The sequence below is a fragment of the Myodes glareolus genome, chromosome 2, assembly GCF_982192425.1.
Source record: "Myodes glareolus chromosome 2, mMyoGla1.1, whole genome shotgun sequence".
In the NCBI taxonomy this organism is placed as follows: Eukaryota; Metazoa; Chordata; class Mammalia; order Rodentia; family Cricetidae; genus Myodes; species Myodes glareolus.
The window spans coordinates 6,276,498-6,563,820 of NC_142027.1; the positions used below are offsets into that span (position 1 = coordinate 6,276,498).

Consider the following 287,323-nt stretch of genomic DNA (forward strand, 5'->3'; position numbering starts at 1 on the left):
GGCTGAATGTTAACATGATTACATGGTCAGGTGTTAATATCATTTAGTTGTGAAGTATCATACAGGTATTTAAAACCATAGTAAATAAGAGGAATACTAAAATCTCCCCAAAATAGACACTCTTTAGTAGATGTGTGTATCTGTGTGTGTGCAGTTAATAAAGGGCTATGTCATATGATAAACATAACGTTATGTGGCGCTGCGCTGAGAGCAGTTAACAACACATAGCGCTGTTGTCCATAGAGATACCCTGCACCTTATTTCCTAAAATTCTTATTGTTACATCCAAGCTGAGATCTTCATAAATCTCATAAAATATTTCATATTAAAATATCTGTCCTTATCTCTGATTGTTTCCTTAGGAGTAACTTTTAGAAAGATAATAACATAAATTTTTCAAGAATTCATATTACCGGGGCTGGAGAGATGGCTCAGTGGTTGAGAGCATTGCCTGCTCTTCCAGAGGTCCTTAGTTCAGTTCCCGGCAACCACATGGTGGCTCACAGCCATCTGTGATGAGGTCTGGTGCCCTCTTCTGGCCTGTAGACATACACTACACAAAGACAGAATATTGTATACATAATAAATAAATAAATAAATATTTAAAAAAGAATTCATACTACCTACCACCAAATTCCTAGGAAGGTAGTCTCAATTTTAGATTTGTCTCCATTAACATGTTTTTGTTTTTATTTTATTTTTTGAGATGAGGTCTTGCTATGTTAATCTTGACCTTTGACCTCATGGTCATCCTGCCTCAGCCTCCCAAGTGCTGAGATTATAGCTATGTAGACCATCAGTAATGTGGTACATTGCAAGCCTGTAACCTCCATTTTATACTCCTACCGGTAAAATTAAGTATTGTCAATGTATTTACTTATTTATTTAATACACATTTTGTGTTTTAATTGTTCAAGAAAGCACTATTGAGCCTTCTGGGATTATTTTCAGAGTCACAAGATAGACTCATGAAAGTTACAAAGTGTGGTTTGGATAGCTAAGAAGCCATCATTTCTTAGGAATTTACTTAGACTTAATTGATAAGAAAACTTACAGTAAAAGCTGCTTCTGGCACACCCTGCACTACCTGACAGACACAACAAGCTCATTTAAAAACCTCCGCACAAAGCACTTCTTTGAGAAGAAAGAGAAGGACTGTGAGCTCTTTCACGGTCTAGATCCGCCTAAAGCACCTTGTCTAAATGCTCACGATAGCGTCCTGTAACCCTGGAAGACTGTGAACCGTGATGACAGAGGCCTGGCAGAGAGAAAGGTGGCGATATCTTCATAGAGGCTTACACACTGTAAAGTCCTCCGCAGTGTCCTGTTAGAGGTCCCTCTGTCACATTTTCAAAGAGAGCAAACAGAGATGGTGCCTCCTCTGCTAGGCCGCCTCCTGCGCCTTTGGGAAGTCAGGGATAGCTGTGGAAGTGTGGGCTGCACCACTGCCGAGAGCACTCCTCAGCATTTAGTTCACAGCCCATGAAATCAGCTGGTAGGAGGCCTGCTCAAGCCAGTTTCCTATGACCTGTTAATTCTCAGGAAAATTATTAGGGTCCCTTTTTTTTCTGACTAGTCACACAGAGTCTTTAAGAAAGTCATTTTTTTTTCCAGTGAAATTCTGTCTTGGCAACATGTTGTCTCAGTTGTTTAGTGTCCTAAAAACAAAATTCCCTTCGAGAGAATCTACACGCTGGGCCTCTGCAAGGAAGCCACTCTGAAAAACCTGGTTGGGCTTGGGCTCTGATTGAGGTACTGTAATGTGGTTCTCTTTCTATCAGTGAGTCTTCCATGATCAGGACAGAGCTGGTTTTGCTTGCTTCAAGAGGCAGCAAGAAGCAGGGTGCTGTGTAGCTCCTCCGTGTTGGTCCCAAGTATGTTTTCTGATTTTTCTTTTCTTTCTTTCTTTAGTTACATCAAACCCAAGGCCCTGGTCCTGAGAAATGCACAACCACTAACTTACATTTCAGCTCCTGGGTGTCCTCCACTGCCTGTGAAATTCCTCTTTGTGTCACCCCACCCCCACCCCCCACCTCCGCCACTGTCCAGCTCCTCTGTGCCATACAGCAGAAGGAGCCTCAGAGCACAGGCTAGACCTTGTTCCCTTTCCACCTATAACCCTTCAGGGTCCTGGTGTTGATTGTATCATCATGTGACTAGACCTCCCCCTACCACCTCATCCTCCCAGCATGCCCTTCTGCTTCCTGCTGCCTGCTGCCTGCTGCCTCCTGTCTGCTGTCTCCTCCAAATGTGCCTTGGGGCCCTTGCACAGGGTTGTGGGCATGCCTGGGAGACTCCTCTGGCTAGAGGCTTGTGGTATGTATTCTGGTCAACAGCCATCGCTCTACTAGGGCTCCCCCTGTTCTCCCACCTGAGCACATGGCACACATATCAGTGTGTAGTTTAGAACATCTCTGCTCACCATTTGGGAGTATGTGTGTTTTGTTTTGAGTTTTTTCAAAATTTGTATTTCTTGGCTGATCTGTATTTATGTAAAATGTAATAAAAATTTAAATTTATGGAAAAATTTGAAAACTAAGTCATAGAGGCTCAATTGTTTTGTTTTCCTAAACTCTACACACATGGAATTCAAGTTGTTGTGGAAATCACTCTTTTCTTCACAGCCTGGTAACACCTTGCCTGGGCCTGGCTTCAGTCATTGCTTGGCTTGTTTACTCTCCCCAGTAAACTTCATTGGGGGGGGCGCTCCTCTGTCCTTAGGACATGTGTGCATGTATGTGTTTGTATGTGCATGTGTGTGTTTGTATGTGCATGCGTGCATGTGTGTGTATGTGCATATGTGTGTATGCATATGTGTGTGTTTACTATGGGAAGGGTGTGTGTGTGCATGTGTGTATGTATATATGCATATGTGCGTGTGTGCGTATGCGTATATATGTGTGTGCATGTGTTTGTATGTATGTGTGTGTATTTACTATGGGAAGGGTTTGTGTGTGCGTGTGCATGTGCATGTGTGTGTATGTGTGTGTGTTTTTACTATGGGAAGGGTATGTGTGCAGATGTGGAAGGACACCTCAAAGGGGTTGGTTATCTCCCATCTTCATATGGATTCCAAGGATTCGACTCAAGCTATCACGGTTCACAGCATGGACTTTTGACTGCTGTGCCATCTTGCCGCCTCGGGAGCCTAGAGTCTAGCAGATGGTGGGTGATTCCATCCTTAAAGAACAATGAGAGGTTAAATGAATAATCAATCGCTGGCAAAGGAGGAGGTGTGGAAAGAGGGACCTGCAGGGTCGGGTGGCTCTGTTGCCGCTGTTGGCCAGGTGGCCTGGTGTGAGTCATAAGAACGTCAGCATCACTGAAACTCCCAGGACCACAGGGAAGACTCGGTAGTCCCCGTTTACTCAAGTCAGGGCGCTCAGGAGAGACTGGGACAGAACTTTGCCAACAAGGGAACCATGCATTGTCTCAGAACAGCTTAGTGGGGTTCCCCATTCCCTCCTCTATGTGGAGGCCCTGCAATCTCTGACCAAAGTGCTTCTGAAGGCCCAGAATGGAAATGCTGAGGAGGCCCATTGACCCATTGACAAGACCCAAAAGGCTAGTGTCACTGAGAGACTCTGAGGAGGCAGTGGTAAAGAACACAGCACGAGCCCTCTGCTAGAGGCAGGAGCTGAGCCTCACAGAGACCAGACACAGGGTGTCAGGGGAGGCCAGCAGGACGCCACACCTGAAACAGAGACAACCTGCCGGAGACAACCCGAGGAGTAATGGGGTCATACCAGGCAGGCCTGTGGGACTCCAAAGGGTACTCCTGCTGTCTGAGAACCTGACTTTGAGGGAGTGCCGGCCCAGGCTGAGTCTACAATGAAGGTACTCTTTGGACATCTCCCTGTGATGAGGATGGTAAATCATGGCAAAATCAAGAACCATGAGGGGGCTGGGCAGTGGTTGCATACACCTTCAATCCCACCCAGCACTCAGTAGGCAGAGACAGGTAGATCTCTGAGTTTGAGGCCAACCTGGTCTATAGTGTGAGTTCCAGGACAGCCAGAGCTACACAGAAAAACCCTGTCTCAAAAGACAAAATAGAACTGTGAGGAGAAACAAAGCAGGAAGTAATCACAGTTGGATCAGAGACTCTAGGACACAGGGTAGACACTGTGAGGGAGCCCTGTGGTCCAGCGCCTAAGCCACACAGTGTGGCAGCCATCTCTGAAGTCACCATTAACAAGGGAAAGGCAACACCATGTGTGGTGGTCACAACAGTAATCCTAGCTCCAAGAAGGCTGGGGCAGGAGTTTGACGCCTGCCTGGGCAATACAGTGAGTCCCAACCAAACTTGGCTATTCAACGAGACCATGTTTCAAGACTAAGACTATCAGAGTCATCCTCGCTACACAGCAGTGTTCAACTTCAGCCTAGGCTACAGGAGACCTTGTCTTGAAAACCAAAATATAAGATACTAATAAAAACTAATCTGGCTCACATATGTGGAGACGACTGCACATGGCTGTGCACATCTCACCCCTGGCTCACATATGTGGAGACGACTGCACACGGCTGTGCACATCTCACCCCGGGCTCACGTATGTGCAGACAGCTGCACATGGCTGTGCACATCTCACCCCTGGCTCACATATGTGGAGATGGCTGCACATGGCTGTGCACATCTCACCCCTGGCTCACGTATGTGCAGATGACTGCACACGGCTGTGCATATCTCACCCCTGGCTCACATATGTGGAGATGGCTGCACACGGCTGTGCACATCTCACCTCTGGCTCACGTATGTGCAGATGGCTGCACAGAGCTGTACAAAGTTCAGGACAAACCTTTATAAAGTGTGAAACAGAATGAAAAGTTACAGTGGCTTTAACTCAGAACTTTCCAGGATGGAAGTTTTTGTATAGAGCCTTGTAGATTTTGCATACACCATCACCCCAGTCTGATGACCCTGTAACCCCCTAGACGAGTGAGGCTACCTGGCCACCCTAGATGAACAAATGAACCAGTTATTGTTGAGGAAGAAATGCACAGTGTAGTTGCCTCAGAGCTGCCTGACATGGCAAATACCATCTGCCTGACCCTTGGCTACAGCTATAACTGCTGAGTCCAACACCAGACTGTTGGAAGAAGGCTGCTTGTTCGTCCTGGCCGCCCAGAACCAAAATAACCACACAGAAACTATATTAATTAAATCGCTGCTTGGCCCATTAGCTCTAGCTTCTTATTGACTAACTCTTACATGCTAATTTAACCAATTTCCATTAATCTGTATTTCACCACATGGCTGTGACTTACTGGCTAAATTTCTGTCTGGCTCCAGCGGGGCTGCATGGCTTCTCTCTCACTCCACCTCCTTTCTCCTAGCATTCACTTTAGTTTTCCCTGCCTACCTCTATTCCCTGCACGGGCCCAAGACAGTTTTCTTTATTTACCAATGGTATTCACAGCATACAGAGGGGACTCCTACATCATGTCCCCTTTTCTGTTTTAATAAAAAGGAAGATTTCAACTTTAACATGGTAAAATTACATATAACAAAACATATATCAAGCAAGAATTACAATTACAATAGTTATATCTACTTTATTTTTTATTATAACTAACAAAAACTATATCTACTTTCTATCTATTCTTCAACTCCATCAAAGACTCCAGAAGGATATAATATTAACTAAGTAAACAGGAAGTGCATTGTAAGCAACCTCCAAAACTCTAGAATTGACAGAGACATCTCGCTGCCTGGACAGTCACCCAAAGTTCTTCTGTAATGTTGGGGCACCCGTCTTCAGCCTACAGGCCCATAGTAGACATATATAGGCCAACTTCCTGAGATCTCTGGCGCAGTGTCCTTGACCACACACACACACACACACACACACACACTTCCCGAGCCAGTAGTACCCCACCATGCCTGAGGAGGAGAGGACAACCACTTTGTTCCTGCCTTTTGACTCTAGATTTTCCTCTCCTCCCCAACGACATCATGAGAAAGTGGTGTTGCCACTCTAGTTGGCAACTGAACCAGGGAGGACAGAGCCTAAAAATAAGGTGGACCAAGGTCTCATGCAATAGCCAACTTCATTCAGAGCATCCAACAAGTTACACTCCGAGGGCGTACAGTCATCATAGGGGCAAAGTGTGCAATCCCAAGGACAAGCCTCACGTGGTAAAAACATGTTTTTCCAGAGAGCCGTGCAATGAGTAATGGTGACCAGCTGTGACAGTCTGAGGCGAACTCACCCATCCGCACTCCTGAGGGGCACAAAAGCACTCCAAGAACAGTTCCGAGGCTTTGAAGAAACTGAGGTCACAAGACTCTTGTCTTGTTTTCTTGGAGTTTTCTCACAAGTACCCAGAATTCTCCTCGTGGGATTTCGTTCTTGGACCGTGTTATGGAGCGGCAGTGCACAAAGTATGGCAACACAGATCCGTCCTTGGGAGAACGCTTGCTCACTGATGACATTTTCTTCATCTTAGCATCCAACCCTGATACCTCTCCTGCACCACTAACAGAGCCCAGGATCTCAGATACTGACTGGACCGGCTGACTTTGGGTGTCAACTTGACACAAGCTAGAATCGTCAGAGAAAGGGGTCTCATCCGAGGAAATGCCTCCATGAGAGCCAGCTGTAAGGCATTTTCTCTATTACTAATCAATAGGGGCGGTGCAGCCCATGGTGGGTGGTGCCATCCCTGGGCTGGAAGTCCTAGGTTTTGTAAGAAAGCTGAGTGAGCAAGCCATGGAAGAAAGCCAATAAGCAGCTCCTGCCTCCAGGTTCCTGCCCTGCTTGAGTTCCTACCCCGACTTCCTTTAATGACGAACAGCGAGACAGAAGTATAAGTAACTAAATCCTTTCCTCCCCAACTTGCCCTTTGGTCATGGTTTTTTATTGCAGCGACAGAAACCCCAACTAAGACGTTGGTCCCAAGTGTCTTCTGTGAGGGTTCAACTATCCATATTTGAACTTCAGTTTCTTAGCTGTCAGTGAGGAATGGCACCAAGCTATATGAGTATGATGTGAGCAAAATATACAGACCAGCACCCAGTGCACAATTAGGATTCAAAAAGTATTATATTGTTGTATCAGTTGTTGTCATTGGAAAGACACAAGAACCTTCGACACAACCCAGGACAGGAAGGCAGCTGGGCATCAGAAGTGTAAAGGAATCAATAACTAGTAACTGGCAGAACTATTACTTTCCATGTAGATTAGATCTGTGTAGGTCTCTCTTAGTGTCCGCATTGTTGTCTAAGTTCCCTGGGATTGTGGTTTGTAGGCTGGCTTTCTTTGCTCTATGTTTGAAAACCACCTATGAGTGAGTACATGTGATAATTGTCTTTCTGTGTCTGGGTTACCTCACTCAAAATCATGTTTTCTAGCGCCATCCATTTTCCTGCAAAATTCAAGCTGTCATTATTTTCTGCTGTGTAGTACTCCATTGTGTAAATGTACCACATTTTCATTACCCATTCTTTGGCCAAGGGGCATTTAGATTGTTTCCAGTTTCTGACTATGACAAACAAAGCTGCTATGAACATAGTTGAGCACATGTCTTTGTGGCACGATTGAGTATCCTTTGGATATATATCCAAAAGTGGTATTACTGGGTCTTGAGGAAGGTTGTTTCCTAATTTTCTGAGAAATCGCCACACTGACATCCGAAGGGGTTGTGCCAGCTTGCATTCCCACCAGCAATGCAGAAGTGTTCTCTTTTCCCCACAACCTCTCCAGCATAAGTTGTCATCAGTGTTCTTGATCTTGGCCATCCTTACAAGTGTAAAATGGAATCTCAGAGTGGTTTTGGTTTGCATTTCTCTGATGACTAAGGATGTTGAACATTTCCTTAAGTGTCTTTCAGTCACTTTAGATTCCTCTGCTGAGAGTTCTGTTTAGGTCTGTACTCCATTTTTTTTATTGGATTATGTGATCTTTTGGTGTCCAAATTCTTGAGTTCTTTGTGTATTTTGGAGATCAGACCTCTGTCTAATGTGGGTGTAGTGAAGATCTTTTTCTATTCTGTAGGCTGTCGTTTTGTCTTGTTGATCATGTCCTCTGCTTTACAGAAGCTTTTCAGTTTCAGGAGGTCCCATCTATTAATTGTTTCTCTCAGTGTCTGTGCTGCTGGGGTTATATTTAGGAAGTGGTCTCCTGTGCCAATGCATTCAAGTGTACTTCCCACTTTCTCTTCTATAAGGTTCAGTGTGGCTGGCTTTATGTTGAGGTCTTTGATCCATTTGGACTTGAGTTTTGTGCATGGTGATAGATGTGGGTCTGTTTTCATTCTTCTCCAGGTTGACATCCAGTTATGCCAGCACCACTTGTTGAATACGCTTTCTTTTTTTCCATTTGATTTTTTTTGCTTCTTTATCAAGGATCAGGTGTACGAAGATGTGTGGATTGATATCTGGGTCTTCTATTCAGTTCCGTTGGTCCTCCTGTCTGTTCAGATAAAGGTTTGTCTATTTTGTTGATTTTCTCGAAGAACCAACTCTTTGTTTCACTGATTCTTTGTATTGTTTTCTTTGTTTCTATTTTGTTGGTTTCAGCTCTCAATTTGACGATTTCCTGCCCTCTAGTTCTCTTAGGTGAGTTTGCTTTTTTTTTTTGTTCTAAAGTTTATAAATGTTCTGTTAATTCACTAGTATGAGATTTTTCCAGCTTCTTTATGTAGGCATTTAGTGCTATGAACTTGCCTCTTAACACTGCTTTTATTGTGTCCCATAAATTTGGATATGTTGTGTGGTCATTTTCACTAAATTTTAGGAAGTCTTTAATTTCACCCTTTATTTCTTCCTTGACCCATTGATGATTCAGGTGAGCATTGTTTAATTTCCATGTGTTTGTGGGTTTTCTGGAATTAGTATTGCTGTTGACTTCTAGTGTTAGATCATGGTGATCTGATAAGGTACATTGGGTTATTCCAATTTTTTTTTTGTATTTGTTGAGGTTTGTTTTGTTTCCGAGTATGTGGTCAATTTTTGAGAAGGTTCCATGAGGTCCTGAGAAGAAGGTATACTCTTTTCTGAGCTAGACTATCACAGCCAATCTCAGGAAACAAAGGCATGTTTTTTTGGGGGGGTTGTTTGTTATTTTACTAATGTGAAACACTGGTTTCTTCTATAAACAGAATCTGTTTGAACTTGGAATCTGAAGAGTGTGCTCTGGATAGCCACCAGGTCAAGGGCTGATAAATAAACACACACACACACACACACACACACACACACACTTCTAATTCCAGCATGTGGAAGGCTAGGGCTGGAGGATTTTGTTTCAAAAACCAGCTTGAACTTTACAGCAAGTTCCAGACCAACCTTGGCTGTACGGAAAGAAAGACAATGAAAACAGATAAGAGCTCGAGCTACTTTCCAGGCTCTTGAACAGTCCCAGTCTGTTTGGAAGTCTTGACCCTCAAGCCCATTGCACAGCTGGTGGGTGGTGGGACCTTGAGGAAGCAGGGCATTGTGGGAGAAAGTTAGGTCATTGGGCACACACCCTTCCAGGGGTTGTGGCTCATCTTGTTTCATTTTCTTTCCTTTTGATTCCCAGACACAAGTGGATTGTTCTAGCATGTTCCCTCCAGCAGACCTTTGATGTAGGAGGGTCATCTGTCTATTTGTTACTTTCATTGGTTAATAAAGAAACTGCCTTGGCTTTTGATAGGACAGCAGCTTAGATAGGTGGAGTAGACAGAAATGAATGCTGGGAGAAAGAAGCAGAGTCAGGCAGAGGCGGAGAGCCGCCACCATGAAACTGCAGGGTCAGACATGCTGAATCTTTCCTGGTAAGCCACGAGCTCGTGGTGACATACAGATTATTAGAAACGGGCTGAATCAATATGTGAAAGTTAGTCAATAAGGGGCGGTAGACAATGGGCCAGGCAGTGTTTAAAAGAATACAGTTTTCCATGTAATTATTTCAGGGACAAAGCCAGCCAGGTGGCCAGGAGCTGGGTTGGACGAAAAGCAGCCTGCCGCTCCTTCTACAGACCTTCTGCAGTGTCTCAGCCCCAGAGGCAGCGAGGCCAAGCAGCCCTGCCCACAACCTCTGACCTGATGGGACTGCGGAGATAGTTAAGTCATTCAGGAGCTTAGGACACAAGCATGAGGACCCGAGTTTGATCCTCAGGACCTGTATAAGAAAGCCAAGCATAGTGCCATGTGCTTGTCACTTCAGTGGGGGTGGGAAGGCAAAAAGATTCTTGGGGTTCCCTGGCCAACCAGCCTAGCTGAATCAGTGAGCCCCAACTCCAATTGGGAGACTCTGTTTCAAAAACAAAGTAGAGAGAGGCTGAGAAAAGCATCAAGGTTGACCAGTTACTGTCTTTTCTTCCTCCGTGCAGCCTTAACCAGGTCCATGTTTGGCAGATCATAGGTATTCTGTTGTGGAATATTACTTTAACTCTGTAGATGTGTGTTACATTTGTTTATGCTGCACTTAAGTCTGTAAAGATGTGTTGCATTTCTTTCTCCTTGCCTGCCTAAGGCACCTGATGTTCTAATAAAAACTGAATGGCCAGTAGCTAGGCAACAGAAGGATAGACAGGACTGGTGGGCAGAGAGAATAAATAAGGAAAAATTTAGGTGAGGAAAGAGAGAGAATGAGGGAGAAAAAGAGGGAGGTGCCCAGGGCCAGTCGGCCAAACAGCAGCCAGCCAGTCAGCCAAGGAGTAGGACACACAGAATGAAAGAAAGGTAAAAAACCCTGAGGCAAAATGTAGATGAAAAAAATCAGGTTAAATTAAGTTATAAGAGCTAGTGGGACAAACTGAAGATAAGGCTGAGCATTCATAGCTAAGATTAAGTCTCTGTGTCGTGATTTTGGGGCCAGTGGCAAAAGAAAACCTGCTACAGAACTCAGTTAATTTTGGTTGTTGGTAAAGTAGTCATGTGACGACACAAAGTTGTGTTCAAGCCCTGGAACACATGCTAAAACCAAAACCACGAGGCAAAGTATATGCTCAAAATTCCTGTGTTGTGGAGACAGAGACAGAGGGTACAGATGCTTGCTTGTTGGCCAGCCTAGCCTCACTGATGCACCCTACGAGGGGAGACCCTGTCTCAAAAAATTGAGGAGGAAGAAAACTTTGGAGGTTGAACATTGGCCTGCACATGTATGTGCATACACAAGAATGCACAAAACATATACAACAAATTAAAAGTAAAACCTTTGAAACTGCAAGCAAAGCAAACCTTTTTCTCTCATGGCAGGCATTTTGTGGCTGAAACAGAAAACTGACTACCACCGTTGTGAATGCTGACTCCTTGTGGCATTTCAAACAATGTGACAGTGGTTATTCAATGTTTGAGACAAAGGCTATTAGTACAGCTTTTCCAGTGACATGGTTGGCAAAGATCAGGTCATACTAAACAGCCCAACAAACAAGACAGCCATGTGGATGAGCTCTGTGGCTTCAAGTGTGCAGAAAAAGAAGCGTGCTGGTGTGAGGATCAGCTTTGTTACAAGCTGGCAGGAGAGTGGGAAGAGGGAGGGATGTTTCATCATTTTATTTAAAGAAGGTAAAAAGTCACTTTATTCTCTTAGGATTTGGTAATAAGAAGAACACTTGTGGAGAATCTGACCAGTGTGCAAGCCAGATGCTTTTTTTTTGACAAAGGTCTAGTGAAGAAGCACACACACACACACATCTCGTTGACAATCCTTTTGCTAAATGTTCATCACTCTTGGACAGGGTAGCCTCGTGTTTAGAAATAACAGGACTAAAAAACTCCAGCAAACATTCAGTTAGCTAGTGAAATAGTCTGAACTTCCATCAGCAAGCAAAACAATGGACTGTTGTTTGGCCAGACCCAGGAACGAAGCACCAAGGCATGCTACAGCTTGTGTGAACTCTCAAAACATTGTGCATAAAAATTGCATTCCAAGAGTTGCATAGTACCTGATTCCACTCCATTCATGTGAAAGAATCAAAATCAGAGTTAAAGATGGCTCTGTGGACAAGCGTAAGGACCTGAGGTCCATCCCAGCACCCACAAAAGCTCAGGTGGACATGGTGGGTCCTCCTGTAATCCCAACACTGAGAGGGCAAAGATGATGGAGGGCCCATGAGGCTCACTGACCAGCCAGTTTAGGTGAACTGGACAGTCCATGTTCAGTGAGAGACCCTGTCTCCAAACTAGGAAGGATAGAGAGAGAGGAAGACACCTGCTGTCCATCTCTGACCGCCACATGGTTGTGTATGTGCATGCATACACACACAGAGATAATACACAAAGACGTTATGTTTATCATTTTTAAAGTTGTTTCTGTTAATTAATTATTAAAAAGATGTGTGGTTGTGGTCAGAGTGGGGTAATAGAGGAATTGTTTGGGACAAAAGTTCTATAATTGTTGATGGTGATAGTGCTTATATCTGTGGATACACAGGCATTGAGCTGTGTACTTCAGAGAAGTTATAGAGTATATGGTTGCTAGCTCAGGATAGCTGCTTAAACTGAATGAATGGATGAATTATGAGGAGACAGCGAAGGGTAACATTAGTTACACAAACCTGATGAGCCCCATTCGTAAGAATTCAGATGCAATGGCAAACATCTTCAACCCTCACTCTTCCGGTGAGATAGGAGGCAAAGACAGGAGAGTCACCCTGTGGTTGTGAGTAGTTAGACAGGCGTGTGCAACACCACAGCAGGAACGAGGCAGAGCTTGCCTCAACAAGGCAGGAACCTGCGACTGCCTCCCAAAAGCATGGTCTTCAGAAGCACATGGACACACACACACAGGTGTGTGCCAATGCTCCTATTCACATTCTGTCTATCTGTCTGTCTGTCTGTCTGTCTGTGTCTCTCTCCCCACCCCTCTCTCTCACACACACAGTGGGTGCACCAATGCTCTTGCACACATTCTATCACACACACACACTCACATACAAGTACACTGTTCTTTTAAAAAAATGAATGCATGAAAACTACTAACAGGAAGAAGCTTTGAATCTATTCATATTTTTATCATCGTGAGCAAATAAAATATTATGGCTGCCTGAGGAGGGCTGTGCCAGTCACTGAGAAGGGCTGTTGCTGGTTGGCTTGATGTCCTCTTGACAAAGGAAACTTCCTGGCTGGTACCTAACTGGCCTCACACAGAACAAATCTGTGTTCATCACACTGTATCTGATACAAGAAATAATACTCCCCAATGCCATTTTATCGCGAGATAGAGGGTCCAGTATAATCTACTCCCACTTTTAACTCATGGAAATGAGTGATTAGCACTGTATTTCAGTGTACTGAATATTTATTATTTGACAGGCTTTCCACAAATCCATGCTTTAGGACATATACAGAGATTATCACGAATGTGCACAATGCTTTCTCTCTCTCTCTCTCTCTCTCTCTCTCTCTCTCTCTCTCTCACACACACACACACACACACACACACACACACACTCTCTCTCTCTCTCTCTCTCTCACACACACACACACACACACATACACACACACACAGAGAGAGAGAGAGAGACAGAGAGAGAGAGAGAGAGAGAGAGAGAGAGCTAGATTCTAGAATCCCATTTAGCAAGTAAGTGTTATGGTAACCTTTTAAACCAAAGAAAACAGAGAAAAGGAGCATCTGGCACATTCTCTTTTTAATATTCATTTTAATGTTTAATTGTGTGTATGGAAGCTGTCTGTGTGGGTGTGTGCATGTGAGTACTGGAGCCTAGGAGAGCTGGACTCACAGGTGTTGTGAGCCACCTGAAGCAGATGCTGGGAATTGAGCTCTGGTTGTCCCTTCAGCCCCTGTTAAAAGCAAGAGTGGCAGTCCTCCATTTGAACACTAGGGCCCAGCAGGGGGAAAGGATGTCATGCTTAGCACTTAATACAAACGATTGGGCAATTACAATTACGAGAGGCTGCTGCTTCTGCATGCTAGCAAATGCACTGGAGACTTAGAGAGGATAAGGAAGCTGCCTAAGACTAAAGAAAAGGGGTGGTGGGGAAAAAACAAACAAACAAACAAACAACAAAAGGCAAGGCTCTCTGTGCCTGTCTCTGTGGCCTGTTCCATTAGGGTGTAAAGACCTCGGAGGTCTCAGAATGCTTCCAATGGAGAGGCAGCAAGTTAGAGGGACCCTTGTTTTCTTAAAGTCCTTCCCAAATGTGTGTACCCAGTCCAGTGACCGTCACTGAGAGAGCTGAGGAAGATCCTTGCACAGTTTGGTCTGTTGGAGGCAGACCAAGATGTCTGAGTGATCTGTGCCCTGAAAACATCCTGAAGGGAAGCATTGTGGGTAGAACCAGATGCTCAGGCGTGGATACGGACACCATGTCACAGATGTACTAAACACAGAGTAGTGTATGAACAGACAGCCACCCAAGAAGAACTGGCTGTAGTCGAGAGCTTAGGCCCTGAGGCAAGCATAAGCCTCAGACAGTCATAAAACAGCAGAGAACTGTCCCCCAGAAATTAAAGTCAGCCGGGTTTGTGTGCCAATTATTATCTTGAACTGTTTATTTTTTATTTATTTATTGTTATTCTATTTTTTAAAAGATTTATTTATTATGTATATATGTTCTGCCTGCATGTATGCTGCACACCAGAAGAGGGCACCAAATCTCATTACAGATGTCTGTGAGCCACCATGTGGTCGTTGGGAATTGAACCCCGGACCTCTGGAAGAGCAGCCAGTGCTCTTAACCTCTAAGCTATCTCTATTAAAATAACCCCTATTTATTGTTATTTTAAAAATAACTATTTTTAGAGCTGGGTATAGAGGCACATGCCTTTAATCCAAGCACTTGGAGGCAGAGGCAGGTGGATGTCTGTGAGTCTGAGACCAGTCTGGTCTACATAGTGAATTCCAGGTCAGCTAGAGCTATGTGGTGAGACTCTGTCTTTAAACACCACCAACAACAGCAATAATAATAAGTATAAAATTTTTATTTTTAGTTTATGTGTATAAATGTTTGGCCCTGTTATATAAGTTTCCTTGGAGACTGAAACATTCCATTCTGCAAGGGAAGTAAATAAGCATGGAAGTAAATAACTCAAATAGCTCCAGGAAGTCCCTGAAACCGACCAGATGCACTGGGCCCCTCCATGCCAGGGTAGCAATAAAGCTGCAAAGAGGCCTCTCAGACAAGCCAAGCTGCAAAGAGCAGCGAGAGCAGGCGAGCTTTCAACAAGCAGAGACTAGCCGAGCTGCCTGGAAGAGATAAGACAGCATTGAGTCGGTCTCCATCCTATGGAGCTGCTACAGGCTGTGCAGTGTGCTCCAGGTTCCCAGTTTTGTGAACGTTCACCCCAGGCTCGGGTGAGCTCTGGTGAAGCAGCTGTCTTTGAGTGATTTCTGCTTCTGCAACCCCTCACCCACATTCCTGTAAGTAGCCCGATAAAACTCATTGGTTTTCAGCAGCATCCATTCTTTGGTCTGTCGTGCGGTCTCTATCTGGGGTAAGCAGAGGTGCATTTTGTGTCTCCCAAGTAAAGTTTTGTCACATAATAGCTCATATACATACATTTATGCACACACACACACACACACACACACACACACACACTGACTTACAGGCTGCAGTCCAACAATGGCTAACTGTGAAGGAAAGCCCAAGAATCTAGTAGTTCCTCAGTCCCACAAGGCTGGATGTCTCAGCTGGTCCTCTGTATACACTGGAATACTGAAGAAGTAGGCTCCCGTGTCAGTGAGGGCTGTGCAAGGGCAAGCTGGCATGGCATGAACGAATCCTTCCTTCTTCCCCTGTTCTTATATAGGCTGCCAGCAGAAGGCACGGCCCAGATTATAAGTGTGCCTTCCAGCCTTGAGATCCGGATCACACGTGTGCCCTTCATTTTTGGATTGTAGTTCTTTCCAGATTTAGTCAAGTTGACAGCCCAGAATAGCCACCACAGGTGCCCTTGGAGGACAGAAGAGGGTTTCACATGCCCTGGAACTGAAATTATGTATGGTTGTAAGACTCGATGCGGGTGCTGGGAACTGAACTTGAGCCCTCTGCAAGAAAAGCACTTGCTTTTCACCCCTGAGCCATTTCTCCAGCCCCATTGGACTGTTTTCCCATCCAGAATATGAGCTGACTTGTAGCAGACTGGGAAGATGGCTCAGTCTGTGATGTCTTTGCTTTGTGAGCAGGAGACCTCAAGTGGATCCTAGAACCCACATTTTAAAAAGCCAGATGTGGAGGCATGTGTATGTAAGGCCAGATGTGGAGGCATGCATATGCATGCAAGGTCAGATGTGAAGGCATGTGCATGTAAGGGCAGATGTGAAAGTATGCACATGCATGTAAGACCAGAGGTAAAGGAGGCCTGCTCATTCATGTAGGGGCAGATGTGGAGGCATGCACATGTAAGGCCAGATGTGACGGAGGCCTGCACATGTAAGGCCAGATGAGACAGAGGCCTGCACATGTAAGGCCAGATGTGACGGAGGCCTGCACATGTAAGGCCAGATGTGACGGAGGCCTGCACATGCAGTCCTAGCACTAAGGAAGCAGAGACTGGTAGATTCCAGGGTCTCACTGGCCAGATAGTCTAGCTGAGTCAGTGAGCTCCAGGTTTACTGAGAGATTCTGTCGTAAAAACAAAAGTCTATTTTGTGCATGTGAGAGTTTGTCAAGTAATAATAAAAGACAGTCTAAAAGCAACAATAACAAAACTCCAAGGTGAATAACTCCTGAGGAACACCTAAGATTGGTGTGTGTGCTCCACATGCTGCATGTACACACTAAGGTTGGTGTATGGGTTCCACATGCTGCGTGTACACACCTAAGGTTGATACATGCATTCCACATGCTGCGTGTACACACCTAATGTTGATGTGTGTGTTCCACATGCTGCGTGTACACACCTAAGTTTGGTTTATGCATTCCTCATGCTGTGTGTACACACCTAAGGTTGGTGTATGGGTTCCACATGCTGCGTGTACACATGTCTGCGCATGCACACTCATGAACAAACTCTTAAGTAAAGAAAATAAATAAATAGATTTCTAGATCTTAGGGAGAAATGGAACACATTTTTTCTTTTGGGTCCAAGCCATGTTCATCAGACTCCAGCATGGAAGCCCGAGGGAATGCTGGCAAGCTCACAGGGGTGCTTTCCCCGAGGATGGTGCCTTCTGAAGCAGCCATGTTTGTGAGACACCGCAGTCCAGCAACTTTGTGACTGATACTCAATTGTTCTGCCTGTGGCCGTGTTTGCTCAAGTCACTTCTGAAGAATGAACGCCTGTTTACGGTAGGAAATTTCTGCATTCAAGTTTGTTTACAGTCGAACCACTTCAAGTGGCTTTGGAGATGTTAGCCGAGCAGAATGATTTCCGCCACTGCTAACCGCAGTGATGGGCAGTTGGTGGACACTTCCACACATGCACAACTGGCCGATCAAAAGTGTCATGGTCTCGTCACTCAGGACACCCCAAGCCTCCACCCACAGGGTGCGGAGGTGGTGCTGTGTTCCCACGGTAGAATGTCGCAGAGATGGGGACGTACAGACAACGTGTCAAGAGAAAGAACACAGATGCAAATGAGTAGCCACGACTGATGATGATAAGAAATTAAAACCGGGCAAGTTTCCGGTATCGGAAATCAGATGAGCCCGAAAGAGGCAGCTGGCTGGTGTTTGGGAAGGTGTGTTACATTAGAAAGTTGTCAGGCAGTTCTGAGTTCACTTTTCCATATCTGCTTTTGTTGGTGAAAAGTGTGCTTTAAGACAAGCATTTTAATCTCTGTTAATGATGTGTATAGTGACTAAGTATCTCAAGGAGGCAGATTATTAAAAAAAAAACACAAAGCCCTACCTGAAAAATGGTTGAATTTGCTGGTGTGTGACACATTCAGCAAGATCCCAAGCGACTGTTGTGATTTTCATTGTTGATACAAGAAGCCCTACATCTTATGCCTAACTTAAATTTGTATGTTAACCCTACTATGGTGCTTAGCAATCTGAAGTAGCTTAAAACATGTTCTTCAAACACAAAACACAAAGACCTACCCTCAAGATGACCTGTTATGGGCAATTGCTCATTTCTTCATGTTTTATTTTGGAATTGAACTCGTTATCTTTAAAGGACACCTGAGACCTTTTCACCTCTCTGTGATGGACGGCTCAGAGGTCACTGCAAGTCTTCGGGAGACAGCAGCTTAATGGATAAACCCAGGTCACAAACTCGGGACGCCAGGTAGGAAATGGGATGCTCGAGCTGGAGCGTTCTCCTTATGATTACTTTTAAACATTTAAATTCTGTCGTGACTGGAAAAAAGAAAGAGAGAGAGAAAGGAAGAAAGAAGGAAAGGAAGGAAGGAAGGAAGGAAGGAGGGAGGGAGGGAGGGAGGGAGGGAAGGAAGGAAGGAGGGAGGGAGGGAAGGAAGGAAGGAAGGAAGGAAGGAGGGAAGGAAGGAAGGAAGGAAGGAGGGAGGGAGGGAGGGAAGGAAGGAAGGAAGGAGGGAGGGAAGGAAGGAAGGAAGGAGGGAGGGAGGGAGGGAGGGAGGGAAGGAAGAAAGGAAGGAAGGAAGGAAGGAAGGAGGGAGGGAGGGAGGGAGGGAGGGAGGGAGGGAGGGAGGGAAGGAAGGAAGGAAGGAAGGAAGGAAGGAAGGAAGGAAGGAGGGGAGAAATAAAAATTAATCTGCAGGAAACAGCTCAGTGTCTCAATAAAAATGTTTCAAAAGAGTTTAGGTGGCTTTAAATAATCTTAGGCTGTAATTTATTCATTACATATCTGCCTGCTTCTTCATATAATGCAAATACCTTTAGTCAGTCCGCACAGCAGTCATGTGACCCAGCTTCAGGACACGTGTCCTATTTCAGAGTCTTTGTGTTTTGTGTCTGGGGAAGCCCCATTTCTATCACTACAAAGCCCCTCACCTTGTCTTCTTCCTCTGCCCCCTCTCTCTCTAGAAAAAATGTGTGTGTGTGTAAAAAGAGTCCTTCTGAGGGCTGGAGAGATGGTTCAGTGGTTAAGAACACTGGCTGCTCTTCCAGAGGACCCAGGTTCAATTCTCAGCACCCACATTGTAGCTCACAACTGTCTATGACTCAGTTCCAGGGATTCTGACACCTTTACACCAAATGCACATATAATAAAGTTAAATAAATTACAAGAAAACAGAGAGTCCTTCTGTGCAGCCTCCACAGGCTCTCAGCACCTTTCCAGCATCTGCTCATGTTCTATGATGAATCACTAGCTCATCTCTTCTTTCACAGAACAGCATCTCGTTGTGTAAATGTCCAATAGTCCATCCTCCTCATTGGAGGACACGAGCCCTGTGCGAAAGCCTGCTGTGTCTCGACAATCCATCTTCTGAGCGGCTAAGGTGCGGATAGCACACACAGCGGGGGACAGTGGACAGTTTCCACCACAGTGGGACCAAGGAGGCTTCATCTGGATATTAAGGGCAGCACTCAATTTAAAATTTATGGATCCTTTCTGGAATTTTCCACTTACTATTTTTAAGGTGACCAAAACCATGGAAAACAAAGCCAAGAATGGAAAACCGTTGGGCTTCTGCACCACATTTTACTCATTCATTGCTGCATTCTCTTACCCATGATGCACCCATTTACCAGCTGATGTATATTTCAGCTATTTCTGGTCCGGAACGATTATAAATAGAGATGTTTAAGACATTCGCGTGAATGCCTTTCTGTACACAATTATCTTTATTTTTCTTGGGGAGATTCCTAGGGACAAAATTGCTAGGTTGTGTGACAAACTATTTTAACTTTTTAATGAAACTGCCAAGCTATCTCTCAAGATGATTTTACCATTTTACACTTTCATCATCAAAGTATGGGGTTCCACATCTTCCACATCCTCCACGTGTTGATTTTCCTGCCTTTTGAGTCACAGATGCAGCCTTCTCCTTTCTGCACATTCTCATAGGAGATCTTGAGTCAGTACGTGGTAGGGATATCTGCACCTCCGTGCCCACAGCCGCATGCCACGGCAGCCGAGCTGCAGAACTGAGTGAAGTGTCCGTCGGTAGACAGGTGTTGATGAATTATTCTATGGGTATTGTTGACAGGAGAGCATTATTCAGCCTTTAAAATATGAGATCAGTGGAGCTGGCGAGATGGCTTGGGGTGAAAGTGCTTCCCACATGCATGATGACCTAAATTTGACCCCTGGAACCCATGGTGGAAGGAGAGGCCCAGTTCTTGGAAATTGTTCTCTAACCTTCCTATGTATGCCTTGATACACGTGCTCCCCCATGATAAATAAGTTTATCTCTATGTTAAAAAATGGCAGTGGCTGGGTGATGGTGGTGCACGCCTTTAATCCCAGCATTCGGGAGGCAGAGGCAGGGGGATCTTTGTTGATCAGGTTGAGGCCAGCCTGGTCTACAGAGTGAGTTCTAGGACAGCCAGGGGTGCACAGTGAAATCGAGTCTCAAAAAAAAAAAGGACAGGATTAAACTGTAAACGGAGACTGTTCTTTCGTTTCCCAGCTTCCCAGACCAGAATAATTGCAGAGAAACTCTATTAATTACATATCGCTTGGCCCACAGCTTAGGTGTATTTGTAGATAGCTCTTACATCTTAAATTAACCTATTTCTATTAATCTGTGTATTAGCTGTGGCCTACTGGGTAGAGTTCTTTCTCCTTCAGCAGCTACATGGTATCTCCTTGACTCCGCCTACTCTCTCCATCTCTTCCAGCCTGGCTATACTCTGCCCTGCCGTAGGCAAAGTAGCTTTATTCATTAACCAATAAGAGCAACACATATACAGAAGGGCATCCCACATCATTGGACGTATTCAGGCTGGTGTGGCCATAGATTCAGCCTCAAATGGAAAGACATTCTGTCATTTTAGAAAATACAAATAGAGTTTGATAACACCGCTAAAATGGAAATACTACAGGTATTAAAACCCAGATACTGTAGATTACTGCTTATCTGTAGAATCTGCAACAATCAAATTCATGGAAACAGATGATAGTGTGTTGATTTCCGACAGCAGAGGTAGGGAGTAGGGAGATGATTGCAGCAGGGTACAAAGCCGACGGGAGGAAAAGCGCTTTGAAATGCTGCCACACAGTGATGGCTAGTGCAATCACAAGTGCATTGTGGGGGCTGGAGAGATGTCTCAGTGGTTAAGATCACTGGTTGGTCTTCCAGAGGTCCTGAGTTCAATTCCCAGCAACCACGTGGTCCAATTCCCACAAGTTAAAATGTTCTTGCTACAAAAATCACAACTCCTTGAGTTGGTGGGTGTGCTAATTCACTTATGATTAAGTTATTCTGCATACTGTTTGCAAGTCACAGCATCACCTTGTGTTCCATAAACACGTCAGACGGCTTAATTAATTTAATTTAAAACAATTTTCTTTTTTGAGACACGGTCTTACTATGTAGCCTTGCCTGGCATGGAACTTGCTGTGTAGACCAGACAGGCCGCAAACTTGGAGAAATCCACCTGCTTCTTTTTCCAGGCTACTGGGATTAAAGGAATGACCAATGTGCCCTCCTTCAAGAGGCTTTTTATGATTTTTTTAAAAGATGTTTTGCTGAATTTATCCCTTTGATAGAAAAGACAGTACGTTTTGCTCATTTTTCCCCACAGTGTGGTCCAGCAGTCCTATGGATCGAATGTGTTATAGTTTTGAATCTGAAATGCTTCCCATGGTCTCGTTTCTGAAGGCTTGATCTCCATCTGGGTAGTGGTACTGGTTTGTTTGGTTTTGTTTTGGGGGCGGAGCCTGTGGAACCATTAGGACATAGGTCCTATCTGATGGAAGCTGGTCACAAGGGACAGCCTCTGAAGTTTTATCTGCCCATGAACATGGTTATCTTTGTGATCTCTGCTTCCTGTTCTGCTATGGTGTGAACAGCCTCCATCACAGTCTGTAGCTGTGGAATAGTCCTTCTGTACTCTGTGATTATGTATTACTCTTAATAAAAAACTGGTTAATAAAAAACTGATTGACCTGTTGCAAGGTAGAATAAGGCTAGGCAGGAAAGTCAAATTGAAAACGCTGGGAGGAAGAAGGGCAGAGTCAGAGAGACTCGAGCCAGCTGCCCAGGAAGCAAAGTGTGCTAGAGAGGACAGGTAAAGCCATGAGCCTTTGATTAATAGAAATGAGTTAATTTAAATGTAAGAGTTGGCTAGTAATAAGCCTGAGCTATTGGCTAAGCATTTGTAATTAATATAAGACTCTGTGTGTTTATTTGGAATCAGGTGGTCAAGACAGAAAACCTCAGCCTTCCCCTCTTGTTCTGCTGTGGTGTGAACAGCCTCTATCACACTCTGTTTATGCTGTGCCCTCCCTTGCAGAGGTAGAATAAAAACATGAGAAAATAAGCCTTCCCTCTATATAGTTGTCTTTGTCAGTATTCTGGTCACAGCTACATGAAAGTGTCTAGTACTGTATATGAGCAAAAGAAATTAAATCATAGCAAAGAGATACTTGCATACCCATGTCGACTGTGACATGATTCACAATAGCTGAGATATGGAATCAGCCTAGGTGTTTATCCATGGAAAAGGGGGTAAATAAAATATGAGGTCAGGTTAGAAAGATGGCGCAACAGTTAAGATCATTGGCTGATCTTCCAGAGGACCCAGGTTTGATTCCCAGCACCCACATAGCAACTCACAACTATCTGTCACTTCAATTCTAGCAGATCCAATGCCATCTCCTGTTTTCCAAGGGCACCAGGTGTGAATGTGATGTAAGACATATCTGCAAGCAAAGCACCCATTTATGTAAAATTTATTAATTTTTAGAAATTAAAAAAATACTGTGTATTGACACTATGGAATACTATTCAGTCATAAAGATACATTAAATCTTGTCATTTGTAGGAAATAACTATTGGTAATAAGCCAAGAATAGACAGATGTGCTTTCTCATTTGTAGAAGCTAGAACAAGTTTGCCTGGGGCCTGCAAAATGGGTCAGCAGATAAAGACGCTTGCCACCAGACCTCACAACTTGAGATTGGTCCCCAGACTCACATGGCAGAATGAGGGCATGATTCCTGACCTCCACATCCACATATGTGCATATGAGTACACATGATCCTCCCAATATATGTGAGTGTCCATGTGTGTGTGTGTGCACGCACATGTGAGTGTATACATGCATAAATTTAAGTCCATCTGAATATAGAATGTTGGGAAGGAGATGGTGGATAAAGAGAGCCTGGATCAGATTAGTGCATGTGATGGTGTGATGGTTTGAAAGAAGATGGCCCCCAGAGGGAGTGGCACTATTAGAAGGTATGACCTTGTTGGAGGAAGTGTGTCACTGTGGGAGTGGGCTTTGAGGTCTCCTTTTCTCTAGCTTCCCTCAGTGAGACAACCAGTTAACTTCCTGTTGCCTGCAAGATGCAGTGTAATGGATTAATTAAAAAATGCTGTGGTATCTCCAGCAGTTGCAGAGGTAGAAATGCTGTAGGTCACCGGGCAGCGGCAGGCAGCCAGCCATGCAGTGGCAGACAAGGGGTAGCAGGTCCCTAGAGCAGCCAGTCCCAGACAGGGATGATTCAGGAAACCACACTGCAATTCCTGGGAGGTGAGCCATATGGCAGCGGCAGGCGAGGGACAGATAGGCACACCATGCAGAGTGTGGTTGGATATTTATTTAGTGGGGAGAAGGAGAAGAGGAGAGAGAGAGAGAGAGAGAGAGAGAGAGAGAGAGAGAGAGAGAGAGAAGGGAGAGACAGAAGCTGCCTCTCAGAGAGAGAGAGACAGAAAAAGGAGAGACTCAGGCTGCAGGCAGGAAGGAAGATCTGCCTGCCTCAGCAGATGGGGGGAGGGATGGGGGGAGGGAGTGGGCATGGCTTGACTCTTAAAGAGATAGGACAGACCATTACATGCAGGACTCTCAGCTCCAGTACCATGTCTGCCTGCACGCTGCCCTGCTTCCCTTCCTGATCATAATGGACTGAGCCTCTGAAACTGTAAGCGAGAACCCTCAGTTAAATGCTTTCTTTATAAAAGTTGCCATGGTCATGGTGTCTCCTCACAGCAATAAAATCCCTAGCCAAGACAGATGGAGTAATGCCACACTGAACTCCAGTTTATATATGCTAGTAAGTGATAACATAGCTTTTAATATGTGGAACTGGGGGTTGGGAAGATGTCTCAATGGTAAAATGCTTGCCACAAAAGTGTGAGGATCTAGTTTGAATCCCAGAACCCGCATACAGTCACATACTGTGGTGTGTCTGTGATCCAGGACTTGCAGTGAGACAGGTGGTGGAGACAGAACCTCAGAAGCTCTTTGGTAGCAGGCCTGGTGTGCACGCGGCAAACACGGTGAAAGGTGAGGCCTGGCAGCCAAGATTATCCTCTTGCCTCTACACCTGTGCTGTGGCATGAATGGACCTGCACTCACACACGAGTACACTTACACACTGCCGACGCTCACACACACACACACACACACACACACACACACACACACCAATAAAATAAAACTAAGAAAAAGAAATAAAGAGGGCTGGAGAGATGGTTCAGAGGTTATGAGCACTGACTGCTCTCCTAGAGGTCCTGAGTTCAATTCCCAGCACCCACACAGTGGCTCACAGCCATCTATGATGAGACCCAATGCTCTCTTCTGGTGTGCAGACAAAATGTAGACTGAAAATGGTATGCACAATAAATAAATAAATCTTTAAAAAAGAAAGAAAGGAAGGAAGGAAGGAAGGAAGGAAGGAAGAAAGAAAGAAAGGAAGGAAGGAAGGAAGAAAGCATAGTTCTCAGACCAGGAATTTTATTCAGTGGATCCGAGGAACAGTCAGTGGTGAAGCCAGGGTGCTGAACTCACCCGAGGGGCGTGAAAAACAAAGGTGTATTTAAGAGAACTTTAAGGGCAAGCTTCACTCTGAAACTATAAGTTCATTAGTAGGAGCGCTAGCCTAGAGGCCCTGGGTGTGAACCACGTACTGCAGAAATAGAGACCGTAGGAAGATGGAGGGAGGGACAAAGGAAGGAAGGACGAACACTGGGACCATTGGGCGTCCTGGCCGCCAGCTGCTCTTCCCTGCTGGAGAGCTTTACTTTCCTTCTGATTTGAGTTACTGAATGTGTCGAAGTTGTTTACCAGCTCTGCTTCACGAGCACGTATTGCCTTGCCTTGAGGATCAGAGGATAAGGTTTTCACCTGTTGGCCCACCTGACTGTTGAGTATATAAGCCTCTGTGGTGCTATTGAATAAAGGGCTTCTAGAAACTAGGAAATGCGGAGAGCCCTCTGATGGTGAGGGTGGATTGGGGAATGTGTTAATCCTGACGTCCTTCCCTGGGGTTTCTGTTCCAGGCCTAGCAGGCGGCAGAGGAAAGGGAGGGAGGAGAAAAGGGAAGGAAGGAGGGAAGGAGGGAGGGAGGGAGACATCTGTTTTATAAAGGATGGAACAATTAAAAAAAAGTTAGGAACCAAAACCAAAACCATTCAGCACGGAAGTGGAGCACCACTTTAATACCAGCATTTGAGGAAGAGGCAAGTAGATCTCTGTGAGTCTGAGGTTGTCCTGATCTACACAGAGACTTCCAGACCAGCCAGAGATATATAGTGAGATCCTGTCTCGAATAAAATTAATTTGATGTTTATTACATGAAGACAGGAAACTTAAGAATGCCTTTTGCTTTGTAACAGAACTTTCTGAACTGTTAGGTTATAGTACTTTGTATTTGTATTTTCAAATATTAATGTGTTATTTGAGCAGTGAAGGTGTAGCTTATTGTGTTTTCTTTTTTAAAATGCTTTTGATTCTGTGGTGTGTGTGTGTGTGTGTGTGTGTTACTGTTAACTGAACCTAGGCCCTCATGCATCCTTGGTCAGCACTGTACCGCTGAGTTACATCCCTAACTCTTTTGTATTATTTGTGTTCTTTTGAGAAAGTGTCATTGAGTACCCTGCTCGTCTTACCCCCACTCTGCAGCTGAGGCTTTCAGCTTGTGCTCCTCCTCAGCCTCAGCCTCGTAAGTAGCTGGGATGGCAGGCTTGGGGCACCAGGACTTGTTTCATTCATTCATTCATGCATGCGTGCAAGCATGCGTGCATCCTGTGTGTACATGGCAGGGGGTGCTCATGCCACTGTGTGCACCTCGAGGTCAGAGGACAACTCGCAGGAATCAGTTCTCTCTTTCTACCATGTGAGTTCTGGGGACCAAACTCAGGTCACCGGGCTTGGTGGCAAGTGCCTTTACCCACTGAGCCATCATTCTGGCCTCTGCTTGCATTCGCGAAAATATATAATTTTATATATTTATAAATAAATATTAAAATATCTTAAATACGTTTAGAACAGGAATTAATTCACTCTAAGAACATCTTACATGAAAAGATGACTATCAAACGATCTTTCAAAAATATTTATTCCAAGTAAAAATTCATACAAAGTGGTATATACAGGAAGACAGCATCAGGTAAGATAATTCCAGGGGGGCGGGGGGCTTGAGAAGCACAGCCCTTGGGCTGTCAAAATGATAACATTCAAAGTAATTTTACATAAGATACTTTAATGAAAAATAGTGCCATTCCACGCAAATAATGAGACCATGCTGGCCACCAAGTAAGAGAAAATGAACCCTTTACAACTTATACACACGGCTCTTATTCAGCTCTCAGAAACACCTATTTTATCCACTAAAATGACCATATTTTCTTCCTTCTTATTCCGGTGGAAATTATTCAGTATTTCATTTTTTTGTTTGTTTTTACACAAGTAAAAGAACATTTTTTTCAGTCAGATATTGAGCAACCAAATAAACCCTTAAAATGGGAGTTAATATCTAAATGACTTGTGAAAGCAAGAATGGCTGGATAGTGGGTCTCTGGGCAAGGGAGGGGTGGTGATCTTAGAGGGAGCAGCTTTCAGAGTGAGAGCTGGATGAGCTCAGGAAGTCTTCTTCCTGACAACAACCTGTGTTGACACACACCCAAAGGTACAGATCACACAGGCAGACACACACACACAGAATCACATACATGCACACACTCGACCTGGGTCCTGGCAAGGCTGCCCCCAGACTCACTTCACTTGCTGGAGCACTCATTGCCCCCTGCAAGCAGCTGACCCTTATCCCAGACACCATCCCTCCTTCCTTCCTATAGGCTTGCCAGCCCTCCTCTGCCCTTTCCTCCTGGGCCACTGCCCTGTCCTGCTGCCTCCTGGCTCTGCAGACGCTTGGGCTGTGCCTCCTCTTCTTGCTCCTCCTCGGAGTCTGACTCGGATTCATCGTTGTAGAAATGGATGGTGGCTTGCACTGGGAAGCTGGCCAGCACTTTTTCCCCAGAGCTCTGCAGGTACTCTTGTCGCTTTGAAAGGGGTAAGTAAAGCCTAATATTAAAGAAACAAAGAAACCATTAGCTCCTGACAAAAGCACTTAGTGCCCCCATTTCTGTCTCATTTTTGCCTGCTGTGCACATGATGCTTTTAAGTTACCAGAACACAGAACTGGTCACCTACTGAGAGACTAGCTAATAACCACTCCCACACTAGTCAACCGAGTCCCACAGCAAAGATATTAACCAAACTGGGCTCTAATCTTAAAAGGCCCACTCTCATCGGTTCGATGACCTGAACCCTCCTGGATAGGAAATGTCCCTTCCCCTGCGCACATTCACCTGGGAGGACAGGAATGGAACCGTCTGAGACCCTGGCCTGGAGGAGAAACTGACTGTTCCAGTGGTAAAGAGAACACTGGATCCTCCTCACCAGAAGGAAAAATGCACTTGGGGAAAGACATAAAGAGACAGAAGGAGAGAGAGGGAGGAAAGACGGAGAGGTGCAGAGGGAGGGAGGGAGGGAGGGGGAGTGAGAGGGAAGGGAGGGAAAAGAGAAAGGAGGAGGAGAAGAGAATAGAATGGAGGAAGGAGAAAGGGAGAGAGATAAGGGAGAGAAAGAAGAAGGAAAAGTTTAAATACATACAAACTGGAACGCCCAAGTTTCAAAATTTATAAAACTGGAGATTCCAGTTACTATGAAAAGTATTTTAAAATGGCACCAAAAACCTCTTAGTATTTCTCACTTATTAATTCATTTGCTCCTCCCTCCCCCAGGGTCTTCTGAGGAAGCAGAGTGTGTCAACTGATGGCTGCTGATTTTAGTTAGTGTCCCCTTTCCTGGTTAGAGGACAGGGAGAGAAAATCATCTGGTTATAGACTGTGTGGTGATGCTTAGCTTCCTGAGATTCTGGTGGGTCTGTGCCTCCCTGGCTCCAGCATCCTTGGCAACATCTGGACACATTTCTGACTAAGAAGAAGCTCCTGTGGGTTCTGGGCAGGAGCCGGAAGTGCTGCCAAACACCCTGCCCTGCTGGGGTTAGTCCCCACAGCACAGTCCTGCCCAGTCTATGGTGTCAGTATGGCGGGAGCCCTGCAGCAGACAGAGCATATGCCAAATGCATCAATGCAGGTAAAGCAGAAATATAAACAAGGTTTAGGCTGGTCCATGTTATAGTTAGGTGGTTAGTATTTGCAGGTGAGTTTGAAAGGCAAATAGAATTTGTCATATGACCAGTCCCAGCTTGTAACGAAACAGTAAATGCATGAAATCACGAACAGATTCCAGAAATAAAATATGTCCTTGAAACTCCTTGGTAAGGAAACAAAATAATAATAGATACTATATTTAATTCTCCACTTTGTTGAGAACGCTAATGTGTACTGATGTCTAGAGATCATTATGGTCTTTATATGCTTTTTACCGTGAAGTAGCAGCGTTTTACCTGACTGGGTGCTGGAACCCAAAGGCTCCCTTTGATCCTGAAGTTTGCTGACTCCCCCGAGGCTCACACTGTCAAGACAAACGTGTAGAAACACAGATGTAGTCAAGCATTTGCTGATGGTGCCATCCTGAAGCTTTAGAGGTCCAGTTGAAGTAGTCTGTACCCACTGCTAGCCAGACTAACATTCGCGGTTCAACATGTTAGTGTCTCACAGGTTCTACTTCCTGTTTATCCACAGTGGTCCAGGTACCATGTTGCGGTATGGTGTATTGGCATGTGTGTGTGTGCAAGCATGCTTGCTCATAAGTGTATGTGGAGACTAGAGGTCCATGGACAATTGTTTTCTGTCCCTCAAACAAAGGTTTTGTTTTGTTTATTTTTGTTTCTTTGGTTTTTTGAGGTTTCTCAGTGTAACCCTGATTGTTCTGGAACTCTCTCTGTAGACCATGATGGACCTGAACTCACAGAGATACACCTGCTTCTGCTCCCAAGTGCTGGGATTAAAGGTGAGCACCACCTCCTTCTGGCTTACCAACACAGTTTTTTTGAGGGAGAGTTGCTCACTGAACTTGGAGGTCACCTATTTAGCTAGACTGGTTTGCCAGCAAGCTCCATGGTTCTCCTGTCTCAGTCCTTGGTGCACCCCACACCAGGCTTTGCACATGGGTCCTGGGGATTAGAATTTAGGTCCTCATGATTGTAGCAATCGCTTTACCTACTGAGCCATCTCCCCAACTCTCAGGTCCTAGATTTTATATAGACGTGTGTGTGTATCTATGTGTGTGTATGTATGGGTAAATATATAGACATACATGTGTGTGTGTGTTTGCATGTGTATATGTATGGATATGTATGTATACACACATACACACACGAGAAAGAGAGAGAGAAAGAGAGAGAGAGAGAGAGAGAGAGAGAGAGAGGAAAGCAGAAGGGACAGAAGGGAGAGAAAGGAGACTAGTGGAAGGGGACACTATAGGGAAAATCAAAGGAAGGGAATATACATTTTGTATTTGGTTGGTCTCTGTGCTGTTCCATCCTGAGTGCATGCGTATGTATGTGCATGTGGTGTGTGCGTGTGCGTGTGCGTGTGTATGTGTGTAGCAATCTGTGAGCAAACTGACCTACAGGATGTCTCTGCAGACACTAACACCATGAAGCGCTCAGTGCAGAATTAAGTGGGGGTCTTTGGAACACAGTCCTTCACACTGATGCTGACCCTTCCGAACTACACGAAACAGCTTCCGGATTAAGTTCCTTGTAATTTTAAACAGTCCCTAAAGTGAGGCGGTCACGCTGCAAGCAAGCCCGTCCTGCTGCAGATGACTGTGGTGGGAACAGTGCGCACTGCGGTAGACTGCCAGCCACGCTGTTTCCTGCAAGCATCCTGTCCTCACTAGACTGAGGACCTGCAATGCCTGCTCATGAACTGAAGGAAACAACCCCACAAACATACGTGCTCTTAATTTTTTTATGCTACGTTTTCTTTTTCTTTTTTGACTTTTGAGACAGGGTCTCACTATGACGCCCAGGCTGGCCTCCAGTTGTCAGAGATCTTCCCAAGTGCTAGGATTCCAAGCATGAGCCACCACACCTGGCTTTCAGAAGGAGCTTAGTAAAAGACCGGTTCTCACAGGGGAAACATGGACACACGCACACCTTGGCGATTAAACGGGACTAGAAAGGTAAACCAGCTAAGCACCGTGCTTAAGGTGTGTGCGCCTTCTTAAGCTCGGAAGAACAGGCTGGAGCAGACTTCAGCCACAGACCTGACTGGAAGGCTATGGCGGGAAGCCTGGGTAGTAGGATGGGCCCTGGCAGTGTGGACAAGCGACAAGGACAGAAATGCACCGAGGCCAAGAAACCGCAAGGCCTGGGGCTGTCATGCTGCACAGCGATAGAACATATGTTTACCATCAGATATGCCAGTCCCCAGGCTCCATCCTCAAGACCAAAAAAAAAAAAAAAAAAAAGGTTTTTTTAAAAGATTTGGTCTATCACCTTTACTCCAGTCCAGCAGAAGATACAGCTCTCTAGGGGCACCAAGTGAGTACAGGGAGCTCCTCTGATCAAAAAAGAAGGCCTTGTATCATATTTATGCCTTATTATAATTTCAATCTGCTTGCTGGGAGTCCCGGGACAGGTCATCAAACCTCAGTACCTCCCATAATCCTCTATACGATGGCATAGAGACTGGGGCTGAGGAGTTGTCCTGTTTGGCCAAGAGGGGGTGTTATTAGCCAGAAGCTCTGCAGTCCAAACACAATACACTCACCCCACTTGCTTGGGGGAGCCCGATGTATGGAGGCCTGCGGAGAAACAGGCTGTGACCAACGAAGAGTAAGCTTTCTCTTACCAGGGAATTTAGCTCCTGGTAAAGCTGGAACCCAGTGACAGCAGAAGACCCAGGGGTGGATCCCAAGACCCGTCCTGACAAGGGTGTGGGAAGGCAGTCAGTTCTATAACCCCTACAGAACACCAGGCTCCCCCACCCACCCAAATCCTGAATATAGCCGCTTTGTGTGGAGCACAGTCAGCTAGAAACGGCTGTGCCTTGCTTGATGTAATCATCACAAGAGGCGTTCTCATCAGAACAGAAGCAAAAGCTACCTGCCTGAGGCTGCCTGTCCTTAAGTACTCCCAGGCTCACACACAACTGAGTGACCCCACAGTCATGGTTCACCTAGAGGAAAGTCTAATCATTTGTGAGCTTCTCCTTTAAAATCTGACTTTTAAGAACTGGAGTCTGAACGCAATAGAATTCATTCTCCAATTTAGAAAATTGGAGCCATAATAATTAGGGCTAAAATATCACTTACTAGATTACTATCTTTTTATTTGCTTCATTCTTTAAGCAAATAAATACTAACTGAATTAAAGCACCCAATATACAAAGAAAATAACTTAACTGTAAAGGAGTCCAGAGGGCGACTTTGCCACCCCTAACTTTTCTTGTGCATATCTGTATGTTAAGCTGTATCCACAGGTGTTAGGTAAGTAAAATGCATGGTCCGCCCTCCTTAGTTTCAAAAGTCAATTTATATTGGAAAATATAGCAAATGTAGTCAAGTCATTACCTTAACCAGTTCAATGCAATTAAGTGATAGCGCACAGATAAAGGAATAGCTGTGGCAATTCACCTCTGCCTGCAGCTCTCTGCTTGAGTGTATTTGCACAGACAACAGTTCCTCCAGGAGCTCTTGAAGAAGGGGCAGAAAGTGCTTCTAAAGGGCCAGACGCTGGGTGGGGCTTTTATCTGCACCTTCTGGGCACTTGAGACAGATGTCTGCCTTCCTTTGCACTGTGACACCAGTGGCCCCGCTAATGTACACTCAGCTTTTCTCTAAGGGGGCTGGATTTTGCCTCTCCCCTTTCCACCAGCAAGTTTACAGAAGAACCAAGACACACCCCCACCCCATCCCCTCTGCTCCGTGAAATTACCTTGCCACAGCTATGGAGCCCAACGGGTCCCATTAGCGCCTCTGCTCACTGAGGCGCTACCTGCCAGACCTCCAGGCACTTCTGAGTTAGAACATGGAGTAGACCTTTCCTGGTTTTTTATTTTGTTTTTTTGATTACTATGGACATGGTGCCATTTTCTGGCTTGACAGTTACCTACAACATCCACAATTTAACTTACCCGGCTTCCAGTTCTGGTCAGCTCCGCATCTCCAGGAGGCAGCACCCACGGTCTCCACAGAGCTGGAACAGAACTGGAGACAGCACTGTGAGAGACTGAATCCCCAGCATTTCTATTGCCGCTTAAGACGTTACTATGAGAGTTTAGTGTCTGCTTGACAAAGAGGCCCTGCACACACCATGTTCCCTTAAGGTCTGTCTGAAGACGGGGTCCGCCAGTACCTTACCTGTCTGTTCCTGTCTCCTGCATAATTCTCTGCCTTCTGTTCCCATGGACACTCTGAGAAGGTAAGCCCCAAATCTAACACCATTATTGGGGCACATGTTAGTCGAGTTATTTTTCTTCCAGCTAAGCTCTCATTGATACTTCAAGATTTCCCATTACAGCTGTTTGGTTTCAACTACATCACCCCTGCCATGGAAGGCTCTTGATGCTACAGCGTTCTATCATGCCAAAAGGCAATCTGTCTCTCCATCACCAAGGAGTGCCCTCCCTACCTCCCCAACTAATCTGATCTCTTTAAACTTCACACCTTTAAAGACAGTTGCGTCCCAAGAAAGGGCAAACACTGAGTCCCAGGACAGAGGAAAGAGGTAGTCGCTTAGTGATAGAGCGCAGGATCCTTTTGCAAGTTTCGCATAGAGCCCCCCAGCTTCCAGTGTTTTCCAGCTAGATCAATTTCAGATCTCAATACGCACAAGCGTTGGCCCATTTCCTTGCCAGGAGTCCGCAGAGGTCCCTGCATTTCAGACAGGAGTTTTGCAGTAGTCTGTCTCAGGCTAAGGAACTCGCACTGAGTCAGGGCGCACCTCCACCGGGGCCGCAGAGACACCCTCACCTTTCGGGCCCGTGCGGCAGCGGCGGCCTCCTGGGATCACCCCCGGGACAGTGGCAGAAGCTTCCCAGCGCCTCCCGGGCTCCGGCCGCCGCCTCAGGTCTCATGGTGCGGGCGGCACGCGAGTCCCGCAGCCCGACGGCGTCTAGTCCCGCCGGCTGAGCGTGCTCACCTAGCCTCTTGCTCCGCGCCAGGTTTAAAAACAGGGGCGGGGCGGGGAGGGCATTCGGGGAAACTGCGCACACCACCCCCCGGGTGGGGGAGGGCTGGGGGACGGCAGGACGGGGTCAGAGGAAGCGGAGGGTGGAGTGGAGATTCTCAAGGAAGACGCGGGGAGGGATGGGTGTCCAGAGTGGAGAAGGGACAAAAGAAAACCCGGAGGGGTCACGGCGGAGCGGGAAGCTCAGGACCGGACAGGCCGCCAGCAGGGCCCTCCAGGATGACGGGTGGCGTTGGCGAGCCCTCGAGGTCGTCCCCACTGCCCAGCAGCTCTTGACTGCCCTCGGGGTTCTGATCCCATCCAGGAGGATCCCATCTCGCCTCCCCACCCACTCCCGGTTCCCCCAGTGTCTCCCTTTCCACACTGAAAGACGTTGTGGGTGTGGGTCAGAGTCCTTTACACACTGGATTAAACTGTGGGTTCAATGGAGGACCCTGTAGGGTAGGCAAAAGATAAGATGGCACAGAGGGCAGTAAAGTGTCATGGATTTAAAAAAAAAATAGTAAAGTATCTAGATGTGCTTTTTAAGTTTGATAACGCATATCTGTTAGCCCAAAAGTTAGACTTCAATTCAGTACTAAAGACATCTTTTGAAGAGAGAATGAAAATATATCTAATTGTAGTCATTTACACAGCTAATAAAAATACACTCACGTTAAACTGGGCGGTGGTGACGCACTCCTTTAATCCCAGCACTTGGGAGGCAGAGACATGTGGATCTCTGAGTTTGAGGCCAACCTGATCTGCAGAATGAGTTCCAGGACATCCAGGGCTACACAGAGAAACCCTGTCTTGAAAAACCGAAATAAATAAATAAATAAGCAATTCGTGTAGATCTTTTATTTTCTGTCGTCATCCTGTGAATACAATCCAGGGCCTTTACAGAGTTCCTGACGCTATGGGAAAATAGATACAAGGTGTTTTAAATTATTATTTTAGATTTATTCATTTTAGTGTGTGTGTGTGTGTGTGTGTGTGTGTGTGTGTGTGTGGCCTGCCTGTGTGTGTGTGACCTTTCGCATGCTTGTGGAACTGGAGTTACCTGTAGCTGTGAGCTGCCATGTGGGGGCTGGGAATCCCCAGGTGCTGTGCAGAGCACATGAGCTCTTAACTAGTGAGCCTCCTCTCTGTCCCCTGGATGCGGGGTTTAAAAGGCCAGCAGTGGTTTCTGAGGGGCTACTAAGGATTTGTTTGTTCTTACATTTATTTATTTATGCACGTGGCAAGCATGTGGAGGTTGGAGGGCAGCTCGTGGGAGTCCATTCTCTCTGTCCCCCATGTGGATTCTGGGAGCAAACTCAGGCTGTCCAGTTTCACGGCAAGCTTCGTTATCCGCTGAGTTATTCTGTAGGCTCAGGTTCCTAAGGATTTTGAAGGACTTTTCAAATATTCAACAGTGAAATATTACTTTTTACTGTGGCAAAACAGAATACAAGTTTACCGTTTTAATCACTTTCCAATATGCATTTAAGCAGGTGACGTGATGTCCCCTCATCTGGCCTTTCAACACTACTTCATCTCCAGAACCTTCCATCATCCTGCCGGGAAGCTGTCTCTGCTAAATCACTTCAGACTCCCCTCCCCCACCTTGGTAACCACTACAGATTCCTGTGTCTATAAATGGAACCCTCGTGTCCCTTTGGGATGCACTTCCTCGTGCTGTCATCCTCAGCCCAAGCCTACAAATGAGGCTTTACCCACAGTGTGGTCGAACAAAGTGCAGGTCGAACAAACTCCTTCGCAGGGTCTGGAGGGACAGCTCAGAGGTTAGGAGCCTGTGACTGACCTTGTCAGGGACCAGAGCTGTTTTCAAGTAGTCATATCAGGTGATTCTCAACAGGCTGTAACTCTCGGGCTTCAGGGGATCCAATGCCCTCTTCTGCCTCTGTGGGCGTCTGCACTCCCGGGTACATACCTGCTTTCCGGACGCACAGGCAAACATAATAGTTTAAAAGGTAGAAAACACTGGCAATCAGAGATTAAATAAGATACGCAAAATCACTGCTGAGAGAGCCAGGATTGAACAGCACTAAAGCTGAATGCCAAGGCAAAAGGCACAGCGCTGGCACGCGGTGGCATGTCGTCTTCACTCTTCGTCGTTACTTTCTTACCGATGCTAAGAGAAATGTCAGATCTCCATGGTCAAAGCTTGGGCAGTTTGAGTAACAGAATATCTGCTTATGGTTCAAGGTATAAAATAGACATCCATAAGTTCTTACTTACATCAATATATGCTGATTAAATAAAAATTTGAAAATACGTGAAGGAAAGAGAAGACACAGGGACAGGAGGTCCAAGTGTCCCAGTGGTTTCTGCAAATGACTGACTCTCAAGGCAAACATAACTAGTCAAGCTCAACCTCCATGTGCTTCACAGGTTGTGTTTAACAGAGCAACTCCGTGGAGGCAGGTTTGCGTCAGTGAGCGACAAGTGGCTTTATCCACTGAGTCGTCTTGCTGGCCCAACAATGTGTGATTTTTATTGTTGTTTGTTTGTTTTTGAGACAGGGTCTCTCTACATAGCCCTGGCTGTTCTGGAACTCACTAAGTAGACAAGGTTGGCCTCAACTCATGAAGATCTTTCTTCCCTTCCCTCCTGAATGCTGGGATACAATTACATCATTTCCCCCTCCCTTTCCCTCCTTCCAAATCCTCTCATGTACTGCCCCTTGCTCTCTTTCAAATTCATGACTTCTTATTCTTTCCTTCCTTCCTTCCTTCCTCCCTTCCTTCCTTCCTTCCTTCCTTCCTTTCTTTTTTTCTTCTTCTTCTCTTTTGTTTTTGTTTTTGAGACAGGATTTCTCTGTGTAGCCCTGACTGCCTTCTATAAACCTGACTCTCTCTATAGACCTGTCTGGCCTTGAACTCAGAGAGATCCACCTGCCTCTGCCTTCTGAGTGCTGAGCTTAAAGGCGTGAGCCACCACCTCCCAGCCAACTTTTTTTCCTTTAATTGTGACACACACACATAAATATAACCTACTTAGTATTTATAAATGTCATTTGTCTGTATGTTTTCAGAGCTGACCACTTGGTATTAGTAATCAATTGGTGTGCTTTTCCCTGGGGACAACTTTTTCTCCCCCTCTCAGCCTTCCTGAGTTGCCTGTGGTTCTTTGTCTAGGGTGGAGACCTCATGAGCTCCCTGCAGCTGTCATGTTATCATGTCTATTGGTGTCGTCCTTGTTCAGGTCGCCTGTACACAGGCCTGCTGATGAGACTTCGTGACTGTAGCTTCTGACGTTTCTGTGGGATACAGTCTCACAGCAAACCCCCTTTCCCTCCGATTCTTACAGTCTGCTCATTTTGAAACTATCCCTAAGCCTTAGGCCCAGGGCTTGGGTTGTAGATGCGTCAGCTGGAGCTGGGCACAACTGTACTTTGGTTGATGGTGGATTCCATCTGTTGCAAAGAGAAGGCTCTTTGATGGGGGGTTATTTTTATTTTCTATGATGAATGTTTTCCCTCCATGTGTGATTGGCACCACGTGAACAACGGGTCCCACCGAGGCCTGAAGAGGGTGTCACGTTCCTGTAACTGGAGACGTATTTGGTTGTGAGCCACCTAGTGGGCGCTGGGAACCTGGGTTCTTTGCAAGAGCATCTGGTGCTCTTTGTTTTTGAGCCTTGATCTAGCACCCCATTTCTCTCTTTCTTGTTTGTTTTTGAGCTCATTCTGTAGATACAGAGATTAAAATACAGAAGGAGGCTGGGGTGTAGCTTAGGGATAAGTTGCTTAGCATTCAAGAGGCCCTAGGTTGGTTCCATTGGATTTCCAATCCTGTGAAATATACAAACAAATTACAGCAAAAGAAACAACCTACAATTAAAGTCACTGAGAATGTAAAGGCCTTTGGTGTTTCAGAGTTTCCGAATACAATAACTTCCCAAACTTTGAGTCCAGGGCAGATCTTTATGCACAAGGAAGTCCTTGGGTAGAAGAGACAGAAAATTTACTGGGCCCTCGGTATATAACTAGGGAAATCTATCAAATTTCAAGGGTGTCAATCCTGCCTCAGGTGGAGAAGTAGGAAATAAACGGAGATCCCATTTCGTGCTCTCTTGTCTTTGATGAGAAACTCCTGCTCAGATACTGACTTCCGGTGAGAACTTAGAGACAAAGACTGAAGCTGTCCGTCAGAGGGTCTCTGACAGGTCTCTGAGGAGGATGTCAAAGTCAAAACATCCGAGAGGGTGGAGTATTTTTACATAAACAGTGTGGAAGACAGGCAGGGAAGTGATCATTTCCTCTCCTTTTGCTTGGTTCAGCCCCACTTCCTGGTCCCTGATCTTGAGAGCCTTGCACAGCTCTGGAAGCTGTTGTAGAAGCCGTGAGGTGCTGTCGTTACTGCGATGTTGTTGTTATTCTTATTCTTATTTCTTACACTGTTGGAAAACAAACTCCAGGCCTCCTGCATGCTAGCAAGGGCTCTACCATGGAGCGCCTCCCTGAGTTCAAGATTGAAATAATCTTTTAACCTGCGGTGTTTGTTTATGAAGAGGGTCTGTGCCTGTGTCACTGTACCTGTGTGGATGCAGATGGCAGCTGTGGGGAGGTGGGCATCTCCTTCCACGATGCGGATCCCTGGCACTGAACTTAGGTTGCCAGGCTTCCTGGAAAACACCTTGTCAGCCTTCATAATTGCCTTAAATTAAAGCAAAAACAATAGTGTATTTGGTCCATGGGAATAAGAGACCCATTTTAGGTTAAAATGTTTTGTGTGGTGCAATTTTTTTAAGTGTATATAATAAAATTTCCTATTCTAACTCTTTCAAGGGTGCAACTGGTTCATTGAGCACACTGGTCTCTTCCCGCTGCCTCTCTATGGTCCTGTCCCCTCCCTACAGACCCACGGTTGGATGGTTTGGTACGAAGCTGGTAGAACATTTTCTCTTGATCACTAAGCTAACACCTAGTTTAACATCTTAGCACTTTTATAAGATGTGAAATCTACCATGGGTCCTAGTGCCATTCCCCTGAGGACAGACAGACAACTAATAGACAAATTTTCATCTTCTTATACTGAAATTTTAAACAATAGCTTCTGTTGTGCTTTGAGTATGAAACTCCCCAGGGCTGGGGTGTCTGAACACTGTTCCCACATGGTAGCGCTGTTTGGGGACGTTCTAGGACCTTGAGGAGGCAGAGCCTTGCTAGAGCAAGTGAGTCACCTGAGGGCTCGCTTTGAGGTCTTGTAGCCCCACTCCACTTCCTGTCTGTTCTCTGTTTCTTGACAGTGGATCGTGTGACCAGCCAGGCCTTCCCCACCCTAACTCTGGCAGCCACCATCCCATCTGTCTGTCTGAGTTGGATTACCTTAGGTTTCAGTGGGTTGCTCATATGAGTGGAATCACATGGCGTTTGTCCATCTGTGACTGGCGTGTACCATTCATTTGGCACAATATTCCCAAAGTTTGTCCATGCTGCAGCAAGGGTCACAATTTCCTTCCTTCAAAAATTTTTTTGTTGACATTTATTTATTTATTGGTTGGTTGGTTGAACGGAATGGTGCGGTATTCACGGGAGGAGGGGCTCATAGATGGTTGGTTGGTTGAATGGAATGATGTGGTACTCATGGGACAGGGGGTCATAGAACCACTTGCAGGACTTGACTCACTGGTTCCACCATGTAGATCCCAGAGACTGAGCTCAGTCGGGTTGGGAGCAAGCATCTCTACCCACTGAGCCATCTTGATGGTCCAAGTTGACGGCTGAGTATTGGTCTTGATGTGCTCATTATGTAGGCGACATTTTGTCTGCCTTTGGTGACTGCCAACAGTCCTGTTGTGGGGCCAGAAAGCTGTGCTAACTGTCCTCGTCCCTCATGAAGCTCACAGCCAATCCACCTACAGCAAAAGATAGGCTAACAAGAGAAAAGCTCAGTTGTTTACTTGATACAGACAGCTTCAGAAGTGAAGATTCAAAAGATTCCTGATATGATTTGAATCTAAAGTATCCCTTACAGGCCTGTGATTGGATGGTCTGGTACCCAGCTGGTCGAGTGTTCTCTCTCGACCACTAAGCTAACACTCAGTTCAGCATCTTATCACTTTATGTAAGATTTGGAATCTATGCCATTCTCCCGAGGATACAGACAGTCAACTGTACACACATTTTGATGGCTCTGCAGTTGCATGGAGAACAAGGGGATGGAAGAACAGCATCCTCGGGGGCATCCATGGCTCTTAGAAATAAAATTAAATCAAGCCAGGCTTGGTGGCACACACCTACAAACCCAGGAGAGAGGCAGGAAGATTGGAAGCCAATCATCCTTGGCTACATAGCAAGTTCCAGGCAAGCCTTGGAACCAAAACAACAACAAGAAAGCAAGGAAACTTGTCCAGCACCCTGCCCTTCCCTGTGGAGTAATGGCACTCACTCCTAGGCCGGGCCCCGTGTCGCCAATGACTGCATGTTGCTAGGACAATGTCCAGTGCATAACAGACACTCCATAAAGGCCTCTTAAATGAACAAGGTGCATTTCCCCCTAAAGTGCTTGTCTGCCTACATGGAGTGTAACCTCTTTATTCCTTTCTGTTCCAGAGCTCAGAACAGTCCCTCTGTGTTGTAGATGGGTGAGTCTGGTTGCCCTTAGATCACAAACACAGTTTGGGGTCCACGGGGAGCATGGAGGCTCAGCTTAAGGGATTATACTGGCCCACAGGTTTGTTCTGTCTTCTTAAGTTCTCTTGGGAAAGTGCATCTGCTATCCTTGTGACCCAAGATGGCATTTTCCTGTGTCCATGTTCCAAGAAGCAGTGTGGGATGTGTGTGTGTGAAGGAAGTCTGTGCTCACTCTGTCTCAGCACTGTATACTGAGTGTATATGTGTGTGTATCTGTATATATCTCTATATGTGTGTACAAGTGTGTGTGTGTGTGTGTGTGTGTGTGTGTGGTGTGAGGGGAGTCTGTGCTCACTCTGTCTCAGCACTGTTTACTGAGTGTATATGTGTGTGTATCTGTATATATCTCTATATGTGTGTACAAGTGTGTGTGTGTATGTGTGCACGTGTGTGAAGGAAGTCTGTGCTCACTCTGTCTCAGCACTGTTTACTGAGTGTATATGTGTGTACATCTGTATATATCTCTATATGTGTGTACAAGTGTATGTGTGTGTGTGTATGTGTGTGCGTGCGTGAGGGGAGCCTGTGCTCACTCTGTCTCAGCACTGTATACTGAGGGTATATGTGTGTTCATCTGTATGTATTTCTATATGTGTGTACAAGTGTGTGTGTGTGTGTGTGTGTGTGTGTGTGTGGTGTGTGAGGGGAGCCTGTGCTCACTCTGTCTCAGCACTGTATACTGAGGGTATATGTGTGTACATCTGTATGTATCTCTATATGTGTGTACAAGTGTGTGTGTGTGTGTGTGTGTGTGTGTGTGGTGTGTGTGAGGGGAGTCTGTGCTCACTCTGTCTCAGCACTGTTTACTGAGTGTATATGTGTGTGTATCTGTATATATCTCTATGTATGTGTGCAAGTGTGTGTGTGGGGGGGGGGGGTGTGAGGGGAGCCTGTGCTCACTCTGTCTCAGCACTGTATACTGGGTGGTTTATGGTCTAGAATTTATTCTCTTAATTGTGAAGGCTGGGAATTCTGAAGTCAAGGAGCTGCTGGATTCCACATATGATGAGAGTCTCTTCACAGATCTCAGCTCTCACTTGGATAGAGACAGGTAAGCCAGCCCTGGGGTTTCTTTAGTGCGGGACAGTGCCTCTCACTTTTCTTGTTTCTGTGATCAAATTCTCAAGGAAAGCAACCTACGGAGAGTGCAGCAGGGTCATATGGTGTCACAGTCATGGGGCAGAGAGAGAGGTAAGGCCTGTGGTGAGCTCTTTTTCTGTCTTTATTCAGCCATGGATCCAGGTCCATGGACTGATTCCTCTGCAGGTCTGTCCACCTTAATCAGCCTAGCCTGGAAATCCCCACAAGCATGTCCAAGGGTTGGCTCTTAGCAGCTCTACATCCTGTCAAGTTGCCAATCAAATTAACAGGCACTAGCCCCACTCAGGATGCTCCATCCCCATGAACGGATCATTCCTAGAGACCCTACTGCCTCCTGTGACCACATTGAGAATTAGGCTTTAGCATGAATTTTTGGGGCCGACACAAATGGCTTCTGTCCTAGTATGGACCTCATCACACTCATTTGCTGGAAAGCAGTCATTATTCTGCATTACTCTGCATCAGGACAGAACACTCTTTAGTTAGAGGAAGACCGGGACAGCTGTGAAGAGACAATCAGAGATCGCTCTTGTAAGATGGGCTCCTCAGTAGATACTCGCTGGAGGGAGAGTATCAATGCGGACGTATGGATGGAATCACTCTACTGCTCCAGAGAGCAATGGGAATCTTTAAAGATATACCTAGAACATTCTTTTACATTTATTTTTATGAGCAAGGAACTGAGACCAGGCCCTCATGCATGCCAGCTGTTTGACCACTGAGCCACACATCCAGACTTGTTTATTTAATTAATTTACATTGTAAAATTATTCTTATTCTATTTATGTGTAAGTGTCTTGTGTGTGTGTCTGTGAGAGACTATATGTACAGGCGTGTGAGTTGTTCAGAGACCTAAAGGGCATGTTAGACCCCTTGAAGCTGGAGTTACAGGTGTTTGTGAGCCACCCCAGTGAATGCTAGGATCTGAACTCGGTCCCAGTGGTTGAGCAGTGAGCTCTCTTAACCACTGGGTCACCTGCCATCCCCCATTGGAGACAGGGTTTCATCTTGTAGTTCTGACTGGCCTGCAACTCTCCGCATAAATCAGTCTGGCCTTGAAGTACTGGGATTAAAGATGTGTGCCACCACACCTGGCTCTGCAGCCCCAACTTGAAGACAAGTTCTCATTATGTTGGCCAGCCTAGCCTTGAACTCCTGGGCTCAAGCTATCTGTTATGGTTAATCTTGGCTGCCAACTTGACTATTTCTGGAATCAACTAAAACCAGTGCAGGGCACACCTGTGAAGGATTTCATTGGTTGCCTTTTTGTTTGTTTGTTTGATTTTTTGAGACAGGTTTTCGTTGTAGCTTTGGAGCCTGTACTGGAACTAGTTCTTGTAGACCAGGCTGGCCTTGAACTCACAAAAATCCGCCTGCCTCTGCCTCTTGAGTGCTGGGATTAAAGTCATGTGCCACCACTGTCTGGATATTGATTGGCTTTTTTGAGGTGAGAATTCGAACTTTAAGTCTGGATCATTTGAGGTCAGAAGACCTACCCTAAATCTGGGCCACAGTTTCTGGTAATAGCCGGTTTAAAAGGCCAGGAAAGAACGGCTTTCTGCCTGCTTGCCCTCTGGCTAGCGCGCTCATCTATCCTGCTGCTGAGACATTCCTTTACTGGTATTAGACCTTGCTTCAGGATTCCAATGTAGACTGAGACAGCACTGAACTGAACTACCAATCCTTGACCTTCCCGTGGGGAAACAACCATTGTTGGACGAGCCAGAAGCCTGTATGTAAGCTGTGTGCAGAATCGCTGTCATCTTTAGTATATGATAAAATTACAAGTATGTCAAAGAACTACCTTGCAATTTATGGCTGGTAAATGCTTGATTTGTGGAACTACTTTATACATCTATACATTCAGGGTTCTGAGAAAATTTCTCAGGCGAAAGGGGTGATGTGTTTAAGGAGTCGGAACAGTTTAGTTGAGAGCTGCTCTAGAGATCTGCGTAAGCCTGGGGGAGGGGAGCGTCTCATTTGGGCACCAACCAAATCCGACTGAATGGGCAGAAATGAGGGTAGGTTAGACACCCACTTGGGGCTACCATCTGAAGTGGGGCAGGCTTTCCCAACTGCAACAGCTGGGACCGGAAAACGCGGGGGTTCGCTGAGGAACAGAATTGCTAGACGCTGTGTGGGGAAACTGAGCAACTGTCTTCCGGCGCTGAAAGGGTCCCGGGAGGCAAACGGTGCAGCACGCATGGCCAGCCTGGCTTGGCGGGACATGGGGCGCTACGGAGGCAGGCTGCAGGGTGCGGGTGCGGGTGCGGGGCGGGGTACTGCAGCCCGGTCGCGCGTCCCCGTCCCCGAGGCACACGCAGCTTTGCGCAGTGCGCACTCCCGCGCGATGCTCGCGGCTGCCGCCAGGGGGCGCAGCGGGGTCTCAGCGCGACCACCATGCGGAGCGTCCGGCCGAGCCCCGGGCTTCGAGGTAAGCGGGGCGCCGCGTCGGCGGCTGTCGGGGGCTCGCCGGCGGGCTGAGGCCGCTCGACGGGTAGGCTAGCCTGGCTGGGACGTCGCCCGGGTACCGCAGTCGTGGGCGTAGGTCACCACCACCGCCCACTGCAGTGCAAATCAGACTTCCGCGCGACAGGGGCGGGGCTTCCGGTGGGGCCACATCCGGGGACCTTGTCCGTCCCTGCAGCGCGCGCGCGCGTGTGAGCGCGAAGCCGCGGGGCCGGAAGTCGCCACTGCACAGTGTGAGAAGAACCATAAATAATGTGACAGACAACTGGTACATGATCAGAAACCATTTTCAGCATACCTCAGAGATGAAGGATTAATGTCCCTAATGCGCATATGGGTCTCGAAGATTGAGGGTTAGTCGATTTAAAGAGATGGGCCGAACCGGGGACGTGCGTCAAATGACGTAATGCCCGATTTCTGCTAGCGGGAAAGATACTCAGTGTCTCCCAAGAGTGACATAATGCCCGATTTCTGCTAGCCGGAAAAATACTTAGTATATCTCCCAAGAATCACGTAATGCGCGATTTCTGCTAGCCAGAAAGGTACTGTGTCTCCCAAGAATGACGTAATGCCCGATTTCCGCTAGCTGGAAAGATACTCAGTGTGTCTCAAGAATGACGTAATGTCCGATTTCTCCTAGCCGGAAAGATAGTGTGTTTCTCCCAAGAGGGACAGCACAGCCCTGTCGCTTCACCATGCCCGTGGGGCTCGGCTAGGCTGTGGGGAAACAGGCTCAGACATCGGGGCGGATACAAGGCAAAGCGAATTTTGGTGGTGTCCAGCACACTTCGTATGCATCTGTCCTGTATCCACTTACCAGCTCTCGTGATTTTAACCTTTAGAAACTACTGCTATAGGGAAGTGCGTGTGGATCTGGTTACTCAGTGCAGTCACCTGCAGGGGCGGAGCTCTGCACACAGCGTCTGTGCCAGCACGTCTGCGATTGGCTGGATGAGTCCGCAATGCAGCATGATTTGGTTGTACAGAAAAAAATGTCATCTGACATAGACTGCTTTCTAGATTCCGCTGGCAAATGGAAGAAAGCTGGACATACAGGAATGCTGTATGATTGTTTTTGTGTGAGAAGGGGGACTAGTAAAAATTTGTGGAGGGAAGATTTAAAATAAGTCTTTGCCATTTCAAAACCTGGGATTTATCTTTAGCCTGCGCAATTATACTGAGGTAGGGATGTAACTGTGGAGGAGGACTTGTCTAGTGTGCCTCGGACTAGGTTCAGTCCCCAATACCCCACCAAAGAAAATAATTATACTGAAAAGTGAGAGATAGTGAAAGGTTAGTCTCTTCAAATATGGAGACTTGGTTCAAGTAAAGCAGGGGTTTGGATAATCAATATTTATAACAAATCACTGCCAATAAGAGTGATGTCATCATCCTCACCTAGTTTTCTCTAAATTGTTTTTATTACTATTATTATTTAAGAAAATAAACCAAAGTAAACTCCAAATATCTCAGGCTTTTTTTTCCCTGTAGATATAAACATTAGAATTTTTAGAGATGTTGCCAGAGGAATTCTGAATTCAGTTGCCTGGAGTTCTCAGTTGTTGGTGTAACTGAAGATGAAGCTCACCCAGCTTTTCTGATGCCTTTGTGGACGTGTCCTCACAGTGAATTGAGATGAAAAACAGGAATCTAGAAAGAGTTCACCTCCTGACGTTTTTCAGCACAACTTAGAACATCCATTAGGGTCCTTTCTGTCTTAAGTGTGGGATCTGGTCTCCCCCTCCCCCATAGACAAAAATCACCTGGTTTGACTCTTACTCATTTAGGTCGTTGTCTCCTAGGGAAGACTCTGTAAGCAAGTCTGAAATGCGTGTTGTCTGTGTGTGTGTGTGTGTGCGCGCGCGCGCGTGTGTGTGCATGTGTGTGCTGGTGCCTGTACTGAGGAGCTCTATAAGCAAGTCTGAAGTGTGTGTGTGTGTGTGTGTGTGTGTGTGTGTGTGTGTGTGTGTGTGTGCGTGTATCCTGGTGCCTGTACTCCTGAGGAGCTCTGTAAGCAAGTCTGAAGTGGGTATGTGTGTGTGAGTGTATGTGTTTGAGCATATGTGTGTGTGTGTGAGCATGTGTGTGCTGGTGCTTGTCCTCCTGAGGAACCCAGAGGAGTGGTCTGGTGTCCTGCTCTCTCACTTCCTGCCTCCTTCCCTTGAGATAGAGTCCCTTTCTGATCTGGACCTAGACTGGCAGTCAGCAAGTTCCAGCCATCTTCCTTTCTCTGCTTTCCCCCACCCACACACTGCAGCTGTTACAAGTGCATGTGTGGCGATGCACAGCTTTGATGTGGGTGCTAGGGGTTGGAAATTGTGTGCCTGGTGCCTGTGGTGGCCTGAAGAGGATGTCTGTTACTCTGGAACTGGAATTACAGGCCTGTGAGCTTCCATGTGGGTGCTGGGGATTAAACCCCGGGTCCTCCAGAAGAGCAGCTCTTAACCGCTGAGACGTCTGTCTGGTTCTAAAATGTTTTTCAAAATAGCTGATTATTTGGGTGAATGTTTTGAGCAGTTCTGCTATCTGGTGGCCGGGGAAGGTGGAGCTTCTCTCTGTTTCTGCAGCATGCTGTGGTCAGCTACTGCTCCAGAAGTATGGGGATTGCTCTGAAAATATTTGTTATTATTTTTTTTGTTAAGTGATGTGTTGTAGCTAGGGCTATACATTTAGATACGAGAAGATTTAGTTCCAGGCAAACGAACATGCCTAGACTCCTAACACCTGGGAGGTGGGAGCAAGAGGACTGAAGTTCAGGGTCAGCCTTGGCTCCTTAGCGTGTTGGAGGCTGTGGTTGTTGGGTTTTGTGTACTGGACACAAACCTAGACATAACTGGGAAGAGGGGATCTTCATTGAGAACCCCCCCCCCCGTAAGACTGGCCTGTAGGCAAGTCTGTGGGTATTGTCTTGATTGATGTGAGAGGGCCCATCTCACTGTGGGCAGTGCCACCCCTGGGCAAGTGGTCCTGGACTGAACAATCCCTGGAGAGCAGGTCAACAAGGAGCCCATTCATGGCTTCTGCTCCTGCCCGGTCCCGACTTTCCTCGGTGCTGGGGTGATTTGAGGGTTGTAAACTGAAGCAAACCCTTGGTTCCCTAAGTTGCCTTTGGCCGTTGTCTTAGTTACGTCTCTATTGCTGTGATAAAACATGACCAAGGTAACTTATAAAAGAAAGCATTTAGTTTGTCTTGCAGCATTTTAGGGTCAGAGTCTATGATGGCAGAGTGAAGAAATAGCTGAGAGCTCACATCTCGATCCACAGCTATGAGGCAGAGAGAGAGAAGGAGAGAGAGGGGGTGGGAGGAAGGAAGGGAGAGAGAGAAAGGAGGGGGGAAGGAGGGAGGAAGAGAGAGAGAACAAACACTGGGGATCTCTCCATTCTTTTAAAACTTCAAAGTCCTTTTCCAACAAGGCCAGGCTTCCTAATCTTTCCCAAACAATTCCACCAACTGGAGACAGCACTTTCAAATATATAAGTCTATGGGGGCCTGTTTATTTCAAACCACCAGTTATGATATTTTATCACAGCAACAGAAACCTAACCAGGTTGGTAGAGGCCAACCTGGGTGAGGCATGAGACACCATTTAAAAATCAAAGGTAAACAAAGTAGAAGTAACTTCATATTCTGTTTGAAAATGCCCTTGCTTGTAAACAGGAAACATCATTTAATAATATTTTTGCAGTTGGAAAATGATAGCACATACCTTTAATCCCAGAACTTGGGAGGCAGAGGCAGGAGGATCTCAGAGTTCAAGGCCAGCCTGGTTTACAGAGTGAGTTCTAGGACACCCAGGGCTACATAGAGAAACCCTGTCTCAAAAAAAAAATCCATCCTTTCCTTTCCTTTCCCTTTCCCTTTCCCTTTCCCTTCCCTTCCCCTTCCCCTTCCCTTCCCTTCCCTTCCCTTCTTCCCTCCTTCCCTCCTTCCCTCCTTCCCTCCTTCCCTCCTTCCCTCCTTTCTTTCTTTCTTTCTTTCTTTCTTTCTTTCTTTCTTTCTTTCTTTCTTTCTTTCTTTCTTTCTTTCTCCCTCTCTTCTTCCTTCTCCTTTTTGCCAGGGATGGGAGGGTACATTGTCTCTCTATTTAGCCTTGACTGGTCTGAAACTTAACTTGATATTTAGACAAGATCAGCCTTGAACTCACATAGACCTACCTGCTTCTGCCTCCAAAATGCTAAACTAAGGGCATGCGCCACTATGTCTGGGTAATTCTACATTTTTTAAAAAAGATTTTTTTTATGTGTGTATGAGTGTTTGCCTGCATGTAACTGCACCATATGTGTGCAGTGCCTGCAGTGGTCAGAAGAGGGCACCAGAACCCCTGGAACTGGAGCATGTCAGGCTCCTGCCATATTTATCTTCTGTTCGTCTCGTGATGGGTGTAAAGAGGCTAGATTGGAGAGTTGCAGTGCCTTGGGGAATCAGTGGAGATGAAGCAAAGGTATCTTAGACGTCGGGCATCTTGAGTGATGCTGTGTGTGATAGTAAGGAAGTACTACAGGGCAGGGAACATAAATGTGGAGGGGCAGTACTTTTTATCTGCAGTTCTTTATGGTCAGACACTCATGGAATTTCTAAGACTGTATGAGCAGGAGGAGACGGGCAAGCACAGAGTTGACATGAGAGGAGGAGGCTGAGTGCCAGCCGAGGCTCCGACAAATGCTTTGTGTAGAGGGGAGCAGCAGAAGCTGTCCATTACAGCAGCTTGAGACCAAGGCGCCAGCACCAAGCCAGAGGGAGTGAGCTCCAGGAAGCCTCACCTCACCCGAACAGCGGCACCCAAGGTAGAAGCGGACTGTCCTACCTTGAGAAGGCAGCGCAAACCGTGGTTCCTCTGTGGTTGTCAGTACTGCTGATGGCAAGAAAAGCTCTCGTTCCAAAGGGAGCGATAGCTGAATATGTGTGACCTGAAAACATGGATTGAGGCTGCCCTGCATGTCATCTTCCACGGTGCGAGCAATTTCATGTTGTAGTGTCATCACAGAACAAGTGACAGCCACAGATCAGCACCCTGAGGGACTGCCTTGACAGGGACCCTCCGTGGGTAGGCTGCATAGTGGAGAGCTCTCTGCTCCAGGTCTCAGGTTGTTTTCTCCTCGTAATTTTAGTTTCTGGGTTGCTGAAAGCTAGTGCATTCCAACGGTCCCACCTGTAGTCCCAAGGACGTTAGGACTGACAGGTAAAGGGTAAAAGGCTGTTAGGGGGACTAAGAAAAGCCTTAGATAAAAGACAGATAATTTTGGGTTTTGAACTGTATCCTCCGAACACACCACAATCATGAAGTTCTCACAATGAGCCCAAAGAATCTTTGGCACATATAGTTCTCCTAGGGACTTCTGTCCACAGCCTTCTGAATGTAAATTAAGCAGCAAAGCTACAGAGGTCATTGGTAGTTGGTCATGGTCTGATGAGACAGTTTTTTAACTGTGTGTGTGTGTGTGTGTGTGTGTGTTGCATGTTTAATTAAACCATTAAATTGAATTATAGTGTTGGGAACTGGGATCCTCCCTAGTCGGAGAAAGGGGGACCCTGTGGATTGGAATGAAAATAGTTTTTTGTTTGTTTTTGTTTTGATTTTTTTGTTTGTTTGTTTTGGTTTTTTGAGACAGGACTTCTGTGTGTAACAGCCATAGCTGTCTTAGAACTCACTCTGTAGACCAGGCTGGTCTCGAACTCACAGAGATCCGCCTGCCTCTGCCTCTTGAGTGCTGGGTCTAAAGGAGTGCACCACCATGCCCGACTGGAATGAAAGGTTCCTCATTTTGATCTATCTATTTATTTTTATCTATTTTTAAATTTTATTTATTTATGTTTTCTTTTTTTCTTTTTCTTTCTTTCTTTTTTTTTTTTTTTTTTTTTTGAGAAAGGATTTCTCTATATAGCCCTGGTTGACCTAGAACTTGATTTGTAGAACCAGGCTGGCTTTGAACTCACAGAGATTCTCCTGCTCTTGCCTCCCAAGTGCTGGGATTAAAGGTGTGTACTACCACTACCTGGCCATTTGGATTTATTTTTAAACAACTATTTCTATGAGCCTGGGAACAGGGCCATCCATAGCAAAGGGCATTCCCTGGGTCCATATCTTGGCTTTTAAATTTCACTGTCCGTGAAAAGGAGCCAGAGGTCCTTGGAGAAATGCCTCCTTCAGGGAGAGTGAGAGATGAGCCAGGAACAGGCCCTGCCAGAAAGCACAGCAATGCCTAAAGAAATGATGGCGAGGGTCCAGAAGGGCGTGAAGCTTTTAGATGCTGAGCCTGGTGCAGCCTGGGAATGAGGCTGAATAGTGGCAATACTGAACAATAACACTGAGTAGAAAAGACCTGGACTGGGGAGTGGTCAGAGGTTAAGCATTTGCCATGCGAGGGCGAGAACTGGAGTTCAGAGCCTCAGATCCTCCATGAAGGCCTGTGAGTGAAGCCTCCACACTCCAGCCTCTGAAGGCAGGGGCAGGGGCTCACCACAGCAAGCTGCCTAGGAAGACTAGCCAAATCATTGAGCTCTGGGTTTGACTGAGAGATCTGGTCTCAATGAGTAAGGTGGAAGAATGATTGAGGATTGGCTTCCACATGTATGTGCCCCCATGTGCAGGCACACCCACATGCCTCAGTGCTCCCTCAGATGCCTCAGTGCTCCTTTCACATGTGTCAGTGCTCCCCACATGCCTCAGTGCTCCCTTCACATGCCTCAGTGCCTCCCCACATGCCTTAGTGCTCCCCACATGCCTCAGTGTAACATGAGGACCTGCTAGTGGGGTTTCTGTCCTGCCCAGTTCCCACAGCCAGCAAGTCCCAAAGAAAATCACACAGAGAGTCTCTATTAATGATAAACTGATTAGCCCATTAGCTCAGGCTTTTTATTAACTCTTATGACTTATATTGACCCATTATTCTTATCTATGTTAGCCACATGGCTCAGTACCTTTTTCAGCGGGGCAGGTCACATTCTGCTTCTTCAGTGTTCTGGGCAGGACTTGGGGAAAATGGGCTTCCTCCTTCCTAGAATTCTCCTGTTCTCATCGCCCCACCTCTACTTCCTGTCTGTATGACCCACCTATACTGTTAAGAGTTCGTGTGGCTTCAACACAGATAACTATTTTCCCTAACTGGACTGGTATGGAGGCACAAGGAATAATCAGACACAGCTTACAGGGTCCTCACGGAAAGAATCTCAGGCTTCTTCCTCCTGAAGATCTTCCCACGTTTATTAACCAAGCAGCTTTCATATCCACACATAAACTGAGTGGGAAAATTCACCAACATTCTGTCTCCTAGGCAACCAGATGAATGACGTTTTGTCACATCCACATCTACCTGTTTGCTGTGTATGCTAATTCAAACCTGCTGTCTGTAGGTTTGAATTAGCATCTCTATAAGGTATCCTCCAAATTACAAAGAAGGAAGCAACAAACATCCTGACCTTTTGTTGGGGTGGTGACAGCCTGTCTGCAGGTCTACGTGACCACCTCAGGTGGGCCTCAGTGGCTTCAGAGCCTGGCAGCCTTCATATAGAAATAAGGGCCTACACTATACTTCCTGCCTGGCCAATCAGAGTTTATTTAAAGCATGTTTGACAGAATACAGACAATTCTCCCATACCACTGCAGTGCTCCCTTCACATGCCTCAGTGCTCCCCCACATGCCTCAGAGCTCCCTCATACCTCAGTGCCCTTATGTGCAGGCACACCCTCATTCCTCAGTGCCTCCTGTGCAGACACACCCATATACCTCAGGACCCACACCCCACAGTGCTTCCCCACATGCCTTAGTGCTCCCTATACATGCCTCAGTACTCCCTCACATGCCTTAGTGCTCCCTGTACATGCCTCAGTGCTCCCTGTACATGCCTCAGTGCTCCCCCTCAACAGAATGGCAAAAGAAAACCAAGTCCACCACTCATGGGTGAAGGTGGAAAGCAAAGGAAACTTAAAAGCAAATAGATGAACACGGTAAAAGGGACATTTCCCGACTCACAGTAGAGCACATGTCCGCAAGGAAATGCTGGAGGAAGAGCTCAGCGAGCAGGCAAGGATTCAAACAACCCACAGGTGCAGGCAATCATTGGATGGAAACGATAACTGGAGAATGAAGAGTATCACAGGTTCAGAGTGTCACCCCACAGGTAATGTTTCATAAAGATTAGGAAGGGATTTGTTGGATACACCTATACGGTGTGATTGCAGTCAGCATTGCCAATGAGGGTGGAGCTGATCTCACATGCCCCAAAAGTTTAACCTGAAATGTCATCATATAGAGGAGAAAGGTCACTGTAGAAGAGCTACCACCTGGAGAGCTAACCCATCTCCCCTGAGCCCTGCCTAAGGCCATCCTTGATGGTTTTATGACCTTCCTGACCTAACTCCCCTCCCCTTATGTCCCACCTCCTTACAGCCCAAGTGAGAATTAACAACGTGACTTTGGCGTGGGGGGCATCCAAATCACAGCAGACAAACTCTGATACTCTTGGGAAAATCTTATAGCTGGCAGATGTTACCTGTGGGGCAATTTAAATCTGGATTCAGTTACCACAGCATGATTGAGTAAGAGAAACGTTCTTAGGAAATGCACCCTGAATGCTTCTGGATGAAGGGTTATGATTTCTGCAGATTAATCTCAATCATTCTGGGAAAGAAAACGGTCTATACTATTCTGCATGCCACTGTTGGACGCACCAACATTTGCAGAACATGTTCCAATGTTGGACATTTAAAAATTCCCAACTTAGAATGTTACTCTTTTCAAAATATTTCTCAGCCAGGCAGTGGTGGTGCATGCCTTTAATCCCAGCACTCGGGAGGCAGGGGCAGGTGGATCTCTGTGAGTCTGAGGCCAGCCTGGTCTACAAAGCGAGTTCTGGGACAGCCAAAGCTGCAGAGAAACACTCTTGAAAAATCAATCAATCATCAATAAAATATTATATTCTTCCTTTGTTGCGATTTCTAAAGTAAATGCCTAGATTGTGAATACCAAATGCAGAAGTGTAAATGTTGTTATGGTCTGTAAGAAGGGATGATTGGAATGCAAGGTGGTTAGAAACATTTGGGAAGCGAGCAGAGTGTGAGCATAGCCATGTTCCCTGTACTGTGTGTACCCGTGCTCCTTGTACTGTTCCTAGCCGTGCTCCCTGTCCTGCACATATAGCTGTGCTCCCTGTCCTGCACATAGCTGTGCTCCCTGTCCTGCACATATAGCCGTGTTCCCTGTCCTGCACATATAGCTGTGCTCCCTGTCCTGCACATAGCTGTGCTCCCTGTCCTGCACATATAGCTGTGCTCCCTGTCCTGCACATAGCCGTGCTCCCTGTCCTGCACATAGCTGTGCTCCCTGTCCTGCACATAGCTGTGCTCCCTGTCCTGAACATAGCCGTGCTCCCTGTCCTGCACATATAGCTGTGCTCCCTGTCCTGCACATATAGCTGTGCTCCCTGTCCTGCACATAGCTGTGCACCCTGTCCTGCACATAGCTGTGCACCCTGTCCTGCACCTAGCTGTGCTCCCTGTCCTGCACATATAGCTGTGCTCCCTGTCCTGCACATAGCTGTGCTCCCTGTCATGCACATAGCTGTGCACCCTGTACGCAGGCACATGCTTTGTGCAAAGGAGCCTCGTATTACTAAGAAGACCCCAAACTCAATTTACATCAGACTCTTCAGGTTATTAACGTTCCTGCCACTATCCCACGGCCTGCTCTGACCTAAATTTAGAGCTTAGACAATGAGGTACTTGTAATTAGCTGGTGCCCTGCCATGAGATTTTCCCGAGCACCACAGTGTGAAGCTTTGTGCACAGAGATTCATCTGTCTTCAAAGCAGCTTTGAAAAATCAGCAGACATCTCAAACTGAACCAGAGAGAAAGTCCTAAAGATATTGTGTTAAAAACAAAAATCACTGATAATGGGAATGTGGATCAGTGCTGATATTTCGGAGGAAAGTGTAGCGTGTGTGAGCATGCAGTTCAGAAGCATGTGCACATTTGTCTTTCCGCAATGTCACCATGTATGAGGAACAATACATTCAAAATGTATGTCACTTTTATTGGTTGCCACTTTCAAGTATTTCAGGTTTTCTTGCATAGCTACTGCAGCCACAGCTTCTTGTTTGCTTTTCAAAGATTTATTTATTTTTTATTTTATGTGTTTTGCCAACATATATGTCTGTGTACCAATTGTGTACCTGTAGAGGTCAGAGGATCCCCTGGAACTGGAGTTACATGGTTGTGAGCCACCATGGTTGCGTTGGGAATTGAACCTGGGTCATCTGAAAAAGCAGGCAGTGCCTTTAACTGCTGAGCCATCTTTCCAGCTCCTCACAAGTGTTTTATTTATTGTAGTCTTAATTACTACTATTATCTCTCAGGTCTGGTGTGTAATTACACTTCAGACGTGTGTGTGTGTGTGTGTGTGTGTGTGTGGTGTCGATGTCACATTTGTGTCAGAGCACTCCACTGCACCTACTCGCTACACTGTGACCACCTGTGAATTTTGTGTTAACAGCTGTCCACTGCACAAGGAAGCTTCTCTGAGGTCTGGGGTGCTCCCATCTATGGGTGTGGAGGAAGAATGTGGAGGGTGGGTTGATACTAAGACCTTCACTCCGGGGCTTGTGAGCTCTCAACTGTGGCTTCTGGGCGAGAGTCACAGTACCAGGCATGTGTTTCCTCCTGTGGAGATTGGCTTAACTCCAGCCAGAAAGTGGTTAATCACATCCATAACATTTGAGGTACTGGTTCATGCATGGGCATGTCTTGTCATTCTGTTCATTATTACAGATTGCAGGGTTCGATGCTGGGGTGATCGTTCATGAATTTCTTCCATGCAGCCTCCTTAGTACCTCCTAGCACTGGGAAAGCTAGCTAGCAGGAATAAACCTGATTTCTCCGTGTCTGGTGACTTCTGTGTGTATTGTCTTTAGCAATAGGGTCTTAGCACCGAGTTCTGAAACCCGAGTTCTGAGGGTCAGTCACGAATAGCAGCAATAGCATGTATTATTTTGGGGGTTCTGGAACACTCTGACCAACAACTCAAAGGGAGGTGTCCCGCGCTCGGCCTCACCAGCAAGAACGACGCGGGGCACTTAGGATACTTTTGCAGTAAAGCTTTAATGCCACTTGGGAGAGAGAGCATCAGCCAACATGGCGGAGACCCAGAATGAGGGGAACCCAGCCCTTATAAAGGAAACAGTCCTCGCTTCTGACGTGTCACTCTTGGATTGGTCCGCTGTCCATTATCCCAGATGATGCCTCGGGAGTAGGCAGGGACGCAGCGGTAGAGAGTTACCAAGCACATGAGCTGGGATTAAAGGCGTGTGCTACATCATCTTGAACTCATAGAGATCTGCCTGTCTCTGCTTCCCAAGCATTGGGACCAAAGGCGTGTACTACCACGCCTTGAGGTCACAGAGGTCAATCTGCCTCTGTCTCCCAGGCATCAGGACTAAAGGCGTGTACCGCCACACCTTGGGGTCACAGAGGTCAATCTCTACCTTTGTTCCTTGAAGCAATGGAGAATGTGGTCGCGGCCCTCCACAGGGAGGTGTACCATAATTGGCACTGGAGTTTTTGGTTTGTCAACCTATGGCTTCAGGAGGAAGACACACACACACACACACACACACACACACACACACACACGAAGCTTACTGTGGTGGTTTGAATGAGAAATGTCCCACATAGGCTCATGTATTTGAATACGTGGTACCCAGATGGTGGCGCTGTTTTAGGAGGTTTAAAAAGTGTGATCTTGCTGGATGAAGTGTGCCATTGGGGATGGGCTTTGAGACATCATTATAGCCTTACTGACTTCTCGTTCATCATCTGCTTCATGCTTGGAGTCAAAGACGTGGTGTTCTATCACTGCAAGAGAAAATTAATGAGTACACATGAAACAACAGGCTTCATCTGGGTTTTACAAATACGCTTAGTGTTAGTTTCCCATTCCCTATCCCCTTCTCAGCTGTACCTCTCCATCCCTTTCCAGCTAAACCTCCCTCCCCACAGTCCTCCCCTCCACATCACCTGTATTCCACTGTCCTCCTCACTGTCCTCCCCTCCACATCACCTGTATCCTACTGTCCTCCCCTCCACATCACCTATATTCGACTGTCCTCCCCACTGTGCTCCCCTCCACATCACCTGTATTCCACTGTCCTCCCCACTATGCTCCCCTCCACGTCACCTCTATTCTACTGTCCTCCCCACAGTCCTCCCCCTCCACATCAATTTGTAAGTGGAGACTGCTCTTTCATTTCCCAGTCATGCAGACCCGAATCATCACACAAAAACTATATTAATTACAACACCGTTTGGCCAGTAGCTCATGTGTATTCCTAGCTAGCTCTTACATTTTATATTAACCCATTTTTATTATTTTGTATTTTACCATGAGGCTTGTGTTTTTTTTTCTCACATCTTGCTTCTTGGGCAGCTACATGGTGGTTGCTTGATTCTGCCTTCTTTCTCTCTGCGTTCAGTTTAGTTTTCCCACCTAGCTCTATTTTTCTCTGCCATAGGCAAGAGCAGCTTCCTTGTTTATTAATCAATGAAAATAATACATATAGAGAAGGGAATCCCACATCACCTCCCCTTTTCTGTCCAAATAAAAAGGAAGGTTTTAACTTTAACATAGTAAAATTACATATAACAAAACTGGTATCAAGCAAGAATTACAGTTACACTATTTAGTCCATTTGTATCTGACAAATAAAGGAAATATTCTATCATCCATTTTATCTTGTGAGTCTAAAGTTTTATATCTAATTTATCTTTTATCATAACTAAGGAAAACTATCTGTTTTCAACTCCATCAAAGACTCCAGAAGGATATAATATTACCTAAGTAAACAGGAAGTGCATTGTAAGCAACTCCAAAACTCTAGAATTGACAGAGACATCTCGCTGCCTGGACAGTCACCCAAAGTTCTTCTGTGCTGTTGGGGCATCTGTCTTCAGCCCACAGGCCCACATCATTCCCTGTATTCTACTGTCCTCTCCATGTAAGGTCTTTATTCAGTCCCCACCAATGGTCCCTTTCTAGTTTCCTGGATTCTAGATGGACTCCGGGCACACAGATTTAAAGATCTGACACTCAGATCCACATGTGAATGAGAACTTGGTGTCTGTCTTTCTGGGTCTGGGTTACTCACTCAGTATAATGTCTTCCAGCTACTTCCATTTACCTGCAGATCCCATCTTTCTTTCCACTGAATAAATTCCATTGTGTATAGGTGCCACATTCTCCTCACTCATTCCTCAGATGGCAGATACCTAACCTGTTTCTCTGTTCTAGCTACTGTGTCTCAAGGACGCGTGGACATGGGTGAACCTGAGTCCCTAGAGCAGGGAATAGAGTCTGGAAACCTAGGGTGGGGGACTTCTCGAAACTCTTGACCTGAGAATGAAGGATTCGGGGTTCAGAGGTCAGAATCAAGACCCTCTCAGGCTTCCCTGTCCTTAAGGTGAGAAGGGAAAGGTGGAGAATAAGTGTTGAGAAATCAGACCCTCCCCCCCTCAACTGAGAGGAGGGAGGAGTAACTTCTCTAGAGGGACTGGATCTGCAGTCTTTCTCTCACAGGGTTTATTATTTCCCCAGAGGGTGCTCAACCAAGGCACAGGTGCACAAGCAATCCATCACAGGGTTAGAGTACTGCAGGTTTCCACAGGGAGGTGACATTTTGACCTCTGTGACCAGCAACCCTAAAGGACAAGAAGGGACTCTTGCCCTGCTATGGGGCAGGCCACACTTCTGAGAGCGATCGTGTGTGCAGCGGGCCCTGGCGGTGTCTGAGGTTTCTGCCGAGAGTGGCCAGAGGTAGCCCTGGCACTGCCTGAGCCTGGCTGGGGTGTGGCCAGGACCTGGGGCTGCAGGGATCTGGCCCTTTCCCGTGGTCCGTTCCTGCTCACGAGGCTGCCACCTGCGTTGTGGTTGGTGAAGACGCACCGCCCCTCTACGGTGTACTTGGCTGACTGCTGCCGGCAGCGGCAGCGTGCGCCAGGAGCACCCGTGAGGGACGGGGACGCCGGGGGCCTTAGAGGTACGTGCTGCCAGCTGAAGGTGGCTCCCGCTGGGGACCCATTCCCTTTCTGGTTCCCCAGGAGGTAGCCGGCTTGCCCAGCCTGGCTTTGGTGTTTCTGTTTGACTCCTAGGGGAAGGTATTTATAGACAGGGGGATAATTTCTTCACAGCGGGCCCTTTGGCTTGACCAGGTCTGGATACTATCTCCTCCCCCCCCCCCCCCCCCCCCGGCCAAAATCTGGTAGGAAAGGGTTGTGGGAAGTCAGCTCAATCCAACTGCATCCTGTTCCCTACCTCTTCTTCTCTCTGCTAGGGTGTTTACTGTTTATGACTGTGGGGACACCTCACTCCTGCTGATGGGGTGGAAGTGGGGCTCACGCTTTTTCAGTTCCATCCACGGAAGGGCTTTTGACTTTGGAAACCCTTGAATGCTGGAGGGAAGGTGGACAGGGGTGGGGGCGGGAACGGGGGTGAGGGATGGGCTCTGGGGGCTCATCTGGAAGCTGTGTGTCCTGTTCATCCCGCACCCCCCAGGTCCCCTCTGATTGTTTGGATGGGGCCTCCCTCCTCCACTGACTTCTGCATATTCTGATTGTAAAGGACCACTCTCCTGTGCTGTGTGAAGGCGGATTTACATGTAGTGTAGAAAGTTTGGTGAGCACTTCGCTTTCCAGTAGCCAGGAAGGTAAAAGAGATGCCAGTTGTGTCTCATTGTGGGGGGGAGGGAATGGAGTTTTAACTCCAGGAACTTATGTTGAGCATTTACTGGTGCCAGCATGGTCCAGGAATGTGGAGATGCCTAGCAAACCGAGTTGTGTTGGGATCAAAGTGGGGGGTACAGGGGGAGGCAACTGAGCATCAGGAGTGTCCGAATTGGGGGTGCACGGGGGAGGCGAGCTGGGGGTGCAGGGGGAGGCACCTGGAAACCTATCTAGTTTGTGTTCCTCCTTTAAAAAATTGAGGTTGGGAGTTTGTTTTGTTTTTTTGGTTGGTTTGTTTTTTTGCAATATTTTTTTTTATTTTAAAGAATTTTTATTTTATGTGTAAGAGTGTTTCCCTGAATGTATGTCTGTGTGTGCCAGGTGCATGCACGTCTGCAGAGGTCAGAAGAGGCCAGCTGATCCCTTGAGACTGGTGTTATAGATGGTTGTGAACCACTGTGTGGATGCTGGGAGGAATCTGGGTTCTCTGCAAGAGCAGTGTGCTTCCTTAACTGCCGAGTCATCTTTCCCGCCCCGTGTTCTTTCTTTAAAAATATGTACATGGCTGCATTCAATCCACGGTGGATTCCATGGAGGGGTCATAGCAACCTTGTAGAATCCTTCACCCCTTGTACCCTTCCTTATATGATGAGTTCTGGGGGTTGAACTCAGGCCTGCACAGCGAGCTCTTTGCCCATGAAGCCATCTTGCTGGCTCAGTTGTCCAGGCTGGCCTCCAAAGCCAGAGCCTCCAGCCTCAGCACCCTGTGTAGCAGACTGCATGTGTCCAGCAGCGCGCCAGGCTTGCATTTTATTTATTTTTGTTTTTTCAAGACAGGGTTTCTCTGTGTAGCCGTGGTTGTCCTGAAACTCACTTTGTAGATCAGGCTGGCCTTAAACTTCTGCTTGCCACTGCCTTCTGAGTGCTGGGATTAAAGGTGTGCGACACCACTGCCCCCCTCCTCCTTCATTATTGTTTTTATTGAGCTATCCATTCCCTTCCTCCCCTATTATTATTTTTCATAGCTGAAACACTGGGACTGAGCACGCTAACGTAACTTGCTTACAGCTACGTAACTATTTAGGACAGAAAGAGGAGTTCTGATGAAGCGGAGGAGAAAGCCGTGCTCTAACATGTATTCTGAAATCATGATAGACTTACAGAAGAGTTGCAAAAATAGTTCTGAGAGTTCTTTCTCCCCCTCCCCAGCTTCCACCAGTGTTGACATCTTACACAATCATGGATTGATCAATCCTAACTCAGTGCTGTCAGTGCCACACATGAACTAAACTTCAGCTCCAGATTTCACCAGTTTTCCCATTAGCGTCCTTTTATTCTGTCTAGGATTCAAGCCAGGATTCCACACTGTAGTAGGGAGTCCACTAGCTTGTTCCCGGCCTCTTAGGCCCAGAATAATCACACAGAAACTGTATTAATTAAATCACTGCTTGGCCCATTAGCTCTAGCTTCTTATTGGCTAACTCTTACATATTAATTTAACCCATTTCTATTAATCTGTGTATCGCCATGAGGTTGTGGCCTACCAGCAAAGTTTCAGCACATCTGTCTGACTGGGCTTGTAGGCTTTTGAAACCTCAGTGCTCACACCTCTGCTGACAAGACCACACCTCCTAATCCTAATCCTCCTAATCCTTCTCACACAGTTCTAGTCCCTTATGACTAAGCATTCACACATATGAGCCCCTGGGGGCATTGTCATCATGCCCTCTGAGGCATCACGCCAGCCTTATCCTATCTTTTGAGTTTCTCAGTATGTTTCAGGCTGGCCTGGGACACCCTTTGTAGTCTGGGCTGGCCTCCACCTCCCGAGTGCTGGGATAATAGACATACACCACTGTGTGTTGTGGGATTTCCATTCCTTTAGCCAATGGCTTCTGGGGGGGATTACCAATCCTAGGGTATGGACATGACAACTTTGTGAGGGAGAGGGTCTCTCGCTCTCACGCTCCCTTGGGTGCTGAAGCCTGGATCAGGCAGCGTGAAAGGGCATGTGTTCAGTCCTAGCTCCCTTGGTCCCAGCCCCGTGAGTCTGTTTTCTCCATAGCACTGATGTGTGTGTGTGTGTAGTGTGTGTAATATATATATATATATATATATATATATTTGTGTGAACCACACTACACACACACACACACACATTTGTGTCGTTCACACTACAACTGTGCCTAGCATTGAGTTTTTAATTAGTAAATTAAAACAATTTTCCTTTTTCAGACAGGGTCTTACTCTATGCTAGACCACCTGGGCACTTACTATGTAGCCAAGGCTGGCCTCAGACAGTGATACTCTGTCTCCTGAACCGTAGGGTCATAGGCATGAACCGCCATTCCTGGCTGCTGAGCCTTTTGATTTCCAACTTCAGTCTCCCAGTACTGGAAGTTCCTGAGCTGGCAATGAACTGCTGACATTCAGCTACCACACAGGAAGCCCGCTCCAGGCCCCTCCCTTCACCGCACGCACTTGGACTTCCAGAGCAGAGTGTCTGCAGGTGACTGTGATAAGTTCCACCCACAGCTTCTGGATGTGCCCAAGTTAGGGACAGTCCCAGCCCCCCAATCTGTCCAAAGGCTGTCCCTGAACCTTCTGTTCAGTTACCGTGTGGATCCTGCTGGTGATGATGTAGTGTGCACACGTGTGTGAGCAGCTGTGAGTGCCACAGTATGCGTGTGACGGGCAGAGGACCACTTAGGGTACAGGCTTTCATATGAGTGCCAGATTTTGAACTCAGGCCTTCTGCTTGGGTGACAAGTGCATTCACCCCCTGAGCCACTGTACAAGTCTTGGCTCCTGGCTGTTGAGTCGTCTCTGTGGGTTGCCATGTGTGTCCGCTGGCACTTATCCAGGGAGCGAGAAAGCCATCAGTTCATACCTTAGTGTCCTCATTTGGTTTTGAGATCCCGGGTGAGTTATTATAAATTCCACTTTTCTCCTCTGCAAGAAGGTGGCCATAAGAGACAGTTTTCAGAGTATTTATCATTTTATTTTTTGATGGAGGGGTCTCCTTATGTGCCCAGGCTGGTCTTGACCCTCTGGGTTGAAGTGACTCCTCTACCTTAGCCTCCCATGTAGCCGCAGCCACTATTCCTCCCTGTTTCCTGTTGGTATAACAAATACTGGACGCTGGGTGATAAGTCAGTAGAGTTTATTCAGTTCAGTTTCGGAGTCTGAAGGCCAAGGTTGGGCCGCCCCATCAGTCTGGCCTCTGCAGGGTTCTTTAGGAAGCAGGAAGGAAATGTCACGTGTAGAAGCTAGCACACCTATGGCTCTGTGGCATCACGTTCTGAGAACTGTCCTACATCCTTCTGGGGACAGCAATCCCCCAGGATCTGCCCGCCTTCTCCTAGACAGACAGGTCCCCGCTGCAGTCTCAGGACAGCTAGGGATGCATGATGCATCACAGTTAGGGATGCATCACAGCTAGGGATGCATGCATCACAGAATCATAACCTTATTGACATCACTGTGAGATTATTTTTTCCCTGGTAACTTGACTGTCCCCACCATAAAACTATTTTCCTTGCTACTTCATAACTGTAATTTTGCAACTGTTATGAATCACAATGTAAATATCTGTGTTTTCTGGTCTTAGGTGAAGTCTGTAAAAGGATCCTTCCACCCCCAAAGGGGTCATGACCCGCAGGCCGAGAACCGCTGCCCTAGCACACGAACCCTCAGGGACAGACAGCACCAAGCCACAGCACAAGCTCACTGGATGTATGGAATGACTGTCACAGCGCCTGGCGTGTGGTGGGTACAGGTGTCTGTGGTATGGTGAGGGAATGCATGGGAGATTAGGCTAGGTAAGTGCAGCTTCTGGTCGTGAACGCCCGATATAACACCAGAGTTCCCTGAGGTCATGAACCAGAGTTCCCTGAGGTCAGGCACTGCAGGCCTTTGTAAAGGGACAAATAGGCTCAGAGCTGTGTCCCCAGAAAGTCAAATGCAGTCTAGCTGGATAACACAGTTGTGGGAACCAGCAAAGGACACTGTCAAGGAGGCCATTCTTTTCATTTCTAGGAGTGGAGTGGAAAGATTAAACATGTAGCTAACATCCTGCTGTAAACACATGTTATGGGGCAGGAGGAAGTTAGGACTCCAAAATGACAAATTCTGGTTGATAGCATGGCGGACGGGAGCACAGAATAGAGTAGAAATCAAGAGGTAACTTGGAGAAAAATGCATTTGGTTTTATTCAAGTTGCCTTTGAAGTATCAACCTACTATGCAAGTGTAGAGGTGTGGGGTGATGGTGTGGGGTGTGGGGGTGATGATGTGGGATGCAGGGGTGACAATGTGAGATGCCTGGGTGGCGATGTGGGGTGCGGGGTGAAGACGTGAGGTGCGGGGGTGACGATGTGGGGTGTAGGGTGACAATGTGGGGTGCGGGGGTGACGAAGTGGGGTGTAGGGTGACAATGTGGGGTGCGGGGGTGACGACATGAGGTGCGGGGGTGACGATGTGGGGTGCGGGATGATGAAGTGGGGTGCGGGGTGACGATGTGGGTGCGGGGTGATGAAGTCGGGTGCGGGGGTGATGATGTGGGGTGCGGGGTGATGAAGTCGGGTGCGCGGGTGACGATGTGGGGTGTGGGGTGATGAAGTCGGATGCGGTGTGACGATGTGGGGTGCGGGGTGACGATGTGGGGTCCGGGGTGACAGTGTGGGTGCGGGGTGATGAAGTGGGGTGCGGGGGTGACAATATGGGGTGCGGGGTGACGATGTGGGGTGCGGGGTGACAATGTGGGGTGCGGGATGATGAAGTGGGGTGCAGGGGTGACGATGTAGGGTGCGGGGGTGACGATGTGGGGTGCGGGGGTGACGATGTAGGGTGCGGGGGTGACGATGTGGGGTGCGGGGTGATGAAGTGGGGTGCAGGGGTGACGATGTAGGGTGCGGGGGTGACGATGTGGGGTGTGGGGTGACAGTGTGGGTGCGGGGTGACGATGTGGGGTGTGGGGTGACGATGTGGGTGCGGGGTGACGATGTGGGGTGCGGGGTGACAATGTGGGGTGCGGGGTGATGAAGTGGCACTGAAGCCTGGGACAGACAGCGTCTCAGTGGTGGTGGGAGGTGGGTGGCTGAAGCCAGGATCTTTAAGGAAGACAATGAATATTGGACTGGAGGGTGGAGCAAAGACTTACTCAGGCCTGGTAGTTCAAGGTTGCTGTAAAAAAGTACTACACGGTGTGGGAGCTAGAAGTCAGGATGGCGGGGCGACCAGAGTTGGTTCTGTCAAAGGCGTCTCTCTGTGTCCTCTGCATTCTCTGTCCTTTGTACGCGAAAAGTTTTTGCACACCATAAGCCTCTCCGCCTAAGCCTCTCCGCCAACACAGCAGTCCAAATCAGACCAAATCAAACCGAATTAGAAAAGGCCCAGGTTTAATGGATAAAACATTCCAGATGATTTTCCATACCCCTAGAGAGGAGACAGGGAAGAGAAACCAAAAACTCACCTCTGTTTTCTGGGGGGCATTTTAAATACACTGTGGGAGTGGTCTCGAGCATCTCTGGGGGAGGGGTCAGCATTTGGTGGACTTTCTAAGATGTGGCAGGGTTTGGAGAGAGATGGGGGAGGGGGGCTGGGGTGGAACTTCCACCAGGACATCCCAGGCCCTTTGGGTATGTGGACACCAGGGGCTGGGGGAGCCTCCCCCAGAGCAGTGAGAACTCTGTTCACACTTACTGAACTAGGGGCCACTCATACGCCTCCGTTTTACCTGGATCACCTCTTTAAAGGCTTGGCCTCTAAATATGGCTGCTTGCTTAGGGCTTAGGACTTAAGTGTATAAGTCAGGGTGGCCACAATTCCCATAAACATTGAACTAGAAACGGGACTTTGTTGAAAAGATCCAGGAGTCATTTCAGGAAGCACAGAGGCTGGCCACTCACCCACATCTCCTGCCCTTGCCTGTCCCCGCTGGGTCCCAGAGACTCTGCTATCTGATTCCAGGGAGCTTTAGCCACAGGGATCCTGGGCCACAAGAGCAGGAGCTTTCCCTCCTCCCCTCTCTGCTGGAATCTTCGTCCTCTGGTGTTCCACGGCCCTCAGGCGAGCCTGGTGGGCTCTGGTTTCGGTCATGTGACCTGAGCCCCCAGCTAAGGGGACTCCCCGTTTCCCATGCCCAGCCCCTGGTGGCAGAGACAGCTGCTCTCAGTGGCGGCAGGCGGCACTGCACATCTGTCTGTAGGCAGAGGTGTCTGGTCCAGCTCCAGCACGTCCTCTCTGCTCAATCCCTTTGTCTGAGTAGTGGTTTCTACTGTCTGGTGAAAATGTGGTCATGAAAGCCAGGGACTGGAGCAAGTCAGCACAAAGGCTTCTGCAGTGGGGGCAGACATGAACTTACAGGGATCGCCACTAGCCACTCTATTTTCCAATGCCTGGGAGCTGAGCATCAAGCGTGCCAGTCACCTGCCTGCGGCATGTTCGTGTATCTTTTATCCTCTCTTTCCCGCCTGACCATGTCTTTCAATTCGGAGTTCTTTGTTTACTCCAGGCCTGAACCCTTTATTGATTACTTGTGTTTTAGATTCTTCCTCTTGTGTCAGAGTGTGTCCCTCTTTATAATGCCTCTAAATAAAGGGAGGGTCCTAATTTACATTTATTTTTAAAGGTTTTATCTTATGTCTGTATGTGTTTTGCTTATATGTATGTCTGTGTATCAGGTGTACGCCTGGTTTCCAAAGAGGCCAGAAAAGGGTGTTGGGTCCCTGGGAGCTGCAGTTACTGACAGCTGTGAGCCGCAGTGTGGGTGCTGGGAACTGAACTTAGGTGGCCTGGAAGCCGCCAGTGCGCTTCTCTGCAGAGCCCTTTCTCCAGCCTGAGGAGCTTAGTTTTAGTGTATTTACCTTTTCCTTTGTAATTAGTGATCTTGGTAGCTTTTGCATGTGTGTGTGCGTGCGTGTGTGTGCGTGTGTGTGCGCGCGTGAGAGAGAGAGAGAGAATATACATATACAACAGCATGAGAGAGAATATACATATACAACAGCATATGTGTGGAGGTCAAAGGACAAATTGTGAAAATTGGTTTTTCTCCTTCCACAATGTGGGTCTCAGGTCCTGAATTCAGGTCATCAGGCTGGACCATCTGGGTGACCCAGTGTTCTTGGTATCTTAATTAATGTTTTTTTTTTACATTTATTTATTTATTATGTATACAACATTCTGCCTCCATGTATGCCTGCACACCAGAAGAGGGCGCCAGATGTCATTACAGATGGTTGTGAGCCACCACGTGGTTGCTGGGAATTGAACTCAGGACCTCCTGAAGAGCAGCCAGTGCTCTTAACCACTGAGCCATCTCTCCAGCCCCTTAATGTTTTATAGTTGGGGATCAGAGAAGTATTTCTAGTCAACTCTGTGTGTTCTCTTAATACACAGATTTAAAAATAAAAACAAATCAGAACGGAGACGTAGCTCAGTGGTAGCATGGCACTGTGGGCTGGGCCACTGTCTGAGGGCCTGCACTGTATGGAAAGGCAGCTGAGTAAGCCATGGTCAGAAATAGTAAGCGTGGTTTCAATCTCCAGCCCTGGCTTCCGTTGGTGGCATAGGCTAAAACAAATCCTTTTCTTCCTCGAGATGCTTTCATCAACGTTTTATGATGGCAACAGAAAGCAGACTCGTTAGGGCCACTACTGCTGCAATGAAACATCACAACCCAAGCAAGTTGGGGAAGAAAGGGTTTACTTGGCTTACACTCCGACATCATAGTCCATCACTGAAGGAAGTCAGGGCAGGAACCTGGAGGCAGGAGCTGACGCAGAGGCCATGGAGAGGTGCTGCTTCTGGCGTGTTCATCATGCCTTGCTCAGCCTGCTTTCCTATAGAACCCAGGACCATCAGCCCAGGGATGGCACCACTCACAGTGGGCTGGGTCCTCTCATATCAATCACTAAGAAATACCCTATTTCAGGGGTTCTCAACCTGTGGGGTCATGACCCCTTTGAAGGATTGCATAAGACAATCAGAAAACACAGATATCACATGGCAATTCTTAACAGTAGCAGAGTTACAGTTAGGAAGTAGCAACAAAAACAGTGTCATGGCTGGGGTCACCAAGGCATGAGGAACTGTATTAAAGGGTTGCAGCATTAGGAAGGTTAGAACCACTTCCCTACAGGCTTGCCTAAAGCCCAGTCTCTCAGTGAGGCTCCCTCCTCTCCAGTGACTCTGGCTTATCTGTCAAGTTGACATAAAACTACCCAGCAGAAACACGGTTCGGTGTTAGTCAGTGTCACGCAGAAGCTAGTTCCACGAGGGGAGTGTAGGCTGCATCCTTTCCATCCCTTATCGTCTGTCTTCTTGTTCCCAGCGATATGTACCTTGTTTCTAGGAGCCCGGTCATTTGTCTTTGGACTCCCTTGTTAAATCTATTGTTGCTAGGCCACCTGACTGAAAGTCTGGGGATCTGTGAGTTTCCAGACAGGGTTTCTCTGTGTAGCCTTGGCTGTCCTGGAGCTTGCTCTGAAGACCAGGCTGACTTCAGACCAGTCTGCCTCTGCTGGAATTAAAAGCATGCACCCCCATCGCTCAGGATGAGCCCACAGATCTGTGGCTGGTGTACTTAAATAAAAATCTATCCGTAGATTAGGCAAGACACCAGAGGCACACCTGGTGGTTCTTACTAATTATGCCACCCATTTACAGTGGAGGAGCAAGGGTCAGGCAGCAAGCCCCTGGATGGGGTTTGTTCAGAGGCGCTGTGGGTGACAGGCTCAAGAGAGAAAGCTGCTGGGACGTTTGTGTTTCCCCTGTGCCAAGGCCACTGGGAATCGTAACTGATGGGTAAACTGCCAACAGACATGCGTGAGAATGCCCCATTTGTCTTGTTTGGTGCGTCATATGAATTCATGTAATTTCCCCGGCACTACTTCTGAAGGCTTAGCAAGGTCTCATAAGATGGACTCATCTATTTTCCAACTGGGCCAGGTAGAGGCTGTGTTAGCGCTATGACTTGTGTAGATAGTTAGCAAATATTGGCTGTTGACATAAGGCGGACTTTGACTTGATTAGGTTAGGCACCCCTTCCCCGTCAAACTTCCCCCTCCATCCTCCTCCTCCTTCCCAATCAAACTCTCCCTCTTCATCACCATTCCCCCGCATCGAACCCTCCCTCTCCACTATCACCCTCCCGCCTTCAAACTTTCCCCTCCACCACTCTACTCCGAGCGGCCTCTCTTAATTCCTCCAGGGAACCGAGATTCCTTAGAGGTTCTTCCTATCCCTCTAAGTTCCCAGCACGGCTTTGATCACCTCCCCAGTTCCCTCTGGTGAAACAGCCTCGGTCTCTACATCTTTAGGGCACACCTCCAATCTCCTGTCCCTCCTTCCTTCCCTTCTTGGAACAGCCAGCCTCCTGAGAGAGACGGTAACCTCTCTTCCAGTGCCATCTTCAGTCCTGGCGCGGCCTTTCCATACCCGTATCCCCTTTTTACCCGCATCACAGGACCTGGCGCCCCCAACTTCTACCTAGCCCGTACCCCCTCGTCTCAAGCGCATCCTTCCCTAACATCCTTCCCCTTTCCAGCACTCCGGCCCTCGCCCTCAGCCCCCTCCCTCTTCCAGTAGCGCACGCGCACGCGCACTCCCCCCCTCCCCCCCCAGGCTCGCTTCCGGCCGGGGCGGGGCGGGGCCGGGCGCGGGCCGGGCGCGGGCCGGTGCAGGCGGGAGGGCGCCGGCCATGCTCATCACGCTATGCTACTTGTACCTGTGGGCGCGCTGGGGGCGCCGGCCGGCCGCCTTGGTGCTCGCCACGGTGCGGCGGCTACGCGCCTCGCGCTGCTCCTTCACCTTCTGCCGCGCCGCCGCGCAGCCCGGGGACGCGCGCGTGTGCTTGAGCCGCGGCGGCCGCGTCTTCTGCGTCGGCGAGAGCCAGGTGGGCGGCGGGCGGGGGCGCCGCGTGGAGCGGGCGCGCGGCGGCATCTGCATCTGCACCCGGCCCGGGAAGCCCTGCCGTGCGCTCTCGGCCGTGGGCCAGCTGCCCCCTCCCGCGTCTGTTGCAGCGGGAGCGGGGACGCCCAGGACACCCCACTTGGCACCTAGCGTTACCGTAGGCTGGCCTCTGGTCCAGTGCGGAGGGTGATGGCGCAGCCCCCTCACCGGGAAGGGGACGATGGCCGATTGCACAGGCCGCCTGCAGGCTAGACCTGACTTCACAGTGCACTTCCTACCATTCGCTTCTGGACAGTCCTTACTTTTGTGAACATCACACAGTGTTTTGATTTTCAACGGCCTTTTGCCCTTTCCGCTTCCTTCTGGAAAGCGGCTTCACTTTTAGCACCAAAATGAGAGCTTTTTTCATAGATGTCAAACCATAAGACTCATTTAGGAATCATAATCTTACTTCAGGGTGAATATTTTTGTCAGGCTGTTTAGGTATGAGGATGGAATTGTGCTTCCAGGGAATTAACAAAAACAACATTCTAAGTTAAAAAAAGAAAAATACACTGTAGGGGTTGGGGATGGCTCAGCTGTTAAGAACACAGGTTGCTCTCGTGAGCACCCATGTCCTGTTCCCAGTCCCCACATGGTGGCTTCATAACCTCCTGTAGCTCCAGTTCGGGGAAGGGGGAGGCACGGAATGCAGGTGGCGCACATCCACACGGAGGCAAGGCACTTACACATAAAATCAATAAATAAAAGAAAAATACAGTGTGGCTAACACTAAGTTTTCTCATGTATCCCAAGTGTATAGCTTCTGTTGCCTAGCCGTGACTAGGACCACCTGGACCAAGACAGGTGCCTTGGAAGGGGACACTGCTCCTCTTAGAACATGGGAGCTAAATTCTCTAAAACTGCTTGAGAGAGACCACAGAACTGAAAAATAAATGAGGATGGATTTTTTTCCCATTGTGGTGGTTTCTAAGCTAATTTATTTAACACAAGATCTTTGCAGTTTATATTAGAGTGGAAATTTTGCCAAATTAGTTTTCCTAGACACCTTTGAATATTTTCATGACCTCCTTGGCCTGCTGACTATGCTAACCTAGTTAGCTAACCTAATTACTCGTCTCTTACCTGCTTCAGAACCCCAAGTAGGGACAGCCTTGCGGATACCTGACCATGTTGCACCCGGCTTTGCACAGTTAGTTAGCCCCTGCTTCTCAACCTTGAACTTTGCTCATACCTCACTGCTGTCTGCACTTGGGTTCAGAGTTGTGACTCAGAAGGTTCTTGTGTGCACCACCACTGCACCGCAGACTGAAACTTTAAGATCATATTACAATTCTCCTCCTAGAAATCTGAAACTAAAGGAAAGGGCTTTCAAGGTTGTTAGCTCACCTAAACAAGCTACCCGCACCTGAGGATGGCCAGGCCCCGGGTAAAGTGACGTGATCTTTGCGTTCGGCATGGGTCCTCCAGGTTTCCCATACCTGTTACAGGTCAGAAGCCGTGGAAACGGTTATTACACAGTGTAGTTTATGGATTAATGTAAGGACAAAGTGGGTTTGTTTGTATAGAGGACAATTCCTTTTTTGTTTGACGCTAGGAAAAGGACCACTACATCAGCCCAGCCTTGTGTTTAATCCGCTCCCCACTGGGGTGCACATTCGCTCTGAAGCTCATCTGGCCGAGTCTCTGCGTATGGGAAAGGCCTTTTCCAAAGTAGCTTAGTCTCTGGGTTTGACGATGATGTGACTTCCAGACCGACCGTGCCATCCAAGCCTCACCCTTAAATGTACCTCCCAGTGTGACCTGGGAAGCTCAGACATCTTTTTTTTTTTTAACAATTTATTTATTCATTCATTTATTATGCATACAATATCTGCCTACATGTCTGCCTTCAGGCCAGAGAGGGCACCAGACCTCATTACAGATGGTTGTGAGCCACCATGTGGTTGCTGGGAATTGAACTCAGGACCTTTGGAAAAGCAGGCAATGCTCTTAACCGCTGAGCCATCTCTCCAGCCCCAAGCTCAGACATCTTAAGTTGAAAGAAATAGTGTCAGAATTTCTTGCATAAAAACAAATACCCAGAGACTTTGAAACTTTTAAGCCAAGCCAGGGTCCATACACCTGTTTAAACTCCCACAGTTCCACAGAAAGTGAAGGTTGCTGAGGGGTGGCGTCGGGTCTGCAGTGTGTCAGATACTTGTGTCAATCTTACCTGAAGAAGCCAGGGGTGGGGTAACCAGCATATGGAGATCATGGCCTGAAATGACATGAATCCTCTTTTCCTTTCTTCTTTTGTAGTCTGTTGATGACTTGAACAAGTGGGCCCTGTTTCTTGTCTCCCCCTTCATACTTGAGGCAGAACAAATAGCATTTGTGACCGAGAGCATTTGGGCACAAGGCGACAGTTTCCAGAAGGCAGCGTCTTCAGAAACAGTGAGTGGCATGGTCTCCTTGTGCATCTTAGGGTGTGTCTTAGGCCACACCTGAGTGTTGCTGTTTGTCTGTTTGTTTCATTTTTTAAAAATGAATGTTCTTTTCTGGGCTTTATAGGTGACTCCTTTTCTTTTGGGATATATTGGGTTATATAAAATATACTAGTAATGTTCCTGTCATCTCTTTCTTTGCTTATGCATGTATGTGCATGTGTGTGTGTGTGTGTGTGTGTGTGTGTGTGTGTGTGTGTGTATGAGTGCATGTGAAGGCCAGGGGACAGCCTCAGGTATCTTCAGTTTCTGTCCACCTTGTGTTTGAGACGGTCTGGAACTGGGACCTGAGGTCCCCACCTTCCCGCAGTGTTTCAGGGAACGTCATCACTCCTGGCGTGAACGTTGACTCAGCGCTAGACATTATACTCAAGTTCTCTGCCAGCATGGCAAGCACCGAACCAATGGAGCCAGTTCCCTAGTCTCTCTTTTTTACTTTGTATAGGGCTTTTGTTTCCTTTTACAGTGATTGATTGATTGTATAGATGATTTATTGACTGTATAGATGTGTGCATGAAGTTAGCATATGAGGTTTAGGTTCTGTTGCCAGGACTGAGTTCTCTTCTTCCACCATGTTGGCTCCCAGGGATCCAACTCAGGCTGTTGCGATTGGAGCAGGTGCCTTCACCCACTGAGCCGTAATGTATTTGAGCGACAGTGTCCTGTGTTCTATTCCAACCGGTCTGGTGCATCCTTGTGATCTCTTCTGTGTCTCGGCCTTTTCCCGGCACCCAAATGGCTCACCTACATGACTGCCTCCTTCCTGGCTATCTCACCTGGAGTGTGGGGAAAATACTTCACTCAGTCACAGGAAGCCCCACCCCCTTCTCATTTCATGAAGTTGCCGGTTTGATTGACACCGCTCCGCAGTGTCGTTGCTTTGTATCTTCATTTTCGTGGCTCCTGATTCGTCTCCTTCTTGAGTCTTCTGTCTAAACCGGGAAACCATCTTGTCTTGTGTCCCTTCTCTGGTTTTCCCCTCGATGGCTGCTATGGACCGGCTCAAGGGAGCCACTCAGACTAAGGGAATCAGGGCGAAGGCACAGGAGAAATCAGGATACGGCGAGGAAAGTGACACACAGACACTCTCAATGTTGAGACATGCTGTTGTGATTTACTTACTTCAGTGCAGGATTATATATTTTTTACAATCAAAGAACTTGGCAAAGGCATACATCATCAAATCATAAAATAGAAAAGAACAGCATAAAATAGTTTACAAAAAGAATCTTTGAAGATGCTTTGACTTGGGCACAAGGACTTCTGCTTTCTCACATTTTACAAAACAAACTCTCTCTTCTTGCCTTCAAAGAGATCACTGCCCTTGAGCTAGACCATCTTTATCAGCTTGCAGGTGGCTGGTTGGTTTGAGCTAAGTGACCTTGTGTGCCTGGGTGAGAAAGAAAAAGGCTACTATCTCCCTGGGAAAACTTTCTGCTAGGAAAATTCTAATACATAGTATTGAATCTTTCTGAAGTTTACTTTATATCACTAACTTCAACTTTCCTCCCTTCTCAATTCTCAGGCTCAGATATTGTCAATTTAGGCTAGGTCTTTTTCTTCCCATAAGAAAGGTTTCATAGGCCTTCTGTTTACAATTGCACATATTTCTCAGGCAAATGCCTAAAGCTTCTAAGGTTTTTTCTAGTAAAATTAACTCTTTTTGTTTCCCATCATCAAGCAATTGTTCTAATGATGATTCTGGCAATTCCCAGAACTGGCTACTTTTTCAAGGCTTTAATTAATAGCGGAGCAGAATTAAAAAATGTCCTTACCTGTCTTGTTTGTATCCGCAACTGCCTGGAATAGTCTGATCTGTTAGCAATATGTAAGAATCACAAAGAACACACAGACAAGGGAAAAGACACATATCTGGCTCCAAGGACAGCCAGGTCGAGTCAGTATTAATGACAATTCAGGTAGCATTACACCACAACTGATTGCCAAGGGACCGCCTGGAACACACAGCTCCTAGAAGCACAAATCCCACTCCTACCGGCAATATTTGCCCATCCAGTCAGCATTTCTGCTACACTGGCGAGACAGCCGTGGATGTAGCAGATGGCCAGAGTTCTGGTCCTGAAGCACACCTGCTGGGACACTTGCTGGAGCTCTGGTGGCAGCCTGACCAGGAGGTGTGCAGCCCTTGTCCTTAAGGTGGGGGTCATTTTCCTCTTCCCCAGCCTGGGGTCTCCTGACTGTGGCGAGCCAGGGTTGGCTTCCTGCTCTCACTTGGCCACAGTGTGCCTCTTGCCTGCCCTTCAGGGATTCTGCCACTCACACCCAAGTTTGTGGGATCTTTATTTTGTGGTCATCCTCCAGATGGGAGGACAGAAAAGATGGAGAGCGGGGAGAGCCGGGAGAGCGGGGCACGCTTGCACAGCATGCAAGGCCTGGAACCAGAACTGGGATGGGGAAGACAGGAAAGGAGAGAGAGGGAGATGGCTGGTGTGGGCGGGGATTGTCAGGCAGGCCCGAGACCCGGCTGCTATGCTGAGACCCCTGCATTCTCTCCAGAATGTTCATGAAACTTTGTTTAACTTTTCCACACTTAGTGTCAAAGGCTTTATTAAGTCCCGTGAGATATTTTACAGAAATCACACGCTTAGGGTCTCCTGCCTCCATCACTCTCTTGAAAGAAATAGGAGCCGAGTGGCCTAAGCCACACGTGTCTAAGTGACAAGGTTCTAACAGATGTTCAATACTCAGATCCCTTCTGTTTGCCAGAGGACAAGTGAATGGTTTTTATTTGTTGGTTTTGGGTTTTCTAAACAGGAAAAGGTTTTGTTAGACTGAGTCTAGTCAGTAGTTCTTGTGGCTGGCTGGCTGTGTTTGGTATCAGAAGACTAACTATTGAGACAATATCTTTTCGATGAAGTTTAGAGATAGGGTTTCTCTGTGTAATAGCCCAGGCTGTCCTGGAACTCACAGAGATCCATCTGCCTTTGCTTTCCAAGTGCTGGGATTAAAGGCGTGGGCCACCACTGCAGCTGCTATAGTTTTTAATTTCCTAACTGGTTACTTAATTGTGTATTACTATGGAGGTGGTGACACACTGCTGTAAGCTTCCGCACTTTTCTGTGGACACCTGAACCTCGAAACAGGCGTGCGCTTTCCTGACTCGAGCCCACGAGAACGGACGCATGTCCTAGGGGTTTGAACAGACGACACACACACAAAGAGACCGGCTCATCTGCCAAAGAGCAAGTGGCAAATGGCAGCTTTATTAAGCATAAGTCGGGTATATATACTGTGGGGCAAAAAGACACCAGCCCCCCATCAGGATCAAGGAAAGAGAAAAGTCAGGGGGCCGCACCCAAGGTCAGAGAGCAGCTGAACCGAGAAAAGAGGAAGCCAGGTGGGCGTGCTCAGGCTCAGAGAAAAGCTGACCCGGGAACCTTGCCTGAGGCGAGAACCTTGCTTGCAGGTGGAATTACCATGACAGAAGAGTTCTCTCTGAGCTACACCCTTGGGCCGTAGGTGATATTAACATAACAGGAGAGGGCAGTTCTATGCCACACCCTCAAGCTGATGCAGTGGAACCAGGAAGCAGAACAGCCCTGCATAGCGCCTCGGGAAAAGTGGGGAACTTGTGTGCCTACACACTGCCTCTTTAGCAACAAGGTTGCTGTACTGTGGGGGTATCAGCTAAGCTTCTGTAACAGAGAGACCCATAGTGGCTTAGTGGCTCAGGCAGGCTGAAAGTGGTCTTCCTTCTCAGTGAGGTGTTACAGCACCTAGGGGCCCAGTTTTCTTTTGCTTTCATTTCTCTGCCATCCTCGGTGATTGTTAGACGCAGCCTCTGGCTCCCGCTGTGCCCTGCCTCTCTACCAGCTTCTCCCACATTGTAGCCCTCAAGATAGGGGAAGAGGGAACACTGGAAGTGGGCTAGCTTCCTCTCTGACACTGTGGTCCAGGAATTGACTGTGCTGTTGCTGCTCCCGTCCAGGTGCCCAGAGTTTGGACACAGTCCCCTTGGTCCCTTAGCTATAGAGGAGTACAAGAACCCCGGTCCCTCGCTAGTCTCCGTGGGTTCAGCCGACTCGGAGTTCTGTTACTGCAGGGGAAGAAGGAGCACTAGCCGTGGGAATGCTTTCTCCTGCCTGCCACAGCCATCCCCTTGGTTAACTTTCTAAGATACTGTCTATATAGACCAGACTGGCCTCAGACTCACAGAGATCCCCCTGCCTCTGCTGTTCTGGTAGCCCCAGAACAGAGGCAGGCAGATCAAGTGAAGATGTCCAGATGGGTTAAGTCAATTCAGATGTGAGTGAGAAGCAAGAGGAGATCTGGGGCCAAGCAACGCTCTGGATCAGATGCCCACGGGATGGAACTACAGCTTGGAACATGGGCTTACAGTTCTCAAACGTCTTGTTCTTCCCTCTGCTTCGCCGGCCTTTTCTGCCTCTCATGAGTACAGGGACCTGAGTGGAGGTCCCGCGGCTCAGCGGACAGCAGACGAAAGGGTCCTGAAGCCAGCGCACTCCTGCTGTGTTGTAACGACGTGGCGTGCGTGCCTGCAATAGTCGTGGCTTAGCAGCCATCCGCTTAGAATCCGCACTGTTATTTGTCGGTGTTTCTGTGTAGAGCACACACGCGGCTTTAGGGAACAGCCACTCTGAGGTTGACATAACTTCAGATCTAGACCTGGCACGGTTTGTGTGTTGCTCTCCTTGGCGCTGTGAGCAGAGGACTGGCAAGAAGAAGCTTAGGGAAAGGAGGGCTTGATGACTCGCTGTGCGGGGACCCTGTCTAATGGCAGGGGAGGATGATGCTGGAGGGGCCGAGACTACGGCCTTAGCAGAGCCAAGCGGCTTGCACGTGCTGTGCTGTGGAGAACCAGGAAGCAGCGAGAACGGAGAGTGCTGGCCCACACCAGCCTGTTGCTTCTTGTTCAGTCAGGGTCCCTAGCCCCTGGAATGGAACCCCTTGTGGTTAGGGTGGGATTTCCCAGTCGATAAGCCCTGGGGTGTGTTTCAGAGGTGATTTTTTTTCAAAGTTTATTAAATTATGAAAGTTTCCATTTCCGCCCCTCCTCCCAACACCCTCCCCCTCCTCCTCCCTCTCCATCCCTAAGAGCAGTCAGGGCTTCCAGCCCTGTGGGAAGTTCAAGTTCCTCCCCCCTCTCCCTCCAGGTCCAGGAAGGTGAGTATCCAAACAGTCTGGATCCCAAAAATCCAGTATATGCAGAGGAAACAAGTCCCAGTGTCATTGTCAATGGCTTTTCAGAAAGACTCCGGGCCAGTCACATTCAGAGAATCTGGCCACATTCAGAAAATCTGGTTGGATCACATGCTCGTTCAGTCCCAGTCCAACTGGCCTTGGTGAACTCTTCAGAGGTGATTTTAAATCCAGTCAGGTTGCACATGAAGAGTGACCATCACACCCAGTCATCTTATGGCTGTTTGTCCCTGGGTATCCCTCTTTTCTGTCCTTCTATCCCTGTCAGCATACACAGGTCCCACATGTCTGCTCTTAGTGTGTCTTACAGGTTTATGACTATATCACAAAATAGGTGTGTCGTGGGCTGGAGAGATGACTCAGCAGTTCAAGAGCATTGGCTCCTCTTCCAGAGGACTCAGGTTTGATTGTCAGCATCTACAGCCTTCTGTAGCTTCCAGTCTCAAAAGATTGGATACCTTCTTCTGGCCTCTGAGGGCACCAGGCATGCATGTGGTATGCAGACATATGTGCAGGCAAAACACCCATACACATTAAAAAACTTTTAAAAAAGATAAAATATATGGGGTTTAATTCATAAATACGTTTTACTATTTACTATGTGGCAGAATTGAATATTTCTAAGCTGTATGTCAAAAACATAAAATGCTCTAATCCAGTGGTCCTCAACCTTCCTAACACTGTGACCCTTTAATGCAGCTCCTTGTGTTGTGGTGACCCCGGCCATGAGATCATTTCGTTGATTCTTCATGCCTGTGATTTTGCTACTGTTAGGAATTGTAATGCAAATATCTGTCATGCGACCCACAGGTTTAGAATCGCTGCAGTCTAATGAGAAATGGCCTCATAGACTTTAACTGGGAATTGGAACTCTGCCCTGGACTTTGGCAGGAATGTGTGCTAGAGGTGGTTTACCTAATTATAAAGAGAGGCAGAGATGACGGAAGGAGTGTCTGAGACAAGACACGGCCCCCAAGGACCTACTCCTAGTGACCCACTGTTTGATCCTACCTGCTGAAATTTCCACAGCTTCTCAAAGCAGGGCCGGCAGCTGAGGGCCGAGTGCTCAGTGAGAGAGTCTGGGGAGGACGTTCCCTGCCTGCACCCATATCTAACATGGTTCCCAAGCCTGAAAGGCAGCGGAGATCGCCAGTAATCCGCGCCCCAGATTCCGACTCCCTGCCGGGCTCTGTGTTCATCCTCTTCCACCCACCCCCCAATTTGTTCCTGGAACCTTTCGTTTTCCTTTCTTTCTGTTCGTGTGTTGAGGCGCGACCTTGCTCTATAGCTGAGGCTGGCCTCACGTTTGTGGCCGTCCTCCTGCCTCAGCCTCCGCAGTGCTGGAATTACAGGTGTGGACCGCCATGCCCTGCTCGCTACACAGCCCAGGCTGGCCTTGGAGTAGCATTTCTCCTCTGCCTCCTCAGCGTTGGGGGTTCCATGCATCCCCACCGTGCCTGCTAGCTAGAACTTCTAGGAACCCGGCAGGCATTCCGGATGATTAGGAAGCTGACACATCCTAGAAATTCGCATACTGTCAAGTGGGGCAGCCGGACAGCTTGTAGAGTTTCTGTTGAATGAGAGGTATGGCCGCTCTTTCGCGCTCTGCTTCTGCAGTGTTGTGGAGAACCCTTGCATGTCCTCATGAGTCGTGACTGGGAGCCTGGAACGGAGTGACTAGATAAGATCTGTCTGTGGTGTGCGGGAGGAAATTCTGTGCTCACACTAGCCTCTGCTTCCTCCGCTTTGATCTATGAGGTCAGCCTTTAGCTTGGCTTCCCGTTTCTTCTCTACCCCTTTGTCTCCCATATCCACTGGAAGGTGATCTCCCACCCCGCCCCGTGCAGTATCACTGACAGGTGTAGGTGCTGCCTGTCTTTGATCCCAGCCCCTGCACTGCCCAAAGGAGGAGTTCCCATGGTCCCTGGCTCACAGAGAAAGGAAGTAGTGCGTTTAGGTGAGGAAACAGTTGGGAGACTCGGGACACCTGATGAGGGACGTGCACGTATTGTTCTGTGGCCTTTTCCTGTTCTTGCCCCCCCCCCTTCCTTCCCTGCATCTCTTTCCTTCTGAGCCGTGAGGATTTAATCATCGGCTCCTTTTACCTGAAGCCCGCAGGGGCTGGCAGCCGCCGACACCTGTGAAGCTCCCTGGTGAACCAGGGCTCCTTTGCTCTGTTCCTCTGCAGGCACTGCCCTTGCCTGGGTGTTAGCATTTCCTCCCGTTTTCCACAGACAGCCTTGCCTCCTTCCCACGCCAGGCATCAGCACAACGTTTGTCTGTTGCAGGCTTCAGCTGCCGTACTGGCATCCTAGAGATCAATGTTTTATGTGTTTTGTTTTTCTTCTTTCTCCATGTATGTGGTGTGTGTGTGTGTGTGTGTGTATGGGTGTATGTGCATGTGCGTGTGTATGGGTGTATGTGCATGTGCATTGTGTATGTGTATGTGTACGTATGTGCATGCGTATGTGTGTGCTGCATGCGTGTGTGCATGAGTTTTACGTGAAACAATTCCTGGGGTTCTCTTTCTGTACATATTCTGTCAGCTCCTGCCAGAGTCCTATGTTTATCACTGTTCCTCCCAGGTCTTTCAATGGCGCCTATGAACTTCTTTTTTCTTTCTTTCTTTTTGTTATCCTAAGGGAAAACTCAGTTCAATTTAAATTCTATGACTACTCAGGAATAAGATTTCGTGCGGTAGGTTGAGCTGGAGGGCCAGAAGCCACTGTAACATCCGACTTCACTTTCTGCACCTTTGTGTTTCATGCCGTGAGAAACTGCTCTGGGGACGTCACGTTCTGAGATAATCAGAGCACCCGTGTGCACCTGGCTCTTTAAGGCGTCCGTCCGTCCGTTTAAACCTCCCTGGTGGCTTCCAGGTAGGCAGGCGGTCTTGTCCCATCCCTCATCGAGACAGGAAGCTGGTTCAGAGATGCTCCTTTCGGTTAGCGGAGCTCCAGCTTCAAGTCTAGGCTACTGCCTTCTTCCCGACTAGCTGGCCCACCGGCGTCACCGTCTTCCTGAGGAGACTGGCGTATGGGCTGGGGAGACGGCTCTGTGATAACACTCTTGAGCTCTTCTGCACAGAACCGAAATTGGATTCCCAGCATCTACACAGAGCAGCTCTCAGCCACCTGTAACTCAGCACCCGAACATATGACACCCTCTTCTGGTGTCTGAAGGCAGCACTATGCGTGTGCACATATACACACAGACACATACATACAATAAATCTTCTTAAAAAGTTGCTGTTTAATTTACATGTCGTAAGACTTACCCTTCTAATGTGTACAATTCAGTTAAGTGGTTTCTGATATATTTACAACATTTTACAGTTATCACCGCTGTCTGGCCTCGAAGGCCTCACCCCAGAAAGAAACTGAGCCCCCACCATTCACGCCTATCACTAAGCTACGTTCTGACTGTGGATTTTTGTACATTACTAGCATCATACATGACCTTTGGTTATTGGCCTCTGTTCTGGCTAGTTTTATTTTGTCTGCTTGGTACTGGCTAGACTCTTCCAAAAGGAGGAGCCTCAACTGAGAAAATTCCTCCACGAGAACACTCTGCAGGCAAGCCTGTAGGGAATTTTCTTAATTAGTGATTGGTGGGGAGGTCCCAGCCATGGTGGGTGGGGCCACCTTGGGCTGATGGTCCTGGGCTCTGTCAGGTTGAGCAAGCCAGTGAGCACCACTCCATGGCCTCAGCATCAGCCCTGGCTCCCGGTTCCTGTCCTGCTCCTGTTTCTGCCCCACTGCTTTCGGTGATGAGCTGTGATATGGAGGAGTGAGCTAAACAAACCCTTCCCCCTCCGCTTGGGTTTGGTCATGGTGTTTCATCACAGCGGTAGAAACCCTGACCGAGGAGGCAGCATCTGTTAAGTGATTCACAATTCATCTGTGTTGTAAGGCGTTAGGACTGCAGTCCTTCTTAACAGATGCTTAATCATCCGTGTATGGATATACACTTTATGCAGTCGTCTATTACAGGATATTTGTATTATTTTGGGGGGTTATGTACAGTACTGTGGGCATTTACGCACAGAGTGTGTGTGTGTACACTGTTAAGAAGAAATAATAAGAAAGGCAGCTCTGCCAGCACAAGAAATCCAATTAGGTCAAATCAAACCAAATCAAATGCCCATCGTTTTATTAAGTATGGCGCACTTGGGTGGCCGAGCACATGGCGGGGAGACAGGACATCAGGAAGCCCATGCAGACCCAAAAACCATGTGTCTCTCCTCTGGGAGCCTATTTAAATACCCTGTGGGAGTGGTTCTGACCCTTCCCCGGGGAGGGGTCAGGACCTGGCATGCTGGGATTTGGAGTCCAGAGCAAAGCAACTCCCAGGCCAGAGAGGCTGGGATGAATACCAGGGACTGGGGGCTACGCTCCCAACTTAACATACATGGCCTCTGTTTTTAATTCTCCTAGATACATACTCAAGTGGAATTGCTTGGTTGTGTGGTAACTCAGTGTTTAGCTTCTTGAAGAGCCCTCAAATTCTTTCCTGAAGATGCTGAACCATGTTGTATCTCTGTCAGCAATGTGTTCAAATTCCCATTTCTTTTTAAAAATTTTATTACATTGATTCTGTGTGCGTGTGTGCATGTATGTATCCTGTATGTGTGTGTGTGTGTGTGTGTGTGTGTGGACAGGTGTGCTGTGGAGCTCAGAGGTCAGAGCATGACTTGCCGGGGTTGGTTCTCTCTGTCCACAGGTGGGTTCTGGGGATTGAACTCAGGTCACCAGGCTTGGCAACCAGTGCCCTCACCTGCTGAGCCCTCTTGCTGCCTCTGGATTGACAGCTTCCTCTCATCTTCAACTCCAGTCCTAGCCTGTTCTTATGCTAGCCAGCCCCGTGGGCATAGAGGTGATATTCCACTGTGGTTTGGTTTGCATTTACTTTGTTTATTGTGCGTTTGCATATTATATGAGAAATAATGGATTCAAATTCCACTTTGTTCACTTTGAAAGTGAGTCATTTCCTTTCTCACTGTTGGTTGTAGGGGTTGTGTGATTTGCAAATATCTCCCGTCTTCGTGTGTTGCCTTTTCACTTTTTCAGCAATGTTCTTTGACGTACAAAAAGCACTGGTAACTTCCAATTTATCTTTTTTTTAATTGATATTTATTGAGCGCTACATTTTTCTCTGCTCCCCTCCCTGCCTCTCCCCTCCCCTCTTCAACCTTCCCCCAAGGTCCCCATGCTTCCAATTTACTCAGGAGATCTTATCTTTTTCTACTTCCTGTGTAGATTAGATCCATGTATGTCTCTCTTAGTGTCCTCATTGTTGTCTAGGTTCTCTGGGATTGTGGTTTGCAGGCTGGCTTTCTGTACTTTATGTTTAAAAACCATCTATGAGTGAGTACATGTGATAATTGTCTTTCTGTGTCTGAGTTACCTCCCTGGGAACTGGAGTTGCAGACAGTTGTGAGCTGCCATGTGGGTGCTGGGAATTGAACCTGAGTCCTCCGGAATAGCAACCAGCACTCTTAACTGCTGAGCCATCTCCCCTGCCCCTTATCTTTTTTTCTTACGTTGCCTGTACCTTTAATGTCAAACCTGAGAAACTGTCGTTTGATCCTGGGTTCTGACAGTTTGCCTCTGTTTTCTTCTGAGGATTCATACTTTTGCGTTTTAAGCTGAGGTCTTTGGTGCAGCTTGGGTAATGGTCTGAGGCAGGGATCTGTCTTCATTCTTTTGTGTTTGAATTTCTGGTTATTCCGGCAGTATATACTTTTTGTGGTTTTCCGGGAGGAAGTTTATTCTAAAAACCTCTCCCGTCAGCTTAGAAATTGGAACTCAGACTTCTGTGTCTCTGGCAGTGAACTGCAGGACAGTCTACCCTTGAGGACATTTTGGGGAGTAGAGGACTCTCTGATGGTTGCTGATAGAAGCTGGGGACTTTAGTCTAAGCTTTACTCCTTTTTATAACTCTTGTTATTATTATAAAAGATTGTTTTTATTACTTATTTATATATGAGTGTATCAGTCTAGAAGAGGGGTTGTATCCCCACGTGCTAGGAACTGAACTCAGGTCCTCAGGACAGCAAGGAGTGGCCTCGGGGTGACTCTCTTCAGTCCTCTGCGGCTCTGTACACTCTTTAATTTCATTGCCAAGCAGACCTGAGGTGACGAGTGATGCTATCATTGTTTCTACTGGACAGAGAGGGCACTGAGAGGTGCACGGGGCCCCGGGAGCGGCGGTGAGTGGAGCTTGTGTCTGACTCAAGCTTCCTGGACTTTGCAACCAGGCTTCCTGCTCAGCGGGATCCTCCTCTCCGCTGGGAATCCTCAGACTACTCCTTAGTGAAATTCTTTGATAACCAAACTGGAAGGCCATTTCCTCGCCTCATGTGTCTCTCGCCCTCTAGTGGTAGGATTGTGAACTGTCCGCGCTGTCTTTCCCAGCAACTGCCTTTGCGACTGTCTCTGAGCGCATTTGAGCTTCCGGTTCCTGAAATGCTACAATAGGGAATTGCGCTCTGGGAGTGGGGGGTCTGATGTGCTTTTGGGTAGATCTTTGTTGCTGCCCCTGACTGCACTGGAAAATAACTGGTGGGCAGGTTTCCTGTACATTACTGGGTGTTCTGGAGGCTCCTGTCTCGTGCCCGATACAAAAGAGCTCTCAGGTTCTGCTCATGTCTGGAGAATGCCCCTTTCATCTCTAGTGCCCTAAAGCAGTTGAGACTTTGGTAACCTTTATTTATTTCTAAGTTACACTTATTATTATTTTATTATTTTTTTCACATTTAATTTTATGTGTGTGGGTATTTTGCTTGCATGTGTGACTGTGCTCCATGTGGGTATGGTGCCGGAAGAGGCCGGAAGAGGGCAGTACAGTTCCCTGTAACTGGAGTTACAGATGGTTGTGTCACCACGTGGGTGCCGGGACTGAGCCTAGGTCCATTGGAAAAACAGCAAGTGTACTTACCCGTGGAGCCATCCTTCCAGTTCTCCTTTTTGATTTTTTTTGAAAATTTATTTATTATGTATACAGTGTTCTGCCTGTATGTTTGCCTGCCCGCCAGAAGAGGGCACTCGATCTCACTATAGATGGTTGTGAGCCACCACGTGGTTTCTGAGAATTGAACTCAGGACGTCTGAGCCATCTCTCTAACCCCTCCCTTTTGTTTTTTGAGGAAGGGTCTCAGTATGTGGCTTATGTTGTCTTTGAACTTGAGACCCTCGGACTGAAGCCTCCTAGGTGCTGGCGGCGTGAGGGGCGTGCTGGCCGTGTGAGGGGTGTGTATCGCCACATCTGGCAGAGTGCAGTCACAACAGAGCTCTGGTTAGTGCTTTGTAATCAATCACTCTTGTTGGGTCAGAACGAGGATGCCTGAGCCCAAATACCTCTGCTCTGATCCAAGGTGGTATCTAGTAGCTTGCTAGATGCAGTCTGCCTGCCTGTATCATGGTACCCTACCGAGGAGCCTGAGGGTAAAGTGTCGTGTCTGGTCACTGTGGATGAAAGTTTCAGCTTGTCTTTCCCCCTCACCGGCTCTTTCCTCAGGTTGTAAAATGGTCGGACTGCTGTTTGCCGTTAGCTTTCCGACCCGGGGATCCCTACCAGTTCATAGCTAAAGCAAGCGTGGACAACTTCAGCAAGCTCGGGGTGGCGTTTATGGAGGAGAGGCTCCAGATGGATCATGGACTGATAGCCCAGAAGATTGTTTGTAAGTAACTTGGGAAAAGGTTTCCACGGGTGTCACAGTGATTCCTCGGAGGGTGGTTGTAGTTTCCCCAGGCCGTGACTTAGGGCCATGTTTGCTTTCAGTTTTAGTCAACAGGTTTGCTCTCACTGTGGAAGTGTATAACTAATATAGGGGGGTGGGGTGGACCAGGGGTACGCTCTGGTCTGTTGAGTTCTGGTCAGCGGATTGGAGTGGACCGGAGGCACACGCTGGTCTGTTGGGTTCTGGTCAGCGGATTGGAGTGGACCGGAGGCACGCGCTGGTCTGTTGGGTTCTGGTCAGCGGATTGGAGTGGACCGGAGGCACGCGCTGGTCTGTTGGGTTCTGGTCAGCGGATTGGGGTGGACCAGAGGCACGCACTGGTCTCTTGGGTTCTGGTCAGCACTGCTGACTAATGATCTCTCCTATTGATTCTCTAGCAGTTCACTTAAAGGACCCCGCTCTGAAGGAAGTCAGCGAGGCCTCCGCCGAGCAGATCCAAGCCCTGCCCCTGGGCCCAGACCCTTCCCTTGAGGCTGAGCCTGCGCAGGGCATCATGGAGTGTGCTGGCCAAGGTGACCCGAAGGCTGCTGGTGAGGGCTCCTCCCTACCGCGGAGAGGCTGTGCGTCTGCAGGTGAGCCGGCTGCAGACGGTGACCCCGGGCAGAGCTCCGCCGAGCTCCATCAGCTTCACCTGGCCAGCTGCCACGAGTGTTTGGAACTTGAGAGCAGTACTATCGCGTCAGTGAGGTCTGCATCTGCAGAGAACATTCCGGATCTTCCCTACGATCACAGCAGCAGCGCGGAGGGGGCTGCAGATGAACTCTGCCCTGAGCGGGAAGGGAGGAGAGTCAACCTTTCGGGAAAGGCACCCAATATCCTGCTGTATGTGGGTTCTAGTTCCGAGGAAGGCCTGGGCCGGCTCCAGCAGGTGCGGGCTACCCTGACCGACTGTGTGGACACGGACAGCTACACGCTCTACCATCTGCTGGAAGACAGTGCTCTCAGGGACCCGTGGCCAGACAATTGTCTGTTATTGGTGATTGCCACCAGGGACCCAATCCCCAAAGACATATACCAGAAGTTCATGGCCTATCTTTCTCAGGGAGGGAAGGTGCTGAGCTTGTCTTCCTCCTTCACGTTTGGTGGCTTTCAGGTGGCAAACAAGGACCTGCTACAGAGCACAGTCCAGAACTTGGTGTTCTCAAAGGCTGATGGGAGTGAGGTACGGCTTAGCGTCCTGAGCAGCGGCTGTGTTTATGAGGAAGGCCTCGGTCTGGGCAAACTCCAGGGCCACCTAGAGAATCCAGACAAGGACAAGATGATTGTTCACGTGCCTTTTGGAAGCCACGGAGGAGAGGCCGTTCTCTGCCAGGTATGGGGTGGTGTCTACACGGTGCTTTAGGGTGTATTTGGACAGAGTGTGCTCTTTAAGGCTCGACACTGAGACGTCCAGGAGCAGCTGGGACAAGAGCTCAGCAGCAAAGTGTGTGCCTTACAAGCTTGAGGACCTGAGTTCGAGTCCCCAGAACCCACATGAGGAGAGCCATGCGTGGTGGCCTGTGTCTGTAGTCCAGCTGCTGGGGAGGCAGAGACGGGGGTCCCTGGGGCTTGTGGACGGCCAGTGTTCCTTCCTTGGTCAGTTCCAGGCCAGTGAGAGGTTCTGTCTCAGAAACCAAGGTGGACAGCACTGAGGAATAGCAACTGAGATGATCCTGTGGCCTCCACACACAAGCTTATATGTTCTTGTGTGTGTGTGCGTACACAAACATACATGTACACACGTACCACCTACACCCCCCCACATACCCACCACACATACACATCACATATACGCACACCCCCTACACACACAGACACACCACACCCCCACACTACACATACCACACACACACACACACACACACACCACATCCCCCACACTACACATACTCACACCCCCTACACATGCACATACCATACCCCCACACTACACATACATACACATACCACACACACAAACCACACGCCCCACACCACATGTACACACACACCACACCCCCTACTACACATACGCACACACACCACACATACATACACATACCACTCCCCCACCACACACGTGCCCAAGAATCCAAGTGCCACCGGGTAGTTGTACTTAGTTGTCCTCTTGGCTGAGCTTCTGCTGTGTGTAGAAGTTTCTGGGGTGTGGGAGGCTTAGCTGAGGGCTTTCATGAATACCCCCATCAACTAAATTGCCTGTGATGGAGGAGCCAAGGCAGAAGGCAGCAAGGTGAGTTAAGCCTTCAGGTCAACCAAGGAGTCGCCAGAACACTTTCTCATCTTCGTCACTATTGGTACCATTCTTCCTAAAGCATGGTTTATTTTCTGGCCTCAGCGCACACCCTGGTTGATATCATCAAGCCCTTGTTTAATGCAGGGAGCTCTGAGGCACAGAAGGGAATCCAGACCAGCACCTGTCGCCTTCAAGTGATGCTCTCGGTCACATCCGTGTTTAGTGTTGGACAGGTCTTCACAGCCTCTGTTCTTTCCGTACGATTTGTTAACATTTAAACCCCAAGTACTTAGGGCTGGAGAGATGGCTCAGCAGTTAAGAGCACTGGCTGCTCTTCCAGAGGGCCTGGCTTTGGTTCCCAGCACCGTCATGATGGCTCACAACTGTCTGTGATTCCATTTCCAGGGGATCAGCCTCTGTCTTCTGGTCTCTACAGGCACTGCATGTGCATCCATACCTACAGGCTCACAGATACTCATTCAGATGCAGCAGATCTTCCCGTGTCTGTCTGTCTGATCTCTGCACATGTGGGTCTTAGGTGGAGGCCAGCGGCCAGCTATGGACACAGTTCTTCTTTCTACCTTGTTTGACAGAGTCTCTTGTTCGTTCCTGCGTAAGCCAGGCAGGCTCCCTGGGCCACAGGCTTCCAGGGTCTGTCTTGTCTCCACCCCCGTCTCTCTGTAGGAGTGCCGGGATCACAGACACGTGCTGCCGACTCTGGCTTTGTGTGGGTTTTGGGGGCGCAGGTCTTCACACATACACGACCAGCACTCACCCCCGGCTCTCCTGCCCTTATCCTGAAGCCTATTGTTCAAAACGCAGAAATCCGGATACTGGGATGGACGTTCACACGGAGAGCCAGCAGGTTTCCTGTGAGGCTGCAGGCCACATGGGCTAGTTAGATGTTCCTCTTATCTTTCCCTCTGCTATATAGTCACTGTAGCAACCATGCACTCTCAAAAAATTTGCTTGAAGACCCCACTTCCTGGAGCCGTATTTCAGTTTTGAAGAGTTCTTCCCCCCACCACTTCTGTGCACAGACTGTGCTAGAAAATTGATTCGGCACGTTGCAGCCCATTGCTCCGAGCTCCATGGCACATCTGTCTGCTGCACCATTTAAATTGACCCCAATACTATCATAAAATCTGATACTGCAGTGTGTTGCCGTAGGAAGGAAAAAGGCAACATGATGCAGGCCCACAAACCAGAGTCCGAGGATTAGAGTGTCATCTTTGGTTGTAAATGACTTCCAGTCTCCTGTGTGGCAGGGTCACTCACTGTTGCCTCCTCCAGCCTCACTGAAATCAACCAATACATATTGTTATGGGCTGCGTAGTTTCCTCATTCTCTGCTCAATCCTATAGCCTTCATCTCTGTGGTAAATCTAGGAATGATGTAACCCAGTAAGAGATGGCAGAGAGCTTAGGGGCAGAGTGCAGGTGCTCACCGGGTGGGGATCCAGCGAAGGGGCTGGCGATGCGCTTGCCGTGCTGGGGAGATTGCATCTGCTGGGAAAATGTTAACCTGAGAATTAAGACTGATACTCGGTCATCAAATGGTTCTGGATTTGGCTTGATGTTGCCTTAGTGCAGCTTGAACATGGGTTTGAAAAGATTTCATTTGCTTACCCTATTAGCTGAGGAAAGAAGTTCATAGCTGTGGCCTTCTTACCAGTTTTGGGCCAGGGCAGTCTTGGTGGGGAGATGTGGTCATGCAGTCTGTAGGCATTTAGCTGCATTTCTGGACTTGCCCACTGGACGCCAGCCGCCCACTCTGCATTTGTTGCTAGAAATATTCTTACCTGTGGCTTTCAGTGCAGTGGAGAAGCCTTAGCTTAGAAGAGGCCAGGTCAAGGATGTCGATGTCGCCAGCCAATGACTGTGATTGTGTCAGGACGATAGCCTCCCCCGCCCCCGCGACAGTGTCAGGTGTGCTGGTCAGTCTCTCACCAGTTGAAAGGGCAACACCCAGGGTCTCATGCATGCTAAGTGACCATTGTCCTGCACAGTCCAGCAAGTAAAAGCATCTCCCCAACCTTAGTGGTGCCCTCTTTGGGCCTGGGAGTCTATTGCAGCTTGGCAGAAGAAGGGCCTGTGCCTCTTCCTCTTGTGCAGATCAGCTCGGCACACTTCACTGCGCAAGCTCCATGTGTCCATACCACCTGGTGAGGCCACGTCATTCAGCCGTATGCTTCCCTCTGTCCCTTGAGCGCCTACGGGGACATAACCTGTGCTCATTTTATTTGTGCCACCTGTATAGGTTAACCCCGAGGGCAGCCGTGTACTCAGGTGGAAGAAGTGGCCCATTGATGAGGATGTGGGTGTCCCTTTCTCCTCTGTCCCTTGTCAAGGGCTGTCTGGGGGACAGGCATATCTCTTGTCCACTGACCACTGTCCTGCAGCCTCTTCAGACTGGCCCCAGAGTTCAGCATTTGTAAACATGTTGGACAATGCGTTTGCCTTGGTTACAGCCTAGGCAAGGATTGAATGACTGAAGGCACCTGGGGGTGGCATCATGCTGTTTCAGCCTTCCAGTGTTCCGGTTGGAAAATCAGCAGAGAAAACCAAAGTAAACTAAGCACAGGCTGCTTGCTATTACTAAGTGGACTCTGACATGCAGTTGAAATCCGCTCCTGTGGGATCTGGTAGTCCAGTGTGGTCTTTCATCCTGCCAGGGATGTGTTGGAGATGTTTGTGTGTTTATAACCTTCGCGTGGCCTCTTAGATGAGTCCTGAGTATCCTAACTCATGCTTTAACACCTGGACTACATGTAGGAAGACCCCAGTTTTAGAATTCAGTTGAGTGCAGGGGGGTCAGGAAGGTCTTTCTGTTGTCTGGGATGTCCACTCTATCCACCCCAAGTCCTGCAAACAGTGTCTAGATGATGAATACGCTATTCTCCTCCGTTGATTGCAAGGCAGAGCGGAAGTTTCAAGCCTGTCGGGTTCTCAGCGTGGTTGTCTGTCCAGATGTTTTAGTCCAGGTTGAGTGACCTTCTCAAGGACGTGCAGTGGATTGATGGTAAAAGTCATGATCTGGAGAGAATCTGTCATCACCCAGAGATGGGGTCAACTGTGACTTTTGAGCTGGGAAGCCGTGATTTTAACCCTCGTGTTCTTGTTTCCTGACGTCTCTCCCCCCATGGTCCCATTCTAATCCTCATCCCTCTTGACGCCTCTCTCCCGATGGTTGAGCCCAGGGTTGATGGGAGGAGAGCCATGTTCAGATCTTCATCAGCCCTGGTGCAGACACTGCCTCCCTGACACAAGTGCTCACACTTTACCTCCTGCTGTCTTATCCTCAGGTGTACCTAGAACTCCCTCCGAGCGCTTCCATGGTGCAAACTCAAGAGGACTTCAACGTGCTTAAATCCAGCAACATGAGAAGGCACGAAGTCCTTCAGGAGATCCTGACGACCCTCGGCCTAAGCTGTGATGCTCGACAAGTTCCTGCCTTAACTCCGCTCTATTTGCTGCTGGCCACCGAGGTGAGTGTGGGCTCAGCCAGAACTCACGTGCTTCGGGCGGCCTCACCTGTGGCACAGCCGCAACGCCTTCCCTTCTCTCTTCTGTCATGACCGTCTTCACCCTTGATGAGGGTGACTTCTGTCTTGACTTTGGGTTTGGAAACCACAATAATAGTATGCCAGTATCATTAATATTATCCGTTCATATGTGTAGTTCGTGTGTGTGTGTGTAACTGGAGCTCTGTCTTATAGGTCAAAATTACGTAGATCCTTCTTCATGCCTGTGGTTCTGTATCTGTGGATGCAGTCAATTGTAGATTAGATATTTGGAAAAAGCCAAGATCCTGCACAGGCCAGGGAGATGGCTCAGGGTGTGAAGGGCAAGGGTGAGGACCTGAGTGTGAATCCCCAGGAGGCTGTGTGAACCTGGATGCTGTAGCGTGCTCCTGTGTGTGATGTGAGGCCGAGATGGGAGCTCCCAGGCCAGCCAGCCGGGCCTGCATTGGTGTAAGCAGAAGAGACTTTGTCTCTAACCAGGTGGAAGGGGAAGAGTAAAGAGCAGTACCCAGGTTGTCCTCCAACTTCCGCATGTGTGCTGTGCTGCATGCTGCGTGCTGTGTGCTGCATGGTGCATGCCGCATACTCAGACTTACTTGTTTGAACACACACATACATACAGCTGCACAAGCACATCACATACATGTACACATCTAAAGCTAATCTTACCTCTGCTAAGTAGACACAGACTGCTTTTCCTCTCACTGCCTGACCCATATGCAGTGTGGTGTGGCAACCGTTCTGGCAATGTGCTAGGTGTTTCAAGTCCTCCACAGGCCGTGTGCACATGCCGTGCTCTGGATGACTGAGACTCTGCTCTTGGTGTCTGTGGGCAGGAGTGCAGGAACCAGACCCCTGTGTCTGCCAAAGGGTAACCAATCCTTTTGGAGTCTGCAGTCATCTAGGGTCACACCAGCTGCTTTGATGAGGGGGTTTTCTCAGAAAGTCTTTGAGTGGGAAAATTCACAGCTTCTTTTTCTGTGTTCTGATGTTGACTGTCTTGGGGCAAGGAGGCTTTGGATTTCGTATTTGTCATTCATGACTAAAAGTAAAATGGAAGCTCTGGAAATGGGTTTGGGAGTTCGCCTCACGCCTGTTCTCCCTGCCGTTCTGTGAGGGATCCTGGGTTGGGCAGGCTGCCAGGTTCTCCAGGTGTGTGTTCCTACTAATCCCTTCATGGTGACATGCTGTCAATTTCTCATTCATTGTGACACATGATTTTGTGGAAGTCTCTGTTGTCGCAGTAACAGGCCAGTCTGTGGGGTTAGTGATGTCAACAGAGCAAAACTACGGCGGTCAGGGGACGCCACACACCAAACCCACCTGTTTCACTTGAAAAGGGCAAAAATCCACCCTTCACGCCTGCACTGTGAGAACGGGTGGTGCTGGCTTTCTGGTTGGCCTCCCTCCCGGGGCAAGCTTAGTCTGTGGAGGAGAGTAGAGCTGTGCATTGTGTAACTGCTCCCTGCCGGCTTACAGAAGTAGATGCAGACGCCGGAAGATTGTGTGAGCACTGGAGGAGAATATTTGGGAGAGCTGTGTGAGCATCACACTTTGATGCAATGATTGTAATAATGCAACGATTATTGGGTTGTTCAGAGATCAGATGGACTAAAAATGGATGTGCTTAACAAGTTCCTGGTACCCAGGCTAAGAACTCTGATGGTGATGCATTTGACTAAAAAATTGATATCAATACAGGATGATTTTTTTCTCATTTAAAAAAAAATTCTTTAATTACATTTTTATTGCTCATTTTCTAGCTTGTTTATTTATTTATTTAAAACAAGCTTGCTTTTATTTATTTATTTATTTATTTATTTATTTTTGGTTTTTTGAGACAGGGTTTCTCTGTGTAGCAACAGTCCTAGCTGTCCTGAAACTAGATATTGTAGACCAGGCTGGCCTTGAACTCAAGGTGATCTGCCTGCCTCTGCCTCCTGAGTGCTGGGATTAAAGGCGTGTGCCACCACAGCCCAGCTGAGACAAGTTTTCACTAGCCCGCACTGGCTTGGAACACACTCTGCAGCAGAGGCCACCCTTAAACTTGCCATGATCCCCCTGCCTCAGCATCCCGAGTGTTAGGATTACAGATATGTGCCACCAAGTCAACGCTACAGTTTGCTCTCTTTCTGACGTGTGTCCCTAGGTGTTAGTGATACGTTACACTGTTTCTGACGTGTGTCCCTAGGCGTTAGTGATACATTGCACTGTTTCTGACATGTGTCACTGTTTCTGACGTGTGTCTCTAGGTGTTAGTGATATGTTACACTGTTTCTGATGTATGTCCCTAGGCGTTAGTGATACGTTACACTGTTTCTGACGTGTATCCCTAGGCGTTAGTGATTCGTTACACTGTTTCTGATGTGTGTCCCTAGGCGTTAGTGATATGTTACACTGTTTCTGAAGTATGTCCCTAGGTGTTAGTGATACGTTACACGTTTCTGACGTGTGTCCCTAGGTGTTAGTGATACGTTACACTGTTTCTGACGTGTGTCACTGTTTCTGACGTGTGTCTCTAGGCGTTAGTCATACGTTACACTGTTTCTGACGTGTGTCACTGTTTCTGATGTGTGTCTCTAGGCGTTAGTGATACATTACACTGTTTCTGATGTGTGTTCCTAGGTGTTAGTCATATGTTACACTGTTTCTGACGTGTGTCCCTAGGCGTTAGTAATATGGTATGTTAGTCATACATATGTTCCTAGGCGTTAGTCATATGTTACACTGTTTCTGATGTATGTTCCTAGGCATTAGTTGTATGACTTCTGTTTGTGACTTATCTTAGGAATTCCAAACCAGGCTACTTAATGTTCAGTTCATCCAGCAAAACTTCTCTCTCTGACTTAGGATATCAAAATACCAAATAAAGCAGTCCTCAGAGCTCAGCTTCTAAGAGATCACACCATGGAGGAGGGAGGCCAGGGCCGTGTGGGCTGTGGTCACTGTCTCAGCGGCACATGACTGAACCTCCTAGGCTGTCTCTCCTTACTTCCAGAACCTTGAGGGTTGCAGCTGGAGATGATATTAATCATGTGACTGCCCACGGCCCCCAGCCCGGGAGGTTAGAGGACAGGAACATAGGACATAGATTGCTGTTATAGTTTTTTAGTTCTTGAACTGGGGAGACCAGACAGTGAACAAACTTCTTTTTAACAGACTTATTTATTTATTTATTTGTCTGTCTGTCTGTCTATCTGCTTATGTATATGAGTGTTCTGTCTGCATCTATACCTTTATGCCAGAAGAGGGCATCGGACCCCACTCTAGATGGTTGGGAGTCAACATGTGGTTGCTGGGAATTGAACTCAGGACCTCTGGAGAGCAGCCAATGCTTTCAACCACTGAGCCATCTCTCCAACCTGGACAATCTTGATATATAAGCATTAGGTGGTCTGGAATTGGTACTCCCTAGCCCGCATAAAAACCTGGGTGGGTATAGCAGTTTGCCTATGATTGCAGCCTGTGGGGGAGTGGAGACAGGACCCGCCTCGGGTGAGCGAATTGATAGCCAGATGAGCCAAATCGTCCAGCTCTGGGCTCAGCAAGAGGCCCTGCCTCGGAAATTAAAGTGGTGAGCAAGTGAAGAGGACTCTGTTGTCAGCCTCTGGTTTCTACATGCATGCACATGTGCATGTTCTCTCTCACAGACTCCAACATGCATATGATGTAGTGTGTGCATACATGCACACACACACACACACACACACACACACACAGAGACTGAATTTGATTCTTAAAAATGTCCCATGGCAGCCAGTGGTAGTGGGGGTGGAAATGTTTCACTATTAATCAACTGGAGAAATATTAATTTACCCACTCCACCATGGGGATAAAATTCTTGAAAAAGGCAAAAGCCAATGTTTGCTCTGTATATGGCATATAAGACCTCTTCCCACTGAGGACCTAACTACATATAACCCTGGAAAGAATAGTCCAGAAACACTTCCTTCTCATTCAGAGTCCCCGGTCCCGTCCTCCCAACTGACTTGGTGTCGTCAGCTCTGTGGACCGCTTCTGCCTCCCAGCTGCTTGATTCCGACCGAGTTCTATTTTATGCTGGGAATTCTATGGAGTAAACACAAATGTGTGATTGTGAGGTGTCGTCGCCATTGCTTGATGCTTCTCAGCACCCCGGAACACCCTGAATGAGCCACAGAGTTTGAGGTCAGATCTAGTATTGATCAAGTATTGTGTTTTCTTAGATCAAAATTTTTCCAAACAATTATAAGGAAAATACATTTGAAAATAGAATTAGACACTTTCTGGGGCAGGCAGAAGATTCCTCTCGACCTCATTCCGGTGCTGAGGCTGAGACATCTTAAAACGTCCTGTCGCTGTGCAGTTGGCTCGACACATAGACTAGAGGGCTAGGGACGGGGTTGAGCTGTGTTTCGTTCTCCTTCCTGCCTCTCTGCCTAGTGCGTCTCTCCAACACCTTTAGATTGAGCCACGTGAAAGGGATCTTGGCGTTTTCCGTCTTTTGGACCTGTCACCTGCCTTATAGGTCAAAGTTTGTGCAGTTCCCGTTTCCCGCTTCCTGTAAAGCACTCTGCTCTTGGGAATCCTCGCTCTCACCACATGGTGGCGCTGCTGAGCTAGGCTGCCTCGCTGAGGCCCCTCTGACTGTAAGGTTCAGAAATTTCATCTAGTCTCTATCGGTATAACATTGTGCAAGTTTGATGTTCTTTTATTATTACTGTATCGTGGCCCTTTCTCCCGAGTCTGTGGGGATTATTTCATTATTTCAGCAGCACAGTTCATTCAACATTTATTCAGAGCTAGTCCTGCTGCAGTACAGCACGTGAAAGAGCAGAATAATAGAGAAACTCTCTGCATACCTTCACTGCGACGCAGCTGTGTTTACTCAGTTTGCAGCTCTGACACTGCTCCTGACGGCGAGAGGCGTGGAAGATTTATGATATACCCCCCCCCACGCATGGCTCTATGTCATTGTGAGAGACAGAGATGCGTAAAGAGCAGCGGACCTCGGCGTTCATGAAGGGTGTGCCCTGACTCCCCTAAAACCCACCACAGGGACCCGTGTGATGTGAAGGGAAAGGAAGCCCGGCTCGGCCGAGCGGCAGGCTCCAGTGGCCACGCCGGCCTTCCTCTCTGGTGAGAGCCTTACATTTGCTCTGTCCTGCCGAGGAAGGGTTTCTGCAGAGCCCTCGCCAGAGTCCAATATGTGGAAACCACAGACAGCGTGTGCTACATACCTGTGTCCACAGAAACAAGATTGGAAGAACTACGGTGCGTGGACACGTGCACATGTACACACATATACACTTATATAAACACATACACTTATACAAACATATACACATGCACACACATACATACACGTACACACATATATAGACACATACATACATATTCTGGCGGCAGGCTTCAGGTAATTTTAATAATGCTTTAATGTTTTCTTTCTAGTTTTCAAATTGCCTCTGCTGTTACTTTTATGATGAGCCAAACAAGTTACTAAAAACTAAAGAAAATCATCAGCCTTTGGAAGTATCCTATATGTACCTAGAACCTGAGTGTTTATAAAGTATTGTGTGTCATCAGCCTTTGGAAGTGTCCTACGTGTACCTAGAACCTGAGTGTTTATAAAGTATTGTGTGTCATCAGCCTTTGGAAGTGTCCTACGTGTACCTAGAACCTGAGTGTTTAGGGTCTTCTGTAGGCACTGACACTTGGATAAATTTAGACCCTCCTCTTTATTTAGAGTAGTGGTTCTCAACCTTTAGAGGTTCCCAACTTCTAAATAAGTAATCCCTTAATTATTTAGAGCAGGGTTTGTGACCCCTTTTCACAGGGGTCACCTCAGACCATCAGAAAACACAGACTACACATTACGATTCACAACAGTAACAAAATTGCAGTTATGAAGTAGCAGCGAAAGTAATTTTATGGTTGGAGTCACCACACTGAGAAACCGTGGTGGCATTAGGAAGGTTGAGAACCCCCTCTTTTGAGGTTGAGTGGAATGTCACAGGCTGCCAGGCCTACTGTGAGCTCCAGGGTTGGGGTGTGGGTGCCTCAGGTGCTTTCACACGTGGGAGTGGAAGGAAGTGGAAGGCTTTGCTGGGGTTGGTACCCTGCTCCTGCTGGGGCAGTTCAGAACCCTCTGGACTATTTCTCCATGAATAAAGTCATACAGGGGGCCAGCGAAGGGCCAGGCAGACGGGCTGCATGGTTGATGCACGGTGTATTATGGGACAGCATTACATGGTGGCCTCCATGTGAGCCTCCCATCCATCAGAGGACAGGGAGTTGGCAGGAATGCAGTGTCACTGTGGGGTATGATTGTGGGAGAGTAAAATCTCTCTGTCCAGAGAAGGAACCCATTGCTGTGACATGTAGGAAAAGGTGGATATTTAATTTATATTAAAATGTAATTTCATACAAAACAAAACAAAACAAAAAACAGTAACAACAACAACAACAAAAAAACCCAAACCAAACCCAAACCAAACCCATGGTTCTTTCCGAGAAATAAGCCAAGCTATCTTATTTCCATTTCTCCCAATCTGTGCCTAAGGAACAGTAACAAGGAAGAGGGATACCTCAGTCTCCAGGGGCTCCTGTGGAATGAGTAGGGCCAGCCAGGATTCTGAGCCAGCCCCCCAACTCCCACTCTGCACAGTCACCTGCCAGTGTGTCCTGGTGATGTTCCCTGGGTGGCCAGAGGCTGCAGAAGAGGATAAATTCCCACACCCCTAGCAAGGGATGCTGCCATGGCTCTGAGGCACCCAAGCTATTTGCAGATCTGCCCCAGTCCAGCTTTCTGCTCAGATCTAGTAGGGAGAACACACACACACACACACACCACCACCACCAAAGTGAAGAATCTTGGGATCTTTTAGGTGTGCGTTGGGCTGGGAGGTGGTGATGGTGATGTCTAGGCAACCAGGGAAAATAGACTCTGGCTAGACTCTTGGCAGGACTCCTTTGAGGGGGTGTCTGGTTACTCTGCCCTTGGGATCAAGATGTAACCATAACAAGAAGTGACAACTGAGTTTGTTGTTAAAGTGACTGGGCAAAGTCACAGCGGTGGGTGTGTGTGTGTGTGTGATGTTGATAGCTGGCAGTGTGGCACGCACAGCACACACTTACAGACAAAAGTGGGTTATAGGATTTCATTTTGCTTCAGCCTGAAATTATGTACCAAGAAAGTTTGTTTCTGTCCTCAGAATCCAGCTATCGTTGGCTATTAGCTGTTGTTGGTAAGAACAGTTTTTATGTTTATAGATATATCAGAAAGCCCCTAGCATGGCCCTTCTGCCCAGGGAGGTCTCCTTGCAAACTCAGTTCCGATCGTCCACATTCAGGGTGTTCGGCACGGTGTTCTCGTGCATAGCTATCGTGAAGTGGAAGTTTCTTTTCTGATCCGTACTTCATGAGTGAACGTAGACTAAGTCATTCCACATGGTCCTCCCTCTCTTCCTCTGTGCTTGCCCAGCTAGCGAGGGCGAGCTGGTGCTGCGGCAGTTTGGGAGAATGATACTTTCTTATCTTTATGACATGCTTTTTGGTTAATTGAGACTTTTGTCTTTTGAGTGGGTGGCTTCTTTTTAGTTTAAATTTTTATTCATTTTACGTATCAGCCTCAGTAATTGAGTCTTCTTACATGCTTCTGATCTCATCAAGATTTCCCATTCAGCAGGATGAAGTGCGTGCGCGTGTGTCTGTGTGTGTCTGTGCATGTCTGTGTGTGTCTGTGTCTCTGTGTGTGTGTGTCTGTCTGTCTGTCTCTCTCTCTCTGTGTGTGTGTGTGTGTGTGTGTCTTTGTCTGTCTGGGATGAGGAACCTGAACTTTCGTTTGCTTATTTATTTAGGTGGGAATCAAACCCAGGGTCTCACGTCTCCACTGCTGAACTGTGTCCTCAGCCTGAAAGTTGGGTTCTTTCTTTGTGACATTTAAAACCAAAATTGTGTGCAGGGTTGGGGGAGTGTGCGCTTATGGGTGCGCTAACCTGGGTGGCACGCGGGGAGGCCGGAGACTGACAGCGACGTCTTTCTTCAATCGCTTGTCTACATAACAGTAATGTTATCGCTGTTGTTTGGTGACAGGGTCTCTCTCTGAACCTGGCCACCGTTGGCCTCCTGGGCCGTACACTCCGTGTTTGGAGCTTGCTGTGCCGAGTGTCGTTGCTCTTTAGATTCTGATTCTCCATTAAACAACAGCAGCAAACACCTCCGCCTGCCATTTTTTCAGCGTACTTTAGACATGGAATCCTCCCCTACTGGCTTAGTAGTTCTGAATCTTTAATAAGAGACAAACTTCAAGCGTTACTCCAAAATGCAGTCAAAGAAATACTTCCTTGGAGACCCAAACTGGAGAGCAAGTCGGGTCCCCAGGTGCACCGAGTGGCTTCTGATGTGTGCGTCTGCTGAGGTCTTGTGGCGGCTACTTTACAGAACACACGGCTCAGAGCAGCTGGCAGATTAAAGCCAACGTTTAAAAGCTTTTACAGCTACGAATGTTTTCCAGGGTCTTTCATATGCCTCTTTCTCTCCTTTCTTCTTCTCCCGGCACCAAAACTGGAAATTTTTCTTTTTTTCTCTCTGTTCATTTTGACTGACTTCCCGTTATCAAATACAATACGCACGTAAAGGTGACATGATTCCTTTTGACACTGAAATGCATGAGGCATAATTCATGGGGTGTTGTCCTCAGTCTCTTTTTGCAGGTTGTTTTTGTGAGGAGCCTTTTAGCTACTGGGTGACCTGTCTTTGTGTAGAGTCTTGTTCTTACAAGCATCTTCGGAAGCTGCCTGCGGGGGTCCGCACTTTAGGGCAAGCATCCAGGTGGGGGAGAAAACGCATTCTTAGGGAGATGGAGGCGCGCACATGGCTCCCGTGCCTCTCTGGCCTTACTGACTTTTGCTGTGATTTTGGTTTTCCTCTGAGCCGTGTTTCTTGCCATGGGATCTGGAGGGGGTGGTGGGGCCTCCCTGCCGCTCTGCAGTTGCTTGCTCAGGGTTACACTGTGGCTAGGAAGGGCGGCTCTGCTTCCTTAGACTATTTATATCCACCGTTTATGCAGTCGCAGATCTGTGGATGGGAAGCAGGCTCATTTGGAATAAAAAATCCTCCAAGAGCAAATGCCTTCTGTCTCCTACACCGGCTCCCTAATAGCTGCCATGTGTGAGCGGGTATGGATTAAGGCCTTACCTCCCGGGAAGCCGACTGAAGCTGTCTCTGGTAAATTTGTCTCTCAGGTCCAACAAATACAACCCCGGGAATCAGGCCACTGGTACTGGGTTAGGGGGTACTATTAAAGGGCCCTGTGGTCAGGTGCAGGGAGAGACGTGGAGGTGAGGTGGTTGGTAGTGGGCACCTGTGGTAAGCAGCAAGGCCTCCAAACCTGGCTTGGTTCTGAGGCATTCCACGTCAGTGCAGGAATGTGAGGGTCTGGGGCCTGATAGCCACTTGACAGATGTGTGCACTAGCGCGGGGGTGGGGTGGGGTGGGCTGGGGCATGTGGACTTTCTGTTCATGCTAGTAGTTGAGGGACGTTGCTCCGAGAGTGGTGCTAAGTGTCTCGGACGGACATGGATGGCATCGTAGGAATTTCAGAGTGGTGAGGCCAGCCCTGGAACTGCGCCTGGGTGGTGGTCCGGTCTCCACTGCTCTCGTTAGAGCAGAGGGGGTCAGGGTGCTGCAGTGTGTTCTCGGGGTACCTCTCTCCGGCCTCATCTGGAAAGCAGGGAACTCGCCAAGGTGAGGCAGTGCCTGTCCACCAGGCGCTCCCGCGTTTCTGCCCAGACCTTCGGATGGATTCTCAGTCCAGCAGCTGGGATCAGCGGGTGCTGGGCGCCCAGTGCTGTGGGCCGGCTGCTGGCACCACACTCCAGGCTCCTGCTGGCGGACACCTTTCTTGAAAGTTTCTTCAAAGTAGTTTTCTTCCTTAAAAGGTTTCCAGGCTTTCGTTTAGTTCGTAATCAGAGGAAGAAGCGTTGGAACTTCCATCCTAGACCTTAGACACACTTCAGGACACTGTAAACAGATACAGTTTGAATGTGTCAAGGAAGACGAGTAAAAGAGAGGGGAATGCTGGCACTAAAGACAAGGCCAGCTCAGCGAGGGCTGATCTCGAGATCGTGAGAGCCAATATCCCGCATCAGACAGACGGCTCTAGAGTTTAAGCCCCATTTCCTCACCCCAGGAACATGGCTTTAATAAGTGAAAACAGCATAGCCCTTAGAAGATTTGTCTTAACTGATATGTTAATGGTGTTTAATTTCTTATGCCAGCCTTTGGATATACATTTATGCATTTAAGCATGTGTCTCCTTTAGCTAAAACCGTAGTGAAAATAAGATCGCTGAAATTGAGGCTGCCCCTGTGGGGCAGTGTTTTCCTCCTGACCCCAACGATGATGTGTGAGATTAGGATATCTGAGCTCTCTGCCGCAAAGGGAAGCCACACATCTCCTGTGACACACGGGATTCGCAGCGTAAGGGCTGTTGTGTATGTGTCAGTCTCTCTCACACGCGTGTTTGCCAGGGTAGAGGGAGGAAAAGCTGTAGGACAGGGCCGTCGCATTTCTGAGGCTGACATTTGAATTCTAGACGTGGGTGAAGAAGGACATACTGCCTGTCAGGACAGGCGAGGGCTGCACTGAGTGTCGGCATCGCACACCCAACTTTAAGATACGAGATCAGCTTGCCTCCCACGTTCAAGTGAGAGCTTAAATAATTAAAATTAAGAGTTATAATAATTAAAAAGAACAACTTGAGGAGATTTTCTTTTCTGTGTCTCAGAATGATGCTTATCAGAGAGAGATGAAGTGAGAGCCTCGTCTTCTCAGTTCTTTAAAAATAAAAAAATTAACTAGTAAATAAAAACATATTTGGACGTACATGTATATCATGTCATGTTTAAATTGGCTACCTCTTCCTGTTTTTAATTATTTCATATAAACATATAGCTTTTAAAAGAAGCATCAAACAGTGGTTTTATATTTTAAAAATGGTAGTTAACTTTTGGAGCGGGCATGGGGCATATTTAATCTCACTTGCCTAAAGCTGCCCAGACGAGTTCACCAGTGTTCTGTTGGCAACCTTGGTAGACTGGCCGAGCCATGTTTGTTTTTCCTGCAGCCTTTTAGTCTATAAAATATCTAATGGTCAGAAGTCTGTAATTGTGAAGATTCTTCTCTTTGGATATTTTCCTTCCACGGTGTTGGGATGGTATGGCTTTATAGATGGTCCTTGCCGAGTTTTTCACAGATGACTGTGTAACACACGGCCACCAAAACCTCCGAAGCCTTATTTCTGTTAGGAGGGATGGGAGGCGAGATGGCCTCTTTATCCTTTCTGGTACCTTGAGGTGTTTATGTTGGAATTGGCAAAGCAGACTAAAAGTCACATGTGTGCACACATGTGCATGAACTTACATGTGTGTCTGTGTTGCTGAGGATCCAACTCAGCTTTACAATTTCTAAGCAGGCGTCCTGCTACTGAGTAACACATCCCAGGCTTAAAAACAAACAGAACAAACAAACAAACAAAAACCAAACCAAAACAAAAGCTTCTGAATCAATTTCCTTGAATGCATCCCTTGCTAAAGCTCTGTGATTATTGCCACTTTCATTTTTATACTAGGACAAATCCTGAGTAGAGACCAATCCATCATTAATTTAAACTTTCTCAAATTAATTTACCTATACTGTAAGAATTATCAGTATGGTCTGTACTGGTCTCATATTTACAAACAAAATTATGTTTTCAAAGTCTGTATATACGTCGTCTGTCGTAGAACTTGGTCCCCGTTACTCATGGCACTGGGTGTTCTTACTGCATATTTACTGGTTCCATAGTGCAGGGAAGCCCTGCGGTGGTGCTCTCTGGTGCAAGTTCATGTTTGCCATAAAATAATTGTGTGCGGTGTGTGTGCGTGCGGGTGTGCGTGTGGGTGTGTGTATATGGGTGTGGGTGTGTGTAGGGTGAGTGTGTGCATATGGGCCTGTGTGCACAGATGTGTGTGCGTGCGTGTGTATACAGGTGTGTGTGTGTGTGTGTGTGTGTGTAGGGTGTGTGTGCATGCGTATGGGCATGTGTGCACAGATGTGTGTGTGTGTGTGTGTGTGTGCATGTAAGTGTGCGTATGGGTGTGTATGCGGGTGTGCGTATGGGTGTGTGCACAGATGTGCTTGCGGGTGTGCATACTGGTGTGTGTGCAGGTGCATAAGTCGGTGTTTATTGGTACCAATCCACCCCAGAGCCTCCTGCATGCTGGGCACTCGCTCTGTTTTGGAGCAACACTTTCAGATCTTGCTGGGTACCATCTGCTGATTTGATTCTGTGTCTGGTTTTAGCCGACTGGGGGACGTGGAATATCCGTTCTGCTTTTCCCATGCTCGGCAGAGACTCAAAGCTCTGCCTCAGACATTGCTCAGAGCTTGTGCGGGCACCTGGCAGCACCATAGTACACGTCCCTCTGTCCTTGTGGGAAGCTCATGTGTTTGTTTTCATAGGTCAATACTTTCTTATAGTCAAGAAAATGTTTTTTCTTCTCTCTGAGTAACCGCTGAACTATGCGCGTAAGCAAAAGAAAACGCCTGAGAAGGTTTCCAGTAAGCAGAAGTGACCGAAGAGCACAGTGGACCCCGCTGTCCTCGCGCTCTCCACAGCTGTCCGTCTGCAGCCAGCTTGACTTCATCTGCTCCCGCCCACGCCTTCTGTGGTGCGATTTCAGACCTAATCCCAGATATTGTTTGGCTCTCCTTGTGCATAGTTGAGGATATATTTCTAAAAAGATAACAGCTCTGTCTGAAAACGGAGCTGTGAGGCCACTGTGACATCAGAGCAGAACCCTTCTTTCCAGTTGTCTCCCAAGCTTCTGTTCAGACACACTTAAAAGCAAGCTGTCATGTGTGCCCACGCCTTGTGCATCAGCTGCCGAGCCTGCGGAGAGACAAAGGAGGGAAAGGAGCCACTGAGAGAGGCCATTCTAGCGCTGGGGTTGGTGGAGGATGTGGAAAGCTGATGTCTGAGAGATCATTGCTTGTCTCCGAAGGCCCTTGGAAGGCAGCGGTCATGTCTAGCCCTGACAGTACCGGACAACCGGGCAGGTTGACATACACGGGCTTGTCCCCGCTCTAGGCTGTTCAGAAAGAACGCGTGTGAGCTTCTCGCCTTGGTTTTCCCTGTGCCGAGTCCCCGGTTTCCTCAGCAAGGACGGTATTGAATTAATCTGTATGCTTTCGGTTTCAGGTTGACTGTTAGCCTTTGACCCAGCCACTCTCTTACAATAAACAGTTTGTTGATGAGAGCAGCTGCCCAGCCGATTGTTTCCAGATTGTTCTCTCGTGGCTGTGGACAGATCGTGCTATAGGAAGAAGAGAAGCCCAAGGCCTCTGCTTCTTAGGCTCCCTGCCCTAGGAGCTGTCAGCCTCTGGTCCTTCTCTTTGTATCTCAGAATGTTGTGACGCTGTGGCACCAGAGAGGAGGCCTCGCGGTGCCGAATGTGCTTTTGTTCTCCGTTAGCAGCATCTGCTAGAAGTTTCTGTCTTGAGGAACAGTTCATTATGCTGCAGTAAAATTTCCCCAAATTCAGAGCACAGAAGTTGGGAGACTGTGCAGTACTAGGCAGAGAAATGGAATAGGTGAGTCGCCTCTGCCCCTGGATTTGGCCCTTTAAGTACAGATCCTTGGGGCTGGAGAGATGGCTCAGTGGGTGAAGTGTGTAAACGTGAGGCTGGATACCAACCACCCACATAAAAAGCCAGACGGCGCTGTAGGTGCAGAGACGGGGGCATCGCTGGAGGCCTCTGGCCAGGCCGTCTCTCCAGTCACTTGACTCCAGGTTCACTTGAGAGACAAGGAAGTCAAGGTGGTAGGTGAGAGCAGCGGATGTTGAGCTCCGGCATCTCTAGGCCCGTGCAGAGGCATGCATCTGCACACATGTGTGCACGTGCACACAACATAAACACACACAGCTCAGTTCTATTTATTTGTACATATGTGACTTGTGTACACGTGTGGTGCTGGAGATGGAGACCAGAGCCTCACACACGCTAGGTCTTTCTACTTTAGAAAGATAGAACCTTTAATGTTCTTATTTTTAAACACAAGGGCGATCACTTAATGTGGCTCAGAGCCTCGTCTCAGTTTGAGTTTTTCCTGCCTCCCTGGTCACCCCCAGTTGTTACCTGGAAGGGCTTTCTGCCTGTAGCGACCTTCATTAAGAAGGGGAGGTCAAAGCTTTCAGAACCAACAGTCTTTGCTGAGTCGGCCACCAGGGGCCGCTGTCAGAAAGGTGAGACTGAGCTCTCCTCCCTGGAGACAAGGTTTTCTACAGCCTGGAATTTTGTTAAGCTACCAACCCTGGTTTCCAAACTCCAGTCTCACTAAGCGGCCTGCAGTCACCAAGCACGCTCAAGCCGCAGCCCTGTCAGCCAGCCATTACGCAGAACCTGGACAGGGTTCAAATCCCAAGATCAAGCCTTGTGTGCTTCTTGTTCCCTGCCAGTGAACTGTTATTAACCCCCAATCCCTCAGACCTGAGAGCTTCATGGAACGCACCAGGACTTGTGCGTCCTGCCTGTCTTTGAACTGTTGCAGGCCCAGACTCCAGAGGGACGGTTCCATGGCGGTGGAGGTCTGCGTCTCACATTCTCTCAATGGCAGTGACCTTGGCAGCTCTGCACTGACATACTCAGCAAGGGGCTGGGGCAAGGGACACCTGCAGATCCAGCTTAAATGCAAAATGCCTGAATGCATTTTGTTGTGTTTTGATTTGGTGGATGGGAAGGTATTTTCCAGCCGTGCTCTCATTCTGTCCACTACGCTGCCTTTAACAGCAGCAATTCCCCTGCCTCAGCATTCTTAATGGGATTGTTGTGTGGGCCACTCTTTGGTTCCCCCCCCCCATCTTTGGCAATTCCAGGATTAACAGTAGAACAAAAGCATTAGGCTAGTGACAGAAGTGGCCTTCGAGACTGCTTTAGAACCAGTGTTTGTACCACTTCCTTCTAGGTTTGTCAGAGAGTGGCATGAACTTCTACTTGGCACTGAGTGTACTCTGTCTCTCTGAGTTCCAGACAAGCCTAGCCGACATCGTCGGCTCCAGGATGCCCAGGGCTACATGGAGAGACCCTGTCCTCAAATCCCACCAACCAATCAAACTAGCAAACAAAACCACCGATAACGATAACCTAATGGTAATGAAGATATTGGCAAACCTGTGTTTCACAAGACTTTATAGTTGGTTGGTGGCCGGCCAGTTGACCTGACCCCGTGTTCAGTGTCCCCTGCCCTGTGGGCAATGGTCCAAAGAAGTCCATGTCAGGTGGCAGAAGACAGGCACCTGGAAAATCGTGGAACCAACTGTATTCCAAGACCTGGGGTGCAGAGGACGTCTTAGCTCGCAGTGGAGAGCAGAAGTCAGGTGTTGGCCACAGTGCTCTGCCTGCATGTGTGCCTGCAGGCCAGAAGAGGGCAGCAGATCTCATAACAGATGGTGGTGAGCCGCCATGTGGTTGCTGGGAATAGAACTCAGGAAGAGCAGGCAGTGCTCCTTCCTTCCTTCCTTCCTTCCTTCCTTCCTTCCTTCCTTCCTTCCTTCCTTCCTTCCTTCCTTCTTTCTTTTTAGTTTTTTGAGACAGGGTTTCTCTGTGTAGCTTTGGAGCCTGGCCTGGAACTCGCTCTGTAGACCAGGCTGGCTTGCCTTGAACTCACAGACATCCACCTGCCTCTGCCTACTGAATGCTGGGATTAAAGGTATGCTCCACCACCGCCCGGCACAGCCAGTGCTCTTGTCTGCTGAGTCATCTCTCCAGCCCTGTCGGTTATATTTCAGTGCTGGACAAAGTAACTGACAGAAAGAACTTAAGGAAAAGGGGTTTATTTTGGCTGATGGAGTCAGAGGATTGTAGTCACTATGGCAGAGAGGGCCAGAGGAGCTCTGCGGCAGTCAGGGTGTTTATGTGCTTGAGTGTCCTCCCGCATGGCTGGGCCAGCAGCAGAGGGAGGTCTGACCTGGAAGGCTTGTCCCAACGGTCCCCGTTTGCTAGCAAGGTCCCCACTCCTAAAGCGTCTACCTCGTCAATGCAGCAACCCACCATGTCGACCGAATGTCGGGGGACGTGCCCCTGTCAAACTGTAGGGCGTCACAGATACCCACGAAGAGGTGAAGCATGAGAGAGGAGCTTGCTCTGCGGTGGCTGGGTAACTTGCCCAGGCTCTGGAAAAGGGGGACTGGTTAATCCACATTGGACTTTCAATTCCCTGCAGCTCAAGCACCATTCACAAGACCCCACTTCCTGCCCTGCCACATTATGGGATTAGGGCCATCACCCATGAACTTTTGGGATACACCCAAACCATAGCAGGAAGTATTAGCTGTCACTTCTGAGACAGAGGCCAGGTCAGTCCCCTTCCAGGAGAGCCGAGCTGACTTTTCTGCTGGACCCGCAGGCACAGGTATCTTGGCTTTGCCCCCTCATGTTTCCCCACATTCAGGAGGTGGTGTGTTGGATTCTGACAGATGGCGGGTGTTTCACTTATGGCATGGTTAATGAAGGCCTTGGAGACTCCTACGGATGTCGGCCCATACCCAAGAGTCCTGTGAGTGGAAGTTCCCCTCTTGTTGTGGGCAGCAGTTGACTCCTGCCTAAAGCCTCCCTTGTCTCAGAGCCTCCCCCCCCCCATCCCGTGCTTCCAGAATAGATCTGGCCTCTAAAATGAGCCTGTTTGGCCTGGAGGAGGTGTGAGGCCCATAAAACCAGCCTTGTTAGAAATGGCTTACTCATTTCTCCTGTTACTGCTCCCCTCAAGTCCTCTGTGGTCTTCACTAGTTGGCACGTAACAAAAATAAAGGGGGGGGGGAATAAATCTGGGGTCTTTCACAGCAGCTGAGCCAGGCTATCACTTTATATAACGAAGACATTTTAACGAATATCTATTGCGTGCCTACTGTGTACAGGCATTGGTGTGACTAGAAGTCAGGATATGTATGACCCCCCCCAGATTCACATCCCAGGTGACATGTATGTACCGTGGTGGTTTATGTGAGGCATGTCCCCAGAGTCTCCCGCTTCAAGACACTTGCCTCAGTTGGTGGCTGGGGATGATCGTGAGAGATGTGTGATCTTACTGGGGGAAGATGGAGAAAGTTGAGAGTTCGGGGGCCTGACTTCTTCCTCGGTTTGCTCTCTGTGTTTCCCGCTTGCAGCTGAAGGTGTGCGCTTTGGCTTCCCGCTTCCAGCTCTGGCTGCCAGGCTTGCTGTCTGTCCTCCCTGCTGTGAGCAACACAAGTCCCTTTGCTTCTGAAGCAGCCTTGTATCTCATCTTACTGCATCTTATCACAGCAGAGGAGTAGCTGCTGTTTAGGTCTCTAAGAACCACAGACTTCCCCTTCCAGTTTGGCCTAGCGGTAGCTAAGGATCAGGGTGTGTAGAGATGCGTACTGCAGCCGGGCTTAAAGTCAGAACTGTGCCCCAGGCCCACTGTGATACCCAGCATCTACATGGTAGCTCAGAGTCATTGAAACACCCATATACACAAAAGTTAAAAAATCCGAGCTTAGTTTCTAGACCTGTAACCCCATCAGCAGTGTGTATATGTTTGTGTGTGTATGTGTGTATGTATATATGTGTGTGTGTGTGTGTGTGTGTGTGTGTGTGTGTATGTAGCAGAGATAAGAAACTGGGGTGTAGTTGGAGGTTTCTGTCCCACCCCGTCCTGCAGCTATTCAGTACCAACACAGAGGCTTACATTAATTATAAACTGATTGAGCTATTAGCTCAGGCTTATTCTTAACCAGCTCTTGCAACTTAAATTTTTCCATAATTCTTATTTATCTTTAGCTACGTGGCTTGGTACCTTACTCAGTGAGGCATTCTCATCTTGTTTCCTCTCTGTCTGGCTGGTGACTGCAGCCTGAGCCTTTCATCTTTCCAGAATTCTCCTAGTGTGGGTGTCCCGCCTCTACTTCCTGCCTGGCCACTAGCCAATCATCGTTTTATTAAACCAATACAAGCGTCTTTACAGAGTACAAGAACTTTATCTTACAACGCTGGGGCTTGCTAACCATTAGGCTAGTCAGAAAACAGTGAGGTCTAGGTTACTCAATGAGAGACCCTACCTCGAGAGCAGAAGGCAGAAGGCGGTAGAGGATCCTGATATTCCCATCCCTACCCCCATCATGTATGTAACACACAGGCACACACAAGCATGTTAGCAGGAAAGGAGGCCTAATGTATATGACCTCTGGTAAAGCCCTGTCCCTTTCTCGAGTGTTTTATGGATGCCTCACAAACAGAACTGTTAGCTTCGTTTCCATGGAGACTCCCTGCGTCCCATGCTCCCTAGCTTTTACCTTATCAACCGTGGTCCTGCCAGGTGCCCCCAGGAACCACCCTGTGATCTTGAGATGACTTCAGACGTCACCCGGCTCTGTTGATGGTTGTTGTACATGTAAGGATGTGTGACTGGTCTTGGGTATGCCTCAGTTTCCTTCTGAGCCCCTTTCTATTGCCTCCTCTTCTTATATGATCAACATGTCTCTTAGGGCTGGGGTGACGGCTCAGTGCATAAATTGCTCACTTTGCAAGTTGATTTTTAATAAACTTCAGCTCCTCTGTGCTAACTTGTTCTGGATCTTTGAGTGGCAGAGCCATGGATCCAGTTTTACGTGACGGGAGGTCTCTCTCAGTCTCCCTTCTTTTGAGACAGGGTCTCTCTCTATAGTCCTGGCTATTCTAGAACACTGTGTAGAACAGGCTGTCTTTGAACTCACAGAGACGCTCCTGCGTCTGTGAATCAGTGCAGGACTAAAGACTGATGCTGCCACCACTGCTTTCCGGGATGTTCTCTCCTTTCCAGTGGGGACGTTCTAGGCACACAGAACTGTCTCCTGGTGTGGATTGCCCAGAGCCATGCTTGGCAGGGAGTGGGTGCACAGCACAGGGTGGCTGTCTCTGTCACTTTCCTGTGGCTGTGTTACAACACTGTGACACAGGCAACTGCAGGACATTGAGGTTTATTTTGGCTTATGGTGCCTGGGGTAAGAGGCCATCGCTGGTGCCTGGGGTAAGAGGCCATCGCTGTTACCTGGGGAGAGGTGTGCGTGACAGCAGGCATATGCGGCGGCTGGAGCTGGAAGCTGAGTGCACACCGAGAATGACACAGGCTTTGGAACTTCAAAGTCTGCCTCCAGTGACCAACTTCCTCCAGTAGAGCTACACCTCTGAAGTCACCAGCTGAGTACCAGATATTCAAATGCCAGAGCCTATGGGGACATCTCATTGGAACTGCCACAGTGGCATTGTGTTATAGGCGAGGGTGTGATGAAACAGTATTTAAAATCCCTTAGCAGAGAAAATTGCCCGGGCACTTCTCTCTCCTATTGAAAAGTGAGAGACCTGTGCTGAGAGGTCCAGTCTGTGGCTTTTCCTTGTTACTCAGTATCACCGGGCAACCCTGGAAGAGCATAGTAAGACATTTGGGTTCCTGCACATCTTCCTAGGAGAGGGAGTGGTGGCCTAAGTGCTGGGGTGATGGGGAGCCTCTGACCTCAAACAAATGCTAAATTATGTTTGTTTGTTTGTGTGGAGGCTATAGAGGTCAGAGGGCAACTCAGGGTCAGTTTTCTATTCATAGCACGTGGGTTCTGTGTTCCAATTCAGGCTATCAGTATTGGTTGCAAGCACCTCTACTCACTAAACCATTTGCCAGCCACTCTTTATATAAGTACACACACACACAATACACACATACACACACACACACACGTTTTGTGTATATATATATATTTCAGAAATTATATGTAAAATAAATTTGATGTCTCAATCATCCTTAGGTTGACAGTTATGTAACATAATTGACACCTGCAGTATCCCAGACTTTCCTAATTTGTAGACCAGGCTGGCCTCAGACTCAGAGAACCACCTGCCTCTGACCCTGGGTGCTGGGATTAAAGGTGTGCTCTACCATCACACTTTTAGTAGTGATCCTCAGTCCTCTGCATGCACTGGGAACTGGAACCAACTCCAGCAGCCAAGAGGCCCACACATGCTTTTCGCCTGCATTTTTAGTACATGAGACCACACCCAAAGTGTGCTGGTGTAGTAAGGAGGATGCTTGTTCATTCCTGGCTGCTCAGCCCTGAAATAACCACACTGATACTGCATTAATTAAATCACTGCTTGGCCCATTAGCTCTAGCTTCTTATTGGCTAGTCTCTTACATATTAATTTAATCCATTTCTATTCATCTGTGTATCGCCATGTGGCAGTGGCTTACCGGCAAAGTTTTGGCATGTCTGACTCTGGCAGCTCCATGGCTTCTCTCTAACTCTACCTTCCTCCTCCCATGCTATAGGCCAAGCCAGTTCTTTATTCATTAACCAATAAAATCAACACATAGACAGAAGGACCTCCTACACCAGGCCGGTATCTTAAAGGCTATTGACTGAAGAAGTTCCCACAACACCTCCCCCTTATGTCTAAATAGGGGAGTTCTTTTTTTAAAAAAAAAAGATTTATTTATTTATTATGTATACAATATTCTGCCTCCATGTATGCCCACATGCCAGAAGAAGGCTCCAGATCTCATTACAGATGGTTATGAGCCACCATGTGGTTGCTGGGAATTGAACTCAGGACCTTTGGAAGAGCAGCCAGTGCTCTTCCACTGAGCCATCTCTCCAGCCCTATATAAGAGAGTGCTCAGTCTAATACAAAACTATATACAATAAGAACAAATATCAAGTATTGCCCAGGGAAAAGAAGAGGCAAAACCATACATAATTAGAATTGCAACCAGCATGAGCAACATCAAACAGCAAACACATGCTAAATGTTTCAGTAGTTATCCTATCCTAAGCCAGATGCCTTAGGTCTTATGTTAAAAATGGCTTGGCTAAGTCATGAGAGGAAAGTAACTAGTCTTCAACCCCATTAAAAATCTAAGAAGGAAAATAATATTACTTGAATAAACAGGAAGTGCAATCAAGCAACTTTCAAAAGGTACAAGAAATGACAGAGACAACCGGACAATCACCCAAAGTCTCATTTGCAGCATTGCAGCAATCAACTTTGACTAAGGCCTAGAGTATCTGACAGACCATTTTAGAGGCAGGAAAATTTGAAAAACCGTCTTACCCTGTCTTGGCAAGGTTTGAAAATCTTTTTGCTTGTATCCTGCTTGTCCAGTCTGGACACCATGCATTTTGTCAGTGGTCGAGGCAGGGATTTTTGCCCAAAGGTCAGTTTTGCCAAGAAGAAAACTAGTTCCATGTGGAATGTCTTTGGTCCCCAACATTTTCTCAGGAATAGTTTGGTGTTGTGAGGAGCAATTGTGTCTCACATCAACAGACCCTAAGTTATTTAAATGCCATGTTCTACAGTTCTCTGAAGTGTTTGAAGATTACCTATCTATGCAGAATACAATTTCTATGTATCTAAAGAACCTGATTATTCTAACTATAACTATGACAAGCATGGATGGCTATTGACTTGTAATTCTGAATACCTATATAGATTAAGGGCTAATACTTCATATTAAAATATTAAACAATCTTTAAACATATATTCAGCAAATGAGGATGATGACCTCAAAATGTAAGCAATGTATAAGTATCTTGATCAGAGATAGAAATGTATAGTGGAATACAGTAAATATATTCTAAAATCGCATTAATATACAAAACATCTTAAGAAGAGGTAGAAACATCCATGCATACATATGATAAAATAACTTTACATAGGTGCACAAATATTGTAAACAGAAATAGGATCATATTCAACATAGCAAATATAGTTTGAATTTGTATCAATAGATCAAGATCCATACCAATGCAAAGTAATGTAAATCCCCTACATGCTGGAAGGAGAGAACCGATTTCCAAAAGTTGTTTATGTTCATCACATGTTCCTTGTGCCACATGGACACAGGCATATGCACACATGTGCAAGCACACACACACACACACTAAATGAATAAATGTAAATGTTTCAAATGTTTAAACATTATTTTAAACTAATTTTTTAGGTTAAAATAAAAATAAATAAAGGGTTTGGTCCTGCCATCTTCATACGCCTATCTCTGTATACTACTTGGTCTTATATTCCACTTTCAAAAGAAACAAGAAGTCTGGTGTAATATTGTAACATGACAGCCGACTTGTTGGGGTTTCTGTCCCACCCGGTACCCCACAACCAGCAAGCCCCAAAGAAAATCACACACAGGACTCTATAAGATTATAAACTGATTGGCCTATTAGCTCAGTCTTCTTATTAACCAAGTCTTACATCTTACGGTAACCCATAATTCTTGTCTGTGTTAGCCATGTGGCTCAGTACCTTTTCCAGCAGGACAAGTTACATCTTGCTTCTCTGTGGTCTGGGCAGGAATGGAGGAATGGGCTTCCTCCTTCCTAGCCTTCTCCTGTTCTCATTGCCCCGCCTCTACTTCCTGTCTGGTTGACTTGCCTATACTTCCTGCCTGGCCAATCAGCATTTATTGAAAATATGATTGACAGAATACAGACAATTCACCTGCACCATAATATACCCCATCTTTCTTTCTCATTTGTTTTACAGGGACAGGTTCTCGCCATGTAGCTCTGGCCAACCTGCAACTTACTTTGTAGAGCAGGCTGGCCTTGAGCTCACAGAGATCTGCCTGCTTCTGGTTCTGGAGTGCTGGGATTAGAGGCGTGTGCCAGTTGATCTATCCAGTTCTTAAGAGTTACTGCCTCATTCAGGCGTGGCTCAAATCAGGCATCTCGTTGCTTTCCTCTGACATCACTGTGCCGTGTGCGCGTCCCATGTGACACTGGCTGTGTGTAATTACCCATGACTATGCAGTGTTTGAAACATTAGGAGGAAGAATGGGTCCATATCCTGCAGAACGGACTGTTGACTTATTAGCTTCCAGTTTTCATGGAGTCCACCACAGTTCAGCAAGGAGAAACTCCTCTGTCTTTAAAGCCACCCTGTGTAGCAGCCTCTGCTGGAGGCAGCCTGTCCCTCATTGGATACTTTTATATCTTCTTTTGGGATCCTACCTGTCATTTCCATCCTGATTCTTTCGGTAATGAGGCTTTCCTGCTACCAAGATGCCCTACCGGCCTGCTGTCTGGAGTGGGACCATGCTACAGGAGTGCCCTAGCTCAGCCATTACTTCAAGTTGCCATGGAAACGGCCTCTACTTTGCTTGGATTTGGGATGCTCCAGATTCCAGGAAGGGAGAGAGTAAGATCTTGACCTGTACCTAAGTGGCTCCTCTTCTCTGTCCTAACTGACTCAGGGGCCACCTCTTCATGTTGGTCGCTCATTCACTGAGAGCTGTGCGTGTCCCCTCCAGGACACTTTAGCGCTGTGTTCATGTCTGTGCTTGTCTGCCCTTTTATTACCTCAGGAGTTCCTTTGGGGCAATGATGGCCTTAGAAACATTGCCATTGCTGCTATGTCCTGCAAGGATGGTTAGGGAGGAGAGGAACTTGGCAATTTCTGTTCAGTAGTTGAAAACTCAGTTCAACTCCTACAACTTTAAATCTAGTTGTACTGGGGAGGAACAGTGGCAGTAATTAAAGAGTGAAGTTTGTTATTGTCGTTTGGAATTTTTCAGGGGTGGTATGGAGACAGAGTTTCACTGTATAGTAGTGGCTGGCCTTTAACTCACAGAGATCCACCTGCCTTTGCCTCCCTGGTGCTGGGGATTAAAGGTGTACACCATCACTCCTAGAAGAGTGAAGTTTGTGTGCGTGGTCTTGGAGTAAGGGATAGAAATGTAGTCAAATTTTCTTCCCAAGAACTGTAGAACTACATATAGTGGCACCCACCTTTAATCCCACCACTCAGGAGGGCGAGACAGGTAGAGTTCAAGGCCAGCCATGTGAGTTCTAGGACAACCAGAACTACATAGTAAGACACTGTTTTCTAAAATGTAGATAGTTGTGAGATACAGGGGTTTTATAAGAAGAATTTGCTGGGGTCTTGATTTCCTCATCAATGACTTGATCAACTGCTCTTACCAGACTGCCTTTTGGCTTTGTCTGTGTTTCTGCCATTTCTTATAAAGATCAGAAACCACATAGGGTCTCCACCTGCCACTCCCATAGTGCAAGGAGACCTCTGAGCAGGAAAGCTGCTAGTTGAGGCACGGAAGGGTGATGGTTTGTGAACTAAGGACATCTAATGGGCATCCTCGCCTGTCCCCTGAGGTCAGCTGTTCCCATCAGGGATCCATTCCTTTGTTGACTTAAGATGCCACATTTTAGGGAGGCTGTTATCAAAGGGTTGCTTTCCTGGGAAAATGTCTCTCTTCACTGGCACAGCGAGTGAGTGCTTGCTCCCTGCCTCCTTATGTTAGGACTTCCTCCAGGACAGAGTCACTATGGCAGCTGTGTGAGCAGGGTCTTCCTTACAGGTGTCACTATGGCAGCTGTGTGAGCAGGGTCTTCCTTACAGGTGTCACTATGGTAGCTGTGTGAGCAGGGTCTTCCTTACAGGTGTCACTATGGCAGCTGTGTGAGCAGGGTCTTCCTTACAGGTGTCACTATGGCAGCTGTGTGAGCAGGGTCTTCCTTACAGGTGTCACTATGGCAGCTGTGTGAGCAGGGTCTTCCTTACAGGTGTCACTATGGTAGCTGTGTGAGCAGGGTCTTCCTTACAGGTGTCACTATGGCAGCTGTGTGAGCAGGGTCTTCCTTACAGGTGTCACTATGGCAGCTGTGTGAGCAGGGTCTTCCTTACAGGTGTCACTATGGCAGCTGTGTGAGCAGGGTCTTCCTTACAGGTGTCACTATGGCAGCTGTGTGAGCAGGGTCTTCCTTACAGGTGCCACTATGACAGCTGTGTGAGCAGGGTGCCCCTTACAGGTGTCACTATGGCAGTACTGTGTAGGTGCTTAGTACATTTTTTTTTTTTTTGGTGCTAGGGTCATAGGTCAGTGAGATTAACCCAAACCTTAAACATTTAAATTTTTTGTTGTTGTTGTTCAGTGATTTTTAAAAAAGAATTGGGTTGTTTCATATAAATTCCATGAGAGTAGACATACATTTGTTCCTGTTCCCTGAAGTATTTAAGAACCAGACACTCATAAAAAAGGCTTATATGCCTCGTCTTTGATGATTCATTTTTCTCATTTGCCCGCTTCTGGTTGTCTAGCAACTGGCAATGTTATGACTGAAGCAGGACTAATCTAATTATTTGTCATGAGCCAAAATGTGCCTCTGAGATAAAAACAACTTCACAGATTGGGAAACTGAACCCCAGAACGCTAATGTAGGCTGTAATAAATACTTTTGATGCAACGTTGATTCGTTTGATGGACAGCGGGTAATACGGCTCTAGAGAGATAGTAAGCTTCGGGCCTCTGATCCTAGCCGTCCTCTGAAGTTAGTGTTCTCCAGAGTGTCACTTCTATGTATTCACACTAGTGCAAATGAGCACGGCCATGGTGCCTTTTGAACGCTAGTGAGTGGAGACTCATGCTTACTGCTGTTTGCTTTTTTTTTTTTTAACCAGTTTTATTTAGGTGTGATTTGTACTCAGGAAAATGCACCTGCTATGGCATACAGTTTGATGGAAGTATGTTGTGCAACCCACTTTCCAGTCAAGACAGCACATTTCCTGCTCCTCTCTCTGTGGATCCTTGTGCACTTTCTCACCTCCATGCCCAGCCTCGGGCAACCGCCCTTTTGCCCTCTACACCATAGGTGTTAGCCTGGTCTTTCCTGAAATGTCATCTAAAGAAGATTGTGCTGTGCATATTTATCTCACTATGTGTGTGTGTGTTTGGGTGTGTTCAGGTGCGTGTGTGTGCGTGCAGAGGCCACTAATGTGGTCCGCCTTTTTTTTTTTTCTCCTTTTTTCTTTCCTTTTTATTAGGCAGGGTTCTTACTCGCCTGGAGCTTGCCAGATAGGTGAGACCAGCTGGCCAGCATGCTCCAGAAATGTTTCCCTCTTCAGTGCTGAGATCTGAGATTCGAGTGTGTGCTGAGGGTGTACCACCACACCTAGCTTCTTTAAGGAGCTCTCTGGACTTGGGTTCCCAGTCTTGCAAGGCAAGCACTTTACCAACTCCCTAGACTTTCAGCTTTTTGATTGGTGTTATGGTTTTGAGAATCATTACCTCTACAAGAAACTGCTGGAGCTAGGCACAGTGTCTCACGCCTTTAGTCCCAGTACTTGGGAGGCAGGGGCAAGCAGATCACTACAAGCTCAAGACAAGCCTGGTCTCCATAGAGATTTTTGGCCAGCCAGAGCAACATGGTGAGACCAGTTAACATCATCGTGGCCTTTTATAGTCTCAGAGAGCTCTGTTTGCTTTATATTTTGCCAGTACATGACAGTGTCAGAATTTGAGCTTCACCATCTGACTTTTAGTGAATCTCATTGTGGTTTTTAATTTGCATCTCCCTGGGCAGCAAACGATGCTCAGCGTTTTTTTGCCATAGGCTTATTGGTTGTCTCTTGTTTGCTTTCGGACAGTGTTCACTCAGAAATTTTGCCCATGTTTTAAGTTACTTTCTTGTAATTTCAAAAGTTTAAAATATGTGTTCTGGATAAAACTTCTTTGTCTGATAACATATTGAAAAGAATTCCCTGGTTTCTTTTTTCTGGAATATTCTCATCTTCCCTCCTTTTCTTCTGTTCAGTGCTGAGGATCAAGCCCAGGTGTGCACAGTCTGGGTGAGTGCTCTGCACTGAGCCAGGCCCCGAGCCCTTGTTAGTGCTTGCTGAATTGCTGGGACTGTTTATTCTTCCTTTTGGATCGTCTTGTGTGGTTGACAGAGGTTTCTGTCCCACCAGGTCCTACATCTGTTTAGCCCCAAAGAAACACACAGAGGTCTATGTTAATTATAAACTGATTGGCCCAGTATCTCAGGCTTCTTATTAACTCTTATAACTTATATTAGCCCATAATTCTTGTCTGTGTTAGCCACATGGCTTGGTACCTTTTTCAGTGAGGCAATTACATCTTGCTTGCTCTGTGTCTGGCTTTCTCTCTGTCTGAGTGATGACTGCATACCAAATCTTTCTCTTCCCAGAATTCTCCTATTCTCCTTGCCCTGCCTCTACTTTCTGCCCAATTGCCCCACCTATACTTCCTGTCTGGCTACTGGCCAATCAGTGTTTATTTAAAATACAAGTGACGGTACAGACCATTGTCCCACAGCACTCCCCCCCTTTTTAAACAAGAACTCTGAATTGAATGTCCTTTATTTAGCTTTTTGTCCAGACCATTTTTTATAACATCTTGTAACCAACACTCTAAGCAAAGACAAATATCCAGAATCCGTTTTTGGAGAATGTGGGCATAGGTTTCCAGACTACTTCCTGCTGACTGGGGGCACTGATAATCTTATGGGGACCTAAAGAAAATTTAAGATTATGGTTAAGTCTTGACTGGGAAATTTTGTGAGGCTTGATCACCTCAGCCAGCAGTCTTGAAAGTGTTCTGGATGTAGAACTCAGAGGAAACCCCAACAAAGGTCCTCTGAAACATTGGATCATCTGGGCCATCTGCTCCTATTGGAGATTTCTTAGAGAGTCTTGCTTGATCAAACCTGATTTTTCTTAATCCAGAATGAATCCACAGCCCCTCATTTCCCGACCCTGAGATTAAAAGTCTCATGCTTTAACAACTGAGCTAGTTGGGACATCTCTGCTCTTTTAGAGTTCATCTATAATTTGTCCCATCTGAGAAATTATAATTCTTTTTTTGGTCCTGGAATTTGCTCTGTAGATCAGGCTGGCCTCAAACTCACAGAGATTTGCCTGCCTCTGCCTCCAGAGTGTTGGGATTTAAGGCATGCACCACCACCCAGCGAAATGATAAATCTTAAAAATCAGAAAGACATTGCTCCATTTTATTGATTTGATTGTTTTGATTGTATTTTTTGTACCTTTGTAAAATGATCAGTCAAATGTGTGGTCCTGCCTTTCTGGACTTTGCCCTGCCTTAGTGTCCGTGTGTCTGTCAGTGCCACTGTGGCTGCACTACCACAGATTTACAGTAAGCCTTGAAATGGGGAGTAAAGGCTTCTACCTTCTCCCTTCCCAAGATTTCTTAGACCGTTTTAAGTATTTCCCATTTCTTTATAAATTTTAAGTTCATTTCTACGAAAAAGCTTGCTTGTGAGTTTGATTGGAATTACGTGAACCTGGAGATCAAGAACTGACATGGTGAAAGGAGACAACTCCCACAGATTGTCCTCCCACCTCCTCTCTCTCTCTCTCTTTCTCTCTCTCTCTCTCTCTCTCTCTCTCTCTCTCTCTCTCTCACACACACACACACACACACACACACAGCCCTAACAAAAGATGCCATCTCTTCATTGTCTTTTGAGAGGTTTGCCTATGACATGTGTCTGTTTTTTTGTACAACTTCTTTAGTGTAGATTTCCACTGTGAATGATTATAATGTATTTGCCAGATCCGAGCCTGGATGCCATGGGCACAAGAGAGCAGTGTCCACGTGTGGTCTTTGTGGAATTCTTGTTCTAACTGGACAGTGGGACCTTGACTATGTGACATATAAATCCCACGTATGGTGAGCGCCATGAGGCCAGTGAAGGTTTACGGGCCTCTGACCTAGATTCCGAGGGCTCTGGACAGGGAGGCTCTGCTAAAGTGAGACACCAGCTGTGCATTAGTGGCTCAGCTCAGAGTGAGATGGGTTTGGAGGTTGAGGGTGGGTCATACTACTTACATTTCAGCCCGTTTAACAACATATACATATGTGTATACATACATGTGCATGTATCCATATATGAGTGTGTATAAATGTATAGGTGTGTGTTTATGTATATAAAATTCAACTTTTATTTGTAAATTCTGTAATACTTTTCATACTGCCTTAATGGTTACTGATAAAAATTATCTGAGAATTATGAATTAATTATTTTATCCTGTGCTATAGTTAACTTTGCTAATGAGTTTATTTAGTTAATTTGCTAACAAACCCCTCCAGGAAAGGGAATAAATTATGTCCCATGACTATGGCAGCTGTAGAAGGCAACATCAAGATGCTGTCATCTGGTGAGAGCCTTCTTGCTGTGTTATCCAACGGCAGAAAGAAGAGCAGCCTGGGGGGAGGGAGAGAGAATGTCCCTCCATTTTTTTGCACATTAATTAGGCATATACTCCTAAGACAACTGACTGACCACTGAGCTAACTGCATTGGCCTGTTCATGGGTACAGAGCCCTCATGACCTAGTCAGCTTCTAAGGGCCACACTTCTTAACACTGTGGCCTCAGAAGTTATGTTTCCAACACATGGGCTTGGGGAGGACACACTCAAACCATAGCCCCTTGCATGTGTTAGTGATAGCTACCTCCTCAGCCCCCAAGTCATTGTCATTTGAGTACATCTCAAAGGACAGCTGGCAGGTTTGCACCAACACACTTATATTTTGCTGTTCAGGGGTGATGGTAGAGTAGAGGGGAGGTTTGGGTGGAGCCCTCAGAGCCACAACCAAATCGCCTCTGAAAGGTCTCACTCTCAACATGGTCTCACTGAGGGCCATGTTTCCCACACATCTTTGGGGAGCATAGTCAAACCATAGCAATGCTCCTTAACCACAGCTCCTTAAGAGAAAGCCTGGTTGGTTCTGCTGACACCCTGATTTGACCTATGACCTTGACAGCTCTGATCCATTTTTGTCTTTTAAAACCCCTTTTTGTGTGGTCCTGGTTACCAGACCCCAGAAAATGAATTGAGCTCATTTGTATCCTTTTAATGTACACGACTTCTTCATTATCTTCTGCTTTCTTCTGGTTTTCAGCAATCATCTACAACTGATGATCCTCAAATCTGGATCCTTGTTGACTCTCCCTTGGGCCCCTGGCTTGCAGATCCTCTCCTGATCATTTTACTTCACTGTCTTAGTTAGGGTTTCTATTGCTGTGAAGAGACAATATGATCACGACAATTCTTATGAAGGAAGATATTTAATTGTGTCTGACTTGCAGTTTCAGAGGTGTAGTCCATTATCATCATGGCGGTACATGTTGACATGCAGACAGATGTGGTGGTGGAGAGGTAGCTGAGAGTACATCTACAGGCAACAGGAAGTGATCTATGTACCACATTGGGCATAGCTTGAACATATGATACCTCAAAGCCCACCCCCACAGTGACACACTTCCTCCAAGGCCACACCTCCTAAAAGTGTTACTCCCTGTGGGCCAACCATTCAAACACTTGAGTCTATGGGGACCATATCTATTCAAACCACCACATATCACTCCCTGGCCCACAAAGACTTGTAGCCATAAGATAATACAAAACATATTGAGTCCAACTTCAAAAGTCCCTGTAGTCTATCACAGTCTCATCAATGTTTTAAAGTCCAAAGTTCAAAGTCTCTTCTGAGATTCATATAATCTCTTAACTGTAGTCAAAATCAAAAATGCAGAACTTGCAATATATATTGGCACAGGATATATGTTTCTGTTTCAGACTGGAGGAAATACTGAACCAAAGCAAGACCAACACCTAGCTGGGCAAACTACGAACTCTAGACTCTATACTGATGTCAAAGTGCTTTTCAGAACGCCAACTCCTTTCATCTTTGTTGACTACAGCACACTTCTTTCTCTTGGGTTGGTTTCACTCCTTGTTAGCAGTTCTCGTTAGCAGGTATCCTATGGCTCTAGCATCTCTAACATTTGGGTCTGTAAGCAATCCAGGCTTCACCGTCATAACTTCAGGCAGTGGCCTTGCTAAGGCTCCACACACGGACACCCCTGCCACACACCTGGCCTTAGCTGTTTTCCTTGGTCATGGCGGGAGCTCCCATAACTCCTCTCTTCTATCCTTAACTCCAAGGCCAGACTAGATGGCTGAAGCTGCCAAATTCTGTTCCTTTCTGGGGCCAGAACATGACCTCTTGTTCAAGCACATCTTCACCAGCTTTCTGTTTTTCACGGTTTCCTTGACGGCCTAAGCTTGGCTGTCTTGGAGCTTACTTTGTAGATCAGGCTGGCCTCAAACTTAGAGATCCACTTGCCTCTGTCTCCAAGTACTGGGATTAAAGGAGTACACCACCAATCCTGAACCTTAGCTGTTCTTTAATTCCTTTCTACAGGTTGGAAGTTTAATTGGGTGGGATCTTGCCCTGAGGTCACCACTCCCTTTATTCCATTTCTTAATCTGTTAGTCTCCTTGAACATAGGATTTATCTCTATTCCACTTGCTGGTGCCCCCTTTCTCCTCAGATTGTACATTTTGTATTCTTACTTGCTCAACTTGCTCTTCTTCATTATAGGTCTGCATAAGAGTGAATGCTAATAACCTACAACAGAGTCAGAACTAGGCTGTTTTTATATTTCCTCTGCCAGTGGAATTAGTCCACAACTCTCCACTTTAGACTCAGGCAGGCTTTCCAGACAAGGGCAAAAAGCAAGCACATTCTTCATCAAAATATCACAAGAACTGTGGTGATACTTTGTCTGTGCTTTAATAAATAAAGCTTGACTAAAGATCAGAGTGTGGGGCTAGCCACACCAGCTAGCCAGAGAGGTCAGACAGTGGTGGTGGCTCACACCTTTAATCCCAGCACTAGGGAGGTAGAGACAGGAAGTGAAGAGGAATGTAAGGCGGGAGGAGACAGGAGCTTAGGATTCAGTCTGAGGTTTCATCAAGATAGCATTCAGTCTGAGGATTTGTGGAGACAGGATCTTGCTCCCTTTGGTCTGAGGATTTGGTAGAGGTAATAGGTTTCTCTGGTGGCTGGCTCCTTCACTTTTCTGATCTTTCAGCATTTATCCAGATATCTGACTCCGGGTTTTTATATTAAAACCAATTAGGCAGCATACTAAACTTCTTCTCTGAAACCTGATTTTAGCACCACTGTCTTCCATGTTCCTACGAGGATGGCCCATTAAGCCCCATTCAAAGAGTTCAACTGCTTTTCTGATCCAAAGTCTACATTCTTCCAAGTAAAAGCCTGGTCAGGCTTATCAGAGTAATACCCTGCTTCTGGTACCAACTTCTGTCTTAGTTAGGGTTTCTGTTGCTGTGAAGAGACACCATGACCACAGCAACTCTTATAAAGGAAGACATTTAATTAGGGCTGGCTTACAGTTCAGAGAATTAGTACATCATCATCATAAGGGGAAGCATGGCAACGTGCAGGCAGGCATGGTGGTGGGGAGGTAGCTGAGAGTTCTACATCTGATCTATAGGCAACAGGAAGTGAACTGTGCACACTGGGCATAGCTTGTGCATATAAGACCTTAAAGCCGGCCCCCACAGTGAAACACTTCCTCCAACAAGGCCACACCCACTCCAACAAGGCCACACCTCCTAGTAGTGCCTCTCCCTATGGGCCAAACATTCTAACACATGAATCCCTGAGGGCCATACCTACTCAAACCACCACATCCCCTGCATTTCCAATAGCCCTGTCAAATTCAGCATACCCGTGCTGGCCCCAGCTCCTCTTCCCACACCGGCTCTCTCTACATGTCTGCTGGTAACAACTGTCCTTGTATATAGACAAGGTGTGTAGACTGGAAATCTTGTGCTCATATTTGATCTCCCCCCGCCTTAAAATTTGATTTATTATTATCCTCTCTGTGTGTCCATAATAATGATGGGGTGTGTGTATGCATAGACATGCTTTTGTGTGTTTACACATGTAGTATGTGTGTAGAGGTCAGAGGACAACCTTGTGGATTTATTCTTTTTTTCTACCTTTACGTGGTTCCAGGTGTTAATTAAACTCAGGTTGTCCTTCCTATTGAGCTCTCTCGCTGAGCCTGATCTCCCATATTTGATAACATCCCAAGTATGACCTGTTAGCAAATCATGTAGCCTCTGTTGAGATCATGTTCTCACCATGTGTGCTGTCATGCTGGTTGAGGCGTTGTGACCTCATTTCTGCTTCCATTTGCCTCTTCCACTTTAGTCAGCTCAACCTAGAAGTAAGGGCAGGGACCAGGTGCCCTGGAGTTGGCTCCTCCTGAAAGCTCTGAGGAGCTCCCCATTGCATCCCACGTGGGCTCCACCATCTCTCTGCTCCTTCACCACCTCCTCGGCCTCTCGGTTCTTCCAGACCCTGTTCCCTTCTGTGCCGTCTCCATCATGCTTCTCTGCTTGGACCATCTGCCCTGCTCCTCTGAAATCCTTTCTACATAATACATACCAATGATATCATTGTAGTCAAGCATTGCGTGATGGTGGGAATGCGTTCTGGAAAATGTGTTGATTTATTCACTGTGGGGGCATCATAGAACTCTGATATAAACCAGACAGCTGAGCCTGTCTGATTTAAAGCCTCTTTCCCATCCTCCCTTCCAGCCTCCCTCCCATCCTTTTCCCTCCCATTCTCCTCTCTCCCATCCTCCTTCCTCCCAACCTCTCTCCCATCTTCCCTTCCATCCTCACTTCCTTTCTCCTTCCCTCCTCCCTCTTTTCCTCCTTCTCTCCCAGGTCTTTCCTAATGTTGCCTGCTGAGTAAGATCACCCACCTTGGACTTCCGGTGGCTAGCTTCCAACACACCCCTTTTCTCTGTCCCTTTCTTCCTTAGCCCTCTTCTCTGCCCTTGGGCCTGTGAACTATCTCACCTTGTGACCCCCGCATGAGAAGAAAAGCCCTCCAAGGTGGCCTGTTTGACTCCTGCTACATCCTCAGAGGCCACAAGATGATATGCCTGGGATATTTGCTGAATGGTTGACTGAATGACTAGGTGACTACTGTATTTTAGTTGAATCTATTGCTTTATTTCACCTCTTAAAAACAAAACAAACTTGATGCCCATTCTTAACTCTGGAGGGGATTAGAGAAGAAAGGTGCAGAAGCCTCGCTGGTCTCCGTCTTCTGTGTAACAGATCATGTGACCTTGTCGCTTCTGCCATGCTGGAGATAAATCATATGTACTGTGACATATGTACATTTCTGAATGTTAATGACATTTTCCTATATTGTCACCATGTTTTCTCACGCCTATTTGAATGAATTTGTTACTTGTTATATATACTGCCCGTGGTCACATTACCAGAAGATTTATTGTCTTCAGCTAGTTTGTCCCAGTCAGACTCTGATAAAGAACCACTAACTGCATTGTACTAGGTTCTTCTGCTTGTTTTCTGAGACATGGTCTTGCTATGTAGCCCAGGTTGCCCCCAGATTCTGCCTCAGCCTCTTGAGTGCCAGGGCTACAGATGTGCACATGCACTTCCTGGGCTACAGATGTGCACATGCACTTCCTGGGCTACAGATGTGCACATGCACTTCCTGTCGCAGCCACTCTCACTTGAACTTGCATTCTCCAGATCTTTCCACGCCATAGCAGTGTGACATTTTCCCCAGGATTCCTGCCTCATGGTCCTGTCATGGGTCTCACTGTCTGAATTTCCTCTGCTATTATTAGTTTTCTTTCTCTCCTTGCTGTTTCCTACAGCCTGGAAGTGAGTTCTGAAGGCCGGCGGACTGCCATTGCTTAAATGGAACTCTACACTGTCAGCTGTTTCTTTGGAGCATGAGGAACCTTGGGCCATATTCCTAGTATTATTAATGGAGAAGGGGCACTTTTTAAATTTTGTTTTGAAAGTTCTGACATTTGCGTGAGGCTGTGCTAAACCCTGGCTTTAAGACCTGGAGAGATGGCGCAGTGGTTAGGAGGAATTGCTGTTCTTACAGAAGACCTGGTCTTGGTTCCCAGCACTCATGTGGTGGCTCACAAATATTTGTGACTCCAGTTCCAGGGGGATCCGATGCCCTCTTCTGGCCTCCACAGCCGCTGTAAACACGTGATGCACAAACATACATGCGGGCAAACACTCCTACACATGAGATAAAAACGATAAATAAAATCCTCCCTGCATCTGTTTTGTGCAGGCCTCTTTGAAGAGATCTACACAGTTCTTGATAAGCCAACTTAGAGGAAGGCTTCTGGCCTTCGGTCATGGTGGGCCTTCTGCAAGCTTCGGAACTGCTGGAGACTCTGGGTCAAGCAGTGTCTCTTCTGTTTTCACAGAACAAAATAAAGAGCTTGGGATGACACATTGTTTGTCCTGTGTGGGCATTGGCTTCCCCTTGTACAGGGCGCTTTTAGTTTGGAGACTTCTTGGAGTTTGTTTTCAGGAAGGGTAATGAATTCTCATGTGAGGCAAAAGTATAAAGATGTAAGGGTGAGCTAGACAGTGGCTACACACACCTTTAATCCCAGCACTTGGGAGGCAGAGGCAGAGGCAGGTGGATCTCTGTGAGTTCGAGGCCAGCCTGGTCTACAGAGCGAGTTCCAGAACAGGCTCCAAAGCTACAGAGAAACCCTGTCTCAAAAAACAAAACAAAACAAAACAAAAGAAGTGAAGGTGATTTGCTCCCCCCATCTCTGTAGAATGCGGAACACCAGACAAACAGGGAGTCTAGAGCTGGACTTCAGATGAGCTAGGGTGTAGCTGGGTTAGATTTGGCTTTTTCCGTGGCTCCTAGTTTATAATTCTTAAACCGTAAACACACTTAGTATCTTACTCTAATTTCTTTTACCATCACTGAATTCTCAGGGCTGGGTAATTATAAAGAAAGTCTCAGTTTGGAGGTGAAGAATTTAAAGGTGTGTGTGTATATGTGCATGTATGAATGTGCGTGCATGTGTGGTGTGTATGCATGCATGTGTATGGTATATATGCATGTATGTGTGTGTAATGTGTATGCGTATATGTTTGTGGTGTGTATGCATGTAGTATGCATGTACGTGTGTGTGTATATGTGTGTGGTGTGTATGCATGTATGTGTGTGTGAGTGTGTGTGCAGTGTATTTAAATATGTATGTATATATTATATATATATATATATATATATATATATATATATATATATATATGGGGGTAGGTGGGTGTGATGGGTGTGGTGGGTGTCTCACTGAGTGAAGGCCTCTTTGCTGGTGAGAGTGGACTCTGCAGAGCCCATGGGGATTCCATGGCTGTCAGATGACAAGAGGCCCATGAAAGTGGCTACCTTAGCTTTTATTACAGGCTGGCCTACTTTCTTAGTAACTAACTCACTTAGTAACCCAGTAATCCACTAATGGATTACTGCATTTGAGGGGCAGAGCCCCCTTGACTCAGTCATATCTCAGAAGTCTCATCCCAAAATTAATGTGTGAATTTGGGGGTAAAGTTTCTAATGTATGGATTCGGGGAGACAGTTCAAACCTTGGTGCTCAGACTAGTATACTGTGTGGATTTAGGTGTTCAGAATATGTTAATCTGGTTCCTTAGTTTATGAAATAGAAAGTTCCTAAATTACCCAGATGATATCTTTAGTAAGCTGCTATCATTGGATTAAACCTCAAATCACAACCTCTTTCCCCCCTTTTTATGACTTAGGAAATCCGGGATCCGTTCATGCAGTGGCTTGGGAGGCGTGTGGATCCCGGAGGAATCATAAAGTCCAGCAAGGTCACCCTGAAGTTCGTTTCCTGTCACACGTCTGAAGTGGAAGTCTCCCCGTCTTCTATGCCCGTGGTTACCGACCTCAAAGCCTTCTCTTCAGAGTACTTTGACTTAGAGACGTATTGCTGCAATCTGCAGACCACGCAGCTCGGGAAAGTAATTCTGTTTGCAGAGGTGACCACCACAACCATGAGTCTCCTGGATGGGTGAGTTCACGTCAGATCCTCGGCCCAGCCAGCGTGTCCACTGGTGTCTGTCCTCTGTCCTCAGTGCCGGGGGAGAGGGACAGGTGCACCCATCTTCTGAGCACAGTCGGCAGGCTCTGTCCCGCCCCCACCAGGGTTTGGGTCTTAGGAGGAGCTAGGAGAGGACTTGGATCAGAGTCCTTGTTTTATGCGTAGCTTTGGTGGCTGTCACTGTGCTTCCTTTAATCTGTCATTTCGAAATGTCCTTGAGGAACCCTTGGAAAAATAGTGGAACAGGTGGCCGTGGTCAGGTGGCCATTTTCCTTTGTGCTGTGATGATCAGAGATGCATGTTTAATCTAGGATGTTCCATGGGTGTTAGGGGAGTGAAGTCGGAGACAGAGCGGGCGGGGTTAGAGGGACACAAGCGGGAGCGTGCGTTTTGAAAACTGCTGTTTCCTTCCTAGTCATTTCCCAAGCTCGCTCTAATCCCATGTCTGAAATTTATTCTTGCTGTGAGCTTCTGTTCCTCTGTTTGAAGTTAAAACATGGAAAACAGATGAAGGGGATTTTTCTAAATGCCACATATTGTCCGCACTAATCAATACGCCTTTAGTTTAAGATGTTGGGTAGAAGACAGAGGAACTCAGAAAAGTGTCTTCCCTGTGCCTGGAACCAAAATTGAAAACTACAAACGCCAGGAATCCCTGGGTTAGAGTTTCTGGGGTTTACCCATAGGGATTACTACAGAGACATGTAATTCAACATTCAGAAATGTTGTTGCTTTTGTTCTGATAGTATCTGGAGTGCAGTTGTATGTTGGTACAAAATAATGGAGTGCTCCTGGCTCTCACACGGTTGGCGGAGGGGCAGTTATAGCCTGTAAAGTGTATAGGAGAACCAGCAGAAGATGGCAGAGCAGGGGCACTGCTGTGGATGAGCTGCAACACATGTTAATTAGTGGCTTTTGTTTAATGAGTTAATCTGTGTTGCTATAGTTACTTTCTTTTTCAGTTTTATTTTCCCCAAAGAGAAAAGTATTTCTGCTTTCCTCAAGCAGCGAGGAGCCCTCCTCTGTCTTCTAGTCTGGTCTGTGCCCAGCACAGGCAGTTGGACGGCTCTGGTTATTGTTGTCCCTCTGCCAGGCAGGTTTTGATTGACAGTTGTCCTTCACCACTGTTCACATGGGCTCCTTCTCAGCACTCCCAGGGCAAGTCAGAAGTTCCCAGAGGTGTGGCTGTTTTAGGAGGCGGCATCTGAACAGGTCTTCCTAGAGCCAGCAGGACCCAGCGTCACTCACGGACTTCAAGTGACAGAGTGGGAAAGCCACATTTCCCCACTGTGTTCAAGAATGCAGCCAGAAGGGTTTCTGATGCTGGCATGGTGGGCACACGTCTGTTAGTCCATGTGGTTGAGCATCCCACCCAAGGCAGCCTGCAGAAGGAAGGGGTTATGGGGCTTAGGATCCAGAGGACTAGGAGTCTGTCACCATCACCACAAGGACATGGGGGCAGACAGGCCAGAGCAGGGTGTCAGCTGGGGGTGTCAGGCGGCTGTGAAACCTCAAAGCCTGCTCCCAGTGACCTCCTTCTTCCATCAAGGCCGTGCCTCCTGGGCCTTCCCAAGCAAAGCCACCACTGGCGATTAAGTGTTCAAAGGCTGGAGACTATGGCAGACATTCGTTTGAACCACCGTGGGTCCTTATCACGCATCTCCTAGACACACAGGTGGTGCTCAGCTAATGAATCAGACACTTCCCTCTCTAGACATGTCCTTGCCCTGCGTCCATGGTTCCAGCAATGCCATGCATCATCTCTTGGTGCTTGGTGGCCACCAGTGAGGAGTGGTATCATCCAGTCATGGTGCACAGTGTGCTGGATGGCAGGGATGGGGCAGACAAAGCAGGCTGGGGGGTGCAGTCCATGTGGACTCTTACTGGAAGTTACCCTTGGCCTTTGTATTCCTATCTCATGGCTAGGCCTCGTCGCATCAAAGACATAAAGCAAGGAAACAAATGTGGTCGTGTATGTGTGTGTGTGTGTGTGTGTGTATGTGTGTGTATTTGTGTGTGTATGTATATGTGTGTGTGTATATTTGTGTGTGTATGTATATATGTGTGTGTGTAGTCCAGAGGTCGATGCCTCCTTGGCTGCTCTTCACCATATTGTTTTGAGATACAGAGATACAGAATCTCACTGAACACGGAGCTTACTAATTTGACTGGGTTGGCTGGCCATCAAATCTCAGGGGTTCGCTTGTCTGCACCCCAGCACTGCATCACAGGTGTGCTCAGCCACACCCAGCTTCTTCCTGTTGGTCCTGTAGAGCCAAACTCAGGTCCTGCTGTTTGTGTGGCACACACTTTACCCGCTGAGCCATCTCCTCCTCCTGAGATGTCTGTGGCTCCAGCTGAAGGCCAGGCTTCATTTCTCAGGAGGTGGGAAGGTCCGTGGGGACGGCTGGACGTCTTCCTGGAAGGGTTTCATTCTGTTAAGAGCGTAGCAGGGGACCCTCGCTGCGAATATGCCGTCGCCCCAGAATCCATGGGATTCAAAGTCATGGTGGAGAGGGGAGACAGTTCCTCTTTGGGAACACTGGCTTTGCTTTGTTGCCTTCTGCTGTAAATCAGGGAGATCTGGGGATCCTCATCCGACAAAAAGGCTTCGGCATTCATGCTAATTATGACTTTCACTGCAGACCCCACTTCACCATCGTCTGTGGCAGGAGATGCTGGAGGGTCTTATTTGGTCTCTGGGTGTGACACTGGGTTCATCTGAGGTTAGGAAGCCCTTTCACCTTCTCTCCCAACCCTGTGGTTCTAGGAGCAGGAACAATAGAAATTTGGGGGTTATTTGCTTATTAAAAGGGCATGTCTCGCCCTCCAAAAACAAAAAGTAAAAGCCTCATCAGTGAGTGATCCTTTCCTGGTCCTTAGATTGGGACTTTCCATCCAGTTCCCTGGGTTGTTCAGCCCTTATCCCCCAACCCAGTCATTTTCTCTGGCATAGATACCATGCTGACCTTGAGCTTTACCTACTTTTTCTAAGAGGAGAGTCTTCTGGCCGCCTCAGTCCATGCTGCTGGCCCTGTGGGAGGTCAGGGGCCTTTATTTTTCTTTCTGTGCTGTTGCCATGTTGAGTTAGCTCAGCTGTTGGGTAGAGTTCCAAGAAATGGGCTCCAGGCTGTGTCTGGCCTAGTAAACCCCCGAGTGTTCTTGGTCACGTCCTATACCTGGACCAGGGAGCCATCTGCATATGTGATGCAGTGTGGTGTGGACAGGCCCAAGACCGTCACCGTTGCTGGAACAGCACCTCCAAGTGCGTGCTCCACTGGTACGTCTAGGGAACCTGTGCAAGATGGGGGGCCAGCCTGCTTGGAGGACGGCTGAGGCCACAGAACCCTGGATCATGGGGAAACTGAATCATGAGTCATTGTTAGTTTTGGGATTGTCTTGTTTTTGAGACACAGTGTCTTTTCTTGATTGACTCATGCCAAGTCTCTGTCAGATACTGAAATGAACATATGTGAAGCCCTTGTGTGGGGAGCCAGACGGACACTAACTGTGCATACGTGTGCATGCCGAGTGGACTTGTTGAGGGTTGGCTATTTTTTTATATAAATTATTTTATGTGCCGTGGTGTTTTGCCTGTATCTGTGTGAGGGTGCCGGATCCTTTGCATCTGGAGTTACAGACAGTTGTGAACTGCCATGTGGGTGCTAGGAATTGAGCATAGGTCCTCTGGAAGAACAGCCACTGTTCTTAACTGCTGAGACATCTCTCCAGCCCCAGGTTGGTTATTTTTTATTTGTAAAGAATAATCCTGATTCTCTTATTTAATGTTTAATTACCACTGTTTAAATCCTTGAATTTCTCAGGCACGTTTGCCTACAGCACTATATAGGATAAACCAGGCACTGTTTGACACTTCTCTTGCCTCGGGACATGTTGTAGCATGAGGGCCGGCTTGTTGGGGTTTCCGTCCCGCCCAGTACCCCACAGCTGGCAAATCCCAAAGAGAAATCACACACAGGACTCCATAAGATTATAAACTGATTGACCCATTAGGTCGGGCTACTTATTAGCTCTTATAACTTATGTTACCCCATTATCCTTATCTACGTTAGCACATGGCTCAGTACCTTTTCCAGCGGGGCAGTTTACATCTTTCCTCTCCGGTGGTCTGGGCAGAACTGCAAGCTTCCTGCTTCCCAGAATACTCCCAGTCTCTTTGCTCCACCCCTACTTCCTGTCTGGCTTTCCCGCCTATACTGCCTGCCTAGCCAATCAGTGTTTTATTAAAATAACATGTCCCCAAAGTGCATTCTGGTGACAGCAGTTCAGGAGATGTGCTCCCATTTTTGGGTCAGAGGAAGGCATGACAGAGACAGTGCAGGGTGACAGGCAGACATAGTGGTCAGTGGCCCATTTTTTGTGTGGTCACTGCTTACTGAGTGTTGCTTCTGCCATTATAAGGCTTCTGGTCAGTGGGGAAATGATGGGACCATGACAGGATGGCCTCCAGCTCTGGGACACTGGCAGCATCTTCTCCTTCAGCCGCACTCTCTCAGTTCTCAGCAGACCTGGCCCTGGCACCTTCACCAGCTTCATCTGACCTAGAGTCCCCATGTCGGAGCTGCCACCAGCCATCCTGTTCTTTCCAGGTGTCCCCAGGACTTTCAGAGAACAGAAGTTTGCTGTCACAAGGAGACAGTTGACTCTGCCCCTAGCAGGAGGGAAAGAAAGGACCGTTCCCCAAGGGAGTCCTGAAAAACCGCTTTGTGACTAGGTCTGTAATCCCTGCACTGAGGAGGCTGAGGCAGGAGGATTGCCATGAATTCAATGCTAGCCTAGGCTATATGGTTTTCAGGTCAGCCTGGGCTACGGAGTGAGACCTCATTTCCTAATTTTTTATGATTTTCTTTTATGGGGGGGATCACATTAATGAGACTGGCCATAGCCATTTTGGAAAGAGTGTTTTGATCTTCAGCGTTTTGGGCTAGCCCAGCTCCTCGGCCGTGGGCTTGCCCCTCTAGCCAGTCCTGACTCCCTCCTCCCTTTCTCCTTCTGAATCTGCTCAGGAACTAGCTCCACTCGGTACCCTCCTCCCGTGAAGTCCAAGCTTGAGAGGACAGAAATTGGGCTGGAACTAATTTAATGGCTGAGTGACCTCACAGTGGAGAAACAGCCGGAGCCTAATAGAGGGCTTTGTCTCCATTCCCACCCTGGCTGGTAGCATGCCAGTCAAGAGTCAGGCGGGAGACACAGGTGGAAGCGATTAGCGCTGTCAGAAAGTTTGAAAAATTGATTCTGGAGGCCGAGCGAATAGATTGGAGCTGACAGTGTTGTCCTAAAGATTCTAGGGGAAAATCCTGCAGTTTAATTTGAAATCCCTTGATTATTCATTAGCTTTCCAGATGGCTTTTGTTGGTGTTTTACATATTAATGCCTGTACTGTGTTATCCGCGTGCTCTCGATGTGCACACAGGTAATGGGCAGAGGGTAAACTTGTTGGTAAGTGTCCCAAATTAATGGGATATTAGTGTAATTGTGAAATAAAAGGGTTTTAAGAAGTTGATTGCTTTGGAATAATTAATGTGAGATTTTTAAAAAATGGGCCAATTTAGTACTTTAAAAGTGAAAATGATTGGCGAGTTTCCCCTCGTTTGAATGTTTACTTCTAAATGCAAGTTTAGGATATAATTCCAGAGTTTGACTTCTACAGCGGTCACGACTGAAGGGTTATTCTGGCAAGTTTTCCAGGAATTTTACTTGGTTGGTCCAATTCGACACCTGAATAAGTTAACCCTTCACATGCCAGTCTACTCAAATTGAGTTACTCTAGCGGCCTGTTTTTAGTATTCTAGGTTTGTTGATGCATGCGTGTACTTGTGTTATGTGCATACATGTGTGTATACATGTGAAGGCCAGAAGTTGACACAGTGTTTTCCTCAATGGTGCTCCACCTATTTGGGGGAGCATGCAGGCTCTCTCACTGAGCCTGGGGTTTGTGGGATCAGCTAGGCCAAGCTGATCTATGAGCTGTAAGGAGCCACTTGTCTCTGCCTCCCCAGCCCGAGATTTCCAACATATGCTGCTTTTATGTGAGTGGGTGGCATCCAGACTCAGGCCCTCCTGTCTGGGTGGCAAGCATGAAACCTACTAAGAATTTGAGAGGTGGGGCCCATTTCTTGCTGAGACAGTGACCGTTTTATCGTGGTCCAGTGTGTTCTATTTAGGAATTTTCACTGGAATTTGGACCTTCTAGGTTTCTCTCAAAAGCGTGGTATCTTGGTGAGTTTGCTTTGCTGTACCAAAGAAAGCTCTGGACCAGGTTGATACGGATGAAACTTTGTTCCTTCCCTGGTGACGACTGGAAGTGGGAGACCAGGGTGCCCTGGGGGCCGGTTCTGCCGAGGATCCTTTGGGTTGCCTATAGCTGCTTTCCAGTGTAGCTAGTTTGGTGGAAATGGGTGAGAATGCTCTTCAGAGCTTTGTATAAGGGCCCCAACCTCGTCCTAAAGGCTCAACCTTTGCAACTTCATCTTCTTCCAGGCCCCACCTCCTCATACTGTCACTCTGCAGGTGAGCTGGGGTGGAGAAAGTGGAGACACCCAATCCATTGCACCATTTAATCTGAAGCAACCCAACCTTTACTGTACCAGAGAGTGCAGATGAATGCAACCAGGAACACAGCAAACGCTGGTTCTTCAGGGCAAACAAGCTGCTCAGCCAGAGCAAAGACTAGGCAGGCCAAAGGTCCTGTTGCAGCTTTTCAAACCACAGCATGGTCTTTACATACTCTCAGTGATGGAAGCCTGAATCTCGAGGTAGTCTGAGACCTTCAGGCAGTTGCTGTGAAAGTATATGCAGGAACTGTGTAGTTGTCATGGGTCCCTCGCTCCAGCACTCAGGGTCTCTTCATTTGCACTTAGGGAGGCTATTGTGATGGGTCTGTTGTCTTGGAATAATGATTCCAGGATGTATTAGACCAGTAGATTGGACATTGTGATGGGTCCATTGTCCTGGGGTAATGGTTCCAGAATGTATTAGACCAGTAGGGTGGACATTGTGATGGGTCTGTTGTCTTGAGATAATGATTCCAGAATGAATTAGAACGGGTTGCCTCAACTTTTTCTACTCTGATCTGCTTTTCCCCATGAAATTTTTAACACATCCTGACTAAGGCACCAACATTTTGAGAGAAACCTAGAAGGTCAATTCCAATGGAATGTCACCTAAATAAATATATTTAAGTATATGAAGTAAGTATGCAAATCAATCATTTACTAAAAAAATCATAGAGCTATTTATTTAAAACTAATTCTCCAACACATGCATACCATTTAATACAAAAACTTTGCATATTAATGAGTTGCATGGACTTTTAATTTTTACATAAAGACAAATTTTGGCTGAATATTTGATGCAATAGAAAACAGATCCTCTTCCATATTTTTCACAGTTGACTGGGTCTTTGGTTTTATAGTCATCAATGCTGAGAACAGTTTTGCTTAAATACAAAGAGACAGAAATATGTTCGGGGCCAGTTCAGAAATTGTTAGAAATTCAGTTCTAATTCCAAGTCAAAATTTATAGAACAATGTTTTTAAAGAAAACTCAATTCAAGTAGAAAGTTTAAAGCCAGACATTCTAACACAATCAAAAGACAGGCTAACTCGAGGCCTGGCATGATGGTTCAGTGGGTTGGAGCCGTTGCTTCCAAGCCTGAGAACTTACTGCACATTCTTGCATCATAAATAGTTAAATGTAATACTTAGTGTACATGCACACACACTAGTTTGGTACTTGCTGAGATATAAGGATAGCAGGTAAATAGGAGAAGTTCTGTTTTTCAAAAATAAACCATCATGTTTCTTTAAGAGTAGAAAAGTCTATATGTACCGCTGAGATTTATAACATATGCTCGCCCCAGATTTGAGCCATGGTGTTGCAGGTAGCAGTTATTGACATTGTTCGTGTGGTGGCATACACAGTGCAAAGTGGACATGTATGTTCAGAAACATGGCTGCAGTGACATTGCAGGATGCGGCATGGTGAGTCCTTAGATGTTTGATTTTGAGTTTGTCTCAGTTTGTATGTTTAGAAACCTTTCATTGTTGCCAAATTTTGTGTTGTTTCCATCTGTCCAGACACAGTTGAAGAGCTGTGTGTTAGACCAGTAGCCCCAAGAAATTGGGTGACTTTGTTATTTCTTTCTCTGTGTTGTGTACGTGGTAATCATTTGTTTTAATTTAAAGTTCAGCCACTCAGCTAATTGCACACAAGCACCCGCTGTCTGTAGCTACCAGTTGCTGAGGTGAGGTCCTTGTCCTTAATCCCCAGAACTGTATAAACTTGATGCGGGCCTACAGTTGTAACCACAGTACTTTGAAGGCAGAAGTAGTTCAAGATCACAGCTGCATAGTGAGTTCAAGGCTAGCCTGGGCTACATGAGACCCAGTCTCACAATGAAGGAAAGGAAGAAGTAAAAAGAAAGAAGAGAAGCAATCAATACAGACAACCTCAAGGATGTCTCTAGAATCTAACTCTTGTAGCTCAGGCTCCTCTTAGAGAAGAGAGATGAGGAGCTGATTGCAGTTTAGAAGTGGCCTGACCCCCTTTGGTGACTAGAAGTGTTCTCAATAGAGTCTGTAGGGTACAAAGGAGTTAATCCGTAGCAACAGGGCCACGGCCTGACTTGGGCCAACCCAGGGCACACTTACCAGACATCTGGCTACGGTCAGGCACATCAGCCAGGGATGCTGAGTGCAGAGGAGGCTGACACATGTCTTTGGCTACCGGGCCTCGGCTGAATCTCATGACTTTCCACTGTGAAAATATCAGATTCATTGGCATCCTTTCATATCGCTCAGAAGTTTAAGTGGGCAGTTCATGCAAGGCCCTTCACAGGTATCTGGCTCACAGGGGAAGGCTGGTGAGTCGTGGTGTAAGCCATGTGTCTACAACTAAGACAAACGTGTCCCCTCTTGGAGAGTACAGGCAACCACTCACTTAGAAACTGAAAAAAAGCAAGACCTAGAGTATATATATTTGTTTTGAGTTTTTCTTTAATATTTACATGATTTTTGACCAGACTGCGATCTATCTGTTCGTACTTCTGGTCCTAGGTAGAAACATGACTGTCTAACCAGCCTACAGATCCCAGGTTCACCACGTGGTGAAGGCTGTGACTAGGTCTGCAGGCTGGATGCAATGAAACACATGTGCTAGGGAAAGCTTCTCAGAAGTTAGTTTATGGGTTAACACGAGTCCTAACTTGAAACATTTCAAATAGGTTTAGAATGGAGCGTTCATAGAGGCGTGACCACTCACCTGTGTACACGTGGTGTGGACACAGGCTGAGCTCTGGGCAGACAAATGTGTCGTATTAAAACCCTGTAAATGTGTAAAGAAAAGATAACCGTAATACCGTGTTGAGTAATCAAGCAGATTGTTTTCCCTCCTTCCCTGGCTTCCGCCTCTTTGCTGGCTTTGCTTCGTGGCTTATTTAGAACTTTTGTTTTTCTTTCAAATAAAACACTTACCTGCTTTGGAGGCGAAGTGAGTAGCTCTCACCTCCCCCTGTAAAGCCTTTACACACCTTGGGCTCCGAGAAGGCTGTCTCTGCATGAAGGGTGCTCCGTCGCTTGGAGAGCGCAGTCACACTTTTTCTGCATTGCACAAGAAGTCATTCATCATTTTCATTGTTTGTTTGGCTCTCCCCAAAGAGCATTCAAATTAGTGAGGAGAGTGATGAGGTCATTGGTTGGCAGAGGGGGGTTTTCTTAGGACATGGGAAGGGTGTGGGGAGGGTCAAGAGGGAGAGGGGGTGGCTAGGAAAGGAAAGGTCTCCTCCTGCCTCTCTGCCTGTGGGCTCCAGGGGTCACCTGAATGCTAACAGACTTCTCACAGTTGAAGTTGGATAATGTGTGTGCAGCGTTGACCTAAAACTGAAAATGCATTGTAGATGGCTGTGCTGACAACCTGGAAACCTGGGGCTGCATCCTTTATCTCATGACCTTTGACAGTCTGGGCTGCACAGTGAATCTCCTAACCTCTCTGGGCTAGCTTCCTTGTTTGTAAAATGAGAAGGTTGTGTTGCATATGTGGCTTATTTTTTTTGGCAATCATCCCCTTATCAAATGAGGTAGTTTGCAGGAGCCTACAGTACAAGTGTCCTCAGGGGGCTTTCTCAACCTTAGGGCTTGAGTGTGGAGACTGGAACAGAAGGTACCTGAAGTCCATCCAGCTGGACACTCGCCGTTGACTGACTTACTCCTTTGACTCCATGCCCTGCTCTGAAAAGAGATCTCTCGATCTCTCTTTTAAGTCCCTTGTGCCTCCTGGAGATGCTGTCAATATGGGACACGCCCTGCCCTGAGGATGTTCCATGTCATGGGGAGCCATGTGTGCATGCCTTATGTGTCACACATGTTCTTGACTTCTCCAGGGTTGCAGTGGTGGTGGGTGACTAGAACTCCCTCTGGCATCCAGGGAAATCTGGGTGGGTTCCGTATCCCTGTCATGCTAAGTGCCACAGTCATGGGTAGGCATGGGGAGCAATTGTGTAGGTGAGTGTTTAAGTGTGTCCTCTTGGAGTTAAGTGACACCCAAGAGGAAACTCTGTCCTGGGTTCACTTCCAAGCCAGACTGTGGAGGGTAGGGACAGGAAGCCAGGAGAGCCTGGCATGGAAGTGCACACCTGTAATCCCAGCTTTCAGGAGATAGAGGCAGAGGCAGGGAGATTAGCAGTTCAAGGTCATGTTCAGCTACACAGCAGGTTTTGAGAAGAGCTTGGAATGTGTGAGACCCTGTCTCAATAAACAACCCACCAAGGACACAAACTACAGGAGTGGATGAGACCCTGCTAAGAACGAAGAGGCTTAGGAGGACCAGGAGGATGGAGGGAGGGGAAGTATCAGGGCGGAGTGCACTCCAGTGAGGTCTTACCAGCATTTTAGATCTTGGAGTTCCTTCAAAGCTTGCCTGACTGGTTGGCATGCATCATCCAGGTCCCGCCTGGCAGCAGTCCTTTCTCCTCCTCTTGATCAGGGTGCTTTGTCTTTGTAAAAGGAGCACAAAACAAAACCTAATTTGACTCTCAGCATTCAGTGATGTCCGTGGAGGAGGTTCAAGAAGCTGAAGTGTTGGAAGCTATGATTGTGGACGTCAGGTGAGACCCTGTGCTTGTCTAGAAACTCCATGGAGTGCTCACAAGGCCCTGGCTTTAGGCTCCTTTTTCCACGCCTTCCTGTTCCTTTCCCAGTGCCTGCTGACGGCTTAGTATCTGCAGGGACCTTGGTGGAATCGAGACCAAGAGACCACAGCAGCACCTTCCTCGTGTTGCTGCTTCCCAGAGCACAACTGCGAAGCAGGTCCCCTTCAGCATGGCACTGTCACGTGTGGTGGACTTGGCACCTCCTGTGTTCCACACCAGGCAGGTATCCTCACTTAGATCTGAAAGGTCAGCCACCCACTGCAGTCAGAGGATCCCTCGACCCCCCAGTGCTCTGGGCAGCCACATCAGGTCTCTCCTGTCGCGGGCTCAGGTAACAAATACAGAGCTCCGTGTCTCTGAATGGGTTTTGTTGACCCATCCTGTTCCATGGTGGAAATCTGACCATGATTCCAAATAGAAAACAAAAATAAAAACTTAAGTCTGTCCCAAGTGATTGTGGAGTCTTTGTTTAAGAATATGTTGTTTGCCACAAAAGACTTTCTTATCCCATTCAGTCTGTTTTCTAAACATTTCCGTCTTAGTGGGGCAGGCTGTTTGTTCCTCTGTGCCATTGTCTGTAATGTGCATACTAACACCGGTGGGCTATTTCTAAGCCCGCCACTGTGCAGGCACCAGCCCCATTCCTGTCCCGCTGCACTCTCTCGGTCTCCGTGAGTGGCAACTACAGTAGGACATTTCTAGTTACTATGACTCACTGCGAGAGTTGGGGCTGCCTTTCCTGTAGCTCTCCTGGACTCCCAGTGACCCTTCAAAGGTCAGCCGCTGTGAATATAACTCTATAGTCTCGTTCTCATCTTCTGTGTACTTGATAATAGAACTGAAATAATGATCAGATTTTAAAAAATAAACAGAGTGCCAGGGACCTGTGGGGCAATGTGAAAATGTCTAATATGTGTGTAATCAGAGATCCAGGAGGACAAGAGGGAGAAAAAAATATTTGAAGAAATAACAGCCAGATGTTCCCTCAGTTTGGCAAAAGACGTAAATTTACAAGTTCGAGAAGTTCAGCTAACCGAAGAAAGGTAAATACGATGAAATGCACCTAGGCACACCAGGCCGCTGCCAAAGCCCCAAATCACAAAGAAATATGTCAGTCAGTCGGAGGAAGCCAGAAACATGCCCTTCATGTACAGAAGAATGGGATGCCCTTCTCCTCCAACGGTGTTACAAGGGCAGAACTGTGTTTTTGGAGAGCTCAAAGAAAATACAGCTGTCAATCCAAACTGCACACACAGAACATGCCTCTGCAGTGAAAACCTTGCCGTGGTGCGGGTGCCCTGGAAGGACACCCGAGAATCCACACACCAGAGGGAAAGGAGATGTGGGATGGCGTGTGGAGTGAACACTTGGCGCCCAGCCGGTGGCACTGTCTTGGATGCTGAGAACCCTCGGGAGGAGTGGGCAGCAAGGGCTGGGGCTTCAGGTTTGATAACCTGGACCCACTTAATTCAGTGCTGTTCTTGCTGACCGACACAATATCATCTGCTGCCCACATCTGCTGCCCCCACCCCCGCCCCATGATGGACTGGACCCTCAAGCTGTGACCAAGCAAGCCCTTCCTCCTTCAGTTGCTTCTGTGATTTTTATTTTTGTCATAACAGTGAGAAAGTCACTCCTCCTGAAGGCTGGTCTGGGTGAATTCTGCCTAATTTCTTAAGCATGTTGTGGGCATCTGCCTGAATCAAAGCTTCTACTGCCATCTTGGGCAGTCTGTATGTAGATGTAATGCCCATGGCAGCCACAGCCTCCAGGACAGGGAAGCTGGGAAATCAACCATGGCCGCACAGCACAGTAGTCATGCTAAGAGGAGGTGTGAGTTAGGAATGAATGCTGTCATCCCTAGGGTAGCCATGGAAACTGGAAGAGAAAAGATGCAGTTAAAAACCAAGCCAAGGTGCTGGAGAGATGGCTCAGCAGTGAGGAGCACTTGTTGCTCCTGTAGGGGTCCTGCAGAGGACCCAGGTTCAGGTCCCAGTACCCATGTGGTGACTCACAACCATCTGTAACTCCAGTTCCAGGGAATCAAATTCCCTTTTCTGACATACGTGGCCACCAGGGGTGTATATGGTTTGTATAAGGCCTCCAGTAGGCCTTGTCACTAGATCAGTTCCTTTCCTACATAGAGCCTATATCCAGACCTTTAGACGTAGCGGATAAACTGTAGCGTATATTTACAATGGAACTGTAACAGAAGAACACCTGAGCCAGTGAGATGGCTCAGTGGCTTAAAGTGCTTACTGTGGACAGCTAGAGTTCAGTCTCAGGGACCTACATGGTAGAAGGAAAGAACTGATTCTCGAAAGTTCTGTCTGTTGTCCACATACATGCCACACCTGCACACACCCATACATGCCACACACACACGCATGTACACACATAGAGAGAGTAATACATGTGATGAAAAGAATATCACTTAGCAATCAAGGTTCAAGCTGATTCATCCATCGGTGTGTGTGAATCCATAAACTTCAGGCAGAGTGAAAGAAACTGTCCACAGAACAGTCTGAGCTGTTGTTCTGTTGTGCCAGGTTCTGGGACAGGCAGGAAGGAGCCGCAGCTGGTTGGCTGTGGCGCAGAGGAAGGGAGGAAGGGGCACGAGCCATCTCCTGAGGTTCTCTTAGGTTCTGCTATACCAGTGTGCCCATATGCCCGAGCCCAGCAGCCCGGGAACAGCACAGACAGCCAACGGCACATAAAAACAAAAATACTGGGCTGTGTTGGTGACAAAGAAACTGGCGTAGAGGAGTTGTCTGCGATTGTGCTGAGATGGGTAAGGCAGTAAGATGGACGGATGATCTGATGTTCAATAAAGCAAGCATTTAGAGTACAGGTGGTAGAATCAGGTGGCCAGCATAGGGTGCTCGTGCCAAGATCCAGCCTTCCTGTAATGTGTCAGTGTTTTTATAACGAGAGACACCATGGAGGCGTTTCTTTTTTTAAAGTAGCAGTGATAGTATAGTTAAAATAGATCAAAATTTAAAAATGCCTTAAAGTAAACTTCTGGTCACCCTCCTGTGTCTCCAAAAGCTGCTTGAAGGAGAGATGCATGGCGACTCCTCGTCCACACGTGTGGGTGCGCTCTCGCTCTCCCTCTCCTTCCTCGAACTGAACGGTGTATGTTGTGTGAGAAGCATGAAGCCAAACTGAAGTGCTGCCCCTGGTGCCTTCCTCAGGTCTGAGGGGCCCTAAGTACTCAAGTTTAAAACAAAAACCTCAGTCTGTATTCTCGCGCTCTGAAAACCCAGGGGTCTAATTTCTCTTTATTTATGCCCCTAGTGAAAATATTTTAAAAATCTAAATTTGTATGCACATAAAGTTTTCATTTCTCACACCTCATATGACGCCGCCTCCTGTCACGGCCTTTACAAGTGTGTGCGGAATAGGAGGTTCCCCGCCGGGCACCTGGCTGCTCTCCGGGTCGCCGTAAAATATTTTCTACCTTGCGTTTAAAAAAAAAAAAAAAAGATACAATTAGTAGTGTTCTCGTTATTGAAAATACTCTCATTAATGTATATTCTGATGTAATTTTATTTCATAATCCCTCAAAAGAGCCTCTGGAGGGAAGTGGGGTTCAGACCCAAGCTTTTCCTCCTTTCTCCGTGCTTTTCCTAGACCCCCACCCTTGAGCTTCAAACCATTGCCCAGATCTGGAGGCCAGGTGCGGTCTCTCCTAGCCTTGCTGTCTCCCAACAGTTGGGTGAAGTTTCTCATGAGAGCTGGTCCTTGAGGTAACTTTCCTCTGGTGATGTTTGTGTGTTAAAGCACCCTCCTCTTTGCCTCCAGTGACTCTTGTGAGGGGGATTTCTTAGGACTGAGGAGATCTTCAACCCTCCAGTATGACTGAAGCCAAATCTCGTTTACCCTGTTTTTGAATTAGTAATTAGCTGGTAGCTTGGATGATGTATTTAAGATGGGAGAGATGGCTCAGTGGGTAAAGCCGCTGCTGGGCAAGTGTGAGGCCCTGGGTTCAGATCCCCAGATCTCATGTAAAAAGTCAGGTGTCCTGGGAGGTCTGGAGCTTGCTGGCCAGCCTGGCTGGCTGAACTGTAAGCTCTGGGTAAAAATTAAAACATGACATAACAGAGAGCCATTGAGGAAGCCACATGATATCCACATGTCCTGCTCTTGTGTATACACTCTCATGAACCTCTCTCTCTCTCTCTCTCTCTCTCTCTCTCTCTCACACACACACACACACACACACACACACACACACACGGTGCACATGAATGAAGAAGCATGAGTAAGTTAGTAATAGCGGCCAGGAGGTGACAACATTCATCTTGCCTATGAGTGAGTTCTGTGTGCTAAGTGTGCCCTTCCTTCCTCCCCCACAACACCGTTCTGCCTAAAGCCTGGGTGTGGGAGGTGATCCTCTGCAAGGGGCTCCAGACCAGGGCAGCAGGTCCTGCTCCGACTAGGATTGCTGGGGCCAGAAGCAACAGCAGCCTGGCCTCCTGCTGACAGTCCTTCAGTATCAATTTCTGAAGTCTCTTAAGTAGAAACACACATGCTGTGGTGTGGAGTTAATTTTAAAGTCGTGATAAAACAACTTTTCAGGTTCTTTGCAGTCCTGGGTACCGTAACTAGGGCCCCTGGGTGCTGTTGGGAATGCTGCTTTCTCAGGTTCCTTTCCCCGCTGCACTCCCCAAAGTGGCTAAAGCAGCGGCAAGTTAGGCCTTTCTGTTAGAAGACCCACCCCCACATTGCAAAATTAAAAAAATAAAAGTGACTCTACATTGAAAGCCCTGGTCCCGGCTTTTTAAGGTCAGGACTTAGGTTGGACCCTCGGGTGGGACGAAAAGTCGGAGAGTCTGGTGTGAGCCATGTGTTGTAAGCGTGCGATTAAGGATGCCGGCGTGCTTAAAATGGAGGATTAACGAAACACGGCTGTGGAGGCTGAACAGAGGTCCTCACAAGGCTGATGCCGGGCCAGGCCAAGCTTTGTGAAGGCGAGAATCACCGGGGTGCCCGTAAGACTGTTCCAGTGCCACAAGGCCTCCGCATCATGTTTTGTGTTCTCCTGGGACGTTTTGAAATTCAAAGACATTTTGAAAATGCAAAATGCAGGGGTATAGGGGTCATCTCAGGAATGGAATGAGATTTGAAAGTGAAAATCTGTTTTTAAAATTATTCTAATTGTGTGGCGGGGGGGGTTCGCATGCCACGGCACAAGCGTTAAGGTGAGAGAAGAACTTTGTTGGTTGGCTCGCTCCTTCTACCTTTGCATGGGTTCCAGTGCCCAAACTCAGGCGACCACTCTTTACCCGCTAAGCCATATCGCTAGCCCCCAAATCTTTCTGTCATGGCGTGGCTGAAAGAATATTTATCTGAAGTTAAGCATCTTTCTTTTAAGAAGTTGGTTCATTGGGGAAAAAAAAAGCAACTTTTAGCTGTATATTTGTGCCCACTGAATCTCTTAGCCAAGATCAGGGAGGCTGAGCTCAGGCCACGCCTACCCGATGTTGTGACGTCACTGAAGGCTGCCAAAGCTTGAGTTCTGCTGCTATGTGCTTCCCCTTCTCAGATGGAGCCACGCACACTGGTTCTACCCGATGTTGTGACGTCACTGAAGGCTGCCAAAGCTTGAGTTCTGCTGCTATGTGCTTCCCCTTCTCAGATGGAGCCACGCACACTGGTTCTACCCGATGTTGTGACGTCACTGAAGGCTGCCAAAGCTTGAGTTCTGCTGCTATGTGCTTCCCCTTCTCAGATGGAGCCACGCACACTGGTTCTACCCGATGTTGTGACGTCACTGGAAGCCACAGAAGCTTGAGTTCTGCTGCTATGTGCTTCCCCTTCTCAGATGGAGCCACGCACACTGGTCCTACCCGATGTTGTGACATCACTGGAAGCCACAGAAGCTTGGAGAGAGTTCGGCTGTTATGTGCTTCCGGTTCTCAGGGTGAAACCGGGCACGCTGGTCCTGTACCCCACGTCCTGTTCCAGCCCAGGGCTCTTTCCTAGACTTCAGTGTGTGCACTGCCCTGGGTTCTGGAAACCTGGAAGTGGAGGTGCACTGCCAAGCACCTATGGCAGCCTGGCAGAGGCAAAGTTCCTTGGTTGTTCCGGAGTGTGAGTGGCAGGCAGGAAGTCTTTCCCATAACAGCTTTTATTTGGGGCATTATTTTCTTTACACTTTAGGAATTGTCTGGAATTATACAGCAGAGCCAATACGGAAGCTTCATGAAAGCCTTAGAGGAACTATGAATTTAGAGCTCAAATCGTCAAGACTGCTGTGTTATAGCTTTGTTGTTTAACACAGGAACGTATTTTCTTTTCATGAAAAAACTGTAACTAATGTTGAAGAACACCCTTGTGCTTTTCTCTTCTTTGTCTCTCCCTTCCTGTTTGTCCTTCTCCCTCCTTAGCCACTCCTGGGAGATGTGTCTGCCTTTCTTAGCTCCTTTCTGCCTAGCACTGTGTGTAAACTACATGGTTCTGTATGTTGCTCTATTAGGATAAAAGACCATATCCACATAGCCATAGCCACATAGCCATCAACGATTTGTCTCTATTTATTTAGTCCTTTACTAAGTTTTTGTTGGGGATTGAACCCATGGCCTTGCATGTGCTAGGAAGGTTCTCTGCTACTGAGCTATACTCTCAGCCTCTTTTAAATGTTTCCGACAGGGTCTTGCCAAGTTGCCCAGGCAGCCTCAAAGTTTTCTGTCCCTTTGCCTCAACCTCAGAAGTGGCTGGTGTCCTAGGTGTGTGCCAGCACGTTCAGCTAGCAGCTCATCTTTGGGGACCGGGGGGGGGGGGTGTCGGTCAGGCAGCTCTCACTCACCTTGCATGTGGAAGCTTCTGTTCAACCCCAGGTTCACAGAGAGAGTGGGAAGGGAAGTTAGTTTCATTCCGCGGGACAGCCCTGCCTTCTGGGCCATGGTGTTCCATGTGGCCATCTGTGGACCCAGGCTGCGGGTGGCTCTGCAGGTCAGCATAGTTCTAGCCAGCAGGTACGACAAGAGTGGAAATAGAGGCCCAGTCAGTGGTTTATAGCCAGTCACTGGAGTTACTGGGAGTATCTGGTCCCAGCCAGCCAGATTCAAAGGAGAGGTCAAGGGACACTGTCCTGATGGAATTCTGCTACCTGGGGTGGCCATGGGGGCACAGGTGGTCTTTCGTCTTTGCTGCTGCACACAGGTCAGCTGTGTGTTTGATGTTGTGGTATGCCAACACAGCTTGTCCTCTTAGCCCCTGCCAGCTGAACCGCACGCACAGTCTCCTTAGCTGTGTCTTCCATGAGAGTCTCCACCATTGTGTTGTTAGAGCCAGTGCTGAGGCGTGGGTGTGGAGCCGTGTTCCTGTGGGCACTAGGGGTGTGGTTCCTGGCTGATAGCTGTTGTGGTCCTGCTCCTAGACTGAGAAGTGCTCTGGTTCTACCTCAGCCCTTGTGACGGAGAAGAGCCTTTACCCTGCAAAGGTCCATGACTGGTTTTGTGTTTTAATGACGACGACAGGGAGGGTAACCGTTCCCTTCCTCATCTCTCTAAAAATGAAACACAAGCTCTAGCTTGGAGCCCCTTGGGGAAATGGTTATTATTGGATAGATTCATTAGGGCAGAAAACTGTTTCAGAACTACTTGTTTTATAGCCAGCTCCAACTACTAATTTATTTCTACTTAGCCCTTGTTTAGTATCAGGTCCCAGTCTGTAGCTCAAGATGATAAAGATGAAACTGAATTATTTAAAGGAAATGAAAGTTACCTTTTGATTTAGAAGCAGCGGCCCTGGAGCCTGATAGCTTTAAGGAGTGTAGGATGGAAGGAATGCGATCCGGGTGTTTTTACCAGGGATCTGCTTGTCATGAAAAGCCATGGGAACGAAAAGGACCCGCCTTTTGTGGGCCCGTTTGGAGGGTGGAGTGCAGCAACTTATAGCTGAACTTCTGTCAGGGCATGGTCGTGATGGACTCGGCAGACAGCAATGCCATCTTGTAGACTCACCTTATTGCAACATCCCGGGAAGTGTGACAACAGAGCAGTCTCCTCTCTGATTTCAAGGTAGTGTTTATAGTCATGCACAGAGGCCAGAGAGATGGATCAGCTGCTAACTTGTTATCCTGAGGACCAGGGTTCAGATGTTGGGCAGATCACAAACTGCTCCAAGGGACCTTGTGCCTTATTCTGGCCTTTCTGGGCCTCCATATACACAAGTGGTTAAATAGTCACACACACAGAGACATGCACACACACACACACATAGACAGATACACCCACACACAAATCTAAAAAAATATTTATAATCACATACATGTATTAAAATATTTTTCCCTTACGTATATCTTCCTTCTAGGTCTAGATTTCATTTTTGAAAATAAAATGCCTTTAATTCTATGGTATCAAAGTAGTCTTCAGTATCCCCACACACACACTCCAGAACCTGAAAAGGATTAGTACTTCACACTCCTAACCAAACTAATTTCACCCAGATTGAAAGGCTGTAAAGTTTATGCAACTCAGACTCCCAGAGCAGGACAGCACATGCAGATCCAGGAAGCTGGGAGCTGGGAGGTTCTTTCCCCTTCCAGAAGGAGAGCAATCTGAAGCTTCATTGAACGGAACTATGAAAAAGGTTGAGTATTATTTTACAATAATTTTAGACTTTCATGACTGAAATTGAACACGGCAGTTTTAAAGGTATATTTTTACTTGAACTTTTACAAGCTCGGGACATGCTTTTATTAAAAACTCGGACTCAGCACCTTCTATGGAGTACAATACCAGATGTGAGACACGAGGGGGACTGTGGGGCCACCTGCTTACTGTGTATTAAAAACTTGTGTGGTAGCTGATGTCATATGAAGTGCGTATGATGGGGAATAATTTTGAGTTATTAGACCATATCAGAATATCAAGGGTCACTGCTGGTGGAATGTTCAGAATTTTCTATCACATTTTACTGTTTGTTTGGAAAAACCACGGTTGGAATGATGGCCCTTCTCCTAAAAATGAGGGAGAAAAAACCCCAACAGCAATGAAAAATGAATCAGAGAGTGCAGAGGTGCTGTAGGTGCATTTAGCCGGGAGTAAGCTCATGTAAGGGTCAGATCTCTAGTTTGATGGACTCCATACAGGCTGAGCTGCAGTGCAATTCATAGAGCTTTCTTCAGCATCTCCTGTTCATTTCATCTCTTTCTAACCCTGTTCATTATCTCTTTCCACCTTGCTTCTTTGCTGCTTCATTGACCTTGCTCAGCTCTGTAGTAACAAAGCTTTGCTTTCAAGGTCTGCCCATCGTGGTAGACCAGAAGTCTGCCTTGGTGTAGATCTTTGAACTAGAGTGTCCTGAAGCATGTGAGGGGGAAGTGTTAAAGTTCTCACGCCCTCAGCCTCCACGTGGACTCTCTCCTGAAGCGCTTGTGCACTCAGCAGCTCGCTTGATCCTCCCACTCCCCATTCACCCCATATCAGTGCCTTTTTGCCCATTCATAATCTTTCGGTCCTGGCTTCTCTGAACGGAGCGACATCCAGGTGTCACATAAAGAGGTTGTGGGAAATACTGACTTCAGAAAGCATGGGGCACTGAGTGCCAGTTGCTTTTGCTCATTAGATAGATAGGGTTTGTTTTTTCTACTTAGGACAAATTAGAAGAGGATTTAGACAATCTGTCACACGACAGATCCTTTTTAAAAGACTCAGGTAACAGATATGGGTATGACTTAGATAAGTTGAAAGGAGTTAAAAGAATTGAGAGGCATCGCTGTAATAAAAACGCCCTCTATTTCCCCTGCATAGGCAAGCTTTTCAAGGTTTTTTTTGTGGTTTGCTTCTAACAAAATGCAAAACAGGAATGGAACTCAAGTTGATTGATGCCTGTCTTTTTATAGCAACAAACAACATTCCTCCATAGCTTTATTTTTTAAAGGCCTTTTTGTCTAATTAAGAAATATATTTCCAGCACATAAATGCCATTACCTGGCAACATGAGTTCCTCAATCAGAAGCCATAGACCACAGAGTTGTCCTCTGACCTGTGTGTGTGTGTCTGCATATGTCATGACACATAGACATAGACGCTCACATACAGACACACATAGCCTCCAATAACAGATTCTCAAAGTTTTAAAAACTTAAAAATATTATTTCCAGTAACTTTCAAAAAATTTTAAGTAACATTTTAATCAGGTTGGAAACATGTATGGTTTTAAGCAATGATTAGAATTGAATGATTTCCCAGTTAAAATTAGGGTTTAATGGTCACAGGAAATGATATAATTTAAAACACTTAGTTTTTATATAAATATTTGTAATGTGGGCAAGTGGGAGAGGGGACTTAAGATTCTGAAGCCGAGGGAAGATGCAATTCTGGGGTGACGGAGAAAAGGAATGCACACGCCCGACTGCTGGGGTTTGCGCGTGTATTTTCAAAGTAGATATTGAGGAGCACATTGTCACTACTGTGTTCTAGTCCTCTGAATACATTTAAAAGTCACACAATGGCTTTATTTTACAATGTCAGTATAGATTGTAAGCCACATGTTGGCTCTCTACCTCTGTAACTCCAGTTCCAGGAGACGTGATGCCCTCTTCTCTGTGGGTGCCTCTGTGGGCACAGGACACCTGTAGTATGCAGACATACATGCAGGCAAAACTCTCACACACGTAAAAATAAACTTTAAAAAGCAATAAAGTGTCTCATGGTTGCCTGGCTGGGAGGGGCAGATGCTGCAGCGCAGAAGTCTTCCCTGTGGGCGCAGAGGTGTTTTTGTTACATTGTGTAGAAGGCTGGGATTGCTGAGCCTTGGACTTTAAGAGGGTGAACTGTGGTCTTTTCACACTTCAACAAAGTTATCATTTTAAAAAAGCTGATAGTAGAAATATAGAAGCTTGCATCAGAAATCGTGTAAAGGAAACTACTGTGTGTGCATGCATGTGTGTGTGTGCTGTACACGTGTGATGGGGACCCCATAGCCGGACAAAGTGCGTCTTCTGCTGTTTGCCCCTCAGCCTTGTTGCCTCCAGGCATCTCATCCCTCCTTGCTGTAAGGCTGTTATTGAATGGGAAGCTCTCTCTCCCTTTCGGCTAAGCCTCCTGGATCCACCTGTACCTGAAACGCTGAGGTTACATGCACACACTTGTCCTTTCACATGAATGCTGGAGAGTCGGACCCAGGTCCTCACGTTGGCACAGCACACGCTGTCCCCCGCCTTCCCACCCCGCAACAGAAGATACCGTTATAATGAGGGCCAGGTGTGGGTGCATGCCCGCCATCACAGTACTGGGAAAGTGGAGGCAGGAGGACCAGGAATTCAGTTTATCCAGGAGCCAGCAGTGAGTTTGAGGCTGACATGGACAACAGGAGATGATGTTAATTAAAAACAGCAGCAACAACAAAAATAAAATATGTTAACCGTCTCCTGGTGAAAGTATATCCCCACAGCTGGGGCCGCTGGCAGTGCTGACGTTTTTCTGATGTGTGTCCGGCACAGTGAAGATGGTGTGGAGGAAGGGAGGGTGTGCCTGCAGGATCGTGGGCTCAACCTTCTGGGTGTTTTGATCTAGAGACTTGTGTGCACTCCCCAAGGATGGGGACTGTTTCTCCCATTTGTCATAGAGTGCCTCCAGCTCTGGTCAGCATTCCATAAATGTCTGTGGAAATAAAATCAGGTAATTTTTCTGTCAACATATCCACCATTGGGAGAGGTGAAAAAGCAGGCAGATGAATGAAATACATTTAGCTTGTTTTCACGCTCGTTTTATTGAAGCTCTCTGTGAAAATAAACCCAGGTGGACGGTAACTGATTGAGTGATAACTTCTAAGTAGCAGCCTGTTAAAGGAGGTAAGTGGCTCTTACGGGGGAGAATTACCCGGTCATCCTGAGCCGCGCTGCCTGTGTTTTAACTCTGGGAAATATTTACCGCTCTCAGTCTACACGGGACACACTTTAAAAGATTTGGTGTTCCCTGTTTCAGGCGAGTTTCAGAGAGAAAAAATTGTTTCACCTTTTTGTTTATTGCTTTTTTTTTTTCCTTCAGGCTCTCCTTATTCCAAAATTAGGCTAAAGGTACCGCTTGGCTCATCCGACTTAGAAAGCTCATATGAGCACCACAGCACATTTCTGCCAACGGTAGAGTTAAAATGTGAATCTCCCAGTGTAAGACTTGGACTTGGATCTCATGTCTCGAAGTCCTCACTTTGGTCTGCTCAGTCCTTGCCACCTCACTCATTCAAGCTTTCTTTTATGAGGCCAGTCTGGGGGATTACAATGGTGTCATGGAGGGTGTGGCCTCCTGGTGGGCGTGGCTGGTGTCCTACCCATCTCTCTGCTTAGTTAGTGTCCCCACCTGATAAAACCCAGGAATAATGGGCAGTCGGAGAGAAGGAAGGAGCTCCAGCTGTGTGTGACTCTCCAGGAATGGATCGAGTGTTCAGTTAAGGTCGCCTGTGTGTCCTGTGCACACGCCTGCTGTCCCGCCCTATCTAATGCCTGACCTGCCCCTGAGTTGGTGTAGTGTGAAGGTCAGCAGTGTGAGCGAGTGACCTGGAAGGGGCTACCCTTGGTCAGGGCTCAGGACTCGCCCTGTCCTCAGCATCCACTGCTGCATAATTGCTGGATTCTTGCCCCTTTCCCTCCCCTGTGCCTGGTGCCCACTTGGCAAGCCTGGCTGGTGGATGCTCCCGCAGAGCTGCTTTCTCCAGGCCGTAGCACCCACCTTGACACCGTTTCCCTGTCTTGTTAGACATCCTTACTGTGGGCTGTGGTGATGGCTCAGCTGACCAGGTCCTTGCTGGGCAGCTTGGGGACTCCAGGTCAATCTCTAAGTCAGAGGTAGCGGCACGCGTGTGTGACCCCGGGCTTGCGAGGTAGAGACTGGCAGATGCCTGTGGCCTGATGGCCAGCCATCCAGGCCTATCGAGTGAGTTCCAGGTCAGCAAGAGACTGGCTCAAAGAAAAAACACAAGGTGGAAACCCGGAGAACAACCCCTGTGTGTGTGTCCGTGTAGCACCCTTCCAGGTACCCACTGTTTGTGTTAATGCATTAATAAATTTAGGGCAATCAAAAAATGACACTCTCTGCAACAGTGTGTGTGTGTATATGCATTCATGCATGCGTGCATATTTGTATGGTGTATGAGTTTGTGTGTGTCCGTGTCTGGGGAGGTGGTGTGTGTGTGTCAGATTTTTCCGTGCTAGTAAATCTTTGTTCTCTTGCACTCTTTCTGACTTGGGAACACATTAGCTGTTTCGTGCACTGGCTTGTGCCCACCTCATAACCAGGGGTGAGAGAACACAGTCCCTAGATGTGGTTTTCTTTTAACTAGGTGATTATTGGTGTTGGGTGCTATTGGGGCTCTTGGGGCGTTGGTGGGTTTTCTTTCTGCTGTTTGCTTTTCATTGCTCCGTGGTCTGTGCCACGTTGCCTGTTGCTGCGCTTCCTACAAAGGCCTGTTCCGTATGCTGCAGGTCTGCAGGGACTTCCAAGGCATGGCTGTCGATGTCTCTCTGACACACAAAAGCCCCGGGTTTTATTTGAAATTTGGAGGCTGTCTGTCTCGGAGAGTCTCACCTGTGTTTATTGCATTTGTATGTCATTTCAGAACTTAGCCCTTCCCGCCCTGCATAGCCAGATCGTTCTGTGACTGACTCTACGGCAGTTTTAATGCTGCAGGCACCAGTGTGTCCCACTGCCTTTCCCCTGGTTTTCAAACAAGTTAGGCCCATTGCATTTTTAAAGAAGCCTGCTTGAGCTGTAATTCGCATCCTATAACATTTGGGCATTTATAGTGTGCTTGCAATCAGTTCATTGACATTTAGCGTATCCTCACTACAGTCCACCTTGGAACATTTCACCATCCCCCCCAAGGGATTCCTGAACCCACAAGCTGTCACTCTTGGTGTGCCCTCTGGTCCCACTCCAGCCTCGGCAGCCACCATCTGTTACTACGGCTTTGCCTGTCCTGGGCCTTGGATATAACTAGAGTTACATAACCTTCAGCTTCTTCTGGAGTGTGTGTACATTATGTGTGTGCATATTTGCTGTGTGCATATGTATACATGTATGTACATGCCGTGTGTGCGTGCATGTGTGCGTGTAGTGCTGCTGGAGATCAGAACCAAGGCATTGTGCCTGTAAGCCAGTGCTTGCCGCTGTGCTGCACACCAGCCTGCAGTGGAAATTCTTCATAGGTTTGTCCGTGTTGTAGCATGTCTGCTTTTCTTTACATAATAAATACACAGTCTTTAACATTCTGCAATTAAGTTTGTAGGTTATATGATCTATCTGGATATATCATTTTAAAAACCAGAAATGCTTAAACTTCAAAAGAAATAAGAAATAAGGTACTTTATTAAAATAAAATAATATGCATGTGCTCATTTCTGGCCACATGTGGGATGGAATTTGGTAGTTAGGCAAAGTTGTAGGTTGCTTGGCAGCTTGGACTTCACTATTTTACATGGTGAGAATTTGACCCGTGCCTTGTGTGGACTCTGCCTGACTCACCCTAGCTTACATGGTGATAGCATCTTTGGAACACTTAGTGTGTAATAAAACTGTACAAAAGATGCTTTCTATTCACATACAAAAATGAAATCCAGCCTTTAATACCAGCACTTGAGAGGCAGAGGACAGCCAAGACTACACAGAGAACCCTGTCTCGAAAAACAAGAAAACAACATGAAGGCTCCCAAATTGGACAATGTGAGGAGATGCTCCGTCTTCTGTGACTGTTCAATGGAATTAAAGTTTTATTTCTTTGGGTGAGGCAAGGCAGCGTGATTCCTTGGTCCCTCTGAGTGCAGATCCTAGTCACCCTAACAGCCAGACAGCAAAGGGAGGGGAGCTCCGCAGTGGTCCCCAGGGCAGGGCTCCTGGGTCTGGCAGGCTCACAGGGTTGCTCATACATGAGAGGAACTGGTGGCGTCTTCAGGTGGCTGCTGAGGAGCCTCTGCCTGGTGCTCAGGGCCTGCCTTCAGGTCCGTGTTACCCCTCCCTCGTGCAGCCCCCCCCCTCCTTAGCAGCCTTCCCCAGAACAGGACCCCTTCTGGAGGAGCCAGTGGGCATTGGAGAGTGGTTCAGGAGAGTAATGGGTGCTGTGCCTGCTGTGGCTCCTCCGCTTTGTTTTTGTGTGCCCCCAGATAGTTCAAAAAAATTCTTAAATCCCTCACCCGAGTTCAAGCCAACACTTAACAGTTTTATCATAAGTTTAAATATCTTGGGAGACTGCAGCTCTCAGTGTGATGAACACTGACGTCCAGCGACAGCAGCACGCCTTTCCGGGGCAGCCCTGTTAGCAGACAGGCTCCACCGGCGGTTCCCGGAATCTCTCTGTAGCAGTTGTGATTTCACACTGGCGTTTTATCTTTGTGAAGTCACATTTCCATTCTGCTTCTCCATAGGTTATATTATTGTGATCCGGTTTCATGCTTGAAAAGTTTTTTATTGGTCACCCTGGATTGTTGCTCCCTAGCGAAAAACACACGTCAGCTCCATCAGATTGGAAGAACTGATTTTTTTTTTTTAAAAAACAGCTCCAATCACTCTTCTGAAATGTTTACAAGTAAAATGTCAGAAATCGCCTTGCTCCCCCACCAGTAATTATTTTTGCTAGCCTGTCAGCTGTAAAGTAGCCAGGACCTCCTTCAGTTTCAGTGAAACGCTGGAAGCCACCTGATTTGTGGGAAGACTTGTTGGTAGTCTTTAGAGCTGGTCACTTCATCAATCCCTGAAGGATTCTTGTGGCTTCACTGTGACTTGTCAAAGTTAACTGGTTCCATCTGAAATATTTAAAGCTAGCTAAGAAGTTGAACTCTTTCACTTTAAAACATGGCCATCAATACAATGTACTTCTGAAAATGGTTTTGTCTTACCTGTGCTAAGTTTGCATAAAAAGCAGTGGTCGATTTAATGTTTATAGAAAGTATCCACTCTGTGTCCTAGTTAGCAAAGCCAGCCCTCACAGCGTGCCAGCCAGCCACACCAAGTTCTCTGTCAAGCTTACCTCTAGGGCAAGCTTGTTGGTGTTCCTGCCCCCGTGATGAGGCCCCACTCCCTCTCCTGGAACTTTCTTTAGGTGGGTAAATGTAGCATGGAGTTCATCCCCAGAGGCAGTGAGGCACTGTGTTATATAGAGTCCTCTTCGCACTGTCTGGAGTCTGTCCCCAGAGGCAGTGAGGCATTGTTATATATAGTCATCTTCGCACTGTATGGAGTCCGTCCCCAGAGGCAGTGAGGCACTGTGTTATATATAGTCATCTTCGCACTGTATGGAGTCCGTCCCCAGAGGCAGTGAGGCACTGTGTTATATATAGTCATCTTCGCACTGTATGGAGTCCGTCCCCAGAGGCAGTGAGGCACTGTGTTATATATAGTCCTCTTCGCACTGTCTGGAGTCCGTCCCCAGAGGCAGTGAGGCACTGTGTTATAGTCCTCTTCTGCACTGCGTGTACTTCTCTTGGAAGTCAAGCATTCTTGAACAGCCCAGTCATGGAAGGTTCCAGATGGTTAAACAAAAGCTGTCTGCATTCTCTCTGCCACACCCCGTGACACATCTCCATGGAGGAAGATGCTGTCTAGATCAGTATGTCTTGCTCCAAAAGCCAGTCTCCTCTCATAGGAATGTGTCTGAGATGCAGACCGGGGAGATGGTTCAGTCAGTGAAGAACTTACCTCCCAGGGCTGAGGATCTGTGTTCAGTCCCCAGAACCTGTGTGAAAAGGCTGGTGTGGGAAATGTTCGTAATCGGCAGTGAGGAAGATGTAGGCGCATCTTTGGGGCTCACTCTGCTTAGCCAGTTCCAGGCCAGTGAGAAACCCTGTCCCGGAAGCAGAAGAAAGTGGACAGGGCCTGATGAACACCAGCCATGGTTGTCCTTTGGCATCTGCATTCTTGTGCACATGTACCTGCATACAGACGTGCACGTGTACACAAATGTGTACATACACAGAAACACACATATAACTACCTGGGCTTATGGTGTCTCACTAAAGGGTGGTTTTTGTTTGTTTGTTTCTTGTTTGTTGGTTTTAACGGATCCTGAATTTGAATTGAGATGGACAGAGGAAAAGCTGTGGTGTGGACACACACTGTGTGTGTGTGTGTGTGTGTGTGTGTGTGTCTGTGTGTGTGTGTGTGTGTGTGTGTGTGTGTGTGTGTGTGTGTGTGTAGCAGTTGCCTGTGCAACTCTAGGCAGCTTTGGTATTTCTGCATGGGAGACTGTTATACTCCAGTACTTAGAGAGATGCCTATGGACCCTGGTTGTTCTGATACTCTGGGGAGAAGTGTGGGAACACTAGGTGGGAATCAGTTTGAGGAAGGGGTCACTTCATCCAGGACAGACGAGACGCTTGTTGTCGATGGGCCAGCAAGTGGGTGACACTAGGCAGCGGGACCCAGGTTGTGGCTGTGGATAGTGATTATGTGGTAAACCAGCTGTCCAGTGCTGGGGGCCTGCTGGGAGCTGGTGATGGGCCTCTGACAGGAGAAGGAACCTCTGGTCTCCTTGGTCCCTGGGCTCAGTGTGGCTTGTCAGGAACCCCAGGGGAACTGATGAAGACACATAATTCTCACTGGTGTGAACTTACTAACAGCTGACATAGGGAAGTCAAGCAGTAGGTGGCCACAGGGCCTAACCCTTTGAGGGTTAGGCCTTTACTCTGCAGTGAGGAAGGGAGCTTTGTGGGGTGGGGGTAGAGTCAAGGGGCTGTCTCAAGAATAGGTGTTAAGGACAGGCAGTGTACCTTCTCTAGCCTGTGTACGAGCCATGCTGTATTGCTGTGTGGCCTAGCACCAGGATTCCCTGAGATAACCCTACCATCACTTAATGTATTTATGAAGCAAGAAAGTTAAGTCTCTAACAGCTTTGCGGAGGCTTGTGGAGGGAAGGAAAACATGTTTAGAAGTCCTTCCTTATTCCCTCTAAACTCCAAAGCAGGGTGGGGTGTACACCTCTGAGTACCCACCTATCCAGCCCTGAGAATTCCAAAGAGGGATGGGTGCCCCAGGAGTCACCTTCCCATCCTCCCTCCCACTCACTGTCTCCTCCTTTGTTTTCACTGAGGACGTGAGGAGGGAGAGCTTGGTCAGTGCTAAGGTCTAAGTTCGAGCCTGACTCCATTTTAACACAGTCAGGAGATCGGGAGTTCAGCTCTGACCGCTGCAGGAAGGCTGCTGGCGCTCTGTGCACCTTTGTCCGGTCTTTCGTGTCACACCGCCCTCACCCCTGAGGTCTGCCACCAACCTCATCCCAAGGAGAAGAGGTCCAGACACAAAGAAAGAAATTATGAAAGGATTAAGTTCTAATGTGAGGCTAGGCCCGGAGAAGCAGGGGTCTGAGCCAAGAAGCTTTTAACAGATGGTGTGTGTGTCCACGCCAAAGGCTCTGTAGCTGAGTGAGCGCCATGTGCCACAATTTGTGTCGGAAACCAGTAAGAGTGTACAAGTCAATATCTGTGGTTGCCAAGAGGAGACAACAACTTGGTAACAAGCAGAAGGGATGTCTCAGATCTGGAGAAGGCTGAGCGATGGTCCAGTCGGTGGAGAGCTTTGCTGTCTGAGTGTAAGGATTGGAGTTTGATCTAAGAACCCACACACAAGCTGGGAATGGTGGTGTGCACTTAGAACTAGGGAGGTAGAGGTAGGTGGTCTCGGGCCATTACCAGATGTGGTGGGCTCCAGTTTTCAGTGAGAGCCCCAGTCTCAAAAGAATAAGATGGAAGCTCTTGAAGAATGAGCCCAAGTCTGTCCTTTGCCTCACACCCACATGCACACACACACACACACACACACACACACAGATGCACACACATACACACACGCACATACACCCATGTGCATGCATACACGCATACACATATACCTGCACACAGATCTACACACATGTGCACCACATACTTGCACACCCACACACAGATATACACACACAGAGGCATGCACATGCACCTACAGGCATACACACATGTACATCTGCACACAGACCCACATGCCTCCACAAAGACATATGCACACATGCTGACGTACACACACAAAGACATGAACCTACAGACACACACTCAGATGCACATTTGCACGCACACACAGAGACATGCCCACATCTTAAGAGAAAGGATGAGGGCAGGGAAGTTTGCAATGCCAATACCCATCCGGGGCAGCAAGTCAGAGACAGAACCTGCACTGAGCCAGGGTCACACACACACTCAGGAAGGCAGGAGGATGGTGCTGGACACTGGGTTCTGCCCTGGCCACCTCTACCCCTGTCCTTCAGCAGGATTTCTAAACTGTTCCAGACAGCTTTATCATACTGAGTAGGGTTCGCCCTCCCCAGCCTCTTCGGCCTCTTTCCAGCCAGACACTCTTGAGGCTCCTTTCCTTCCATATTTGAGAGGAACATGGGTTGGCACAGCAGTGGCCGCCATTCATCTCTAATGAGATTATGATTACATTTAATGGCCAGACAACATACACCTAAGTTTGATATTTTTTTTTAACGCTTTGACAGAAGCAAAGCTTGTGTGTATTCTGTGCATATCTGTTTGTGCCTGCGCTCTCTGTAGACATACACATCCCGTAGCACATCATAGCTGATTAGCTGATTGCACACTGCACACTCTTCTGCTTATGTGCACTCCTGCATGCCTGGGCTCTGTAAGTTTATTTGTCCCGCACCTGGGGCAGGTAGCAGACAACATCAGTTCAGCGCTCTCCGGGTCATTGTTGGAATAATATCACTTAACTGGGTTTATTCACAGTGCTGCTGTATCAATATACCCCTTATTATTTTAGGGTTAGGTTTCCGTGTATAGCAAGAATGTTGTTATTGTCGTCCGTGGGGTTTCATTATTGCACTCCTAGAATGGGCCTTTTCTTCTTCGGAATCTCCATTTTCTCCTTCATTAACTAAGAAGCAAATTAGACCTGCATTTAGCCCGTGTCTGCCAAATGTTATCTTTAGAAGCCTCCCCACTTTTTCTCCCTCCTTTGGGGTTTCTGTTTTCTTTCCTCAACTCTGTTTTGCCCTCTCGATCACTGCAATTAAAATGAGTACCATACATGAAGTTGGGAGGAAATGTGTGGGGAGGAAAGGAGGAGAGAGAGTGGGGGTGGGTTTGACCAGAACACTTTATATACATGCATGAAATTCTCAAACAATAAAAAGAGGTATATCCATAGGAAACCAAATCAGAACACCATCAACACAGTGTGAAGGATTGTCTACTCATAGAAAGGAAAGGTCTCTAAAGCATGGCTGATGATGCTGATGGGCCGTGCCTAACGGTAAGACCCGAGTATCAATTCATGCTGCCAACATTCGAGCGGCTAGGGTAGGAGAAGGTTTGTGGAACACTGTCATCAAAGAGTTAATATCTTCATTATACTAAATAATTTCACAGTTGGGGGAGGAAGTGAGCCGTTGGCTTCTGAAAGACATCAGGTGACCAGCACAAATGAGGGAAAGATGCAAATGTCATTATTAATAGGAAGGGAAATGATATAATTTTGTATGCTAAACTAGTGGAGATTAAAAAGCTATTTGGGGTTAGAGGGATGGCGCAGGTAAAGTACGTGCTTTGTAAGCATAAGGATGTAAGTTCAGATCTCAGAGCTCCACGTAAGGAGCTGGTCATGGTAGCACGCATCTGCAGGTGGACCCAGGACTTGCTGGCGTGCCAGCCTGACCAGTGAGATCAAGCTCTGGCTTCAGTGGGGGACCCTGTCTGAAGAAGGAACGGGGTGGACAGCAGTAGAAAAAGCACTCCAGCGTCACCCCCTGGCCTCCACACGCACCCTCACTGGCAAGTACACACCCCATGCTCACTGCATACGGATTATTTGAGCAGAAGGACAAGGCTAAGAATGCCCTTGTACTTGTAGGTGCAGATTCAGTAGAGTCTCCTTGGCATACCTTGTATATCAAATACCTTGACATATGTACAGTTGAACCCAGTAACTCAGTTCTTAGGAATTTAGCCCGAGGAAGATGGAGTAAGCACCGCGACATGTATGTGTGGATCTTTGATGCTCCATGATTTATGATACAGAAAACACCATCTTATAATTATACATCCATCTGATCTGTTACATAGCTCTTACAGATCATAAAACATATCCAAATATAATACACACAATATTGTCCAATTTTTGTAATTAAAAAGGTCTATATGTGCATTTAAATAAATGAAAGTTTGCCAGGACTATCTCTCAGGAGGGGGAGTGATGGAAGGACAGAAGATCTCTTCTTTTTCATGATCTTTTTACCATTTTATACTCGTGGCGGTAGAGGTGTTCCAAACGCCGCTGTATATAAAACAGGAGGTTTTTAAATTAGTATAAGCTGAATGACTGGAACAACCTGCAAAGTGAGTTAGGCCTTTGTGTTTCTGAAAAGGCACAAACCTTGCGGGAATTCCTGTCCTTGGAATGGCCCCTGGCAGATCCCCCTGCATGCTGGAAGTCTGAACGAATGACGCTCAGTCTGACATTGTCGGGCCAATCAAGCTGAGACCCAGTTTATTGACATGAGTGTCGCCGAAGACGCACACGGAAGCTGTTTGCTCTCAGATTTAGCAGTTGTTTAGACAGGGGACTCTATTTGAGCTCAGACCTGAGGGAGTGAGCCTCAGGGCTGAAGGGTACAAAGAAGACATAAGCAAAAAAAAAAAAAAAAAGTTCTTTCTCAGCATGGATTCCTCAGGACTGTATTGACTTCCTTCAGCATTTGTGTTACCCTCCCTACTGTGTCTCCCCATCAGCACAGCCTGGACAGACCTTCCCCAGAAATAAGTAGAAGCAGCGGCCTTCATGAGAACCGGCCACTACGATTGGGACCACTGGTCTGACCCTGGGGCGGTGCCTTGACGAAGGCCTGAAGATCTCAGAAGCAGGCAGAGGAACCAGCATTTATTGTCTAATGTGTTTCAACCCTGAGAAGCCAGCATTTATGGAGTCCCTGCCGTGTGGAAGCACTCCCGTTTCTCACGTGAGCAAACAGGCTTTGCAGCCCTTGACCAGAAGATGCAGAACGTGAGTCCAAGTCTGCCCAGCCATCTTTTCCCCGTCTCCGTAAAGAGAGAAATGTAGAGGCCTGGGCTACCAAAAACAGTGCAAAATGTCCCTTAGTGGCCATCATTGTGACTTCAAAGGGAAGTAGATTCGCCGTGCTTACCCTCTACAAACGCCCCTCTACCGACCGGTAACAACTCAGCTTTACTGAAGACGACCTTGTCATGCCATGGACACCCTGTCCTCCTCTCCCAACTGTCCGGGTCTAATTCTACCAGGACCAAGTGGTTAACAGTGTTGGTCTTTGCACCACTGACTCACAGTGTTCTGGAAGGTTGTTCCAGTTTTGTCTCGAAGACGCTGAGAGAACAGAAATGTTCCGAGGGATGTCTGAGAGCATCGTGGGGTTGTGCCATGGCTCTGGCTTTTCTGATCTGAATAAAAGGAAGTATCTGTCCTTGTTCCTTGCCTCTCTGGTCTGGCTCGTGTCAGCCCCCTGGAATGGAGCAGAGAGGCAGCATTGGTGTGAGGAGGGAACGTGAATTTCGCGAAGCCCAGAGTATACATTTACAACTGTGAACACAGAGTTTGCTGCTCGTTTGCTTTTTTTTTTAATGTCACTATTGAAATGGACAAAAGTTGTTATTAAGCTCATTTCCTGTGTTAATTTTTTTTTTTTTTTTTTTTTGCATGTGGTTGTAGAGAATAGAAACAGAAAGTCAAGTCTACGTAAGCTCGGAAAGAAATCCACAGTGGTGGGTTTGCACACCAGCCTTAATTGGCCCAATTGACCTTCTTGGCTGTATTTACAATTGCCTTGAAATTGTAAACAGATGTTGGAGCCCAGCTTTAATGGTCTCCCACATCTGCTTCGCCAGCACGCTGCCCACCAAAGCAGCTGTAATTAGGGAGCACCTAGCGACTACATCTTTTCTTATGGGTCCAGTCAATTGGGTTTCTCTCTGAGGGATTAAAGTCCACCCTCATTCTCGCCTTTATTTGAATACATCATGCATTATGTTTTCTTAGACAGAACAGCCTGCCAGCCAGTACAGAAAGGAAAAAAAAAAAACCACCCATGCTAGGTATTCTTCATAGTGCATTTCTAACATAGTGTCTGGAATTCACAGCTATGGTGAAAATTGTCTGGTGCACAGGGCAAAGCCTTGGGATACAGCCTTTGCTTTTCCCTGCGACACCATGGTGTTTTCTGTAAATGGTGAGGTAATGAAATCTTTAAAAGGTGGAAGGACGATTTATTTTTTCGTTAATAGGGTTCATTTCTTAGAGGCATCTCTTTAGATTTATCTCTAGTCATGCGTCTCTGTGTGGGGATATGTTCTTGGAGGAGGCCAGTGGCATCAGAGTCCCTGGAACTGGAGTTGCAGGCAGTTGTAAGCTTCCTGATATGGTTGCTGTAAACCAAACTCGGGCCCTTCTTCAGGGGCAGCATGTGCTCTGAACCGCTGAGCCGTCCAGCCTGCTAGAGGAGCTTTCCATTTACAGGAAGTAGGAAACCTGCATGGGCTCCTTCCCCTGCACTCCCACCGCCCCATTCCTGTTTCTCTGTTACAAGTAACTTTGGCTGTTGTGGGGCTTTTATGGTTGATGAGCCTCCGGTGATACATTGTTAATAAGTCCATCATCATTTACATTAGTGTGTTAGTGTCTGTTCCTTGTGTTCTTCACTCTGTAGATTTTACCAAACATACACTGGCATGTATCCACACATAGATTTTCTTCCAGAGTGGCTTCACTGTCTTAACAATTCTCTGTGTTAAGTATCAAAGGGAGCATGTTGTACGAGGCTGCTTGCTTGTTTCTGGCTGGCTGCTCAGCCCTGAAATAATCACACAGAAACCATATTATTTGTAATACTGTTTGACCAATAGCTTAAGCATATTTCTGGCTACCTCGTATCTTAAATTAACCCTTCTCCATTAATCTGTGTATTGCCACACAGCTGTGGCTTACCGCATCTGTCTCCGGTGGGGCTACATGGCTTCTCCCTACTCTGCCTCTTTCTCTCGGCATTCAGTTTAGTTTTCCCTGCCTAGCTCTACTCTGCCCTATCAGGCCAAGCCAGTTTCTTTATTAACCAATGGTATTCACAGCATACAGAGGGGAATCCCACATCAGGAGCATTACTAGACAGCATCTGTGCGCACCACAATGTCATCAAAGTCAGAAGGACATTATTGACTGACAATGTTGTTTTGTTTTTTATTATTAATTCCCCACCCCCGCCTCTCTCCAATCCATTCCTCCTCTGTTTCTGTTCAAAAAAGGACAGGCCTCCCATGGGTATAAACAAAGCATGGCATATCAAGTTAAGATAGGACTGAGGTATTAAGTAAGGCTGGGCAAGGCAACCCAGTATGAGGTATAGGTTTCTGGAAGCCAGCCAAAACATGGACAGGCCCTGCTTCCTCCACTAGGAGTCCCATAAGAGGATGAAGCAAGCGATACAACTCACACATATGGACAGAGTCCAGGTCGGTCCCATGCAGGCTCGCTAGCTGTCTGTTCAGAGTCTGTGAGCTCCAGTGAACCCAGGTCAGTTGTTTCTGTGGGTTCCCTTTTGATGACCATGACACACACATACACACACACACACACACCTCCCACCCCCAACCCCCCAACTCATACAATCCCTCCTCCCTCTCTTCCTCATCTCGGCCCAGTACTCGGCTGTGGATCTGTGCATCTGTTTCCATCAGTCCCTGGATGAAGGCTCTCTGATAGCAATCGGGGTAGTCAGTCACCAGTCTGATTACAGGAGATGGGCAGTTCAGGCACCCTCTCCACTATTGTTAGGAGCCTTAGCTGGGTTCGTCCTTGTCGATTCGTGGGAGTTTCCTTTGCCCCCAGATGACTCCAGTCCCTTGTGTTCCCATCCCCGCCCAGCCCCCAGTCTACCCAGGAGATCGCTGTAGGCTACGTTTACTTAAAAAATGTCAAGGCCTGGCATGGTGAGGCACGCTTTTAATTCCAGCACTCAGGAGGCAGAGGCAGGCAGATCTCTTTTAATCTGAGGCCCGCCTGGTCTATAGGGTGAGTTCCAGACCTGCCAGGGCTAGGTCGTGAGGCCCTGTCACCTTAAAATGTAAGTTAATGTTATTTAAAATTGTAAATTGGGAGATAATTTGCATCCTGTAGAATTCATTCATCCCAGTTCCTTTTTGTATCTTTCTCTATCTCACTATTAAAAACAAAAAATCAAATTCCTAATATTTTTTCCTAATGGGAATTACAAATTTAGCCCAAAAGCAATTTTAGTTCAAGGGGGCAGGAAGTGAGGCTGGAGTCATCCCAGAGACACTTCCTCCAGCAAACACGTCCCCAAACAGTGCCCCTAGCTGGGGACTGAATGTTTACACACATGCCCATTCAGGACCCAGAAGAGATGTTTATTATTTGAGCCTCCTAATTCCTGTATAGGCAGTTTAAGTACTTGAAAAGAAAGTGCATAGAATTTTTTCAAATGAATCTTTACTTAGATACTTCCTTAGTTTTTCTCTGGGGGTGTTCTCAAATTCCCAACCCTGTTTATGGAGCGGTGTTCCCCAACTGTGGAGTATATTAATTGTTTTAAATATCTACTCACCTTTTCTGTTAAGAAGTTGTTTTAGCACCTGGGCCTAAAAGTTTTTGTCTTTAAGTATAAACAATTAATATGGAGATCTCTAGTCTATGAGTTTATGAAAGTTAGCAATGAAATTCTGGGATAAAAACTTGGTAAGCTGTTACGAATTTCTCAGATAAAGCCACACTCACTTATTCTGATGATGAGCTAGTTACGATGAATCCTCACTGTTTCCTGTGAGTCATAGTCTTTTTAAAAATCAAAGTTTGTGTCTGTGTGCCTCCCGCCCTTTGGCAAGCGCTTCCAGAATAGTGGTCACAAGTCCCAAGTGTACCTCACTATCTAGCAGCCTGACACCCAGAGAAATAAGTGTTTACTTTAGAGCTTGTACTCCGAAGTAACAGGCTGTGCTGTGCTGTTCTCTCGGGTTCGACTTGTTAATGTTGTTGGGGTGGAAAACATGCGTGTTACTCTGGACGCTCGCGGCTTGGAGTGTCCATCTGTCTGAAGACATAAACACACGTGTAGGGTATGGCCCGTGAATTGGCACCATCCGAGTGGGATTTTGTCGATGTTCAATCTCTGCTGTGACTGTCTTTCCTGGGCTTGTACTTCAAGAGCTGGCTTTGGTGTTTGATGACCATGTATATCCAGCCCTCTGTTAGGGCTCCAGCCGCCGTCTGATTTCCTGGGCTGCTAACTGTATGTTCCATCTTTTTCTAGGAGGGTTCACACCCTATAACAAAACCAAAGTTTTTGTGTTTGTGCTTAGAAAGAAAAGTGGTTTTCTCCCTGTGACGAAATTTGGAGCCATGTGTCCTCCGACCTGCTGTCAAGGGAGCAGAAAGCTCCCTGACGCGGCTCTGAAACCCGGCGTCCGTGGTGGTTGATCCAGCTAGCACTGGAGCAACTCTAAGAAGCAGACATGATGACGCAGTCCGTGGCCTCTCGCGCCTGCAGTCTCAGGCTGAGAGCACCGACATCCGCTGAGCCGGACTGATGTCGTCGTGAAACCCAGTGTTAGTTCTGCTGACCTGGGAGCATGGTCCCTGGAGCCGCAGGATTGGCGTGCCTCTGCTGCCCGGAGCTGAGCGGGGACACCTGTTGTCTCGTGTTTCTTGGGGCTGTCCTGTACAGTCACCATTCCCTCACTGCTCTGGAGGCCACAGTCAAAGATCCGGGTGTGGCAGGGCTGAGCTTGCCGTGGCTCTCAGTGGGAATCTAGTCTCTTTGTTCTTGCTTTACTTTTTCAAAGTCAGACCTCTCTCCAGGATTGCCAAAACTGAAACAAAATGGCTGAACAGTGCTTCCCAAATGTTCTCTAACTTTAAATTAGCCCGGATTCCTGTTATTTGGGAAAGGGGAAGAAAGAACTGGAGACAGCAGCCGCTTAGGAAGCTGTAGGTCTCAGCTCAGAGCCCTCCCCTCCACCCCCCAGTGTTGCCATCCCTGGGTGCCTAAGAGCTTCTCTGGCTGCTCCAAGCCCACCGAGCTGAGGGGGGCTGCCATTGTTTGAGTTGACATTAGTGAATGTAATCATCCTGCCCACGTCTCCAAAATCACACCCTAATAACAATAAAAGTTAGCACCCAGCTATTTGTCTTGGGCCTCTGTGTTCTTATATTGTCCAACCTTCCTGACAAGGGTGTACTCTTCACATTCTTGCCGATAGTTTTGTGAGCCTGACGCCACAGAGTCGTGCCAGTAGCACCCACTAACTAGCCAGACACCTGCTCCTTCCTACTTGGTTCTTTGGGGGACAGGGATTTCTAACTTAACCAGACTGTTACTTTATTTTATTAGTTGTTCTTGGCATGCACATGGTCAAGATGTAATTTTTTTTTGTAATGCATTTTTAAATGTGGAAGCTTAGGAGACACTGTGTACTTGGTGTTTTTAGCTGCCCCTTTGTCGTGGCTCCTTAAAGGAGCTGGATTACAAAGACCAGCACAGAGCAGGCTCCAGCGCTTCAGAGGCCCCCACTTTATAAATAGCCTTCTATAACAGGCAGGTCAGGTGGCCGCACTAGGATGTGACCGTCCCCCTCAATGCCATGCCACACGTTTTTGGCCTGGTTCCAGCTGCATGAGATCCTGCCTTGTCACCCGCTGCCAAGATCCCCCTTGCCTGTGGGCAAGGCCAGAGCACTGTGCTGCCTCGGAGCAGCCTCTTCCCAGCCACTGCCTAACGGTGGGGAAGTGGCTGCTGCTTTGACAGAGGTGGGGAGTGAGCCACCTGCAGGGAGCAGGCTGCCTTCCAGAACAACCTTGCAACCCAGGGCATCCACTCACTCAGGGATGCTTTGGAAACTCCATACCAGGCAAACTGTAGGTAAGCATTCTGACACACGCATGACCGAGGGCAGGGTAAGATAGCAGTGTGCTATGTGTGTGCAGGAGGGGTGAAGGCAGTTGCTGCAAGTCAGGTGACTCCTAGGGGAATTTTGAAAATAGGAAGCAGCTCCCTGAGGCTTTGGCATGCGGGAGGCCCAGGAGGAGGACGCACCGCCCCCCCGGCGTGCCTAAGGGAATGTTTTCGCATCTAAAATTGTACTGTTCTGATGTTACTCACAGAACATGACATCTTCAAGTGGCTAATTAGACCCCTCCCTGGCGTGCCTGCCCAGGACGACTGATCCAGGGTGTGTAAGAGCTGCGACACCTGATCCCAGCCCTGGACTGGGACAGATGCCCGGTTCATTAACTCAGGGAATAGGGAGGACTGGGTGTGGTCTGCCAGTGGCTGGGAGGCCTTGCGGGGGAGGGGACTCTGCACCAACCTGGGCATGGGCCAGCAATCAGGATGGCTTCTGAACTATGTCTGGATTTACGGGCTAGGGAGGGGCAGAGTGGTAAAATCACTGCTTTGGCTGTAATCTGGAGAAGCTGTGACTTCATACCCAGCACCAACACTGGCTCTGCGTTTAATCTCACTGCTCACAAAGTGCTCTTTACCCGTTATTTGGATTTAATCAGATTTCTAACCCGACAGGCGATTGCCTGATTTCCATGGGGCGAGTAAGGGTGTTCAGTCACAGAAAACTTCTTGGGCCCATAAAACCCTGGACGTAATGTGAATTCAAATCTTTATCAAGCCACTCGGGGCAGGCAGGCAGTCACCCTCCTGACAACTGGAATCAGACATTCCAGGTTCTCCTTTGGCTTTAATTCTTGGAGGCAGTTACCTGGCTCTGCTAGGAATGGTTGCCGTGAGGCGGAAGAGGGCCGCCATCTTGATAAGACAGGTGACGTTCAGCCTGGTGCCTGAGTGGCAATTGGTCTTTCCTCAGACGTTGTTCTCATTTCTCAACTCAAACACTCGCCATTTGTATTCTGAGCGAAGCTTCAGAAGCGTTTGTGGGAAGGCCTCTCCCCGTGCAGCCTCAGTTGACTGGACCGCCCACCCTCCAAGACCCTTGCACACCACAGCTCTGGAGCCGGTCAATCCTGGCATTTGCCCCGCCCCCACCCCCAGGGTTGATCCCTCCCACACCTGTTCTCTTGGAAGGCTGCTCACACACCCACTTAGCGTCTTTCAACAAGGTCACTCATGTGGTTGGTGTCTTTCTCCTCTCTTGGCTGGGACACCCTCAGGTTCCACTGCTTTCTCTCATGAGTGGTCACAATACCCTTACAATTAGAGATGAAAATTCACCGATACTTTAGAATCCAGTGACCTTGGCACTCTGTCCTGAGTGCTCCCTAGTCTCTTCAGCCCGGGAGAGCAGAGAAAGACAACCTGTGGAGGCTGGAAATCGTTTCCAGGCAGCGGCTGTAGTTTTGGTGTGGGGCTCTCCAGATGCCGACCTCTCCGGAGTTAGCAGCTGCCCTGCCCTCCTCCGTCTCACCTTACTCCCCCTTTGCTGGTGTGGTGGCTTGTAGAGAAATGTCCCCATAGGCTCTTGGTCTTGTCTGGTGACACTGGGGTGGCCCAGGGGATGTGACCTCGCTGAAAGAAGACCGTCACTGGAGGTGGGCTTTGGGGAGTTGGCACCTCACCCCATTTCCAGTTCACTGTCTCTCTGTGGTTGAAGGTTCGCTCTGTCAGCCTCCTGGCATGCTCTCCTGTCATGGTGGACTCTCGCCTTCTGAGCCAGGAGCCCCAATAAACTTTCTTCCACAAGCTGCCTTTGGTCAGAGTGTTTGGTTACCACACACAACCGAATACTGGAATCTCCACAGAGAGTCAGCGTCCAAACATATATGTGGATGTTTGTTTCTAAAGCTGTCGTGGTTTGAGTATGGCGTGTCCCCCATTGACTCAAATTGGAACTTGGTCTCTGTTTGGTGGTACTGTTTAGGAAGGGAAGCCTATATGAGGGGCAGCTCTCTGAGGGAAGTGGTCCACGGAGGTCCGACCTTAAACTCTACAGCCTGGTCCTTCTGCTGTTCACGCTCTGCTCCTTGACTGTGGATGCCTGAGAGCAGCCAGCCCCTGCCACCGTTCTCCCTCTGCCACCGTGCTCCCCCTCCCACCGTGCTCCCCCCGCCACCGTGCTCCCCCTGTCATTGTGCTCTCCCTACACACCACCGTTCTTGCCCCTGTCATTGTGCTCTCCCACCGCCGTGCTCCCCCTCCCACTGTGCTCCCCCCCGCCACCGTGCTCCCCCTCCCACCGTGCTCCCCCCGCCACCATGCTCCCCCTGTCATTGTGCTCTCCCCCCCACCGTGCTCCCTCTGCCATGATGGGCTGCATCACTTTGAGCTTCAGTTTGTCTTTATCAAGTGTTCTTTCACAGCCATGAGAAAATCACTCATACAGAAAAGGCTTCTCATCATGGCTTCCGATTTTAGGTTCTGTGCTTCTCTAGTCTTTCTGGAAAATGGGAAATAGGGAGCAGTCTACCATAATCCCCTCAGTTAACCAAACAGTAGAACTGGGAGTGGGTGCCAGAGAAGCTATGAATCCAAGGCCTCTCCTCAGCCCCCGCACAAGGTTACCTGCCTTCAAGGACACACCTTGGGGACTTTCATCACTGCTGGAATGCTTATTTGTTAAATGGAAGAAAATTATCTAACAATCACATCTCTTTTTATTTTTTCTTTCTTTGTTTGTTTGTTTGGCTTGCCAATGTAGGGTTTCTCTGTATGTGCCCCTGGCTGTCCTAGAACTCACTCTGTGGACAGGCTGGCCTTGAACTCACAGAAGTGCTGGGATTAAAGGCGTGTGCCACCACCTCCACCCAGTTAGCAATCAAATCTTAAAGGAGACAGTGAACAGTGAGCTGGGACTGGTCTTCCTTGACAGATTGGTGGCTGCCATGTGACCAGCTGTTTGAACAAGTCACTTAGCCTCCCCACGCACACTGGTAGCCAGAGAGCCAGAACCGTGATCTTCTGTGGCCATGAGGTCCTCACTGGCTGTGACTGATGTGAGGAGCTGGAGCCGTGGGGGGCTTTCTCGTCTCACTTCACACTGACTCACTCAGTCCATTGAATGGCCGTGTTTAGAGAGAAAGTCTTCACAGCCGTGGATTCTACATTAGATATCTGTATCCAGGTTCTGAAGTGTAATATTCTCCCAGCTAGGACTCAGGCAAGGAGCCAGCTAACTCGGTCCTTGAGGTATGTTTCCTTTCTGTCCCCACTCTCATGATCAGGCATGTCAATCCCGTTTTGGTGTTTTTGTTTTGTTTTTTTGTTTTTTACTGAACCATAACTTTAAGTACAGAAAAGCTAGAAGGACTCTGACCAAGCCTTCCCCGGGCCCTCAGACGATGGTCTGTGTCCAGCATCAGTGACCTGCCTAGGTGGGCTTTCCTGCATAGCCTGTCAGGCTCAGGGCTTCAGAACCTGATGGAGCCTAGAAGCTAGGTTAGACGTGCTCTCAGGGAACAGAAGGGGACCGAAGGGGAGTTCCTCTGCCTCCCGAGCGCTGGGATTAAAAGTGTGTGCTGCCACCGTCCGACTTTATATGCCAGCTTTTAGAATGTGTGTACAGACCCATGACTAACATGGCAGTGGCAGCTGAGCAGCGTGACATGGCGGGCAAAGTGTAGCAAAAGCCGAGCCTGAGTGTGCGTCTCCTGGGACCAGAGCGGCGAGACTCGTCTAGAAACAAAACAGAAGCAGGCCGCCAGGAGTTCCCGAGGACTGGGAGTACCGCAAGATGCCTCCCTGAGGAAGGAGGAGGAGGAGGATGGGGGTGGAGGACAGGAGATGGATGTTGCCTGAGCTGTGCCCTCAGGAAGAAGCTGAGGGATGCTAAGTAAAGTTGCCAGGCCATGGAAACCAGTGAGGGGCATTGGGACCAGCTGAATGAAACAAGCTACATTTTTAGAGGACTTGCCCTCATGTTCGTGTTTCTCTAAGCATCCCAGAGTTTTCCCTGATGAACAGCTTATGCTGACCATGGCACATGTGTCTCCTAAGGGTGGTCCCGAGTTTTCTGAAGGCTGCGACCTTTATTGCATTTCCCTTTCTCAGGGAGGTGAAAGGCGCGATCCTGGAGATTATGCTTATGGTGGGCCTGAGTAAAAGGGATTTATGCAATCAAATTTGCAGATGGTCTTTTTTTATTGATCACAACTTTGACGCTCAGGATCAATTTTAATCTACTTGGCATCTTTAATTGCTTATCCACTTAAAAAATTAACCCCGCAGATAGAAGGCCCTCTTCTAATGTGAGTTGTTTTTGCTGTTAGTGAAAATATTGCATCATATTATCTATTACCCTCAGGGGGAAAAAACCTGCTGAATCTGCTGTTAACCTTTTGGGCAAGAGGAAGAATGGAGGGGGAGGCAGGGTTTTGTTGACTCTTTCTGGAGCACCTCCAGAGTGTTAACCGTCTAGAGAAGAACTCGCCCATTTGTGCATTCCCTCACTCCCTGCATAAGCTCTGTGTGCGAGTCCTGACCATCAGAGCTATGGATGTGGGTCATCTTTAGACATTCATTCCTGCATCCAGTGTCTGCCTGTTGTCGCTGTGCCCTGTGCTGATCCCTCCTTTCACTCGATCCTTTCTGAACGATGGTTCTAGACACCTTCTGCCTGCTCCACACACACTGAAAAGCTGAATATCCTGCATCTAGTTCCTAGGACGTGGAACGGAGGCAGGGGACGCCACAGACTGAGGTTTTTATAAAACGCTGAGAACACTGTTCTGTTTTAGCATTTTGTGTCCCACATCCAACTCTTCCTGGTCTCCTTTGTTCTGTTTGCCTGTGCGCGGGTCATCCTTATTCCAACCCTGGAATCCCCTTGGTCTTTCCTGAGTGATTTCTCCAAGCTTACTAGGAGGCAGTGTGGCAAGCCCACTTCTGTTGCTGGCAGTCTCATTGGGTACAGGCAAGCTGTCTCACTGGTGAACTGGGGGCAGCGCTATTTTATAGCTCAGATAGACCCCTTAGCCCAGGAGTTAGGACAGTCCCCGCAGAATGGGGTCCAATGCAGATGCTCCGGGGACTCGGGAGGTCAGGGACAGGCCATGAGGCGCTGACTCCGTGCTGGCTCCAGGGAGAACTCCTGGGTCACAGCCTTGGAAGTGGCCACTGCTGAGGAAGGAGATGTCCCCACTAGAACTACTGAACTTGAGAGCTTCCCTTGCAGCTGCGACCCTGAGACATGTCCCTACTGTGACTGCAGCTACACACAGCTCCGGGAACTCTAGGTCTTCTGCCATGTGGGGGACTAGATGTGAACAGCTGAAGGGGACCTTCAAGTCTCACAGGAATGCTCTTCCAAAGCCTGCAGAGTGTCTGGGAGTGCCACTGTGTGCTCGTGCAGTCTCTGAAGGACAGGAAAGTACCCCTCAAGGAAGGCAGGAGGCCTTGGGGTACCAGTCCCCCATCTCTCCCAGCAGTCAGCAAAAACATCCAACAGAAGCTGGCTTTGGCTGAGTGTCAGGGGACAGATGGGATCGGTGGGTGTGTTGTGAGTAGCTCCATTGGGCCATCCTGTCTTTCTCCACACCACCGACCAGTAAGTCCTGCCTCTTCCTCTTCCAGCCCCTCGTCTCTGCCTCCCAGTACATCTCCAGAATAGCCCTGCCGCTTCCCCGTACCTCCGGAACCCTCGCTTTCATCCTCAGCCCATCTCCTGGTATGCTTTCTCTGCCAGGTGCCGCGGAGATAGTCCATGGACGCTGGACCACTTCCAAGCCCTTGCTGTGTTCCGAGAGCCCTCTCCCATGGGCACCGGAGATCTATCGCTTCCTGTACAGCTTCTTGCCTCACAGACGCCGCCCTCCCTCCTTTCATCTCTTGCGCAGCAATGTCCTTGCCCGTGCTCTGCCCCACATCTTGTCTTACTGGCGTCATCGTGGCCGCCTTGAAGGCAAAGTCCTCATCATCAGCCAGGCAGCAGCGCCTGCCTCCCCTCCTTGGAGTCAGGCTTGCTTATGTGTAGACCTCTTCCGGTTACATTTGAGTCAATTGTTTTTATTCTGGATGCTTAATGAACTTGGGTTAGGAACGATTTATTTGTCTCTTAAAAGTTAAAATTGATGTTTGGCATAGATCTTTGGTCTATTTAGAAAAAGAGGAAAGTCACCAGCAAAGGGTAATGGAAAATAGAGGAGAAAATTAAAAAGAAACCCTGACACGGGATCCTAACGAGCGTGGCAGGGAAAGGCAGCCTTGTGACCCGCAGAGAAGCTTTTCCTGCTGTGGAGGGTCTCCACCAGGCCTGTGAGAAAGAGAACGTTCGGGAACAGGAGGAAAAGAGGGAATGGCTCCCTCACCAAATGCCTAAAAGGCGACTTCAGGTCCTGCCTGGAAAGAAGACTGAAATTCACGTAGGTTAGTGAAGAACCACCTCACAGAGCGTGCAGGTCAGTACAAGACTGTGGGGGTTGATAGCCGTCTCGATATTGTTGCTCTTCCATTAAAGCTGGTCCAGAGTGAAGCTGGTGTAATTCTCTTTTTTCTTTTCTTCTTTTTTTTCCCACATGGGACTCCTACTCCTGGCATTAGGTGGAAAAGTTTCCTCCATCTCCAGATGTTTCTCCTCTAGTTTGGAGAGTGGCGCCCTAGCTTTGCCTCCCCTCACCCCCCCCTCCTCTGCCACCCCATCCGCTGCTGCCCTTCAGCTGGTGGCTGGCAGATGTGAGAGTTCCAGTTCTGACTGGATTTACGCAGCATCTTTTATCCTGCAGACAGTCCTTGACTTGTTATCTGCAGTCCAGAAGCCGCAGTTTAGAGGCCATTTCACCGCATGTGTGGTATCAAATACCAGAGGCGCAGTCAGGATCCATGGCCCTCCAGTGGCTAATCCTGCTTGTGGCTGGCTGGACAGGGCCCTTGGCCTGGGAAAGGTTTCCCGCTAGGGTCCTGAAAGGGCTTGGTAGGAGCAAATCCACCTCCCCGTATTGAAGTTGAAACAGGAAGGCTAGCTTACATGGAAGATGAATGAAGCATCTCTATAAATCACATAGAACAGTGTGCGTGCGTGCATGTGTGTGCACATGTGTGTGTCTGCGTGTATGTCTGCATGTGTCTCTGTGTACACATGTGTCTGTGTGTGCGCATATGTGTCTTTGCATGTGCATGTGTGTGTCTGCATGTGTCTGTGTGTGTATACATGTGTGTCTGTGTATGTCTGTGTGTGTATGTGTGTCTGTATGTATCTGTGTGTGCCTGTGTGTGCGCGCACATGTGTGTGTGCACGTGTCTGCGTGTGTCTGCGTGTATGTCTGCATGTATCTTTGTGTGTCTGTGTGTGCGTGCATGTGTGTGCATGTGTCTGTGTGTATCTGTGTGCGCCTGTGTTTGCACACATGTGTGTGCCTGTGTGTGCATGTGTCTGTGTGTGTGCACATATATGTCTGTGTGTGTCTATGTGTGTGCATGTCTGCCTGTCTCTATGTGTGTCTGCATGTGTATGTGTGTCTGCATGTGTCTCTGTGAATGTCTGTGTGTATCTACATGTGTTTGTGTGTTTCTGCACATGTGTGCCTGTGCGTGTCTCTGTGTATGTCTGTGTGTCTACATGTGTGTCTGTGTGTGCCTGCATGTATGTGTGTGTATATCTGTGTGTGTGTGTCTACATGTGTATCTGCATGTATGTCTATGTGTGTTGGTGGGTATATGCTGAAACTCCACATACATACACAGACACTAGAACCAAACCGATCTCAAGGACTGAGTAATAGACTGTTGTTAGTATAACACCATGGAATTACATTCCTTGCTGAAAGCGACTGAATCTGTCTAAAGCTGAGCCATCTCCACTCTACGATGATGTTCTAACGACAGTTCACATGTGCTGGAGACTCCCTTAGCCTGGCAGAGTTTTCAGACACAATGAACTGGACAAGTCTCAGAGAGCCCAGGTGATAGAGTTTTAAATACTTTCTGCTATGGGGCATGATGTCTTATAATGAAAATAGCATAGCAGAAAGATCCCGTTATCCCTCTAGAGTAGTAGGTTCCTTATTTTATTTTTTTCAAATGCTTCCATCCCAGGTCTGTCAGCAAAGCTCTGTTAACGGTGACTGTGGTGGTTAATCTTGTCAGTCGGAAAGGATTTAGGATCACTTTGAGGGTGTTTCCAGAGAGGCTTAATTTAGGAGAGAAGACCCACCCTGAGCATGGTTGGTGTCCCCCAGGGACTAAAAACTATGAAGTGGATGAAACACTGGGGTTTGTTCTCTCTGCCTCCTGGGAAGGGTGACCAGGCACCTCACACAGCTCGCCATGGCAGACTGTATGAGTGGCAGTTGCTAGCACACACAGCTCGCCATGGCAGACTGTATGAATGGCAGTTGCTAGCGCACACAGCTCGCCATGGCAGACTGTATGAGTGGCAGTTGCTAGCGCACACAGCTCGCCATGGCAGACTGTATGAGTGGCAGTTGCTAGCACACACAGCTCGCCATGGCAGACTGTATGAGTGGCAGTTGCTAGCACACACAGCTCGCCATGGCAGACTGTATGAGTGGCAGTTGCTAGCGCACACAGCTCGTCATGGCAGACTGTATGAATGGCAGTTGCTAGCACACACAGCTCGCCATGGCAGACTGTATGAATGGCAGTTGCTAGCGCACACAGCTCGTCATGGCAGACTGTATGAGTGGCAGTTGCTAGCGCACACAGCTCGTCATGGCAGACTGTATGAATGGCAGTTGCTAGCACACACAGCTCGCCATGGCAGACTGTATGAGTGGCAGTTGCTAGCACACACAGCTCGCCATGGCAGACTGTATGAATGGCAGTTGCTAGCGCACACAGCTCGCCATGGCAGACTGTATGAGTGGCAGTTGCTAGCGCACACAGCTCGCCATGGCAGACTGTATGAGTGGCAGTTGCTAGCACACACAGCTCGCCATGGCAGACTGTATGAGTGGCAGTTGCTAGCACACACAGCTCGCCATGGCAGACTGTATGAATGGCAGTTGCTAGCACACACAGCTCGCCATGGCAGACTATGAGTGGCGGTTGTCAGGTATTTGTCTCAGCCATAAGAGAACAAAATGAATATGGTGTGGCTAAGAAACTTACTTTTCGTGTTTATGCTAGAGGCGGGCTTCAGTGTTGACACATTCTTCCTAGGTGTGTCAGCAATGAAGGAGAGCTGGGCTCTGCCTGTGCCCATCTCGCAGCTGGCCATGGCTGTGATGACCGCTGCTAGCATGTGCACCTGCCTGCACACTTCTCCATCTTATCTTTCCACTTCTCCAGCTTGAACAGACTGAGACCTTGCCAAAGCTCCATCTGGCATTACATCGACATGTAGGAGGAGGGCCCACTTGTTCATCCCGGCCTCCTGGCTAGCTTAGACTGAAATAACCACACAGAAACTGTATTAATTAAATCACTGCTTGGCCCATTAGCTCTAACTTCTTATTGGCTAACTCTTACATCTTAATTTAACCCACTTCTATTAATCTATCTATCACCACATGGCAGTGGCTTACTGGCAAAGTTTCAGCATGTCTGACTCTGGCGGCGACTCCATGGTGTTTTTCTGACTCCGCCCTTTTTCCTCCCAGCATTCAGCTTCATCTTCCCTGCCTACCTAAGTTCTGCCCTGCTATAGGTCCAAGACAGTTTCTTTATTCATTAGTGGTAATCACAGCACACAGAGGGGACTCCCACATAATCGACACACCTGGGAAAAGAGTCCCCACTGGGCACACCTCGGCCAAAAGGATGGGACGGTGGAGGGACGAGGCTGAGCTATAGTCTAGGTCACTCCTTAGGGCCACCTAGCATGGCGTTGGCCCTGTCCACCTAGTGGTGACCAGCTCAAAAGTTCCTAGAATAGAACTTGTGTGGAAGCCGATGTCCAGCCTAGGCTCCCAGTGGGGGCCTGCTGAGATGTGCACAGCTGCCCGACTCACCCATAGATTGCTACATTGTAATCTCTGCAGTTGTCTCTTCCAAATTCCTGTGACTCTGATGTGACCTCCCCATGCCCATGTCTCTCCTCCTTTCAAAAATAAAGAAGAAAATATTGCAGTAAACTCAAGTAACAACTCACCAGTGAGTGGCCATAAACACGCTAATACCAGCAATAGGTCATCCCCATCCACTTTCCCAAAGGGCACAGCCGCACGAAGCACTGGTCGGTGGATGCGTGGATACCTTATTTCCAGTTGTGTGGATAGCAGGGAAAATTCTCTCATGGTTAGGGAAAGCGAGTGTCTCTGTGTATGCATACCCCCAGAAGAGGACTACATAGGGATTATAACAAACCCAACATATGTGTATGTGTTCCCTCCCAATACATATATGCCTGTAACACACTTTATAGGAAACCCTCTATAGCTTCTCTTTGATGCATTCAAACTGCCTGCACCAATATTCTCATGTCTGGAGGACATCAGTAAGTACAGTAACAGTTACTGCTGACTGACAAGTGAGAGGAGGGTAGGGTATACATCGTTGATACATGGTTGATACAGTGGATGAAGGGAAAGGTCACATCCCAGGTGGAGTGGAACGGTAGGTAGCTCAGCATCCAGTTCTGCTACTCAGAAAGGCATGCCATTTAAAATTTATGACGTATTTATCCCCAGAATTTTCCATGTAATGTCATTGAACCCCAGATGGCTACAAACCACTGAAACCGCAGCATGTGAAAATGCACATGGGGGAGGGACCCGCTGCGATCTTCCATTATGTTCCCTGATGCCGTGTGGCCAGATAGAGAATCGGTCTGCATGACACCTTAGTTTCTTCCTCCTAGGATGGGAGGGAGGGACTAGCTACATAGTTCTGGTCTGCGTGGCTTGAGAACAGGGAGCTACTTCTCTAGGTGACGCGGACATGAAAACCAACCGTGTGTGATTGACCCAGATGACTCAGGCTCCGCCCCTCAGAGGGTAACGTAGCACACGCCTGACCCTGGAGCACTTGCACACGCTGGCGTCCCTCCAGCCCGGGTAGACGTGGAGTGCGGCAGACAACCTGCACACACAGGCCACGCATTTGAAACTGTTGGGCCGGCTGCTTCCAGGCTACCTGTGGTCTAGATTCACGCTTGCATATATAAACATGGGAGGATTGGTGACCCTCTGGAGCCCTTAAAGGGGGGGATAACAGCTAGTGTCCCCAGTCCCCCTGGAACCAATCCCTTCGTGTGCCCTAAAGAGCTGTCACAGTTAATGGGCCTGTTCTCTGTCTTAGAGGGGTAAGAGAGGGGAGTCCTGAGCACAGAGAGACAGAACATGGTGTGGGGACAACCACAAGCCATCCCACACTAACACAGTGCCAGCTCCTAGACCCTCCATCGGCTCGGTCACTACGGACCTGTCCACTCTGGCCGGACCCAGCTCGGAAGGAAATGCAGCTTGATAGCCGTCAGCTTGGTTTGTTTCCAACATTCCAAGTGACGGTCACTGTTCATCAGCAGTGATCCTTCTGAAACTGGGACGAGGACTCTGTGTGTCGGGGGACTCTGAAATTTTTACAGAGCTGTTGGTCCTTGTGTATGTTACAGTGCTTTGGAAATGTGTGTGTAGTTGAGGAAGACCTGGCATACAGGCCAACAAAGTCTGTGTGGTGGTGTCCTGGTCAGTAGAGCATGTAATTCCGGCATGTGATATGCTTGCTTCTGCATTCATATGTTATTTCTTTTTATTGAACTTTGAATTAAATGTTGTATTTGTTGCTTCTTAAAAATAGCCACCTGTTTTTATAATTTTATTAAATTTATTTAGTTTGTGTGTGTGTGTGCACGTGTACCCGTGTGTATGCCTGTGTACATGCCATGGCATACATGTGTAGAGCAGAGGACAACTTGTGAAAGTCAGTTCTCTCCTTCCACTGTGTGAGTTCCAGGGATGGAACTTGGGTCATCAGATTGGGAGTCAAACTCCCTTATCCCATTTGTCCACCTCCCCCACCCAGCTACCTTGATTTTGAAATTATTATTCTGTTATAACTAAACACATATTATACTCTTCTTGTTCTTACACATGTCTGTCTCAGCATCCGTGTCTACATCCATACACCATGTCTGTCTCAGCATCCGTGTCTACATCCATACACCATGTCTGTCTCAGCATCCGTGTCTACATCCATACACCATGTCTGTCTCAGCGTCCGTGTCTACATCCATACACTATGTCTGTCTCAGCGTCCGTGTCTACATCCATACACCATATCTGTCTCAGCATCCGTGTCTACATCCATACACCATGTCTGTCTCAGCATCCGTGTCTGCATCCATACACCATGTCTGTCTCAGCATCCGTGTCTGCATCCATACACCGTGTCTGTCTCAGCATCCGTGCCTGCATCCATACACTGTGTCTGCCTCAGCAACCGTGTCTGCCTCAGCATCTGCGTCTGCATCGGTGCCTGCATCCACTTACAATGTCTGCTTTAGCTTCTCTGTATTTATATATCCTTGACGGTGTTGCTGATCGATTACAAGGCTCATCTCAAGAAAGAACTCAGCTGGAGTCTGTTTACAATGGTGTCAGCGAAAAAGTGCTATACAGCAAAAAGTTTGTTTACCAAGCGAAACATCCCCTTCAGATTGGATGACGTTGTGAGATCTGCTCGTTGTCCATCACTCAGGGATTGAGCCTCCGCCCACATGTCACCTGCACCCTCAAGTGCTCAGGAGTGAATGTGCTCATCGAGCACCTGAGGGATCCTAGGCCCTACTCCTCCTCTTCCTGGCTTCCTTCCTGTCCTCTCCTTTCCCCTCCTTTCTTCCCTTCCCTTGTGATCACAATTCTCACTTTGAAGCAATGCATTTGGTCCTCTGATGTCTGTTTCTCTGCGACCTAAACTTTGCATCTTCAAATGCATCCGCTTTTGAACAAACACGGTGTTTATTGTACCTAGAACTCAGCAGTAAGTCTCCAGTCTGTTCAGATGAACTCTCGAAGGGGTTTCGTTTTTTTGTCTTGTTTTTTGTTTGTTTGTTTGTTTAAATAGATGTTTCTGCATCATATAAGACAATGGTGAGGTGTCCAGGAAATGACAGTGTGAGCATTTGGCAAATCTTGTTTTAAAGTCTCTGCTAGATCAAGGGCTAAACATGAGGTCTGGGAGTGGGCTCCAAACTTGGCAAAGGGCAGATCTCCTGGGGTAATTTTTGTTTCTTTGTTTTAGATTTATTTTATGCGTGTGGATGTTTGGCCTACATGTATTTCTGTGTTCCAGAGGTCGGAGGGCATCTGATCCTTGAGAACTGTAGTTATGGATGGTTGTGAGCCACCATGTGGACACTGGGTACTGAACCCAAGTCCTCTGCTAGAGCAAGTGCTCAGTGATCACTCACTGTCCCGGGCTCTTTAGGGGCGTCTTACTGGGGACTGTAGTTAACTGTCTGTCCGTCTGTCTGATTTAATGAGTCAGTGACATCTAATAGGCCCCGACCTCTCTCCTGGGCTTCTTGGCAGGGACTCAGCAAGCCTTGAGATACGATCATTCTCTCTTGTTCTTTGTGCTCATCCTGAAGACTGCAGGGTAGGAGCATGGGGAATGGATGAGGCAGGTCCGCAGAGGAGAAACCCTCCTGCACACACAACCTGCTTGCCCTGCACAGGCTCCCAGCCCAACACTGTGGAAAGGGCATGGTGAGATAAGTCCCCCAGCACTCATGTGGGCTGTCCTTTGCCAGTGATGAGCAGACATGTTGTGCCGTAAGCTGGATGTGTGTTTTTCCATCTCCCCCCACCCCTCCCCATCTTCAGTGTCCATCTTTGTATCCACTGTTGCTGTAGACCAGGCAACACTGCTGGCTGTCCTGGTGTGTACCTCTTGCCCACTGAGTGACCACCCGCAGACCAGACATCTGGTTCTTCTTTAGTACTTTCCATCAGGACTCTATGATGGAGGGCAGGTAAGTTGGAGGGAGGGGAATCAGTGTTGTTCCATTGAAATGCTATGTGTGTTGGTTGATCACGCCTAGTGATTGTCTGGATTGTGGTCTTCTATGTTTTCCCACAATGGAGGATCATGTGTAGTTGTGTGTGTCTGGATTGTGGTGTTGTATGTTTTTCTGCGGTGGAGGGTCATGTATAGTTGTGTGTGTCTGAATTGTGATGTTGTATGTTTCTCTGTGGTGGAGGGTCATGTGTAGTTGTGTGTGTGTCTGGATTGTAGTGTTGTATGTTTTTCTGCGGTGGAGGGTCATGTGTAGTTGTGTGTGTCTGGATTGTGGTGTTGTATGCTTTTCTGCAGTGGAGGGTCTTGTGTAGTTGTGTGTGTCTGGATTGTGATGTTGTATGTTTTTCCGCAATGGAGGGTCATGTGTAGTTGTGTGGATCCAGATGCAACTATTGATAAGAATGGAGGTGCAGATGGTGGTCCAGGTGTCAGAATCCTTCCTGTTCTGTCTTCCTCTAGGGCTTCCCTGTCATTCCAGCCTTGGATCGTCCCAACTCCTGACTGACAAAGGAGCAGGTGGGGAGATAACCCACCTTTCTTCAGTCTCCCTATGACTGGCCTTTCTTGAGACTGAGGGTGTGATGTTAGCGGGGCCCCTTAGTCCAGCAAATGGTTGCGCACATCCAACACTGGCACTGTGGTCGCCTGAGTCACGTACCTCCTGCCTTCTTCATGCCCCATCCTCCAGACCTCTGCTTTCTCTGCTCTGCCCCTCCACTGCTTCACCCCTGCTGAAGGGAAGGGCTGTCAGGTGCTTGTCATCGGTGGCACAGCCTAACTGTTGGGGATTCCCATATGCCTGCTCCCTTCTGCTGCTCTGTGAGGACACCCAGCCTGGCCTAGGTAAAGTAGCTCTTTCACTGACCTCCAAAGCCCTTCTTCCTAATGTCTAACAAGTGTCTTTACTTTGAGCGTGAGGAATCCTGTGGCCTTTCGGGGTTGTAGCATCATAGCCATGTGTCTTGGTTAAGGTTTCTATTGGTGTGAAGAAACAATGACCACGGCAACTCTTAGAAAGGAAAACATTTAACGGACGCTGGCTTACAGTTTCAGAGGCTTAGTCCATTATCATCATGGCAGGACATGGCAGTGTGCAGACAGGCATGGTGCTGGAGAAGGAGCTGAGAGTCCTACATCTTGATCTGTCCTACTAAGCCTCGCTTGAGCATCTGAGACCTCAAAGCTCCCACCCCTACAGTAACACATTTCCTTCAACAAGATCACACCCACTCCAACAAGGCCACACCTTCTAATAGTGCTGCTGCCTGTGGGCCAAGCTTTTAAATGCCGGAGTCTGTGCAGGCCGTTCCTGTGCAAACCACGACTCTCTGCTTCTGTCTGTAGGGTCCGTAGTCTGTTTTGTCCCACTGTCTCTTCCTGGGACCAGCCTGTAGCTTGGTGTCTAAAAGACCTCCATTTGATTCTTTCTGCTGTGTGTGGCTCAGCTGTGTGACCCTTTACAGCCTCCCTGCCCTCTCTGAGCCCGTTTCAGCTGCCACACGGTGCCTCCCCATGAAGGAGTATGAAGATAGGGATAGCGCCTGTAACATGGATGCTCCGGATGCTGTCGCGAGTGACCACGTGTGAAACTGCTGTGGCCCTGACCATAATTCCCATGTCCACAGGCTCCAACGTTTAGACTGAGAAGCTGTGTATAGGAGGCTGATTAACTCACCAAAGAAGGGGGAGAGGTTGTTGTGAAAGTGGGGTGAGGAGGTGTGTTATTTCAGGTTTTCTTGTGTAATATTTAGCACAAGAGAAGGTGTGCAGTGCTCGGGACTCAGATGTTGTGTGGCTCACACGTGCGAGGTACATCTTGATCTATGTGAACCATGTGCCCCCTCCCTCCCCACCCAAGGGAGTCCACTGCCCAGGGGGTGCCTGGCACCCGGGGTGGACTTTTATGTCCGGAGCCCCTCCGGCTTCTGGGTGACGTCAGTTTTTGTTTCCCGAGTCCTCTCTGGCCCTCCAGGTTTCAGGGTCCCAAATCTTTTGACCTTGGCGTTTCTGAGGATATGTGTGTCATGATTGTGTCTGGGGTTGTGTGTCCTTCCCCCTTGCTGTGACCGTGGACTCCAAACACCCTCAGGCCACTGTACCCCTGTGCTCCAGATGCCTGAGGATTCAGCCACAGAAACAGCCGTGCTGAGTTGTCTCTGACTGCTCAGCTCAGACCGCATCTTGATAAACGGCCAAATTATCTCTTAATTGAGTACAAGCAAAACACAATGAGGAGGAAAGAGAAGCATTCGACACCGTTAGTTCTTCAAGGGAAATTAAGAGCTCTTTCATGTCTGATTTTTAAAAGTGGGTTTAATGACACTATTGTGTGACTAAAGCTGTGGATACGCACATCCTCCGGGCACAGGAGGGAGAACAGCATCTAAGCCAGCCCGTGAAAAAGGCCTCCCTTACTGCATCGTGCGGCATTTCTGATGTGATTACCCAGACAACCTAATGTAAAAATATTTTGACTGCAGGTATCACAAGTGACACCCGGGCCCCTCTCTCCCCAGTGCGGGGACAAAAGCGGGTTCTTTAAGACCCGCACTTTTAATGAACCGTCTTACCAGAGACACTCAGAATCTAATAGTGTGCCTTTTGGTGAAGTTGTTGAGAATTTTAATGCATTTTAGTTCTCATTCATCACGGCCTGTGTGCTCCTCGCAGGAGGGTCCTTAGAAATAGGATTAGCTTCTAGAGGAATGCATTAGCCACACCACAGAAGCAGGCGGAGAGCTAACCAGCCTGAGACTGCTCCAACCTTCAAATCCTTCGCTGCCCCCCCCCCCCTTATTGACAGCTTCTCATTGAATGGCATTAGTGTATTTAGGAGTTAGATGTTTTGTATGACCCTTGGCTGATCTCATACGCCCTTTCTGAAATTAATTCGGCGCTGCTTTACATGTTAATCCGTAAAGGATGGATTTGAAGAAGGTCAGAGCGGCGCAGCCCCAGAAAACACGAGGAGAGAAGCCGCACTCACAACGGCTCATTTCAGTTCCCAGACCTAAGCTCGGCTGCCTTTCCATCGTGACCCTCGGCCAGCTGTAGGCGGCTTGGAGGGTCGCGGAACACATCAAACAGTAGGGTTTGATGTGGGCCGTAGGATGGACGGACTAATTAAGTTCAGCTTGGTTAACCAATTGCCGTTTGCAAATTGAACAATCGTACTTTGAAAGCTTCGGACACAATAGAACACAGAATCTTCTTTTTAGGCATAAACATGCCCAATAACGGAGTAGCAGTTTTTGAAAGAAGCTTATACCAAATCCACACATTTTGGATGTCTCTAACGTAGAGTTCGTTTCACTGGTAACAAAACTCCAGCCTCTTTTATTCAAAGAATTGCGTGAAGTCAAAGGCAAGAAGACCCCATGCACTGGGTGGGGAAGCCAGTGAGGGAGCAGAGTGCCCAGTGGATGGAGGGTAGGTGAGTGTTGGAGAATTAAGAGATTTAGATTCTTCTTTGAGAAAGAAATTTAAATCTTGAGCCACAGTCAAACAATTGTTGGGCTGATCTCACTGATGCACCAGATAAGCGGCGATTCAGAAGATTAAAGTCTCGGATCCAGAAAATCAAATTAGAGAAGGCAGGGTCTCTTGGTGAAAATTCTCAGTTGTAAGGAAAGGCGGAGAAACTGCTTAAGTCCGGACTGAATAAAGATACAAATGGCAAATCCAAAGCAACCCCAAAGTCGAGTGAAAAGAAAAGCATCCACGTTTTAATCTACCTCCAGTGTGTGTGCGAGTACCCCTTACTAATGAAAGCTTTTCCCACTTTGAAACTAAGATGCTGTGCAGAGGTCCCATTAGCCGCTCTTTGTCCTCACGTTCTACTGTAATTTCAGTCTTTATTGGAGACATCACCAGACTGCCATGGTGTCCTGTAGCCCAGCAAAGCTGTTCTGCAGGATCACTGGCAGGGAGGGCTGCCAACTGGACCTGAGGTTTTCATACTGGATGTTTGAGGTGGGGTTGGTGGCTGGGCACTTCAGTTGATAGAGTGCTCATAGTTCCCTGCTCATGGATTTGGTCCCTGGCACCACACAAGCCAGGCATGGTGGTGCATGTGTGTAAACTCAACCCTGGGGAGGTAAGGCAGATGGATCAGAAGTTCAAAATCAACCCTCGACTAAAAAGGGAATCAAAGCCAGTCTATAGTATATGAGATCACGCCTCAAATAAATAAATAGAAGAGAAGATTAAGTCTTCTGGGGTTAGGGCTCTGAGCAGCCATCAGCACAGACCCTCTGTGGAGCTGTAGGTGTCATCTGTCATCAGAGCACATGGCAGGAAGGACTGACGGCCGGGCCGCAGCTCGGGGCTGGGTGCAGTGGCACCTCTGCTGAGACCAGCGCTGGGCCTGCTGCAGCATTCCTGGAGCTGAGGCCGAGTCGTCCGTCTGCAGGAAAGGGACTTTTCCTGCTGCTTTTATCCATGGGTATGGCCAGTGATGTAAACAAGTTTAATTGTGGCTCTTGTGCCTTCCTTACCTCCCTGAGAAAGGGACTGGTGGGGTGGAGGTGGGGGGGGGCTCTCTTTATTTTGGATAGATGGTAGTTTTCTGAAATTAGCCATGGAAGTCATTTCAGGACTATTCTAATTGATTAGACTTAACTGATTGGAAATGGGCTGCTTATAGGATGAGTTTACATACATGCATTTACGATTGACTGGAGAAAGCCTGTGTGTGCCAATTGGTGCTGCCCGTCTCTTCTTCCCCAACAGGTACCTCAGTTAGCTCTGGGCCTCTGAGGGCGTAGCGCCCGTCCGATGAGCCCTGCAAGCTTATGCCACACCTCTGTGGGATGTTTGCACTGCTGAGGCTTTCTTGCTGGATTTTTGCACGTGCCGCTGATCTCGGCAATACGGGAAGCATATGTGACCAAAGTTGCTCCGTGCATCTGTTCTGTGTATATGTGTGTGCTTCCTCTCAGCTCCCTTGTCTTGACAAGAGTGTGCTGGTTTCTCACAGTAGGAAGCTAGAAGGAACTCAGAAGAGATGGCATGTTTGTACTTAACTTCCTTTCTTTTTAATTTTGTTTATTTTTTTATGTGTATGAGCATTTTGCCTGCATGTATGTCTGTGTACCACATGCGTGCCTGGTGTCCCGAGAAGGCCAGAGAGAACAAGGGTGTGCATACACTGGGACTATGAGCTGCCCTGTGGGGAGCTGGGAACCAAAGCCAGCTTCTCTAGGACAGCAGCAAGTGCACTCCAGCCCTGAACTCTTAGATTGTCTGGAGGGGGTGGGGGTGCGGTGGGAGGTGTGAGGAGGGCTGGAGCTGCAGGGAGGGAACATATCAGAGTAAGACCTCAGCAGAAAGTGGGCCGCATGCGTGGCAGACACAGCAGTAAAACTGGATACTGGTTCTGGGTTGGGAATCATTTTCTCACCCCTTTGAATGAAGAATGTGGCCATTAGCCTTTGGTTCTGGTGAGGGATTCGGATGACCTGCTCCAACTGCCAGCATGACCAGCAGGCTCTGCACCTTCTACATGGAAACTATATCACAGAGCAGTGATTAATGCTAAGGACATCCCAGCTGGAGGGAAGAGCCGTGCTTATGTGCTCATGAATGCCCAGGGGCCTTGAAGTACAGTGACCCTGTAACAGCACCATCAGCATGGCTTCCAACCCCAGCCACTGTCTGAAACCAAGTCTCTGTATGTGTACATGCATGTGTGTGCTTGCGTGTGCGTGTGTGTGCATGTGGGGGTGGTGTGTGGTGGGTGTGCGTGCACGTGTGCACGTTCTCTCTGGAAATTGTAAGGAGGTATTCTTAAATAAATTAAAAACGGGGTATGGGGTTAAATTTCCTTGCTCACTGGCTGCCTTCCTCCTCCTCAGATAATCCCCTCCTTTGTCGCCTTCCCAACCAGGCTTCAGAAAACGACGGGCCTGAAGTGTACCTGAAAGGGCTCAGAGAGGAAGAGGCCAGCCCTGGCCCCGCCTCTCAGTGCCCATATATTAAACTAACCAGATCCAACCAGATCCCCGAGTGATGTTCAAGACTGAGAAACAGCAAAAGGGAATTCTAAAATGAGGACACCTTCATTTCCCCATTTCACCTCCACTTCTCACCCCACTCCTCTCCCCCCCGCCCCCAGTCGCTGCCTTTTCTCACGTCCTAGACTGGTTGCTCGAAGGAGGCCAGGATTTCATTTCTCCTTCTCTGTTATGAATATTTTTGCATTGATTTTCCAGATAAATTACCAGTCATTTTGTTGAGTTTGAGCTTCAGATAAACACATGGTAAATCTTTAGTATGAGTGCCCCCCACCCCGCATATGTTAGGTTTATGTCTTTGTTAGCTCGTCTATCCTGAGAACTCATTTAAGGGTTGGCAAGGTGATACTGTGTGCTAGGGCTCTTGCCAAGCACGCCTGAAGGCCTCTGATTGGATCGTTGGAGCCCCACTGAAAGAAGCCAGGTGTGCTGACTTTCATCCGTAATCCCAGAACTTCTATCTTAAGATGGGAGAGGAAGACAGGAGACTCACCTGGAGGCTTGCAGGCCCCCTAACCTGGTCTACATGGTACCACCTCAGAAATAGGAAGACAAACCCTGCCCCAGCCAGGAGGATGGTGGGAGCAGAGAAGTAACTCTGTGAAGTTGCCTTCCTGCTCCACACAGGTGCTGTAGCTTGTGCATAGGCGGAAGTATTTGAGACAGACGTGTACACACACACACACACACATACACACGTGACAAGGAAGAAAGAAATACTAAAAACGTAATTCATGGAAGGGAGGGAATGTGTTTAGTGTCCTCACGTAGGGACGTTGTAGCTTGGCATGGTTGTGGCTGTGGCCGCGTGGGCACCCAGCTCATGCTGCCTCTGCGCTATCATCATTCAAGGCCACCCACCCGGACTGTTATTTCATGGAAATCCGTGTTTGTGTTGGTTTTCCATCTCGGTAACAGAATGCCAAAAGCCATCAGCTTCTACAAGGGGCAGGTTTGTTTTGATTGGTGGTTTCAGGAACTCTAGTTCAGCGGTTCTCAACCTGCGTCCCCTGACCACTTTGTGGGTCAAGTGACCCTTTCACAGGAGTCGCTGGTCAGATATCCTGCAGATCAGATGTTTACATTACAGTTCACAACAGTAGCAAAGTGACAGTTACAAAGTAGCAACGACATGTTGTTATGGTGGGGGTCCCCACAACATGAGGAACTGCATTAAAGGGCCGCAGCATTGAGAAGGTTGAGGACCACCGCTCTAGTTCCTGGCCACTCAGCCCCGTCAGATCTGTGGCGAGGCAGAATATAATGGCAGCAGTGTGTGGAGGACGCTGCTCACTTCATGGAGACCAGGAAGAGAAAGGGAAAAGAAAGGGCCAGGGTCCCAGTATCCCCACTGGAGACACAGCCCCAGGGAAAGGCCATCCTCCAGCCCCCCACCCTTGAGGCGCCCCTCCTTCCCAATAGCCTTTGAGAATATGGAAACCCTAGAGCATCGAACTGGGCCTTCTGTGTTTTTATTTGTGAAATCTGACTGCATAGCTGGAGGAGAAGAACATTCAGCTGTGGGATAGGAGAGGCGCACGGGCAACGTGCGGAGTCGTCTCTTCCGCCTCCCTCTCCTGGCCACCGTCTTGAACGGGGTGGGGTTTGGTGCTCCGAGGGGGTGTCAGGTCAGTGAGGGCCTCCTGGCTGCAGTTTTAGGCGTGTTAGAAGGAGGCGAGCTGGAGACATCGAGGGGAATGCCACCTTATTCTTGCCAGGCCTCTGAAGACCACCAACTGAAGTGCCCTCTGCTCTCTGGGAGAACCCAGTGAGCGCTGGGGACACTTTTTCCACCAGGTGGCTTTAGGTGGGCGAGCTGGCGGCTGTTCTCCTTCCCGCAGGTTGGAGGTTAGACTTACATTAGATTTAGCTGTTAGGTTTCTTCCTTGAGAAGGTACCTGAAGTGCTGGCCCACTCACCTCATTAGGCAGAGGGCTTGCAGCTGTTCCTCCCACAGCGCCTGACCTAATAGTTCTTATTGTTAGGTACTTCCAGATGATGGGGTTTGACTCAAATGCCCCAAAGCGGTGAGTCTTGGAGTTGAGGTTCCAGCTTGCACCATGACTTTTTGCTTTTAATGTCACTTAATAAGTTGTTCATACATATTCCGCGAGGAATTATGGGCTGCTTTATTCATTACACATTTTTCCAACTCATAATTGCGTTGGCACCAAGTGTTGGCCTCATTTGAAAGAACCTGGCGTGTGACTTGGTCACTGTAAAACTCCTTGTGCTTCTAACTGAGAGCGGCATCAGACCATTTTCTGAGACTCTACTTCTACCACCACCAACCTCTGGGGAGGCGGGCGATGTCAGTCAGTTCCTTCAGGACTCAGTTGAACAGCTCAGCCGTGCACGGCGCATCTTCTTGCCGCTGGCACACTAACCCACGGCACATAAGGAACCATGTCTGGGCCTCAGGCGTGAGAGCACTTATCCAGGAAGTGATGTGGTGGAAGAAACGGGAGTGGGGAGGTTAGAACCCCCACTGTTTCGGCAGAGTGTTGGCATTGCTTAGTGCTGGGAGGTGGGCTATTCTAAAGAACGTTAACTTAATTTATAATCTGCCGAAGTGACCTCCTTAATGACAGAAAATGTTATCCTTGCACTCCACATATTTGCAAGTATGTGTAGCATGGAACTTTTAATTTGTCCTTGCTCCCTTCTGCAAGGCTCTCTAATAAATCCCATATATGTATATATATGATATCAGTTCTGTTCTATTCTGTTGTTGCTGGCTTGCTTCTCTCTCTCTCTCTCTCTCTCTCTCTCACACACACACACACACACACACACACACACCACGAGTTTTCACTGTTTGTGTGTGTGCGTGGTGTGTGATTGGTTCATTGCGTGTGGATGCGCACCTACCAGGGCCCATAGGGCAGAGGACAGTTTCCTAGACTTAGTTTTCTAAGCGTTTTGTTTCTGTCATGCAAGTGTTCCAGGCTGGTTCTCTTGTCTCTGCCTTGCGTCTCTGCAAGGAATGCTGGGATTACAGGTGCACACCATGGCATCTGTTTTTTTTACGGAGGTTGTGGGTGGTGAAGCAACCACTTCTACCTGCTGAGCCATCTTTCCTGGCCAAGCTCTTTCTCTTTCAAACTCACTGAAATTACGAAGTGCTGCCTGTTTTTTGAAGAACTAACTTAGCCAATTAAATAAAAAATTTAAGTCAAAATAGCAAAAGCTGTATTGGGTGGACTTATTTTAAACATTAGCAGTCCAAGCCCTTTGCTAGCTTGCAGTATTAGCTCAGGCTGTCTTCCTCCATCAGTGGGTAAATGGTGTAGGACAACACACACCTCTCAGCCCCGCCCTTGGGAGGCGGAGTCAGCAGGATCAGGGATCTCTCAACCAAACTGGGCAAAACCCAGTCTCAGAAACTTCAAAACAGAAATGAAATTTATTTAATTAATAATTTGTTATTATTTATTTAATCAGGTGTAAGGTGGGATGTCCTTCTGTACGATGTAAATATATGTTGTTCCTGTTGGTTGATAATTAAAGCTGCTTTGGCCTATGGCAAGACAGAGTGTAGCTAGGCAGGAAGTCCAAACAGATACACAAGAGGAGGGTGGGGTCGGGAGGACTGTGAGCCAGGCGCCCAAGAAGAAATGCCAGCAGTAGAGTAAGGAGAAAGATGCCAGAACAGAGGTGGCGCCCCAGCCGTGTGGAGATACACAGATTAGTAAAAATGGGTTAATTTGTAAGAGAGACAGGGTATTAAGACTGGGCCATTGGCCAAGCAATTATATTTAACATTAGCTTCTGAGTGATTGTTTCATAAGCCACTGCAGGGACTGATGGGCGGGAGAGAAACTGGTCCAGGGGACCAGGCAAGACAGAGAAAAACATTCAACTACACAGTTGGACACAGTCAGTCGTGCATGATATAAAGAGACATGGAACTTTGGGACTCTGCGTAGCATAGCCTTCTGTTAGGATAATTAAGCCTAGTGCCACAGAATGTAGGTTTTTGTATTTGTCTCTGTGAAATCTGTTGGGAACCTGTTACTTCCTGCCTTGATGGGACTTTGAGAAGCAGGTGGGTCTTCTGGAAGCAGGCATTTTGCCTTGATGAGACTTCTGAGCCTGGGTGGTTGATCCCACAACACCTCAGAGGTTTCTACCTCCACCTTGTGTCACATGCGCCTTGCGGCTGTGCGGGAAGCCAGTTTCTGGGAGTCCAGCTCATGGCTCCCGAAGAGTCTTGTGTAAGCCAAATGGTGTCTCCATCTGCGGCTGTGAGCCCAGCTTCTGGTTCAGCTCCTGGCCTACCATCCACACTCTTCACGGGTGTCCGCAGCGGGTGGGTCTCTGGAAGCAGGCCTTTTGAAGGGTCAGGTGTTAATGATGATGCATGGATGCCGTGAAGAGGAAGAAGGGAAGAGGCCTCTAAATTATTTGAACTTCAGAAACACTTTTCTCCAAGGAGTGAACCTGACTTTTGTAACTAGCTCTGTGAGAGGCATGCACGCACACACACATGCGTGCACATGCACACACATGTGCATGCATACACACACACACACACACAGAGGCTGCAGACTGAACTAGGGCTCGCTCTTCACACTACGCATGGTTGGCTCATCAGCATCGCAATGGGATAAGTGAGTGTTTTGGCTCCACACCAAGGCAGAGGTGACTACTCCTGGCTCCTCATGGCTCCAGGCATGGCCCAGCCCAGGAAGGCCAAAGCCTTCGTCCCTGTCGGCTCCTCAACTGGAGTCAGTTACAGTTTGGAGCTCACTTTCCGGACGTGAATAGGCAGGCGCCTACTGTCCGTGGTCCCGAATGACAAGCGGGTTGCACATCTCCCATATGAAAAATCTGAAATCCAAAGCACAATGTGCCTGGCAACACGCACCATACTCCCCAGTCCTCAGGCACTCAAATCAAGAGGACCATGAATTCAAGGCCAGCCTGGAATGCATAGAGAGGCCTTGTCTCAAAAAGAAAAAGTTAGGGATTTCTGAGCTTTTTGGATTAAGTTTACTCAGCCAGTGAAATCTCTTCCAATATCCCAAAATCCAAACATTAAGTCTGAAATCTGTGCCTCTTGCTCCCCCGCATTTCAGATGTGGGATCTTGTCCCGTGTAAACATCACCTGGGATGAAGTAGACTAAGACCCTCTTAGAGAGCTGGCAGTTGTACCATTGAAGGACAAAGTGCTCCCTCTGGGTAGGAGCCCGTAAGTCAGGGGCCAGCTGTATAACTAAAAGTGTAACCTAGAGGCTGGCGAGATGGCCCAGTAGATAACAGTGCGTGCTCCCAAACCTGACTTCTGTTTCTAGACCCCGCATGATGGGAGCAGAGAAACAGCTCGCATAAGCTGTCCTCACCTCCACATGTATAGGGTGATGTGTGCAACCCTACGTAAACAGATACACGCAAGGAAGTACTGTCACTGTGTAGTGGCGTTTCATTTGTATATAGTAAATAAAGCCTGCCTAAAGATCAGAGAGTAAAACAGCCCCACTGATCAGCCTTACGGACCAGCAGTGGTGACACACACCTTTCATAGTAGCCACACTAGTTTGCCATAGAAACCAGGCGGGGCATGCCTTTAATCCCAGTGATGCACACCTTTAATCCCAGAACTAGAGAGGAATGTAAGACGGGAGGAGACAGCTCTCAGTCAGTCTCATTCTGAGATTCCTGGAGGCAGGATTGCCATTTCAGACTGAGGTAGAGGTAAGAGCCAGTGGCTGGCAGTTTTGCTTTTCTGACCTTCAGGTTGAACCCCAGTCTCTCTCCCTGAGTTTTTATTAATCATGCTTCATTACTTAAAATTTCTTAAGGAGGTCTTGGTTAAGAGCAGGTACTGTTCTTGCAAAGGACCGCACTTCGGTGCTCAGCGCCCATCAGGCAGTTTATGGCTATTTGTAGCCCCAGCTCCAGGAGCCCCGTGCCTTCTGCCCTCAGCTGGCACCTACCCTTGTGTGCACACAACTTCAGACAGACGCATACATACACATAACTAAAATGAAAATAAATCTTAGTCCTGGACATGAAGGCACCTTTAATCCCTGCACTTGGGAAACAGAGGCGGTAATCTCTGAATTCATGGGTAGGGTGATTCATCTACATGACAAGTGCCAGGCTAGCCATAGAAACATTGAGATACTGTGTCCGGGCGGGGGAAGGGGAGGAAGGAAGCAAATAAATCTTTTTTTAAATTTGATGTATTCAATATATAATATTAATACTAGGAGACTCCATGACTTGTCGACAAGCCAGTACTGGGCACATTGCGTTCTCTCTGGAGGACACTGTTTTAGAGCCCGTGACGGAGAGAGCTGCCGCAGAAACTAGGCTGTGCCCCACGGCAACTGAAAGAAGGTCAGCGTGACAGTGTTTCGCTCATAGCCCCAGTGTGGTCGCATTACTGGTTTTAAAAAAACAGTATGTGTTCAGCCAAAGTTATTGGTTTCCTAATTGAAAATCGTCATGTGCGTCCCTGGCAAGAACTGAAACTGTCTTAGAACTCTATGGCTTAAAAAAAAAAAAAAAAGAGACAATTTTGTGTTTCTTGTGGTTTTTCTGGGTGGGAGACGTGTGTAAAGTCGGCTGAGTTACTCTCCGTGTGGTGCCGGCTGAGGACACTTGGTTGGTTGTACTAGCCATTGCTGATGGGATGTCTTCACTCATAGGCGCCACCTATCCCAAAGGCAGCTCTGTCAGGCCAAGAGTCCCCATGTTCTTGTCCACTTGGTGATCTCAAGGAATTTGGATATTTTCCTGGATGCCCAGGATATCGGGAGAGCCCCTCCTCCCCCACAGAAAGCATGCTGGAGAATTTGGAGCCCAACCTTTCGACCAACTTTCCTTCCTCTCGTTGTTTCGCCTCCTTTTTTCCTTCCTCTACGATCTCATGAATCTCAGCCTCACCTCTAATTCTCTGTGCAGTCAGAGATAACCTTGAACTTCTGACCTTCCTATCTGTACACAAACATACTTCAGCCATGGATTACAGACATACACACCATGCCTAGCCTATGTGGTGCTGGGAGTTGACCATAGGGTTTCCTGATGGTAACACTCCACCAACTGAGCTACAGCCCTAACCCCAAGCCCTTCTTAAAATTATTAATTTATTTATTGTTAGTTTATGTACATTGGTGTTTTGCCTACATGTATGTCTGTGTGAGGATGCCAGATCCTCCAGAACTGGAGTCACAGACAGTTGTGAGCTGCCGTGTGGTTACTGGGAATGAACCTAAGTCCTCTGGATAAGGGGGCAGTGCTCTTAACCATGGAGTCAGCCCCTTACAATTTATTTTTATTGGGTAGTTCCCCCGATACCTGGATGCTTCCAACGTCTACCTGGAGACTAGCATGGGGATCTTCATACTTGAGTTTACTGGGCTCAGGCTCCAAAGACCTGCAAGAACTTCGTAGAGCTTAGAGGGTGAAGGGCTACTACAATGTCATCAAATTCCACAGGATTATCAAAGATTTGGTGATCTAAGCCGGTGACCCAACGGGGATAGGTCGAAGTGATACATCTATCTGTGGCAGAGAGTCTGAAGATGAACGTCTTCATGCAGACCTGAAGTTAACTGGGGCTGGGAGTCTCACAGTGGCTAGCGTAGAACCAGACACCGACGGCAGCCGGTTCTTGTGACCCTCAGCCCTACAGGATTGTAGGGCTGTACAGCAAACATACTGTGATTGACTGAGTGTGCCAGGGTGTAAGGATGGCAGATCTAGTGGGCATGGTGGACACAAACTCAGGACTCAGCAGCAGACCATCACTGTGACCCAGGCTGAAGGGACCTCTGCAAGCAAGGGGAGGTGGCGGTGCGGGGAACTCGGGTCCTGGGGGGGATGATGGAGAGAACTGGAAATGGACTATTCGGGTAGGTACACAGTATCGCTTTATATGCCTTTCTCTGCTTCAGTTTTTTTGGTTAACCACGTAACTATTTAGAACGAGGATTATTCCGCTACCTCACGGGTCTCTAACACCTGTAGATGCACTACGTGGAGCAACTGCAGCCTAATGTGGCTGATATGGGCTCCTGTGGTTCTAAGGTTTCTTCATCATACAGGAAGTGGTACAAGATTGGCTGTGGCAGGCTATAAAACGTAACAGCACATGCGGTGGTCCCTGGTGCAATAACGTAAAGATATAAAGAAACTTGAAGAAAGAAGCTACTCAAGAAACTGAGATGAATGTCCCGGCGATATTTTAAGAAGCAGAAAATGAGGAGCAGAGGAACACAATTTTAATTTTTTAAACAAGTAAAAAGAACCAGTTTTTACAAATTAAGTCATAACAAGATGATGAATGACCCAAATATCCATTTCAAATCAGGTTTGGGGAGATGGCTAAATGGGTAAAGTGCTTACAGCCAAGGATGAGAACAGCATTCGGGCCCCAGCACCACATGAATGCCAAGTGGAGACCCTCCTGTAATACCAGTGTGGTGCAGAAGATCCCCAGAGCAAGCTGACTAGCCACACTAGCCAGATGATTCAAATCTGGGTTCAAGTAAGGGACCCTGCCTCAGGCATTTGAGTTCAAGGGCGAGTGAGAAATACCTGATTCTAGCCTCTGGCTTCTACATACAAGCACATGTATGCACACACATGTGTACACATGTGTACCTACACATGGACAGTACCCCACCCACATATGCACACCCCCACACGTGTGTATCTAGACCTCATGCTACCCCGCCCCTTGTTTTTACACTCCTGTTTGTACTTCTGTTGTGTTATGAATGATTGATGTGCAGGGTGCACATGCATGGACAGTACCCCACCCCCACCCTCACATGTGTGTATCTATACCTCACGCTACCCCACCCCTTGTTTTTACACTTCTGTTTATACTGCTGTTGTGTATATGTATGATTGATGTGCAGGGTGCACATGTGACATAGCACATATGTGGAGTTCAGGACAACCTGACTCACATATCAGGCTTGGATACCACACCGCTCCCCTGATGAGCTGGCTCGAGGACCTGATCAGCAGGAGAAGGTGCTCACATGCCACAGCAGTGAAAACCACAGCACACTTGGGCAGTGGTGTCTGGCTGTGGTGTTTTGTTTCTGGTTATGTTAACCCCCTATAGAAAACAAATTAAATAATTTTATAAAAACATTTTTTGGTGGTAGTGTTAATGGAGGTTTCTGTCTCGCCTGGTCCTGTAGCTGCTCAATCTCAAAGAAACACACAGAGGTCTACATTAATTATAAACTGGTTGGCCTGTTAACTCAGTCTTCCTATTAACTCTTACATCCTATATTAACCCATAATTCTTGTCTGTGTTAGCCACATGGCTTGGTACCTTTATCAGTGAGGCATTCTCATCTTGCTTCCTCTGTGTCTGAGTGACGACTGCAGACTGAACCTTTCCTCTTCCCAGAATTCTCCTGTTCTGGTCACCTGCCTATACTTCCTGCCTGGCTACTGGCCAATCAGCGTTTTATTAAACCAATATAAGTGACAAATCTTTACAGGGCATACATTGTCCCACAGCATGGTAGGGTCATGGGTAATTCTGTGTTCTACTTTTTTTCTGTTCTTCAGATTTTCCACAGTACAGATGCATTGTAACAAAATTTACCTTTAGCCACTGCTGGGATGTAGCCCTGTCGTGGCACTGAGTTTTTCTGTATTCTCGTTTTGTACCATTACCAAATTTACTTTCATTCTGGTGGTTTTTAATTTATTCGTTTACTTATCTACTTGTTTCTGAGGCTGGGTCTCACTGTGTAGGCTAGGCTGTCCTTGAGCTTGCAGGGACGAACCCGCCTGTGCCTCCTGAGTGCTGGGGTTAATAATGGCTTTGCAGCATCCCATCCGGCTCCGTTAGATTTCCTAAATCTGTAGCACTGTGATGCAAGCCCCTTGAACTGTTTGGACATGTGATCTGTTACTGTCTGCTCTAGTGCAGCCGAGTATTGCCAGCAAGTGCTTGCTCACCTGTGGTTCCTAAATGATGGGACACTGTACCCTTACCTGACATCCTTTCTCATCTAGGAGTAGGGTCATGCCGAGATGTGCTCATTTCAGTATTTATCCATCACACACGGCTGGAAATGCAGTGTTTTTTTTTTTAAATCTATTTTATTTATTTTTATCTCTGAGTGTGTAGTTTCCTCGTGGGCCAAGTACCTGAAGCAGCCACGGCAGTCTGTGGACACAATAAAAAAGGGACAGGCCACCAGACTGTTGATATCTTAGAATCGTCAGCTCCAGACAGCCATGTTTGAAGACTGGTTTACCCTGGTGGGCTTCACGAGTTTTCTTGCTTAACACCCCGTTTGTGATAGGAAGCCATGATTTCATGGGACCTGAGAGATGATGGGAATGTGTAGCCTAACATGGGACCTCACAGTGTAGTTGTGTGTAGTTCCCAGGGACTCACCATGGAAGGACGGGCCCTGGTTCATGCAGCAGTCTGAGGAGTCCCTCTGTGGTCAGAAGCTGTCGGCAGTCCAGGGCCCTCTGCCTTCTGCCCTTGGTACTGTTCTTAGTACACGTTCATCAAATCAAGTATAGCACAGGTAGGGCTGTCACTCCTGAAACTGGCTCATGAACCAGACTGTGGCATCTTCCTTGCTAGGCCTGTCTGTCTTGCTGCCGCTGCCCCTCCCCCATTCTCTCCCCATCCCAGAGAGCTCAGGGAGCTGGGAGAGCAGGCTGACAGTCTGTGGGAGCCTGGGACAAACGCCTCCTGAGTAATAATAGTCCACGGAGAGCTAAGCCGTGGAAATAAACTTAGAGGTTGGACCTCCCCGGCCAAGCTTGAAGGTGGCTTTGGGCCTGGCTGACACCAAGATCATAGTACTGTGGGAGACCCTGAGCCAAAGGCGCTTAGCAGAGCCCCGCCAGACCCGCAGGAACTAGGAAATAATCAATAGCGTGTCTGCCTCTTCCTTTCCGTATTTGGAAGGAAGGACTGGACAACTGGGGACACAAATCTTGCTTTCGGGAGAGGCTGCGGCTCCTTCTGTAAGTTAGAAGGATTTGACGTATAAAGGGCTTAATGCCATGCAGTTTGCAAACTGCCCTAGGAGCTCTTTGGGGTCCGCGAAGTGTTGTGGGGGAACAGCATGTCTGAAAATAATTTGCCGATAGAAAATCAGCTTTTCGTAAGTCACTTCTGTGTTCCTTCAGCAGCTCCTTTACAAGGTGGACTTCACACCAGATGCCGTTGCCGTCACAGACACTCTCCCACCATTCCTGGCTGCGTTAAGTGCCCCCGGTGTAGAGAATTAAGCCCTAGTAAAAGTATACTGTGGATTTTACCAAGAGGTCACGGAGAGCCCCTCTCCCCTTGGCAGTCCGCAGTGCTCTGATTACTTTTCATTTATCTACTTGGGAGGACTCGGAGGACCAGCTGGGCCCCTGTCTGTACTCATCAAGGGCTAATTTCTGAGAGAGGTGCAGTGGTCATGAACAAGCGCAGAAGGTACCCCGGTGGTCCTGCCAGACAAGAGGGGCCCTTAATTAGCAGCGGTGTTCAATCAGGCTGCTTAACCCGCCACGAGCTGGAGAGGTCATGTCCTTCCTGCAGCCCTGCCCATAGACGCAGCGCCCGGAGCCAGGCAGGCTGGGAGGAGGAGGCACCAAAACCCAAGAAGCCAGCACAGGTCTGAGCCTCAGATTGCTTCAGGGCATGCCCAGCCATTGTGTGTGTGTGTGTGTGTGTGTGTGTGTGTGTGTGTGTGTGTATGTGTGTGCACATGCATGCACCTGTGTGTCCATATGGGTGTGCATTATATGTGTGTGTGGTATATGTATATATGTGCACCTGTATCTACATATGGATGGGTGTATATGTCTCTATATGTGTGTGTGGAAGACAGAGGTCAACACCTTTATATTTTGGTATGGGGTGTCTCCCTGAACCTAGAGTTCAATATTTTGGCTAGAATTGCTGACCTGGGATCCACCTGCCTCTGCTCCATACTGTGATTGCAGGCATGGACCACGCTGCCCAGCTTCTGTGTTCTGCATCTGGGCTCAGGTCCTCGTGTTTGCACTGCCTGCACCTCACCCACTGAGCCACACCCTGCCTTAACTATCATTTTTTACACGTGACTAAGTATCGGGGTTCACTGAGAAGTTTTGTTGCTATGGTTTAAAACCTGGAGGCATATTTTGGTCACCTTTGTGTTTCTGAAGCTGGATGTCGCTCTAGCCCTCTGTCTCCACTGGTGGAACAGCTTGTCCCATCCTGCCCCTGATGTCACAGGCTGACACAGCTTGGCAGAGCGGAAAGCCTGAGACCCTTGCTAGCCGGAGGGCCACTGAGTCACATGATTCTGTGCTTGTCCTGAGCTTCCGGAGCTGAGAGGATGGTTGTTGAGAGAGGTAGTTTGTCAGCTGATGCATACACGAGCATCATGTGACAGCAAATGGCAGACTTGGGTCTTTCTGTCTTGTCCTTGGTGGCCAAGGTTCATTCCCGTGATACATGGGGAACCCCAGAGACCCTATGTTGTTGGCCAGTGTTCTGTGGTTTACAGGAGGCCGTTCACCTCCCCCACAAAGTGAATAGCCTGCGCTGGGCCTTCTGGCTAAGCTCTGCTGTACTTTGATGCCCCTGAAGAATCTGAGGTTGGGTGTGGAAGGAGGACAGCAGCGGGAATCTCAGCCCCTGGTGAGGTCTCCAACCTTTACCACTGGGACCAGCAGACCGGCTGTGCCTAGACAGTGTGGGTCAGTAACTTGGGGAGGGCCTTGTGGATGCGTGGAGCAGACCTGGATTTGAATGAACCCAGAGTTGTCCCTGATCCCTGCCTGTGACCACCTTAATTTCCTTTGCAAAAGTTAGCTGGAAACCCTTTCTTATCAAACAAAACTAGGAGCCGTCCCTTATGTGCTGGTCAGCGGTCCTGCACCTGGGGGTGGGGTGGGGTGCGGTGGAAGCGGGGCAGTCAGCACCAGTTTCGAGTGTTGTGCGGAGTGTGGGAAAAGCTAATGCGGCCTCGTGGCAGACTCGTGAAGCAGTAGCTGCCCAGGCCCGGAGGAGGTTTGGTGTTTCACATACATTGATATAAGGGGGAAATATTTAACATTTTCAAGGTGACTGTGAAGTTTAAGCTTCATTATTTCAAATGGAGAATGCTATGTCTTGGTGTAGTGAAGCATTGTGTTAGTGTAGAGAGAGGAAACGGCCCTCCCGACTAGGATTCATCCTCAGTGAAGGCCGGTGGTCTGGTGAGGTGGACGGACACGGGGCACATGGGTGGCCTGTGTGTGCACAGGCCTTACTCGTGATGGAGGCATGGAGAACAAATTGTCCATTACTTTGCCTGGTTCTGACAGTTTTTTGAAATGGATATTTGATCACAAATCCACTTCTATATTGAAGGCTGTTTTTCTTAACCTTGTAATTTTTTTTTTAAATCTATGGGTTTTTTTTTCTTTCTCCTCTTGCTTTGGCAACATGGATATGATTCATTCAGAGAAAAAGGAACTGAGGAATAAATCAGCCGAGGATAGAACTTGCAGCCAAAACCTGCCGGAGCCAGGAGCTCTGTTAGGGGAAGCCAAAGGCTGCAGCCACATCCAGGAACCTCGCCGTGCCTCGTGGGCATAAACTGGAACCTTGGCAATAAACTCCTGGACACAAGGTCGCCCTGTGCCAGTGTTTCTGGACTCCAGGTTGAATACTGCACGTTCCACTCATTTTGAGAGGAGAAAATCATTGCTTTTAATGTTACATAAATCCCCTCCATCCTTAGCATACAAATGTTGCTGCTTTAGACAGACAGGGAGGCGGTGGACATTGCCCGCCTGTTTCCTGTGCTCCGTAGTTGTGCTGTGAGCCTCCTTCCCACCAAGGAGGGTCTTTGTCCATGGACAGGGTGTCACTTCTGCCGCTGTTTCCATGTCTACCTCAGAGCAACACAGGATTTATGTTCTGTGAGTGTCTTCCATAGTCAGGCCACCGTAGTCGCTAGTTGTTGGAGGAGGCCGCTCGCTTTGTGCCCGGCTGCTCAGCCCAAAATAATCACACAGAAACTGCCTGGCCAATTACTTAAGCATATTGCTAGCTAGCTCTCACATCTAGAATCAAGCCATCTCCCTTATTTTATATTTTACCATGAGGTTGTAGCCTACCAGTCTGTTTCCGGCAGCAGCTCTATGGCTTCTCTCTGACTCTGCCTCCTTTCCTGCTTCGTGGAAAAGTCTGCCAAAAACTATGGCCCCATAGGCTGAAGATGGATGCCCCAATGGTACAGAAGAACTTTGGGTGACTGTCCAGGCAGCGAGATGACTCTGTCATTTCTAGAGTTTTGGAAGTTGCCGACAATGCACTTCTGGTTTACTTAGGTAATATTATATCTTTCTGAAGTCTTTGATGGAGTTGAAGAATTTATAGTTGTTAAAGTTTTCCTTAGTTATGATAAAAGATAAAGTAGATATAAATATTTTTACTATAATTCTTGCTTGATACCTGTTTTGTTATATGTAATTTTACTATGTTAAAGTTAAAGCCTTCCTTTTTATTTAAACAGAAAAGGAGAGGTGATGTGGGATTCCCCTCTGTATGCTGTGATCACCATTGGTGAATAAAGAAACTGCCTTGGCCTGTTGATAGGGCAGAACTTAGGCAGGCGGGGAAAACTAAACTGAATGCTGAAAGAAGGAAGGACGGAGTCAGGGGACGCCATGGAGCCTCTGCCAGAGACAGATGCACTGAAACTTTGCTGGTAGGCCGTAACCTCGTGATGATACACAGATTAATAGAAATGGGTTAAATTAATATGTACGAATTAGCCAATAAGAAGCTGGAGCTAATGGGCCAAGCAGTGATTTATTTAATACAGTTTCTGTGTGATTATTTTGAGTCAGAGCAGCCAGTAGGCTGGGGACAAACAAGCAGCCTCCTACAACAGCTAGTGTCACGCCTGGCCTTGCTTTCAGCTAGAGACAAGATTAGCAGCCTACCCCCAGTGTCTGTGGTTCTTGATTGCATCGGTAATTTCACTTTAATAATAATACCTACCCCGTACCTGCTGCTGTGTTTCTGGCCTCCAAAATAAGAGAAATCTTACTTGGGAATTGATGTCACATTAGTTTACTATTATTTTTAATGAGTGCACGTGTGCATGTACATGGGGGTGGATTTAATGAGCATACATGTGCATGCATATGTGGGTAGAGGCCAGAGGTTGACATTGTGCTTCTTCAATTGTTCTGCATGTTCATGTTTGAAACAGAGCCTCTCATTGAACTCAAAGCTCACTAATTCAGCTAGAGTAGCTAGCCCTTTCCCCCAGGGGTCCTCCTGTCTCTACCTCCCCATGTTAGGATTGTAGGTGCATACCTCAGTACCTGGCTTGTTATGTGGGCTCTGGGGATGTGAACTCAGGTCCTCACGCTTGTATGGCAAGCGCTTTACTGACTGAGCATCTCCCTGGGCCCCTACTGTACTTTTGGCGATGCTCTCTAAAATAACTGACTGTGACTAGTCAGGCTGACTCCTGACTAGTGAGAACTGCTGGGCTTCTCACACTGTGATTGGTTCAGCACTTGTGAATCACACAGGGACCACACCGCCATTGGGCGATACTATATGTGTAATCCATCGGCAGCAGGACGGGAGCCCTGAGTAGCGCGAGTCTTTCCCGGGAGCGCTGATGTTCCCGAAGTTTAATGCAGAGTAGTGAAACAGGGTTTGACTGCTAACTCCTCCCATTCTCAACCATTTAACTTTTGCTCTGTCAGATGCTTAAGGGAAGAAACATCAGGGAGTAGAAAACACAGTGAAAACCTTCACCAGGTACGAATTGTGTATGTGGTCCTGGGTTTGGTGGTGAGGACATTCTGAGGCGCAGTCTGCAGCCACGCAGTCCCTCCCTATGTCTGGGGGCCCCATGGGGTGAGCATGAGGGTGTTTCTTCCAGGTCTCACCCTGGGAGCCCCACTCTCCCTGTCTTCTTCAGTAGTCAGGTGGGAACACGGTGGCTTCATAAGTCTGAAGAGGCGGGAGCCCCTGAGCCGTGTGACAACCCTGAGCCCAGGCCTCCATGGTCAGGGTTCTTCAGCTCACCTTAGCCTGCCTTGGGTAGGGATAGTTTTTCTAGTGGTAACATGTGAAAGGGTTGTTCTTTGTATATAACTGCATTATCTATTATGAATGTTGTATAATATAGTGTAGTTTAAAACATACTGTATTGTTATACCATCACTAAAAGAACAGATAGGAATAAAAGAAATTACTGAAATTCTCACAAATTTCTGAGAGGTGTGTTCACTCTCGAACTGTTGGTAATGATGAGTGTACTAATCGATGCTGGCCCAGTGCCTAGCGCGGCCAGGGGACAGAGTTGTACGGCCCTTGCAAACCAGGTAGAATCAGCTCTCTTCTTCCGTGTTTCTGGGGTTGTTTTTTTTTTTTTTTTCCTTTTCTCAATACGAGGTTTCTCTATGTAACCCTGGCTGTCCTGGAACTTGCCCTGTGATCCACCTGCCTTTGCCTCAGGAGGGTTGGGATTATTGGCATGCGCCATCATGCCCAGCCGGCTTCTTCCCATTTATATCCATTCCAGGGATTAAGACCAGGCCACCTGCCAAGCCATCTCACTGACCTTCCCGTTATTTTCATCTCTGTTAAAAACTGAGTTATGAGACAGGGTCTTCCTCCTCGCTTCCTGGTCGCCATAGACCCTTCCTCGTGGGCGCATAGAAAGTGGCACAGGTTAATTAAGCTGGGAGCTAACTGCATGGGAGAGCCTGATTTCCAAGCTGTCCCAAGGCAAATAGCTGCCATGGTTGATTTTCAGTCAACCGCTGTCCTTGGAAGAGTCACTGGTGTCCCTGTTGTGCACTGCATGTTGGGGTGCGTAGGAAGGGGGTTATTGAGGGGCTGGAGAGATGGCTCAGTGGTTAAGAGCATTGCCTGCTCTTCCAGAGGTCCTGAGTTCAATTCCCAGCAACCACATGGTGGCTCACAACCATCTGTAATGTGGTCTGGTGCCCTCTTCTGGCCTGCAGACATACACACAGACAGAATATTGTATACATAATAAATAAATAAATATAAAAAAAAGAAGAAGGGGATTATTGAAAGAGCCCCCGTGGTTAGCTGACATTTTTCCGAGCTGTCCTTAGCTTCTCTTCTGTAAATACGTCCAGACAAGCACAGCTTCCTGTGAGGCATGGCGTCTGCAGGACATATCTCATAGGTTTTGGTCATAACTGAGCTTCCGCCAGAGCGAAGGATGGCATCGAAGACTTGGCCATCACAACAGCCGTGATGCTTGGTGATGAATCTGCCACAACTTTGCCACCTCAGAGCTCCACCACTATGCTAGATAGAACGTGGGTAGAAGTCACAGCATGAAGGAAAGGGATTGCAGTCAACGTGAAGCATCCTGTCCCGGGCTGGCGTGTTGTCGTGATGGATTCACTTTGAAGTTCTGCGAGTTAGATTATCCTAAGGTACTGAGGGTAGCATGAAAGTGTGCGGCCAAGGGCTCCCACTCGTGGGGCGGCAAACGCTCTGTGGAGGAGAGTCAGATCTCAGTCAGGTGATCGGGAGTCACCTCTGTGGGTCTTAGTTTCCCTCTCTGGCACCCTCCCTTGACAGTGCACGGGGCTAATACAACGGGGAATGTTGGCAGCAGAGAGGGAACCCTCTGAGTGTGGCGATTCGAGCACTCGGTCCAGATTTGATGCTTTCCCATTGTGTTAGAGAACTAGGCAGGAGTGCCCACCTATTGTGCAGATGCCCTCTTTGTGGGTCTCTTGTGCCCTGAGTATTTATGTGTAGCTGTGTCCTGCCAGGCTTGTCTTGTAAATGTGCCCATTTTCACATGGGCTGCTTTAGGTGGCCACGTCTGCTGAACTGCCTCAATCAGTGAGGAGCAGCCACCCTCCAAGACGCTGCCTGGATCTTCTTTAATGATCCGATGACAGGGCATGCTGACCCATGCCTGCCGGGCTTCTCTGGGCTCAGATTGACCCTTCCCATGTTCTGTGTGACTCATGTGGAATTCATGGAGGTGAATTAATGTGAACCCCTCCTGCCAAAAGGAGGAGACTCGGGAGGCCGGGGTCTCGTTTGCATTTTTTGCATATTGGTCGTTCATAAAAAGCCCTGTGTAACTGCAATCTCAAAAGTGAGAGCCGGGGCTCAGAAAGCTAGATTGACTTCCTGAACTTCCAGGCTGAATTGGAGCCTCTGTTCTGAGGGAATCTTTGGCCCTTGAAAGCGTGGCAGATCCTAATTAGAGCTGTACTGGATGGTGTTGGCGCAACTAGTGACAGGAACCAAACTGCTGGAAAACTAGAGAGCTCACTGGGGGCTGCACTTGTGTGTGTGTGTGTGTGTGTGTGTGTGTGTGTGTGTGTGTGTGTGTGTGCAGATGCACATGTGTGCACATATGTGGTGACCAGAGGCTGACCGTGAATCAATTGTTTAGTCGCATCCACCTTGTTTGTTAAGACAAGGCCTCTCACTGACCTGAAACTTGCAAAGTAGGCTAGGCTGCCCAGAAAGCCCCAGAAAGCCCCAGCGAGTCCCCAGAAAACTGTCAGTTTTGTGTCCCCAACACTGAGATTTTTAAACCCGCCTCCATGCCTAACTTCTGCATGTATGTCCTGGGTACTAAACTCACGCCCCCTGTGCTTTCATGTCAAGCACTGGACTGAGTCCCTGTCTACTCTTGAATCAAAATCTCACTCGAGAGCCCAAGATGATCTTGAACTTGTTATTTTCCTGTGGCAGCCTACTGAGGGTTGGAATTACAAGTGCGGCCACCACACTCAGCTGGGACCATATTTCGTGTAAAGGCCGGCTGTCTTTGTTCCTTTTTCTGTGCTGTGCAGTTCAAGAATTTAGTCCGTCATGACAAAGAAGTCACAGCAGCCAGAGTCTGAGGCAGGGAGTCATAGTGATACACAGTGCAGAGGTGGAGCAAAGAACACCGCCTGCCCTGCAGCCCCCTTTATCCTGCAGTCTGGGACCCCAGCCCAGGCAGTGATGCCGTCTGTGTTTAGAACAAATCTTCCCACCTATTAAGATGATCCTTCTCAGGACTTCCTAAGGGCTAACCTAGTCTAGACAATTTCTGAGTCTTCCACATGATCCTAGACCCTGAAAAACTGACAGTCAACATAAGCCATCATACAGACTATATACATCCATAGTTGCTTGGGTATCTATGCTCAGGAGAGCCCTTCTCTTCCCCATCCCTCAGAGTCCGTGCCCCCAAGGACTGCTTGCTTCCTGCCAAGTGTCATCTTCTAAATCTGTGTCTCAGATTCCTCCACTGACTTCAGGTTCTTGTCTAGATTTGCTAATTGGATAGATAGACTGTATTTCAACCTAGGCAACTTATATCCAAGAGATACCTTAAAAGTTAGCTTGACCTTGTAGGTCAGACTAGGTATGGTCGGCAGGAGGATGAAGGTGTGGAGCTGAGGAACAGGGTAGCAGGTGCCAAAATAGCCTCATGGCTATACACCAATTGAATTTTGAGGAAAGGGGCCGTGATCTCGGATGGGGAACAGTGCTGTTTCAGGGGCGCTCTGACAGCTAAAAAGATGTATAGGGGGAAAACTTGCTACTATGTAAAAGAAAAATTAATTTAAATGAGTCATAAACTGAAATGTTGGGCTAAAAGCAGAGAAGGAAATATTTCTGACAAGCAAGAAACATGAGCTGTAGATTAAAATTATGATTTAAGTGGTTCTTGTTTAGTTAAAAAAAAAAAAAGAAAGAAAGAAAAGAAAAGAAGACCATTTGTTCTTCACGGAACACATGAGTGTTCCCCAAAGCCCCTTTCCGCCTTCTGAGTTTGTCGTGACCTGACTACTGACCTACAGCCACCGAAGAGGCACATTGTGCGTCATTTCTATCAGTTAACACTCGTGTGATGTCGCTCGTTGCCAGTCTTCTGACATTTGACCATCTTTGCATTTCTGGGATAAACTGTTCAATTATGGTGTTTAGCCAGAAGGTGTACTCTTGGGTTCAGTTGACGCCGTATTTAGGATTCTCACGTCTGAGTTTACTGGTGCTGGCTGAGCCCCTCCCCAGTGTGAACTGCCCAGATCCCAATCATGCTGGGATCAGGAAGTAACCCAACAACTTCCTACCTTCTCTACTTCACGGCAAATAGCGGGCAGTTTTCAGGGTTACAGGCTGTGGCTGTTTTGAACCCCACTTGGATTTGGTTTACTTAAGCCACCAAATATTTTTTTAACCTTGTTCTTAATTAACCTTTTAAATTAGAAAGCTATTTTTTCTAGTTTTACTGTTTTCCTTTTTTCCCAGGGAGTGAGCTAAATTAACTGTCCAGTTAATTTTTAATGGATATTTATTCACTCATTTATTTGACATTTATTTAGATTTATTGGGCATTTGCTCTGCACGGGGCATTATCCCCGGTGCTGGAGAGGAATGAACGGCGGAGCTCTGCCTTCGGTACTTCCAGAGGCAGACAGAGGTTGTCCGGCCAGCTATAGCTCACACCTGTGGCAGGCTGTCCTTCAGGCTTCTGTCTTTCAGGGAATAATCCTTTTGCGTATTTGTTGAGTTGTGAATTAAGCATGGCTCTAAAATCTCTAACTTCAGCTACAGACATGCATTATTCAGCAGATATTTATGAAATCCGTCTCAGCCGCGCCTCAGAACGTTTGCTGTTGCTGTGATAAGCCGCCTGCGGCTCCAGCCCTGACCGAGAACATTTGGTTTACAGTTGTAGAGGTTGGGGACCCCATGACCCTGATCTTACAACATGGTTGGAGATATCACATACCATCGTGGGGTTCCACCCGCATCTCATCCTAATTACTTCTTAAGTCCTCCCTTCCTCACACCAGCAGCATGAGCTTCTGACTCCTGAGCTTGGGAAGGCACAGCCAAACACAGCAGGTCTCCTGTGTCAACCGTCTTCAATGTTTTGGAGGACGTGTGCCGTCGGACTTGAGCTTGACAAGAGGGGCCTCGTTGTCCCCTCGTCCTTCTGCCCTCTGTCTCAGGAGGGAGGAGACCTGGCAGGTCCTGTGTAGTGACAGGGTGTGGCCGGCACACTCCTGTCCTGGAAAGAAGCCGATGAAGACACCCCAAGTCCCACACTCTCTGCCCCACGTCCTGGGCTCTAGGCACCATCTACGTGACACGTGTTTCAACTTTGTGGAGAATCGTTCTCAAGGGGCCACCCGAGTTCCATGTGGGGAACTGGAAGGGCATGTGCCGGTCTGTCCTCCAGCTCTGGGGAGGGTACAGCCGACACCTGTCCTGTGTACACATTCCCAGGGCCTTCCCCAAGCCTCCCCCATCCCTCCGGGCTGCAGTGGGAATCCCCAGGGCTGTGTGATGGGTATCTCACATTTCCCGCATCCAGACCCTGAAGCAGCCGCAGCTCTGTTCAGCGCTCCCCATCACACACAGGCCAGGACCCTCGTGCCCATCTGTGACCCCATCTGTCTCTCATGAGCCAAGGACACCATCAAATTCTGTTGGTTCAGCCAGCACTGCTACCCACACAGCCTTCTCTCACCTGCCCCACCACATCACCGTCCTTCTAGCTGCTGGCTCCAAGTTCGTCACACTCAAGTGAGTGCATTTAAAGTGTGAGTTACAGCTTGGACTGTGTGTGTGTGTGTGTGCGCGCGCATGCATATATGTGTGCATGTATATGTGTGTGTGTATTACATGTACATGTATATATGTGTGTATGAATATATGTGTGTATGCATATGTGTATGTGTGTATATGTATATACACACGTGTATGTGTGTATGCATATATGTGTGTGTGTATATATGTATACACACACACATATATATATATATATATAGAGAGAGAGAGAGAGAGAGAGCGCCCAGGCTAGCCTCCAACTTGAAATCTCCAGCCTTAACCTCCCAAGTATAAAGAATACATGTAACACCACACCTGACTCAGTTTTGAGTCTCATTTCATTCTTCATTAAACCCAAAGTCCTTACTGTGACCTTTAAACCCCTGTCCCTGTCCCTAAAAGGTGGCTTCAACCTCTGTGGTCACTGTGTTTCTAAAACCTACCCAGGGCCTCTGGCCTGGCTCTCTACCTTCAGACACCTGCTTAGACTTTGTTCTGCTCTCAGAGGAAGGCCTGTCAGACAGCCTTCCTGGCCATTCAGGCCCACCCCTTGTCCCTCCCCACCTTGTTCTTTGCCAGTCCCTTACTCTGCTTTTGTTTATCCTAATTAACCTGTTTAGTTGCCCCCTGCCCCAGAATACACACAGAATAGCAGCCCACGGGGCAAACAGGGTATCTGTTCACCACCCCAGAGCCTGGGAGGGGCTGGCACATGACCCACCTGTGCCCCAAGGAACTCAAGATGGCCGGAACAGTCGCTCCAGAGAGGGCAGAGGGACAAAGCTGTACCACATCGGTGCCTGGCTCTCCTGAGCAGAAACAGAAGCACCATGGCTGTCATGGGCTGCAAGGCTTTTAAGCAGCCATGCTCAGCCAACCCCACAGCAGCCCTGTGCAGAGGGTGAGGCGTGACAGTGAGAGAGGACAAGGGGGCAGCCTGTTACAGTTTGTGTCTAGGTAGCTGCTGTCCTTGCCCGCCCGAGTGTGCCCCCCCCCGGCTCCCCGGTATGGCTAGTGGCAGAAGCAGACACAGCCCTCTCTGTCCAGGCTTTCCCTGCAGTTTCCTGGTCCTGTTCCCAATAACTGGGCCAGCTGATGTGGGAAGTCGCTTCATTGCAATGTTGTGGGTAGTGGGCGTACCTCTTACCAGCTGTGTGACTCCGGATGAGTGACTTGCTCATCTGCCAATGGGATGAGAACACCCCCCCCCTCCACGTATCGAGCACTGTAGATGAAATCACCAGTCGCACCTCACGCAGGGCTGTTGAAGTAAAATCTGTGCATGACCATGCTCTCCTGCTCCGCATTAGACCGAGTCACACGACCGAACAGTCAAATGTCCATGGTTCCTGTGGCCCACTGCCGCTGTGGTGGATGGCTGATAAGCAGGTGGCAGCTGTCGGTCCTCACGCAGAAGCCAAGCCTGATTTCCTGCTGCGACAGAAAAAAAGGCTGCCTGTCCTGAGGGCTTACTCCCGGGCCTGCAGAACCCCTCCCCACACAGGTGTCTTTTCCCAGGGTCCCCTCGTGGGTTTTTCTGTGGGTTTTGCTTTCGGTAGTTATTGGGAAGGGTTTGGGGACTAGGATTGCCTTTTGCTATTGTTGAGAGCAAGGTCACAAGTACAGCCCTGGAGTCCAGAGACCCATTCGCCTTCCCTGATTGTAGGTGCCCCGTCCTGTCTCGCCTGCCTGCCATCCACCGGGAACTACTTCAGGCTCCTGCCTCCTCTGTGAGTGCCACAGTGTGGAGCCTGCTCTGTCCACCCCACCAGCCTGTGCTTTCCAGCTGTGAAGAAGATACCTTATTCTGGCCTGCCTGGTTTTCTTTTTTGTCTCTCTGATTTTCTTTTTTTCTCTATTCAGCTATGGTGACAGTGGGTGGCACAGCGAGGTTACAGAAGCCGCAGAAACGGCCCCCCGGGAGCAGCCACGTTCCACGTGGCCTGTGGCACCCACTTGTGTGGCTCATGTGGGCCGCCCAGCCAGCCTTTCCTGCTGGCCATTTTCCCCGTCACTCTCTATTTTTCTCTCACATGGTAAAATCCCACCTAGGGTGGGTTACATTTAATGGGGTGAGAAAAATCTACACGGTAGAAGCGCAGTTACAGGTGGGGCCCAGCGCCTTCCTCCCGGGAGGGTGAGCCGTTTTCTCCTCTCTGGCTCCCACACGGGGAAAAGCTATACAAAAGAACCTTTTCTGTGTTTGATGTATGGCTTTTCAAAAACAAACTCTTCGTGTTTTTTTATTTTTTGGTTCCTACCTCTTGGCCGACCCAGCAGGAATTTGGCAGTCTGCTGGGCTACTTCTCACAAATGCTAAGAGCTGCTTCTCTGGAAGTCACAAGTCAGGGGGTGCTGGGAATTCTAGATGTGCTGCGATGCTGCCAGGCTTAGCAGGCTTAGCAGTTGTTGGTATGCAGCAATAAGGATGGAGTTTGTTCAGTGGCCCCTGCTTCTTGGTGTACGTTTGAAGGTTTTGTATTCTTCAGAGTATTTTAGGGGTTCCACGAAGCATGACAGGGTGTGTGAATTTTATTTGGGGCTCTGGATGAGTGGCTTGCTCTTCTGCCAATGGGATGAGAACACCCCCCCTCCATGTCTCGAGCACTGTAGATGAAATCACCAGTGGTACCTCACGCAGGGCTGTTGAAGTAAAATCTGTGCATGACCACGCTCTCCTGCTCCGCATTAGGCCGAGGCACACGACCGAACAGTCAAATGTTCATTGCTATTTTCTGTTGATGTTTGTGATTCATGCTCCAGAAGATTATGATAAGTCTGTCTCACCTGCGAGCCCCCTCAGGGGCAGCACAGCTCCATTGATGGCTTAGTGCTGTTTACCAAGGACACCAGCACCTGGCTTCTCTGCTCCAGAAAGCATCAGGAGTCGCGCCAGAGCCCCCTCGACATGGGCGGACAGCACTGGTAGATGGACGGGCCCAAGGACGTTCTGCTCATTTCACGGTTGTTTGCGATGAGGAGTATCCCAAAATCCTTCCATCGTCTGCTGGCTGGAACACAGGTTCTCTGTGGGCTTACCAAAGTGCCTCCCTATTAAAATGGAGGTACAACAGAAGGGCCCCCCATTGCCGGTGTCTCAGTGAAGCAGAATGGAGCCTGTTTGCTGTCTTCTGCAGTCTTCCATGTAGGTGAGCAGAAACATAAGAAAGGCAGCTGAGAGGCTGAGGATGTGACTCAGATGATAGAGTGTTCGCCTGGCCTGCAAAACGCCCTGAGTCCCTTCCCTAGCACTGCACCACATAAAGCAATGCAAACACCTGTGGTCCCAGCACGCAGGAAGTGGAGACAGAAGGATCAGAAGTTCAAGGTCCTCCTACAAAATGAGTCTGAGACTGGCCTGGGCTTCACAAGATGGTGTCTGGCTTACTGAGTTTGCTCTAACTGCGGCCTGAATGCAGTGCAGTGATGTCTGTTTGTCAGATAATGAGGACTGTGGTACCCGGATTCAGTCCCCTATTCTGCAGCAAGGGTCATGGTATGCCTCGTGGTGCAGGGAGCTACTGGAGATGGGTATTTTTATTGTTTTTTTATTAAGATAATAAGATACCCAGTTGCTATAGAGAGTTGCTACCCTCCAGCCTACTAGAGTATTCCCAGGCTAAGGCTGCATTCTGACTCCCAACCCCTAAACAGGGTGCCTTACTAAAACAACAAAATCCAACTATTAGCAATCAAAGAATTCGGCCAGGTAACCACCCCCTCCCCCGCAGCCTGTAGGAAATATGAGTTATTCATCTTTACCAAAGGAGTTATTCATCGTCACTAAATGTTCCTTTGAGTTTTTATAACTTTAGGATCCTTTTAATAACACACTCGTTTTGTATAATAATATCCAACTGTAATGCTGCACACAGCTCCTGCCAGCCCTGCCCGCCAGCCCTCCTGTCTCTCCCCACAGGCCTAGTCTGTGGCAGGAACTTTAATCTTCCTCTTTGCATTTTAATGCTTATCGTAAAAAGCCTTATGAGAAGTTCCAGGCAGTTTCATTTTGTGAAAAGCACACCCGGCAGTCTCGGTTTCCTTAGAATGCTAAGCTCCGTTTATGGCTTCCAGCTTTATGAGGGTCATTCGGTGGGCCAGTGTGGGACAGTAGGTATGTCAGCACCCAAGGCCCCCTAGGGAGTCCACGGATGCCCTCTCCCTTGACGAAAGGTTTCTGGGTCATGCTAGTGCTTGCTGTGCTTCTGCGTGTGCATGACGGGGAGCCCGGCTACTCCTCTCTGCCAGGAGTGGCTTCCCCGGGGCTGCTCTTCATCAAGGATGTCTCACAGGCACGTAGCCTGGGGACAGAGGAGCCAGCATAGTGTGGGGTCAGGGAGGCAGACATGGCATCTCTAGGAGGTACCTCTTCAAGGGCAGTGATGGCACAGAGTTTTCTAGAAGAGGGAGATGAATGAATTGTGCTGCCTCGGAATGGAATAAACTCCAAACATGAGCCAGACCAGCTGCGGGGTGGGGTGGGGTGGGGTGTGGGGAGCAAGGGAAAGAAAATCTTGGCTCCAGCGAGTTCTTGGGACAGTGTCCCCCCACACACACAGGAGAGCATTTACATGAAAGAATTTGTCGCTAGGAGAATGTTTCCCTGAGAAAGCTTGTTCCGTGGAGTGTGTCCATGGAAGACTATCTCTGGAGAACGTGTCCCAGGGAGGGCGTTTCCCCAGGAATCCTCATCCTGTAGGGGCTGTTTCCCACCTGGCCCTTGGCACAGGTCACCTGGGATCTTTTCCACAAGGAGACAGTCACATCCACACTTGACACATTGGTTGGCCTTGTGGGTGTCTTCAGAGGACATCCTTCTGAGCCTTGTTAGCTAGAAGGGTATACAAGGCTTTTTTCCAGAACAACCTTGAATTGGAAGCTCCTCAGACACACAGGAAGAGGACCTCTGTGAGACTCTGTGAGAGTGCTTCCTTTTCCAGGAGAGTGTGGCCCCTGTCATGTCAACAAGAGGAAAGTCAGGCATGAACAGCTGCGGCTGGGGACCGAAGTGTGTCACATGCTCGACTCAGTGTTTATCAACAAGGAGACCAAGTTCAGCATAGTAGGAGACTCCATGGGTGCCCTCAGTAAAGCCTTCCACAAGGATGCCCAAGCCAGCAGCCCATCACTGTCAGAAGGGGCAAGGGCCTGTCTCACGGCCCCATCTCTGGCCAGAAGACCAGCCCCTCCCTGCAGGTTCCTGGTGAGATTAAAGAAGCCCTAGGTGCTCTGGGGAAGCTTCCAGAACCAGGCTTCACCAGCTCCTGAAGTGGAGATGGCCGGGTTGGCACAGCAACTTGGAACATGCCTATCAAAGAGCCCAAGGCCACACTGTCGGTTCTCCTATGTGGCCTGACCCTGGTAAGCCCTCCCTCCGCAAAGGGCCAAATCCAGCACTCAGTGCACGAGTTCTGTAGCCTTGGCCACCCTCATGGAAAGGAGCTGTCCCATCTGGACACTGACCTGTCACTGTCCTCCTTCAAATGGCCCGTGTGGCTCTGTGTTGCTCATCACGCCCCCTGCGTTCTTCAGCGAGAACCCACTCTGCTTCTGGTTTCCTCGGATTCTTTCCCACAGCTAGCAGGTCATCTCAATTCATAAGGATCTTGTAACTGATATTTCTTATTTTAAAAATGTGCACCCCAGGGCTGGGAGATGGCTCGGTGTGTAAAGTGCTTGATGTGTAAGAGAGGAACCTGAGTTCATACTCTCTCCACTTAGGTAAAAAGTCAAAAACGTCCATACATGCCTGAAACCCTAACACTCAGGAGGTGGGGCCAGGCAGCTCCCAGAGGTCCCATGGCCAACCAGCCTAGCTGCAGGGTGAGTGAGTTCTTTGGTCAGTGGGCAAGTCTATCTCAAAGAATAAAGTGCAGAAGTAATTGAGGAAGACTCCCAGGTTCTTTGGCCTGCACACAGGTAAGCGGGCGCACACACACATACACACACAGAGTTATTGTTTCATGTGTTGAGGATACCTTCCTTCCTTCCCCTGTTTTTTTTTTTTTTTTTTTTTTTTTTTTGGTCAGGGCGGGGGAAGAAAATGAAACAAAATGCAAAGGAAGGATTTATGTATTTGATTGGGGGAGGGGAAATTAATCTTCTCATAATAGTTTTTAAATTAAGTTTCATGTGGTCCAAGCCTTTTCCTTTCCACCCCTCCTCTGATATTCCCTCTCTCATTAAAGCTCTGGTCTTGATGGCATTCGCAGGGAAGCTGATTTACTGGAATACAGACGCTCTTTGGGTCTTAAGTTCTGGAACATTCCCAGTGTGTCTGAACCCAGGTTTCAGATTTTACTGGCATTTTGTTGGCAGAGCTTCTTTGGGGCCCTTCCTGATTTGAGTATGTTTCCTGACACCTTTAGCAGTATGGCACTGTGTGCTCTAAGTTTAAGAAAAGAGAGTGATTTTAAATAGAAAAGCATTTACAAACACAGATGGAGGGTTAATTCTAAGATGTCAAGCAGAATAAAAAGGCAGTTAAGTCTCAAGAACGGACAAGTAGACACACTTTATTTTTAAAGGACAGGAAAAGACCGGAGGAGGGAGCTGTTTCCGGAAACCCCAGCTGTGTGGACTCTCTTCTCCCTGTTGAAGCACGAGGGAGAAGGCAGTGGTCAGTACCCCCAGCCCTACACTGGACTGTGGTCAGTCCCTCCATCCCCACACTGAACTGTGGTCAGTCCCTCCATCCCTACACTGAACTGTGGTCAGTCCCTCCATCCCCACACTGAACTGTGGTCAGTCCCTCCATCCCTACACTGGACTGTGGTCAGTCTCTCCATCCCCACACTGGACTGTGGTCAGTCCCTCCATCTCTACACTGGACTGTGGTCAGTACCCCCAGCCCTACACTGGACTGTGGTCAGTCCCTCCATCCCCACACTGGACTGTGGTCAGTCCCTCCATCCCTACACTGGACAGTGGTCAGTGTCTCCAGTCCTACACTGGACTGTGGTCAGTACCCCATCCCTACACTGGACTGTGGTCAGTCCCTCCATCCCTACACTGGACTGTGGTCCATATTTCCAGTGCTATAGTGGAAGTCACAGGTGGACTCAGGGCCTAGCCTGAAGGAAAACCTTGCAGACACAAAGGGAGGCTGATGGGAATGACCCAGGATCGAGATGCCTCTAGAGATGGCCCCAGAATGACACACCAACACACCCATTTTGTCTGAAGGGACAAAGGGGAATTTTCCAGTACTTCTCAGTTGGATGGGAGCTTAGTACTGGGGGAGAAAGCAGCCCTGGGTTCAATCCCTGGTATCCATGGGATGGGTGGAGCAAACCTATACGTTGACTTCCACAGTTATGCATGCACACATAAACATTTTAAAACAAAATACATTTTTTTAAAAAAATGGATGAGGCAGGAACATCTCTGTGAAGTCATTGCCTCTTGCTCTACCATCTCCTCTTCACCTTGACACCATCCTGAGGGACACAGGAAATCCGGTGGAGACACAAGAATAAAAAGGCAGGAAGCTCGCTGTGCTCTCTGCAGATGACGTAGTGGTGTGCCAGGGACCTGAGGACCAGCAGTTAAACTCCATTCAGACAGCAGAAGAGATCAGCGAGGGAGTGGAGTGGAATGTCCCACCAGCGTCAAGCCCAGACGAAGTCAGCCCCCCTCGTCGGGTTGGAGAGATGGATGGAAAGTAACCGTTTGAATGAGTATCTGTTCCAGCTTTGGATTCAGAACCAGGTTTGGTTCCTGGGGCCGCCAACCCAGCATGTCATGGAGCAGAGCCCTGCATTGAAGAAAGGGGCCCCTTGTCCTGCGGAGCTAGAAGCCGAGCTGGTGTTAAGCTTCCTCGTCACACTCTCTGTGCCGCTTGCTCCTGGCAGAGCGGAGTCTGAGAGGAAGGAGGCAGGGTGACGTTCAGGGCAGCACTGGTAGAGGATACTCTGGCTTTGAGGCCAAGCTGGCGCGGTGGGAAATCCTTCCTGGTGATTACCCTGAAGCGGAGATGGGCTTGAGGTGGAAAGGGCTGGACCGGGGCCTGAGTGGGAGGGTGGGGCTTCCCTTTCTAGAAGAAACTCGTTCCGTGAAACTTGCTTTGACCACCCAGGTGCTTCAGAAACTCCTTGGCTCTGTAGCTAAGGAAACTCATTATTTTATTATTTTATGTAAATTTAAGGAGAAGTTGGCATGTTTGAAACAGAGCTTCCGTGGGAGAGGCCTTGCCTGGTATGCTCACGGACATGAATTCAGTCCCCAGCACCACCAAAAATAAATTAAAAAAAAAAAAAAAGCTTTTGTTTCCTGGAAAATCACTCAGTAGATAGAGTGGTTGCCTAGCATCCTGGAGTCCTGGGTAGATCCACAGGACCATAGCTCAAGGATGGTCCTCTATGCCTGCAATCCCAAGACTCAGGAGGATCAGAGCGCAAGGCCGTCCTCAGCTACACAGAGAGTTTGAAGACAGCCTGGGCTAAACATGCGACCTGGCCTTTAAAGTTAGGGGAAGAATTTGTACAAAGCCTAAAAAATAACATTCCAGGCACACAGGGCAAAGAAAATGAACTAGCATTTAACTTTTGAAGTTTTAAGTATTTCAGTTGTTTAAAAAAGATTCCTTTATCAAGTTTAGAAATAAGTATATAGAACTTTCCAGTAGGAACTTTTAACTGTTCCCAGGACTATTAAATTTGCACAGACACATTTTAAGAAACTAATAGTATTCCTACCTTTACATATTACTGATGGAACTTGAGAGGTGGAGGCAGGAGGATCTCAAATCCAAGGCCAGCCTGGGCTGTAATTCAAGACCCCAAAACAGAGCAGCAGCTTTCTGCAGTGAGCTGGGCCAGCCTTGGTCTGTGGTGCCCCCGACACCCAGCTTCCTCAGCTGTAAATATTGACCACATGGTCATGACTACTGGGACAATTGTTGGAACTTTTAAGGGTTGGCTCAGTAAAAGGTACCCTAGAATTGTATACTGTCCAGAACCTTGAAGACTCTTCTGAAGGTCTAACGAGCCCGTTCTTTCTTCATAGTTGAAGCTACCCCTTCCCCGTGGCTCAGCAGTTCATTTGTTTTTGAGATCTTGAGAAATCTAATTGGGTGTGAAGACGTCACTGTGTTACTAGTGTGCTAGCTTTTGGAAACCTGCCACATTGAGGTCACAGGCCCTATAAGAAAAGCTATGTGCGTGCAGGTAAAACGATAGCTTGCTTGTGAAATCTGAGAGACATGGTAATTCTCTAACTTATGCAATGAAGGAATTCAGTAAGGGGTAGAATATAAGATTGGTCTATAGAGATCAACTTATTTTAATATGCATAATAGCAGTAAAATGATGTTATTCGCCATAACAAAGAACATGATAGAAATGCCGAAGAAATGTATTTGAACGACATAATACTCCTCACATGTTCACAGGGAAGCTTAGCTTCACAAACATTTCCATTCTCAAATTAATTTAGAAAGTGTGTTTATACAAAACAAACAAACAAAAACCCTCAATATCTGAAAAGCATGAGGAAATCATACCCAGAAAATACCAATGAGGAGGACTGGGCTTGCTAGACCTTAAATCATGCTTGATAACTAAAACAGTGTGATGTCAGCACTAACACAGTGTGATGTCAGCACTAACACAGTGTGATGTCAGCACTAACACAGTGTGATGTCAGCACTAACACAGTGTGATGTCAGCACTAACACAGTGTGATGTCAGCACTAACACAGTGTGATGTCAGCACTAACACAGTGTGATGTCAGCACTAACACAGTGTGATGTCAGCACTAACACAGTGTGATGTCAGCACTAACACAGTGTGATGTCAGCACTAACACAGTGTGATGTCAGCACTAACACAGTGTGATGTCAGCACTAACACAGTGTGATGTCAGCACTAACACAGTGTGATGTCAGCACTAACACAGTGTGATGTCAGCACTAACACAGTGTGATGTCAGCACTAACACAGTGTGATGTCAGCACTAAAACAGTGTGATGTCAGCACTAACACAGTGTGATGTCAGCACTAATACAGTGAACACAGTTTGATGTCAGCACTAACAAGCTGTGATGTCAGCACTAACATGGTGTGATGTCAGCTGTAACATACTGTGACGTCAGCACTAGCATGCCGTGACATCAGCACTGGGGTGCAGATCGATGCCAACAGATTAGGATTCCCTTTCAGAAACAGCCAAGTACCTTAGACAGGACACAAGAAGTGGGGTTCAGATCCCTGTGGCAAGGGTAGGATGTCTACTGATGAACAACTTCCTAACAAACGGTTCTGAGACAAGTTGACAGGCATTGGAAAAGTATAAAACCAGACCTGTACCAAAACTTTTATTGGATACAGGAATGAACTCTAAATGGACCAGGATCTAGAGCTTAAAAATGAACGTGCTCATTTTCAGTGAATTCCTGTGTGGCTTGGGGACAGGAAAAGAGTCTCTAGGCACAAGGCAAAAGCAAGAGGTATAAAAGGGAAAAGGTTGATGTATTTGACACCAAAAGAAATTAGAAATTAAATATTCTCTTGGTAGACTATAAGCTAAATCCAATGTTAAATAACAAGCTAGAAGGAAATACTTGCAGTGGATAGCATCGTAACTTCCCAGACATATAAGGAACTCTTTAAGTGGGCAGAAGATGTGCACAGTGGTAGCATGCATACACATGCACACGCATGCATTGGAGAGCGCCAGTGAGGACGTGAAGAGGGAGCGTCATCTCTAATGGGTGCAGCGTCGGGAGGGGAGTTTCCCAGGCCTCACAGAGTCGCAGCACACTCGCTCTCTGACCAGCATCCCAGTCCAGCCCTTGACCTGTGGATGCGGTGCCTCCACACAGTGGTGGCGGTGTGAGCACACCTTACTGATGAGCTAGCCGTGGAGTGCTGCACCCACACGGCAGCAATTAGGCGGGAATGGGAGAAACTCTGACTGTGCCGAGTGTGCCCAGCCTGTCAGAGGAGAGAGAGACAGAGAGATGTACGTCCAGAGTGGCCGCTTTCTCCAAGGGAGAGGGAGAATGGAGCAAGTGGGCATGTGCAGAAGGAGTCCTCGGAGAATAAACCAGAGACCAACTGAGGAGTTACAAGACTGAGGATAGACTAGCTAGAAGGGCTGGAGGGTGTGGGAGAGTGACCTGTGACCTGTCTGTGACCTGTGTCAGAGTGTAGTCCTGTGGTGGTGTGAATGAGAGTGGTCCCCTAGGCTCATGTGTTTGAATACATGGTCTCCGGTTTGGGAGGGTTAGGAGTGGGTTTGTTGAGGATGTGTCACTGGGGGAAGGCTTTGGGATTTCACAAGACTCTTTCCACTGTGGGTCTCCCCTTGTGGTTGTGGAACAAACGGTGAGGTCTCAGTTCCTTCTCTACGCCATCATGGGCTCAACCCTCTGAAACCTTAAGCCCAATTCCATGCCTGCTTGTGCAAGCTGCTTTGGTCATGCTGTCCTATCACAGTGGTAGAAAATAACCAGGACAGGCCAAAGCTCTGGCCAACAGCTTCCAAAAGGTATAAAAGGAACAGTGATTGGAAGGAGCTGAAATCACGATGGCAGTTCAGTCCGAGCAGTCAGGCTGGCCACGCTGGATGAAGGGATAAAGGACAAACTGAAGGAATCTGTAGACCCCCGTCTGTTTCTCCACCTACAGCTGGAGAGGAACCGAGCTCCAGGTGAACGCTCAGCTTCTCTCTCCTGCGTCTGCTCCAGCAGGGTAACCAGCCATTCCGTAAGCTCTGCACTGCGGCATTGCACCAGTGAGTTGTGGTTTGTTTTTTTTTTTCAAAGAAGGCCTTAAAAAATAAAATGTTCATTTTATGAATTAAAAAAAGGATTTGTACACTTCATTGGATATAGTTTTATCTCAACTCAAAGTATAAATGGTAACAAAGAAAATAGTTATGACTAGGTTTTTTTTTCTTTGAGTACTCCTTAGGATTTGATTCTAGAAGCCCAGAACATAGTTACTAAGACAGAAGGTAAGAGAAGAATAAAGCTGCCATCCATGGGTGTCGGGAATGCCTGATCACTGTCATTAGTGTCCTCTAGGCTCTGGCACTGTGTCCGCTAGGCTGTAGATCACTGTTAGCTCATTGCTGTCTTTACATGTATTTATCTGTCTTGTCTGTTTGTCCGTCTATTGAGACGGTTTCTCTGAGTAGCCCTGGCTGTCCTGGAACTCCTCTCTCCTCTCTCTCTCTCTCTCTCTCTCTCTCTCTCTCTCTCTCTCTCACTAAAATTCTCTCTCACACACACTAACTCTCCCTCCCTCCCTCCCTCCCTCCCTCCCTCTCTGTAGACCAGGCTAGCCTTGAACTCGGAGATCTGCCTGCCTCTGCATCCCAAGCACTGGGATAAAGGTGTGCGCCACCCGGTCCCAGTCATGTTTACTTTTAAAGCAGACCTTTTTATCTTAGTCCTAGAAACAGTTTTGAGTAACTGGAAATAATTGATGTAGTGTAAAAATAGCATTGTTTTTTACAAACAAATTTAAAAATAATTTTAAAATCAAGAGCTAACTAACCGTCTCAAGGGAAAGATTTAAACGACAAAGGCCCTCCTACTGTAGTTGCCAGCTCTGCCTCCTTTCCTTTGAATTTCCCAGAGGCTGAATAAATGCACGTGACCTTTGTGCACATCTCGTGGCCAGCATGCCTCCCGTGGTTCCGTGTCCGAGCTGTCATTTTAAGTGACTGCCGATGGTGTTTGTGTTCTGTCCGGCTAACTGTTCCCCTTTTCCGGTTTGTCGCTCTCCTAACTGGTGAGTGTGGCTGCTTCCAATCTCCGCAGAGGGTGCTGCATCCCGGTTTCAACGGTTTCAACGTTGGCTCACTCACTGTTTTCAGTAGTCCCTCCTGCTTGCCGTCTGAATCTGCATTTGTACCATTATCTTATCGACCATGTAAAAGTCAGGACAGTCCTGGCAGGGCACCCCCTGGGTACCGTGGCATCCTTTGTAACCTGAGCACCCAGCGCGGGGATTTACAGGGCGCAGGGAATTCGGACTCCAACAAACAGGACTTTTTCTTCAGTGTCCCTTTGACACAACAGTGAGCGTGCATAGCCCGGACCTTCTAGTCCGTAGCTTTGCCATAAAATAAAGCATGGGGGCTGGTAGGTAAAGATGATGTAATCCCCAGCTTTTCCCTCTTTAGGGGCGTCCAGGAAGGATGGAATACACCCATGCTTGCTTTTTCTCCAAGCAGACTACAGCCCCTTCATTTTCAGAAGTGCAACATTGACAAAGTTCATAAATGCTTCTTTGTCAGCCAAGAGCCGTGCAGCTTGGCCTCCAGAGTTATCTCGGATAGCACAAATAAATCTGGCGGCCTCCAGTTGTCTCAAACAGGCATTAGCTCCTTCCTCTGTTGTCTCCCTCCCAGAATTTCCTCTTGGCCTCAGCCGCACAGCCTCTCTCTGTCGTTATAGGCCCTGTTAAATGGTGCCAAACCTCTAACAGCTCAGTGCCTGTGCGCCCTTGATCACTTCGCTTTGTTCTGGACCTCGCGAGGGCTCCTGCAGCCCTGTTCCCACCCCTTCTATCGCTGCTGTATGTAGCATGTGAACGTTTACTGTCCACATGTTTAAAGAACATTCTAGACTACCCGCCCTTCAGGGAGCTTCTACAGTCTGCCCACCGAATACTAAATCACATTTTTTCCTGGTCCCTCATTCACCCCAGTCTGGGCATCAGGAATGGGACCTTCTAGAAAGCAAAACTTGGATGGGCTGGGATAAAAGGTAGATTGGTTTATCTACTTGTGAGCTATTAGTTATGGGCAATTTACATTGGTATAGATTCTTATATATTGATACATGGGTAAAATTATCTTTGTATGAATTCTTGCAGCCAGTAAGATTCCTGAAACACAATGATAACTCCGCCATCGGACAAAGAACCCTTCTTGGGGTTTTCATTTGCCCAGCACAAGCAAAAGACATTTTATTCTTGGTGCACAGGAGTGGAGAGGCCTACTCCACCTCAATGGGTTCATAGTGTCCGAGAGGCATGCTGCAGGGGTGTGTTTATGTGCACTGGCACAGGTTGGCACTCCTCCTGTGTTCTGCTCTCACAGGCATGAGGAAGACCCCACTGCCGCAGCAGCAGCCAGACCCTGCCCACCATAGCCGCATGTCCCCACTGCCACAGCAGCCAGACCCTGCCCACCATAGCCGCATGTCCCTGCTGCCGCAGCAACCAGACCCTGCCCACCATAGCCGCATGTCCCCACTGCCGCAGCAGCAGCCGGACCCTGCCCACTGTAACCGCATGTCCCCTTTACAAGCAAAGCATCCGTAGATTTCTTCCCCTAAGCAGGTACTACCCAGCTTGGAGATGCAGGAGGCAGGGGCGTGTGTTGATTGTAAGCAGTTTTTGTCCCCTAGGGGCTTCTTTAGCCTGGAGGAGAGGGTGGAGAGCTACTCAGTGCGCAAGCTTGTTTTACAACAGTGATTCTCGACCTTCCTAATGCTGTGGTGACCCCTCAACCATAAAATCATTTTTGTTGTAATTTCATAACCATAATTTTGCTGTTATGATTCATAATGTTTGTGTCTCCGACAGTCTTAGGCAACCCCTGTGAAAAGGTCATACACAGGCTGAGAGCCACTGCTCCACGTGGTTCTGTCTTCCTGCAAGAGCTGTTGAGGAACACCTCAGACTGCCCTCTGTCCTCCCACAGATGATGGATGGATGGATGGATGGATGGATGGATGGATGGATGGATGGATGCATAGATGGACAGACAGATAGATGCATAGATACATACTGCCTCCTTGCACTGACAGAGGAGAAAGCTTGACTTTGACCTTTAATCCCTCCTCCCCTGAACTATGTCTGCTGGGTGCCAGGTCAGCAACTGCTGGGAAGGTCGAGAAGTATCTTAATACGGAAATAAAATGCCGAGAGCATAACTTGGAGGCAATGAAGTGAGGGACTTTGTTGTGCGCGTGAACATTTTCCTTCTTTCTTTTTGGAACCTAATATCGCCCAGTCAGGTAGAGGTGTATGTGAGTGCACTTTGCTACTTAACTCCCAGAAAAAAGTTTGCATTCTTTTCAATGGAACTGTTTTAAAAGCAGAACTGAAGCCCAAACGGATCGAGGGTTCTTGGGAATTCTCGAAAGGTGTCGATTTATTTACTACAGTTAAAGCATAATTAGTTCTCAGGGGATGGGGCATCTCTTAAACGCTTTACTGCCAGCGTATTGGTTTTCTGGGTAATCAGAAACGTGTGCGGGTTCGAAGAGAAACCTACTGTAAGTAGAAACAAATGTCAGGCATTGCCGTTGTCACTCGAAGGTAGAGATGACGTAAGGGAAATAACTTGATAAAATCATCCAAAGAACTGTATCCTGATGCAGTCTAACTGAGCGCAGCCAGGCGGGTTATCCTGCCCCCTCCACCCTCGTCTCGTTCCCAGCGGAGGCTGTGAAGGGAAGCAGGACCCCTCCCTCTTTATAGCCTTGCAGCTCACTGGGCCCTTCCTGACCGCCGTCCATATGCACACCCTCTTCCCTCCTCTGTCCGAGCTGTTGACCCTCCTCTATGTGTCCGTTCTAACTGACCAGTTTTTCCCACCATTTGCAGGTTGATGTTTGAGATGCCACAGGAAATGGGTTTAATCGCCATTGCTGTTCGGCAGACCCAGGGCAAAGGTCAGTCATGGAAAATCTGTGAGTCCCCCGGCTGGGGGGCTCAGTGTGTGCTGAACCCTGAGATGTCTTGAGTTAGAGTCTTTCCATTTTAATAGCCCTTCCCCAACCCCACCAAATGGGGCAGCAGGAAAGGAAACAGAAGGCTAGATAGGACCTTAGTAGAACATACGCTCTCCCGGTCCGCGTTTGGTATTCATGCAGTGTTTGATTTGACGGCTGTCACAGCTGGTAGCCTATGTTCCCGGTACATCCTGCGGGTTGTGATGCAAACAGTTCTAAGACATTTAATCTCCTCGGCGTCCTCAGGAAGGGTCTGTTGGAGTCTGTAAACAGCATCACATTCAGAGACCTCCCACTCACCGCTCCCACCCAGCCGGAACCCAGCACCTGCTCAAGAGTAAGGGACCAATCTGGGTTTCCACCACCGTCAGATTGCAGACCAAGAGTCAGCACCCTTCCAGAGTCCTGATGAGGCCAACGAGACCCTCCCTGTGTCTCCAGGAGGCAGGAATGTGGGTGATGCTCCTTCCCACCAACACCAGGCCCAGCCATATTCCTTTCTCCTCAGGGCAGACATGGGAGTCTGCTGCTTGCCGCTTCTTTGTTGGAACATAAGACAAAGAAGAAAAATGCATTGCAAAAAAGCTATGAGATTTGATAGAATTTGATGCATACACACATGATATACAAACACATGCACATGCACTCACACATGCATATGCACACAAATGCACACACAGATGCACACACATGTATACACATACACACATGTGCACATATAAACACATACATACACACAAACATGCACACACATATAAACAGTTCCCAGACTTCCTGATGCAGCCTCCCAAGTCCTGGGGTTACAGATATACACCACTCATGCCCACCAGAGGTGGTAGAGGTGGGTAGATTTCTTTAAAAGATACTCGAATTTCAATTAAACAATACTTCTCGTTTTGACTTTTTTCTTTCCTAACTTCAGTTTTAAAAGACAAGTAGCAGCTTAGATAGTTGCTGTGAGGGATCGTGTGTGTGTGTGTGTGTGTGTGTGTGTGTGTGTTGCATGAGTGCATGTGTGAACCTCAGTCACTCTCCAGTTTGTTTACTGAGACAGGGTCTCTCAGTGCCCCTGGACTTTACCAATTCCATCTAGCCTAGCTTGCCAGCCCCTGGCTTCCCTTTTGCCTGTATCCCAGGCATCCTTGTGCTTATATGACAACCACTTTATTCATCAATCAGTCTGTCCATCCCCATACCATCTGTCCATCCCCAACCTGTCTGTCCAGCCCCACACCGTCTGTCCAGCCCCGAGGGACTGCTTTTTAAAAACAACCTAAATATTCAGGTTGTAGCCTGTAGCTCAGCCTGGGATTTCCCTAACATGCTCAAAGCTACAGATTCAGCCCCAGAACTAAAACAGTCTGAAGCCTAAGCTAACACTAAAATCACAGCTCTGGCTCTCAGTGCACTTGGGCCAGACGGCCAGTACTACAGGCAGGACCACTTTCCAAAAGTAGCTTCCAGAAGGTATCGTGGATCTGTGTAGTTTGTCTAGTTCCCCTAGTTTGCTGTTTTCGTCCACATGACTGTCTGGTGGTACAGCATCAAAACAGAGGCAGGGCGTTATACGCATCATGTCTCAGCAGCAGCTTCATGGTAGGGGTACAGTTGTAGGTACAGATAAGTGTACATGTGTGGCACATGTATGTACATGTGGAAACGGGGGTCAACCTTCAGTGTTGTTCCTTGGGAGCGGGGCACCTTATTTATATAGAGACAGTGGATTTGGAACTTGCAGGTTTGGCTAGGCTATTGCGACCAGGAAGCCCCGGGAACCTGCTCGTCTCCACCTCCGCAACAGTGGTATTATAAGTGCATACCAGCACGCCCCTGTACCCAGGTTTTTATGTGAATGCCGGAGACTAACCATAGGTCCTCACATGTGTGTGACAAGAACTTCTTCACCAAATGAGTTTTCTTCCCAGACCCTAAAGCACCTTTCTTCAGTTGGGTTATGCCCAGCAGATCAAGGTGTGATAGGCACAGATAGACTCAGGCGGAAGGGGTGTCGGGTGTGTGGCTTTGAGACATTGGGAAGCAGTTTTCTATCAATGGGTCTGTCTTTCCAGGAAGGGGTCCAAACGCCTGGCTGAGCCCTGTGGGGTGTGCCCTTTTCACCCTGCTGGTCTGCGTTCCCCTGAGGTCACAGCTGGGACAGAGGATTCCATTTGTCCAGCATTTGATGTCCCTGGCTGTCGTGGAGGCCGTGCGGTCCATCCCAGGGTACGAGGTACGTGCAGCTTCCTTGTCCTTTGACTTCCTGTGGGGCCCCCACCTTGGCCTTTTCCATTTGTAGCATGCATTTGCATATGTGACTGTGCCCTTCACAAATCTTGCCACCGAAGTGCGCGGGGTACCATCTAGAGTGCGCAGCTCTGGCTGGGGCCGTAGTGCAGGTACAGAGTGCTTGGCTAATACATTTGCCTTTACAGTGGTGTTGTGGGTGATTGCTTCCACAAGCATTTCCCAGAATCCCTAGGGGCTGTTTTTCAGCTTTCTCAGGGTCCTAATAAGACCTTTTTCTTTTAAAAAGAACAAGCCTTTCTTTTCTTTTAATGGAAACATTGTATCAGGGTGGGGTGGGAGCTCTCTGCATTTTCAGGTTTTTAAAAGACTGTTTTGTGAACCTGAATGACTTCTTCCTACCTCCCCTTAGTCTCAGCTCCAGGAAGCAGAGCTGCTCTTTCAAGTTCAAGGCCAGGTTCATTTGGTGCTTTCTTCCCCCTCACCCACTAGGACAGGTGTGTGGCGTTTTTATTGTCACCTGACTTCAACCCTACTCCTGGTACCAACTTCTCTATCAGTCAGTTTGCAGCCATGATAGAACACCAAGGCAGCTTACAGAAGAAAGCATTTGTTCTGGCTCATGGTTTCAGGGGGATGTGCATCCAGCATAGCCGGAAGGCTTGACAGCAAAGCAGTAGGCATAGTGGCAGAAGCAGGAAGCTCATATCCTCAGCCGCAAACAGGAAGTAGGCAAGGCCCCTAATGACATACATCCTCCAGCGAGTCTGTACAACCTAAAACCTCCACAGATGGCACCACCATTTGGGAACCAGTTTCTCAGATACACCCGTCTGCAGGTGATATTCCTATTGAAACTACCATAGTGCCTGTTGTTGAAGGGACAAAGGAGAGAGAACAGTGAATCCGGGGACAGGAGCCTTTCCTTCACACCTGTCTCCACTCCCGCATGCACCTGAAGCGTTCCTGGGGCAGCTTTGTGTGGCTGTGATGAGGAGAGGCTCCCTGCCTCCCTCCGCCATCAGTTCTTACAGCAAGGCTTCTTCCTGGTTTGTTTTTAAAGACTGTATTTGTTCCTTAAGTGACATTCGAGAAACACAGCTCTCAAAGTTGTCTGAACCCTCTATATCTCCCCGTCTCCCCCCATGTGGCCAGTGTCTTTGCTGTCCCACTGATGCTGCTGGTCTGAGGTTCACCTTCACCTCACAAGGTCACTGACCAGCATGGATGTCCACCCACGTTATGACTGTGTGGTGAGCCGTGGCCCTGTCAGGGCGTGGCAGACCTTCACGACACCTGAGCTGTGCCCTTGGTCCCATAGGAGGTACTGAGAGCATCACACTCTGTGGTGACATATTTAACCCCTGCAGGAAGATAGTGACATCTTCAGCAAGTCAAATTCTGAGCCTAGAACACAAGCAAGACTGATCCCCTTGGTCACGACTTTGACTTTTACCTTGTGCCTCACTGGTTAGCTTGGTGTCTCCTCGGAGCTCCTGCCGTATGCAGACGTAGTGTTGGGCACAGGGTCGTAGGCTGGAAGGGAGAGAGGAAGCTTGCTTCGCGGCACACCTGGCACCGTGACCACGGGCGGGCACTGGGTCGTAGGCTGGAAGGGAGAGGGGAAGCTTGTACCATGGTTCACCCAGCACTGTGGCCACAGATGGGCACGGGGTCATAGGCTGGGAGAGAAGAAGCTTGCTCCGTGGTGCACCCGGCACCGTGGCCACAGGAATTCTGACCATTTCCACACTTGTCAGCCTCGCCCTTACCTGTGTGATACAACTTCCATTTTGAGCGGAGTGATTTTAATTTTTTATTTTACCTTTATGCAGTGTATTCTGATCATATCCACCCCCTACTTCATTGCCTCCAATTCCCCCCAGCCATCCCCTAACAATCCTCTTCTCAACTTCATTTCCTCATGCTCCATGAATGTTCATGGGCATGGGACCATCCAACCTACCACGCCCCCAGAGAAAAATGATTCTCCCTCCTCAAGCATCCATCCACTGCAACAGCTCCCCAGCTGGGAGTTGGGTTATGTCATTCCTTTCCCCATCCATACTGTAATTTTGGCTGCTTCAACCTTGCACGAGTCTTTTACAGGCGATCACAAAAGACAGCGTTTCGTGGACGTCCTCCCCGTCCTCTGGCTCTGAAATCCTTCCTGCCCCATCTTACTTGATGTTCTCGGAGCCTAGAGAAAGTAGAGCATTTCCTGTAGATGTCTACTTAGGGCTGAACACTTGTGGTCACTTATTCTTAGTATTCCGGCCAGTTGTGAGTTTCTGTACTACTTTAACCACTGCCTTCTACAGAAGAAAAAGAAAAAAAATGACTCTGACCAGGGTTGAGAACAGCACAGATCTATGGTATAGACATAGTTAGGTGGCAGTCTGACAACATGACTATTTAGTAAATCACCAATGAGAAGTTACCTCCTGGGTCCTGACACCTCCCCAGCCGTGGGATTTGGTCAGGTCTACAGTATCTGTCATGAGTTCCCTAAGGAGCAGGTCTCCAATCCCATCTGAAATGGTTGGTTGACCCCACGACAGTCATGCCACTGTTGTGACCGAGAGCACATCTTGTCCAGCAGGTAGGAATTATAAAGTTCAGGGTGCGACTCCGGTAAGACCACCCGATGTCTTGTCTCTTCCATTAGCCTCCGTAGTCCATCTGGCACTAGGAAATCTCTCCAGCAGGAGAAAGTTCCCCCTTAGTCCAAGGTTGGTCTCACTGACCTGCAGCAAAAGTATGTGATGTCTTCAGTGTCGGGTCTTACCATTTAGTTATGCTGGGCAACCAAGGACAAGTAGCAAGAATCTCTGTTGGGAGCCTCCCTGACCAGTAACTCATAGGGAGGTGACCCTACATCTTTTTATAGTCCCTTTATTTGGGTTAATTTCCCCCTCATACATTTCACTCCAAATCCCTCCATCTCTCTCACTGCCTAAACCTTTCCCCTACTGTATGACTTTTAATTCTGCTTTTACCTAATTCTGCTTTCCCCCCACATTCCATGTAGCCCCGCCAAGCCATTTTATAAAACTTCTGGCTTCCACAGGTGCTTCAAATTAAACACACAAATCCACAGTTAGGGTCCACACACAAGAAAGGACATGTGATGTTTGTTCTGGGCCTGCCTGACCTCCATGGCTGGAGGCTAGTTAGTTTTGATGTAGCCAAGTTGACCTATGTAGACGAGCTGCCAGATGGTTGAAACAGCCTCCATGGTGTTGGTTCCCTTTCCTTACGACCTTCAGTAGGGTGCCAGCTTGTCTTTAGCAGGATGTCAGCATCAGCATGCAAACCAGGAGACATGTCGCATGCTAACTCAGTGTCACCAGAATGTGGCTGCCTCCCCATTCCAGGCTGCCCACTCCTGCTCCTGTGGCTTTAGCCCTGTCTGCCAGACTCCTCACCCTCCCTCACTTCCACTCTCAGTGTCTCAGTGAAGTCCTTCCTGCTTTCCCTGGGAGCTAAAGTTCCCTTCCCAACATTCCTGCCTCTAGGCAGAGGTACAGACTTCATGTTTCTTTGAGAGAGAATCTTGTGTACCCTGTTAGCTCACCCATGAGTTCCCAAAAATTTGAAGACAGAATTTGTTTTACTTAGGTCTGTGTGGTCTGTCGAACTTTACATCTAAGGGGGTACAGGAGTTGTTGGAATAAATACGAAAAGGATGGATGTAAGTCAGTTAGTATGTAAGTCAGTTAGTAGCGCGCTTCCTGCACACACGAGGCTCTGGGTGCCATCCCTAACACTGCCACACAAACAGAGTGTGGTTGGTCACACTTATAATCATAGTACTTGGGAGGTGGAGGCAGGAGAATCAGGAGTTCACAGTGATCCAGACTGCATATAGCATGTGAGGGCAGCCTGGCTACATGAGCCCTGTCTCAAAGTCATTCAGTCAGCAGATCACGAAGGAAAGAGAAGGGCAGCTCACAGCTTCACTCTCCACCGTAGGGTAGGTGCTCTTGTTTGCCCGAAGGAGAACCCGGGAGTTGTATGAGTTATTTCCTTCCTGAACAAGAGCAGAAACCTGAACTCAGGCCAGGGCTGGAGCACAGGGCCAGCTCAGAAAGAAGCCACTGCTGCATGCAGAGAATCCTGGCCCAAGCCCAGAACATGGGGGATGGGAACTTGATCTCATTGCCATCTCCCTAATGGGGAACACAGGTGGGAGGAGGGTGGGCACAGAGCACGGGAGGGAGGAGGGTGGGCACAGAGCACGGGAGGGAGGAGGGTGGGCACAGAGCACGGGAGGGAGGAGGGTGGGCACAGAGCACGGGAGGGAGGAGGTTGGGCACAGAGCACGGGAGGGAGGAGGGTGGGCACAGAGCACGGGAGGGAGGAGGGTGGGCACAGAGCACGGGAGGGAGGAGGGTGGGCACAGAGCACGGGAGGGAGGAGGGTGGGCACAGCACGGGAGGGAAGAGGGTGGGAACAGCACGGGAGGGAGGAGGGTGGGCACAAGAGGAGAGAGAGCAAGTCTTAGGAGAAGGGCAAAGACCAAAGGTCTAGCTTGCTTGTTTTGGAGACACTGGTCTGTCAGCCTTAGTGATGGTGATGTCTTGAGAAGATGGGGAGCAGCACCCCAACCTCCCTCACCGAATGCCCACAATACTCAGCCAGGCTGTCCCCTGTGTCTTCTGTGGTTGGCAGCTGCTCAACACAGATCCCAGTTCTAGTCAGGAAAGAGTGAAGAGTCCTGGTGAGCACCTGCGTCTCCAGCCACACTTTGGCCTTTTCTGTTGCTGCTCTTTCGTCTCAACCTGAACAGACAGGTGTGTTGAGGCTCCTAAAGCCCAGTGGCCATGAGGATCTGGTAGGAGAGGAGGGGATTTGGTGGCAGCGGTAGGTCACAGAGCATCACACTAAGCACCTAGGCTGGGTGTTGGAAAACCATGGGCTTAAGTCCCCAATTGCTACCACCAAGAGATGTCAGCTCAGGAACCATGTAAATCTCAGTAGGAGGGAGCACGCCTGCACAGGGATACAGACAGCCACACGGTGGTCAGGGACACAGACGGCCACACGGTGGTCAGTCCCAAGCACAGGGACACAGACGGCCACACGGTGGGCAGTCCCCAGCACAGGGACACAGACAGCCACACGGTGGGCAGTCCCCAGCACAGGGACACAGAAGGCCACACGGTAGACAGTTCCCAGCACAGGGATAAATACAGACAGCCACACGGTGGTCAGTCCCAAGCACAGGGACACAGACGGCCACACGGTGGGCAGTCCCCAGCACAGGGACACAGACAGCCACACGGTAGACAGTTCCCAGCACAGGGACACAGCCACGCAGTGGACAGTCCCCAGCACAGGGACACAGACGGCCACACGGTGGGCCCCCACAGACTTGGAGGCCATTCGCCACTGTTCCCAGCTTTATTGTTCTAGGTCTCCAGCCTCAATCTCCGTAAGGATTTCCTTTGCCTGCCCGTGACCCAACCTGGCTGCCAGACAAGGTCTAGGACCAATCCAGTCTTGATCTAGTGCAGTCTGTTTCGAGGGGTTAGGTCGATGGGTGGCCTCCATCAAGGAAGTGTCCACCCTGTCCATTCTCCTGTGGCCAGGGCACAGGCAGACCCCAGCAGACCGTACCCTTCGTAATGGAGATATGGCCACAGGACAAGTCCACTGCTGTACTCAAGTCGCCTGTTAGCAAGGTAATCTCTAAGGCAGTGGTTCTCAGCCTTCCTACTGCTGGGACCCTTTAATACAGTTCCTCACATTGTGGTGAGCCCCCCCCTCACACTATAAAATTGTTTTCATTGCTACCTCACGACTGTAATTTGCTACTGTTAGGAATAGCAATATAAATATCTGATATGCAAGACGGTCTTAAGGGACCCCTGTGAAAGGGTCATTTGACCACAGAGGGGTCACGACCCACAGGTTGAGAACCCTGCTCTAAGGACGCTAGATTCCCTGCTTCTGCAGAGCGGTTTACACCACCCTTAGACCTGCCTCTGGGACTCTGGCCAGCTCAAAGCCATCTTTGTCTGCCCTGCAATGACTTCTAAGGGCAAAGAACCCAGAGGTCAGTGTCTCCCCTCCTCCCCCCACACCTGCCTTCTGGTGACTGTGGCGACATTGAGGTATTAATGAACTAAATTTACGAGACATCTGCAGATGTCGGGTTCTTTGTTCTGTCTGTTGTTTGGTTTGGGGAGATTGTTCACAGTGCTGGAGGCTGAGCCTAAGGCATCCTTACCACCAGAGCTAACACCACCAGCTCACTCTTTCAAGTTTTATTTTGAGTAATAGTCTCACTGAGTTGTCCAGGCTGGCCTTGAACTCGTTATGTTTTCCAGACAGGCCTTGAGTTTGTAATAGTTGTGCGGAAGATATTTTAATGAGAGGCACTGATGGGAGCAGGTGAGGGTGCTGAGCTGATGGGCTGTACCTTCTGGCCCAGCAGGTGCATGAATTCTGTGTTAGGTGGGACCGGAGGGATGGCTCAGCGATTAAAGGCAATGGCTGCCCTTCCAGGAGACCTGAGTTTGATTCCCAGCACCTACAGGGCAGCTCACAACTATATAACCCCAGTCTTGGGAGGATCTGACACCCTCTTCTGACCTTCATGGCCCAAGGTCTGCACACAATGCGTACACACACACACATGCAGGCAAAACACCCATGCACATAAAGTAAGTTTTTAAAAAGTACTGTATTACGCCCCACAAGTGATCAACTGTCTGAAGCAGGAGGGAGGACCAGGTCCCTGTCCCTTTGGCTTCATGAGTATTCTGTTCATATTCTGTTCTGTCGCTTGCTACCCTACAGTTTATTGCTTAGTTAACATACAGGCTTTCTTTTAGGAGATCAACTTGCGAGTCAAGTGGCCCAACGATATTTATTACAGTGATCTCATGAAAATTGGTGGAGTTCTGGTTAATTCAACACTTATGGGAGAAATGTTCTATATCCTTATCGGTAAGTTCTTAAAGCCCTCCCTCCAGCATCTTTTATATTAGCAAAACACCAACAATTTAAATGTCTTATGCATGCCTCTCTACCTGGAAGAGCAGATGACGTTATGAGACAGTGTTTTTAGTCTTAAGTTACAGAGTGGGGCGTGGAATCAGAGAAGACCAGATGAACTGAGAACACTTCGAGGGCTTAGCAGTTCCTGTCTGGGGCTGTGGAGACTGCCAGATTGGGACACAGCTCACAGATGTCATTCCATGGGTCTGCTTCTCACAGAACTTGAAATGCTAGGAAGAATTTTTTACAATAATTACATTTTATAATAAGCACTAATTAATGTCAGCGGTGCTTAGCTTAATTGTCAGCTGACACAATGTAGAACCAGCCGGAAAGGGCCTGGAAGAGGGGATCAGGTTGGCGGGCATCTAAATTGTCTTGATTGTGTTCACTGATGCAGGAAAACACAGCCCAGGGTGGGCAGCGCTGTTCTCTGGTTTTTGTTGGGGTATTTATTACAGTAACAGACATGAAGCTAGGACAGTAGCGAAGACACTTTTGCTGCCGGACTTGCATTCTTAGCCATGAAAAAAATATTGCTTTTTTAACCTTAAAGAACAAAATCAAAAACAAACTCAAGCTAGTCAAAGCAGAACAGAGTCCCTGCCTGCATCACCTCAGCACATCCAGGGAGGAGGCGGCGCCACAGCGGTTTCAGAAGTTCTTGGGACCTTGATCATCCAACCACCGATCCCCCTAATTCCCAGTAGAGCTCACTTGCCACTCAGAAAGCAGCCACAGACAGAAACATGCGATCCTGTCCAGGGTGCCAAAGAACACAAGCTTGCATTTCAGTTCTGCTGCCGACTTGCAGGGTTTCCCGAAGCGAGCAGCACCACATCCCGTGTTTAGATGAGCCATTGTGCCACGTGCAGATTCTAAGTACCATCTGCTGGTACTGAGGCCAGAGGATTGTTCAGGAAGCTAAAGGATGGTGTCGGGTGGGAGTAGAGGCAGAATGTGCAGCTTGGTTACATTTTTACAGCTCTTGGTGACTGGAGAGTCAAAAGGGGCAGGTTTCAGGATGAGGAACAGAATGTTCTGGCTTCTAGAAAGACATAGCCCAAGTTGATGGTAACTGATATCATTACTCTCCCTCAGACCTCAGTTTGTGGACACTGGGAGAGTCTGCACCATTATCTAGGACAGTGGCTTTTCAGCCTGTGGGTCGTGACCCTTTGGCGGGGTTGCATATCAGATATCCTATATATCAGATATTTACATTATGGTTCATAATAGTAGCAAGATTAAGATTACCGTATGAAGTAGCAATGGAATAATTTCATGGTTGGGGGGCTCACTACAACATGAAGAACTATATTAAAGGGTCGCAGCGTTTGGAAGGCTGAGAACCGCTGATAATGTCCGACTGCTTGTCTGTCTGTTTTGTCCAGGCTGTGGATTTAACGTGACTAACAGCAACCCTACCATCTGCATCAACGACCTCATCGCAGAACACAACAAGCAACACAGCGCAGGCCTGCAGCCCTTGAGAGCTGATTACCTCATAGCCAGGGCCGCAACCGTGCTGGAGAGACTGATTGGCGCCTTTCAGGACCAGGGGCCCAATGGTGTCCTTCCTCTCTATTACAAGTACTGGCTGCACAGGTCAGTACCCACTGCCTTCTTTCTTTTGAAATTCCCTGACGCTAGTCCTTCAGTTTCTCAGTGTGAGGGCCGAGAGGAAGTTCAGGTGGTTATTTTAACTCCCAGTGACTCAGCCTACCCAGAAGTGAGGGACCAGCATCCTGGGGGTGCACTGAGAACATCTAGAAGGAGCTTAGTGTGAGCTGTGAGGAGCTAATCCCACACACTAAGTGGTAGAACCTTCTAGATCTCAAAGTGAGATGCAACAGCGGCAGCCTCTCCTGCACCTAGGATCACCTAAGTCTATGCTGTACGGCTGAGGTCCGCCCCACATACTAACAAACGCTCCTGGCAGCCTCCTGCACCTAGGATCACCTAAGTCTATACTGTACGGCTGAGGTCCGCCCCACATACTAACAAACGCTCCTGGCAGCCTCCTGCAGCTGAGGTGTGGGAGCCACGAGTGTATAAGACCCTTCCGAAAGCCAGTGTCCTCAGACTTAGGAGAAGGCGGGGCACCATGGTGGAGCTAGTTCTCCCCTTCCACCTTTACGTGGGTTACGTGGGTGGACTGAACCCAGGCCACCAGGCTTATGGGGCAAGTGCCTCACCCACTGAGCCCGCCTTGCCTGCCCTAAGTAGTGTTTTTCTTTCCCTTTCCTTTATTTTTATTAACATATTGCTTTGGAAAGTAGTGAATTTTTGCTATGACATCTCTTACATGTTTACAGTATAATTTGGTCATATTCCCTGGTCCCCCTTGCTCTCCCTTGTCCCTTCTTTTCCCCCTTATTTTCCCAGACAGCCCCCTCCACTGCCTTTAGTTTGCACAGTGTGTTGAGTTCCTGGGTAGGAGGGGCACAAGCCATCAGCAGTAGAATCAGAATTAGCAACGTGTTACACAGAAGACCCAGCCTACCACTGTGGCTGGTGAGTATTGAGACATTTCACAGGGACAGAGGAGGTCAGAGGTCACTATGAGAAGCCACAGCCGGTCTCCAGGGTCCTAGTTCCTTGTCGTGAATAGTCACGCGGCTCTGTGTCCCAGCCTTCCGTCCCCTCCTGTGACCCCCTTGTTGATGTGCTCCATTTCCAGTGGTCAGCAAGTCCGCCTGGGCAGCACCGAGGGGCCACAGGTGTCGATCGTGGGGCTTGATGATTCCGGGTTCCTGCAGGTCCACCAGAAGGGTGGTGAGGTGGTGACGGTGCATCCAGATGGCAACTCCTTTGACATGCTGAGAAACCTCATCCTGCCCAAGCGACAGTAGCACCTGTCCCCAGACAGCTTGGACCTGCCCTGCGCAGCAGCAGCAGCAGCAGCGAACTGACAGGGAAGCCACTCCCAGGAGCTCCTGGGAGCTCCCAGCAAGCACTCTGCTGACATGGCTGTCGTCTTTGCCTGCCCAGAGCCTGGGAAACTGATGTAGAGTTGTAGGCCAGTGTCTTCTCCGAGTCATTTGTTAGCTCTTCCGCTTGTTGGTTCCCTGTCCCCACTCCCACCCCGTCCCACCCCACCTCCAAGTTTGGATTTTGGTTTTGTCTTTTTATATCTGTGATTGTGTTGGGTGTTTGAAGATGCATCTGGTAAGGGCTGGCAGGTGAAGATCCAGTTTAGCTTAGTTGAGTTTGCCTCTCATGGTGTCAAATGCTCTTTTCCACAAGGGCTTGGACATATGTTTACTAGGAGAAAATGAGGGGCAGGGATTGGAAATGCAATGAGATAGTGCAGGTATTTCCCAGGTAGTGAAGGCATTTCTATTCAGACAGCCAGTGCCCTGCGCTTGGGCAAATGCTGCATTGGAGGTCCTCCTGTGAGCCTCCAGAGGGTTTGCCCAGAACACACCGTGGTGCTTAGGTCTTGAGTTGTTTTCTGCTTTGTTTCTGGGGTTGCTGTTGCTTTTCTTAATCAGGGTAGGCTCTCTGAGGTCGCTGCGCTCTGATAGTGCAGTAACCCGGGGCTGAAGAGCAGCCGCCAGCCCACTCGGTTGCAGTGGCCTTGGAGAGGAAGTCAGTTCCTTGCTTTGCCATTATGCAATGAGCACTCCTTCCCGGGGTCAGAGGTTTGAAGGTTTATACTTTTAAGCCAAGATGACACCTTCCTTGGAGGTTGATGCTTAACCTGGATTGGAGATATCAGCTCCCTCTCCTGCCCACACAAGGGATGATTCTTGGAGATTTTAAGCCTACTGTGGGCTCTGTTAGCATGTGGAGCATTCCCACAGGGCCGCCCTCATGCCGGATGGAGTGTGTGGCACTGTATGGTAAGTCTAGATTTACTGCCCCCTATTTCCTTGTACTGTCATCGAAGAAAGAGATACTGACACGGAAGTTTGCAGGGGTGTGTGTGTGTGTGTGTGTGTGTGTGTGTGTGTGTGCGCACGCGTACGTATGTGTGTGCATGCGTGCAAGCACGCATGTGGGCCCAAGCACTCACGTATGACTTTAAAAGAAGATGTTCAAACTCTGATGTGCTAAAAGTCTCCGTGGAAGAACAAAGGAGAGGAAGCCTTTCTAGGTTTGCTTCCAGATGTGTGCGTGCTTCCTATGTCCCTCCCATCTCCGTGGAGTTCGTGAATCATACCCACTTCTGCCCAGCCTTAAAGAACCAACTCCTGTCTGCTCTCCCCGCTTCCTGCGCAGTTAATGGAAAGGAAACGGAACAGAATGCACAGCTTTGAACAAGATCCCCTCATCACAAATGAGTACCATCTTTATCCAGGTCTTACGGAGTCAGGCCACGCTCCAGAAACCTGAGGTGTTCAGTAGAGAAACCATCTCCCTCAGGCTAGCACAGACAACCCCACTGGCAGCAAGAAATAACACGGTAAACCCCACCAACCTGCTCTGTGTTTGAGGGCGTGCAGCTTTAAAAGAATTCAAAAGGTCACTTTTCTTGCATATGCATTTATATTTAGGTCTTTTTTTTAAAAATACATGTGAGTTTAAATAAAATTCTACACCACCCCAAAATTACAAAATGGACTGAGCCTGGAGAGGGAGTCTGTGAAATGTCATCGAGGACGAAATCTTCAGGCTGATGTTGTAAGCTTTGGTTCTCAGACTTTGTAATATAAGGCCCATTGTCTCTCAGGACTGCCATCATTAAATTTTAAATTTCTTTGGGGGATTATTTAATGAAAAACATACTATGTTTTATTTTAAGCTGAAGGCCTATTCTGGGTAGTTCTACTTTGGGAAAAAAATGTTATCATTTAATTTCCTTTCTGTAAGTTAAAACTAATGAAGTGTGGTCCTGTCAGAGCAGAGTGCTCGGCCTCTCTGAGGAGTTACACTGTTTAGGGGTATTCTCAATTATGCAAACATGACACCCACTTGTCCTGAGAGAGGCAAAATAGCCTTGAAGCCAGTGCTTCTCGTTGGCCTGGCTTTGCCTCACATGAACCAAAGACTTCCAAGTCCACGTCATAGAGAACATTCTACTGATAGAGGTGGGGAGGATGGGTATTTATTTACAGACTCAGCAGTCTGAGATCTCAAGGAACTTTACAGGGTCTTAAGGGAAACTTTGCTATGTCCTAACCTTGAGATGTGGCCACCTAACTCAGAAACTGTGTGTGGTTTAGAGCAGGTGACTCCTGACGGGAAGCTGCTTACATATCTACCCTGTGTTGGAAGGCACAGGACACTCAGCAAAAGCTGGGTCTCACCTGACCGAGCTAAAGCAATGAGGGAGCCCTGACGGGCAGACGCCTGTCCTGTGGGTCTCACTGTGCGCCATGGCAGGACTCAACGTGGCAGCGATGTCCTGTCTGCAGCTTGGTCAGATCCACACCCAGTGAGGGACCACAGACTCTGGGGGTTCCCCTACACCTAGCACATCATGTGGTAATGCCCTGGCCTGTCTCACCCGGCACTTCCAGAACGCAAGAGGGGATTTTTAGGGGCTTTGCTTTCCTGATCTGCCAGAAATGGGACCTCCTCATTCCTGGTTTATCACTATGCATCTTTGAAATAAACAAAAATGTAAACTTTTGCTGTTTTTTATTTTTTAGCTTTTCGAAGAACCATCTCTGAAGAGAATTACTGTAAACCAATGCCTATAAAGCCAGCCCTACCAAAATAAACTTTTCACATTTTCACCACGGCTCCGGCTCGTTCTTGTTTTACCACCAGTGTCATTATTAAAAATAGCCAGTAGCTTTTGATCACACCATCTTTATTTACTATTTAAACATGTTTACACGACAAGGATCACCTGTAAGAGTTCAGGAATTCTTACACGTGCTTCGTGAGTTTTTAGATGTTTTTGGCAGAAAAGAAATCTCACTAGGAAAGTACCAGGTCTCTACCCGGCGAGGGGCGTTTCCAGCCACCGCTCCTTAGCTGTTCACTCGGCTTTCACTAAAGGTGTTTTTGTCCTGAGACAGTAACATCATATGTCACGCCTATGCTTGGGGTCAGCTTTAGTCATGTGCTGTAGATACCCACAGGCTGCCAGTCTCCAAAATCTCAAGCTGAAAAATGCCTTTTGGTCCCACTGGATCTGTAGCAACTTCCACTCTCTACCCCCAGCTACCTCGCAGTTCTACAGATTAAAACTTGGATAGCTTTTGTGTATGGAAACTGCTAGCAGCCGCGCACGCGCGCGCACACACACACACACACACACACACACACACCTTTATGGTGGAAGGGAGGAAGGCCTGTCCCAGACTCAGAGGATGAAAGGGGAAGGGGTGGGGAGGCGGGCCCTTCTATCCCCTTCCTGTTTCTGCAGAGGTATGAAAGGAATGGCTTTTCTAGAAAGGGGCTTCCAGGAACATAAAGGAATTCCTTTCCCTGGGAGGCCCCGTGCAGGGCCAAAGCCTTGAATTGGGTTCAGGCTTCAAATCCATTCGATGTAGTGGTTTTTGGTCAATGTGGTCCATCTTAGATAGGGCCCACTATGATTTTCTCTTTTTCTGTGTGTGTGTGAGAGAGAGAGAGAGAGAGAGAGAGAGAGAAAGAGTGGTATCATTACTAAAATGCTTCCTCTTCTGTCAGAGCTTCCCGGAATTGAGGGAATTAATTCCCTGGGCAGAATCTTGAGGATGAGGGGAATAGTATGGGGTTGCCATGGTAACTGCTTGGCAACTTTGCCAGAGTTCGTAACCTCTGTAAGCCAGTTTGGCTTTCTGAGGAATCTTTCTTCCTATATTTAGGCCATGAAAGCGTGATGTTTGTTCAAATAAGGAAATTTTTGCTAGTATGCATTTTAATTTTTAGGAACACAAACTCCCTTATGTTTACATTAGCATTTGTAAATCTATAACAGGGTCATTTTCCTCCCTCAATTAACCTGTTAGTCTGCTCCAAAAGCCTTCCTGATTTGTGTCTCGTGGATCCTTACAGCGCCCAGAAGTGAATAACCAGGTTGGTTGACACAAAAATGCTTAAGTGGTACTTGATTGGAAAACGTTGGTGCTAATGCCCATGAATCAAACATGGACCTTCTGAGAACTATTACTTAATTGTGCAATATGGCTTAATTGTGAGATTCATGAACATAAAAGATAACACTCTCAGCTTATTACCGCTGACACTGAGAGCAGCTAGTGAGGCCCAAGTGCAAGCGGCGAGTGTGCGCAGCCTTCCCATCGCCGGTCCCCTCTACACAGACTTCCTAACCTTGCCAGCACTGTAAAGAGTAAACGGGGTTCTCACCGCGTGGCACAGAAGGCCACCTGAAATTCGTATTTTGAGAGCTCTTAATGCCATTGATTGATTGTAGAAGGGTTAGCTTTTGAAAAAAAAAAATCAGAACCTTTTGGTACAGGTGGTACAGGTGGGAAAGTTTACTTCCTAAAGCGAAGTAAACTTTATTAAAAGTAAATCGATAAAGTATTTCCTGTGTAGAGAGATTGAAAGGTGATAAAGCAGATGTTGGTCAAGACAGATGTTCAGGTTAGAGCCATGAGAACTTCTGAATAGTGATTTTCTTATTTTCTTTCCATCCTGGGGTTTAAACTCAGCGTCTTCTGTCACCCAAGCACTGGACTACTGAGCTACACCCATCCAGAAAAATAACACCCGTAAATAAATCGTAAGTGTGAAACCAAAGTGATGACAGTTTATTTTGAAACACTGCTGGTGTGTTTATAAAAAGGGTCTCCATTCTGTTACACACGACGTGTGTCCGAAGCGCTCGCTATGTAGAAAATGCTTACATGTATACACCATTTTCATTACACCCCTAAGCATGTTTTTCTTCCACAAGGTGCAGTCCGCTCAGGTCTGTATTGCACATGCACTTAGCTTTAGTAGGACCTAGCTGCAGCAGACACAAGCATGGGACTAACAGATCTGTGAGGGCTGGAGGGCCTAGGCCGGGGAATTCAGCTCGTCAGGGTCATTCTAAGATGCCTGACTAAATATATATATATATATTTCTTTTTTTTTCTTTTTTTCCCTTTTTTTCGCATTTAATGCCTACTCCATATATTTTGAAGGTGCAGTTTGTGGGTGTTACCAGGAGTTCCTATGGGCTCAGGAAGGAGCGAGCTTGTGACCGCATTACTGAAGCACACCCATGTCCACACACAATAGGCTTGCATGCTGGCCTCCTTAGCCTCTGCTTGTTGGGTTTTGTATTTTTAAAAGGATTAAATTTAAAAATGAGATGCATGAGTGAGTTCAAAGACAGCAGAGACTCTTGTCTGCTCGTGGGACTTACAAGGACAACATTTTGCGTTCACTTAAGTGTCCAAAAGGACCCTGAAGGGACTTCCAGCCTGTCACCACCCCTATGGAGATGGGGGTGGGAGGCCCCCTTAAAGTGGCGTCCTTCCGCCAAACTGCATGCAATGCCTTGAATTCCCATTGTTGGGCCTCGGCTTGATTGACTTCATGGTGAGGAAACCAAGAGCCCTGGGATCTGGGTAGTTTGAGGTCACAGGTTGGCATCTAGACTCTCTGCCCTCTGAAAACTGGCCCTTGGCGACAAGGGTGGACAATTCCTTCTCCCCATCCTCCAACTGAGTCCCAACCCTCTCCACCGGCATCTACGGTAAAAATCTAAAAGGCGGCTGCGGAGTTCTATTAAAATAGTTGTCTCTGTATAAATTAATTTATATCGTGCATATACAGTTCGCCCCTCCATCTGCTGAACAAAAAGAAAAAAGAAAAAAAAAAGGAACCAGAGAAGGCCTGGCCTATGGCTTCTCCCTGTGGGCCGCCCTGCGGAGCTGGACCAGCCCTGGCGGGTCACCTGCCGTTGGTGATGATGACCGAGGCACCCAGGTAGTGCGGCCGGGGCGCGCCGGGCACGGAGGCGGCGACGGGTCCCGGGTGTCGCGGCCGCAGCGGACCGACCACCTCGGGGGCTCCGGGGCCGCAGGCCAGGCCGGGCGCAGCGCCCCCCAGCGGCCCGCGGCGCGCCAGCACGCGGTGGTAGTTGAGCAGCACGAAGGGCAGCTGCGCCGGCGCCTGCGGCTCGGGAGCGGGGGGGCGCACAGCATTCGGGGGGCGCTCGGGCCAGCGCCAGCCGGGCTCCTTCCCGGGACACCTGGCGCGCCGCCTTGGCGGGACCCAGAGCCGGCTCCTCGCGGTAGTGGCCGCAGCTCGGGAAGCTCGGGGGCGCTGGGTCCTCGCCGAACCTGCGAGCGGCGGCGGCGGGCGCTGCGGGGGACAAGCGACAGGTTAGAGAATTGCACTCCGGGAGGAAGTCGCAGGCGCCCTCAATCATGCACAAGGCCTCGTGGGGTCCTCCTCGCCTATGCACGGAGCCACACATGCCCTCAACCGTGCAGAGCCACAGGTTTCTCCTCCGTCATATACAGAGTCACACTAGCCCCTCCCCGAACCCCCATCACGCACAGAATCCTCCTTCTCTGCCAGTGCCACCCCTTGTACACGCCAGGCTAGCGCAGTGCAATCGGGAGACGCTGTTGGAAACGTGCTGGGAGCTTTAAGAGAAACAGGTCGGATTCATTCTCAGTAATATGCTTAATGCAACAGGGCCAAACACTCCGGTGTGGTATCAATCTTCAAAGATGCTCCAAAGCCACACGGAGCTAGTGGACACCTTTCTGGGCGGCAGTAGAAGCTAAGCAGGGTCCTCTTCACAGTGCCCAGTCTGCCAGGTTTGCTGATTCCTCCAGGCGGGTAGGGTGGGGTGGGACGGGGTGTTAACGGCTCTGTGCCGTTTAGTGGGTCCATAATTAAAAGTTGTAACCATGTCCATTCAAGTAACTCCCCTGGGCTTTCCCATGAGGTCTTTGTTTTCTTTTAATACCAAAAGACTGGGAAGTTGGTCACAAATTGCATCAAATTAGCGCCTTTGGTCTCCCTCCCCCCTTCTAATCATCTAATCAAGTAGATGGCCCCAACCATTGTTGTATCATTAGCCAGTCCTGGATACAAAGATTATTCTTTAATAATAAGTCTGTCTCACATGGATGTTTACAAGGCCCTTTACTTTTTCTTTCCTTGACTGTGGGGGACCCTTGCACTGATGAGTATTGGGGATCCAATCATTCCAAGCGAGGGATCAGACTAGCCATGTCCTGTTAGGCACCTGGAGTGTGCTAAGTAGGCTCACTACGTAGACTGTGGTCCCATTTTACAGAGAGAAAGACGGAGGCTTGAAGAGTCCTTGTTAATTTTTCTGTGTTCATGGCTTGTGCCCCCAAGACCAGGAATTTCTACTTTTGTTTTCTGTAATTTGAAAACTGGTCTAGGAAGAGAACCCGTGTTTCCACCATTAATGCTGAGATACAATGCAAAGCGTCTCAGGGGCCGAGCTGGAGCGTTGACAAACATGGGAGCTGGCTCGGAAAATCATTTTGTCTCCCTGTGGGAGCATGAACACTGGGCACTCCCTTTCCCTTCGCTCTTCATATTGCTCTCTATCTGGTGTTCTTGGGACACGTGATCCGAAACCCAGTCATTTCTCACTCCTGTGAAACCATGATTGGCAATAGGAAGCAAGGTAATCCCTACTTAGACACAGAAAAAGCCAAAGTTTGCCCAAAGCATGAGAATTCTTTTTCCATCTGCCACCCACCGCTGCCGATGCTGCCCCCCTCCCGTCCCCCTCATGCAAATGGGACCCACCTTCATAGTTTGGCACAAGTCCATGCCGGGCAGCATTTACAGGAGGCTCAGAAAGGTTTTTAGCTGGCGATGGGCTGCTGGGCACTAGGGGGTTGGCATGGTGCCATTGGCATTCGCTGCTGGCTGGCAGCGTGCTCAGGAAAAAGCGTGCCACCTCACACGGGGATCCTTGGGGCTGCCCGAACTTGGCGGGCAAGGCTGGTTTCTTGCTGCTGAAGACGTGAGAGTCCAAAGGGAAGTGTCCATAATGGTAGGAGAAGGGGAGGCTGTAGGGTGGCCCGTATAAAAGGTCGCTGCCTTCTGAATGGAGCTGCTGTTCTGGGGGAGCCGGAGCATTTGTGGGGGGACTAGTTCTCCAGTTTCCCGCCTGGCTGCACTCCAGTTTGTCCATTTGGAACGAGCTGTATTGCTGGTGGCAAAGAAGACAGATGAGAGGCCGTCAGGGAGGCCGCGGGCAAGCTACCTTCTAGTCCCACAAGACCGGAGCTTGGGGGCCCAGCCCCATGATAGGGCTGGCCTGACCCCAGTGTTACTGTGAGGTCTCTGAGTGTGAAGATCCTATGCTCCAACATGGCCACACACCAGATGCCTGTGGATACTTGCCACTTCCCGGAGCTCATCAGTGACGATTTAAGAGGGCAGATGTTCATTCTCAAGCCAAATGAGGTAGCACACACCTATCCTAGCTATTGGGGAATGGAACAGAGGATCACCTGAGGCAGGAGTTAAAATCCAGCCAGGTCAACATAGTGAGACCACCCCACCTCCAAAACAGAACATAAAGGTTCTACAGCCCACGTGCTTTCCTGGTTAGCTGGGGGGGGGTTGTTTGTTTGTTTGTTTGTTTGTTTTGCTTTTTCTCATTCTTGACAATTTACCTAGGGGTTTTGCTATCTGAAAGTGTCACTACCATGTGGTCAAAACATCCCTCAGGACCTCTTCTTGCTCTGCAAGGACACCCCTGAACAGAGGTTCATAGTTCACGTCCAAGAGTCCTGGGTCCCCAGATAGCTGCCATATTACCCCGTGTGCTTGTTACCTGTGGGGGGTAAGGGTTCATTCTCAGCTTCGTCTTCATCTTCGTATGTTTGGGCTTAGCTGATTTCCTAGTTTCTTGTGAGGTAGACAAGGCGGTTCTCCAGGAGTCCTGAGACTTAGACGTGGATGCCTGGTCCAGAGACAGCTGGAGTTCCTTGTATTCAATATCCCTGGAAAGCAAGAGAGGGCAAGTCACGGAGAGCAGGTCCCCTAGGCAAGCTCATCCTCAAGGCCCAGTGCGTCTCTTCTCTGAGGCTGGACAGAAGGACACATTGTCCTGACCAAAGCCACCAGTAGCTCCCGTGTGCTGGCCCAGAGTGTGCTGAGCAAGGTTAGAATGGCAAGAATGGTAGAAAGTGATAAGTCTTTCTCCAAACCCATTCAGTCCAGATTCCTTTCCCAAGCTTTCCCAAGGACTCTGACTGTGGCAAGGGGTAGGTGAAGGGCAGCAACCCCAGTGACCCCGATGATCCTTATGGGTCTGTGTATCTGGGACCCAGCTGTTCTCTGTTGAGTGTTCCAGAAGCCTGGAGGGGTGAGCCTGTCAGGAGCCGGCTCCTAACATCACTCACTTTTGTATGGACTCCCGTTCAGCCTGCAGAACCAGCTTGGCAAAGGCACTCTCCCAGAGGGAGAGTCGCTGCACAATGCTGCCTGCTGTACCTGGCTGGCGTACTGAGGGGCAGGGGCATTCTGTCCTGCAGAGCTTTGCCAGCTCATCCTTCTAAACCAGGAAGTAACTTGGTGATCATCTGCGAAAGACCCTAGAGTCCGAATCCTCAGTGGTTAGGACAGAGGACCCGTCCTTGACTGAGGCTGGGATGTACAGAGAGAGACGGGGGCAGGGTGTCTGTCCCGGGAAGGTGTGCCTGTGACTTCTAGTGGCTCTATACTCATCTGCATCACTTGGTGGCCCATGCCTACAACCCCAGTACTTGGGAGGCTGGGCGGGAGGAGAATCATGAGATTGAGGCTAGCCTGGACTAATGACAAGACTCTATCTCAAAAAAATTTTTTTTCAATTAAAGTTGGGTCTTTCGGGGACCAAACACCCACCATCATTGGGAACAGAGTGTTTGGAAAGAGAGAAGTGGGGAGTGTCTGCTCCTAACGGCAGGGCAGAAGCACAATGCGCATGCCTGACACAGGACACGAACACTGTCCCCTCCTGGGCCCCTGTCTTGGGCTTTGTATCCTGAGAGGACTCTCTCATCATTGCCACCACTCCCCGCTATAATGGTTGGGACCGCCCAAGCGACTGGGTTGTTCCAGCAAGACAAAAAGGACACAAAGGCAAGAGGAGCGGGAGGTGACACCTTCGGAGTGGTGTGACGAGGGACAGAGGAAGAGAGCAAGGAGAGAAACAAATACGGCTGACTTACGTGAGGACATAATTGACACTCACGATGCAGTGGGGCCGGGAGGAGCGGCTGTTGTGAACCACGGTGGCGTAGCTCTGCACCCACACCCAGCCGCCCAGCTTGGACAGCAGCCGGTAGTATTTGGTGGTGACCTGGCCCTTCACAAGCACTGCAAGAACAAGGTGACGTGAATCCTGGGGGCTTCTGAAGGTCCTGTCCTATCCCCCGACTCAGAGCCTTCTAGGGCAAAGGACTTTGAAAACTTGATGGAGTGGGTGGACTTTCGCCACACAAACATGGCGTGCACACACACACACATACACACACACACACACACACACAAGCACACATACATGCATATACACACAAAAACACAGACACACACGCTCACACACATGCCTGCACAAAGGAATGTCACCTATAACTTTGCAGGGTCCCTAGGGCAGCCCCTCCCCTCTTGTTAAGAGCCCTGATTTAACAGTCACTGCTTTCATGGGAGAAACCCCCCCCCCCCCAGACATCACCAGTACCTGCAGAGTGGTAAAATCCGATTAGCTTTTTAGTACCCAAAATGCCCTAATTATGTTTTAATCCCTGAAACCTTTAGCGGGCAGAGAGACTACGCTGTTTAAACAGAACGCTAATTTCAGCACATTTAACCGAGTGTCAGATTGGTGCTGACATTTGCCATCTGTCCCGACGCGTGTGTTCCCCGGGAACCTGCTCCCTACTCCGGTGCCGGTTACGTTTTCTTCCCAATTACCCGTTTTCCGCGGGCTGTTAATTTCCTGTGTCGCTCATGTAAGAAAGCCCCCTGCTTAGTGACATAGCTCCTGAAAATTGGGCCCATGAGCCCACCTTCTATGCATGGGTGCAAAGGCTGGGCAGCTGAACAGTTCCCCCAAAGTCTCTGTGCGCCCATAAACCGTGACTCCCCCTTGCAGCCCTCGAGTGGGCAGATGGAGGAAAGTCCGGAAGGGAAGGAAAGTGCCAGAAGTTGTGTGTGGGCAGTGGAGGGGAGAAAGCTGAGCAAAGGCAAGGCGGCTACTTCATCCCAGCTCTAGAACATTCCTGCTTCTCACAGCAGGGCTGGCCCGGGGTCCTGACTTGGAAACCACCTGGACAGAGACAAGGGGAGAAAGTCAGAGGGGCTCAGGCTGTGATGGGGGGGGGGGGCTATCTGCTACTAACTACTAAAGGGCCACACAGCACAACACAGTGCGTATCTAACACAAACTCATTCCTCACGTAGCTCTACCTGCAGACACCCCGTCTACCCAGCACTCCCCAGGCTCTCTGCTGTTCAGGATGAATCTGTGTCAGCCGCTGGACAGCTACTTCAATGCATTTCGATGCATTGGGAAAATGCTGTCTTGATTGTCAAGATATTATCAGTCTTGCATATCAAAGGCAATACAATCTCTGAAATGTCTATGATTTGGTTCTTACAATATTTAGGATAAACTGGCTCTGTTTTAGCCAGGCAGGTATAGTGCCTCACCTGTAATTACAGATGTGGAAGATGAAGTTGGAGGATCGTCTTAGGTCTGAGGCTAGCCTGGACTACATAGTGAACTCCAAACTAACTACAGTGAGACCCAGTCTCAAACAAACAGACAAACACAGACAGACACGTGGATGTACACACACACAAGCACCCCTCAGGGATACAGAGAGACTTCACGGTTGTTAATAAAAACACCTTAGACTAAAAGCAGTGTGATCAAAGGACATATAGAGACTGCCTGTGGTAGTTTGAATGTAATTGACCCCCCAAAAGCTCATAGGGAGTGGCACTATTAGAAGGTGTGCCTTTGTTGTGGTAGGTGTGACTTTATTGGAGGAAGTGTGTCACTGGGGGCGGGGCTTTGAGGTCTTGGTTAGGCTCAAACCACGCCCAGTGTCTCAGTTCCTTTTCTGTTGCCTTTGGACCAAGATGTAACGATTCTCAACTCCAGCACCATGTCTGCCTGCACGCTGCCATGACGATACTGGACTGAACCTCTGAACTGTAAGTGAGCCCCCACTTACTAGAACAGTTGCCCAGGTCATGGTGTCTCTTCACAGCAACAGAAAACCCTAACTAAAACACCATCAAAGAATAAACATAAATGGACAAAATGAGCAAATGTTCAACTCGTGGATTCAAAGGTAGGGGCACCCAGCAAGGTCTCAGAAAGAAATGAATGCCACATGGTTCTGCTTATGCGAGACACCCAGGACAGGCAAGTCCACAGGGCCAGAACCCATGGGTGACTGTGGGCTGTAGAGGCCACAGAGCAGGCGCTTCTGGAGAGGGTGGCGGTGTTCTAGGGTGACATAAAGGTGACAGATACACTGTGGCTGTTCTAAAATCCACTGGAAACGGTTAAAAAGTCAGACTTTGTGTCATGTGACTTTTGGCGAGCTATGCCAGCTGATCTGTGGTGAAGGCCTGTCAAAGGGCCGATGGAGGATGACTCAGGGAACTTTCTAGAAAGCAGGCTCATGGAAGCCACACACTTCACTTCTAGGGATGGGGTCTGTGGGAATATGCATGATATAAACAGACCGATGTGCAAAAAGATCCCCTGTAATCTTGTTTCAAGTTCAAGAACTTCTGAGGGGGGGCTCCTGTGCTCGAGGGGCAAGGGTAAGAAAACTGTGGAGGATGATGCAGACGCTGAGAGACTGATATGTCACACTGCAGAAAATGCACACAATTGCAAGGACACAAGAGAAAATGAGAGACTCAGAACTGAGATAATATAATCCTATCTGTAAAAACGGACCTATGGACACATGCGCACTCAAACTCATTGTGCTCAGGGATGGAGAGATCACTCAGTGGTTAAGAGCACCAAGTGCTCTTCCAGAGGACCCGGGTTAAATTTTCAGCACCCACATGGCAGCTCACAACTGCCTGTAACTACAGTTCCAGGGGATCTGACACCCTCACACAGACATACATGCAGGCAAAACACCAATGCACATAAAATAAAATCAAATAAAAGCAAAACAACCCTCACTGTGCTCAACTAAGCAGCCTGTTGCAGAGTCTGTCTACACTGTGTGGAGATGCGTCACTGTGATTGGTTCATATGGAGCTGGACAGTCAATAGCTGGGCAGGACAGATAGGCAGGATTTCCAGAGAGACGGGGGAAGAGGAGGAGTGATCTAGTCATGTGAATTACACCAGAGAGATGCCAACCAGTCAGGGAGGGAGTCGGGCATACAGAATAAAAAAAAAGGGAAAAGTCACGTGGTAGAAGGTAGATTAATAGAAGCAGGTGAATTTAAGTTACAAGAGCTGGTGGGGACAAGACTAAGGTAAGGCAGAGCTTCACAATGAATAGTAAGTCTCCTTGTCATTATTTGTGAGCTGGTGGCCCAAAGAAAAATGCAGCTACATCAGCCCGTGCCTCAGTTTCCTCCTTTGTAGAATAACCACAGTCACTAACAGAGTTGCGAAGACTCTCCCATTCCTGCGAGGGAACAGTGGCAGGCGGATGGGACTCTGCACACATGAATTCTTATCTAACTGGTAAGCTGGTGGGAATTCATCCTTTTCTCAGTCCTAGCAAGTACTAACGAAGAAGAGGCTTAAGTTTTCTAACCAGAATGAAACATCAGTTGTTTTATTCTGTTTTTTTTTTTATTTTAACATGGGAAAACATTATGTATAAGAGGTTGGGAAGCAGAAATCTAATATACTTGAGGCCCCAATGCCTTTACAAATATCTACAGAGATGCATATCTCTTGATGTAATCTCAAAATGTAATCTTGCCACATGACAGTCGTCCGTCTGACCTTCCTGTGCAACAGCCTCCCTCTGACCCTGCTGGGTGACAGCCTCCCTCTGACCCTGCTGGGTGACAGCCTCCCACTGACCCTGCTGGGTGACAGCCTCCCTCTGACCCTGCTGGGTGACAGCCTCCCTCTGACCCTGCTGGGTGATAGCCTTCCCTCTGACCCTGCTGGGTGACAGCTTCCCGCTGACCCTGCTGGGTGACAGCCTCCCTCTGACCCTGCTGGGTGACAGCCTCCTTCCCTCTGACCCTGTGTGACAGCCTCCTTCCCTCTGACCCTGCTGGGTAACAACCAGCCCCGGTACCTGACAGCCATCCCACCTACTCTTCTCTGCCCAGGTTTAATTCCAGCTTCTCAGTAATTTTCTTGGCCAGGATGAGATCCACCCTTCAGAACATGGATGAGGCAGTAGAGTAGGTGCATTTATGGTACTTACTTTCCCCAACTCCATGACATCATGGCAGGTGACCTCCTTATAAAACGGGGCTTCCCTACCATGTTACGAAAAGGCCTGTGAGTACAGCTGAAGTACAATCACAGTGGCGTCAAAGACTGTCCCTGCTACAGGCTGAATTGTGTCATCAAAACTGTAAGGTGAAACTCTCATCCCTGCACCACACAACACACTGTCTGGAGACAGTGACCTTACAGAGGTCAACACAGTGGCAGAAGGTTACCCTGGCCCATCATACCCAGCGTGTTTATAAGAACACGCACAGAGAGCTGACCACACGAGAGCTCGGGGCAGAGGCCATCCATGCCAGGAGGAGAGGCCTCAGGAGTAGCCAGTGCTGACCCCTTGAGTTCAGACTTCAGCCTCACACTGTGGAGAAATGAATGCCTCTTTTACAGCTACCTGGGCTGTGGTGGTTTGCTGTGGCAGCCCTGCGAAGCTCATCCAGTCCCCACAAGGATCTAACACCATGAAACAGACACGTCCTCGAGAAACAAGAAGCCAGGTCGCCTTTGTAGAGTTCTGGGGAGCCAAGTGGCATCTAGACACTTCTATGAGAGGAGAGAAGGCACTTGGGTATCAGCCAGGATCGGGGTGGGGAACTTGGCACCTTTCGTTTTCCGTGGAGCAGGAGCCTGGCTGTGGGAATGGCTGGGGAGGATGGTCAGTGAAGCAGGGACTTCAGATAGAGAAGGTGACAGGGCCCCAAGGAAAGGTGACGTCACTCCTGCATACAAGCGACCCTCAGATGACCAGAACCCAGCTGACAAGGAGAGGAGGAGCCCGAGGAGGGACTGAGAAGTTGGCTTTGGTGCTGGCTGAGCCACTTCCAGCTGCGGGCACCTGCTCTCCCACTGGAGACCTTGCTTAAGCAAAGCCCACTCTGACCAGATACGGAATGAGTCAGGGGTTCATGTCACTCACAAGCAGTTCTCAGCCAAGAACGGCGGGAGCTGCTCTATAGAAATGCTCCCCACTCTTTCCCCTTTCACCCCATTAGCTCTGAGGTGGGGGTCTCACACTGGCTCCCAGAGCACCCCAGGACAAGAGCCCTGACAGCAGCAAGTGGGGTTCCCTATACTTTCCTTTTTGAGACAAGGTCTCATGTCTCCCAAGCTGGTCTCAAACTCTATACAGATAAGGATGCCTCCTCGCCAGGCCTGGTGGAGCATGTCTTTAATCCCAGCATTCAGGAGGCAGAGGCAGCAGATCTCTGTGAGCTGGAAGCCAGCCTGGTCTACAGAGCATGTTCCTGAACAGCCAGAACTACACAGTAAGACCCTGTCTCACAATCACTAGACAGACAGACAGACAGACAGACAGACATCTAGATAAATAGATAGATGATAGATAGATAGATAGATAGATAGATAGATAGATAGATAGATAGATAGAGGATGCCTCGTACTTCTGATTCTACTGGAATGGAACCTAGGGTCTGAGTTTGGGTTCCCTGCAGACAACTCCCTGTCAGAGTTCCCTCAGATCCTGGCAAAATCTTAAGATAGCAAATTTCCCATGAGACCTCTGGCTTTCACACCCATGTACACACATGTGCATGTATACTTTCACATACATACATACATACACACACACACACAAACATCACACACACACACACACACACACACACACACACACACACACACTGTCCCAACTCCTCATCTCTGTGTGCTAAAGGGTGAGGAACCCACCTGGTTGTGGCAGGTCTCCCTATGGACTTGAAGAGAGAAAACAACCGAGAGGTGTTCACCAACCCTGGTCACACGGCATAGCCAAGAGGACAGTGGCCACTGGATCTGCCAGCCACCTCCAAGGATGCCAGCAAATGTCTGCTAACATCTCTTAGCTGATCCAGAACAAAACAAGCACCTAGGACATAAACCCAGGCCACACATAGAAGCCTCCATTTTGCCCGATCATCTGTATCCCACTAAATACCCTGGGATTTGCTATAGGCCTGTTGGAGCTAGATTGTAGGAGGATAAAATATTTCATTCCACACAAATTATTCTCTAGATTCTTGAAGAAAAGTGCCACATCTTCCTTCCTTTTTTCCTTCCTTCCTTCCTTCCTTCCTTTCCTTTCCTTTCCTTTCCTTTCCTTTCCTTTCCTTTCCTTTCCTTTCCTTTCCTTTCCTTTCCTTTTTCTTTCTTTTTGATTTTTCGAGACAAAGTTTCTCTGAAGCAGTCCTAGCTGTCCTGGAACTTTTTGTAGACCAGGCTGACCTTGAACTGACAGAGATTCACCTGCCTCTGCCTCCCAAATGCTGGGATTAAAAGTGTGTGCCACCATTGCCTGGTGACACACCTGCTCCAAACCCTGAGGTCCACAGACTGCCTCCACGGGCAAATCAAATCCTGCTGGCTCACTTGAGAGGCCAATTCCCCTTTCGGTAGAACATCCCAGTGGGGTGAGACCAGGCAGCGGAACTCTGCGGAGGTTTGGCGGTCAGCTCTACCTAGCTGACCACAGACAGCTAGGATGACCCTCTCTGAACTTCATTATCTTTAAAGGAAGAATGAAGATGATGGGCATAAGATTCCCTCCCGGGTCGCAAGTCTATTTAATGTCTTAATCCAGCACCAGGCCGTACATAGCAAGGGCTCCGCACTGTTCTGTACTAATACTGCTGGTATTCATAACCAGAGTACAGAGTCCATCGTTAGCTGGGCCCCCAAGCTCACAATCTGGAACCCATGCGACTGGGGTCTGGCATTGTCACTGAGATCACGCCTGTGGGTAGTAGGGAACAGGCAGCAGGGCCATCGTCAGCAAGGGGCAAAGGAAGTCACACTCTGCTTCACGATTGATTCCTATGCCTGCCCCAAACAATACGCATGTCCCCTCCCGGTCCTTGGTGCCTCCACCCTGGCCAGCTGCCCCTGGCCCAGTGGCTCGATACTCACAGAGGTGGTGTGCATAGCGGAGGTGGAAGGTGTCACAGCCGTGAACGTGATGGTACAGCGTCTTTTCAATCAGGTCTTGTGGCTCATAGCCCGTAAGCTCTGTCACCCTGTGGAAGGATGGAGGTCCCATGGGTCAAGTCGCTCTTAGGTCCCTTCCTTTAAATCAGTGTTTGCTTTGCCAACTAATCAAGAATGAAGAGGCCCAGCAGTGGGGATGTTGATTTTGGAATTAACTTTTTTTACAGGAAGAAAGTCTTTGAACTCTAGCTCAGAGTAGGATGTAGAACAGTGAGCAAGAATGTTCTGGAACCATGGGCTACAGGCATGTTTGGGATGACTTAGCAAGTGGACCTCTCTTGAGTCTTGCCTGTCTGTGGACACCCAGGGAAAGCTTTGATACAAACATTGAAATATGCTGTGTGCTGGGGAGGAGCCGCTCTGGGGTCCTGCTGGGACAGTCTTTCATGAACCTGTTCCATTCTATATGAGGGAGAATGCATGCAAGCCCCAGTGATCTCCACATCTCTGCCATCCAGTTCTGGGATTATAGACTGCACTGCCATGCATGGCTTTGTACATGCCTCCCGGGGGATCTGGACCCGGGCTGTCAGGGACAGTTACATGCTTACACAGCACACACTTTGACCACGGGACCATCTCCCTGGCTCCTTTGTTTAATTCTAATAAAATATACGGTACTATAATGTTGACTTACATGATTTAGTGACATTCACAACAACGTTCACACTATACCGCAATCATCTCCCCTCCTTCCCATCACCCCAAACAGAAGAACAATGTTCACACTGTACCACGATCATCTCCCCACCTCCCCATCACCCCAAACAGAAGAACAACGTTCACACTGTATGTCAAGTTGGCAGCATAGACCCCAGCCCCTTGCATCTATCTCAGCCCCCAGGCCTGGTCTGGACTCCAAATCCCAGCAGACCAGGTTCTGACCCCTCCCTGGGAGGTGGGGTCAGGACCACTCCCCAGGGTATTTAAATAAGTTCCCAAAAGAGGAACGTGTGGTCCCTTTTCCTTCCTCCTGGCCACCCGAGAGTGCAGATCTCCCATTAAACCTGGATATTTCTTAATTTGGCTTGTTTTGATTTGGCTTAATTGGGAATTTTATGTCGGCAGGGAGCTCGTGTTAAGAAATATTCCTAACACTGTACCTTGATCATCTCCCCACCTTCCCATCACCCCAAACAGAAGAAGCTCCTCACCTCCAAAACAATGCCTTTCAGTCTCTCTTCCCCTAAATACCACCAGTCCCTTTGTTCCAGCCCTTGTCCTCTGTTCAACTTCCTGCCTCCCTGATCTTGTGTGTCCTAAATCAGAATGATACCATGTGTGACCCTCTGGCTTCTGCCTTCCTTCATACAGGATGACATGTTTAAGGTCCACTGTCCTTTGCAGAAAGGGTTCAGAGCATGGTTTTCTATGACTGAAAACTGTTCTATTTCATGTAGACACCATGTTTTGTGTTTTATTGGTTCCCTTGTCTGTCGATGGGTTCTGAGTTTATTTCCACTGCTTGACTCTGTGTTGGCTGTTTAAATGACTATTCTACGTTGTTAATTGGGTGCTTGGTCTCCAGAGCTTACAGCTGAATGGTTCTTACTGATGGGAATTACAGATTAGCTCTTTAAACCTGGTATCCCTGAAGGATTTCCCACAGACCCGCAGAAAACGGTGCAGTGACTGAGAATGTCCCAGCTAGAAGGCAAGGTGCTCGCTCTCCTCAGCAGTGGAAGTCTTTCCCAGTGTGCCTGTGACATGATCCCTCAACTCTCATCAAGTCCCAGACATATTAATTTACCCCTTCAGCACTTTGAAGAGAAATGGCTGTCAGCAGCTGAGCCCTCATCAGTACCGCATTGGGCTGACCTTTCCGTGGGTGAAACTGTGTGTGGTGGTGGTGGTGCGGCTTCATAGACTTGGCCTAACCAAGCTGGGAACAGTGGCCTTAAAAGAGGTAAGTGGCCCTGAGCACATTGGTGACAGATATTTAAGAACAGATGAAAGGGCAGAGTAAAGGATTCCAAAAGCAGCGCGGCAGCAGCGAGAGTCAGTTCTGGAGATGGTGGAGGGGTAGGAGGTTAATGAAGAAGGCTGGCATGGAGGGCCCTGCTTGCCGGCTATGAAATGCCAGCCACAGACAGAACCAGGAAGCATGACCATCCCCTTCCATGCTTTAATCTGCTCAGACTCTGGATCATGCATCTCTCGGAGCCTCGGATTTCCTTGGAACGGCTCTCCATTTGGCTCGTGTGTTCCCATGGTGTTCCTCTAAGGTGGGGAGGGAAGGGGCTCCAGGTGAGTGTATGGGGGATGTCACTGGCCCCTGCTCTGTTCATTCCACACTCTAGGGACTCATCCATGGGCCCAACAGGGTTTGACTGGGCCGGAGGAAGGTGAAGACAGCTGGCTGACCCCAGAAGAAACCCAGATGTCTCTGTGGCATGGATTGAAAGACTTATCCAGCCCCTGGACCATTGCTGTATTAACAGCAAGGACCTGAACATGCTCAAGAATCAGAAACATGTACACCACGTTCTCACCAAACTATTCACCAACCTTAAAAATTAAAGGGCAGGGGAAGGGCTTGGCAGAATGCCTTCCTGGGTTTGTTTAAACCTCGGGTGTCTGTAGACTTGTCAGAGAGATATGCCAGACTCCAAACACTGCTGGCTTCACCCAGCCTTAAAAAGCACCAGCTACAGTTTCAAAATGAAACCACAACCCGGAGGAGCCAAACATCAGGTTAAACCGAGTTCAGTTGTGTCTGGGATTATGCTGAGTGGGCGGCCAGCAGCTGCTCCCCGAGGACCACCACCCCTTGCTCCTGTGACTTGGGGAACTCAGACCAACCCTCCCTGCTGTAGCTCCCGGGGTTTGGATGCTGAAGAACCTCCAACCTGACCACTGCTGTTCCCCAGAGCAGGTTCTAGCCGAGAGGCCTTCCAAGATCATGTTGCTGCAACAAGACAGAAATACGAGCGGCTGTGAGGGGTCCCGATCCCCTGAAGTGTCTCCGACATGACGCCACCCTTCACTGAAAAGACCCTCCACATTTCAAGTATCCTGAGCTGAATAACCAAACACAAAAGGCTTCAGGTCACTCCTCTGGGGACACAATCTCTTCTTTCCTCTTTGAGAGAATTCAAATGGGTCTCTTGGGTTTTCTTGAATTGTCTGAGAAACACAGGGAAGCTGTGCTGACTAGTTCTAGTCAACTTGACACCAGCGAGAGCCATCCGGAGCAGACAGCCTCTGTGGAAACACGCCGCCATTAGACCCAGCTGTAAGGCACTGTTTCACTTACTGATCAGTCGGAGGGGGCTCAGGGTGGGTGGTGCCATCCCTGAACTGGCTGAGCCAGTCATGGGGAGCAAGCCAGTAAGCAGCACCAAGGCTTCTGCATCCACTCCTGCCTCCAGCTTCCTGCCCTATTGGAGTTCCTGCCCTGACTTCCTTCAGTGGTGAAGTGGAAGTATAAGCCAGGTGAACCCTTTCCTCCCCGACTTGCTTATTGGTCATAGTAATTATCATTGCAATGGTAACTCAAAGGAAGACAGAGGCAAAGAGAGGAAGAAACCAGTTGTTTGCTCTGCATTTCTTCAGCCAGGACCTTGGACAACCCATGTCTGGTCTACCTTCCTTTTGGAAGAGCTCCTGTCGTGGTTCCTACCAGGCTCTGAGGAAGCTCATGCCCCCCAAGCTGCAGTCCCTGCTTCTGCAGGAAACAGGCCCAGAAGGTGCTGTGGCATTCACTCTTTGCTTGGAATTTCGGGGTGAATACCGTCTGTAGTACCATCTCCCTCACCTCTCAACCCTTTGAAGAGCTTCGAGGAACATGAAGACAGATCCTGACTAACTTCATGTCTCCTGTCCTGATGTGGGACTCCCCACTGTATGCTGTGAATATGTTTCATTACCATTAGTTAAAATAGAATATGCTTTGGGTCTATGGCAGGACAGAATAAAGCCAAGTGGGAAAACCGCACAGAGATATAGAGAGAAAGTAGGCAGAGTCAAGGGGACACCATGTAGCTGCCGAAAAAGACAGACGCTGGAGAACCTTATCAGTAAACCACAAGCCTCATGGTAAAATATAAAATAATAGGAATGGGTTAATTTAAGATGTAAGAGTTAGTTAGTAAGAAGCCTGAGCCATTGACCAAGCTATATTGTCATTAATATAGTTTCTGTGTGATTATTCGGGTCTGAGTGGCCAGGAAATGAAAAGAGCAGTCTCTGCCTACACCATCCCACTCTGGGCCAGACAGATTTATCTCTTCTCAATAAAGAATCAGCAAGTGGATAAACTGTTTGCTTTTATGGGATATTTTAATGCCATATTTTTCCTTTCTTTTTAAGTTGTGGATTTGTTGTTGCTCTTATCTGTTTTCCTTTATTTTTGGCTTGGTTTATTTGAGATAGTCTTGCTCTGTAGTCAAGCTGGATTTGAATCTCCCTTAGGTTAGCCTGAAACTCATAGTAATCCTCCTGCCTCAGCCTCACACACAGCGGAATTACAGATATGAGTCTTTATTTTTCATTAACTTGAAAAAAATAGAACATAAAATCCCAGTAGCTCTGCCTGTAGTCTCAGCTTCTCATACGGCTGAAGCAGGAGGATTGTTTGGATCCTGGAGTTCTTGGAAGGACTTTGGCCTGTGCAGCAAAGGGACCCACAAACCAGGTGGCGACACAGCCTTGCAGGCATGTGAGCCTTGGAGTTTTCAACTACTTCACAGCTGTTGTCTACGTTCACCTTTTGGAAGACTTTTATGCATCAAGCGGTCGGTGTGGCTGACAGTCATTTTCTGGAAGCACAGAGGAAGAGGCCCCACCCGCTAAGGCCTCAAGATCTGTGCAGAGTGGGACATGGTAGAATGTGTAGTAAACCCTGCAGGTGTCTCAGAAAAATTTAACTACCAGCTGTCAATTAAACATTAAAATTTCAAGGACAGGTGTGACAGCACGTGCCTTTAAAACCAGGACAGGGGAGGCAGAGGCAGGCAGGGCTCTGTGAGTTCAAGGCCAGGCTGGTCTACAGAGTTCCAGGGCAGCCAGGGCTGTCCTGTTTGAGACCCTGTTTCAAAACAAACAATCAAACAAACACAAATCATTTAACTCTGGAGCCCTGAAGCGTACTCTGGGTAAGGTCAGAGGCAGCTCCAGCAAGACCTTCAAAAACAAAATCATGCTTCTGCCTCATTCTCCCTCATTCTCCCTCATTCCCCAGCCAAACATTGACACAGAGTGCACAGCTATAGTCAGGCCTTCCTCCAGGGAAGCCAGGGAGGGCGACCTGTCTGCTCTCCCCACTGACTTAAGATGTCTGTCACAGAGGTAGGAGCTTCACACGTGGTGCAGAATGGAAAATCTTTTGTTCCAAAGTCCTACCAGGGTGGAGGAGAGATGGGGAGCATAAACCTTTCAGGAGGGGAAGAGGAAAACAAAAGGTGATGGCACCTGTCTGTCATCAGCACTCCAGAGGAGGCAGGAGGACCGGATATTTTCAAGGTCATTCTCAGATGCATAGTGAATTTGAGACCAGCCTGGGCTACACGAGGCCCTATCTCAAGAGGAAGTGAGAGGTTGGGAGAGGAAGGAAGAAGAAGTAATGGAAGGAAAGAAGAAAGAAAGGAAGGAGGAAGAGAAGGAAAGAGGGGAAGAAGGAAAAAAGAAAGGGAGGAAGGGGAGGGAAGGAGGAAGGGAGGGAGGGAGGAAGAGGAAGGGAGGGAGGGAAGGAGGGAAGAAAGTAGGGAGGGAGGGAGGGAGGGAGGGAGGGAGGGAGGGAGGGAGGAAGGGCTCTCTTACATCATAACAGACATTCTCACCACAAGCTTGTACGATGGTTCAAATGTTAAGTAATTAGTTCAAGTCCCTGAGTCCTGTCTCTTGTGAACCCTCTCCCTTCATGACTAACCCCTGGCGAATCCACTCTCTTAGCAGCGTTTACTTCTTGCTATAGTTAGCCTCAATAACATGCAGCTGTCCAGGACTGGTTCCCACCCCTCAGACCTTCCAGGACGTCACAGCAATGGTCACAGTAAGGCCGGACTCACCTGGAATCCAGGAAGATGAGCTTCAGGTCAAGGCTGGCCCTGAACATGAACATGTTGCTGTGCAGCTTGATCTCGGTGATGGCACTGGGCGGCAGCGACTGGCCCACGGCCACCAGCCCCACGATCTGGTAGCAGGAGTCGTACAGGGACATGTCCAGCATGTACTGCCTGATCTTCAAGTAGCCGCTGCAGTGGATGACCTGGGAAGAGGGCACGGACTCAGTGGGCACCGCTGCTCTTGGTTCAGGCTTGTGTGTGTGTGTGTGTGTGTGTGTGTGTGTGTGTGTCTGTGTGTGTGTGTGTGTCTGTGTCTGTGTGTCTGTGTGTGTGTCTGTGTGTCTGTGTGTGTGTCTGTGTGTGTATGTGTGTGTGTGTCTGTGTGTGTGTCTGTGTGTGTATGTGTGTGTGTGTGTCTGTGTGTGTGTATGTGTGTGTGTGTGTCTGTGTGTGTGTATGTGTGTGTGTGTGTCTGTGTGTGTGTGTCTGAAGTGCTAGAACATTCTTCAGGCCATTTTCTGCAAAGTTGTTTTGTCAACACGCTGACAGAAGCCTGATTCGCTGCTCTGGGGAAAGGATCTACGGCTCTGCCTTAAGAAACAATGTCCTAAAGAGACAAGTGTTTTCTGTCCAGTCAGGTGCGCAGGAGGAATGCCCCAGATCCATGCTCACTAACACATGAGGGCCTTGGATTGTAAACTCACAGCCAAGTTTGACTCCGGAACACAGCAAAGACATGCTAGGGAACTAGGTGCCCTCCTATGAATGCTTGTCTGTAATGAAAATGTTTTCCAACTTCCACTGGATTGGACCTGGTATTTCTATCACCCAACATGCTCTCAATACTCCAAGAGATTAAAAATTCTCTCAGCAAAATCTGTATTCTGGTGCAGGAGAATTATCTGTATTCTGTCAATCATGTTTTAAATAAACGCTGATTGGCCAGGCAAGAAGTATAGGCGGGAAAACCAGACAGGAAGTAGAGGTGATGCAATGAGAACAGGAGAATTCTGGGAAGGAGGAAGCTGATTCCTCCCCCTCTGCGCAGACCACCGAGAAGCAAGATGTAACTTGCCCAGCTGTGAAAGGTACTGAGCCGTGTGGCTAACATAGATAAAAATAATGGGCTAACATAAGTTATAAGAGCTAATAAGTAGACTGAGCTAATGGGCCAATCAGTTTTATACCTTATGGAGATCTTTGTGTGATTTTCTTTAGGGTTTGCTGGCTGTGGGGTACCAGGCAGGACAGAAACCCCAACAAGCAGGCCCCTCCATGTTACAGTATTCATTTAAATTGTATTGGCCAGTGCCAGGAATCCAAACTCTGGTCTTTCTGCCTGCATGGCAAGGGCCTTACCAACTGAGCCATCTTCTTAGGCCAATGGATGGGACTTTAAATTTGTTGTAATTATAATTTTAAGAAGCAACAAGCCACCAGGCAGTGGTGGCACACACCTTCAAGACCAGCACTCAGGAGACAGAGGCAGGTAGATCTCTGTGAGTTCAAGGCCAGCCTGGTCTACAGAGCAAGTTCCAGGACAGCCAGAGCTACACAGAGAAACCCTATCGTGAAAAAAAAACTGCAAGACTTAAATAAACAAATAAAAATAATTAATAAGCCAGAGTATCTACTCCACTCTTGAAGAGAAGCCCTCTCAATAGTTAGAGAACCAAAGACCACACTGGAGAGGGGCTGTATAGTTCCTGGGGCAAATAAGGTACCTTATTACCTGGAGGCACCTGAACCATCTTACATCCACAGTTAAGTAAGTGTGTTTGTCATTTAAACATATGAAATCCTATAAAGATCACGAAAGCTACAATGGTCATCTGAGTCCTTAGCTCTGTTTCTGTCTCTCTATCTCTATCCCCACACCCCACCCTTCCAGGTCTCAGGTCGCCTAAGCTAGCTCAGACCCACAACATACTGGAATATGACCTTGAACTTGCTCTGCCTCCACCCCAAAGTGCTGTGGTTTCAGATATTCACTACCACACCCAATTTATGCAGTGCTGGGGATCGAACCCAGGGCTTCCTGCATGCTAGGCAAACACTCTACCAACTGGGCTACATCCACAGCCCACACAGCTGCTCTTTTCAAAAGCTCCTTCTACAGGACTCACAGATTTACAGAGCTGGAGGAAGTCTTACAACCATTCTAGTCTCTTCTCCCACTTTCCTGATGGGTCAGTTGAGGACAAGACAGACACGTTAGTTAGGGATTTCTGTGAGACAGCTGACAAGTGGCAGACACTAGGAAAGCCCAGGACCTCCTGGAGAATGCATAAGATGTGGGCGAACTCGGTGGTTGTGTTTGCCCGGTGGGTGTGAGGCCCTAGGTTTAATCCCAGCCAAAAGAAACTGCATATAATAAAAGTGAAAAGTGGGGTTAATGCCAGGGTCAAAGGAAGAGGTCACTGGCGGGAAGACGCTGGGCCGAGAGGGGCGCGAAGAGCGTGAAGAGGGGTGTTCCACACAGAGAAGCGAAAGGCACAAGAGCCTCATAGCACCCAAGCCCACCTGCCTCCTTTTCCAAGGGGCAAGTGAGAAGGGGGTAGCAGCTCAGCAGCCTCCAGCTCCAGAGTAGCAATGGTACAAAGCCCCCACTCCCCCTACAGGAGACCCAGGGGAAGGCAAGAGACTCTGTGAAGGGTCTGCAGGGATCCCTGACAGGTTGTCTAGAACCCACCCCCTTACCCAGAAATGATTGTCTCTAACACCGAGGGATTGCCAGCTAGTCACGTAGTCCTAGATTCTGGAATTAACCTCAGCAAGTGGCGTTATCTGGTGGAGAAGGTCAACCAGGGGGAAACACGGGCTGGGCTTGGAGGTCTCGGCTGTGCCGCTCAGCTGGGCACCCTAATGTTTCTCCATTTACCTCCCATTCTTGAAGATGCACCAAGGCCAGTGTTGTTCCCTTCAGAAGGCCAAGATGACCAATTGGATGTGGTACCACAGAGACAGCACAGCCTGGCTTGTGGGCAGGCCTCGACGGTTATTGTGAAACACCACCCTGGGTACCGGATTTAGTTTGGACATTCCAGTAGTAAGAGTAACGTCCCCGTAAAGCACCTGCTCGCTGCTGCCTGGAATCCCGCCCTGGGATGAGGATCCACGTTCAACAGGCACAAGGGGCAGCTGGTCTAGAGGAGCTCACCCGTGGCAAGCAAAGTGGAACTCGTGGATTATGCTAAGCCACTGCAATCCTGGTCTTATAGGATGAAATCCAACCGGCCTGGAGCATCCGTGTAAAGTGTGAGATCTTTGGGCTCATAATCCGCCCTGAGTCTTGCTCAGTACTTCTGTCCTGATAGAGGGGACATGGCGGATTCCCTCATCCTCTCTCCTGCCTCAAGTGTGAAGCAGAACATAAGATGCACAGGGAAGACCCTGGCAGCTGTTTCACTCCCACCAGGAGCCCCGTATACCTTGTATCCACTGCACGTCAGGCCTGCGTTTCTTTTCGCCAGGACGCATTTCATTCGAAGAAAGAAAGACCTCTCTATCTCGTACTCTGAAAGCAGAGGCACCGTTAGACAGGCAGGCGTCCTGCCTGCTTCCCCAGCAACCAGACACAGCAGCCAGGGACCTCCCCACCCACAGCCAGACCCTGACCCAGAGAGCTTGGCCAACAACCTGAATCTAAGTGGGGAGGGCAATAGCTCTTGCTTATCCTGATACGGTTGCCAAAACTTTGAAGAAAAGCAGCCTGAACCATCACCATGGCGACAACCTCAGAAATCTCTAAGATGCCTGACGGAGTGGCATCTTCCCTCTTGTCACAGAGGAACTGGGTGCTACGGTGGCTGCCTGAGCTGTTGGATACCCAGAAGTGTCTAACTTCCTTCAAAGCAGCAGGTACTGAAAACCAGTCACAACTCAGCCCCGTCCCTGACAGAGGGACCCAGACACATGCACCTCTTGTCAATTACATGGTGGGCTCTGAGACGCCATAGCCAGGTAAGATGGACCGCCCTTCCCCAAGTCTTTACCAGGGCTCCCCCATCATGGCTCAACCTTTACTGCTGAGCCATTTCCTGGCCTTTTCCTTCCTTCCTTTTCCAGCCCCCACACAGGAAAATTTTGACCATGCTGGGAACTGTAGCCCCAGGTACACAGGAGACCCAGTCGGCATGCCTCACGAGGCTGCGTGTTGGGAGAGCTGGAAGGCCAGGGCCTCTGGGAAAAGCTGAGTATCTTCCTAGCACTCATCACGGCTGTAATTTAAGGAGGCGTGTGTGTGATGCCCAGGGCTTCTGACCCAATCTGTGCCATGGCACACAGCCTGAAGTCCCTGCTTAGAATGCTTCCAGTGCATAAAATAAATTACAAAAGAAACCAGCTACGTAGGGCAAAGGATTACCCAGAATATTTAAACCCGGCAATATGAGTATAACTATCTGCCTATCTGCTGCGTTAAATTAAGAGTCAGTCATGGGCCTCATCACTCAGTGAGTTTCCAAGTATCTCCGCATAAATATTTTGACATTTGTGTAATGTCTGTGGTAACAAAGCCAAGGCTCAGATGACCCCAGTGTAGCTGAAAGCCTCCAATCACGCGCAAACAAAATGCTAAACGGCATCTAAATTACACTCATGTAATTTCCCCCTGATATCTCACATTCTCCAATCCCTGATTCTGTCCTCAGAAACGGCAGGCCAAACTTAGACTCCTGATAGGCAGCACTGGGATTTTAAACCAGGAGCACGGGAGGGGACAGGCTGTGACCCAATGCCGAACAGCTTATGGCACACAGTAGGGTCTACATGATGTCAGTGAAGCAGAGGCAAGCCGAGGACAAAGTGCAGTAGTGCTCAGTCAGCGTACACAAAGCCATGGGCTTGATCCACGGTGAGCAAGCAGCTCCCGAGTGTAAGTATAGCTACACACATCGGGTGGGTGCCACTGTTAGCCTGACCCAAACCCAGCCCACTGGGAAGAAACCCGCTGATTGGAGAGAGAGCATGACCTTGCTTCACTCTGCGGGATGGAGGACAAACCTTGGAGCAGATGGTGGTGCAGCGGCGGATGGGCCGTGAGCACTGCTGTCATCTCATCGTGGTCCGAAGGATGGATGTACTCATAAATACTGTTGCCCGTGAGCTCCACCTGCAGAGGGAGGGGAGGATCAGACGCATCACTGGTCTCTCCAGGGTGGGTGCGAGGGGCGAGTGGACACACTAGGTGTGCCACAGGTTCACATCGTGCCAGGGGCAGGACTTGGGTCTCTCCTTACAGCTCACGCCTTGGCCAAATGCGGAGGTGAAAACATGCTCCGGTTTGCAGGGCTCTGAACTGTCCCTCCACCCCCACCCCGGGGAAAGGCCAAGAGCACAGGCTTGAGCTGCCAGGGAGTCTGAGCAGAAGAGGTGCGCGGGGGGGGGGGAGGAGGGGAGGATGAACTGAAAGGTGGAGGTGGTACCATGGAGAGAAGCCTGGGCAGTGTCCTCCAGACAGAGAGCATCTCCAAACAGACACAAGCCAGGGCTCTGTCTGTCACCCTCACTTACATGCTGTGTGAGAGGAATGACCAGCTGGAGACCAGCTGCCTTGGGCCTTCTGCACCCCCCTGGAGAGCCACATCCACTCAGAGGCTGACCAGCTGGGAACCATGGAGGAGGATCCCCTGCCACTCAGACAAAGGCCCCTTCTGTGTCAGCACTGAAGCATGCCCCAGGCACCGCCAGAGCTCCCAGGTATTGCCAGGAATGTGTCTCTGACCCTCCTGGTCCAAGCTGACTGCTTATCCCTGTGGGTGACCAGGGTGTGGCTGTGTCCCTTGGCATGACCTGTGACCTGAGGGGGCAGGGCTGAGGCAACAGGATACTGCAGTTACTTCCTAAGGTTCCTATCTCAACATTCGGGCATCACCAACTCCCAGACACACCCACAGGGAACTCCACAGCAGGCCTTGAGGCCACACACGGGCATAACAGGGCTGTGGAGCAGACTTTTGCGCCGTGATAATGGGTCTTATATTTAGAGCTATAATCAAAAGCGTTGAGGGAGACCAGCAATCACATTAAGTATTGCCCAGTATTACTAGGTGAGGGTGGGGGCAGGAGCAGTGGTATTAATTCCAACAGAGGCAGTGGACGTCAAAGTTCAGCCAGTGGAGGAGAAACTCACATGGAAAATGCCCTAGGTGGCAGATCCTTAGTTGGATCTGAAGACTTCTCAGCTCTGCCCAGGCAGAGGGCAGATCAAGACGACAGAGAGAGGTTGTATCGCTGGAGCTGTCCCCGACCTCAAACACTCTAAGTGGGTGATACTGTGGGTACACCCAGAGATCCTTGCTATAGGTCACAGGATCATCTGTCCAGGGGTGACCCTGACTGTGCCACCCCAGGAAACAGCTTAGTGACATGCTGGGACCCACAGCTTCACATTAGCGTCCAGCCCCAGTGCTTGGCCACGAAACCATGAAGAGGTGACTGCTACCCCATCCATCCTAGCCAGCGCTTCCAGTTCCTTTGCTTTTGACATAAATTACAATCCTAGGTCTTGTCCCCCCAGATTGCGTCCACCTTTCTATTTCCTTCAAATACTATGCAAATAGCAATGGGGAATCCAAGCGCAGGACTTCACCCTGCCACCCACCCATTTAACCCTCCCGCTCCAAACTGGAGACTTTGCAACCCACCCCAATGCAGATCGGCCTATGTGAAAATATACCGCATGACTTCAACAACATCTTCAAATTACATCGACTATTGGTTACTTGTTTATTTGTGTGTGTGTGTGTGTGTGTGTGTGTGTGTGTGTGTTGGGGAGGAATGCACACATGGGGAGGCCAGAGGACAACATTTTGGATTTAGTTCTCTCCTTGCACAAAGTGGGTTCTGGGGCTTGAACTCACCTGAAGATTAAGTTTTAGGGCTTTTGTTTGGTTGGTTGGTTTGGTTTGGTTCTGTTTGGTTTTTCGAGGCAGGGTTTCTCTGTAGCTTTGGAGCCTGTCCTGGAACTAGCTCTTGTAGACCAGGCTGGCCTCGAACTCACAGAGATTGCCCTGCTTCCCGCCTCCTGAGGGCTGGGATTAAAGGCGTGCGTCACCACCGCCTGACTGAAGATTAAGCTTTATGGTGACAAACACCTTCACCACTGAGCCGTCTCCCTGGCCAGAAGATTTCACTAAAAAATAAAAATGAGTCTTTTTTCTTGCACAAAATTCTTGTTAATCCCTAAAAGACTTGAACAGACCAGCCAGCTGGAAGCCTGCTGTTTGAGGCGGAACATTACCTTTCTCTGAAGGCGGAATTCACTGCAAAGGCAGTTGACGGGCTGGCTCCGTCTGATTGTCCTTCCTTCCCTCCACCAACCTCCCTGTCTACTCTCACCCTACCCCACCATGGAATTTCAAGGATTATTTTAAAAAACAAAATAAACCAGAGACGAGGATGGATTTTATATTGTCCAATTATTTCTCTCTTACTCGCTGTTTTAGAAGGAAGTGAGCATTCAAACTTGGTTGAAGTTCTGTTTGGAAAAACAATAACATGCTCAAGTGATGTCTCTCTGCAGACAACACCTTCCCTGCCGGTGCGATTTCAGAACAGTCCTGCCTTTTAATAAAACGGTGTCCTCTGCTTTCAAAGCTCCTGTTCTCATGAAAGGGGTTGAGTTCAAAGCAAGCCAAGATTTGTGGATGAAGGACTTGGTCTTTTGAGCTCTGGGGTTCATTATAACACAAATAGAGCCAGGCAGAGGTGGCGCATGCCTCTAATCCCTGCACTCAGGAAGCAGAGGCAGATGGATCTCAGTGAGTTCGAGGTCAGCCTGGTCTACAAAGCAAGTTCCAGGACAGTTAGGACAGTTACACAGAGAAACTATGTCTTGAAAAAGCAAAAAAAAAAAAAAAAAAAAAAAAAAAAAAAAAAAAGGAAAAGAAAAAAATAAATAATTAAAAAATATGAATGGGAAAACTCTAAGGCCATCCAGGAAGCCCCATTGCCTTCAAACAACGGAAATGTCTTCATGGAAAAAATATGGAGTCATATATAACAGTGCTGACCTTAACTCAAAATTACGGTTGATGTAGCGTTTCCTGTATTTATATATGTACTTGTGTTTTTGAATACTGAAAAAAAGTGGCTCTTTCACCCCAGCCCCCCCAATATACATATATAAATATGTAGATATGTGTTTGTCTCGATGAAACTTCCCAGGTCTCATATCTCAGCTTCACTGAAACAGAACATCAACGCGATGTTTTAGCATCGATAAAACCCTGCCGACTGCAAACGCCATGGCGTTCCTGCTAGAGCTTTTTACTGCTTTGCTGAATGACTTCTTCCTGCTCAGAAAGTTGATATGATAAGTTCACACCAAGGGACAGATTCTGTGTGGAGAGGCAGAGTCACTGGGCCCCTGGGAGGTGTGCACGGCTCTGCTGGCCGTTTTGCTGAGTGTAGCAGATGAAGCATTTTAAACTGAAATGGTTTGAGCTTCAGGGTTCAGCTATGTAAACAAACATGATGCTGCCCTTTATCCCCACAGTAAAGGGGATCTGTCTGTATCCCTCAACGCCATAGCTGCTAATTTTATTGGCCACTGTCTGGCATACTTCTCAAATATTGCATTCTGCTTTATGTGTACCATAAACAGCTATTTCACGTATGTGCACATGTCTTTGAAAATGAGTGTTAGTTACCTAGACATTGTGTAACATAAGTTAGTTATATTTAAACCATATGGGTATTTCAAATGTATACACAGCTATTTTCCCATCATCAAACATAAGTAAAATGATTATATTAACAATTGAAGGAAGAAGAGAGGGAGGGAAGAAAGGAGGGAGGGAGTCCTTTAATAAACATCCACAGATAAAGATGCCCCCCCAAATCCATCCCGTTGCCTTAGGCATGTCCATGTGTTTTATGTATGAGCACAGACACGGAGTAGACTTTGGGCCCAAAGGGTCTCTATTTCCACACTGTGCTGGGCTGAGGACATGGCTCACATGTGATTGTTTCTGTCCTTTAAAAAACAGAATTTGGCAGCCGTGGTCACATTTGTTTGCTAATAGAAAGTCAAAATAAAGGAATAAATTCTCCCCTAAGAAATAGATTTCTTTTTTGTTTTGTTTTTGTTTTTTTGATTTGTTTGTTTGTTTTTTGAGGCAGGCTTTTTCTGTAACTTTGGGGCCTGTCCTGGAACTTGCTCTGTAGACCAGGCTGGCCTCGAACTCACAGAGATCCACCTGCTTCTGCCTCCCAAGTGCTGGAATTAAAGGTGTGCGCCACCACTGCCTGGCTTAGAAATAGATTTCTTGTTCCACCATTTATTTTTAGAATGTAATAATGGGCTTTAAACAGAGATGGGCTTCCTATGCACGAAGGGCTATTTTTACCTCCACTTGGATGATGTCACTGTAAGTTCTGTGAACACAGAAGGGATGGCAACATGCACGTAGGAGCTGTGAATGACCCCAGCTGTCCTTCATCAGAGACATTACCAGGATCCCTAAGCTTGCTCACTAAAGTCTAACTGATGCGACTTTATTTTATTTTGCTGTTCTGGGGACCGAACCCAGGGCCTCATGCCTCATGCTCACCACTGAGCTACATCCCAACCCCAACACTTGTATCTCTGATGATCTTATTTAAGAAGCATCTTTACATAAACTTAAATAACGTGAATGTTTGTCATATTGGCTTCACATCTGGGTAATTGTAGAAATAATATTGCAACAGGGTTTCTCTGTGTAGTCCTGGCTGTCCTAGAATTCAGGCTGGCCTCAAATTCAGAGATCCTCCTGCCTCTGCCTCACGATCGCTGGGATTAAAGGTGTGTGCCACCACCACTCAGCATGCAAAACATGTTTTTAAACATGTAGTTGGCGCAGTATCCCATTCAATACTTCTGTTCACTATTTAAGTAAAGAAGGCAGAAAAAAACTGCAGCTCTGATCTGCCTAGCTTCCCCTCTGTGGTGCTAATCATGAGCGGGAGACGCATTTAGGGGCAGATTTGCTGTTGCTTATTTAAATGACTCAGCACAGATAGCCCCAGACACCAACAAGGGTCTCATGGCAGCAGCCTTACTGTGTGTTGGAACTGCTGACTGGGTCTCACAGCCTCACTTTGGAACCAGGAAGAAACCAGTAGTTCTGCAACTCACTCAAGGGTTTTGTGGTCCCTCCCTCTAAGCTGATTTGGCTTCACGCTGTTTAAACTGCCCTTTTTTCTGGGGATACATCATCAAAAGGCACCCTCCTCCAACCTTCTTGCAACATAGTAGCATGAAGCTCTCTCCCTTTTCAAAAGCAGTGCTACTAAGTTTTGTTTCTGAGCCTGATCAAAAGGAAACATGAGCCACAACTCATGTGGTCGCCCAGTTTTCCTCTGTGGAGAATCAGGAGCAGGACGCAAGTGTGTCTGTCACCTGGCCCATGCTGAGGCCATGCTTAATTAGAGTATTCATAGTCAATCCATCCCATTTCCCACATGGAAGGAGAAAAATGACCAGTAGAAGCCGGCTGGTAGAGCCAGCCACCTACTGGAAGAAGGGGATACCTCAGGACCTAGGCTGTGCCAGCATGTTCCAGATACCAGGCCAGTCCTAACAGGTGTCCGGGAAAGGATTCTGCACCTGGGTTCAAATGAAGCTGTCAATCAAACACAAGTTATTTATTCAATCTGTGCCTTGAGAGAAGGTCAATGGCATTATTTTAATATTTAAATTATTAAAATCACGTTCCCGGACCTTGAGTGCCTGTCCAATGAAAACTATATAACTGATCCTCTTTTTTTGTTTTGACTTTGAGGGAGCTCAGATCTAAGTTTAACATTCAATATTAGTGACTTTGTTATTTTAAAAGATTGCTGAGCAGTCAGCCTAAACAGGCATGAAAAGTTTTGTCGTATTTATGACATTGTAGGACTAATGGCGATTTTACAAATTACAAATAAAAGTGAAAAATAATCCAATCAAGATTCTTTGACCACAGATCAAGTCAGGAGAATAAACTAGTCTAGGTACAACTAAAAGGCCCTGGCTAGTTCTGCATGCAATAATGATCTAGAAACTCATAGAAAAATAACCACAAGCCTCCCTCCCTCTCTCCCTTCCTTCTTTCCTGTTTTGGGGACTGAACCTGGGAGCTCGGTGCAGTCCGTGCTCTACCGCCGAGCTCTGTTTCCAGCACTACAGACAGTAAATTTCATGTTGTCAACAGTATTTCCAGACTTACAAGTATGCCAATCCTGAGTCACAAGTTACAAGACTTGAGCCTTAATGTGCTGTATTCAGAAGAGCTGGTCTCACTTTTTAAAGAAGGGGGGAGGAAGAAAAGGAGAAGAAGAAGCAGTGGAGGGGAGGAGGTGAAGGAAAGGAGGGGGAGACAGAGGGAGGAAGGAGGAGAGAGGAGGGGGCCTTTGGAGGAAAAGAAGCCTCCACCCAACCATGATGTGCAGCTCACTGACTTTGTTTGAACAACACAGAGGCGCAGACCCAGGGATGCAGGGATGCAGGGATGCAGGGATGCAGGGATGCAGGGAGCAGGGGATGCACAGGAGGAAGTTACACACCAGGCACGAAATGCTTTAAAATGCGTTGATGATGGAAAAACAAACGGGACTGCACCATTAGTGGTTTCCAAATTTGGTGATTTTTTTCCTTTCAATGAAAGTGGTTCATTTTTGCCTAACTACAGGGAGAAGTTCAGAGTCTCCATGTTTCTTCTCCTATTCTTCATATTATCCCTAATTCTTGTGTCCTCCACCATCGGTTGGTTACGCTGACAGAGAGAAACATTTAGTTCCTGCTCTATAAAAACAGGGACTTGCCTTGCTGGGCAGTGGTGGTGCATGCCTTTAATCCCAGCACTTGGGAGGCAGAGGCAGGCGATTCTCTGTGAGTTCAAGGCCAGTCTGGTCTACAAAGGGAGTTCCAGGACACCTGGGACTATTACACAGAGAAACCCTATCTCGAAAAACCAAAACCAAAAAAACCTGACCTCCCAGTGTGTGTCTAATATTCCTGTTTATGGCCATAGACAAATGCTCCTCTCAGCCTCGATGGGGGGGGGGGGGGAGTGGGTGGACCTTCTCTTTGCACCTGAGAGGTGGCCACTTCACAGAAACGTGACTGCTCAAGCGAATGAGTAACATTGACCTCTCAGCCCTAAACAGGATGTCTGTACCACCGCCTCTTAGGCTCAGGAGCATTGCAGAAGTGGGGAATCCACAGGCTGGAGTTCGAGCATGGGTGAGGGAGGGGCTTGGAGGCCCCGCCCCTGACCGCTGAACTACTGATTATTGATCACTGAGAGAAGGGGAGTCATTGCCTGTCTCCTCACTGATGACTCCACCAGGCTCCAGAGAATAACTTGAAGCTAGCAGTCACACCGAAGGCTCCAGTCAAGCTCAGTGGGTCACAGAACAAAACAAAAAAGACAGGAGTGGAAGAAAGGCGTTGGTTCTGAAGTGAGGGAGACAGAAGTGGGTGGAGGGAGAGAGTTGTCGGACGCATTATATACACACATGAAACTGGTCAAAGAACACTTTTTTAAAATGTGACCTGTCACTATGAGCCATGAATGGAGTGAACAGGAGTGACCTTTCAACCTCTCCCATCTAGCAAACTCTCCAGCCGACCAGCAAACTGAGCCTACCTCCTTCCTCTAAGGAAAGGTACTCTGGGAAAGTTCTAAAGAAACCAGGACCTCACACAGTACTGGTGAGCTGACTGTGACTTTCGATCAGAAGCCCTATAAAATGCTCTACTGAAACAACCACTGACCTGGAAAAAAACTCGGGAAAAATGACCCTGAGTTCCACAGGAACAACCCCAGGGTCGGCTCCTTCCCTTCCGTCCCTCCAGTGCACATGTCACACAAAACCCAGTTAAAGAGGTTTCCTTTTGATCCACAGCCATGCCTAATATCACACGCAGACTGTGAGCAAGCCTAGAAGGGTCTCCCCGGGAATAGGGAGATGCTCTTTTTGGTGCCATCTCACATTGCTAAATGACAGGTCAGGAAATCTGGCGAAATCTCAGAACAGGGCTGACCACAGTTGAGACAGACTGACATTAACTCAAAACAAAAAGAAAGTAGGCACATAAATGTCCTGAGAGGATCCCCCGTGTAATGTCCGGGGGCGGGGGGGTTACAATTATGGACTATGCTCAGACATAAAAGCAGACCTTAAACAGAGTCATTCCAGGTTGGGGAAACTGGCACAACTTAACATTTACTGTTTCAATGGACCCAGAGAATCGGCAGTACCTACCTGAGACAAGCCTAAATGGACAGAAGCGGTCTCAGATATATACATGATTTTGCCATCAGAGGCCACCACAAAAACAAAGCCATCCAGAGTCTGTAAAGAGAAAGTGTCAGCGTAAGAGAATGTAGTTAGACAACAGCAGCCAGAAGACACTGGGCTGGAGGAGAAAGGCTGAGGGGTGTAGCTTTATGAGGGACGGTGTTTGCTAAGCACGCATGGGCTCCCGGGGGCAACACTATACATGGACATATTTGTTATAAGATGAACTAAAAGCCCAGGGCTGTAAGGACTGCAGGTAATGCTGCTTGCCTTCTACTTCCCAAGGTAGGCTCTCAATGGCTCTCAAAGCACTTTTAAAGCAATCTTACGTCCACATTACAGAAGGACGCAAATTGTCTGAGATGTCATAACCCGCTCAGTTGGAACACCGTGGCTTTATTGTTTGGCTTATTTTAGCTCTTAGAATGGATCCGGCGTTCTATGACTCTTAGGGGAGCATCTACCGCTCTACAGACGACTTAATGTGGGAACTGGCAGTTGCTTGCACCACTAGGACCAGCGCTTTATTTGCCACAGTTTTCTAGTTACCCCTAAGTACCATTTGAATAATAAATTCCTACCATTGCCGTTCGCCAGAAAATAAAACAATATGTCCGATTATTCTACCAGACCGTGTCTACAGAATCAAGCATTTAGACTTTGAAAGAGATCAAATGACCTTTGCCAAAGTCAGGGAGGAAAAAGGTATCAATTTCTGAAAAAATGAAAATGGCTCCAATGAAATTCTGATTTCTGTCTGAGTCGGCTAACCCTCCAGAAAAAACGTGAGACTGTGAAAAGTGATTCCGACAACAAAAGAAAGCAGCACCAAGCAGAACAAAAACACACTTCTTGAAAAGAAGAAACTTTTTTGTATTTACTCATTCATATTTTAAGATCAGGAATCCCCAAAAAAAGGGGGCAATAAAGTTAGCTTTTTAAAAAAAAACAATATAACTCACAGTGCTCACCCATAAAAATATCCCAAATTAATTTCTGGCTACAAATTCTATTTTTACAGCATGTAATTGAAAGCAGAGTACTGCTGAGTTCTTCAAAAACAGTCCTCCAAAGGGGTTGGGGTGGTGGAAAGGGTGCTGTGGAAATAAAACGAAGGTATCTTTGCATCCTGCTATATCACATAGTTTGCTACCAAAATTCTTTGCCATTGAACCTGCTCTTGCCTTCAGGTAAAGTCACTTAAAAAAAAATCGGTCCCGTTTTAACTCAGCAATGTAGCATTTTCCTAACGGAATCGGTGACAATTCAGTTATGAAAACCAAAAATCAGTTTCTAACGTTCTGATCTGGATGCTGGACTCCAAATTCATTTAAGAAATACCAAATGGATCTCTCACTGCATCTAAGGAAATGAACGGAAGTTTTTAAAGTTACGATTAAAAATTGAAAGTTGCCAGCAGTAGCTTACCAAAAAAAGAAAAAAAAATCCTGTTCTCAGAGGGAAGAGTGGAGCGTCACTCCACAGGAATTACCCACGGAAGACTTTCATAGGAACGCTCACTTTACCCACTGGGTTTCTTCTAGGTACCTAGGTCTTAGTTGTTCCTGACGTGAATGTCACAGTATGAAGGGTTTAGAATATGCAAACAGCCGGTTCCCGGCTGCAAGTGAGCTCCCAGCTTTCGCGAGGGCACAGACACGAGGCCCACCCGACTCTGCCACCACAGCAATGGCTGTGAAAGTTCCAGGTTCCAAATACCGCTCCCCTCCCCATTCTCTCTTACCCGAGGGTGCGCGGGTTTTAGGTTTGGAGCAAAGGTTTTCAAGAAGCTGGGAGTTTGTGTTGTTCGCTTATCTCTGTCTCTCTGACCACTAGGGCCTTCCGTGACATTTTTAAAGAAAACACAAAATAGAAGAAGGAAATGCAAAATAGCCAACAGTGGGCATTTTTCGGTGGCAGAGACAAATGACAGGAGTGGGGGAAATGAATCGCGTCCTTGATGGGATTCTGAGAACCGCATTTGAGATGCGAGGGAGGTGGCGCTGTCCTCAGCTACCCCCTTTCCACAGCTGATGTGGAAGCGGCCGCTGCGGGCGCCAGGGCTACCCAGCCCCAACCGCAAGGCCGGGGCCTGCCTAAAGCCGAGGTAGCCATGTAGGGCTCTGAGGAATCTAGTGCCTGACCCCAAAACAAGAAAGAATTCCGAGACAGATGACTCCGGAGGACGCCCCATATCTGGGTTATTGATGGGGGCCACAGAACTGGACCAGTTGTATTTGCGACCTCGTGACTATCTCTTAGAACTTCCCTGTCCTCAAGTTTCCGCTCAGAATAAAATGGAGAGGGCTGCGGGGGAGGGGTGCAGCGAAGTAAAAAAGGTTTTAAAAAAAGAATCTGGCATGGGGTTGGGGAACCAAAGAGAGTCAAAGATTCGCTTACTGCCTCTGTCTTCTCAACTTCTGCGGAGCAAGGGAGCTGGGCGCTCTGCGTGCGAGCGAGCTGCAGTCACTCCAGGGCCCGCTCAGGTCTGCCCCAGGGAGAAGCAGAAAGCCAAGGATCCAATCCGGCCCCAATCCTGCATTGCTGGTGGGGTGCAGGGTGTTCGTGGCGCTGGCCTGACTCTGCACTCTGGACCAGAGGCACTCCAGGTCCCCGCTGCCCCGCGTCTCTACGGCCTGGGGGCGCCGCGGGGAATCCCTCCCCACATCTGACACCACGCGAGTCCCGGTGGTTCTACCTGCAGCAAATGGGATCCCAGCTCTTTGGCCACGCTGTCCAGGGGCCCTGTTCTGCTCGGCTGTCCCCACGCGTCTCCTAGACCTGGGACAATGGAATAAAGCAGACATTTAACCGCAGCATCCATAAACGCCAGGGTTCCAGGTCAGACACGTGGAAACCCGCAGCCCACACGCCCCAACTCCGACCTCTACGGGCCACCCTGCTCCTGAGTCCTCGCTGACAACCCGCGTGTCAGGGTTTAAAAACCCAAAGCCTAGCAGCCAGACGTGATGGCGCGTGCCTTTAATCCTAGCACTACAGAGGGTCTCTGAGTTCGAGGCCAGGCTGGTCTAGGAATGATTTCGGACTAGCCTGAGCTGCACAAAGAAACCCCGTCTTTAAAAACAAACAAACAAAACAAAAACAAAACCACCGGGGGGGGGGGAGCGCAAACAAATAGAAACAAAAACCCCAAAGACAGAAGACAAACTTCCCGGGTCCCCCCTCCCCCACTTCGCTCCCGAAGCCCACCGGATGCACCGCCCAGGAGGGTCGCCCACGTGCTCATGGCTCTGAAATTGCCGTTTTACTTGAAATGCCACAAAGTAATCTAATCTGCTTTGAAACTGGCCATCCTCGGAGCCAAACGGGGGAGGTATCGATTTGACCAGTAAATACTCCCGCAGGACCTGCGGTCCGGCCCTCCTCCCACCCCTTCCCTGTGCAGGTCGTGTGGCCCTCTGTCTTCTGGGCGCCCACAGCCTCTCGGGAACTCAATCCTCTTCGATTCCAGAGTTCCAGGTACACTCGGGTGGCTTTTCGGGGCACTTGTCTGTTCTCGCACAATCAGGGGTCCCCCATCACCTCCACCTACCGGAATCCCTTAAGATCTGAGGTTTTCCATCATCTCCCTTCCACCCCAGAGTGCACCTGGGAAGAGAGAGCCCGGCCCTTCCCTGTCTCCCTCTTCCCACGCCCCTGCCCCAGCTGCTGAAACCCCGCAGAGGTTTTCCTCGGCAAGTGACCAGAGTCTCAGCGGGAGCTCGAGCCTCCACCCCACACACCCGTGTTGTTCACGCCTGTTTCTATGATGGGGTGAGCCAAGCCCAGTAGGCACATCCTCTGGGAAACTGCAGGCTAGACCAAATCTCTTCCTGCCTGTGTGCCTTCAGTGCGGAGATTGGGGTGGGGGAGGGGAAACACAGGTCGGGGGCCACTCGATAAGGTTGGACACTCTGAGCAGGCATCCTGATCTGCTTTAGCAAATCGCGGTGGCTGCAAACCCCCAGGTATGGTTCCCTAAGAGTCATCGCCGCTGACACGTGGCCTCTGAGCCTCCAACCTAGGAAATAGAAAACGTACCCGAAGTCCAGTACAGGATTCCTGTAAACCATTCAGAAACTAAAGAAAGGGGTAAGCTCTAGTTTCTGCTCCCATTTAGGTCTTCACAGAGAGAAGAGGCTAATTTGCCCTTATATCCCAGTGCCAAGCAAAGATCCCTGGTCCCTGAGCCTCCGCCTATGAGCAAGGATGGCTCTAAATCAGCTTCTCTCCACACACCCACACACCGAAACCCCTAACCCCAGCAAAGTTAGCTTCAGGCTAGGTACTTTGTTCTGTGGAGAGGAAAGCTGGGCATCAGGCCTTTAACCCCACTTGGACAGCCTTGGAAAGAACCGAGTGTAAAATCCCCGGAGGCTCGCTGAGAAGAACGAATTAGGATCTAGTAAATCTAATCGCTGATGAGTAGTAGTGATTGCCACCTCCTCTGCCTCTGGGTCCTTCCTGAGTTTGGGTGGCATTCCAACCATAAAACCATCCTTGACCCCTTGACCTCCCCCTGCCCCTCCCTGCCACCCTACAACGTTTCTGACTTCTCCCAGAGTGAATCTTCAGGGACCCTTCTCGTTTGGAAATGACCTCCCAACCAGCCGCCTTCATGGTCGGGCTTCCTCAGAAACCTGTGGAGGTCCTGTCTCCACAAGCAGCAAGGCCCTGGACACACAGGACTATTTCAGTATAGTTCAAATACCTGGATGTTTTTGTACATCACTATGATTTTCCTGTACCTTCTCAAAAATGTGTCTCCTTTGGATCTGGCAGAAGTGTCTGGGCTGCAGTGGGACAATTCCTCCACTCCCCCCGCCCCACACAACCACTTCATCCCATAGCAGAGGCTCTGCCAGCTCTTCCATTAGGAGCCGCTACAGGAGAGGTCTTCTCACTCAGCCCATAAAAGTATACTTTGGGCTGAACTTAGAGCCGGAATAAAGTAAGGTTTGTCATGAGGAGAGGAGGCTTGCTGCTGGAAAAAAGCTACATATGCTCCTGAAAACTGAAGTGCCAGGTGAATACCCTTATCTAGACCCAACCAAGGGTTTAGGTATTTATTTGAAGAGTGGGGGGCGGAGTTGAAGACTGGGATGGGCTGCCCCAGAATTCAGAGTTAGTGGTCATCACTCACATAAGACCCTAAACCTCTTTCTCCCCAGGAAGAGAGCTCAACCCAACCCCCGACCTGCAGTTTCCCAGACTTAATATTGGGACCCCCAACACTTATTAACCTCTGCAAGATGAGCTGAGAACCCCCGGATAGAAGACCAGGCCCCATAGTGAGACCTCAGAGAGAAATTGCTGAGACCACTTGAGAGGGAGCCAAGGCCACGTGCCTATTTTTAGTGATTTCTCCTCTGCTATCCTGGGTCCTTGGCCCTACGCTGCTTGCCCTTCAGTTTAAACGCCAGCAGACCACTGGCATCAAGAGGCTAAGTAGGATCCCTTCTCTCTTGGCCTCTTGGTCAACAAACAACTTATGAGCAACTATGAGGGTCTCAACCAGGCTCTTGGGGGTACCTCCAGACACGGACCACAGACCACAAACACTGGGCCACAAAACAAGAGATTTAGAGCAGGAAGAGAAATGAATTTCTCTCTGGGAGGCTGGCTGCCCACTTGCAACTCAGGGGCAAGGACAGATACAACTGTAGCAATAAGCAGGATTCTCCTGGTCAGGAAGGGGAGGCGCCTGGGCTGGGTGAGAACAGTGCGGTCCCACATCCATTCTCTCTCACCCCTCAACACTGAGTGTCTAAAAGTGGTGGCACAGAAACCCTTCACCGGGATCTTGTGAAAATATAATGGCTTTAATACTTCCCTCCTTCTGGGGGGCTGCCTGGCCCCCACCCTTGCAAAGAAAGAAGAGAGTAGTTAGGGAGCCTCCTCTCTGGCAGAGCTCTGGCCTATTTTCCCTCCCGCCATTGTTTAAGGCCCTATCTCCTCCTGATCTTCTGACTACCCCAGGAGCTCTAACCTCCACTGTCAATGGCTTGTCTCAGGACTAAGTTAGGGAGCACTGTCTTGAGCCCTGGTGTCTGCGGTGCAAGCCATCAGCACCCCATAGTCCCTCGTCCTCCTTCTAGGTCTTTCACCTCCCCTCCCCCAATTATCACTCTTAGAGAGTAGGGGAGAGGGCATGTTTCTGGGGAAGTCAGTAAAAATGGGTAGGGGTGAGGAGCCAACGCTTTTTCAAGGGCATGCAGGTCCCGGTTACAGGAGTCGCCTAAGCCCTGCTACCCCCCCACAGTATCCACAGGGATCTAAGCACCACCAGGAATCCTTGCCCTGCTTCGGGTTCAGCAGTCGCTAGGCAGTCACTAGGGCCGCAGCCTATGCAGGGTGTAAAAGCCAGACTTGAGATTTAGACCTCTGGCTTGCTTTTCCAGTTGGTGCCTCTAATACGTCTCCTTGATAGACAATGTGCCCCTAAATTGTCTCTAGGTCACTAGTGCCACTCCCTTAGAGTCCTTCTGCTCTCTCCAGGTCCCTGAAAAAGCCCCTCCTGGTACCCCCATTTCAGATCAGGCGGCCAAGGTGGACCATGCACCAGGTATAACTGTGAACAGTGGGTCTTTAAAACTGGGTGGCCATCTACAGGTTTGTGGGACAAGGAAGGGGATGGCTTTAAGGTTTGGGTATCCCATCACAGGCTAGAGTGTACAGTCTCTGACACCAATGCAAAGGCCCCTGAGATAGCCACCTCTAAGGCTGAATAAATAAATAGCCCTATTAAGTATAGGATACAGCCCCATGGGCCACTCCTGGGAGAATGTGACCTGGCAGAACCGAGCGCCCATGCCCATGGGTGAAATTCTCACCTGCAGCTTCTTACTCTGCAGCATGCCAGCATGCCAGTCCCCTCTCCAAAGTCAAGGACTGCACCAGGGACAGAGACCACACCAACCCCGTGAAGATAGAGAGAAGGTTGTAAAGACAAACAAAACAAAACTCAAAAATACAGTCCATGGTCTTAAAAACACAGTATATGTTTTTGGATTTTCATAGCAAAGGGCCTCCGGGGTCTATAATTCTATATTGGCGTAGGGCAAGAGTGTCCTCTCCAAAGTTTCAAAATCAAATTATTTTGACCCAAGGAAGCATGACCGGGTATTTTGTAGAGAGGTGAGGGGCTGTGTGCAACAACTGAATTTAAACCCCAAAGAATCTAGCCGCTGGCATATTTCGGGTCGTGAACACCGCCCCCCCTCCGTGTGTGTGTGTGTGTGTGTGTGTGTGTGTGTGTGTTCCTTTCTTGTTAGCACACTGGGATAAGGCGCCCATGCCTCTCCACCCTCCCCCCAACATGGAAACAGGAACAAGAGAGGAGATTCTGTCCTGAGCCTAGCCTTGGGCCAGTCTCTCCTGCCAGGAGTAGAGTGCTGGATCCAGAGGGAACACCCATCCCCGCTAACAGGAAGCCCGCTCTGGGCTCTCTTAGATGGTCTGGTGGAATCCACAGCAGTGGTGGCTCTGGGGCTGGCTGGTAGAAACTGGGCACCCTCTGCAGGGATTACCCCATATTTCAAAGCTACTCCAGAGGCTGGGCCAGATTGCCCAGCAGAGCACAGGCTGTGCCATTCCCAGTTACCCACTAAGATGTGTCCCATCTTCCCGAATTCTAGGCCTTCTGCTTTGCTGAGCTGCCCTCCCCTCCCTGCTTACCTCCCATATCAGTTTAGCATTGGAAAAAAATAGGTAGAAAGTAGGGGGTCTTTAGACATGGCATGCTGCCCTGCCTCCTTGCCATTCATGGGTTTGTGGGCAGCACAGTGATGAAGTGGGCTTCTGGATCTGTTGCAAGGCTCCCCTGTGTTTTCTTTCGCTTGCATCCACAACAATGCTGCAGGGACGCGGAGTTCTCAATGGGCCTGGCTTACGGAGACAGCAGAGACAACGTGGCAGAAGACCCGGACGCCTTCCGCAAAAATGGAAAGCATTGCTCAAACGATGGGACTTCTCCAGCTTGCTGCCTGACCCTTCCCGGTTTCTCTTTCCTGTGGTCTCCACTGCTGGACTACAGGGCCGCCAGTTACTAGCATTAGCTGGACCGCTGGCCTGTCCTTCGTTGGCCTCCCTTTCCCCAGCTAGGAAGGAGGTCCTCTGAGGCATTACACCAAACTTCATTTCTCAAGTTTGTCTTCTAGATTCTCCTTTACCCGATGAACACCCTTGCTCAGAGCAAAACTGTGTTCAGCCGATGGATTCTTGCTCAGAATCCTTTTTATGAGAGAACCTGGACTGCCCTGACCGACCAAGCCTCCTGAGAGCCGCAATCTAGACTTAGCAGATCAGGGTTCCCCCAAAGCAGGTTAAATGGATTACAGGGAGAACTGCCTTGGGAGAAGGGAGTACTTTAGTCTGTATAGCAGAGGTACTTCAAAAGACAAGCCCCCGCTTTTTGTGAGAGACCCCCAGCTTCCTAACTGCTGAGCCTGAGCCTGAGGAATTACCCAGATGGTGAGCGGGTGGGCAAGCTCCTTAGACCCCAGGCTGCCCCTTCTCTAACAGCATTTTCTGTGACAGTATTGCAGGAGAGGGGTGGTGGGGTTGGGGCATTTCCCTTTCCTCACCTTGGACCCACAATTTCAGAGCCAGTTCCAAAAATTTCTAGGGCCGAATGACTTCCGGCTGGCCCCTTCAGGGGGTGCCACCCTTTCAAAGTCACCTTCTAGGAGGCAGAGGTGGCCCCTCAACTGGGCATCATCCGAACAATGCACCAGCAACAGTTGCTCAGGGCAGCACCCACAGACCACCCACTCCTGCAGGGACCCAGGACCCAGCCAAGTGCCTTCTCACACCTCCCAGACAAAAGCTTGCTTAAAATGGCCTCGGTGGTACCGTCCACACAACACTGTCTGGGATTTGGTAGTCTATGCTGGCCAGCTCCCAAACAAGAATAACTTACAGTTAGTTAGTCCTGTTCGCCAAGGCCTTTTACTCTTTTGATGATTTCTTTCTAATTTTAAAAAACCCAGTAGGGCTGGTTGAGGCAGGAGGCCTGAGTCCCACACCTATTTTGTAGCATGCGGATATGAAGGCTGATCACAGAACACCAGATAACAGGGCTCTTCCCGAGAGGAAAGGAGACTAAGGAAAAGCTGCCGTTATAAAACTCAGTTCGATTTTTTTTTTCACCTTTTCACCGAAGCTTCAGGCAGCAGGGAAATCACCTCTACTTCTCGGGCCAAAAGGTTCATGATTGGCCGTAATGACTAGTATCCCAGACCAACAGCTTTCCCGCACGCTTAAAGGGAGAAATTCTGAGGAACGCTCCTTGGGCCCAGCTGAGTAGGTTTTTAGGACAGTCGGGTTCGGGAGCAAGAGCTCTCGAAGCCGGGCTGGGAGGAAGGGGACAGCCACCCTCCGGACACCCCTGCTCCCGGGTGCTCCGAGTTCGCCGGCACTTACTGCCCGGCTCCGCGGCTAGGACTGGAAGCTGCACCCGCGGACAAGACCGCCGAGCTCCACCACTGTAGTGGAGGAAAATTCAACCAAGACTCAGACAAAGGAAATAACAGCTTTGCGGGTGGCAGCCGCAAAGGCGGCTTACCGATTTCGGGTACAGCGCCCAGCGGTAAACAATACTAATGGAGAAGTCCTGTGGCCGAGGGACACCTGTCGCCACCGGGGCCACGGCCTTCCAAAGTCTGTCTTCCTTTCCCGGCACTGGCTCTCCAAGAGGCCTGCTCCGCACTGCCAGTCCCCGAGCCGGGAGGTCCTGGAGGCAACAGGCCTCAGAGCCAGTGCTTTCCGACAGCATCGAAATCCCTCAGCCGGGCCCCAGACCTGAGACCTGCTTCTCTGTGGTGTCTGATCCAGCCCACTGTCACCCTTGGGTGCCCGCTGTAGAGGGCCCATCTAGTAGGCCGCTATTTCCTACCAACCGGAGTCGACAAGAGAGAGAGCTCGGCCCAGTGACCATTGCTCACGGTAGTACTTCTAAATCCTAAAATGTTACACTCAGGCCCGCCCGCCGCTTTTGAAATAATTCCTTTTTCTTTCCGGCTGTGTCCTGGCTCATCCAATCTCTTGTCTTCTATTCATGTCACCGTTTCCCAGCGCAAAGGGAGGCGAGTCGGAAAGTGATCCCAAGAGGCTGGATCTGAAGGCCCCGCTGCTCACAAATGCTCCTCAGCGTTGGCCTGGGGTGCCTGCGCCTTGCTGTGCATCCAGCAGCTTGTGGAAGGCAGAGCAGCGAGGTCCCCTACCGCCAGCAGAAAAGGAAAGAAGAGATGGGACAAAACCGAAAACAAAACAAAGCAAACAAAAAAACAAACCCAAAGCAGAGGCGAGAAAGAAGTAAGGAAAAAAAGGAAAAGGAAATAAAATTATACTGGACAGAGAGAAAGAGAAAGGGAGAAAGACCAGGATGAACTGGTATTGGAAGGGAAGAAAGAACAGAAAGGGAAGAAGGTGAGAAGAGGGAGACCGGGAAAGGAAGGAAAAAGAACAACCCAAATGAACTAGCGTGCCGGTGCCAGCTTGGCAATCACCAACCCAGGGATAGCGCTTGGTTTTTTCCCCCCACTCTGCCCGTAACTAAGAAGTGATTGGATTGCCTGGCTGGGCGCAGCCACGGACCTCTACCTTAGTTCGGGCCCTGGTCGAAACTGCAAGCAGCGTCCTCTCGGAGACACGGCCACAGTAGCTACGGTGCGTGGACTTCTCCCGCGTGCCACGCCGCAGCCTCCTTTTTGCGCGCACCCGCCCCCTCCCCTGACGCCCACCTGCGGTCTCACCTTCCGGGAAGACTGCGCGCATCTTCAGGTAGCTGGTGGTGAGTCGGATGATGGATGCTTTGTCCAGCTGCGAGGTGATGGCCGACGGCAGCGGGAGCAACTTGGCCAGCTCATAAAATTCGCCATTTTCCTTCTCCCTCCTGGTTTTGGCTGCATTTTTGGACTTCTCCTTCATCGCGCCTCGGCTCTGGGCATATTAGCCCTCGCCGTGCTCCAGGCCCGCGGAGTTCGGCTCCGGCCGCCGCAGCCGGAATGGGGATGCCAGGGGTCAGGTGAGTCCGAGGGTGTAGGACTCCCGCAGGTGCGAGGGACCGGCGTGGAGGACGGAACGACTCCTGCACAGTCGCCGGCACTGAGTCTGTTGCAAACCAGCTGCGCAGCCCGGCTTGCTCGGCTGAGCCAGGGGGACGGACTGTCCCGTGTGGACCTGAGTCCTGCTTTCTGCCCGTTCTTTCTCCTCTTCTCCAGCCTTTGGGTCTCGACCTTCCTGGGGATGGACTGTGCGGTTGAGCTGTCGGCGATCCTGTTTAGTCCTTAAAGGAGGGCTTGCACCCGCTGCGGCGAAGGCCCTCGGAACTCAAAGGCATCATCGGCGGTGGCCGCAGCGGAGCCATGGGGCGGGAGCGGAGCCGAGCGAGGTGGCAGCGACCGGGGCCAAGCCTGAGCTTGCTGAGCTCTCCTGTTCTTCCCGGCGACTCCGGGTTTCTGGAGTCGGGGCGTCCGGAGCCCGCGATCTGTGACCAGACCGCAGCTGCTCCGCGGTCCACGTGCGACCGAGCTGCGTTTGTTTATGGTGGACCCGCCTTCGGGCGGAGCACTGGGCCGCGCTGTGCAGCCCGGGGGAGGAGGGCAGGGGGAGGGGCCGCAGCGGGGGTGGTGAGTCTCGCCTCCGACCCCGCTGCGGCCAGGGAGTCGCCTGCGCGCCACCGCGTCGCCGCCTCCAGGGACTGTCCCGTGAGAAACCCGCGCGCTCCCGTGCTGGGGGTAAGTCGGGGAGAGCGCACAGGGTGAGCTCTCGTGCCTACCCGCTCGGGAGGATGAGTGGCAGGACCTAGGCTCAAGGTTGGGAGGCCGGGTGCGGCGAAGGAGGAAGAAGGGAGGGGTGCAGGGGCTTCCACGGTGGCTCCAGGCCGGTCACCCGCGGGAGCGGCCCAGAAGAGGCGGCGCGAACAGCTGGCCAAGTGCCCCGCAGGGAGGACCAAACCTACAGCTGATCCCACACTCGCACCTTTCTTGGGTCACAGGCCTAAAGGGGGTCGCCCGAGGGGGAAAAAATCTCTCTCTCTCTCTCTCTCTCTCTCTCTCTCACACACACACACACACACACACACACACACACACACACACACACACACACACACCATTCATCCACAGGCACACATGCACCGAAGTGACCTTTCCGCCCTTTCTCTTCTAGAAACACCCGGGCTAAAGGAGACGGGCCTTCCCGAGAGGAGCTAGAGGCCATGGGCGCACAGGGAGGGCAAGAGGGCACATGGAAGAGCTGTGCCATAGGGCCAAGTCTCATCCAGGGCGCTGGCGGGCAGGGCTCAACTGCCCTGATTCTGATGACCAAGAGGGCGGCGGGAATGTGGGCAATCGGCTTTGGGTTAGGACTTTAGGCAGAGCCAGGGTCACCCTGGGACGCTGATGCGACCCACGGAGATGGAGCAGAGGCATTTGGAGAAGGGAGACTCGGTTGCCAAGAGTGCAAGCATTCTCCCACTGGGCCACCCTACGTTAAATAATCCGTTAAATAATCCCGGGCTAGTGAGGCCAGGATAGATGAAGACGCTGCAGTCGTATCGCCATCGCGCACGCACGCCGGGCGTTGGTGGCCAGGAGAACCCGTACTCCTCTTTGGAGCCTTCCGACGCGGATCAGATGCCAACTTCCCAGGTGTCCTGAATCCCGTACAGACGCGGTCAGGTCTCAGGGCAGTTCCTTTTGTGATCGTGATCCCCCCCCCCCTTCTCTTGGTGGCTATAGAATTGTAAGCAGCAGGGAGTCTGACCTTGGGAAGCGGGTGCCCGACCCGGGTATTTCGATTCCTAGCGTCACCGCCACATTCCTCTCCCTCTATCCCTCTGCTCAGTCTGAGAGGAACTTGCAGATGGATCGGCTCCGGGTATCTGCAGACTTCCCTCATCCGCGCCTGGAGAGCTGAGCTCTGGCCCTCCGTGCCTGCAGCAGATACTTCTGGCCTTTTCCTGGGACCCTCTTTGAGAACCCGAAGTTCGAAGGCTTTCTAGGCGTAAACTAGGCCATAGTAGACTGTTGTGGGCTTCACGCTGTGCACACACCCTTGCCCTTGGTGCCCTGCTAGAAAACGCAACGCTGCGGGTGGCGCGAAGTCGCGCCAGGCGGGAGCTCAAAGAACCTCGCGCTTTGTGCTCTTGGCGTTTGCGGATTCGGAACTGCGCAAGATTTTCTGGGTCCTGCTGTAAGGTGCACGCATAAGGCACGGGCAGTTTGCCAGTGGCGCGAGTACCCAGTGTCCAAACCTGCATCCTCATCGGGAGTCCCGTGTGGCACTGTGCCTTTGACTGTCCCGGACTTCGCTGGGAAGGGGCTCCGGGCAAACAGGACTGCGGACCTACCCTGTGGTCGCTTCGCCGGCCTTCCCTGAGCGCGCTCTTGCACCTCTGCAGCTACCGGAAGGGTCTAATGTTTCCCCCGCACCCCAGGATTCCCGACCCTCAATTATGGACTCCGGAGAATTCTTCCCGGCTTGGAAGGGATTATCCAGATCGTAGAAACATGGCTAAGTGGAGGTGGGAGAAACCCGGCAAGTAATAAGAACCGAAACGTCTCAAACAAATTTCCCAGTTTTTCACAGGAAAGCGCATTTGAACTCTTGCGACTGGGTTTTCACAGTGGCAGCCACTTTCAGCAGCTGCAAGATAGTTTCGGGTCTCCGGTTTTGGGGGTGGCAATCGCGATTGAAGTGGACATGGGGTAGGTAGCTCTAGGCCCAGAGACTGACTCAACGGACATCCAAACACCACACTCAGGTCTATGGAACTAGGGTTCCCAGCGCCAACCATCAAAAGTACAAGTGTTTGGGCAGGGATCTCAGTACTAGAAGTTTTTCATCTGGGAAGGAGTGTAATGTCTCTGTGGAATAATGAAGAACCCCGGCCTCTAGAAACTTCGGTTAAGGTGGAAAAGAGTGTTCTTTCTCTCTCTCTCTCTCTCTCTCTCTCTCTCTCTCTCTCTCTCTCTCTCTCTCTCTCTCTCATGCTTGTATATGTGGTGGCGTGAGGAAGCCAGAGGTTGAGTCAGGACATCTTTCTCAATCGCTTGCCACTTTATGTTTTGAACCCGTGTCTGTACTGACCCTGGAACTCCTTATTTCTAGACCTCTGGGCTAGAGAGCCCCAGCCTGCGTGTTCATCTCCACAGTGCAGTGCCGACATTATAGAGCTCCCATTCCCTCACTACTTTTTCCGTGGATCCTGGGGATCCAAGGTCCTTGTGTGTAGTAATAAGCCCTACTGAGCCTGAGCGCCAGGCCCCAACAAGTTTTATTTGGAGCTGACCATAGTTTAGTGCAGCCGCTACTCCTCTGCGACTCCTGGACTGGAGTTGGCGGCAGATCAGATTTCAATCGTCCTCCTGCTATCCATGCAGGCAATTGCGTGGCATATACTGCAACAAAGTTAGATCAGCCGAAGTTGCCTCTTCTCCACACAGGGACTTATTGATGCACAAAACAATGGTGTAGAGAGATCAGAAGATTGCCAGCACCAGCCGTGTGGCCCTAAGACAGAAGCAGAAATGCAGAGACCCTGGAATCCCAGGTCCCGCTCTTCACCCACAGGCTGGAAGGAGCCTGCAGATTGTGAAGCAGTGGTCTGCAGACCCTGCTGACCGCCTGCTGGCAGGGCACCCGCACCCTGATCCAGCAGATCAGAAGCACAGCTCTTAGAAATTTTCCATTAGGAAACTAATCTGGATGAAATGTGGGCCCTAAGAAAAAAGGGGGGCAGGCTACCCCACATCTGTTTGGATTTTCCGCTTCAGATGCCTGCAACTGTTCTTGCTAGGCTGCACACCCCATGCCTACCTGAGGCCCATCCCCAGCAGAAATCAGCTTTTGGGTGAGATCAAGGCCTTCACCTTCAAAGATGGGCTCTCAGGGAAGTTGGTGCATACAAGGAGATTGATGATGATCTGGAGTGTGTGTGTGTGAGTGTGTGTGTGTGTGTGTGTAGTAGTAGTAGTAGTAGTAGTAGTAGTAGTAGTAGTAAACCCTCCTGTCCTTGGCTTTTTCTCCAGCCTCAAAGTGAAATTAAAGACTATCAACTTCCTGAGCTAACAGAGAGGAAAGAGTCGATCTAGAAGGCTCAGAGATAGGAAACTATTTGATTCTAAGCCATTGTCCATGTAGGCAATAGCGGGGTGTGCTTACTCAGCAAACTTCATTTCCACCCAGCTCCATGGGGATGTGACTGTCTAATAACTGGAAGTCTTCCTGGTTTGAGCTATCCCCCTAAAAAGACACTTCAGTTCCCTGCCTTCATTTCTTCCCATATAAGTCCCCTTGGGGTCACTTTTATTCCCAGACAATTACAGTATTAACAAACACATTGTTAAAAAAATAATTACAGGTAGCCAGAATAATTTCAGAATAATTTATTTTGGCCGAGTTCAAAACAGTAACACTCTGTTCCTTCCCAACTAGTGTAAACCCCCCCCCCCATCTCTCTGAGAGTTACTTCTTTGGAGAAAGTGTTTGCTTTAGTTTGGTTTAGGTGTCTAATTATCTTCCTAGAACCCAGTAATGGGACAGAAGCGCCTTTCCACACTGGGTCCAGGAGTCACGTTTGCAGAGTTAGAGCCTTAGGAGTAGCCACACCGACAGTCAGGATACCAGCTCTTGTTCCTGTGAGCTTCTCCCTAAGGCCTGGCCACCCGTACTGGGGCGTGTGTGGGGAGGGCGCGTCAGTATTCAGAGAAAAGCAATTCTCCTTAGACTTGGGAACTCAGCACAACTACAGATTCCAGGATGGTGTCTCCCAGGGTGTCTCAGCTACTGCTGCCTAAAGACTGGAGAAGGTGCTGCCCCCCTCTGCCCTTCTCTCAAATAGAGGCATTTAGGTATAGGGACCACCAGAGTTCCTACGGGGGCGGAGGCGTATCCCGGGGGCTGCATGAAGCCGGCTTTCCAGCGCGTGGATCCTTTTAACTTTGTCTGGAGATTAAGGGGAAGCCCGTCACTTACAGGTTCCCTTTCGGTCTTCTAAGCCAAACCTCGCTTCCTTCTGGTCTCTGAGAGGGTGCCAACAGCTGAGGGCTTCCACAGGTTCCTCCCTGAGGGACACAAACAAGCAGCGACCTCCTGGGGGCCTAAGCTGCAGGCACACTTATCTGCCCAGCTTCAAGCTAGTCCCTTCCAGGCAGAGGAAGGGAAGGGGGAGCCCTGGCCCAAGAGTGACTGTCACCTGACCTGCCACCACCCGTTAGGTTACTCATAAAGGACTCTTGGGACAGCTTAACGGAAACACCCCCTCAAAAGCCCACCTGCTACCAGGCAAAGCCCTGCTTTCCTCTACAAACGATCTTCACGGCTTTCAGGGAGGCCGGTGGCCGTTTGAA

The 287,323-nt window shown here is 48.5% G+C and overlaps 4 protein-coding genes across 6 annotated transcripts; 2 read left to right on the top strand and 2 right to left on the bottom strand.

The window, feature by feature from the left end:
- Window positions 1-26,860: 26,860 nt before the first annotated feature.
- Window positions 26,861-33,309, bottom strand: Ripply3 (ripply transcriptional repressor 3). Its single transcript, XM_048422489.3, has 4 exons — window positions 33,104-33,309; window positions 32,266-32,338; window positions 28,626-28,693; window positions 26,861-27,235 (listed from the first exon to the last, which is right to left on the bottom strand). Exons 1-4 carry the CDS (start codon window positions 33,205-33,207, stop codon window positions 27,004-27,006), a joined length of 477 nt encoding a protein of 158 aa, XP_048278446.2. The 5' UTR covers window positions 33,208-33,309; the 3' UTR covers window positions 26,861-27,003.
- A 27,239-nt stretch (window positions 33,310-60,548) lies between these two features.
- On the top strand, window positions 60,549-237,106 carry Hlcs (holocarboxylase synthetase). 3 transcript variants are annotated; one of them, XM_085685801.2, is made up of 11 exons: window positions 60,549-60,727; window positions 61,829-61,986; window positions 83,315-83,477; window positions 83,915-84,849; window positions 89,054-89,236; window positions 125,577-125,848; window positions 222,040-222,107; window positions 224,237-224,397; window positions 231,254-231,368; window positions 232,814-233,027; window positions 234,103-237,106. In XM_085685801.2, exons 3-11 carry the CDS (start codon window positions 83,426-83,428, stop codon window positions 234,272-234,274), a joined length of 2,172 nt encoding a protein of 723 aa, XP_085541927.2. In that variant the 5' UTR covers window positions 60,549-60,727; window positions 61,829-61,986; window positions 83,315-83,425; the 3' UTR covers window positions 234,275-237,106. The 3 variants fall into 3 exon arrangements, with proteins under 3 accessions (XP_085541927.2, XP_087755085.1, XP_087755090.1); XM_087898959.1 differs by lacking the exons at window positions 60,549-60,727; window positions 61,829-61,986 and adding exons at window positions 67,886-68,112; window positions 70,431-70,565 and having other exon boundaries at window positions 83,918-84,849; XM_087898964.1 differs by lacking the exons at window positions 60,549-60,727; window positions 61,829-61,986 and adding exons at window positions 67,888-68,112; window positions 70,431-70,565.
- On the top strand, window positions 173,952-184,415 carry LOC125392705 (MICOS complex subunit Mic10). Its single transcript, XM_087896593.1, is given in 4 exon segments — window positions 173,952-173,979; window positions 184,168-184,254; window positions 184,298-184,327; window positions 184,330-184,415. Coding segments are annotated over 4 exon segments (231 nt in total).
- Window positions 237,107-240,072: 2,966 nt separating the features above from the next.
- On the bottom strand, window positions 240,073-282,667 carry Sim2 (SIM bHLH transcription factor 2). The gene is given in 12 exon segments (XM_087898965.1): window positions 240,073-240,452; window positions 240,454-240,623; window positions 242,061-242,469; window positions 243,100-243,268; window positions 244,481-244,628; window positions 251,614-251,720; window positions 257,700-257,899; window positions 261,128-261,213; window positions 262,701-262,809; window positions 270,933-271,022; window positions 273,667-273,749; window positions 281,723-282,667. Coding segments are annotated over 12 exon segments (1,989 nt in total). The 5' UTR covers window positions 281,898-282,667; the 3' UTR covers window positions 240,073-240,209.
- Window positions 282,668-287,323: the final 4,656 nt, after the last annotated feature.

Excerpts from the sequence above, each read along its gene's own strand:
- Hlcs (XM_087898964.1), top strand. The coding sequence starts at position 67,918 with ATGCTCATCACGCTATGCTACTTGTACCTGTGGGCGCGCTGGGGGCGC. Across the intron at positions 83,478-83,914 it reads GATAGCCCAGAAGATTGTTT|CAGTTCACTTAAAGGACCCC; the intron begins GTAAGTAACTTG and ends TTGATTCTCTAG. Across the intron at positions 224,398-231,253 it reads GGTCCATCCCAGGGTACGAG|GAGATCAACTTGCGAGTCAA; the intron begins GTACGTGCAGCT and ends GCTTTCTTTTAG.
- Ripply3 (XM_048422489.3), bottom strand. The coding sequence starts at position 33,207 with ATGAGACCTGAGGCGGCGGCCGGAGCCCGGGAGGCGCTGGGAAGCTTC. Across the intron at positions 32,339-33,103 it reads CTGCCGCACGGGCCCGAAAG|TTCTGTTCCAGCTCTGTGGA; the intron begins GTGAGGGTGTCT and ends TGCTGTCTCCAG. Across the intron at positions 27,236-28,625 it reads GGGTTCCAGCACCCAGTCAG|GCTTTACTTACCCCTTTCAA; the intron begins GTAAAACGCTGC and ends CTTTAATATTAG.